Raw genomic sequence first — 244265 nt, forward strand, 5'->3', positions numbered from 1 at the left:
TTTATATTTTTAGTAGAGACGGGGTTTACTATGTTGACCAGGCTGATCTCAAACTCCTGACCTCAAGTGATCTGTCCTCCTCAGCCTCCCAAAGTGCTAAGATTACAGGCGTGAGCCACTACGCCCGGCCAGACAGAAATATTTTAAAAGCATCAGTTCCTTTCTCAGAACTTGATTTGCCCATGCACTAGAGAATTTCTTGTCCACATGCTTCTAGGTGTTACTCGACTCACTAATACTGAAACAGCTTAGCTTGTGAAAGATAAATTGTTCTTCAGATAGAGTGCTTAGAATTAGATTTGTGATCAGTGTTTTCCTTTTGTGTGAAATACTTTAGAGTACTGCTATTATGATTCTTGTTATTCAAATTAGAAGGTTATATACATAAAACTGAAGATTTTCTTGTACTAGTACTTATTCTTCATAAACACAGTGTGAAGAAATCTAGTTTTTTGGTGGTTTGTTTTAGATTCCAAACTCTGCCTAGTGGCAGAAAAACCTCTTAATAGTATGGGTCATCATGAAATCTGCCAACTTTAATCCAAATAAGTATCAAGAGTCTTCATTCAATATTCTTTCAGACTTGTTTGTCTTGAACAAATTAGAGTTTTAGCACTTATTGTTCAATGTACTATAGTAATTGTATTTAATAGTAAGAAAATATATAAGCAATGATTTTTTAAAAGGGAGTTCTCAAGAGTTTTGGATTTCTTTCTGCAGTGCATAGAGGTTTCATATGCATGAACATTCGTGCGTTTTATATTTTTTTCAATTAAAAAAAAATTTTAAAGCATCCAGGCTCCCAAAGTTCATTTGTAAATAGTGGCTTGGAACTCTACGCAATAGGGAAGCTCCTAAAGGCTCATTTAGACCATAATCTAGTTAGTATCATGCTGAGCTCTCAGTTTTCTTTAGGAAACCAATCAATCAATGTAGGAGGGAGAAAGAAGCAGAGGTCTTGTCTTTTTCCTGATGTGATTAGGAGGTTAAGTTCTTTGGTATGGGTTTCTTTGCATTTGCCCCCTTACCATGCTAAACCCTGGTGAAATGTATAAGCAGGCTTGGCTTTTCCTCTCCTGGATGCTCTGTGCTTCAACATTTTATATCTTTCCTCCCATCAGAAATCCTGTGTCTTTGTGTGGCAGTAGTTGGCTAGACTTGAAGAGAAAAGCATTTTCTACTAAGATATGAATGCAGATAGTGGGAAAAGTGTCATTAAATTTCTTTTTTTAAAAAGGATGTTTATTAAGAATGAATCTTTAATATCTAACATTTCAGACAATATGACCACATTTCAGATACCATGGGAAGCAGTACATTTAGTGAATTAGCTGGTACTGTCTGAGGGTACATCCAGTTTCCTTTAGGTTGTTGTGACTTTGCACAGCTTCCTCTCCTCTAATTCTGAACTTAGAGATTTTCTTCTCATTTCTGATTTTTAGTAACTTACTGTTATCCAGTAGAGCATTATAAAAGTCAAATCTGCATCTTCCAACTTGTGGTACAGTGGTGGGAATTTGGAAGCACCCCTGGAGCAAAGAGACTAGGGATAGCATTAGCATCTCCCAGGACAAGTGGTGTAGGGGAAATGAAGGAAAGATCGTGGCCATATATACGCCAGGTGTTAATATATCAGAGGCTGCCTGTATTTAATTTAAAACTTTTGATGAAACTCAATGAATAAGCATCTTTGTCAATAATACATTACTTGCAATTATATTAAAACTTACTCTAAATACCTGTACCTTTCTTGTTCTGTAGATGTGTAGATGATGTTGCTTGTCAAAATATTATCTTTTATAAAAGAAAGTCCTGCTTCTTATCATGATGTATGTGACTTAAATGATTGTTTCATATTAAAACTATTTCTTCCTTATGTACTGTTTACATATACCTCTTTTTGGGATATTAGTTCAGTACTTTTATACAAATCTGAGTGTGTTCCACATTGGTGACATGTATTTTTGCAGTAACTTTTTGTTTTGTTCTTAGAGCATATCTAAAGTAACACATGCACTAGTGCTGTGGTCTGTGGCAAAATTACTGTAATTCAAATTGGAAAAAAAAATGTTTCCAGACTTTGTCCAACATTTATTCCTATGGCAAAGGAAATTACTATGTAATACTAATTATTTCTTATGCTGGTATGTTTTAAGCTACTCTATGAAGTATGTGAAACATCAATATTTATGGATTAATAGATGGCCTGATGTCTTTCAAGTGGGAGAGGAGTAAATTTTAGTGTTACCAACTCATGACACTTGTAATACAATAACTCTTAAAATTTTTATTTTCCACTTACAGGTATAATTTACTAAGTAATTACCTTAAATGGCAGTGCATGTTAGGATTTTTTAGCCCATACTACTAAAATTATGTAGTCACGTTGAACTTATGCTGATATTTCCCAGCCAAAAAAGACATCATTCACTCCCTCATAACCAAAATAAGTAGCACTGTAATGTTTATCTTCATTTATTAAGACATGATGAAGATATCATAAGACTCCTCTAATTTACCTGGAATTTTTAACCATTGATTCAAGGACTTGAATGCTGTTTACTTTGTACTACCTGATGAAAGGATTTGGTAATAAAGGTTATAATCAAGATTTTAAAGAAAAATGTTCCGGCCGGGCGCGGTGGCTCAAGCCTGTAATCCCAGCACTCTGGGAGGCCGAGACGGGCGGATCACGAGGTCAGGAGATCGAGTCCATCCTGGCTAACACGGTGAAACCCCGTCTCTACTAAAAAATACAAAAAACTAGCCGGGCGAGGTGGCGGGCGCCTGTAGTCCCAGCTACGTGGGAGGCTGAGGCAGGAGAATGGCGTGAACCCGGGAGGCGGAGCTTGCAGTGAGCTGAGATCCGGCCACTGCACTCCAGCCTGGGCGGCAGAGCGAGACTCCGTCTCAAAAAAAAAAAAAAAAAAAAAAAAAAAGAAAAATGTTCCATCTTGAAGGCAAATTTTTAAGCTTTTTATTTTAGAGGTGTTTACTTAAGAATAGTAATTTTAAAAGCATTCTTGTTTTGTCATTAAGACAAGTACCCAAAAGAATTGTAATAAGTAATACTTGGCCAATGCAAATTTGTATATTTGAAATTACACATTTGAAAGAAAAAAATGATTGCCTGTGAGTGCTTAAACTGCGTATCTTTTTAAAAATTCAAATTCTAGACATATCAGTTTAAATTATCCTGAATAAGGTTTTACTATATCAGTGATGTATATTACAAAATGTCTACCTATGTTATGTTAATGATATCTCTATACTGCATCATATTTGGCATGGTTATGGTATATTTTGTACTTTTGATTGTCGACTATTGATATGATGACTATTGATAGGATTGATATAGCAATAAATCTGATTCAGTCCTAATATTTTTTAAAATGCTAGGTACCATACTGTATCATAATCCTATTACATTTGACTTGAATGCCCCAAATTTTCATAGTTCTATATTTTATGTTAAAAATTTAGTATTACATGTTAGGGATTTATTTTTGTCTGCTATTTTCACATACATTCTTTTAGAACTGGATCTGTTTCTATTTAGATCATAGAAGTCTAAAGAAGTATTATTAATTCACGAACTGCTTTGTGGAAAAATTTAAATAAAGTGTGAAATGACTAGATTACCCCAACTTGTTTATTTTTTTATGTGGTTAATGACCAGGTTACAGTTTTCAGACAAATAAAATTGGCTTGATAACTGATTGAATATAGTAGATAATGGGAAGTTTGACTCTGTAAGGGCCTCCAAGTGTTAAACAAATACATTTTGTATGTATTCTGAATTACTTCAATTCTGAATTACTTCATAGGAACTACTGAAATAACGGTAAACCAGACTCCTTTTTCTTTTTGAGATACTTAACACAATTTGCCTCTTCTGATTCCAATCCCTTCTTCCCCCAAAACTATGCTAGAATTTAAAATTGGAGGAATTTAATTTGTCATCTACATTTTAGTTTTTTTTATTCTGTAGATAAGTAATAAGACAAGTAGATGTTCTGCTGTCAAGACAGTCCATGTTATTGTTGGCCATTCTTTTCAGGGATAATGCTTAATGTCATTTGTGCATTGTATAAAGAATGTTGTTTATCAGTATATAGACCTACTATTAGTAGAAATGATGTATGGCAGGCTTTCTTGAATAATATGTATTGTAAGTTTGTTTCCTATAGTGTTATTATGCTTCAGATTCTTTTAAATAAAGCTAGTTTTTAAAGAGAAAAAGAACTTTTTTAAGCGTTTGACTTTCATCAGGACAAGTAGGTATAAGAATCTTGGCTTTGGGTGGGAGATGTCCAATATCACATCAAGCAGGGAATAGCCTACAGTTTATCAGTGTAATTTTATACTGAAGAGAGAACCAGTATTTTTAGTCATATATATTTTTATTTTTGCTGTATATATATATATTGCTGTATATATATTTTTTCTGTGAAGTCTATTCAGAAAACTGAGTCCTGGATTTCCTTAAGAAATTAGGAGCATGACATATCTACTTTGATTTTAACAATTTGGGACTTCAGTTCTGTTAGTAAAAATTATTTGGAGAAGAGTTTTACAACTTCAGCAGCTTAATGATCCCTGGGGCAGAGACACCATTGTAGCAAATATTAAGAACAGACTTTCAGTCGGGCGCAGTGGCTCATGCCTATAATCCCAGCACTTCGGAAGGCCAAGGTGGGTGGATCATCTGAGGTCAGGCTCTGATTTATAGGAAGATGCTGGGCTAAGTGGGTAGAAATACGCAGTTTTAAAAATTTACAGAGTTGGTAACTGGTTTACAATATGAAGAAAGAACTGAAGCAGTGAATTAGCATATAACACCTCGCTGAATTGGGGTCCCTAAGACACAAATTGGAGGCAACCCAAAATTGCTAGAAAGAAAAGGATGAACCCAGAGGAAAGAAAGATAAGGGAACAAAAAAGACACTGTGAATCAAAATTTCTGAACACATGAGATCTGAAGACAGGAAGACCAGCTAATCAATACCTTTTGAAATTTCAGTCCACTCGATGAAAATAATGGAATAAACCGAAACTTTGCATAGGATTCTGAAAGGTAAGCTAAACAATAAGATAGAAATGATGAAACCCAAATAAGTTGACATTTAATCCATTCGATATTTACTGTCTTCTATGTTCAGGCACTCTTCTAGATGCTAGAACTATAGCAGTAGATCAAACAGACAAAAATCAGTATTCATGAGGTTTTTATTCTAATGATACAGAGAGTAAAAGGGTAAGTGCAATTAAGAAATGAAAGGGCTGGGTGCAGTGGCTCACACCTGTAATAGGAAAAAAAAAATACTAATCAAAGAAATATAACAGGCCGGGTGCAGTGACTCACGCCTGTAATACCAGCACTTTGGGAGGCCAAGGTGGACGGATCACCTGAGGTCAAGAGTTCAAGACCAGCCTGACCAACATGATGAAACCCCTTCTCTACTAAATATACAAAAATTAACTGAGCGTGGTGGCAGGCGCCTGTAATCCCAGCTACTTGGGAGGCTGAGGCAGGAGAATCGCTTGAACCTGGGATGCCAAGGTTGCAGTGAGCCGAGATCTCACCACTGCACTCCAGCCTGGGCAACAGAGCAAGACTATCTCAAAAAAAAAAAAAAAAGTAAAGAGTTACGAAAAACTATACCAGAACAATACTAATCAAAGAGATATAGCAGGCCGGGCACCTGGTACACATGTGCCAGCAGCAGCAGCAGCAGTAGTGGCATAGTGGCAGCATGGTGGGGTCACACCCCTTGGCTGCAGCAGAGTGTAGAAGGTGCTGGGGTGCCTACCTTTGTGCAGGTATTCACCACAGTGGTGGAGGCAGTACAGCTTCCAGGGGCCCCTGCTGGTGACTGTGTGTGGTTGGCTGGTGGTAGTGTTAGAATGGGGTGCAGGCAGGCGCAGTCTGTGTGTGTTCTCTGCGCACCACAGGCAGGGGTAGTCACTCAAGTTGGGGGAGGTTCTGCTGTTCTCTGTGCCTAGTTTCATTCCCATGGCAGTGTTGGTGCAAGGGCATGCCAGCAAAGCAATGTAGGGGGTTGCTGTGGGCCAGGCAAAGCAGCAGTGTGGGGAGGGAGTGGGTGGCCTGGTGTGTGGCTGTAGGGGCTGTCCTGCTGTAGTTCTCTGATGGTCAGGCATGGTCCACCAGCACAGGAACTATGATGTGGGCCCCCAGGACACCCAAGGCTGTCTGGCAAGCAGGCTCAGTCAGGCCTGGGCCCCAGGAGGGGCCAGCAGACCAAGGGATGCTCATGTCAGACCTGCCTGTCTGATGGGCAAGACCACCTAGCAGAGTTCAGGTCCAACACTTCCTCTAGGGCTAAAGTCTCTTATGGGAGCAAGTTGAGCCTAGAGAGATGGGCTCTCCTGGCCATGCTTCAGTACAGATGCTTCCGCACCAAACCCTCTGGGCTCCTCTTCAGCAGATGTGCTGCCCCTACCACTTCTCTGAGCAGCTATCCCTGCCAACTCAAGGGTCCTTGGTGGTCAGGGGGTCTCCTGCCAGGATTCCAGAGGCACACAGCAAGAGTGGGTTGCTCCTTACCAGTTCAACTTACCTGTTCCCTCAGAGTCTCTGAGGGCCAGGAATGAGTCCTAGTGCACAGTAGCCCCATACAGGGCTCCCAGCTTCCTCCCCCTTCAGCCTAGCTTCCGTGTCTTCCTTTTGTTCATTCTGGTGCCTTCCCTCTGAAGATCTCTTAGGGGTATAACAGTCATCTCAGTCCCTCAGTGGCAGCTGTTCCAACTGGTTGCATCTAGTTGGCCATCTTGCCCCCATTTTCACCCAACAGAACATTTTATAAATATTTTTAAAACCCCACCAAAATGATAAAATAATCGTGGGCATGTATGATTGCAACAGAGCCTCAACATGTATAAAGCAGGAGATACAATCACAGAGCATTATGGGGAGAAATAAGCAGCAACTGCTTAAGATTTTCAAACAAATTTATTTCAGAAAATGATAGTCCAAGCATCAAACTTTAAACAAATGATTTTTAATATATATTTTTGTTCACTTAGGCTGCTATAACAGAATACTATTGACTGGTAGTATGCAGACTGTGTTGTCTGGCCAAAAGATAATGACAAAAAAACCATGTATGTTTAGAAAATGAAAGTAAACTCTTGACCTTGTGTTCCACCCACCTCGGATCAAGACCATCTTGGCAAACGTGGTGAAACCGCGTCTCTACTAAAAATACAAAAGTTAGCTGGGCGTGGTGGCGGGCGTCTGTAGTCCCAGCTACTCAGGAGGCTGAGGCAGGAGAATCACTTGAACCTGGGAGGCAGAGGTTGCAGTGAGCCTATAGGGGCATATTTTATATGCCCCTATGTAATTCGTGCATTACTGCTAGCCAGCATGAATATTATATAGTACTATAAATGCTTAACCATCCATAGAACATACAATTACATATTTACTAACAATTCTCCCAGAACATGCTTATAAGCAAGAACCCTAATAGAACAATCCAACTATAATACATAACGTTCCACGCTCCAAAGCAGTAACACAGTCCATTAGAATATCAACCGAGCTGAAATTCCACCATCGTACATAGTACATTTTATTATTTACCGGACATAGCACATCACAATCGAGCACTCCCAAACAATCCTTGTCAATACGAATACCCCTGTCAGTTAGGTGTCCCTTGTTCACCATCCTCCGTGAAATCAATATCCCGCACAAGAGTGCTACTCTCCTCGCCCCGGGCCCATAACTCGTGGGGGTATCACCCTACTAGTATTCACCGCCTGTGAAGCAGCGGTAGGTCTCGCCTTGTTGATTTCAATCTCAAATACATATGGCCTAGACCACATCCACAATCTAAGCTTACTTCAATGTTAAAAATAATTTTTCCCACAATTATACTATTCCCAACAACATGATTTTCCAAAAACAACATAATCTGAATTAACTTGACCACACACAGCTTAATTATTAGCCTCATTCCCCTTTTATTCTTCAACCAAACTAGCAATAATCTTATTAGTTATTCAACTTATTTGTCTTCTGACCCACTAGCAACACCCCTTCTAACACAAACCGCTTGACTCTTACCCCTTATAATTATAGCAAGCCAATATCATCTACACAACGAAAATCCTTTACGAAAAAAACTCTATCTCTCCATAATAATTTTTCTACAAATTTCTCTAATCATAACATTTATGGCCACAGAATTAATGAAGTTAGTGAAATAGAAGAAAAATGGGAGATCAACAAAAATAAAGGTTGTTTTTTCTTCTCTTTCAAAAAACTAATAAAACATGTAATAAGAGAGATGGGACAGAAAGAGATTATACAAACAAGCAATATTAGGAATAAAAACATGATTATCTTAGATAAAGTAGAAAATGTTATAAGTAGCTTTATGTCAATGGAGGCTAAGACTAGTTGCAGGAAGATGAAGGAATAGGATATTGGTGTGATTGCAGATTATCTGCCTCCCACAAGACACGAATCCATTACAAAGAGGAAAATTATGACTTTACAGTGAAGAAACTTGGCAGACACCAACATGACAGGTGATGACCAATGTTACCATCACCAGAGGTGGGAACAGTCAACGGCATATGCGCTGTACTATGGCCGATACTCTTAGAAGGGCATAGTTTCATCTCCATGACATTCCTGCCGTGAATGCATGACCTGAGTCTGATCATAAGAAAACATCCAGCTCAAGGACCATCCTACAAAAGGTAAGGCCTGTACTCTTCCAAAGACTAAAGAGCTTTTTGAGACTGGAGAAAACTGAAGAGACTTGATAACTGTATTAGTCCATTTTCACGCTGCTGATAAAGACATATCCACGACGGGGAAGAAAAAGAGGTTTAATTGGACTTACAGTTCCACATGTTTAACTCTGTGCACAAACCAGTCTTGGGTCCACTGAAAAGGATAACAGACAGGTGAGTTTGTGTCCTTTAATTGCTTAGGACCCGTTGCTAATTTGCTACGCTGAAGCTGCAAGAGCCTTGTGTTTTTGAGCATCTAGTGTTTTTGAGCATCTTTACCTCTGGCTGTGTGAGTTTGAGATATATTCCTACTTCGGGGCGGTGGGGGAACGGGGTGGGAGGGTATAAGTAAAATAAATTAGAATACTCTTTAAAGAGTACCATTATGATTGTTTTGGAGCAATATCACCACTCTTCCCTCAGGAATGTTTGGCAATGTCTGGAGACAATTTTGGCTGTTACAATTTGGGGGTGCTTTTGGCATCTAGTGGGTAGAGGTTTGTTATGCTGCAAACATCTCACAATGCTTAGGATTGCCCTGCATGACAAAACAATTATCTGGCCTAAAATGACAATCCTTTTAGAGAAACCAAATAGCACTTATATAAATCTAATATTCTCAACATTTCCTCAATGTAAATTGAATGTCTAATGCTTTAAATGTGATAGCCTGCTTTAAAAAAAAAAAAAAAGTACTTCTCACAGAAGCTGCTAGCTCAAAAGCATTTAAGAAAGAAAGAAAGAGGCCGGGCGCGGTGGCTCAAGCCTGTAATCCCAGCACTTTGGGAGGCCGAGACGGGTGGATCACGAGGTCAGGAGATCGAGACCATCCTGGCTAACACGGTGAAACCCCGTCTCTACTAAAAATACAAAAACTAGCTGGGCGAGGTGGCGGGCGCCTGTAGTCCCAGCTACTCGGGAGGCTGAGGCAGGAGAATGGCGTAAACCCGGGAGGCGGAGCTTGCAGTGAGCTGAGATCCGGCCACTGCACTCCAGTCCGGGCGACAGAGCGAGACTCCGCCTCAAAAAAAAAAAAAAAAAAGAAAGAAAGAAAGAAAGAACGAAAGAAGAAATCAAGTTCATGCAATTAAACTAGACTTATTTGATAATTTGGGTTTAAAAAATAACTGTATCAGGCTGTGTGCAGTGGCTCATGCCTGTAATCTCAGCACTTTGGGGGACTGAGGTGGGTGGGTCTCTTGAGGCCAGGAGTTCAAGACCAGCCTGGCAAGCATGGTGAAACCCCGTCTACTAAAACAAAGAAAAAAAATTAGCTGGGTGTGGTGGCACACACCTGTAATCCCAGCTACTACTTGTCTCCCCCGCCAAAAAAAGTCATATATTTTTCTGATTATATCAGTGTGAAGAAAAAATACAAGTATACAAGTTTCATTCTTTTTAAAACTACGGATTTGTTTATTCATAAAGGTAATTTTTTTTTTAACTTTTATTTCAGGTTCAGGAATATGTGCAGGCTTGCTATAAAGGTAAATTTTTGTGTCATGGAGGTTTGATGTACAGATTATTTTATCACTCAGGTAATAAGCATAGAACCAGGTAGGTGGTTTGTTGATTCCCACCTTCCTCCCACCCTTCACTCTTAAGCAGGCCCTGGTGTCTGCTGTTTCCTTCATTGCATCCATATGTACTCAATGCTTAGCTCCCACTTACAAGTGAGAACATGCAGTATTTGGTTTTCTGTTCCTGTGGTAGTTCACTTAGAATAATGGCCTTCAGCTCCATCTATGTTGCTGCAAAAAACATGATTTTGTTCTTTTTTATGGCTGCATAGTAATCCATGGTATATATGTACTACATTTTCTTTATCCAGTTCACCATTCATGAGCATCTAGGTTGGTTCTATGTCTTTGCTATTGTGAATACTGCTGTGATGAACATGTGCATGTGTCATTATGGTAGAATCATTTATATTCCTTTGGGTATATACACAGTAATGGTATTGCTGGGTTGAATGGTAATTCTGCTTTGTGTTCTTTGAGAAATCACCAAACTGCTTTCCACAGTGGCTGAACTAAGTTACATTCCCACCAACAGTATATAAGTGATCCCTTTTCTCTGCAACCTTGCCAGCATCTATTATTTTTTGACTTTTTAATAATAGCCATTCTTACTGGGGTGAGATGTTATCTCATTGTGGGTTTGATTTGCATTTCGAAGAGAATTGCTACTTTGAATTTCTGACATTTCTTACATAGATTTAATCTGATAAGCTATTATTATTCCTACGTAATATTTAAGATAAGGAACAGTGAATACTTTTGTTTAAGTGGATCGATTTATAATTCTGACAAACTTTTTTTGTTATTTGTTTGTTTTGGTTTGTTTTCTTTTTAGAGACAAGTCTCGCTCTGTTGCCCAGGCTGGAGTGCAGTGGTGCTATCATAGCTCACTGTAACCTCAAACTCATGGGTGTAAGTGATCCTCCTACCTCAGCCTCCTGAGCAGCTAGGACTACAGGTCCGTGCCACCATGTCTGGCTAACTTCTTTCTTTTGTAAAGATGGTGGTCTCACTTTGATGCCCATGCTGGTCTCAAACTCCTGGCCTCAAGCAGTTATCCAGCCTTACCCTCCCAAAGTGCTGGAATTATAGACATGAGCCACTGCTCCTGGCCTCTGACAAACTTTTTAATATCAATAGTGCATTAGGGACCTCCAGACCTGGGCCCCCAGCACAGCTTCCCTGACCCTGCCTGATCCCTTCAATCAGTGGCAGCTCTGCATTTCTCTGAGGAGGAAATATCAGAGACCATCCACAGGCTGTCTGCCATTGCCACTGCAGTAGTACCCACATTTGCTGCCCTCTGGTTGGGGAAGGAACAAAGAGCCTAATTGCCTTGCTGGCAGCTCCCATATGTGGAGGAGCCCAGTCTCTCTTTTCTACCCTCAACCCACTGCTCTTCACCAGGTAGGGTCCCCGGTTTGGGCCTGTAGCACAGCCTGCAGTAGGTTTGTGTTTCTCTAGGGTGTAGGTTCTGCAGGCAACTGACAGCCCCTCTGTCACTGTAGCAGTAGCTACCCTTGCTGCCATCAGGCTGGGGAAGGAAAAAATAGCCTGAGTGCTTTACTCACACCTCCAGCATGCCATAGCCACCCTGCAGAGAAGAGGTCAGACTCTTCCCCATGAGCCCTCCATCCCCCTGCTCTTCACCAAGCAAGGATCCCAGACTTGAGCCCACAGTGCAGCCTCCCCACCTTGGGCTGATTGTTCTGATTGGCAGTGGCCCTGCGTTTCTCTGGGGCAGAGCCTCAAGAGATGAGTGGAAGTCCCTCTGCCATTGCCACTGCCAAGGTCCCTGCCCTGCTGACACCAAGCTGGGGAGGGAACAAAAAGCCCGAGCTTGCCACAAAGCTGCGTTGTGCAGGCCCGGAGTGCCAAGCTGAGATCTGTGGCCAGCACTCAAGTGGGAGAGGAGCCCATATTCTGAGAGCACTGAGAGGGAGCATGGCTGCATATGTGAGGAAATGAAAGAGAGGCCACATGGCTAAGAGCCTATCTGCCTGCTACTATGGTTAAGCGCCATTTACTGGATCGCAGCTCAAACTTCAACATCAAAAATACTTTGTTAGTATACCCTGTGAAACCAAGGACAAAAATCCAGCCCCTAGTAAACACCCTGCGCAACCCTCTGAAAACAACCAGAAACAAATCCAACTGGCTATACTGAAATTATACCACAGTTAAAGGAACATCAACACACAGATGAGAAAGAACCAGTACAAGAACTCAGGCAACTCTAAAAGCCATAGTGTTTCCTTACCTGCAAACGACTTTACTAGCTTCCCAGCAATGGTGTTTAACCAGAATGAAATGGCTGAAATGACAGACATAGAATTCAGAATCTGGATGGCAATGAAGATCATTGAGATTCAGTAGAGAGTTGAAATCCATTCCAAGGAATCTAAGAAATCCATTAAAATGATTCAAGAGATGAAAGATGAAATAGCCACATAAAGAACCAAACTGAGCTGATAGAGCTGAAAAACTCACTATAAGAATTTTATAATACAATCAGAAGTATTAATAGTAGAATAAACCAAGCTGAAGAAACAATCTCAGAGCTTGACAATCAGTTCTTCAAATTAATTCAATCAGCCAAAAATAAAGAATTTTTTTGAATAAGCAAAACCTCTGAGTAATATGGGATTATGTAAAGAGACCAAATCGATGACCCATTGACATCCCTGAAAGAGAAGGAGAGAGAGAAAGCAGCTTGGAAAACATATTTGGGAATATTGACCATGAAAATTTCCCCAACCTTACTAGAAAGGTTGACATTGAAATTCAGGAAATTCAGACAAGCCCTGCAAGATACTATTCAAGGCGATCATCCTCAAGACACATAGTCATTAGATTCTTCAAGGTCAGCATGAAAGAAAAAATATTAAAGGCAGCTAGAGAGAAAGGGCAAGTCACCTACAAAGGGAACCCCATCAGGCTAACAGTGGACCTTTCAACAGAAATTCTACCAGCCAGAAAAACTTGGGGCTAATATTCAGCATCCTTAAAGAAAAGAAATTCCAACCAAGAATTTCATATCCAGACAAATGAAGCTTCATAAGTGAAGGGGAAATAACTAAGGGAATTCATTACCACCAGACTTGCCTTACGAGAGGTTTTTAAGGGAAGTGCTAAACAGGGATATGAAAGACTATTATTGACCACCACAAAAAGACACTCAAGCATATTGACCATTGAAACGAAAGCAAATATGCAATCAAATCTTCAAGTCTACATAACAACCAGCTAACAATACAATGATGTGATCAAGTCAGCACATATCAATATTAACTTTGAAGGTAAAGGGGCTAAAAATCCCACTTAAAGGGCATGGAATAGCAAGTGGGTAAAGAAGCAAGACCCAGGCCGGGCGCGGTGGCTCAAGCCTGTAATCCCAGCACTTTGGGAGGCCGAGACGGGCGGATCACGAGGTCAGGAGATCGAGACCATCCTGGCTAATACGGTGAAACCCCGTCTCTACTAAAAAAAATACAAAAAACTAGCCAGGCGTGGTGGCGGGCACCTGTAGTCCCAGCTACTCGGGAGGCTGAGGCAGGAGAATGGCGGGAACCCGGGAGGCGGAGCTTGCAGTGAGCTGAGATCCGGCCACTGCACTCCAGCCTGGGCGACAGAGCGAGACTCCGTCTCAAAAAAAAAAAAAAAAAAAAGAAGCAAGACCCAATGGTATGCTATCATCAAGAGAGCCATCTCACATGCAAGGACACCCACAGGCTCAAAGTAAAAGGATGGAGAAAGATCTATCAAGTAAACAGAAAACAAAACACAAAAGAGTAGGAGTTGCAATTCTTATTTCAGACAAAACAGACTTTAAATGAAGAATGACCAAAAAGGACAAAGAAGGCATGACATAATGATAAAGAGCTCTACTCAACAAGAAGATTTAACTAGACTAAATATATATTAACCAAACACTAGAACACTAGATTCATAAGACAATTTCTTACAGACTTACAAAGAGACTTAGATAACCACACAATAATAGTGAGAGACTTCAATGTCCCACTGACAGTACTGGACAGATCATTGAGGCTGAATAACTAACAAAGATATTTGGGATCTAAACTTGACACTTGACCAAATAGACCTAACAGACATCTACAGAACACTTCACTCAACAAAAGCAGAACATACATTCTTCTCATCTGCACATGGCATATACTCTGAAATTGACCACATGCTCAGCCATGAAGCAATTCTCAACTAAATAAAAAAAATTATACCAACCACATTCTCACACCACTGTGCAATAAAAATAGAAAATTTTATTTCATTATTTTATTTCTATTTTTATTTATTTACCAAGAAGATCTCTCAAAACCATACAATTAAATGGAAAGTAAACAATCTGCTCTGGAATGACTTTTGGGTAAACAAATTAAGGCAGAAACTAAGAAATTCTTTGAAACGAATGAAAATGAAGATACAAAATACCAGAATCTCCAGGACATAGCTAAAGCAATGTTAACAGGAAAGTTTAGGCTGGGCACAGTGGCTCACACCTGTGATCCCAGCACTTTGGGAGGCCGAGGCAGGTGAATCACAAGGTCAAGAGATCGAGACCATCCTGGCCAACAATGTGAAACACCATCTCTACTAAAAATACAAAAATTAGCTGGGCATGGTGACGCATGCCTGTAGTCCCAACTACTAGGGAGGCTGAGGCAGGAGAATCACTTGAACCCAGGAGGCGGAGCTTGCAGTGAGCCGAGGTGGCACCACTGCACTCCAGCCTGGTGACAGAGAGAGACTCCGTCAAAAAAAAAAAAAAAGTTTATAGCACTAAACACCCATATCAAAAATTAGAAAGATCTCAGGCCAGGTGTGGTGGCTCATGCCTGTAATCCCAGCTCTTTGTGAGGCCAAGGTGGGCCAACCACGAGGTCAGGAGATCGAGACCATCCTGGCCAACATGGTGAAACCCCGTCTCTACTAAAAACACAGAAATTAGCTGAGTGTGGTGGCGGGCGCCTGTAATCCCAGCTACTCAGGAGGCTGAGGCAGGAGAATCACTTGAACCTGGGAGGTGGAAGTTACAGTGCGCCACTGCACTCCAGCCTGGCAACAGAGTGAGACTCCGTCTCAAAAAAAAAAAGGTAGCCAGACGTGGTGCCCCACACCTGTAGCCCCAGCTGCCCAGCTGCTTGGGAGGCTGAGGCTGGAGAATGGCATGAACCCAGGAGGCAGAGGTTGCAGTAAGCCAAGATCGCGCCACTGCACTCCAGCCTGGGTGACAGAGCGAGACTCTGTCTCAAAAAAATAAAATAAAAATAAAATAAAATAAGTAAGAAAGATCTCAAATTAACAACCTAACTTTACACCTAGAGAAACTAGGAGAAAAACATAAAGCCAACCCCAAAGCTAGCAGAAGAAAATAAATAACCAAAATCAGAGCTGAACTGAACAAAATGGAGAGGAGAAAAGCCATATAAAAGATAAACAAAACCAAAAGCTGGTTTTTTGAAAGAACAAGATTGATAGACTGTTAGCTAGACTAATGAAAAAAGAGAGAAGATCCAAATAAACACAATCAGAAATGACAAGGAGGACATGAACACCAACCCCATAGAAATACAAAAACCATCAGAGACTATTATGAACATCTCTATCCACACAAGCTGGAAAACCTATAACAAATGGGTAAATCCCAGGAAACATGCAACATCCAAAGATCAGAAAGAAATTGAAACCCCAACAGATCAATAATGAGTTCTGAAATTGAATCAGTAATGAAAATCCTACCTACCGGAAAAATACCTGGACAACATGGATTCACAACTACATTCTACCAAATGTATAAAGCAGAACTGGTACCAATCCTACTGAAACTATTGCAAAAACCTGAGGAGGAGGGACTCCTTCCTAACTCATTCTATGAGGCCAGCATCTTTCTGATACAAAAACCTGGCATAGACACAACAAAAAAAGAAAACTTCAGGTCAATGTCTCCGGTAAAAATTGGTGCAAAAATCCTCTACAAAATATTAACAAACCAAATTCAGTAGCATATCAAAAAGCGAATCCACTACAACCAAGTAGGCTTTTTCCCTGGGATGTAAGGTTGGTTCAACATAGGTAAATTAATACATGTGATTTATCACATAAACAGAACTAAAAACAAAACTAAATGACCATCTCAATAAAGAAGAAAAGGCATTCAGTGAAACTCAACACTCTTTTATGTTAAAAACCCTCCACAAACTAGGCGTTGAAGATACATACCTCAAAATAATAAGAGCCGTCTATGGCAAACCCACAGTCAACATCATACTGAATGGGCAAAAGCTGTGAGTATTCCCCTTTAGAACTGAAACAAGACAAGGATGCCTACCTGCTCTTATCACTCCTATTCAGTACTGGAACTCCTAGCCAGAGCAATCAGGCAAGAGAAAGGAATAAAAGATATCAGAATAAGAAGAGAGGAAGTTAAACTATCTCTCTTCACAGACAATATGATTCTATACCTGAAAAACCCTATAGTCTGCCCAAAGTCACCTAATCTGATAAACAGCCTCAAAGTCTCCTAGATCTGATAAACAACTTCAGCAAAGTTTCAGGATACAAAAATCAATGTACAAAATTCAGTAGCATTTCTACACATCAATAATGTCCAAGCTGAGAGCCAAATTTTTAAAAAAATCTCATTCACAATAGCCACAAAAAGAATAAAACACCTAGGAATACATGTATTGGTCCATTTTCATGCTGCTGATAAAGACATACGTGAGACTGGGCAATCTGCAAAAGAAAGAGGTTTAATATGACTTAGAGTTCCATGTGGCTGGGGAAACCTCACAATCATGGTGGAAGGCAAGGAGGAGCAAGTCACATCTTACATGGATGGTGGCAGGCAAAGAGAGGAGCACTTGTGCAGGGAAACTCCTGTTTTTATGACCATCAGATCTCGTGAGAATCGTTATCATGAGAACAGCATGGGAAATACCTGCCCCCATGATTCAGTTACCTCCCTCCGGGTCCCTCCCACAACACATGGGAATTCAAGATCAGATTAGGGTGGGGACACAGCCAAACCATATCAATACATCTAACCAGGGAAGTGAAAGATTTCTATAATGAGAATTACAAAACAGTAATGAAAGAAATCAGAGACAAAACAAACAAACAGAAAAACATCCCATGCTCATGAATAGGAAGAAACAATATTGTTAAAATGGTCATACTGCTCAAAGCAATTTACAGATTTGATGCTGTTCCTATCAAACTACTGACATTTTCCACAGAATTAGAAAAAAACTATTTTAAGATTCATTTGGAACCAAAAAAGAGCCTGAATAGCCAAAGCAATCCTAAGCAAAAAGAACAAAGCTAGAGACATCATGCTACCTGACTTCAAACTATACTATAAGGCTTCCATAACAAAGACAGCGTGGTACTAGTACAAAAACAGACATATAGAGCAATGGAACAGGTTAGAGGACCTAGAAATAAAGTCACACATCTACAACCATATGATCTTCAGCAAAGCCAGTGCTAACAAGCAGTGGGAAAAGAACTCACTAGTCAGTAAATTGCGCTAGGATAACTGCCTAGCCATACACAGAATGTTGAAACTTGAACCCTATGTTTCACCTTATACAAAAATGAACTCAAGATGGATTAAAGACTAAATATAAAACCTAAAACTAAAAACCCTAGAAGAAAACCTAGGAAATACTATTTTGGACGTCAGCCCTGACAAAGACTTCATGATGAGAATTCCAAAAGCAATTGCAAGAAAACCCAAAAACTGACAAGTGGGACCTGATTAAACTAAAGAGCTTCTGCACAGCAAAAGAAGCTATCAATCCTCTTCTGGGCACCACCCTGACAAAGCCTTCATGATGAAGATTCCAAAAGCAATTGCAACAAAAATAAAAACTGACAAGAGGGACCTAATTAAGCTAAAGAGCTTCTACACAGTAAAAGAAACTATCAACAGAGTTAACAGGCAACCTACAGAATGGAAGAAAATCTTTGCAAACTATGTATCTGACAAAGGTCTAGTATTCAGCATCTATAAAGAACTTAGATCAACAAGCAAAAATCAAATGACCCCATTAAAAAACGGGCAAAGGACATGAACAGATACTTCTCAAAGAAGACATACACACCAATCAGCATATGAATAAATGCTCAATATCACTAATGATTACAGAAATGCAAATCAAAACCACAATGAGATAAACATCTCACACCAGTCAGAATGGCTACTAATAAAAAGTCAAAAAATAACAGATGCTGGTGAGGTTGTGGAGAAAAGCGAATGCTTATACACTGTTGGTGGGAATGTAAATTAGTTCAGCCACTGTGGAAAGCAGTCTGGAGATTTCTTAAGGAACTTAAAACAGAACTACCATTTGACCCAGGAATCCCGTTACTGGGTGTATACTCAGAGGAATATAAATCTTTCTGCCATAAAGACACAAGCATGCATATGTTCATTGCAGTACTATTCACAATAGCAAATACATGGAATCAACCTAAATGCCCATCAGTGGTAGACTGGATAAAGACAAACTGGTCCATATATACCATGGAATACTGTGCAGCCATAAAAAAGGACAAGATCATGTCCTTTGTAGCAACATGGGTGGGGTTGGAAGCCATTATCCTAAGCGAGTTAATATAGGTACAGAAAACCAAATACCACATATTCTCACTGGTAAGTGGGAGCCAAACATTGAGTACCCATGGACACAAAGAAGGAAACAAAAGGCACTGCAGCTCACTTGAGGGTAGAGAGTAGGAGGAAGGAAAGGATTGAAAAACTACCTGTCAAGTGTTATGCTGGTTACCTGGGTGACAAAATTATCTATATACCAAACCCTCATGACACACGGTTTACCAGTGGAACAAACCTGCACCTGCACCCCTTGAACCTAAAACAGAAGTTTGAAAACAGAGCACATTAGGCTCTATAGTATATCGCTGTAAATATTCACTTTAAGATTCTGAATTATATTCAATTAAGTCATGAATAATCTTTGAATGCTTTGATAATTTCTTTTTTTTTTTTTTTTTTTAAACGGAGTCTCACTCTGTCACCCAGGCTGGAGTGCAGTGGCGTGATCTCAGCTCACTGCAAGCTCTGCCTCCCGGGCTCACACCGTTCTCCTGCCTCAGCCTCCCGAATAGCTGGGACTACAGGCGCGCACCACCATGCCCAGCCAATTTTTTTGTATTTTTAGTAGAGATGGGGTTTCACTGTGTTAGCCAGGATGGTCCCAATCTCCTGATCTCATGATCCACCCACCTTGGCCTCCCAAAGTGCTGGGATTACAGGCGTGAGCCACCACGCCCAGCCTGCTTTGCTAATTTCTAAGTAATAGAGAATCCCCAGACCAATCTTAGTTGTTATTTCATACACGTGCTTTTGGATTTTATTTTTATAAGTTATAGAGTGGTTCTTTGAGTCTTATTAATGAACGTGTTACTTTTTTCCACTTTAATGTGTGAAAGGGATGTGTGTGGACATATGAGATTGCATTCTGTGAACTTATGAGCTTTTCTGGACTACTAAATGCTTGGTATATATAACAAATAGTTATCAATTGCCATTTTCTAGTAGTTTCCATGAAGTAAGAGTAGTTTCTTTTATTACAGCTCTAAATGATACAAGTGGTAGAGATTATTGTAGGTGCAGTGTGACAGAGGAACATGAAGAGAACAGTATTATTTAAAGTAAAGTGTTTGATGTAGAATGTTAAACAAGATAGTAAAGGATGAAATTTGAATGGTGAGGAAAACTAAAGTCATGCAAACAGTGAACTTTATTTGCCTTGGTTTATCATAACTACAGATAATGAGCCTGAAAATAAGCAATAAAATTTATTACAACTGTTAGTAAGTTTTGCCCAGTTTTTATGCATTTTATGAGTAGAAATTGAAGATAAAGTAAAAATGTAAAGTTTTTAACTGCCTAAAGTTTAGGTTAATACAAAATTATAATTTATTTTTCCCTTATGTTAAAATGATAAATTGGTTTCAGAGCCTTCAGACTGTTGTTAATCACAGGAAGGTTTTTTTTTTTTTTACACTCAATTTAATCTACTCAGATAAAGAAATTTTATTTTTTTGAGACAGGGTGTTGCTCTGTCTCCCAGGTTGGAGTGCAGTGGTGCCAACATGGATCGTTGCAGCTTTCAGTTCCTGTACTCAAGCAATCTTCCCAGCTAAGCCTCCTGAGTAGCGGGACTACAGGTGTGAGCCAACATGCCTGGGTAATTTTCTTTTTTTTTTTTTTGGCGAGACATTGTCTCATTATGTTGCTCAGACTGGTTTCAAACTACTGAGCTCAAGCGTCAAGTGATCTGCCCACCTCAGTTTCCCAAAGTGCTAGGGTTATAGGTGTGAGCCACTGTGCCTGGCCTGAAATTTTATATCTCATCAGAAAAGTTTTCTGATTTTGTCATGGCCTTGATTACAGTACTTAACAAAAACAAAAAGCAAAGTACTCATGCTGAAAAAGCTGAAGTTCCTTACAATTGTGTTATCTTTTAGGATTTTTTTCACCCTATATTTTTCTTTTCTCTAGGCACCATGAGATCCAGTGTCACCTCCTATGGCATCCTTGATTTATAGGTAGTCAAGTTAAAATAATTCATTGTTCTCGGGCCTGCCGCGGCGGCTCATGCCTGTAATCCCAGCACTTTGGGAGGCAGAGGCGGGCGGATCACGAGATCAGGAGATCGAGATCATCCTGGCTAACACGGTGAAACCCCGACTCTACTAAAAATACAAAAAATTGGCCGCGTGTGGTGGCAGATGCCTGTAGTGCCAGCTACTCAGGAGTCTGAGGCAGGAGAATGGCGTGAACCCGGGAGGCGGAGCTTGCAGTGAGTTGAGATGGCGCCACTGCACTCCAGCCTGGGCGGCAGAGTGAGACTCCGTCTCTAATAATAATAATATTAATAATAATAATAATCCATTGTTCTCAGATTTCTATGATTTTTTCTTAATCAAGAGACAGATTCTCCTATGATAACTTTTTGGTTATGGTTTTCCAAGATCGAACCCTAAATTATATTTTCAAGGATTCAAGACGTCTTTTAGACCTAACCGTGTTTGAGTTTTCACAAAAGGCCCCTAAAAATCACAAAGATTTATTTTTTATTTTTTATTTTTTTTGAGATAGAGACTCGCCCCGTCGCCAGGCTAGAGTGCAATGGCGCCATCTCGCCACTAGATTTATTCTTTGCTAAAAAAGGAATGGTAAAAATAATTGAAATTGCCTGATATATTTCATATTTCTGAAGTAGCACAACATTATTGTAAGAACTGCATGGGAAGACCTGTCAAATTTAAAGCAAAGCTCAACCTTTTCTAGTTCAATTTTTAGGTAAATAGTACTAATATAAACATGTTTCAGAGATTATACACTTAGCATAATTTTTCAGCGCCTTCACTATCCATAGTATGTTCTTTCCTTTGGGGAAAATATTGACCAAATCCTTATTAAACACTTATATATTGTATACCAGTAGAGAATTTTTCTCTCCTCCATTTTCATTTAGCATCAGCCATTCAGTATTATCATCGGCAGGTTATTTCTGCTTTTCTCTCATGCTCACCTGAAGCCTTTGCTATAAGCTATAGATTAGAAAGGGTCTTGGCTGGGTGCAGTGGCTCCCAGCACTTTGGGAGGCCAAGATGGGAGGATCGCTGGAGGCCAGGAGTTCCAGACCAGCCTGGTCAACATAGTGAGACCCCACTGAAAGAAAGAAAGAAGGAAAAAGAAAGAAAGAAAGAAAGAAAGAAAGAAAGAAAGAAAGAAAGGAAGGAAGGAAGAAGGAAGGAAGGAAGGAAGGAAGAAAGAAAGAAAGAAAGAAAGAAAGAAAGAAAGAAAGAAAGAAAGAAAGAAAAAGAAAGAAAGAAAGGAAGGAAGGAAAGAGAAAGAAGAGAGAAGGAGAGAAAGAAAGACAGGAAGGAAAGAAGGAAGAAAGAAAGAAAAGAAGAAGAAAGACGGAAGGAAGGAAGAAAGGAAAGAGAAAGAAGAGAGAAGGAGAGAAAGAAAGACAGGAAGGAAAGAAGGAAGAAAGAAAAGAAGAAAGAAAGAAGAAAGACGGAAGGAAGGAAGAAAGGAAAGAGAAAGAGAAAGAAAGAAAGAATGATTGCATCTTAATCTAAGGAGGAAACACTTAGGGCATTGCAGAAGACTTGGTATCCTCAGCTATTGACACATCAAGAAATTAAGACAGAAGCAGTGAAAAGTGGATGGATCTGAGAGATATTTAGGACTTGGAGGCTGATTGGATTTGTGGTACCTATCTGATATGACTTGGATGTTTGTCCCCTTCAAATCTCATGTTGAAATGTAATCCTCGGTGTTGGAGGTGGGGCCTGGTGAAAGGTGTTTGGATCATGGGGGAGGATAGGATCCCTCATGAATAGCTTAGCACCATCCCTTTGGTGATGAGCGAGTTCTCGCTCTGAGTTCACCCAAGATCTGGTTGTTTAAAAGTGTGTGGCATCTCCTGTCTCTCGTTTCCACTCTCACCATGGGACATGCTAGCTTTCTGTTGCCTTCCACCATGATTGTAAGCTTTCTGAGGGCTCACCAGAAGCAGATGGCAACACTATGCTTCTTGTGAAGCGTGCAGAACCATGAACCAATTAAACATGTTTTCTTTACAAATTATCCAGCATCAGGTATTTATAGCATGCAAAAATGACTGAACACACTATCATAGGTATAGTTATCAAATTCAAAAGTATTCAGTTCGTGAATATTAAAAGTTTCAGTTTTGTTCTCGCTCAGATAGAAAAAGCATTTCATGTCTGTCAGGATGTGAATCAGAAAAATGATTGTGGCTGGGCATGGTGGCTCATGATTGTAATTCCAACACTTTGGGAGGCTGAAATGGGAAGATTGCTTAAGGCCAAGAGTTCAAAACCAGCCTGGGCAAAATATAAAGACCCTGTCTCTATAGAAAAGTTTTAAAAAAATGCTTCTGGTAAAGTCCCAGAAGAAAATGATGGATCTGCTCAAATGTCTGAATAATTATTGATAATAATGAGTGCTTTACACAAAATCTTCATCCTTTCAATACCCTACATATGAATTTTTTTTTTTTTTTTTTTTTTTGAGACGGAGTCTCGCTCTATCGCCCAGGCTGGAGTGCAGTGGCCGGATCTCAGCTCACTGCAAGCTCCGCCTCCTGGGTTTACGCCATTCTCTCGCCTCAGCCTCCCGAGTAGCTGGGACTACAGGCGCCCGCCATCTCGCCCGGCTAATTTTTTTTTGTATTTTTTTAGTAGAGACGGGGTTTCACCATGTTAGCCAGTATGGTCTCGATCTCCTGACCTCGTGATCCGCCCGTCTCGGCCTCCCAAAGTGCTGGGATTACAGGCTTGAGCCACCGCGCCCGGCCTACCTACATATAAATATTATTGCTTGCATTTTACAGATAGGAAACTAGGGCTCAAGGGGGAGAACATTACTCAGGGTCATGCAGCTAATAAAAGTAGCGTTGGCTGAGTGTAGTGGTGCACGCCTGAAATCCCAGCACTTTGGGATGCTGAGGTGGGAAGGAGGCTTCTGCCCAGGAGTTCGAGGTTGCAGTCAGCTATGATGACAGTGCCACTGGATTCCTGCCTGGGTGACAGAGCAGGACTCTGTCTCTAAAAAAAAAAAAAAACAATAATTTAAAAAAAAAGAAAAGTAGACTAGGCATACTAACCCAATTTATCCAATTACAAACACTTGGTTAGAGGACCAAATTTTGATGCCAAGGAATTTAAAAAAAAAAAAGGATTTTACCCTGGAAAGAAGTTAACATTCCCAACATTCCTGACCTTAGATCCTGAGCCCCCTGGTTGAAAGGCCCCCTCGCTGAACCGCTTCCAGTTGCATTTTCTCCAGGTGTAAGGAAGCTGTTCACCTGGAAACTGCTCACCCTTCTACATCATGGTTTTGCTACCTGGAATTCCCTGCCCAACAGCCCCAGGCTACTTCCCATGAGTCTTTTCTCTGGCTAATCCTTCTGAGGGTGGCCTGTGAGTCTTGAGTGTACATCTCTATGTCCAATGACAGACTGTTACCTCTGCTATGTTCCTGCATGAAACCCCAAGGGGACCGAGAATTCCAAACGTAAATTTGGCCTTCCAGGTCATTATGAAGGTATATTCAGACAATGTAAGGAAATAGAGTATATTTTATTAAATACTTTCTTAGCTTAATTTATAACTACTGTGTAACATTTGATTCATATGTATGAGGGAGGAGACCACCCCTCATATTATCTTATGTCCAATTTCTGCCTCCAAAGAAAGAAGAAGTAAAAACTAAAAGGCAGAAATGGAATCTACAGGCAGATAGCCCAGCACCGTGCCCTGGGCCTGGTAGTTAAAAATCAGCCCCTGATCTAACTGCTTGTGTTATCTATAGATTTCAGACATTGTATGGAAAAGCATCATGAAAATCCCATCCTGTTCTATTCCATTCTGATTACTGGTGCATGCAGCCCCTAGTCACGTAGCCAGTGCTTGCTCAATTGATCACGACTCTCTCACGTGGACCCCCTCAGAGTTGTAAGCCCTTAAAAGGCACAGGAATTGCTCCCTCGGGGAGCTTGGTTTTTGGAAACATGAGTCCGCCGATGCTCCCAGCTGAACAAAGCCCTTTCCTTCCACAACTCAGTGTCATCTGAGGGATTCTTGTCTGAGGCTTGTCCTGCTACATGTACACGGTAATGGTTTAATATTTTACGAATAATATTAATTGTATTTCAAAATTAATGTGGTTAAATATACTGATATACTTTAATATATTTTTCAACAGCTTAGTGTTTTGGCATAGGTAATAAATACAAATAGGAATTTGCATTTATCTAATGACAAAATATTAACATTTTAAACTCTACTCAGTTATAAACTAAACTCAATTTTAAAATGTTTTAAAAGTGTGTGGACAAAACAAAAACAAATCTTCATGTTTGTTTATATTCTCCCCTTATTAATCCTCTTTAAAGATTAATTAAGCATACAAAATTCTACTTTAATAATAGCTGTTCTCCTTAAGAGTTTCTTAAAACTTTTTTAAAAATTAAATAACTAGGCTGGGCGTGGTGGCTCACACCTGTAATCCCAGCACTTTCAGAGGCTGAGGTGGGTACATCACCTGAGGTCAGGAGTTCGAGACCAGCCTGGCCAACATGGTGAAACCCCGCCTCTACTAAAAATACAAAATAATTAACCTGGCATGGTGGCACACACCTGTAGTCCCAGTTACTAGGGAAGCTGAGTCAGGAGAATCACTTGAACCCAGGAGGTGGAGGTTTCAGTGAGCCAGGATCATGCACTGCACTCCAGTCTAGGCAATGGAGTGAGACTCTGTCTCAAAAAAAAAAAGAAGAAGAAAAAAAAAGAAATAATTGGTATTGTGCCAAAACAAGTGTAATAGGAAAAACAATCAAGCTCATACCCTATAAATATATATCTAAGATATTAGGACCCAAAACAAAAGGAAAATTATGCAGGGTCACTTCACATTCTACATGACCTCTACCTAGATATCCTCATTTAATTTTAAATCACATTATCATTTCCTAAAGCCCAAATTAAAAATAGTAAAATAACTAATGCATTTAAAACCTAGTGCCTAGATTTTGGTCTGTAAAGTTGTTCTCCACTAAATAGAACTAAAAGGTCTTGGAGAATTTCATTTCCTAGAGAAAAAAAAAAAAAAAAAAAAAATCTTTAAGGTGGACTTAAGTGATCTTGCTACCAGAATGAGGGATTTTTTAAAATGCCTTTTAAAGTTCCAAGTGGTGTTAAAAGAACATAGAAAGCAACCTTTTCCAATGGCAAAATTTTGAAATTTGTCCATCAAAAGTCAATAAAATGATAGGTAATTTTAGGTCATGAATAGTAAATCGTACTTAATTTTTGCCTCATAATGTATGTTTACACTCTCTAAGAACCTCAGGATATGAAATAAGGAAATAATATGCTTGCATACTATAGAGCTTGTTTTGAAATTTTTACTTTAATCTTACAATTTTTTTACAAACAAAATAATTTATGTATTTACATACACAAACTATGAATAATAAAAGGAATAAGTATAAATCTATCACTGAAAATTACAGAGAGAGGAAAAAAATAGCCTGGTGATATGGTTTGGCTGTGTCACCATCCAAATCTCATCTTGAATTGTAGTTCCCATAATCCCAACGTGGGGACCCAGTGGGTGATAATTGAATCATGGGGGCAGTTACTGCCATGCTGCTCTTGTGATAGTGAGTTGAATTCTCATGAGATCTGATGATTTTATAAGGGGCTTCCCCCTACTTTGCTCTGCACTTCTCCTTGCTGCTTCCTTGTGAAGAAGGATGTGTTTGCTTCCCCTTCCACCAAGATTGTAAGATTCCTGAGGCCTCCCCAGCCTTGCAGAACTGTGAGTCAAATTCAACCTCTTTCCTTTATAACTAGTCTTGGGTATGTCTTTATTAGCAGCGTGAGAACAGACTAATACCCCTGTCAATGTCCTTGATGCTTTCTGATTGCATGCTTTAATGCAATGAACAGAATCAAACAAAAACGACCTTGGGTGTTTTCTCTGGATTTTCCTGGGCAGCCAGCCAGTGGGACTTGGACCTTCTGGCTCACAGTTGGAGGGGCTACACCAGAACTCAGCTTTTCATGGGAGGGATAGTTTCTTCCAACACAAGTTCCAACAACTTTCTGTGTGACCCAACATCTCCAGATACTGGATAGTGGGCTTTTTCAAAAAATGCCTACAGGGCCGGGTGCGGTTGCTCAGTCCTGTAATCACAGCACTCTGGGAGACCAAGGCGGGGGATCATGAGGTCAGGAGATCAAGACCATCCTGGCTAACACAGTGAAACCCCGTCTCTACAAAAAATACAAAAAAATTAGCCGGGCGTGGTGGCAGGCGCCTGCAGTCCCAGCTACTTGGGAGGCTGAGGCAGGAGAACAGCTTGAACCTGGGAGGCGGAGCTTGCAGTGAGCTGAGATCGCGCCACTGCACTCCAGCCTGGGCTACAGAGTGAGACTCCATCACGAACAATCAATCAATCAATCAATCAATCAAACAAACAAACAAAAAAAGCCTATAAACAGATTGCCTGGTGCTCTAGTAATTTCCTTACTGACAAGGTTCTTTTTGTGTGTGCCCTATAAAAAGGAGAGCAACAGGCCGGGCGCGGTGGCTCAAGCCTGTAATCCCAGCACTTTGGGAGGCCGAGACGGGCGGATCACGAGGTCAGGAGATCGAGACCATCCTGGCAAACACGGTGAAACCCCGTCTCTACTAAAAAAAATACAAAAAACTAGCCGGGCAAGGTGGCGGGCGCCTGTAGTCCCAGCTACTCGGGAGGCTGAGGCAGGAGAATGGCATAAACCCGGGAGACGGAGTTTGCAGTGAGCGGAGATCACGCCACTGCACTCCAGCCTGGGCAACAGAGCGAGACTCTGTCTCAAAAAAAAAAAAAAAAAAAAAAAAAAAAAAAAAAAAGAGAGAGCAACAAGGGGATGAGATTCTTCTCCTATTATGCGAACCCACACCACGTATCCAGGAAAGTACCCTGGCCCCCTACGTGTTGCTCCTTGGGATGATGGGAGAAGGGGGGAACTTGTATTTTTTCTTGGTTTTGTAAGTTTCTGCTTTCCCCAGTAAAACTTATCTCTTAATCTAGTGGTTCTCAAACTTTGGTGTGTATCACAATTACCTGGTAGGCTGGATAAAACACAGATTGCTGCACCCCACTTCCAGAACTTCTGGTTCAATAGGTCTAGAAGGGGTCTTGGAATTTGCATTTCTAACAGGTCCCCAGATGATGGTGATATTCCTGGTGGGGATGGGGAGGACTATATTCTGAGAACCTCTGTATTTAATTTTAATTGTATTTATTTTATTTATTGTTTTAATTTAATTTTAGAGAGAGTGTCTGTTACCCAGGATAGAGTGCAGTGGCATAATCATAGTTCATTGTAACCCGAACTCCTGGCCTCAAGCGATACTCCCAAAGTGCTGAGATTACAGGCATGAGACACCAAGTGCATCCAGGACCTTCGTTTTAATTCATATAGTGTGACTATGTGGTAATCAGTACTGTTGGTTACCAAAAAGGGTCCCACTTGTATGAACTTCACAAAAGAGTTAACCATGATCCTTTCTAGTGCCTGCCTTTACAGACGACCCCTGACTTATGATGGTTCTGCTTCGATTTCCTAACTTTACAGTGATGCAAAAGCTATATGCTTTCAGTAGAAACCATGTGGTGAGTACCCATACAACCATTCTGTTTTTCATTTTTAGTACAGTGTTCATTAAATTACAGGTTATATTAGACACTTTATTATAAAATAGGTTTTGTGTTAGATGACTTTGCCCAACTATAGGCTAATGTAAGTGTTCTGAGCATGTTTAAGGTAGGGTAGGCTAAGCTATGATGTTTGGTAGGTTAGGTGTATTAAATGCATTTTTGACATAGGATATTTTCAACTTATGATGGATTATCAGGAGGTAACCCCATTGTAAGTAGAGAAGTGTTTGTATAGTTTTACCACATACCTAGGAATCCTTATCTAGTGGATTTAGTTTCCTTTGTTCAAAAGTTTTATGAAGGCCAGGCGCAGTGGCTCATGCCTATAATTCCAGCACTTTGGGAGATGGAAGTGAACGGATCACCTGAGGTCAGGAGTTCGAAACCAGCCTAGCCAACATGGTGAAACCCCGTCTCTACTAAAAATACAAAAAATTAGCCAGGCTTGGTGGTGGCTGCCTGTAATCCCAGCTACTCGGGAGGCTGAGACAGGAGAATCGCTTGAACCTGGGAGGCGGAGATTGCAGTGAGCCAAGATACCCCATTGCACTCCAGCTTGGGTGACAAGAGTGAAACTCCGTCTCAAAAAAAAAAAAAAAAAAGAAGAAAGAAAGAAAAAATAAAAATAAAAAAATAAAAGATGTATAAAGTAGTGTTATTTCTTGAGGATATTGTTTCACTTGCTTTTTTCACTCATCCATCCAATGTATAGCTATCATTCACTCATTTTTATTGTTGTATGATATTCTGTTTTGTGTATATACCTGTTGAAAGACATTTGGCTTGTTTTCAGGTTTTTTTCTATGAAGTTGCTATGAACACCTATATATGTTGCCTAGTGTATAGGACCAAGACTTTTTCTGGGGCAGTAATTCCCAGATGAGGGAAATTTTGCTATTCCCACACACCCCCCAAACCCAGAAGACATCTGGCAATGTCTGGAGACACTTTTGTTGTTAGAACTCGGGAGTGCTACTAGAATCAAAAGGGTGGATTCTGCTAAACGTCCTAAAATGCACAAGGCAGCCTAAATTATCCAAAATGATCCAGACTATAATGTTAATAATGTGGAGGCTGAATAACCCTGTTGTCGGACAGTGGTTCACAAAGCATCAGCATCACCTAGGAACTTGCTAGAAATCTCTAAGATATAAACATAGGAGTGGAATTGCTGGTTATAACATAAGCAGGTATTCACATTAATAAGATTATGCCAATTTGCCCATTTTATTGTGGGGCTGTGTTTCTTTTTCTCTATATACTTTGTTTATATGTTCTCTTTGTTGATTATTGAGAAAGAGGAAAAAAAAGCAGCCTCTGATATTCAGAAGCTGACCTGGTACTCACAGCTTGGTCATGATATTATTCTGTTGAACATTAACAATTTAAATCTCATAGAATGCCAAGCTGAGACAAAAGTACTCTGAGATCACAATAAAATGAGACAAAACAAGGCCACTTCATAGTATTATCTAAGCACAGGCAAAAACAAGGTCTTTGTGTCATCCACAAGATAATAGACATCCCCTTTCTGGATAAAATGTATAACAGCTACTTTTTTATTATTATTATACTTTAAGTTCTAGGGTACATGTGCACAACTTGCAGGTTTGTTACATAGGTATACATGTGCCATGTTGGTTTGCTGCACTCATCAGCTTCTCATTTATATTAGGTATTTCTCCTAATGCTATCCCTCCCCCAGCTCCCCACCTTCCAACAGGCACCAGTGTGTAATGTTCCCCTCCCTGTGTCCATGTGTTCTCATTGTTCAACTCCCACTTATGAGTGAGAACATGTGGTGTTTGGTTTTCTACCCTTGTGATATTTTGCTGAGAGTGATGGTTTCCAGTTTTATCCATGTCCCTGCAAAGGACATGAACTCTTTCTTCTTTATGGCTGCATAGTATTCTATGGTGTATATGTGCCATATTTTCTTTATCCAGTCTATTATTGATGGACATTTGGGTTGGTTCCAAGTCTTTGCTATTGTGAATAGTGCCATAATAAACATATGTGTGCACGTGTCTTTATAGTAGCATAATTTATAATCCTTTTATATATACCCAGTAATGGGATTGCTGGGTCAAATGGTATTTCTAGTTCTAGATCCTTGAGGAACTTTCACACTCTCTTCCACAATGGTTGAACTAATTTACACTCCCACCAACAGTGTAAAAGTGTTCGTATTTCTCCACATCCTCTCCAGCATCTGTTGTTTCCTGACTTTTTAATGATCCCCATTCTAACTGGCTTGAGATGGTATCTCATTGTGGTTTTGATTTGCATTTCTCTGATGACCAGTGATGATGAGCATTTTTTCATATGTCCGTTGGATGCATAAATGTCTTCTTTTGAGAAGTGTCTGTTCATATCCTTTGCCCACTTTTTGATGGGGTTGTTTTTTCTTGTAAAGTTGTTTAAGTTCTTTGTAGATTCTGAATATTAGCCCTTTGTCAGATGGATAGATTGCAAAAATTTTCTCCCATTCTGTAGGTTGTCTGTTCACTCTGATGATAGTTTCTTTTGCTGTGCAGAAGCTCTTTAGTTTAATTAGGTCCCATTTGTCTATTTTGGCTTTTGTTTCCATAGCTTTTGGTGTTTCAGTCATGAAGTCTTTGCCCATTCCTATCTCCTGAATGGTATTGCCTAGGTTTTCTTCTAGGGTTTTTGTGGTTTTAGGTCTTACATTTAAGTCTTTAACCCATCTTGAGTTAATTTTTGTATAAGGTGTAAGGAAGGGATTCAGTTTCAGCTTTCTACATATGACTAGCCAGTTTTCCCAGCACATTTATTAAATAGGGAATCCTTTCCCCATTGCTTGTTTTTATCAGGTTTGTCAAAGATCAGATGGTTGTAGATGTATGGTATTATTTCTGAGGCCTCTGTTCTGTTCCATTGGTCTACATATCTGTTTTGGTACCAGTACCATGCTGTTTTGGTTACTGTAGACTTGTAATATAGTTTGAAGTCCGGTAGCGTGATGCCTCCAGCTTTGTTCTTTTTGCTTTGGATTGTCTTGGCTATGCGGGTTCTTTTTTGGTTCCATATGAAATTTAAAGTAGTTTTTTTCCAATTCTGTGAAGAAAGTCATTGGTAACTTGATGGGGATAGCATTCAATCTATAAATTACCTTGGGCAGTATGGCCATTTTCACAATGTTGATTCTTCCTATCCATGAGCATGGAATGTTCTTCCATTTGTTTGTGTCCTCTTTTATTTAATTGAGCAGTGGTTTGTAGTTCTCCTTGAAGAGGTCCTTCACATCCCTTGTAAGTTGGATTCCTAGGTATTTAATTCTTTTTGTAGCAATTGTGTATGGGAGTTCACTCATGATTTGGCTCTCTGTTTGTCTGTTAATTGTGTATAGGAATGCTTGTGATTTATGCACATTGGTTTTGTATCCTGAGATTTTGCTCAAGTTGCTCATCAGCTTAAGGAGATTTTGGGCTGAGACGATGGGGCTTTCTAAATATACAATCATGTCATCTGCAAACAGAGACAATTTGACCCCCTCTCTTCCTATTTGAATACCCTATATTGCTTTCTCTTGCCTGATTGTCCTGGCCAGAACTTCCAGTACTATGTTGAATAGGAGTGGTGAGAGAGGGCATCCTTGTGCCGGTTTTCAAAGGGAATGCTTCCAGTTTTTGCCCATTCAGTATGATATTGGCTGTGGGTTCGTCATAAATAGCTCTTATTATTTTGAGAAACATTCCAACAATACCTAGTTTATTGAGAGATTTTAGCATGAAGGGCTGTTGAATTTTGTCAAAAGCCTTTTCTGCATCTATTGAGATAATTATGTGGTTTTCGTCATTGGTTCTGTTTATGTGATGGATTACGTTTTTTGATTTGCATATGTTGAACCAGCCTTGCATCCCAGGGATGAAGCCAACTTGATTGTGGTGGATAAGCTTTTTGATGTGTTGCTGGATTTGGTTTGCCAGTATTTTATTGAGGATTTCACAATGATGTTCATTGGGGATATTGGCCCACAATTCTCCCTTTTTGCTGTGTCTCTGCCACGCTTTGGTATCAGGATGATGCTGGCTTCATAAAATGAGTTGGGGAGGATTCCTTCTTTTTCCATTGAATGGAATAGTTTCAGAAGGAATGGTACCAGCTCCTCTTTGTACCTCTGGTAGAATTGGGCTGTGAATCCATCTGGTCTTGCACTTTTTTTGGTTGATAGGCTATTAATTATTGCCTCAATTTCAGAACGTGTTATTGGTCTCTTCAGAGATTCAACTTCTTCCTGGTTTAGTCTTGGGTGGGTGTATGTGTCCAGGAATTTATCCATTTCTTCTAGATTTTCTAGCTTATTTGCATAGAGGTGTTTATAGTATTTGCTGATGGTAATTTGTATTTCTGTGGGATCGGTGGTGATATCCCCTTTATCATTTTTTATTGCATCTATTTGATTGTTCTCTTTTCTTTTTTATACGTCTTGCTAGTGGCCTATTTATTTTGTTAATATTTTTTTAAAAACAGCTCCTGGATTCACTGATTTTTTGAAAGTTTTTTTGTGTCTCTATCTCCTTCAGTTCTGCTCCGATCTTAGTTATTTCTTGCCTTCTGCTAGCTTTTGAATGTGTTTGCTCTTGCTTCTCTAGTTCTTTTAATTGTGCTGTTAGGGTGTCGATTTTAGATTTTTCCTGCTTTCTCTTGTGGGCATTTAGTGCTATAAATTTCCCTCTACACACTGCTTTAAATGTGTCCCAGAGATTCTGGTATGTTGTGTCTTTGTTCTCACTGGTTTCAAAGAACATCTTTATTTCTGCCTTCATTTCAATATTTACCCAGTAGTCATTCAGGAGCAACAGCTACTTTTTTCTTTTTTTTTCTTTTTTTCTTTTTTTTTTTAACCAGTCATCAGGTAGGGAAGAAAAAATATCATCTCCTTCTACCCTTCTAAGTTCTTGACTGGGGCCTCTGTAAGAAAAGACAGATTAAGAAGATAAAAAGCATACACATTTATTCAGTATTAGTTTACATTACATGGGAACCTTCTTAAGGACATGAAGAATGGAAGAAATGATTAAACCTGAGCATTTTTATGCTAGGTTTGACAGAGAATGAAAAGTCATAGGAAAATGTAATAATACAAAGGATATGAACTAAGTGTAGTACAGTGGGGAGAACTTTGCACTCCTTGTTTGTTCAGATTTCTTATTTGGAGATAAGGGTGCTTCTTTCATTTGAGTACAGGGAGAACACTTCTCACATGAGGGTCTTATCCTATGACCTGCTTCATGGGAGAAGGGCCAGGGAAGGGAGAGGTGAGATATTCCTTCTCCAATTCCTTCTGCTTAAAGTGTCATAATTTGGGGTAGCATGTCCTGAACTCCAATCAATAGAATTACCTTTGCTCTCTGAAACACCCAAACTATGGGGAACCAAACCTCATTCTCCTGAATTCTTTTTTTTTTTTTTTTTTTTTTGAGACGGAATCTCGCTCTGTCCCGGCCCAGGCTGGAGTGCAGTGGCCGGATCTCAGCTCACTGCAAGCTCCGCCTCCCGGTTTTACGCCATTCTCCCGCCTCAGCCTCCCGAGTAGCTGGGACTACAGGCGCCCGCCACCTCGCCCGGCTAGTTTTTTGTATTTTTTTTAGTAGAGACGGCGTTTCACCGTGTTAGCCAGGATGGTCTCGATCTCCTGACCTCGTGATCCGCCCGTCTCGGCCTCCCAAAGTGCTGGGATTACAGGCTTGAGCCACCGCGCCCGGCCCATTCTCCTGAATTCTAACAGTGTCTTACTGAGACACCTCATGATGTGTGTTCTCTCTTGCTTAGTGAGCAATGAATTTAACTTGTTCAACCACAAATGTCCCTGTGTCTCTGGCTGAAGGGCGTATTTCAGAGATCTTAACAGTCTTTATTATGCCTTTTGATGACGACCACCACTTTTTTTTTTTTTTGAGACAGAGTCTTGCTCTTGTTGCCCCAGGCTGGAGTGCAGTGGCACGATCTAGGCTGAACGCAACCTCTGCCTCCCAGGTTCAAGGGATTCGCCTGCCTCAGCCTCCTAAGTAGCTGGGATTACAGGTACACACCACCACCTTTGGCTAATTTTTGTATTTTTAATAGAAATGGGGTTTCACCATGTTGGCCAGGTTGGTCTCCAACTCCTAACCTCAAGTAATCCACCTGCCTCGGCCTCCCACAGTGCTGGGATTACAGGCGTGAGCCACCGCGCCCTACCCACGGAGTGCTTTTTTTTTTTTTTTTTCTTAATCAGAGGATATGGGCCTATTCTTTGACCGCTCGCTTAGACTGCAAGGTAACTAAGAATCGGTAATACACTCCGGTCTGGGGGCCTAGATAGTCACGCATGGAGTCCGCCAGGTGGTGGCGGCGGAGCACGCTGGGAACGCAGGGCTTCCGTCGGCCTGGCCCGGAAGGGCTGGCGCTTGGTAACCCCAGTTTCCCTAGCAACCAAGCAGGCGAAAGCAGCAGCCAGCCGCGCTACGCTCCCGTTGATCCCGGGATGCCCCTTCAGGTTAGCGATTACAGCTGGCAGCAGACGAAGACTGCGGTCTTTCTGTCTCTGCCCCTCAAAGGCGTGTGCGTCAGAGACACGGACGTGTTCTGCACGGAAAACTATCTGAAGGTAAGAATGCAAGTCTTGCCTGCCCGTCCCCGGTGGTGTGGTCCGAAGCTTCTACAAGAGCGCAGCTGGGCACGAGCAACAGGCTCATCTTTACAGATAAACGTCCTAAATTTTTAATCCTGTTAAAAAAAATGAATCCCATACAGGTGACACACCATCTGTAGACAGATCGTCAGATCAGAGACTACTTTTATTCAGGGCTTCCTCATATGCCTTGCTAATCTTTCACTACCTGGAATATAGTGGGCGGTTTAGAAAGTTATTTTACCTTTTTCACGTATTTCTTAATACGCGTCCTTAATTTGTGTAACTTAGTTTCTGTTTTCACCCTTCTGCATAGGTCAACTTTCCTCCATTTTTATTTGAGGCATTTCTTTATGCTCCCATAGACGATGAGAGCAGCAAAGCAAAGATTGGGAATGACACCATTGTCTTCACCTTGTATAAAAAAGAAGCGGCCATGTGGGAGACCCTTTCTGTGACGGGTGGTAAGTTCGTTTTTTTTTGTCTTTGAAACGGAGTCTCGCTCTGTCGCCCAGGATGGAGTGCAATGGCTTGATCTCGGCTTACTGCTACCTCCGCCCCCTCGGGTTCAAGGGATTCTCCTACCTCAGCCTCCCAAGTAGCTGGGATTACAGGTGCCCGCCACCACGCCCGGCTAAGTTTTTTTGTATTTTTAGTGGAGTATTTCGCCATGTTGGCCAGGCTAATCTCAAACTCCTGACTTAAGTGATCCACCTGCCTCAACCTCCCAAAGTGCTGGGATTACGGGTGTGAGCCACCACACCTGGCCAGATGGACTTTCCTTTTTTTTCTCCAAGGTTCAATAGCTGCGTCTATGAAATAAACTAACAACAGAAGGATTGACAGAAGAAAATGTATAGAAATTTATTAATTTTTAATATTAGTGTTTAGGGGCATCACAGGGAAAAAAGTGAATACCCCACAAAGCAGTGAGATTTGAGAGTTTAGGGACTCTCTTAATAGGGGAAGGGGGAGGGGATGTAGGCCACTTAGAACAGGAAATGATTTTTAGGAAAGATGAATGGATCCTTAGAAGAATAGATAGGAGATGTGATAGTTTTTAACAAAGTTTGTCAGAGTGTGGTGTTGACTGGTAGTTTCCTCATCTGGGAGAATAGTCAATATTCCCTGGTTAATGAAACTCCAGGGGAAGAGATTTATGACTCTTGAGTTCCTTTTGGAAAATCTGTTTTTAGGCAGATGAGAGTTCAGAGAAAACCTCTCCCTGCATTTGCTGCTTTTCAGGTGCCTTTAACTCAAAATGACTGCTATATCAAAGCAGCATAGTTTGGGGTGGCATATCCTGAACTCTTTCAATTGCTCTTTTAGAAAAAAAAAAAAAAGGCTTATGAGCCTAATTTAAGTGATACAGTGCGTCAGCAGCCATTTAAGTAAACCTAAAGGCCAAATTAGTTAAAGTTAGAGCACATTAAGCGGAAGATGTGGGCGCATATCTTAAGGGTAAGCCCTCCTGATGGTAAGCTTAAGGGTAAGCCTTTGTTGAATGCTTAACTTTGCATTAGGCGTTAACATACCTGTAATTCCGTGAAACAATCTGTCACTTAGGTATTATTACCCTTTTTTTATAGGGGAGGCTACTGACACATGGAAAGGCTGAATAATTGGCAAAATCACACAGCTAGTGACTGGCAGCCTCGAACTGGAGCCTTAGCAGTTTCACTCTAGAGCAGATGTTCCCAACCCTGGCTACATATTTGAATCAGCTATGAAATTTTAAAATAATACCCTAAACCAGTCAAATCAGTTTTTGGGAATAGGATTCAGGTGTTGGTAGTTTTTGAAAAGCTTTCCAGGGATTATAATGAGCAGCCAAAATTGAAATACCCAGTTGTTGTTTGGTTTTGTTTTGTTTGTTTTGAGAGACAGAGTCTCGCTGTCGCCCAGGCTGGAGTGCAGTGGGGTGATCTCGGCTCACTGCAACCTCCACCTCCTAGGTTTAAGTGATTCTTCAGCCTCAGCCTCCCAAGTAGCTGGGACTCCAGGCACATGCCACCATGTCCAGCTAATTTTTGTATTTTTTAGTAGAGACAGGGTTTCACTATATGTTGGCCAGGCCGGTCTCGAACTCCTGACCTCAAGTGATCCGCCCGCCTTGGCCTCCCAAAGTGCTGGGATTACAGGCCTGAGCCACCGCAACTGGCCTGACATCCCCAGTTTTAAAGCTAGTTCTCTGTAATCTTACTAAGCCAGTTGTCAGTACTTTGTACTGATACCAAGATCAGCTTCGATAGTCAGTACATGTCCTCTACTGCTTTAGCCCTGTTCTTCTTCTTTCTTCTTTAGTTGTCATGTTTTCTAATACTTCATGTTTACTGCCTGGGATTTCTTTTTTTTAATTTTGGGTTTTTTAAGAGATAGAATCTCACTCTGTGACCAACGCTGGAGTGTGGTTGATGTTATAGCTCTTTGTAACCTCAAACTCCTAGGTTCCAGCAATTCTCCTGCCTTGACCTCCTGAGTAGCTGGGACTACGGGTGTGCACCAAAACACCTAGTTAATTATTTTTATTTTTGTAGAGACAGGGTCTCACTATGTTGCCCATAGGTCTTGAACTCCTAGGTTCAAGTAATTCTCCCACTTTGGCCTCCCAAATGCTGGGATTTCAGGTGTAAACCACTACACCCAGCCTACTGCCTGGAATTTCTTTTAAGTCTTTGGCATTAAGCCTTGAATATGGACTCTTGAGGATAGAAAGAGTTGCAACCATTCTTTCTATCAAGGCTTTCTTGGTATCTTATAGTGGAATTTAATTTTTAATTTCCAAGACCAAGGTAGAATTTATTTTTCTGAGATCGGGTATTCAGCTCAGAGAATACTGGTTAAGGTAGGTTAACACAGCCAATTTACTTAATTTTTTTTTTTTTTTTTTTTAGTGAGCCCCAGACTACCTAAAGAGTTTTAAATAATCAGATTCCTGTTTTTTGAACTCTAACTTCCTCTGTGACTCAGTAAGTCTATATTGGGGCCTGAGGATGTCATAAAACACACCCAGGCTGTTTTGACTTCTCACCTAAAATTGAATGTACATTTATTTTGACTCTTGTAGATTAACTTTTTCTGCAAAGGACCAGATAGTATTTTAAACTTCGCAAGCACTATGGCCTCTGTCACATCTATTCAGCTCTGCCATTGTAGCACAAAAGTAGCCACAGATGATTCATATTTATGGACATTGAAATTTGAATTTCATCTAATTTTTACATGCCACAAAATATTATTTTGATTTTTTTCATTCATTTAAAAATGTAAAAATTATTCAAGGCCTGTGGGCTGAGGGGAAACAGGTAACAGGTTGGATTTGGCCCAGGGGTCATAGTTTGCCAGCCTCTGATTTAGACAAATCAAAACAGTCCTAAAACTAACTTAAGCTGAGCGCAGTGGCTCATGCTTGTAATCCCATCATTTTGGGAGGCCAAGGCAGGTGAATTACCTGAGGTCAGGAGTTTGAGACCAGCCTGGCCAACATGGTGAAACCCTGTCTCTACTAGAAATACAAAAATTAGTCAGGTGTGGTAGTGGGTACCTGTAATCCCAGCTACTTGGGAGGCTGATGCAGGAGAATCGCCTGAACCCGGGTGTTGGAGGTTGCAGTGAGCTGAGATCTCATCACGGCACTCCAGCCTGGGCAACAGAGCGAGACTCCATCTCAAAATAAATAAATAAATAAAAAACCATTAATTTATATCACAATTAATGAACACTGATTCTACTTCAGAAACCAGGTTTGAGATTCCTTGAGAAATCAAACTCAGTTTGCCAGGTGCGGCGGCCCACGCCTGTAATCCCAGCACTTTGGGAGGCTGAGGCGGGCTGATCATCTGAGGTCGAGAGTTCGAGACCAGCCTGACCAACATGGAGACACCCCATCTCTACTAAAAATACAAAATTAGCCAGGCGTGGTGGCGCATGCCTGTAATCCCAGCTACTCATGAGGCTGAGGCAGGAGAATCACTTTAACTTGGGAGGCGGAGGTTGCAGTAAGCCGAGATTGTGCCATTGCATTCCAACCTGGGCAACAAGAGCGAAACTCGGTCTCAAAAAAAAAAGAAAGAAAGAAAGAAAGAAAACTCAGTTTTGCCAGGTACAGTGGCTCATGCCTAAAATAATCTCAGCACTTTAGGAGGACAAGGTAGGACGATCATTTGAGCCCAAGAATTCAAGACCAGCCTGGGCAACATAGGGAGACTTCACCTCTATTAAAAAAAGAAAAACATTAGCTGGGCATGGTGGCATGTGCCTTATAGTCCCAGCTACTTGGGAGGCTGAGGTAGGAGGATCACTTGAGCCCAAGAGTTGGAGGTTACAGTGAGCCATGCTCATACTGCTGCACTCCAACCTGGGTGACAGTATGTGACCCTCTCTTAAAAAAAAGAAATCAAACTCAATTTTACTTGCAATTCAGTGAGATTATTTATTTAATCTTTTTTTTTTTTTTTGAGACGGAGTCTTGCTCTGCCACCCAGGCTGGAGTGCAGTGGCCGGATCTCAGCTCACTGCAAGCTCCGCCTCCCGGGTTTATGCCATTCTCCTGCCTCAGCCTCCCGAGTAGCTGGGACTACAGGCGCCCGCCTCGTCGCCCGGCTAGTTTTTTTGTATTTTTAAGTAGAGACAGGGTTTCACCGTATTAGCCAGGATGGTCTCGATCTCCTGACCTCGTGATCCGCCCGTCTCGGCCTCCCAAAGTGCTGGGATTACAGGCTTGAGCCACCGCGCCCGGCCCTTTTTTTTTTTTTCATATAAAATATCGTGGAACTCCAGTTTATACACCAAGACCCTCTGCCTCATTATTCAAACTCTAATTTTTCTCATTTGTTCTGGAAATTCCTTCTTGATACACTCTTTATTTCTATTAGACATGGAGTATTTTATTTGGGAAGTTAATGCTCTTCCAGTATTTCTGCCCCTAAAGCTGACTCAACTGTCTACCTTCCTGTTTTTAAACAGGAGGAGAGATGAGAAGAGGCTTCAGACCTAGTTTCAGTCAGATGAATAAAATTACACACTTTTACTTACCTCTAACTGAAATTTAACATTCTCTTCAATTGTGAAGATAGGCAACAAACGATAGTAGTGTCTTAGTCTGTTTGGGTACTATAACAAAATACCATCAACTGAGAAGCTTATAAACAACAGAAATTTATTTCTCACAGTCCTGTAGGCTGGGAAGTCCAGATCAAGGTACTGGCAGGTTTGGTATGCAGTAAGGGCTCACTTTCCTGTAACTGGCACCTTACTGTGTCCTCGCATGGTGGAAGGCGCAAATCTGTTTTCTGGGGCCTTCTTTATAAGGATACTACCTCCCAAAAGGCCTTACCTCCAAATACCATCACTTTAAGGGTTTGGATTTTAACATATGAGTTTTAGGGAGACGTATAACATTCAGACCACAGCAAGCAGTATCAACAAAAACAAAAGTATGTTTATGTCAGAGATACCTCTTTTATACTCATTACTACTTTGAAATTATAATATTAGACTTGTTGCTATATATTAATGCATTAATTAAAGAAGCACATAATCGTGTATCACAATTTGGCCGGCCGCAGTGGCTCTTGCCTGTAATCCCAACACTTTGGGAAGCTGAGGCGGGCAGATCACGAGGTCAGGAGATCAAGACCATCCTGGCCGACATGGTGAAACCCCATCTGTACTAAAAATACAAAAATTAGGTGGACGTGGTGATGCATGCCCATAGTCCCAGCTACTTGGGAGGCTGAGGCAGGAGAATTGCTAATTGCTTGAACCCAGGAGGCGGAGGTTGCAGTGAGCTGAGATCGGGCCACGGCACTCCAGCCTGGTGACAGAGCAAGACTCTGGCTCAAAAAAAAAAAAAGTAGTATATCACAATTTTATTTCTTAATGTTTTATGAGTGTTTTTAATATAACAAAGTTATATTTAATATATACAAAGTTTCTTTGTAGACCTATATATTTTATTTCATACATTTTAAAACATTGTGAAAGGATCTATATTCACTACTCTGCCAAAGTGTCTGCTGCACAAAAAAGGTTAAGAACCCATGCTTGGGATATGATTCATCCCTCTACCCACCCCTTATCTACTCTCCCCAACTTTATCTTCCCCTCAAGTTTTCTCATCTCCCCTTCTGTTTTTTTTTCTGCTCAAAGGCTAGATCTTTTCCCTCAGGCCGTGAGCCTTCCTTCTATAAGATAATTTACCCACTAATGGATCACAGCCTGCATTTTGTGAAACATTGAGCCACATCAAATATAAAAATAACTGAGTTCTTGTGCAGTGGCTCATGCCTCTAATTCCAGCACTTTGGGAGGCCAAGGTAGGAGCATAGCTTGAACCCAGGAGTTGAAGACCAGCCTGGGCAATATAGTGAGACCTCGTCTCTATAGAAAATTTAAAAATTAGCCGGATGTGGTGGCACACACCTGTAGTTCCAGCTACTCAGGAAGCTGAGGTAGGAGGATTGCTTGAGCCTAGGAGGTTAAGGTTGTGGTAAGCTGTGATTGCTCAACTGCACTCCAGCCTGGGCGACAGAGATCTTGTCTCAGGAAACCAAACAAACAAACAAACAAACTGTGAATGGCAAGGTTTTATATATGTATGATAGATATAATATATATAATATATAAAAATATATAATATATTATATACATATATATATGATATATATATTAAAAATTTCATGCTACTTTATAATTTTTCATAGGGCTGGCCTTGTACTCTCATTAGGTGTAAATTATTGCTTTATATTTTTTTTTTTTTTTTTTTTGAGACGGAGTCTCGCTCTGCCGCCAGGCTGGAGTGTAGTGGCCGGATCTCAGCTCACTGCAAGCTCCGCCTCCCGGGTTCACGCCATTCTCCTGCCTCAGCCTCCGAGTAGCTGGGACTACAGGCGCCCGCCACGTCGCCCGGCTAGTTTTTTTGTATTTTTAGTAGAGACGGGGTTTCACCATGTTAGCCAGGATGGTCTTGATCTTCTGACCTCGTGATCCGCCCGTCTCGGCCTCCCAAAGTGCTGGGATTACAGGCTTGAGCCACCGCGCCCGGCCTGCTTTATATTTTTGAAGGCGATTGATCATTTTAGATGATCTCAACTCATCTTTCCTTGGAGACCTTGGAGTGATGATTTATTGTGATCAGGTTTATAAGCAAATAGCCCTAGTTTCCTAACAGAGAAGGAAGAGGATAAATGTGTCCTTGCACCTTCATCCTCACCCTCTCCCTCTCATTACCTGCCTCTTCTGTCCCTCCCCCACCCCTTCTTCTTCCTCTCCACCCCCTTCATTCTGTGGTCATTCCTTATGACTACAGTTAGTTGCTTACCTTTTAGTATTAGCTTCTTGGCCAGTTTAATATTGAAAAATGTTTTCCATGCTCCTTGTGAAGTTGGGTCCAAAGAAATCTCATCCTGGCTCAGTTTATTTAAGTAGTTTTCTCATAAGTAAAGCAAATTTATCATAATTCTAATTTAGCAATATTCTGTACATTTCAGTTGACAAAGAGATGATGCAAAGAATTAGAGAAAAATCTATCTTACAAGCACAAGAGAGAGCAAAAGAAGCTACAGAAGCAAAAGCTGCAGCAAAGAGGGAAGATCAAAAATATGCACTAAGTGTCATGATGAAGGTAAGTTGCAGATTGACAGGCAAGTCCTCTAAAGAGATAATAGTAGATTGTGTGAGGTTAGTGAGTTCCAGCTACTGGACTTCCTCAGCATTTTCTTCATACTTTTTTTTATAGGACTTACTGTGTTATATAGGCTGTCTGCTATTTATATGTGTTTTTTATTTTTATTTTTACTTTTCTTGAGATGGAGTCTCGCTCTGTCACCCAGGCTGGAGTGCAGTGGCGTGATCTCGGCTCACTGCAAGCTCTGCCTCCCAGGTTCGTGCCATTCTCCTGCCTCAGCCTCCTGAGTAGCTGGGACTACAGGTGCCCGCCACCACACCCAGCTAATTTTTTTTTGTATTTTTAGTAGAGGCAGGGTTTTACCATGTTAGCCAGGATGGTCTTGATCTCCTGACCTCATGATCTGCCCGTCTCAGCCTCCCAGAGTGCTGGGATTACAGGCGTGATCCGCTGCGCCTGACCTATATATGTTCTTGAAAATCTGAATGAAAGTCAAAGGTGTAAAAGTTGGATAATTGTTTCAGGGAGAGAGTTCTATTTCTAGGGGAGTAAAAATAAAGTTGCAATGGTGCAAGTATTTTGCTTCTTTATAAATCTTGGAGTAACGGATATGATTTTTAAAACAAGAAGAGCATATTTAAAACACTATGTCAAATTTTTTTAACTGTTAAGAGTTTTAAGTGAAAGTTTTAATCAGCAATATATTTTTTGAGAAACCACATTCCATATAATTTACCCATTTAAAGTGTACAATTTAATAGTTTTTAGTACATTCAGAGTTGTGTAACCATTACTACAATCAATTTTAGAACATTTTCATCACCCTCCAAAAACACCAATACCCATTAGCAGCCACCCCCAGTTTACCCTAACATTTAGTCTTAGGCAACTGCTTATTTACTGTCTGTCTCAATAGATTTACCTATTTTGACTAATTTTTACAAAAAAATTATTATCTCAGGCCGAGCATGGTGGCTCATGCCTGTGATCCCAGCACTTTGAGAGGTCAAGGTGGGCAGATCACGAGGTCAGGAGTTCAAGACCAGCCTGGACAACATAGTGAAACCCCGTTTCTATTAAAAATACAAAAATCATCCAGGCATGGTGGTGGGCCCCTGTAATCCCAGCTACTTGGGAGGCTGAGGCAGGAAAATTGCTTGAACTTGGGAGATGGAGGTTGCAGTGAGCGGAGATCACACCACTGCACTCCAGTCTGGCTGACAGAGTGAGACTCTGTCTTAAAAAAAAAATTTCTTATCTCAGGTTCCCATTTTGACATCTTGAAATGACTAAGGAAGCTATAGTATGCATTATTTAAGATTTTTTATGGACCCATGACTGTTTTTTGGATTTTCATAACTAGCATTTTTTTTTATCATCAACAGTTCATGATTCCAAAGATTTCTCCACTTCTTTTATCACTTTTACTTAACTTTTATATATAGCGTATGGTTATATACTTTGTCTTTTGTTTTTGAAATGGAGTCTGGCTCTGTTGCCCAGGCTGGAGCACAGTGATACGATCTTGGCTCACTGCAACCTCTGCCTCTCAAGTTCAAGCAGTTCTCATGCCTCAGTCTCCTGAGTAGCTGGGACTAAAGATGTGCACCACCATGCCTGGCTAATTTTTTGTATTTTTAGTAAAGTCGGGGTTTCACCATATTGGCCAGGCTGGTCTCGAATTCCTGACCTCAAGTGATTCACCCGCCTTGGCCTCCCAAAGTGTTAGGATTACAGGCATGAGTCACCACATTCAGCCATATAGTTTGTCTTTTACTTAGTAATTGAACTGGTCAGCTGGTCAAAGATTCCTGCCTTTAGTATACTTAATTCCATCTTTTCTTTATTGTGTGATCACAGCTGTTGACCTTTTGATTTTATCATTTTCCTGAATTTAAAAAAATAATATAAAATTTGTGGCAATAGTTAAATATTCACTGAAATAATAAAACAGTTAAATAATGGCACACATACTGCTGTATTGGTATGTCAAAACAGAACAGTTGACCAGCAGGAAGCACCACTATGCTGTACCTTAAAGCTTTTAATCTACTAATGTATGAAAGCTTGACTTTGGTATTTGGAAAGGTGATTTAGAGGAATTAATATATAAAACATGAAGATATGGCTTATATTAAGAGGACAGAGCCTACAAAAGCCAGTATTCTCTTCCACAAACTGTTTTCTCTCTTCCCTCAGTAGCGTTGAGGGACTATGTTTTGTTTCATCCTTATTATAGCCATTATCAAGTAAAGTGGTGCTCACACATTTGGATGAATTAATATGAATGCATTGCTGTAGTACTATGTACCTGTAGCAAACATCTACTTTGGTGAATAGCTGAAGGTGTATTCACTCTGTGCAATCTTAGACACTTCTTAGAAAAGAACTTTGATGATCCAGTAAGAGCAAATAGTAACAAAAGGCAACCTATTGTTAGCTTAAGTTAGCGTAAATTAATTTAAAACTTGAAGGACATCTACCAAAAATTAGTGGTTTTCAAGTAGTAACCTTTTAAAAAATAATTAGCGGGGCTGTGTCAATTCGCTATGCTGTGTGTACAGGTGTTATTCTGCTTTAGCTACCATAGCAAAACGTTCTTTAACAGAAATTTATTTTCTCATAGATCAAGGTCTGGTAGGGTCTCTTTCTGGTTAGACTCTCTGCTCTTGGGGCCTTCTTGCTGTGTTCTCACATGGTGGAGAGAGAGCACACAAGGAAGCTCTTCTGTGTTTCTTTTTTTTTGAGACGGAGTCTCGCTCTGTCGCCCAGGCTAGAGTGCTGTGGCCGGATCTCAGCTCACTGCAAGCTCCGCCTCCCGGGTTCACGCCATTCTCCTGCCTCAGCCTCCCGAGTAGCTGGGACTACAGGCGCCCGCCACCTCCCCCGGCTAATTTTTTATATTTTTTAGTAGAGACGGGGTTTCACCATGTTAGCCAGGATGGTCTCGATCTCCTGACCTCGTGATCCGCCCGTCTCGGCCTCCCAAAGTGCTGGGATTACAGGCTTGAGCCACCGCGCCCGGCCGCTCTTCTGTGTTTCTTATAAGGACACCAATCCTATGAGATCAGGGCCCCACCCTAATAACTTCATTTAACCTTGATTACTTCTATAGAGGCCAGACTATGTACAAATGTAGTCACACTGAGGGTTAGAGCTTCAACATAGGAATTTTGGAGGGAAACAAATGTTTAATCTGTAACACTGTGTAACAAACCATCTAAAAGTTAGTGGCTTAAAACAACAAACACTTATTTCTCAAACTTTTTTGTGTTGGTTGGATGATTCTTGTAATCTGAGGCTGGCTCAGTTGTGACTGGATGTTCTAGGGTGGCTTCACTCATGTGTCTAGAGCCTTGACTGAGAGAGCTGAAGTGTCTCCCCATGTGGTATCTCATCCTTCAGGAGCCTAGCCCAGGTTTCTTTGCTTGGTGGTCTTAAGAATCCTAGCATCAAGAGAGGGAAAGCCCCACTGCACAAGTGCTTTTAAAGCTTCTACTGTGTCATATTTGCTAATGTACCATTAGCCACAGCAAGTCACATAGCCAAGCCCAGATTTAAGGATTGGAAAAATACACTGTATTTCTTCTTGGAAAGAAGGATTAAGTCACATTGCAAAGTAGTATGTATATAGGGTTGGGAAAAATTCATGGCCATTTTATAGTTTACTCTGTTTAAATTTAAAAGATTAGGATTTAATTATAAAGGGGATTTGAGTCATGTAGCAAAAAAAGTTCAGAGATAGAACAATGATCAGATGTGGTTAAATCAACATTTGGACCCCATCTCTCTGCAGCATCTCTAGCACTGCCTTTTCTTTGTGCCTGCTTCGTTCTTGAGTTGATGATAGTGAGATGATCCACATCTGTACTTAATAGGGCCCGAAGGAAGATAAACCATCTGCTATTTTGACTCTCTTTGGCTCTCTTTTAAGCTCCATAAAATAATGGTTTCAGATATTGTGTGACAATATTAATAATGATAATTTTGTTGTTTTTTTTTTTGTTTGTTTGTTTTGAGACAGGGTCTCATTCTGTTGCCCAAGCTGGAGTGCGGTGACTCGATCTTGGCTCACTGCAACCTCCGCCTTTCAGGTTCAAGTGATTGTCCTGCCTCAGCCTCCCCAGTAGCTGGCACTACAGACATGAGCCACCACGCCTGGCTAATTTTTGCATTTTTTGGTAGAGATGGAGTTTCACCATGTTGGCCAGGCTGGTCTTAAACTCCTGACCTCAGGTGATCTGCCTGCCTCAGCCTCCCGAAGTGCTGGGATTACAGGCATGAGCCACCACGCCCAGCTGAGTTTTATGTATGTTTACATGCACCTTTATTTCAAGTCATTATTGTTTCAGATTTGGTTCACTACATCATCTTCTCTGTATCTGTGTTGCAGATCTATCATTCATTAACTAACAAACATTATTGAACACCGTGAAAGGTGCTGAGACAGAGCTGAACAAGCCAGTCTTCACTTTCACTTTACTCATAGTCTAAAGAGGGTAACAGACAACAAAAATCAAAGGTTGTACCAAATATGCATAAGTGATCATTGGAGGATATAAAGAAAACACTGGTTTGCGACCAGCCTGGGCAACATGGCAAAACCCCATCTCTGCTAAAAATACAAAAAAATTAGCCAGGCATGGTGGTACGCACCTGTAGTTCCAGCTACTTGGGAGGCTGAGGTAGGAGGATCACTTGAATCTGGGAGGTGAAAGTTGCATAAGCCAAGATCATTGCACTGCTGCATTCCAGCCTAGGTGACAGTAAGACCCTGTCTCAAAGAAAAAAAAATAAAAACAAAAGAGAAAGAAAAAGAAAAAAAAAACACTGGTACAAGATTGGTATTCAGCTGGGTGCAGTGGCTCACGCCTGTAATCCCAGCCTGAGGCGGGCAGATCATGAGGTCTGGAGATCGAAACCATCCTGGCTAACACGGTGAGACCTCGTCTCTACTAAAAAAATACAAAAAATTAGCCAGGCGTGGTGGCGGGCACCTGTAGTTCCAGCTACTCAGGGGGCTGAGGAGGAGAATGGCGTGAACCCAGGAGGCGGAACTTGCAGCGAGCTGAGATCACGCCACTGCACTCCAGCTTGGGTGACAGAGTGAGATTCCGCCTCAAAAAAAAAAAAAAAAAAGATTGGTATTTCCTCCTGAGAGTATGGTCAAGCTGAATCCTGGAGAATGAATCACAGTTAGGTTCCTGGTAGCAAGAGAAGGAAAACCCCATTGCAGAAGTGCTTTTAAAACCCCTGCTGTGTCATATTTCCTAATGTACCATTAGCCAAATCAAGTCATATAGCCAAGTCCAGATTTAAAGATTGGGAAAATAGGCCGGGCGCGGTGGCTCAAGCCTATAATCCCAGCACTTTGGGAGGCCGAGACAGGCGGATCAGGAGGTCAGGAGATCGAGACCATCCTGGCTAACATGGTGAAACCCCGTCTCTACTAAAAAAAAAAAATACAAAAAACTAGCTGGGCGAGGTGGCAGGCACCTGTAATCCCAGCTACTTGGGAGGCTGAGGCAGGAGAATGGCGTGAACCCGGGAGGTGGAGCTTGCAGTGAGCTGAGATCTGGCCACTGCACTCCAGCCTGGGCGACAGAGCGAGACTCCGTCTCAAAAAAAAAAAAAAAAAAAAAAAAAGATTGGAAAAATAGATTATACTTCTTGGAAAGCGAGGTTTAATGGGAAAATGACATCACAGTTTGGATAAGTATATGAAAATAGGGCACACAAGGGAACATTTATTGGTCAGAAATAATATCCTAAGATTTTGAAAAAATTTCTCAAAGGTAATAGAGAACTGTCTTAAGAGATTTTCAACAAAAATGTAAAATTAGCTGGGTTTGTCTTTTAGAAAGCTCATTCTGGCTAATGAGTTTGAAGAGGTTGCAGGGAGGAGGCAGAGTTTTTGTAAAGATGGAGAAATTTTGAGCATACTTATATGTTGAAGAAGGAAGCTAGTAAAGAGGGGAAGGTTGATAATACAAGAGAGAAGATTGATGATGGAGCCGTTTTCTGGTGATATCGGGATATTTTATCTTTTTTGTTAATTAAAAAAAAATTTTTTTTTTGGAGACAGGATCTGTTGTCTAGGTTGGAGTGCAGTTACAGCTCACTGCATTGACCTTCCAGGCTCAAGAGATCCTCCCATCTCAGCTTCCCAAGTAGCTGGGACTATAGGCATATGCCACCATGCTCTACTAATATTTTGTAATTTTTTAGAGATGGAATCTCACTATGTTGCCCAGAAGAACAAAGAATAGATATCTAAGGATCTGGAAAATTCTTAAGCACACAGATAATTAAAGGAATTTTTACTTTGCTTGGAAAAGAACCAGGGTTGGCCGGGCATGGTAGCTCATGCCTGTAATTCCAGCACTTTGGAAGGCCGAGGCGGGCAGATCACCTGAGGTCAGGAGTTCGATTTCAGCCTGGTCAATATGGTAAAACCCTGCCTCTACTAAAAATACACAAATTAGCCAGGTGTGGTGGCAGCTACCTGTCATCCCAGCTACTCTGGAGGCTGAGTCAGGAGAATTGCTTGAGCCCAGGAAGTGGAGGTTGCAGTGAGCCGAGATCACGCCATTGCACTCCAGCCTGGGTGACAAAGAGTGAAATTTCATCTCAAAAAAGAAAAACAAAAACCAACCAACCAAACAAACAAAAACAAGAGGCAGGGTCATCGACAGAAAGGGAGAGATTGAGGTGGAGGTATAGGGATGTGAGGTGATTAGTGGAAGCTTGGAATACTGATGCCAGACTAATCTTCCAAAATGTGCTTTTTTTTCCTCTTTGGTAATCTTGGCTGCTACTGCCTGCTTTCCTTCTTCACTATTTTGTTCTGTAGGTTACCAACTTCTATCTTGATTTTTTTTTTTATCACTTCTTGTTTTTGTTTTGTTTTCCACTCCAGTGGAACTCTTTTTTCTGACTGATCTTTTAAACTGGATAGGTCAAATTTGAAGTGCATTTTTCTGCTGTGGTTTCTTAAAGTTGAAACCCAGAAACCTTAATCTTTGAAAGAGCTTTGCCTGATCATGCAGATAAGGTATGAGTTGCTAGTTGTCTAGGTAATGCCATAGGACCTCAAAATGATCCTTATCAGTGAATGTACGTGCCGTGTTTATCACGGGCATGTATAACTAATGTACAAAAAGACCACAATGAACTGCTTTGCCATTTTATTCTATTTTATTTGTTATTTTATTTTATTTTTTATTTTTTTGAGACAGAGTCTCACTCTTGTCACCCAGGCTGGAGTGCAGTGACTTGATCTCAGTTCACTGCAACCTCCACCTCCCAGATTCAAGCTATTCTCCTGCCTCAGCCTCCCGAGTAACTGGAATTACAGGCGTCTGCCACCACGCCTGGCTAATTTTTGTATTTTTGTAGAGACGGGGTTTCACCATGTTGACCAGGCTGGTCTCAAACTCCTGACCTCAGGTGATCCACTCGCCTCGGCCTCCCAAAGTGCTAGGATTACATACATAATACATACATATTTACATATATTTTTAAATATTGTTAAAATTTATTTTTCTTTTTTTTATTGTTATACTTTAAGTTCTAGGGTACGTGTGCACAACGTGCAGCTTTGTTACATATGTATACACGTGCCATGTTGGTGTGCTGCACCCGTTAACTCGTCATTTACATGAGGTATATCTCCTAATGCTATCCCTTCCCCCTCCCCCCACCCCACGACAGGCCCCAGTGTGTGATGCTCCCTATCCTGTGTTCGAGTGTTCTCATTGTTCAATTCCTACCTGTGAGTGAGAACATGTGGTGTTTGATTTTCTGTCCTTGTGATAGTTTGCTGAGAATGATGGTTTCCAGCTTCATCCATGTCCCTACAAAGGACGTGAACTCATCGTTTTTATGGCTGCATAGTATTCCATGGTGTATATGTGCCACATTTCTTAATCCAGTCTATCATTGATGGGCATTTGGGTTGGTTCCAAGTCTTTGCTATTGTGTATAGTACTGCAATAAACATATGTGTGCATGTAAAGATAGCAGCATGATTTATAATCTTTTGGGTATACACCCAGTAATGGGATGGCTGGGTCAAATGGTGTTTCTGGTTCTAGAGCCTTGAGGAATCACCATACTGTCTTCCACAATGGTTGAACTAGTTTACAGTCCCACCAACAGTGTAAAAGCGTTCCTATTTCTCCACATCCTCTCCAGCACCTGTTGTTTCCTGACTTTTTAATGATCGCCATTCTAACTGGTGTGAGATGGTGTCTCATTGTGGTTTTGACTTGCATTTCTCTGATGGCCAGTGATGATGAGCATTTTTTCATGTGTCTGTTGGCTGCATAAATGTCTTCTTTTGAGAAGTGTCTGTTCATATCCTTTGCCCACTTTTTGATGGGGTTGCTTGATGTTTTTCTTGTAAATTTGTTTAAGTTCTTTGTAGATTCTGGATATTAGCCCTTTGTCAGATGGGTAGATTGTAAAAATTTTCTCCCATTCTGTAGGTTGCCTGTTCACTCTGATGGTAGTTTCTTTTGCTGTGCAGAAGCTCTTTAGTTTAATTAGATCCCATTTTTCTATTTTGGCTTTTGTTGCTTTTAGTGTTTTAGTCATAAAGTCCTAGCCCATGCCTATGTCCTGAATGGTATTGCCTAGGTTTTCTTCTAGGGTTTTTGTGGTTTTAGGTCTAACATTTAAGTCTTTAATCCATCTTGAATTAATTTTTGTATAAGGTATAAGGAAGGGATCCAGTTTCAGCTTTCTACATATGGTTAGCCAGTTTTCCCAGCACCATTTATTAAATAGGGAATCCTTTCCCCATTTCTTGTTTTTCGCAGGTTTGTCAAAGATCAGATGGTTGTAGATGTGTGGTATTATTTCTGAGGGCTCTGTTCTGTTCCAGTGTTCTATATCTCTGTTTTGGTACCAGTAACATGCTGTTTTGGTCGCTGAAGCCTTGTAGTATAGTTTGAAGTTAGGTAGCGTGATGCCTCCAGCTTTGTTCTTTTTGTTTAGGATTGTCTTGGCAATGTGGGCTCTCTTTTGGTTCCATATGAACTTTAAAGTAGTTTTTTCCAATTCTGTGGAGAAAGTCATTGGCAGATTGATGGGGATGGCATTGAATCTGTAAATTACCTTGGGCAGTATGGCCATTTTCATGATATTGATTCTTCCTATCCATGAGCATGGAATGTTTTCCCATTTGTTTGTGTTCTCTTTTATTTCGTTGAGCAGTGGTTTGTGGTTCTCCTTGAAGAGGTCCTTCACATCCCTTGTAAGTTGGATTCCTAGGTATTTTATTCTCTTTGAATCAGTTGTGAATGGGAGTTCACTCATGATTTGGCTCTCTGTCTGTTCTTGGTGTATAGGAATGCTTGTGATTTTTGCACATTGATTTTGTATCCTGAGACTTTGCTGAAGTTGCTTATCAGCTTAAGGAGATTTTAGGCTGAGACGATGGGGTTTTCTAAATATACAATCATGTCATCTGCAAACAGGGACAATTTGACTTCCTCTTTTCCTAATTGAATACCCTTTATTTCTTTCTCCTGCCTGATTGCCCTGGCCAGAACTTCCAACACTACGTTGAGTAGGAGTGGTGACAGAGGGCATCCCTGTCTTGTGCCCATTTTCAAAGGGAATGCTTCTAGTTTTTGCCAATTCAGTATGATATCATCTGTGGATTTGTCATAAATAGCTCTTAGTGTTTTCAGATACATCCCATGAATACCTAGTTTATTGAGAGTTTTTAGCATGAAGGGCTGTTGAATTTTGTTGAAGGCCTTTTCTGCATCTATTGAGATAATCATGTGGTTTTTGTCTTTGGTTCTGTTTATGTGATGGATTACGTTTTTTGATTTGCGTATGTTGAATCAGCCTTGCATCCCAGGGATGAAGCCAACTTGATTGTGGTGGATAGGCTTTTTGATGTGCTGCTGGATTCAGTTTGCCAGTATTTTATTGAGGATTTTTGCATAGATGTTCATCAAGGATATTGGTCTAAAATTCTCTTTTTTTGTTGTGTCTCTACCAGGCTTTGGTATCAGGATGATGCTGACCTCATAAAATGAGTTAGGGAGGACTCCCTCTTTTTCTGTTGGTTGGAGTAGTCTCAGAAGGAATGGTACAAGCTCTTCTTTGTACCTCTGGCAGAATTCGACTGTGAATCCCTCTGGTCCTGGACTTTTTTTTGGTTGGTAGGCTTTTAATTATTGCCTCAATTTCAGAGCCTACCATTGGTCTTTTCAGGGATTCAACTTCTTCCTGGTTTAGTCTTGGCAGGGTGTATTTGTCCAGGAATTTATCCATTTCTTCTAGATTTTCTAGTTTATTTGCATAGAGGTGTTCATAGTATTCTCTGATGGTAGTTTGCATTTCTGTGGGATCAGTGGTGATATTTCCTTTATCATTTTTTATTGCATCTATTTGATTGTTCTCTCTTTTCTTCTTTATTAGTCTTGCTAGTGGTCTGTCAATTTTGTTGATCTTTTCAAAACACCAGCTCCTGGATTCATTGATTTTTTTTGAAGAGTTTTTTGTGTCTCTATCTCCCTCAGTTCTGCTCTGATCTTAGTTATTTCTTGCCTTCTGCGAGCTTTTGAATGTGTTTGCTCTTGCGTCTCTAGTTCTTTTAATTGTGATGTTAGGGTGTCGATTTTAGATCTTTCCTGCTTTCTCTTGTGGGCATTTAGTGCTATAAATTTCCCTCTACACATTGCTTTAAATGTGTCCCACAGATTCTAGTATATTGTGTCTTTGTTCTCATTGGGTACAAAGTACATCCTTATTTCTGCGTTCATTTAGTTATGTGCCCGGTAGTCATTCAGGAGCAGGTTATTCAGTTTCCCTGTAATTGAGCAGTTTTGAGTGAGGTTCTTAATGCTGAGTCTAGTTTGGTTGCACTGTGGTCTGAGAGACAGTTTGTGATAATTTCTGTTGTTTTACATTTGCTGAGGAGTGCTTTACTTCCAACTATGTGGTCAATTTTGGAATAAGTGCAATGTGGTGCTGAGAAGAATGTATATTCTGTTGATTTGTGGTGGAGAGTTTTGCGGATGTCTATTAGGTCCTCTTAGTGCAGAGCTGAGTTCAGTTCCTGGATATCCTTTTAACTTTCTGTCTCGTTGATCTGTCTGATGTTGAGAGTGGGGTGTTAAAAGTCTCCCATTATTATTGTATGGGAGTCTTAAGTCTCTTTGTAGGTCTCTAAGGACTTGCTTTATGAATCTGGGTGCTCCTGTATTGGGTGAATATGTATTTAGGATAGTTAGCTCTTCTTGTTGAATTGATCCCTTTACCATTATGTAATGGCCTTCTTTGTCTCTTTTGATCTTTGATGGTTTAAAGTCTGTTTTATCAGAGACTAGGATTGCAACCCCTGCTTTTTTTTTGTTTTCCATTTGCGTGGTAGATCTTCCTCCATCCCTTTATTTTGAGCTTATGTGTGTCTCTGCACGTGAGATGGATCTCCTAAATACAGACACTGATGGGTCTTGAGTCTTTATCCAATGTGCCAGTCTGTGTCTTTTAATTGGAGCATTTAGTCCTTTTACATTTAAGGTTAATATTGTTATTTGTGAATTTGATCCTGTCATTATGATGTTAGCTGGTTATTTTGCTCGTTAGTTGATGCAGTTTCTTCTTAGCATCGATGGTCTTTACATTTTGTAATGTTTTTGCAGTGGCTGGTACCGGTTGTTCTTTTCCATGTTTAGTGCTTCCTTCAGGAGCTCTTGTAAGGCAGGCCTGGTGGTGACAAAATCTCTCAGCATTTGCTTGCCTGTAAGGGGTTTTATTTCTCCTTCACTTATGAAGCTTAGTTTGGTTGGATGTGAAATTCTGGGTTGAAAGTTCTTTTCTTTAAGAATGTTGAATATTGGCCCCTACTCTCTTCTGGCTTGTATGGTCTCTGCCAAGAGAACTGCTGTTATTCTGATGGGCTTCCCTTTGTGGGTAACCTGACCTTTCTCTCTGAATGCCCTTAATGTTTTTTCCTTCATTTTGACTTTGGTGAATCTGACAATTATGTGTCTTGGAGTTGTTCTTCTTGAGGAGTATCTTTGTGGCGTTCTCTGTATTTCCTGAATTTGAATGTTGACCTGCCTTACTAGGTTGGGAAGTTCTGGATAATATCCTGAAGTGTTTTCCAATTTGGTTCCATTCTCCCCGTCACTTTCAGGTACACCAATCAGATGTAGATTTGGTCTTTTCACATAGTCCCATATTTCTTGGAAGCTTTGTTTGTTTCTTTTTACTCTTTTCTCTCTAAGCTTTTCTTCTCGCTTCATTTCATTAATTTGATCTTCAGTCACTGATACCGTTTCTTCCACTTGATTGAATCGGCTACTGAAGCTTGTGCATGCATCACGTAGTTCTCATGCGGTGGTTTTCAGCTCCATCAGGTCTTCTCTACCCCTTGCTGCCACCCTGAAGTTCGATCTCAGACTGCTGTGCTAGCTGTGCTAGCTGTGAGCGAGGCTTCGTGGGCGTGGGACCCTCCGAGCCAGACAGGAGATACAATCTCGTGGTGTGCCACTTGTTAAGACCGTTGGAAAAGTGCAATATTAGAGTGGGAGTGTCCCAATTTTCCAGGTACCGTCTGTCACAGCTTCCCTTGGCTAGGAAAGGGAATTTCCCCGACCCCTTGCGCTTCCCGGGTGAGGCGATGCCCCGCTCTGCTTCAGCGCACACTCCGTGGCCTGCACCCACTGTCTGACAAGCCCAGTGAGATGAACCTGGTACTTCAGTTGGAAATGCAGAAATCACCCATCTTCTGCGTTGCTCATGCTGGGAGCTGTAGACTGGAGTTGTTCCTATTCGGCCATTTTGGAACCTCCTAAAATTTATTTTTCAGTTGTTGTTCTATGTTCCTTTAACTGATCACAATCTACTTCAGGTTAATACTGACTCAGTTCCAGTAAAATATAGCAACTTGCTCTAATATAACTCCATTTTCTACTCCTACCTTTGTGCTATTAGTGCCATTCAGGTGTATGTATATGCATGTATACTTGTTGTAATCCCAACAATATGTGTTATGATTTTACATTAAAAATCATTGTTTCTTAAAAAATCTTAGGTTTTTAAATAAATGAAGAGTAGAAAGCAAAAATATATATATATTGTATTTTTAAAAAGTTTATTTTCTAATTGTGATAAAATATACCTAACATAAATTACCATCTTTAAGTATATAGTTCAGTGGCATTAAGTGTGTTGGCAACCGTCACTACTGGCCATCTCCAGAACTCTTTTCTTTTCGTTTCTTTTCTTTTTTGAGCTGGAGTCTCGCTGTGCCGCCCAGGCTGGAGTGCAGTGGCACGATCTCAGCTCACTGCAACCTCCGCCTCCCAGGTTCAAGTCATTCTCCTGCCTCAGCCTCCCGAGTAGCTGGGATTACAGGCACGTGCCACCACGCCCGGCTAATTTTTTGTATTTTTAGTAGAGACGGGGTTTCACCAAGTTGGCCAGGTTGGTCTCTTAACTCCTGACCTCAGGTGATCCGCCCTCCTCGGCCTCCCAAAGTGCTGGGATTACAGGCGTGAGCCACTGTGCCCAGCCCTCCAGAACTCTTTTCATCTTGCACAATTAAAACTCTGTACCCATTAAACAATAACTCTTTATTCCCCATCCTCCCAGCCCTTGACAGCCACCATTCTACTTTTTATTTCTATGAATTTGACTATTTTAGGTACTTCATGTAAGTGGAATTACACAGTGTTTGTCCTTTTGTGACCGTTTTATATTTTTTTTTAGCATACTTTGTCTTCAAGGTTCATCCTTGTTTTAGCTTGTGTCAAAATTTCCTTCCTTTTTAAGGCTGAATCATGTTCTATTAATATATATAGACCATATTAAAAAAATCTGTTTGTATTGTCTTTTATGCTTACCCACATATTCACCATTTCCCATACTCTTCATTCTTTGTTGTAGATATGAATTAGTTAATATCTGGTATCATTTTCCTTTTAGCCTGAAGATCTCTTTTTAGTGTACCTTTGTTTTCTTTTCTCTTTTAAGAGATAAGGTCTCACTCTGCTGTCCGGGTTAGAGTACAGTGGTACAGTCATAGCTCACTGTAACTTCAAACTTCTGGTCTCAAGCAGTTTTCCTGCCTCAGTCTCCTGAGTAGTTGGGACTACATGCACATGCCACCATGTCTGTCTAGTAAAGATGGGGATACTTGGCCGGGCGCGGTGGCTCAAGCCTGTAATCCCAGCACTTTGGGAGGCCGAGACGGGCAGATCACGAGGTCAGCAGATCGAGACCATCCTGGCTAACATGGTGAAACCCCATCTCTACTAAAAAATACAAAAAAAAAAAAAAAAAAAACTAGCTGGGCGAGGTGGCGGGTGCCTGTAGTCCCAGCTACTCGGGAAGCTGAGGCAGGAGAATGGTGTAAACCCGGGAGGCGGAGCTTGCAGTGAGCTTAGATCCGGCCACTGTACCCCAGCCTGGGCGACAGAGCGAGACTCCGTCTCAAAAAAGAAAAATAAAAAGATGGGGATACCCTGTGTTACCCAGGCTGGTCTTGAACTCCTGGCCTCAAGCAATTCTCCTGCCTTGGCATCCCAAATCACACCTGGGATTGCAGGTGTGAGCCACCTCCCCATGCCTGGCCCTTTTTTAAAAAAGTGTATCTTATAGAGCAGGTCTATTAGCAACATATTCCCTCTGTTTTCATTTGTCTTGGAATGTATTTTGCTTTCACTTGTGAAGAATAGTTTTGGTAAATATAAATTTTGTAGTTTATGGTTTTGTTTTTTTCTGTTGGTACTTTGAACATGTCATCTCATTGTCTTCTATCCATTGTTTCATGAGAGAGCCTTAAAAGGTTATGATAGACTCACCATGCATCCGTAGCTCTCTCATTTACATGATCTTTCCACTAAATTTCTGACTACTTAGGCACTTATCCTAACCAGGACCTCAACCTCAGACCAACTGCAAATTTTTCCTCTTTATTCCCAACCAAGCCTACCACTTTTATCCACCAACGCTACAGGTTTTCACTGCCCTACCCAGAAATGAGCACACCCTTTGTAGCAAGAAGCTGCTAGGTTCTTTTTGGTAATTTCATGTTGGTATGGGTTGAGCATTTATAATAAAAAAATACAAAATCTGAAATGCCCCAAAATTTGTAACTTTTGAGCACTAACACAATGCTCAAAGGAAGTGCTCACTGGAGCATTTTGGGTTTCAGATTTTCGGAGTAAGGATGCTCAACCAGTATATATTCTGCAATATTCCAAAATCTGAAAAAAATCCAAAATCTGAAACACTTCTAGTTCCAAGCATTTTGGACAAGGGATACTCAGTCTGTAAAATTGCCAGGCTCATCATCCTAGCTGGAAGGGGGTGTTAGGAGCAACCTCAGGCCGAAGGGCACAGCTTCTTACTGTTCATACGTATAACTTTAGCAGTTTTCTAGACTAAAGACTTCTTTGTAGTCTTCTTTTGGTTAATTTCCAGTCCCCTGAAATGGTTGTTTTTGTTAATTTTATCCAGTTTTATCCTTAATATTTGTGGAGGGGAATTGCCAGCCTCTTCATGTTGCCACAAAATCTGCACATTGTCTTTGCAGATGAATTTTATATTTACTTACCCAGTTTCCTAAGAAGTCCTCTTGGTGTTTTGGTTGAATTTACATTGACTTTGTAAATTTGCAGAGCATCAACAAAATAAAAAAAAAAAAAAAAAAAAACATATTTATAATATTGAGATTTTCCTCCAGGAACATGGCATTTATCTCTATTTATTTGGATTTACTTTACATCTCTCAGCAAAATTATTTAACATCCATATATGACTTGCTTTTATATTTTTTGTTTGTTTATTTTGTGTTTGAGACAAAGTCTCTCTCTGTAGCCCAGGCTGGAGTGCAGTGGTGCGATCTTGGCTCACTCACTGCAACGTCCACCTCCTAGGTTCAAGCAATTCTCCTTCCTCACCCCTAGAGTAGCTGGGATTACAGGTGTGTACCACTGCACCTGCCTAATTTTTTGTATTTTTAGCAGAGATGGGATTTCACCATGTTGGCCAGGCTGGTCTTGAACTCCCAACTTCAGGTAATCCGCCCACCTCAGCCTCCCAAAATGCTAGGATTACAGACGTGAACCACCACGCCTGGCCTTGTGACTTGCTTATATTTTGCTAAACTTATTCATTTATGTTTTTCTGGTGATTGCTGATGAAATTAATGTTTCCATTGTAGTTTCTAATTATTTATTGCCAGTTTGTAGGAAAGTAAGTTTGTTTTTATAAGTTTGTATAAGTTGATTTTTTTTTTTCTTTTGAGATGGAGCCTCATGCTGTCGCCCAGGCTGGAGTGCAGTGGCGTAATCTTGGCTCACTGCAACCTCCACCTCCTGGGTTCAAGCGATTCTTCTGCCTCAGCCTCCTGATTTGCTGGGACTACAGGAATGCACCACCACGCCTGCCTAATTTTTATATTTTTAGTAGAGACAGGGTTTCACCATGTTGGCCAGGCCGGTTTCAAACTCCTGACCTTGTGATCCGCCCACCTCGGCCTCCCAAAGTGTTGGGATTACAGGCATGAGCCTGTAAAAACTGCGTCTGGGTAGTTGATCTTATATGTGACTGCTGTGCTGAACTTACTTTGGTTTGTCACTTTATTATTTTGGTTATTTTAAGTAGCGTACTATTATTTACAAATGGTGGCAATTCTATCTCCTTGTAATCTATATTTGTATTTCTTATTTTTAAAATTTTATCATTTAGGTTCTGACCTCTAGGAAAATAGTAAAACATTAGGTATACTTGCCTTAGTGATTTTGCTGGAAATATTTCTAATATTTCTTTTATTTTTTATTTTTATTTTTGAGACGGAGTCTTGCCCTGTCACCCAGGCTGGAGTACAGTGGCATGATCTCGGCTTACTGCAGCCCCCACCTCCCAGGTTCAAGAGATTCTCCTGCCTCAGCTTCCTGAGTAGCTGGGACTACAGTTGTGTGCCACCATGCCAGCTAATTTTTGTATTTTTAGTACAGATGGGAATTTTGCCATTTTGGCCAGGCTGGTCTCGAACTCCTGACCTCAGGTGATCCACCTGCCTCAGCCTCCCAAAGTGCTGGGATTACAGGCGTGAGCCACTGCGCCCGGCTATTTCTAATATTTCAACATGAAATATAACGTAGTCTTGGTCCTTCTATCCAGCTTATAAATTTTTATTTCTTATTTTTATTCCCAATATCAGCTGACATTTTGGCATACACTGACATCATATTGTTTTTCTCTGTTGATTTCCTAATACCTTAAGTAAGAAAGACCCTATTTGATCAAGGTGTATTATAATTTTAATATTTTCCTAGGTTAAGTTAGCCCTATTTCATCAAGGTGTATTATAATTTTAATATTTTCCTAGGTTAAGTTTGCGTATATACACATTTTTAGTTGTTTTTTTTTTTTTTTTTTTTTTGAGATGGACTCTCACTCTGTTGCCCAGGCTGGAGTGCAGTTGTGCAGTCTTGGCTCACTGCAACCTCTGCCTCTTGGGTTGAAGCGATTCTGTGCCTCAGCCTCCTGAATAGCTGGGATTACAGGTGTGTGCTACCACACCTGGCTAATTTTTGTATTTTTAGTAGAGATGGGGTATCACCGTTTTGGCCAGGCATGTTTCTAATTCCTGACCTCAAGTGATTCGCCTAACTCGGCTTCCCAAAGTGTTGGGATTACAGGCGTGAGCTTCCGCAATGGGCTGAGTTTGCTAATATTTTATTTATAATTTTTGCATGTAATTCACAAGTGGGATTGGCTTAAAAAGAACAATGCCTTGTTGACCATTCATTCATTCTAGATTAAAAGAATTACACATTTCCTCTTTTTCAAAAATTTGGTTTAGGAACTATTCATTATTCTCCTATTAGTTGTATTTGCTGTCTGTATTAAACTAATAGCCTGTAGTAAATGGCATCCTTTTTTGAACAGTACAAACACCTAAAACCCAATTTCTTTATTTTATTTTATTATTATTATTATTATTTTTTTTTTTTGAGAAGGAGTCTCACTGTGTCACCCAGGCTAGAGTGCAGTGGGGTGGTCGTGGCTCACTGCAACCTCTGCCTCCGAGGTTCAAGTGATTCTCCTGCCTCAGCCTCCCAAGTAGCTGGAATTACAGGTGTGTGCTACCTAATTTTTGTATTATTAGTATAGCCGGGGTTTCACCATGTTGGCCAGATTGTTCCTGAACTCCTGACCTCAAGTGATCAACCTGCCTGGGCCTCCCAAAGTGCTAGGATTTCATGCATGAGTCACTGCCCCCGGCCATCCAGTTCCTTTATGTACAATTATTATTATTTTAGCCTTCTGAATTTTTCTGTTCCTGCAGATTCCTTCGTTGTGTCTTCCCTGTATTAGATGATTTTTCTTTAAAAGACCTTCAAGGATTGTTTAATATTTGTCAGTGTCTGTGTTAAATTGTGTCTTTCCTGTATTAGATGATTTTTATTTAAAATATCTTTAAGGGCTGGGTGCGGTGGCTCACACCTGTAATCCCAGCACTTTGGGAGGTTGAGGCGGGTGGATCATTTGAAGTCAGGAGTTCGACACCAGCCTGGCCAACATGGTGAAACCCTGTCTCTACTAAAAGTATAAAAATTAGACGGGTGTGGTGGTACACGCCTGTAATCCCAGCTACTCAGGAGGCTGAGGCAGGAGAATTGTTGGAACCGGAGAGGCAGAGGTTGCAGTGAGTGAAGATCGCGCTACTGCACTCCAGCCTGGGTGACAGAGCCAGACTCCATCTCAAAATAAATAAATAAATAAATAAATAATAAAATATCTTTAAGAATTGTTTGGGCCGGGTGCAGTGGCTCAGACCTGTAAACCCAGCACTTTGGGAGGCCAAGGTGGGCGGATCACGAGGTCAGGAGATTGAGACCATCCTGGCTAACACAGTGAAACCCCAGCTCTACTAAAAATTCAAAAAATTAGCCAGGCGTAGTGGTGGGCGCCTGTAGTCCCAACTGCTCAGGAGGCTGAGGCAGGAGAATGACGTGAACCCGGAAGGCGGAGCGTACAGTGAGCAGAGATCACGCCATTGCACTCCACTCTGGGCGACAGTAAGACTCTGTCTCAAAAAAAAAAAAAAGAAAAAGAAACATGGGAGACCTGGACTTATTTTTGGCACTTATGTGGGGACTGTCTTGTGGAATTGAGCCTGTAACCTGTGGGATCTAATGCTAGCTCCAGATAGATAATGTCAGAACTGAATTAGAGGACACATAGCTGGTGTTAGAGAATTGGTAAGCACAGGAAAACCCCACAAATTTGGTGACTGGAAGTGAACTATGGAGTGTTGTGAGGGTATATAAGAGGCGTAAACAGTTTGTTTTTTCTTTGTACACTCTTTTTTTTTTTTTTTTTTGAGACACAGTCTCACTCTGTCGCCCAGGCTGGAGTGCAGTGGCTGGATCTCAGCTCACTGCAAGCTCCGCCTCCCGGGTTCACGCCATTCTCCTGCCTCAGCCTCCCGAGTAGCTGGGACTACAGGCGCCCGCCACCTCGCCCGGCTAGTTTTTTGTATTTTTCAGTAGAGACGGGGTTTCACCATGTTAGCCAGGATGGTCTCGATCTCCTGACCTCGTGATCTGCCCGTCTCGGCCTCCCAAAGTGCTGGGATTACAGGCTTGAGCCACCGCGCCCAGCCTCTCTGTACACTCTTGTTTTTCTTTTTCTTTCCTTTTTTTTTTTTTTTTTTTTTGAGAGAAGTCTCACTCTTTTACCCCAGGTTTGAGTGCAGTGACTTTATCTCAGCTCACTGCAACTTCCACCTCCCGGGTTCAAACGATTCTTCTGCCTCTGCCCCCCAAGTAGCTGGGATTAAGGCACCTGCTACCATGCCTGGCTAATTTTTGTATTTTTTAGTAGAGCAGAGTTTCACAATGTTGGCCAGGCTGGTCTCGAACTCCTGACCTCAGATGATCTGCCTGCCTCGGCCTCCCAAAGTGCTGGGATTACAGGCATGAGCCACCGCGCCCAGTCAATGTACACTCTGTTTTTCTCTGGTGCATGTAGTCTCTCTTTTCTGTTTTTCATAAGCTTTGTGTTACTTTCTTCTTCATGTTTTTCTCTTCATTGTAGTTCCTTCTGTTACTTACTCTGTGAAGCCTTACTTGGTTTCTCCTCTTCATCACTTCTCCCTGAAGAGCTGGACTGTTTCTGTCTCTAATATAGCTTATTATAAATTAACATTATGCATATAGCTCCCTTAACTACATCTTGGCTGTAATACCAGAACTTTCCTGTTATTTTTCATTGTAAGAACAGTCTCATTTTTGGTAATTAAGACTTAGTCTTGGCCGGGCGCGGTGGCTCAAGCCTGTAATCCCAGCACTTTGGGAGGCCGAGACGGGCGGATCACGAGGTCAGGAGATCGAGACCATCCTGGCTAACACAGTGAAACCCCGTCTCTACTAAAAAATACAAAAAACTAGCCGGGCGAGGTGGCAGGCGCCTGTAGTCCCAGCTACTCGGGAGGCTGAGGCAGGAGAATGGCGTAAACCCGGGAGGCGGAGCTTGCAGTGAGCTGAGATCCGGCCACTGCACTCCAGCCTGGGCGACAGAGCCAGACTCTGTCTCAAAAAAAAAAAAAAAAAAAAAAAAAAGACTTAGTCTTATGCATTTTAAAAACTTCATGTAAAATTCATTCTTCTTGCAGGGATTATGATGGGTGAGGGTGTCTGACTCTTCACATATTCTCCCTTTTTCATGTCTTGGGGCAGAGAGTGAAAAAAGGCAGACATATAATTAGGCTGGGTAAAGTCGTCTTCTTTTAGATTGTGGCTTTCTCTCTAACACGGAGTGTTCATCATGCCTTATTGTGAGTCATTTAAATTTTGTTTCATTGCCATGTGTAGATTCCTCCTGATTCAGTCTGTTGGCAGCTCACTGGCAACTCTCTGAACTTAGAATATGTAGTAATAATTAGCATATTTTGTGCTTAATTTAAGCCTGAGGTAAAATTGGGACTGCAGGAAATTTTCATTCATTGTCCAGTGAAATGTATTTTAAAGTCAGCATCTCACAGGAAAATAATCAGTCTTCTAGAAGAGAGTATTATGTCATGTAGATATTATAGAGCACCTTTGAGTGCACAGGTTTCATACTTGTAATGTTAAATCTCTATTTTATTTTATTTTATTTTTTTGAGACGGAGTCTGGCTCTATCGCCCAGGCTGGAGTGCGGTGGCCGGATCTCAGCTCACTGCAAGCTCCGCCTCCCGGGTTTACGCCATTCTCCTGCCTCCGCCTCCCAAGTAGCTGGGACTACAGGCGCCCGCCTCGTCGCCCGGCTAGTTTTTTGTATTCTTTAGTAGAGACGGGGTTTCACCGTATTAGCCAGGGTGGTCTCGATCTCCTGACCTTGTGATCCGCCCGTCTCGGCCTCCCAAAGTGCTGGGATTACAGGCTTGAGCCACCGCGCCCGGCCTAAATCTCTATTTTAAAGTAATACAACCTTTAGGGACCTTCATCCTAGCATATCCATATTCTAGAACCACTTCAGATGTCCTATTTAAATGTAAATTAATTTAAATGTACATTAATGAAACTTAAAATTAAAATTAAATAAATTTAAATAAGATTTAATTAAATAAATTAAAAATTCAGTTCCTGAGTCTCAGTAGCCACATTTGAGGTACTTAATTAGCCACCTGTGGCTAGTGGCTACTATATTGGATAGCACAGACATTTTGATCGTTGAAGTAAGTGCTTCTCTAGTGGATAGAGGTAAGAAATTTTTCTTACCATAGGAAAGTCAGATACATGGAGTCAATCATGTACACCAACTAGGTACTCTATTTCACAGGTTTTTTTTTTCTTGCCCATGTGAGGGAAGTTTGTGAAAGGGAGAAAAGTTGCCACACACCTGTACAAGATACTGCTTTCAAATTCACCTGATATTTAGCTCTTTGAAAGTGTCAGACAACTGCTGGTGCAAACATAGGTTTTGCAGCAGGATTAAGACTTCAAATATTTCCACCCACCAGAGACAGACCATCTTGTTCGTCCTTCCTATTTCCTTTTCTACTGTTCTCTCTTCAGTTGACACAACTTCAGTTGACAGAGTAAGACTTGGGATAAGCTGAAAAGCAAATGTTTGAGTATATGTGTTGGTGTGTGTGTATAGATTTTGAGAGAAGTGGCTTAACTCCTAGAATAATAAATTTATATTATTTTTTCTACCAAGCCCTTAGATATCATCTAATTGAATGCCTGCCCACATTTTACATATAAGTAAACTGAGGTTGGAGAAAGTGGTTGCCTAAGATCATATAGCTAATGGTAGATCTGGGACTAAAACCTTTGTTCCATGATGCCAACACCAATGGTTTTTCTCCTGAATCACTTACCTTTCCCATTTTAATTCAAAATTCACTACTATCTGTTGTTACAGATACAATGGCAAGAGTTTAGAGGTATGAATAATTAATTATTGTAATGAATTTCTCATTTAAAGAAATGTTGCTTTTATGTATTTTAAAGAATTTGGTAATTGCAATTTTTATAGATTGAAGAAGAAGAGAGGAAGAAAATAGAAGATATGAAAGAAAATGAACGGATAAAAGCCACTAAAGAATTGGAAGCCTGGAAAGAATATCAAAGAAAAGCTGAAGAGCAAAAAAAAATTCAGAAAGAAGAGAAATTATGTCAAAGAGAAAAGCAAATTAAAGAAGAAAGAAAAAAATTAAAATATAAGACTAGTACTAGAAATTCGGCATCGAGAAATCTTGCTCCAAAAGGTAAAATGATTAAGACTTTCTTGAGTAGTGAGTCCTGTTGGTGACGTATATTTGACACTTTTCTTTTTTTGTAAATATATTCACAGCATTAGGTTACTATTTTGGCATATTGAGAATAACCAATTCAGTACAAAGACTAAAGTAAAAGACATTTCTTCTTTCGAGGGTAATGAAGTTTCCTTTCTTTTTTGTTTTGTTTTGTTTTTTGAGATGGAGTCTCGCCCTGTCGCCCAGGCTGGAGTGCAGTGGCAGGATCTCAGCTCACTGCAAGCTCCACCTCCCGGGTTCACGCCATTCTCCTGCCTCAGCCTCCCGAGTAGCTGGGACTACAGGTGTCTGCCAACACACCCGGCTAATTTTTTGTATTTTTAGTAGAGACGGGGTTTCACTGTGTTAGCCAGGATGGTCTCGATCTCCTGACCTCGTGGTCTGCCCACCTCGGCGTCCCAAAGTGCTGGGATTACAGGCTTGAGCCACCGCGCCCGGCCGGTAATGAAGTTTTCTAATAAAATGAGCAAGGAGGTGCCTGTAGTCCCAGCTACTCGGGAGGCTGAGGCAGGAGAATGGCATGAACCTGGGAGGCGGAGGTTGCAGTGAGATCGTGCCACTGCACTCCAGCCTGGGCAACAGAGCAAGACTCCTCCGTCTAAAAAAAAAAACAAAAAATGAGCAAGGATTCATTCAAGGATTCGAAAAGAAGTGTGTCTTCTTTGCTTGTGTGCTTTCTTTTGAAATTTACAGAGATGTTGTTAAATAAGTGCTTAACTCAGGCTCAGGCCCAAAAAGACTTGGAGTGGACTAGCAGTGTCAGAAGCATTCATTTATTCCATTAGAGATAAGAAACTAGGAATTTCATTAAAAGACCTTTTCCTCACATCAATTAGGAAGATGAGTACTATAAGCAAACTTACTCTACAGCAAATAAAGGTTACTTCTAGCTTTTAATCTTGCTTGATGTGTTCAAAAATGGATAAATGAATGTAATTTTTTTTTCTTTTTTTTCTTTTTTTTTTTTTTGAGAGAAGATCTGGCTCTGTCTCCCAGGCTGGAGTGCAGTGGTGCGATCTCAGCTCACTCTAACCTCTGCCTTTCCAGCTCAAGCCATCCTCCCTTAGCCTCCCAAGTAGCTGGGACTACAGGCCATGTGCCTCAATGTCCAGCTAATGTTTTTTGTACTTTTTGTAGAGACGAGGTTTTGCCATGTTGCCCAGGCTGGTCTTGAACTCGTGAGCTCAAGCAATCTGCCTGCCTTGGCCTCCCAAAGTAGGCATGAGCCACCATGTCCGGCTGATACAAATATAATTCTGTTTTGTGTGTGTGTGTGTGTGTGTGTGTGTGTGTGTGTGTGTGTGTAAAATTATTTCAGTAGTTTTGGGAGAACGGGTGGTGCTTGGTTACATGTATAAGTTCTTTAGTGGTGATTTCTGAGATTTTGGTAGACTCATCAACCAAGCAGTGTACACTGCACTCAATGTGTAGTCTTTTGTCCCTCACCCCTGCACCCTTCACCCCAAGTCCCCAGGCCCATATCATTCTTATGCCTTGGCATCCTCATAGCTTAGCTCCCATTTATGAGTGAGAACATGGGCCGGGAGCAGTGGCTCACACCTATAATCCCAGCACTTTGGGAGGACAAGGCGGGCAGATCACCTGAGGTTGGAAGTTTGAGACCAGTCTGACTAATGTGGAGAAACCCCATCTTTACTAAAATTACAAAATTAACCGGGTGTGGTGACACATACCTGTAATCCCAGCTACTCAAGAGGCTGAGGCAGGAGAATTGCTTGAACCTGGAAGGCGGAGGTTGTGGTGAGCTGAGCTTGTGCCATTGCATTCCAGCCTGGGCAACAAAAGCAAAACTCCGTCTCAAAAAAAAAAAGGCAAGAACATATGGTATTTGGTTTTCTATTCCTGAGCTACTTCATATAGAATAATCATCTCCAACTCCATCCAGGTTGCCGAGAATGCCATTATTTTATTTTATTCCTTTTTATGGCTGAGTAGTATTCCATGATTTTATATATATATACACACACTATATTTTCTTTACTCATTAGTTGATGGGCATTTAGGCTAGTTATATATTTTTGCAATTGCAATTGTGCTGCTATAAACGTAAGTGTGCAAGTGTCTAATGACTTCTTTTTCTCTAGGTAGATACCCAGTAGGGGGATTGCTGGATCAAATAGCAGTTCTACTTTTAGTTCTTTAAGGAATCTCCACACTGTCTTCCATAGTAGTTGTGCTAGTTTATATTCCCACCAGCAGTGTAAAAGTGTCCCTTTTCACCACATCTACACCAACCTCTGTTATTTTTTCATTTTTAAATTATGATCATTCTTAACAGTATCGCATTGTGGTTTTGATTTGCATTTCCCTAATAATTAGCGATGTTGAGCATTTTTTCATATGTTTGTTGGACATTTGTTTCTTTCTTTCTTTATTTGTTTATTTATTTTGAGACAAAATTTCGCTCTTGTTGCCCAGGCTGGAGTGCAATGGCACGATCTTGGCTCACCGCAATCTCTGCCTCCCAGATTCAAGCGATTCTCCTGCTTCAACCTCCCGAGTAGCTAGGATTACACCATGCCTGGCTAATTTAGAGATGGGGTTTCTCTATATTGGTCAGGCTGGTCTCGAACTCCCGACCTCAGGTGATCTGCCTGCCTCAGCCTCCCAAAGTGATGGGATTACAGGCGTGAGCCACTGCACCTGGCTGGACATTTGTATATCTTCTTTTGAGAGTTGTCTATTCATGTCCTTAGCCCACTTTTTGATGGGATTGTTTTGTTCTTACTGATTTGTTTGAGTTCCCTGTAGACTGTGGATATTAGTCCTTTGTCAGATGCATAGTTTGCGAAGATTTTCTTCCACTCTGTGGGTTGTCTATTTACTGTGCTGATTATTTCTTTTGCTGTGCAGAAGCTTTTTAGTTTAATTAAGTCCCATCTATTTATCTTTGTTTTTGTTGCATTTGCTTTTGGATTCTTGGCCATCAAGTCTTTGCCTAAGCCAGTGTTAGAAGGGTTTTTCCAGTGTTATCTTCTAGAATTTTTATTGTTTCAGGTCTTAGACTTAAGTCTTTGATCCATCTTGAGTTAATTTTTGTGTTAGTGGAGAGATGAGGATCCAGTTTCATACCCCTACATGTGGTTTGCCAATTATCCCAGCACTATTTGTTGAATAGGTTGTCCTTTCCCCACTTTATGGTTTTGTTTGCTTTGTCAGATTGGCTGGCTGTATTTGGCTTTACATCTGGGTTCTCTATTCTGTTCCACTGGCCTGTGTGCCTGTTTTTATACCAGTACTATACTGTTTTGGTAATTATGGCCTTATAGTATAGTTTGGAGTCAGGTAATGTGATCCCTTCAGATTTGTTATTTTTGTTTAGTCTTGCTTTGGCTATGTGGCCTGTTTTTTTGTTCTACTTGAATTTTAGGATTGTTGTTTGTAGTTCTGTGAAGAATGATCATGATATTTTGATGGGGATTGCATTGAATTTATAGATTGCTTTTGGCAGTATGGTCATTTTCACAATATTGATTCTACCCATCTATGAACATGGGATGTGCTTCCATTTGTTTGTGTCATCCACGATTTCTTTCAGCAGTGTTTTGTAGTTTACCTTGTGAGATCTTTCACCTCTTTAGTTAGGTATATTCCTAAGTTTTTTGTTTTTTTGTTTTGTTTTGTTTTGAGGTTTTTTTTGCAGCTGTTGTAAAAGGGGTCAAGTTCTTGATGTGATTCTCATCCTGGCCCTTGTTGGTGTATAGTAGTGCTACTGACTTGTTTACATTGATTTTGTATCCTGAAACTTTATTTGAATTCATGTATCAGATCTAGGAGCTTTTCGGATGAGTCTTTAGGGTTTTCTAGGTATGCGATCATATCATTGGCAAACAGTGACAACTTGACTTCCTCCTTACTGATTTAGATGCTCTTTATTTCTTTCTCTTGTCTGATCGCTCTGGCTAGGGCTGCCAGTAATACGTTAAATAGAGTTGGTGAAAGTGGACATCCTTGTCTTATTTCAGTTCTCAGGGGAAACGCTTTCAACTTTTCACTGTTCATTATAATATTGGCCATGGGTTTGTCAAAGATGGCTTTTATTACCTTAAGGTATATCCCTTCTATGCCCATTTTGCTGAGGGTTTTAGTCATAAAGGGATGCTGGATTTTGTCAAATGCTTTTTGTGTGTGTGAGACAGTCTCACTCTGTTTCTTAGGCTGGAGTGCAGTGGTATGATCTCAGCTTACTGCAACCTCTGCCTCCCAAATTCAAACAATTCTCCTGCCTCAACCTCCCCGATATCTGGGATTACCGGTGAGCACCACCACGCCTAGCTAATTTTTTGTATTTTTTAGTAGAGACAGGGTTTTGCCATGTTGGCCAAGCTGGCCTCAAACTCCTGACCTCAAATGATTCGCCTGCCTCGGCTTCCCAAAATGCTGGGATTACAGGTGTGAGACACCACGCCCAGCCTCAAATGCTTTTTCTGCATTTATTGAGATTATCATAAGATTTTTGTTTTGACTTCTGCTTATGTGGTGTATTATATTTATTGATTTGTGTATGTTAAACCAGCTCTGCATCCCTGGTATGAAACCCACTTAACCATGGTGTATTACCTTTTTGATATGCTGTTGCACTTGGTTAGCTAGTATTTGGTTGAGGAGTGTTACATCTGTGTTCATCAGGGATATTTGGTCTGTAGTTTTCTTTTTTTTGTTATGTCCTTTCCTGGTTTTGGTATTAGGGTAGTACGGGTTTTATGAAATGATCTAGGGAAGATTTCCTCCTTATCTTTTGGAATAGTTTTAGTAAGATTAGTACCAGTTCTCTTTGAATGTCTGTTAGAATTCAGCTGTTGGGCCGGGAGTGTGGCTCATACCTGTAATCCCAGCACTTTGGGAGGCCAAGGCAGGCGATCACCTGAGGTCAGGAGTCCGAGACCAGCCTGCCCAACATCGTGAAGCCTCATCTAACTAAAAATACAAAAATTAGCAGGGTATGGTGGCGCGTGCCTATAACCCCATCAACTTGGGAAGCTGAGACAGGAGAATCGCTTGAACCTGGAGGTGGAGGTTGCAGTGAGCTGAGATCTCACCACTGTATTCCAGCCTGGGGGCAACAGAGCAAGACCCTGTCTTTAAAAAGAAAAAAAAAAATTCAGCTATGAATCCATTTGGTCCTGGACTTTTTTTAGTTGGCAGTTTTTAAATTACTGTTTCAATCTCCCTACTTGTTATTGGTCTATTCAGAGTTTCTATTTCTTCCTGGCTTAATCTGGGAGGATTAATTCCTTTTAGGTTTGGGAATTTATCCATCTCCTTTAGGTTTTCTAGTTTGTGCGCATAAAGTATTCATAGTAGCCTTGAATAATTTTTTGTATCTCGCCGGGCGCGGTGGCTCAAGCCTGTAATCCCAGCACTTTGGGAGGCCGAGACGGGCGGATCACGAGGTCAGGAGATCGAGACCATCCTGGCTAACACGGTGAAACCCCGTCTCTACTAAAAATACAAAATCTAGCCGGGCGAGGTGGCAGGCGCCTGTAGTCCCAGCTACTCGGGAGGCTGAGGCAGGAGAATGGTGTGAACCCGGGAGGCGGAGCTTGCAGTGAGCTGAGATCCGGCCACTGCACTCCAGTCCCAGTGACAGAGCGAGACTCCGCCTCAAAAAAAAAAAAAAAAAAAAAAAAAAAAAAAAAAATTTTTTTGTATCTCTGTGGTATTTGTTGTAATTTCTCTCATTTCATTTCTAATCGAGCTTATTTGGATATTCTTCTTTTCTGGGTTAATCTTACTAATGGTCTATCAATTTTGTTTCTCTTTTCAAAGAACCAGCTTTTTGTTTAATTTTTCTTTTGCGTTTTTTTCTTTCAGTTTCATTTAGTTCTGCTCTGATCTTTGTTATTTCTTTTCTTGTGCTGGGTTTGGGTTTGATGTGTTCTTGTTTTTCTAGTTTCTTTAGGTGTGAACCTAGATTGTCTGTTTATGCTCTTTCAGACTTTTTGATGTAGGCATTTAGTGCTATGAACTTTCCTCTTAGCACTGCTTTTGCTGTATCCCAGAGGTTTTGACTGGTTGTATCACTCTTATCGTTCAGTTCAAAGAATTTTAAAATTTCCGTCTTGATTTCATTGTTGACCCAAAGATCATTCAGAGACAGGTTATGTAATTTCCATATATTTGTATAGTTTTGAGCATTCCTTTTGAAGTCAATATCCAGTTTTATTCCACTGTGGTCCTAGAGAGTACTTGATGTAATTTTGATTTTCTTAAATTTATTGAGATGGGTCAGGCACGGTGGCTCAAGCCTGTAATCCGAGCACTTTGGGAGGCCGAGGCAGGCAGATCACGAGGTCAGGAGATCGAGACCATCCTGGCTAACATGGTGAAACCCCGTCTCTACTAAAAATACAAAAAATAAGCCAGGCGTGGTGGTGGGCGCCTGTAGTCTCAGCTACTCGGGAGGCTGAGGCAGGAGAATGGCGTGAACCCAGGAGGCGGAGCTTGCAGTGAGCTGAGATTGTGCCATCGCACTCCAGCCTAGGCAACAGTGCAAGACTCTGTCTCAAAAAAAAAAAAACAAATTTATTGAGATGGCTGGGCAAAGTGGCTCATGCCTGTCATCCCAGCACTTTGGGAGGCCGAGGCGGGTGGATCACCTGAGGTCAGGAGTTTGAGACCAGCCTGGCCAACATGGTGAAACCTCGTCTTTACTAAAAATACAAAAATTAGGCTGGTGTGGTGGCGGGGGCCTGTAATCCCAGCTACTTGGGAGGCTGAGGCAGGAGAATCACTTGAACCCAAGAGTTGGAGGTTGCTATGAGTTGAGATCACGCCACTGCACCCCAGCCTGGACGACACAGTGAGGCTCCGTATCAAAAAAAAAAAAAAGCAAAAACTTACTGAGATTTGTTTTGTGGTCTATCATTTGGTTGATCTTGGAGAATGTTCCATGTGCTGGTGAAAAGAATGCATATTCTGCAGTTGTTGGGTAGAATGTTCTGTAAATGTCTGTTAAGTCCATTTGTTCTAGGATATAGTTTAAATCCATTATTTCTTCACTGACTTTCAGTCTTGATTACCTGTCTTGTGCTGTCAATGGAGTATTGAAGTCCCCCACTATTATTGTGGTGTTATCTCATTTCTTAGGTCTAATAGTAATTGTTTTATAAATTTGAGAATTCTGGCCGGGCGCAGTGGCTCACACGTGTAATCCCAGCACTTTGGGAGGTCAAGGCAGGTGGATCACGAGGTCAGGAGTTTGAGACCAGACTGACCAACATGGTGAAACCCCGTCTGTACTAAAAATACAAAAGTTAGCCGGGCGTGGTGGCGCATGCCTGTAATCCCAGCTACCCAGGAGGCTGAGGCAGGAGAATTGCTTGAATCTGGAGGTGGAGGTTGCAGTGAGCCAAGATTGCGCCACGGCACTGTAGCCTGGGTGACAGAGCGAGACTATGTCTCAAAAAAAAAAAAAAAAAAGTAAATAAATAAATTTGAGAGTTCCAGTGTTAGGTGCATAAACATTTAGGATTGTGATATTTTCCTGCTGGACTTTTTAATCTTTTTAAACTGTTGTTGCTTTAAAGTCTGCTTTGTTTTGTATAAGAATAGCTACTCCTGGCCAGGCGCATTGGCTCATGGCCAATCCCAGCACTTTGGGAGGCCAAAGTGGGCAGATCACGAGGTCAGGAGTTCGAGACCAGCCAGGCCAACATGGTGAAACGCCGTCTCTACTAAAAATACAAATATTAGCCGGGTGTGGTGGTGCGCACCTGTAGGCCCAGCTACTCGGAAGGCTAAGGCAGGATAATCACTTGGACCCGAGAGGCAGAGGTTGCAGTGAGTCAAGATTGTGCCACTGTACTCCAGCCTGGGCAACAGAAAGAGGCTCTGTCTCAAAATAAGAGGGGGGAGAAAAAAAGAATAGCTACTCCTGCTCACTTTGGTGTCCATTTGCATGGAATATCTTTTTCCTCCCTGTTACCTGAAGTTTATGAGTCCCTATATGTTAGGCAAGTCTGTTAAAAGACTTATTGGTTGGTTGGTTTTTATCTATTTTGACATTCTGTATCTTTTAAGTGGAGCATTTAGGCCATTTACATTCAACGTCAGTATTGAGATGTGAGGTACTGTTCTATTCATCATGCTAGTTGTTGCCTTATACCATATTTTTTTTCATTGTGCTGTTGTTTTATAGGTCCTGTGAGATTTATGCTTTAAGGAGGTTCTATTTTGGTATATTCTGAGGTTTTGTTTCAATATTTAGAACTCCTTTTAGCATTTCTTGTAGTGCTGGCATGGTAGTGGCAAATTCAGCATTTGTTTGTTTGAAAAAGACTTTATCTCGCCTCTGGTTATGAAGCTTAGTTTCACTGGATACAAAATTCTTGGCTGATGATTATTTTGTTTAAGGAGGCTAAAGATTGGACCACCATCCCTTCTGGCTTGCAGGGCTTCTGCTAAGAAGTCTGCTGTTAATCTGATAGGTTCTTCTTTATAGATTACCTGATGCTTTGGCCTCACAGCTCCTTTTTTTTTTTTAGACAGAGTCTTGCTCTGTCACCCAGGCTAGAGTGCAGTGTCACGATCTCAGCTCGCAGCAACCTGCAAATCCCGGGTTCAAGCAATTCTCCTTCCTCAGACTCCTGAGTAGCTGGGATTACAGGCACCCGCCACCACGCCTGGCTAATTTTTGTATTTTTAGTAGAGACGGGGTTTCACCGTCTTGGCCAGGCTGGTCTCGAACTCCTGACGTTGTGATCCACCCTCCTTGGTCTCCCAAAGTGCTGAGATTACAGGTGTGAGCCACCGTGCCCGGCCTTGCCTCACAGCTCTTAAGATTCTTTCTTTCATCTTTACTTTAGACAATGTGATGACTATGTGCCTAGGCAATGATCTTTTTGCAATTAATTCCCTGGGTGTTCTTTGAGCTTCTTGTATTTGGATGTCTCAATCTCTAGCAAGACCAAGGAAGTTTTTCTCGATTATTCCCTCAAGTATGTTTTCCAAACTTTTAGATTTCCGTTCTTCGTCAGGAGTACCAGTTATTCTTATGTTTGCTCATTTATATAATCCCAGATTTCTTGGAGGCTTTGTTCATTTTTTAAAATTCTTTTTTTCTTTGTCTTTGTTGGATAGGGTTCATTTGAAAGCCTTGTCTTTGAGCTCTGAAGTTATTTCTTCTACTTGTTCAGTTCTATTGTTGAAACTTTCCAGTGTATTTTGCATTTCTTTAAGTGTGTCTTTCATTTCCAGAAATTTTGATTATCTTTTCTTTATAATATCTATTTCTCTGGAGACTTTTTCATTCATATCCTCCTGTATTTTTTTTTAAATTTCTTTAAGTTGATTTTCACCTTTCTCTAGTGCCTCCTTGAGGAGCTTAATAATCAACCTTCTGAATTATTTATCTGGCAATTCACAGATTTCTTCTTGGTTTGGATCCATTGCTGGAGAGCTAGTGTATTCTTTTCGGGGTGTTACAGAACCTTGTATTGTCATAGTACCAGAATTACTTTTCTGGTTCCTTCTTATTTGAGTAGACTGTTTCAGTGGTAAGATCTGGAACTCAAAGGCTACTGTTCGGATTCTTTTGTCCCATGGGCGTTCCCTTGATATGGTGCCCTCCCCCTGCCACTAGGGATGGGGCTTCCTGAGAGCCATACTGCAGTGATTGTTACTGCCCTTCTGGTTCTAGCCACCCAGTTGGGCCCCAGGCTGGTGCTGGGGAGTATCTGCAAAGAGCCCTATGATGTAATCTGCAGGTCTCCCAGCCATGGATACCAGCACCTGTTCTGGTGGTGGCAGGTGAGTGAAGTGGATGCTGTTGGAGTCTTTTGTTGTAATTTCATTTAGTGCACTTCAAGTACTGGTTATGCTAGCAGTGAAGTTGTCACGTGGACAGACTCAGGACCTCTGGCTAGACAGGGTATTGCAGGAAGTGGAATTAGCTGTTGTTTTCTCCTTTGGAGCAGAGTTGTTCTGTTATGAGTTGCTATAGAGGCTTGAGTTAGTTGGGCTCCAGCCAGGAGGTGGCACTTCCAAGAGGGCACCAGCTGCAGTATAGAAGAGAGATATAACCTTGATGTTGGTCAGGACAAGTACTCGGGTTTCTCAGGTGACGGACAGGGCCATAGAGCAGGTAGAGAAAAACCATCAGGTGGGGGCAAGGTTAGTTGGGTCTGGGCTCAGACTCCCCTTGGGTGGGGCTTGCTGTGGCCACAGTGGGGGTGGAGGGGTGAATCTCAGGCCAATGGAATTATGTTCCCAGGGGCATTATGGCTGCCTCTGCTGTGCCATACAGGTCACCAGGGAGGTAGGGGAAAGCCGCCAGTGACAGGCCTCACCCAACTCCCAGTCAGCCACCAAGGCCAGTCTCACGCCGGCCATGCCACCCCAACTGCACTGAGTTTATATCCAGGCAGTTGGTGGGCAGGGCTGAGATCTTGCCCCAGACTATAAGCCTTGCCACTGAGAAAGCAAGAGGGCTCTTAGGCCTCACCAGTCTCTGCCTGCCCACACTATTGGCTGTGGCTTCTGCACTCGCATCTGTACTTCCCATTTGCCCCCACTGCCCGCCACCAATTTCTGCTTAGGAAAATTCCTGCTCAGTCAAAATTATTACAAAGTTCAGCTGCAAGCCTCCTTCACCCTGTGGTCCCGCCTCATTTCCACTGGCTGCCTTCCCTTCTCCAAGGACCTCTGTGGGATCAGGCCAGGAATGGCTTCTTTGGACTCCAGCTGGGGATGGAAGTGCCTACAGGACCCTTCCTGTTGCTTCTTCTACTTCTACATTTTGCTCAGCTCCCTAAATCTATTTCGGTTCTGGGTAAAGTTAAATCCTTCCCCTGTGATCTGGATTTTCAGGTTCCCCAGTGGGGATGTATGTTCAGAGACAGACCTTTTTCTCCTCACACTTTGGGAACTCAGTTTTTCAGCTGTCTTGTGGCATTTGCAGCAGCAAGCCACTTCTTTCAAAGGGTCTGTGCATTTTTTCGGTTTTCCTACAGTGTTTCTTGTGGTGTTCCCGAAGTGATTCTTGGAGTAAAAGTTCACAGTGCGGGCCGGGCGCGGTGGCTCAAGCCTGTAATCCCAGCACTTTGGGAGGCCGAGACGGGTGGATCACGAGGTCAGGAGATCGAGACCATCCTGGCTAACACGGTGAAACCCCGTCTCTACTAAAAAAAATACAAAAAACTAGCCGGGCGAGGTGGCGGGCGCCTGTAGTCCCAGCTACTCGGGAGGCTGAGGCAGGAGAATGGCGTAAACCCGGGGGCGGAGCTTGCAGTGAGCTGAGATCCGGCCACTGTACTCCAGCCTGGGTGACAGAGCGAGACTCCGTCTCAAAAAAAAAAAAAAAAAGTTCACAGTGCAAGTCTCCAGATGCTGTTCTGTCCATCCAAGTGACAGCTGCATGTTAATCCTGTCTCCAATCTGACATTTTCCCTCCTACCTCCCAATGAATATAATTCTATATTGAAAGCTACGGGTTTGGTTTTATCTAATTTTAGAATATTAAACTTTGTTTTGGATGTATTTTCCACCGGGTGCAGTGGCTTATGCCTGTAATCCCAGAACTTGGGAGGCTGAGGTGGGCAGATCACCTGAAGTTGGGTGTTCAAGACCAGCCTGACCAACATGGAGAAACCCTGTCTCTACTAAAAATACAAAACTAGCCGGGCATGGTGGTGGGCGCCTGTAATCCCAGCTACTCAGGAGGCTCTGAGGCAGGAGAATCGCTTGAACCCAGGAGGTGGAGGTTGCAGTGAGGCGAGATCGTGCCATTGCACTCCAGCCTGGGCAACAAGAGTGAAACTCCATCTCAAAAAGAGAGAAAAAGAAATATTTAGTATTTTCCTTACATAAGTCATTGAATTCCTATAACATTTTAGTTTAAAATCACATATATAATAATAATAATAATAATTAACATTTATTAAGTGACTACTATGTGCCAGGGGATTTTATTGCTTGGGTCACTCAGTCTTCACAACACTTCAGTCTAAGTGCTGCTATTCTTATTTTAGAGGAAATAGATGTTCAGAAAAAAAAGATAACTATGAATAACTAAACTTGCAGAATTTGAACCCAGATCTGTTCTGCATCTGAAACCTGTGCTATTTCCACCAGGTTATAGTCTTTACTACTTTAACAGTGAGACTTGGCATGTTGAAAAGTCATTTAGAGGCTGGGCATGGTGGCTCACTCCTGTAATCCCAGCACTTTGGGAGGCGGAGGTGGGTGGATCACCTGAGGTCAGGAGTTCCAGACCACCCTGGGCAACATGGTGAAACCCTGTCTCTACTAAAAATACAAAACTTAGCCAGGCTGGTGGCGTGCGCCTGTAGTCGCAGCTACTCAGGAGGCTGAGGCAGGAGAATCACTTGAACCCAGGAGGCAGAGGCTGCAGTGAGCCAAGATCACGCCACTGCACTCCAGTGTGGGCGACAGAGTGAGATCTTGTCTCAAAAAAACAAAAAAAAGGTCATTTAGATTGAATATATATATATATTTTTTCAATTTGCTAATATTTTATAAGCAATTGTCACATTTATCTTCATATTGAGATTTAGTTATATTTTTCATTCCTCATACTGTTCTTGTCTAGATTTTATACAAAATTATACCAGACCCATATACTATAGAGCATTTTTCTTTTTCTATTATTTGAAACAATATAGTTAGGTAAGAGAAATATCTTTTGTTTTAAAGTTTAGTAAAACTTCCCCTAAAACTGTCTAGGTCTGGAGTTTTTTTATGGCGGTTTTTTGAAAAAAAAAAAATAGGGCCGGGTGCGGTGGCTCAAGCCTGTAATCCCAGCACTTTGGGAGGCCGAGACGGGCGGATCACGAGGTCAGGAGATCGAGACCATCCTGGCTAACACGGTGAAACCCCATCTCTACTAAAAAATACAAAAAACTAGCCGGGCGAGGTGGCGGGCGCCTGTGGTCCCAGCTACTCGGGAGGCTGAGGCAGGAGAATGGCGTGAACCCGGGAGGCGGAGCTTGCAGTGAGCTGAGATCCGGCCACTGCACTCCAGCCCCGGCGACAGAGCAAGACTCTGTCTCAAAAAAAAAAAATAGATTTAGTTTCTATAATAGTTATTGATTATTGAAATTTTCCAAAGTCAATTTTGGTAATTTGTCTTCTAAATTGTGCGTTTTATCTTTTCAAATTCATTTCTATAAAGTTTTTATTTGCTTATCTCTACTTTATCTATAGTTATATAATTTACTAATTTCTAATATTGTTCTTTTTTTTGAGACAGGATCTCACCCTGTCACCCAGGATGGAGTGCAGTTGATCTAGCTTGATCCTTAATAAAGTAATCTATCCTTTGTTTCTGGTTGTTTTAAAATTCTTCCCCTTGGTATATTATGGGTTCATTAGTATAAGTTCAATTTTATATTTATTTGTCTCATAATATCATAACTTGGAGCATACTATCACTCAGAGAACTTTGTCATTCATCAATTCTGGGAATTTCAAAACTGTGGTCTTCAAATATTACCTTCTTGGCTGGTAATTTACCTTCTTGGCTCATGCCTGTAATCTCAAGCACTTTGGGAGGCTGAGGTGGGCGAATTACTTGAGGCCAGGAGTTTGAGACCGGCCTGGCCAACATGGTGAAACCCCATCTCTACTAAAAATACAAAAATTAGCTGGCTGTGGTGGCACACAGCTGTAATCCCAGCTACTTGGGAGACTGAGGCATGAGAATTGCTTGAACCCAGGAGGCAGAGGCTGCAGTGAGCCAAGATCGCGCCACTGCACTCTAGCCTGGGTGACAGAGTGAGACTCTGTCTCAAAAACAAACACAAAAACAAACCAATATTACATTATTGTGTTCTCTTGTTTTCAGTATATATTTTTAAATTACACAGATGTTTTTCTTTTTTTTTGAGACGGAGTCTTGCTCTGTCATCCAGGCTGGAGTGCAGTGGTACAATCTCAGCTCACTGCAGCCTCTGCCTCCTGGGTTCAAGCAATTCTCCTGCCTCAGCCTCCTTAGTAGCTGGAACTACAGATGTGCACCACCACACCAGGCTAATTTTTGTATTTTTAGTAAACACGGGGTTTCACCATTTTGGCCATGCTGATCTTGAACTCGTGACCTCAAGCGATCCACCTGTCTTGGCCTCCCAAAATGCTGGGATTACAGGCTTGAGTCACCACACCTGGCCAACTTTCTTGTATTCTCTTTATCTTCCTCAGCTATGTTCTGTATAATATCTCAGATCTATCTTCTAGTTTATAGATTTTCTTGAACCATTACTAATTTTATGTTATACTTGTCCAAGATATTTTTAATTTCAGTGACAATATTTTTCATTTTGAAAGTTCTGTTTTTTTTTCACACCTCTCTGTTCTTTGTCACTAGCTTCTTAGTTTTCATTATTGATGTTAGCCTGTCTTTACTGTCTTTAAGTGGGTATGTTTAAAATGATTCATCTCTTTCAGATTGTCGTGCTATTTCAAAATCTTAGGGAGCCACTCGTCTGATTTGTTGTGTCTGCTGATTGTTCGCAAGAGGATTGTTTCCTCTTGCGAATTGTGCCTGACCACTAATCTTCTGCAAAAACTTCTTTGTGTGTATGTTTGAGGAAATATCATATATTCTTTTTTACAAAAGACTTGTTGATGAGGAATACCTGGAGCTTCAATTTCTTACAAGAGACATTTTTTCCAAGCTTTACTTTCTAAGACTAGTGAGCAGAGATCGTATAAGCATCCTTTTCACTAAGAGTGACGCCCACTGGGCACGATGGCTCACGCCTATAAACCCAGCACTTTGGGAGGCCGAGGCATGTGGATCATGAAGTCAGGAGTTCAAGACCAGTCTGGCCAACATGGTGAAACCCGTGTCTACTAAAAATACAAAAAAACTAGCGGGGCATGGTGGTGCACATCTGTAATCCCAGCTACTCGCGAGGCTGAGGCAGGAGAATCACTTGAACCCGGGAGGTCCGCCCTTCTATGATTCTAGTTTCATTTACACCTTCCCACCTCTGTACCTATATCAGCATTAAATTTCCATTCTCCAGCCATTGATATTAATCTATTTGCATCTAAAATCTTTCCAAACAGCTTTGTGTTCACTTTTGAGATGACCCTGGCTTTAAATTCGGTGATGAGGCCTTTCCTTTACTTACTTTTGAAACTGAACTATATATTGAACCTTTTGTTTATTTTTTATTAAGAATTTGTATATGTTCATAACATTTTACCTTTTCATAAAATTGCATGTAAAACTTTGTAGTAAAAGTTGTAACCTGTGTTGCTACAAACAGCAAATTTCTTTTTTATGTTTTGAATTTGCAAATAGCAAATAGAAGAGTTTGTAAATTAGATACATGAGTTTGGAAATTATATATCTTATTTTTACTGTAACTAGTGGTCACTTTAATATTTTTTATAAACACATGAAGATTTGTTTTTTTGTAGCAAAATAGTTTTTTTTGGTTCTCCTCATGGGATAATAGTGATGATTTCCTGCATGTTCTATATCGTATTAATCATTAGTATTATTAGTAATCTGAAGTAAAATGAAGTATACTTCGTTTTCACTTTCTATTCTATTTTCCTTCTTTTTTTTCTTTTGTCTTTTCTTTTTTTTTTTTTGGTGAGACTTGCTCTGTTGTCCAGACTGGAGTGCAGTGGCATAATCTTGGCTCACTGCAGTCTCTGCCTCCCAGGTTCAAGTGATTCTCCTGCCTCAGCTTCCCAAGTAGCTGGGATTACAGGTGCCCACCACCACGCCTGACTAATTTTTTGTATTTTTAGTAGAGATGAGGTTTCACCATATTGGCCAAGCAGTCTCCAACTCCTGACCTCAAGTGATCCACCTGCCTCAGCCTCCCAAAGTCCTAGAATTACAGGTGTGAGCCGCCGTGCCACGACCTGTTTTCCTTCTTTTGTATTACTATTTAAAACTATTATTTACAGGCTGGGTGTGATGGCTCACACCTGTAATCTCAACATTTTGAGAGGCCAAAATGGGAGGATTGCTTGAGCCCAGGAGTTCAACACCAGCCTGGGCAACAAAACAAGACCCCATCTCTACAAAAAAGCATACAAACAAAAAAAATTAGCCATGCATGGTGGTGTACACCTGTAGTCCCAGCTCTTGAGAGACTGAGATGGGAGGATTGCTTGAGCCAAGGGGTTCAAGGCTGCAGTGTGCTGTGATTGCATCACTGCACTCCAGCCTACGTGAGAGTAATAACACTATCTCTAAAAAAAAAAAAAAGATACGATTTACATTTTTGGTGTGTTCTCCACTGCTTTAGAAAACCCATTCTTTTTCATTTTACTCTCAAGTTTGCCACTCCTGGGTTCTTAATGTTATTTCTCTGTGTTCTGGAACATTTCTTTGAGTAATGTATTCAGAAAAGATGACTAGGTAGTGTTGGCTGAGTTCTTACATACCTAGAAATGTCTTTTACTATTATGAGTGAGCAACAGTTAACTTGGATATAAAATTATTGGGACCTTATATTAGGTAGGTTCAAGCCAAGCATTGTAAAATAAAGTCCCAAATGGGCAAATCAAATAAAGATAAAAATTTAGTTATCTTTAATGTCATACTTTGTGTTTTTTTTTTTTTTTTTTTTTTTTTTGAGACAGAGTCTTGCTCTGCCGCCCAGGCTGGAGTGCTGTGGCCGGATCTCAGCTCACTGCAAGCTCCGCCTCCTGGGTTTACGCCATTCTCCTGCCTCAGCCTCCCGAGTTGCTGGGACTACAGGCGCCTGTCACCGCGCCCGGCTAGTTTTTTGTATTTTTTAGTAGAGACGGGGTTTCACTGTGTTAGCCAGGATGATCTCGATCTCCTGACCTCGTGATCCGCCCGTCTCGGCCTCCCAAAGTGCTGGGATTACAGGCTTGAGCCACCGTGCCCGGCCTAATGTCATACTTTGTTATGCAACAGTACTGAATGACTGTGTTCCACAAGGCCATCCTGGCAGATGGGATCACCTCTGTTATCACATTATTTGGCTTTCATGTTTGAGTCTAAGAGGGCTTTTTCCCTCCTTGCTCCAGTCCTTTGAAATGTCTAGTCAAGACCCTCTCCTAGTTTTTGTTTGTTTGTTTGTTGGAGATGGAGTCTCCAACACGCGATCTCGGCTAACTGCAACCTCTGCCTCCTAGGTTCAAGCAAATCTCCTGCCTCAGCCTCCCAAGTAGCTGGGATTACAGGTGCACGCCACAGGCTTGGTTAATTTTTATATTTTTAGTAGAGACAGGATTTCACTGTGTTGGCCAGGCTGGTCTTGAACTCCTGACCTCAGGTGATTGGCCTGCCTTGGCCTCCCAGAGTGCTGGGATTACAGACATGAGCCGCTGTGCCCGTCCTTGCCACCAATTCTCATTCGTTTTCTTTAATGGCTAAAACTTTTTATACTATTGTAAGAAAGCATATAGGAGATAATGTATATAGGAGATATTGCTATAGAGTTTAAGGAGATAGAGGTGATATTGGCAGTGGTGGTTTTGCCTATGTGCTCTTCTCTAGAGTTGATGTTGAGTTGCCTAAAGTATCCTCCCTTAGAGTTGATGTGAATTAAACACTGGTTTTAAAAACAGAACCCCAGAAAAATAGCTGAGGCCATTGATAAAGAGCAGGTAGGTCTTTGGCTGCTGTATTATCAGTGCTAAATTTTGCATTTTTTTCTTGCAGAAAATATATTTGATTTATTTGTTTAGGACTTGGGGGTTGGCTTTGATGTGTAATTAAAAGTCAGTTGATGGTTAACTAGAAAATGAGAAATAAGTGACTTGCTTGCTACCATTGTTTTTAAAGGGAGAAGTTCAGAAAATATATTTACTGAGAAGTTAAAGGAAGACAGTATTCCTGCTCCTCGCTCTGTTGGCAGTATTAAAATCAACTTTACCCCTCGAGTATTCCCAACAGCTCTTCGTGAATCACAAGTAGCAGAAGAGGAGGAGGTAGATATACTTACTGTAGATACAATTACCACAAATGAAAATACTTTAATTTCATCTATTGAAATTAGTACTGGTTCTGCGCTTCTTAAGTATTTATTACACTAAATAAATAATGTCATGAATATATTTTAGAATTTCCTTATAAGAAAATATATTTTGCAGATTTTTTTTGGCGCTAGAATAGTGATAACAGAACACTGATTTAATATATTATGTACAGTAAGCCGGGCGCAGTGGCTCACGCCTGTAATCCCAGCACTTTGGGAGGCCAAGATGGGTGGATCACTTGAGGTCAGGAGTTCGAGACCAGCCTGACCAACATGGTGAAACCCCATCTGTACTAAAAATACAAAAAATTATCCAGGCGTGGTGGTGGTGCATACCTATAATTCCAGCCACTCGGGAGGCTGAGGCAGAAGAATTGCTTGAACCAGAGAGTCAGAGGTTGCCCTGAACTGAGATCTTACCACTGCACCCCAGCTTGGGTGACAGAGTGAGACTTCATCACAAAACAATGAAAAACTTACATACATATATATATATATATATATACACACACACACATATGTACAGTATTATTTATTCCAAGAGATACACTATTGTGCTTGCCATTTATTTTGTCAAATACATCATTTTCTATAATGTTAATAGACATATAAACTCTGGATCAGTATGTGTTTGGAAAGAAGATATTTGGAAATTATTAATATATCATTACAACTAATTATTACCAGTAACAGGTATTTCTAATGTGACATTTTAGAATTAATATCTTCCATCCATTTATAAATTCCTAAGCCCTGGATTTCAAATATTGTATCTTTAGTTATATTAGCATTAAGAACTACATTGTTTTGGCTGGATGCAGTGGCTCATGCCTGTAATCCCAGCACTTGAGCCACCACATCCGGCCAAGAACTGCATTTTTTTACTGCAAGGCTGAATTGACACATCTTTCAATTGAAAAATTGTAGAAATAAGAAGATCCTTAAGACATAATGACAAGCCGGGCACGGTGGCTCATGCCTGTAATCCTAGCACTTTGGGAGGCCGAGGTGGGTGGATCACCTGAGGTCAGGAGTTTGAGACCAGCCTGGCCAATGGTGAAACCCCATCACTACTAAAAATACAAAAATTAGCCTGGTGTGGTGGTGGGCATCTGTAATCCCAGCTACTCGGGAGGCTGAGGCAGTAGAATCACTTGAACCCAGGGGGTGGAGGTTGCAGTGAGCCAAGATTGCGCCATTTCAGTCCAGCCTGTGTGAAAGAGCGAAACTCAGTCTCAAAAAAAAAAAAAAAAGACAATGACAATATAAATATTAATTATTTTGTGTTATTAAACAATGTATTTTCTGTATTTGTAACATTTCTATAATTATACAGTTAGAATTATTTTTAAGTTGTGTTTATGCACATACACACACACACACCTTTTTATTTTTTTAGAGTTGGGGTCTTGCTCTGCTGCCCAGACTGGAGTACAGTGGGGCAATCATGGCTCACTGTAGCCTTGAACTCTTGGGCTCAAGTGACCTTCTGTATATTTTTCAGTATAGAAAAATGAAAATACTATAACGAAGAAAGGTAAAATAATAATCACATAGGCTGGGCATGGTGGCTCACGCCTATAATCCCAGCACTTTGGGAGGCCAAGGTGGGCAGATCACAAGGGCAGGAGTTCGAGACCAGCCTGGCCAATATGGTGAAACTCCGTCTTTACTAAAAATACAAAAATTAGCCGGGCGTGCTGGCACATGCCTGTAATCCTAGCTATTCAGTAGCCTGAGACAGGAGAATTGCTTGAACCCAGGAGGCGGAGGTTATGGTGAGCTGAGATCATGCCACTGCACTCCAGCCCTGGGGGACAGAGTGCGACTCCATCTCAGGAAAAATAATAATAATAATAATAATATCACATGAACTCCCAGAAAACAAGAAATTTGGCTAGAAACTTCTATCTATTATATTTCAACCAGCTAATGAGGTTTAAAAAAAGTTTAAGGCCAGTCATGGTGGCTCAAGCCTGTAAGCCCAGCATTTTGGGAGGCCAAGGCGGGTGGATCACAAGGTCAGGAGTTCAAGACCAGCCTGGCCAATATGGTGAAACCCCGTCTCTACTAAAAATACAAAAAATTAGCTGGGCGTGGTGGTGCATGCCTGTAGTCCCAGCTACTCAGGAAGCTGAGGCAGAAGAATCGCTTGCACCCGGGAGGCGGAGGGTACAGTGAACTGAGATTGTGCCACTGTACTCCAGCCTGGGCAACTGAGTGAGACTCTGTCTCAAAAAAAAAAAAAGTTTAACAATGTATAAATATTGCAAGATTAATATCACCATCCTTAGCCAGGTGGGGTGGCTCATGCCTGTAATCCCAGCACTTTGGGAGGCTGAGGTGGGTGGATCACGAGGTCATGTGTTCAATACCAGCCTGGCCAAAATAGTGAAACCTCGTCTCTACTAGAAATACAAACATCAGCCGGGCATGGTGGCACACGCCTGTAATCCCAGCTACTCAGGAGGCTGAGGCAGGAGAATCACTTGAACCTGGGAAGTGGAGGTTGCAATGAGCTGAGATTGTGCCATTTGCACTCCAGCCTGGGTGACAGAGCAAGACAAAAAAAAAAAAAAAATTACCATTATCAAATAGTATGTTAATCTGCTCTGGCTGCTATAAATAAAATACCATAGACTGGGTGGCTTAAACAATGAAGAGTCATTTCTCATAGTTCTGGAGGCTGGGAAATATAAGATCAGGGTGTCAGCATGTTTCTTGGTAGGAGCCCTCATCATAACTTGTAGACAACCACTTTCTCACTGTGTCCACATAGTGGGTGGGGAGCTCTGATCTCTTTCTCTTCTTATAAGGATACTAAACTCATTCTGGAGGCTCTCCTCTCATGACCGAAACCTAATTACCTCTCAGAGGCCCCACTTCCAAATACTGATTCACATTGATGGTTAAAGCTTCAGTATATCAATTTGGAGGAGAGGTGGGGAAGACACAAACATTCAGTGCATAACAAATAATATTTCCATCCACTGGAGGAAGATGGAAAATCTAAAAGGAAATGTTAATTAAAAAAAAGACCTTTAGGGCCGGGCGCGGTGGCTCAAGCCTGTAATCCCAGCACTTTGGGAGGCCGAGACGGGCGAATCACGAGGTCAGGAGATTGAGACCATCCTGGCTAATACGGTGAAACCCCGTCTCTACTAAAAATACAAAAAACTAGCCGGGCGAGGTGGCAGGCGCCTGTAGTCCCAGCTACTCGGAGGCTGAGGCAGGAGAATGGCATAAACCCGGGAAGCGGAGCTTGCAGTGAGCTGAGAACCGGCCACTGCACTCCAGCCTGGGCGACAGAGCGAGACTCCGTCTCAAAAAAAAAAAAAAAAAAAAAAGACCTTTTTATTCTTCATAGGACCTCTTTCTCATTCTAGTGGCTACACAAACAAGCTGAGGCACGAAGAGCAATGAATACTGACATTCCTGAACTTTGCGATTTAAAAGAAGAAGAAAAGAACCCCGAATGGTTGAAGGATAAAGGAAAGTAAGTTGTTTGAACTCTGATCATGAGCTTTATCATGTATGAAGACATTAGTAGTTATCAGAGGACGAGTATGGTGGCTTGTGCCTATAATCCCAGCCCTTTGGGAGGCCGAGGTGGGATGATCACTTGAAGCCAGAAGTTCGAGACCAGCCTGGGCAACAAAGCGAGATTTTTTTGTCTCTACAAAAAAAAAAAAACAAAATAAAACATTAGGCCGGGCGTGGTGGCTCAAGCCTGTAATCCCAGCACTTTGGGAGGCCGAGACGGGCGGATCACGAGGTCAGGAGATCGAGACCATCCTGGCTAACACGGTGAAACCCCGTCTCTACTAAAAATACAAAAAACTAGCCGGGCGAGGTGGCGGGCGCCTGTAGTCCCAGCTACTCGGGAGGCTGAGGCAGGAGAATGGTGTAAACCCGGGAGGCGGAGCTTGTAGTGAGCTGAGATCCAGCCACTGCACTCCAGCCTGGGCGACAGAGCGAGACTCCGTCTCAACAAAAAAAAATAAAATAAAATAAAACATTAGCCTGGCATGGTGGTGAGCACCTGTAGTCCCAGCTACTCGGAAGGCTGAGGCGGGAGGATCCCTCAAGCCCAGGAGTTCATGGCAGTAGTGAGCTATGATTGTGCCAGTGCACTCCAGTCTGGGCAACAGAGTGAGACCCTGTCTTTGAACAAAAAAAGTAGTTATCACATTCTCTAAATATTTTGTCTGTTTGTGTGTTGTTGGGGAAAGATAATCCAAATAAGCAAATAAGGTAGACAGGGCCTCCATATTTAAAAAGTCAGATAACGGCCGGGCGCGGTGGCTCAAGCCTGTAATCCCAGCACTTTGGGAGGCCGAGACGGGCGGATCACGAGGTCAGGAGATCGAGACCATCCTGGCTAACACGGTGAAACCCCGTCTCTACTAAAAAATACAAAAAACTAGCCGGGCGACGTGGCGGGTGCCTGTAGTCCCAGCTACTCGGGAGGCTGAGGCAGGAGAATGGCGTAAACCCGGAGACGGAGCTTGCAGTGAACTGAGATCCAGCCACTGCACTCCAGCCTGGGCGACAGAGCGAGACTCCGTCTCAAAAAAAAAAAAAAAAAAAAAAAAAAAAGTCAGATAACAAGGCAATGAGGCTCTAATTTTATTTTTTTATTTGAATGTCATAAAAATGAAAAAAAATTACATCTTTTGGAATGCTTATTAAAATTCCTTTTAAAATCCCTTTTACATTTGACATAAGTCCTTCCTGATGTCCCCCATAAAAACAGGTTTTTGCAAAGCTAGAGCTTTTTTGATTCTTCTTATCCATTTATTTTATTTATTTTTTTTGAGATAGAGTCTCATACTGTCGCCCAAGCTGGAGTGTAGTGGTGCAATCTCAGCTCACTGCAACCTCTACCCCACCCACATATTCAAGCAGTTCTTCTGCCTCAGCCTCCCAAGTAGCTGGGATCACAGGCATCCACCACCACACCCAGCTAATATTTTTTGTATTTTTAGTAGAGACGGGGGTTTCACCATGTTGGTCAAGCTGGTCTTGAACTCCAGACCTCTAGTGATTCGTCCACCTTGATCTCCCAAAGTGCTGGGATTACAGGCATGAGCCCCCGTGTGGGACCTATTCAAATCCATTTTTAAAAGAGTACCATCTTACTGCCTTTCAGGTCAGTGGTGTAAACGCAAAAAAGATTACCATATTATCCCAGAAATTATCTTATATCTGGGCAGTATTTTACTCATTTGTATATGGATTTTTATTTTTATTTTTTTTTTGAGACCAAGTCTCGCTCTTGTCCCCCAGGCCGGAGTGTGATGGTGCAATCTTGGCTCCATGCAACCTCCACCTTCCAGGTTCAAGTGATTCTCCTGCCCCAGCCTCCTGAGTAGCTGGGATTACAGGCACCTGCCACCACGCCCAACTAATTTTTGTATTTTTTTTTTTTTTTTTGAGACGGAGTCTTGCTCTGCCGCCCGGGCTGGAGTGCAGTGGCCTGATCTCAGCTCACTGCAAGCTCCGCCTCCTGGGTTTACGCCATTCTTCTGCCTCAGCCTCCCAAGTAGCTGGGACTACAGGCACCCGCCACCTCGCCCGGCTAGTTTTTTGTATTTTTTAGTAGAGACGGGGTTTCACCGTGTTAGCCAGGATGGTCTTGATCTCCTGACCTCGTGATCTGCCCATCTCAGCCTCCCAAAGTGCTAGGATTAACAGGCTTGAGCCACCGCACCTGGCCAATTTTTGTATTTTTAGTAGAGACGGGGTTTCACTATGTTGGCCAGGCTGGTTTCAAACACCTGAGCTCAGGTGATCCACCCACCTCAGCCTCCCAAAGTGCTGGGATTACAGGCCTGAGCCACCGCACCCGGCCGTGAATATTTTAACATACCGATCAAAAACAGTGAATTCTGGTATATTCTGAGTGGCAATTTGTGTTCATGTTTTGAGGCAGCTATAGATATTATTTATTATATTTCATCATACACGCTTCTGTGTTTATTTTCCTATTGCTTCTACAACAAACTACCACAAAGTTTGTGGCTTAAAACAACACAAATTTATTATCTTGTAGTTCTGTAGTTCAGAAGTGCAAAATGAGTTTTACTGGGCTAAAATTAGGTGTCAACTGCATTCCTTTTGAAGGCTCTAGGAGAAAAGCTATTTTCTTAAATTTCTAGCTTCTAAGCTGTTTGCATTCCTTAGATTGTGGCTCCCCAGCCACTGATTGCATTCTTCTGAGCTCTGCTTCCATGGTCTCTTCTCCTTTTCTGACTCTCCTGCCTCCTTCTTTCTTTTATAAGGCCTCTTGTGTTTATATAAATCCCACCTACATCATCCAGGGTACTCTCTCCATCGAACTCTTTAACTTAATCACATCTGCAAGGTCCTTTTTGCCACATTGGGTAACATTCATAGATTCTGGGATTAGAATATGGACATCTTTTTTTCGGGGGGGCGGGGGCATTATCTGTCTACCACAGTATCTGTATTTTTCTTTTCTTTCTACTTTTTCTTGGTCTTTTCTCTTGTCTGTTACAACATCAGTGATTGTTCTGTGGCGTTTAGCTGGAGTTGGCAATTTTTCTGAAGGTTAGAAGCCTAGAACTGACAGGTTGGCTCTTCTCCCAAGAGTAAAACCATACATAATCTTTCCTCCTCTTTCTCTTCTCCCTTTCTTCCTTCCTATTCATTTATTCAGCCATTAAATAAGCAATTATTGATTGCTTGCTATTTGCCAGACTATAGGCACTGAACAACAGAAATCAGGAGGAGAGAGACATACACAAATACTTAAAACACTGTGTGGGAAGTACAATAACATGGATAAGAATAAGGTAATAGGGCCGGGCGTGGTGGCTCACGCCTGTAATCCCAGCACTTTGGGAGGCCAAGGCAGGCGGATCACCTGAGGTCAGGAGTTCAAGACCAGACTGAACAACAAGTAGAAACCCCGTCTCTACTGAAAGTACAAAATTAGCTGGGTGTGGTGGCGCATGCCTGTAATCCCAGCTACTCCGGAGGCTGAGGCAGGATAATTGATTGAACCTGGGAGGTGGAGGGTGTGGTGAGCTGAGATTGTGCCACTGCACTCCAGCCTGGGCGACACAGTGAGACTCCATCTCAAAATAAAAAGAAAATTTCTGGCCAGGCACGCTGGCTCATGCCTGTAATCCCAGCACTTTGAGAGGCCAAGGTGGGCGGATTACTTGAGGTCAGGATTTTGAGACCAGCGTGGCCAACGTGGTGAAACCCCATCTCTACTAAAAATATAACAATTGGCCAGGCACAGTGGCTCACTCCTATGTAATCCCAGCACTTTGGGAGGCCAAGGTGGGTGAATCACCTGAGGTCAGGATTTTGAGACCAGCCTGGCCAACATGGCGCAACCCCATCTCTACCAAAAATACAAAAATTAGCCGGGCGTGGTGGCAGGTGCCTGTAATCCCAGCTAATCAGGAGGCTGAGGCAGGAGAATTGCTTCAACCCGGGTAGCGGAGGTTGCGGTGAGCCGAGATCGTGCCATTGCACTCCAGCCTGGGCAACTAGAGCGAAACTCCGTCTCAAAAAAAAAAAAAAATTAGCTGGGTGTCGTGGTGGGCGCCCATAATCCCAGCTACTTGGAGGTGGAGGCAGAAGAATCGCTTGAACCCAGGAGGTAGAGGTTGCAGTGTGCCGAGATTAAGCCACTGCACTCCAGCCTGGGCGACAGAGCAAGACTCCATCTAAAAAAATAAGAGTAAGAAAAAGAATTGGGCCCTTTCCTAATACCATGTACAAATAGAACTCAAAATCAAAGACCTAAATGTAAGGACTAAACTATAAAACTCTTAGAAGAGAACACAGGGTGCTTCCTTACATTGGATTTGGTAACTTTTCCTGGATATGACACCAAAATCATAGGCAACAACAACAAAAAATGGTTAGGTTGGACCACATCAAAATTAAAAACTTTTGTGCATTGAAGACACTATAAATAGAGTAAAAAGGCAACCCACAGAATAGAGAAAATATTTGCAGATCCAGAATATATATGAACTACTACTCAACAACAAAACAAACAACCTCGTTTAAAAATGGGCAAAGAGGCCAGGTGCAGTGGCTCACGCCTGTAATCCCAGCTTTTTGGCAGGCCAAGATGGGTGGATCACCTGAGGCCAGGAGTTTGAGACCAGGTTGGCCATCATGGTGAAACTCTGTCTCTATTAAAAATACAAAAACTATTCGGGCATGGTGGCTCACACCTGTAATCCCAGCTAATCTGTGTCTCAGAGGCGTGAGAATCACTTAAACCTTGGAGGTAGAGGTTGCAGTGAGCTGAGATGGCACCACTGAACTCCAGCCTGGGCAACGGAGAGAGACTCTGCTCAAAAAAATAATAATAATTAAAAAAAAAAAAAAAGGGCAAAGAACTTAAATAGGCATTTCTCCAAAGAAGAGAGACAAATGGCTAGTAAATATGAAAAGATGTTTAACATCACTAACCATTTGGGAAAGGTCTATCAAAACCACTATGAAATGCCACTTCATGCCCATTAGGATGGCTACTCAGAAAAAAAAAAACAGAAAATAACAAGTGTTAAGACGCAAAGAAATTAGAATCCTGTGCACTGTTGGTAGCAGTGTAGAATGATTCAGCTGCTATGAAAAACAGTATTGTGGTACCTCAAAAAAATAAAAATAGGGCCGGGCGCAATGGCTTACACCTGTAATCCCAGCACTTTTGGGAGGCCGAGGCATGCGGATCGCCTGAGGTCAGGAGTTCAAGACCAGCCTGACCAACATGAAGAAACCCTGTCTCTACTAAAAATACGAAATTAGCCAGGCATGGTGGTGCATGCCTGTAATCCCAGCTACGTGAGAGGCTGTGGCAGGAGAATCGCTGGAACCCGGGAGGCAGAGATTGCTGTGAGCCAAGATCGCACCATTGCACTGTAACTTGGGCAACAAGAGCTAAACTCCGTCTAAAAAAAAAAACAAAAGTAAAAATAGATTTTTTTTTCTTTTTTTGAGATAAGGTCTGGCTCTATAGCCCAGGCTGTAGTGCAGTGGTGTGAACTTGGCTCACTGCAACCTCTACCCTTCAGGTTTGAGCCATCCTCCCACCTAAGCCTCCCAAGTATCTGGAACCACAGGCACAAGCCACCATGCCCAGCTAATTTTTGTATTTCTTGTAGAGCCAGGGTTTTGCCATGTTGCCCAGGATGGTCTCAAACTCATGAGCTCAAGCTGTCTGCTCACCTTGGCCTCGCAAAGTTCTGGGATTATAGGCGTGAGCCACCATGCCTGACCTAAAATAGAATTATTGTATGATCCAGTAATTCCACTTCTTGGTGTATACCCCAAAGAATTAAAAGCAGGAGGAACACAAACAGATATTTATACAACCATGTTCATAACAATAACATTCACAATACCCAAAACATGTAAGCAACACAAGTGTCCACTGAGGGATAAATGGATAAATAAAATGTGTTATATCCATAACAATGCAGTGTTATTTCAGCTTTAAAAAGAGAGGAAGTCGGCCGGGCGCGGTGGCTCAAGCCTGTAATCCCAGCACTTTGGGAGGCCGAGACGGGCGGATCACGAGGTCAGGAGATCGAGACCATCCTGGCTAATACGGTGAAACCCTGTCTCTACTTAAAAATACAAAAAACTAGCCGGGCGACGAGGCGGGCGCCTGTAGTCCCAGCTACTCGGGAGGCTGAGGCAGGAGAATGGCGTAAACCCGGGAGGCGGAGCTTGCAGTGAGCTGAGATCCGGCCACTGCACTCCAGCCTGGGTGGCAGAGCAAGACTCCGTCTCAAAAAAAAAAAAAAAAAAGAGAGGAAGTCATGTCACATGCTACAACATGGATGGACTTTGAAGACATTATGCTAAATGAAATAGGCCAGTCACAAAAGGACAAACATATGATTTCACTTATGTGAGATACTTAGAGTGGCCAAACTCATAGAGACAGAAAGTCAAATGGTGGTTGCGAATGACTAGAGAGGATGGGGAATGGAGAGTTATTCCCTAACTCCTGGGTGTGGAGTCTCAATTTGAGAAGATGAAAAAGTTCTAAATATGGATAGTGGTGATGGTTGCACAATGTAAATGTATTTAATGCCACTGAATTTTCCGTATAAGAATGATTAAAATGGCCGGGCGCGGTGGCTCAAGCCTGTAATCCCAGCACTTTGGGAGGCCGAGACGGGTGGATCACGAGGTCCGGAGATCGAGACCATTCTGGCTAACACCGTGAAACCCCGTCTCTACTAAAAAATACAAAAAACTAGCCGGGCGAGGTGGCGGGCGCCTGTAGTCCCAGCTACTCGGGAGGCTGAGGCAGGAGAATGGCGTAAACCCGGGAGGTGGAGCTTGCAGTGAGCTGAGATCCGGCCACTGCACTCCAGCCCGGGTGATAGAGCCAGACTCCATCTCAAAAAAAAAAAAAAAAAAAGAATGATTAAAATGGTGAATTTCGTTATATATATTTTACTACAGTTTAAAAATAAGGTTCGTTGTAGACACTATAGATTACCTAGCCAATATTTATTCTCTCCCTTCATCCTTATTAGATGAGCCTATATTTTGTTGAGGTGTGCAGCCCTTGCCCATGTGACTTAGGACAGTGACCCTATTCCAAGTCCAGGGATAAATTCTCATTGACTTCAACAGTTCATGATTGCTTTAGTTGCATTCCTGCTTAAAAAAATATATATATATTGGTACAAAAATACTTATTATAATGTTCTTTATAAAAGCAAAAGTATTGGAAAAAAAGACCCCTTAAATGTACCTAGGAGGAAATTGGTTTCAGAAATCCTAGCACTTATGAGAGAATACTGTAAGAATAATCCATGTATTATATATACTCTATAAAAATGTATTTATCTATTTTTTAACATGGAAAGATGGACATGTTTTTGAATTTGAAAAGCATTCTAAACAGCAGTATATAGTAGTGAGGAGTCAAATTGGGGAGGTGGGTGTAGGAGGAAACAGAGAGAGAGAGAGAGATGGCGGCAGGGCAGGGAGCAGGCAGGGAGGGAGGTAAGGATAAAGGAAAAGAAAGTGTGAGGGAGAGAAAGACTGGTTTTTATTTGTGTTTTTGTTTTAAGGGTATGTACTTTTGGTCAATGAGAGGTGAAAGGAAGTAAACTGGGAATTTTCTGGAAAAGATTTTCTTTCTCTTTTTTTTTTTTAATTTTTTTTTTTTTTTTTTTTTTGAGATGGAGTCTCGCTCTGTCGCCCAGGCTGGAGTGCAGTGGCCAAATCTCAGCTCACTGCAAGCTCCGTCTCCTGGGTTTACGCCATTCTCCTGCCTCAGCCTCCCGAGTAGCTGGGACTACAGGCGCCCGCCACCTCACCCGGCTAGTTTTTTGTATTTTTTTAGTAGAGACGGGGTTTCACCATGTTAGCCAGGATGGTCTCGATCTCCTGACCTCGTGATCCGCCCGCCTCGGCCTCCCAAAGTGCTGGGATTACAGGCTTGAGCCACCGCGCCCGGCCAAGATTTTCTTTCTCTTAGGGAACATGTGTCAGAAAATACTGTTACCTTTTCTTCCAATGAGTATTATGCCTGTATGTGGCACCTTGGGCTATTATGTCCATGAGGAAAACCAGCCTGATTGTGGTTCCTGCTGAGTGCAGTAGAATGGACAGATGGAAGGAGCCTGCGGCCTTGATAACACTTTTGAGCTGCTGATTGGACTTGGAGCTTCTTTCCTCTGGAGTTATTATTCTTATTTTTTAAATCTTCTTTATAAGGGCCTTAATCCCATGGACTTTTAAAATGTGAGATAATTTATTTCCTTACTTGTTTAAGCCCACTTGAGTTGTGGTTCTGTTACTTGCAATCAGAAACGTCGCTGATATGAGGCATTTCAGAAATGGAAACTACCCACAGAATTAGCTTTTCTAGTTTGTACAAGTTATTTTCAGCTTGAGTTTAGCTCGAGTTAGATGTGACAACGGTGTAATCTTACCTTTTATTCAGTTTACTGGCTGCTTTTGTAGGTTTACTTTTGACATGTTTAATATTCTATGCAGTATAACGGAATGAACATGAATACAAAGTTATATTTGTATGACATTTTTATTTTCAGCAAAGTATTTTCCATATTCCTGTTGATGTACTTTTTCAAATTTTTGTAAGTGGAAATTATACATAAAAAACAGGCCAGGTGCGGTGGCTCACGCCTGTAATCCCAGCACTTTGGGAGGCCGAGGTGGGCAGATCACCTGAGGTCAGGAATTCAAGACCAGTCTGACCAAGATGGAGAAACCCTATCGCTACTAAAAATACAAAATTAGCCAGGTGTGGCGGTGCATGCCTGTAATCCCAGCTACTTAGGAGACTGAGGCAAGAGAATCGTTTGAACCCGGGAGGCGGAGATTGCAGCGAGCCAAGATTGTATCATTGCACTCCAGCCTGGGCAACAAGAGTGAAACTCTGTCTCAAAAAACAAACAAACAAACAAAAAACAAAGAAACTTTGCATTTTGAAGAGATCCTTTAATTGTGTACATCTCTTTATTTGAATAAAATTTTGGAACATTTGAACTGAAAGAGTATATCCATTGCAAGTAACCAAAAAACCCAATTCAAATTGGCTTTATATTGAAAGGAATTTATTGTCTTATATAACTAAACAGCTAAAGGTGTTTTCTATTTCAAGTAAAGTTTGATTCAGCAGCTTAACTGTATCATGAAGGGCTCGGTTTCTTTCTGCCTTTTTATTCCTTTAGTATTTCCATAGTATCAGCTTTACTCTAATGCCAGCTCATCCCATGGTGTTAAAAATGGTCAGCAGCAATGTGGGCTACGTGACTTCTTCATTTATATCCAGCAGGGGGAGAAGTATGCCCAACTTTTCATTCTCCAACTTTGAAACCATCCCACAGGCTTCAGTCTAAATAGAACATTATAGGTCACACAAGCCCATCCCTGAGTCAATTACTGTAGCAAAAATAATGAAAATATGCCTACTGGCTTAAATTACTAATGTCTACCCTTGGAAGTGGGAGTGAGGTCCATTCCATTCAAATGACAGGCTGGTATATGTGAAAAGAGATGGATTCAGTGCAGTCAACAATGTTTACCCTAAAGAGAATGCAAAAAGAGGTAAGCCATCCTGTTTGTCAAATACAATTAGATATTATTTCTGTGTTTCCCTTTCAATGTTAAATTTTTTTTTTCTCTGTTTTTGTCTCATTAGCAAATTGTTTGCAACAGAAAACTATTTGGCAGCTATCAATGCATATAATTTAGCCATAAGACTAAATAATAAAATGCCACTATTGTATTTGAACCGGGCTGCTTGCCACCTAAAACTAAAAAACTTACACAAGGCTATTGAAGATTCTTCTAAGGTATGGATATGTATTTATGATATATGGTGCTTTAAATATATCCTTCTATTAATTGGTTTAAATGATTATCTTTTTCTGTTCAATTGAAATAATTGAAATGCAAAGATTTTAAAAATTGTCTTTCTTATTGAATCTTTTATTTTTTTAACTGATTTTTTACTAATGGACAAGGATCTGGTTTTTTTTGTGACTTCTATGAATAGTTAGTTAGATTAAAAATCAGCTATTACTGGCCAGGCCTGGTGGCTCACACCTGTAATCCCAGCACTTTGGGAGGCCAAGGTGGGTCGATCATGAGGTCAGGAGATTGAGACCATCCTGGCCAACATGGTGAAACCCCATCTCTAATAAAATACAAAAAATTAGCTGGGGGGGGTGGTGCGTGCCTGTCGTCCCAGCTACTTGGGAGGCTGAGGCAGGGGAGTTGCTTGAACCCGGGAGGTGGAGATTGCAGTGAGCCGAGATCATGCCACTGCACTCCAGCCTGGAGAGAGAGAGAGACTCCATCAAAAAAAAAAAAAAAAAGAAACAAAAAAAACTCCAGGGTTACTGTATTGCCCTGGTGTATCACTTCAAGTTCCCAAGGAAATTAGTCCATGTGTTTTTTGTGTTTAGACCAGGTCTTGCTCTGTCGCCCAGGCTGGAGTGCAGTAGTAAGATGACAACTCACTGCTGCAGCCTTGACCTCCTCATCTCAAGCCATCCTCCCACCTCAGCTTCCCAAGTAGCTGGGATTATAGGCACACAAACACCACACCCAGCTAAGTTTTGTATTTTTTTTTTTTTTGATAGAAACGAGGTCTCCCTATGTTGCTCAGGATGGTCTTGAACTCCTGGGTTCAACGGCTGCTACAACCTTGGCCTCCCAAAGTGCTGGAATTACAGGCATGAGCCATTGTACCCAGCTGGAAATTAGTAAATGGTGGTCAGTTGTGTTTACCCCTTTCCTTTCCCCTTTCCTTTCTTTTTTCTTTCCTTCTCCTTCCTTCCTTCCTTCCTTCCTTCCTTCCTTCTTCCTTCCTTCCTCCTTCCTTCCTTCCTTCCTCCCTCCCTCCCTCCCTCCTCCCTCCCTCCCTCCCTCCTCCCTCCCTCCCTTCCTTTCTTTCCTTTTTGTTTCTTTCTTCATCTGTCCTTCCTTCCTTCCTCCCTCTCTTCCTTCCTTCCTCCCTCCCTCCCTCCCTCTCTCCTTCCCTCTCTTTTCTTTCTTCCTCCTCCTTTTTTTTTTTTTTTTTTGAGATAGAATCTGGCTCTGTCACCCAGGCTGGAGTACAGAGGTGTGATCACAGATCACTGCAGTCTCCACCTCCCAATCTCAAGTGATCCTCCCACCACAGCCTCCCAAGTAGCTGGGACTACAGGCATACATCACCACACATAGCTAATTTTTGTATTTTTTGTAGAGATGGGGCTTGGCCATGTTGCCCAGGCTGTTCTCCAACTCCTGGGCTCAAGCAGTCCTCCTGCCTTACCTTTGCAAGGTGCTAGGACTACAGGTGTGAGCCACCTCACCTGGCCCACCCTTTTTCTTATTAAAGTTTTGCAGACTTGGCCGGGCACTCTGGCTTACGCCTGTAATCTCAGCACTTTGGGAGACCGAGGCAAGCAGATCACCAGAGGTCAAGACCAGCCTGCCCAACATGGTGAAACCCCGTCTCTACTAAAAACACAAAATTTAGCCAGCTGTGGTGATGGGTCTGTAGTCCCAGGCTACAGGAGAGGTTGAGGCAGGAGAATCACTTCAACCCAGGAGGCAGAGGTTGCAGTGAACTGAGATCATGCCATTGCACTCCAGCCTAGGTGACAGAGTGAGACTCCATCTCAAAAAAAAAAAAAAAGTTTTGCAGACTCAGTGCATGGTAGAAGGAAGAACACTTGGTTTTCCCTTGTTATCTCTACCACGTGTGCAGTAAAACGATATCCGTTTTTTTTAAAAAATTTTAAGGTTTTTTTTTTTTTTGAGACGATGTCTTTCTCTGTCACCCAGGCTGTAGTACATTGGTGTGACCTCTGCTCACTGCAACCTCTTCCTCCCAGGTTCAAGAGATTCTCCTGCCTCAGCCTCCCAAGTAGCTAGGATTATAGCTGCACACCACCACACCTGGCTAATTTTTGTAGTTTGTATTTTGTTTTGTTTTGGTTTTTTTTTTTTTTTTTGAGACGGAGTTTTGCTCTTATTGCTCAGGCTGTAGTGCAATCGCAATCTCAGCTTACAACAACCTCTGCCTCCTGGGTTCAAGCAATTCTCCTGCCTCAGCCTCCTGAGTAGCTGGGATTACAGGCATGCGCCTCCACGCCGGGCTAATATTGTATTTTTAGTAGAGATGGTTTCTCCATGTTGGTGAGGCTGGTCTCAAACTCCCGACCTCAGGTGATCTGCCCACCTCAGCCTCCCAAAGTGCTGGGATTACAGGCTTGAGCCAACATGCCTGGCCTAATTTTTGTATTTTTAGTAGAGATGGGGTTTCACCATGCTGGCTAGGCTGGTCTCAAACTCCTGACTTCAGGTAATCCACTCGCTTCAGCCTCCCAAAGTGCTGGGATTACAGGCATGAGCCACCACACCCAGCAAAATTTTTTTAAGTTTTTAATTTTTAAGAGAGAGCCTGTTGCCCAGGTGAGAGTGCAGTGGCTCACTGCAACCTCAAGCTCCTGGGCTCAAGTAATCATTCTGCCATGGCTTCCCAAAGTGCTGGGATTACAGGTGTGAGTCACCATGCCCAGCCCAGATATCGCTACAGTCATTTTCTCATTTACAGGGTAACTTAGTATATTCTACTTTCCATTACTAGTATTTCATGTGAATGTCTCGAACTTCTACAGCTTTTTCTTTTTTCCATATCTAGATAACTTGTTTTAAGGGAATATCATGTGCAAAATCTCTTAGGTAGCTTCTTGAGATTGAGGATATGGAGGACACAACCAAGTCCTCATACTTTGATATCATACTACTTTTATGATCCAGTTTTTCTTTGACTCTCACAATGCAAACAAATATTTACTGAATGAATGAATAAGCTGAGTACAATCTGAATACAAAAGCCCACAAACGCTATTTAATAATTCCTCCTAGTAAAAATAAAGCTGTGGAGATGTGAAATGATAAGCCTAACAATAACCTTGGAGGGGTATGAATCCCATACAGGAGCAATTGAAAAATTCCTTAAGTTGTTCAACATATCTCTTCTGGAAGACCTGATAATAATTATTTGTTATATATATATTTGTGTGTGTGTGTGTGGTGTGTGTATATATATATATTTGGTAAATTCCTGTAGCAGCTAAGCTAAAAATTTAGGTGAGGACTGGAGGCCTTTTTTTTTTTTTTTTTTTTGAGATGGAGTCTTGCTTTTGTTGCCCGGGCTGGAGTGCAGTGGCCACAATCTCAGCTCACTGAAACCTCCGCCTCACAGGTTCAAGCAATTCTCCCGCCTCAACCTCCCAAGTAGCTAGGACTACAGGTGCGCACCACCACACCCAGATAATTTTTGTAATTTTTTAAGTGGAGACAGGGTTTGGCCATGTTGGCCAGGCTGGTCTCAAAATCCTGACCTCAAGTGATCCACCCACTTCAGCCTCACAAAGTGTTGGGATTACAGGTGTGAGCCACCATGCCCAGCCTTTTGCTTGTTTAAATTAAGAAATTATAACTTTCATGTAATAATTATATATATTTTGTAAGGCACTGGAATTACTGATGCCACCTGTTATAGACAATGCTAATGCAAGAATGAAGGCACATGTACGACGTGGAACAGCATTCTGTCAACTAGAATTGTATGTAGAAGGTAAGGAATTGATAGAAATGGTTTAAGTCCAAAATTATACTCTGAAAAAAATGTCATTGGAATTATTTAAGATCATGACTTTGAAGGACTCCATTTTTAAATTTTTTAGCATTTAATTTATTCTTAGTAATGTTTGCAGCATATCTGACAATGCATTATTTCTAAATTATATTTTAAAAATTCATTGTAGAAGGGAATTAAAATAAGTGTGAACAACAAGTTTCAGCCTAGAAAAATGCTATATTGACTGGGTGCAGTGGCTCACGCCTGTAATCCCATCACTTTGGGAGGCAGAGGCGGGCGGATCACCTGAGGTCAGGAGTTCGAGACCAGCCTGACCAACATGGAGACACCCTCTACTAAAAATACAAAATTAGCTGGGCATAGTGGCTCATGCCTGTAATCTCAGCTACTTGGGAGGCTGAGGCAGGAGAATCGCTTGAACCTGGGAGGCGGAGGTTGTGGTGAGCTGAAATTGCGCCATTGCCCTCCAGCCTGGGCAATAACAGCAAAACTCCTTCTCAAAAAAAAAAAAAAGGCTATGTTACCAGACAACTCTTCATAGAAACATATGTGATAAATCTTGGGTGTGGTGCTTCACCCTTGTAATGAAGGGTGGCTTGAGGCCAGGAGTTTGAGACCAGCCTGGGCAACATAGTGAGACCCTGTCTCTTTTTTTTTTTTTTTTTTTTTTGAGACGGAGTGTCGCTCTGTCACCCAGGCTGGAGTGCAGTGGCCAGATCTCACTGTAAGCTCCGCCTCCCGGGTTCACGCCATTCTCCTGCCTCAGCCTCCCGAGTAGCTGGGACTACAGGCGCCGCCACCTCGCCCGGCTAGTTTTTTGTATTTTTAGTAGAGATGGGGTTTCACCGTGTTAGCCAGGATGGTCTCGATCTCCTGACCTTGTGATCCGCTCGTCTCGGCCTCCCAAAGTGCTGGGATTACAGGCTTGAGCCACCGTGCCCGGCCGAGACCCTGTCTCTTAAAAAAAAAAAAATACATGACAGGCCAGGCACGGTGGTTCATGCCTGTAATCCGAGCACTTTGGGAGGCCGAAGCAGGCGAATCACAAGGTCAGGAGATCGAGACCATCCTGGCTAACACGGTGAAACCCCATCTCTACTAAAAATAAAAAAACAAAATTAGCCGGGTGTGGTGGCAGGTGCCTGTCGTCCCAGCTACTCAGGAGGCTGAGGCGGGAGAATGGCGTGAACCCGGGAGGCAGAGCTTGCAGTGAGTCAAGATTGTGCCACTGCACTCCGGCCTGGGTGACAGAGCAAGACTCCATCTCAAAACCAACCAACCAACCAAACAAACAAAAAACATGATAAAATATATAAATGATTTGAGATATCATGGATATTTATCTCAAAGCGCTTCCTTGGTCATAGCCTGTATGTATGTATGTATGTATGTATTTGTGTGTCTATGTGTGTGTATACACACACACCTAAGCTCGGAAATAACGGATCTACCATAGTGCATGCATATTGCTTATATTTGTTAGATTGTATTAAGGTCTGTAATTTAGCTCCATGTATACAGAAAACATACCATTTATTTTATTTTATTTTAAATAGATTTAGGTGGCCAGGTGCGGTAGCTCACACCTGTAATCCCAGAACTTTGGGAGACCAACATAGTGAAACCCCATCTCTACCAAAAATACAAAATTAGCTGGGTGTGGTGGCACATGCCTGTAATCCCAGCTACTTGGGAGGCTGAGGCAGGGGAATCACCTGAACCTGGGAGGCAGAGGTTGCAGTGAGCCGAGATTGTGCCATTGCATTCCAGCCTGGGCAACAGGAGCGAAACTCCGTCTCAAAAGCAAAAAAAAAAAAAAAACTATATATATATATATATATATATATAGTTGCAGTTATTTGCAGTTACTCATGCTGCACCAAAGGCAAAATTTTGTAGTAGCCAAAGTTTATCTTCAAGGCTTCTCCTCCCATACCTCCCTAAGGAGAAGCCTGTTCAGCTTCCATTCACTCAAGGCCTAAAGGCCACCTCTTGATGATGTCTTGCCAGGGCTCCAGGCTATACATTTTTATTATTTCTGTTTTCATTTTTAAAGTTGGTTCTGCCATTTGTAGATTTTTTTCTAACCAAGGCATCCACATTGGGTTTATATGCCCCAACCTTTTTTAAATGTCTTATTCAATTTCAGGAGGATAAAGATGACCAAGACAGGAATGAAAGGTTCTTTAGAAATTATGGTATCATAGATTGTTTTGAGTTACAAAGACCCCTTCTTTTAAAGATGAGAAAGTTGAGGCTTTGAGAAGTTCAGTGAATTGCCTGAGCTGGCATAGCAAATCAATAGCATTTTAGGGAGTAGAACTCAAGTTTCCTTACTCTGAAATAAATATCTTTTTCCATTGCGTTTTTGTGTAAAGATTGAGATCCAGTTACATATTTTTAAAAAGCAGTAGACAATGCTTTCACTTTTAACCATTTTTTCTCAAAGGAATTCTGTACATATAATAGCTACAGAAAGAAGCTTATACTACCGGCTGGGCGCAGTGGCTCACACCTGTAATCCTAGCACTTTGGGAGGCTGAAGCGGGCGGATTGCCTGAGTTCAGGAGTTTGAGAACAGCCTGGGCAACAGCCATCTCCACTAAAATACAAAAAATTAGCCGGGCGTGGTGGTGAGCACCTGTAGTCCCAGCTACTTGGGAGGCTGAGGCAGGAGAATGGCGTGAACCGGAGAGGGGGAGCTTGCAGTGAGCTGAGATCGTGGCACTGCATTTCAGCCTAGGTGACAGAGCGAGACTGTCTCCAAAAAAAAAAAAAAGAAAGAAAGCTTATACTACGTTCTAGTCTATGAATAAAGTATGGTTTAAGTCTACAAAAAATATTTATTTATTTATTTTGAGACGGAGTCTCGTTCTGTAGCCCAGGCTGGAGTACAGTGGCGCCATCTTGGCGCACGGCAACCTCCACCTCCTGGGTTCAAGCAATTCTCCTGCCTCGGCCTCTTATTTATGTCATAATGAGTTTAAGTTGTTAGTTTATTTGTGCATGAATTTAAAATAACTGTTGCTTACAGAACATTGAATAAAATAATAATTCCCTAAATCACTGAAAAATGTCTGCAATCTTATAGAGATACTACTATGTGTGTAAAGATGGGAATCCAATTTACAACTTGGTACTTGTCCTGAACCATGCTACTAGTGGTTATTTTTATTTTAAACAACTATTGTCTAGATAAAAGAAGTACTAATAAAATATTGTATTAATCATCATTGCTATATAAACACAGGCCTACAGGATTATGAAGCGGCACTTAAGATTGATCCATCCAACAAAATTGTACAAATTGATGCTGAGAAGATTCGGAATGTAATTCAAGGAACAGAACTAAAATCTTAATGACTATTAGAGGTAACTAAGTATTGTTATAAGTTTTTTAAAAAGACTTGGAGGCATTAGGAATCTTTGTACATATTATGGCCAATTGTACAGAATCGCTTTGTTTAGTACTCTAGTTCTGTAGAGGGCAAAATATTATAAATCTATACAAAATAAACTGACTTGAATCATTTCTGAATAAATATAAATAAGAATCTATTTTAATTCCTTATTTCTTCATATTAATACATACGTATACATTTTTGTGTTACTGAATTAAGCTTGCCCTTGTAACAAAATATATTTTGGTATAGTTACCAGGACACTTACTGATTAATTTTTAACAAGGTAGAATTTTAAAATAAAAGATTGTTTATAAATAACTTTTGTTTGTATTAATATACCATTTAATTGACTGAATGGTTGACTTTGGTATAATAAATGTTGACAGGTTTTCCATTAGTTTCCAAATGCACAGAACCTTATTTTTTGTTTAATACTTCTCTAATGCTTGTTCAAGATTAGACTAGTTCAGCCTAGTATAAAATAACTGTTTAGAAAACTTATCTTCAACTTCAGTTATAGGCTGTGCACCTGAAAACCGGTCATATTTCATAACACTATCTGGTGAAGATAAATTTTTGAGCGAAATAGTTCTCTAGTACCTCCAAGTAGACAAGGGGGGGGAAAAGACAACAAAGTGTAAGATATTAACCTGGAATATTATGGTATTGGCATTGGATTGCACCACCATTTGTGTTGTATCACTGGGATTATGCAGGTGTTAAGCATAATAGCACAGCTTTCCTTTTGCATGTAGTTATTGTAATTCTTTAATTAAATTTTAAAGGTTTTTTTTGTTTTGTTTTGTTTTGTTTTTGAGATGGAGCCTCCTTCTGTTGCCCAGGCTGGAGTGCAATGGCACAATCTCGGCTCACTGCAACCTCCTCCTCCCAAATTCAAGTGATTCTCCTGCCTCAGCCTCCCTAGTAGCTGAGATTACAGGTGCCCACAACCACGCCCAACTACTTTTTTTTCTCTTTTGTTTTGAGGCAGAGTATCGCTCTGTCGCCCAGGCTGGAGTGCAGTGGCATGATCTCGGTTCACTGCAAGCTCCACCTCCCGGGTTCAGGTGATTCTCCTGCCTCAGCCTCCCGAGTAGCTGGGACTACAGGTGCCCACCACTACGCCCGGCTAATTTTTTTGTATTTTCAGTAGAAATGGGGTTTCACCATGTTAGCCAGGATGGCCTCAATCTTCTGACTTCGTGATCCGCCCGCCTAGGCCTCCCAAAGTGCTGGGATTACAGGTGTGTGAGCTACCACTGTATCCGGCCTTTTTTTTTTTTTTTTTTTTGAGATGGTGTTTCACTCTTGTTGCCTAGGCTGGAGTGCAGTGGCCTGATCTCAGCTCACTGCAACCTCTGCCTCCCGGGTTCAAGTGATTCTCCTGCCTCAGGCCTCCCAAGTAACTGGGATTACAGGCGCCACCACGCCTGATTAATTTTTTGTACTTTTAGTAGAGACAAGGTTTCATCATGTTGGCCAGGTTGATTTCCAACTCCTGACCTCAGGTGATCCACCTGCCTCGGCCTCCCAAAGTGCAGGGATTACAGGCGTGAGCCACCGCAGCCGGCCTTATTTATTTATTTTTGAGATGGAGTCTGGATTTGTAACCCAGGCTTTAGTGCAGTGCAGTCTCGGCTCACTGCAACCTCTCTCTCCTGGGTTCAAGCAATTCTCCTGCCTCAGCCTTCCAAGTAGCTGGGATTATAGGTGCGTGCCACCACATCCAGCTAATTTTGTATTTTTAGTAGAGACTGGGTTTTACCATGTTGGCCAGGCTGGTTTTGAACTCCTGACCTCAAGTGATCTGCCCGCCTCGGCCTTCCAAAGTGCTGGAATTACAGGCATGAGCCCCCGCGCCTGGCCTAACAAATTTAGTTTAAAGATCTAATTGGCCTTTATCAGTGACTCATGAATCAAGCAGCATCTTATATGAAGATTTAGAAGAGACATTACTAGAAGTAGCAGAATAAAATGACCTTTGCAAAATTATGATTAAGACAGTGAAAGAGATTTAACTTAACTGAATTTATCTTGCTTTTAACCTCCAAGCTGTCCTTGTTCATTCCTGGGTGTAGGACTAACTTTAAAAAACTTAGTTTATAGTTTAAACAAACTCAGTGATAGCCCTTTCCCAAAGCAGACCTCCTTCTTGCCTGGGGACTAAATTGCCTTTGTAGTACTAACATTTGCCACAAGGTTAAAAATTAGCACTTTGGGACGCTGAGGCAGGTGGGTCACCTGAGGTCAGGAGTTAGAGAGCAGCCTGGCCAACATGGTGAAACCCCATCTCTACTAAAAATACAAAAATTAGCCGGGCGTGGTGGCAGGTGCTTGTAATTCACAGCTACTTGGGAGGCTGAGGCATGAGAATCACTTAAACCTGGGAGGTGAAGGCTGCAGTAAGCGGAGGTTGGGCAATTGCTCTCCGGCCTGGGCAACAAGAGTGAAACTCTATCTCCAAAAAAATTATGGTTTAGAAGTCATACTGCTGGAGGCCGGGCACGGTGGCTCACGCCTGTAATCCCAGCACTGGGAGGCCGAGTCAGGTGGATCACTTGAGGTCGGGAGTTCGAGACCAGCCTGACCAACGTGGAGAAACCCCGTCTCTACTAAAAACACAAAATTAGCTGGGCATGGTGGCGCTTGCCTGTAATCCCCTATTCGGGAGGCTGAGGCAGGAGAATCGCTTGAACCCGGGAGGCAGAGGTTGCGGTGAGCTGAGATCGCGCCATTGCACTCCAGCCTAGACAACAAGAGCGAAACTCCATCTCAAAAAAAAGTCATACTGCTGGAGGCTACAAAATTCTGACCCTTCCTAAACTGCTCCTAAGATCAGTGCTTGAGTTATTTTGCAGACCCTGCACTTAATGAATCAGCTGGCACCACCCAAATAAATAAGCTTACTCATCTAATCTTGTGGCACCCACCAAGGAACTAACTTAACTCAGCACAAGAAAACAGCTCCAACTCTCTATAATTTCATCTCTAACCAATGAGCACTTCTGGCTCACTGGCTTCCCCTCACCTACCAAGTTGTCTTTAAAAACTCTGCTCCTTGGCTGGGCCCAGTGGCTAACGCCTCTAATCCCAGCACTTTGGGAGGCTGAGGCAAGTGGATCACGAGGTCAGGAGTTCAAGTCCAGCCTGGCCAAGATGGTGAAACCCCATCTCTACTGAAAAAACAAAAAAAATTAGCTGGGTGTGGTGGCGGGAGGCTGAGGCAGAGAATTGCTTGAACCCAGGAGGCAGAGGTTGCAGTGAGCCGAGATCGGGCCACTGCACTCCAGCCTCGGCGACAGAGCGAGACTGTCTCAAAAACAAAAAAACAAAAACAAAACTCTGGTCTCCCGCACAGCTGGTTCTGTATGAATTACTCTTTATTGCAATTTTCGTGTCTTAATAAATTGGCTCTGTCTAGGCAGCACCCCTTTAGGGGTAACAAAAACAATTGGTATTTATAAGGTAGCTCAAGCAGGAACAAGAAACAGCATAATACGAAAAGTGGGTTGGTTGATGTCTGGTAACTTCAGATCACTTTCCTTGCAAGAGTTACAACAGTGGGGACTTGCCTATCCTGCCAGCTAAAAGGGGCCTGTTTGGGGATTTGGCTATCATCTCTCTCATGATTTATCAGGAGATCAGATAAATAACCAAATTTTGGGCCAGGCTCGGTGGCTCACACCTGTAATCCCAGCACTTTGGGAGGCTGAGACGGGCGGATCACCTGAGGTCAGGAGCTCGACCTGGACAAGCTGGACAATCCCATCTCTTCTAAAAATACAAAAATTAGCTGGACATGGTGGCAATCACCTGTAATCCCAGCTACTCGCGAGGCTGAGGCAGGACAATGACTGAGACAGTGAAAGAGAGCTAACCTAACAGACTCCATCTTGGTTCTAACCTTTAAGCTGTCCTTGTTTCTTCCTGTGCATAGGCTGAACTGACTTTGGGAGGAACTTCGTTTATAGTTTAAAACAAAGATGGTAACAACCTTTCCCCAAAACCTTTTCCTTCCTGCCTGGGGATTAGACTGCCTTTGTAGGACTAAGAAATTAGCCACAAGATTAGAAATTATGGTTTAGGAGTCATGCCGTTGGAAGTTACAAGATTCTGACCCTCACTAAACTGCTCCTAAGATCAGTGCTTGAGATATTTTGCAGACCCTGCACTTGCTGGATCAGCTGGCACCACCCAGATCAATAAACTGGCTCATCTGATCTTGTGACCCCCACCCAGGAACTGACTCAGTGTAAGAGGACAGCTTCAATTCCTTTTGATTTCATCTCCTGCTTAACCAATCAGCACTCCTGGCTCACTGGCTTCCCCTCCCCCACCAAGTTGTCCTTAAAAACTCTTGATTCCCAAATGCTTGGGCAGTCTGATTTGATTAATAATAAAACGCTGGTCTCCTGCACAGCTGGCTCTGTGTGAATTACTCTCTCTCTATTGCAGTTCCCCTGTCTTGATAAATTGGCTCTGTCTAGGCAGCAGGCAAGGTAAACCCATTGGGGAGTTACACTAGTGCAAGAGGTTCAGTCCAAATCAGTGGCCTTCCATATATTTTATTTAACACATCCCAGAAAGAGGTCGTGAATTGTATCAAGCAAAAGGGTTCTGTCCCAGACCAGGTTTGGGATGATTTTTCTTTTCCACACGTTAGCTCTTTGCTGACAGAGGTCAAAATATTAGTCCTAATATAGAGATATTGTCTAATAGTTTAGTGTTATATAAACCTATTCTGTCTTGGTTCCCTAGTGTAGATGAAAATAAGAGTTGAACAGTAGTTAAACTGAAAGAAAAATGCTTTTACTCAGTAACTGTTATAATAAGGAAAAAGAGACCTCAGCATGGAACGAGGCTCAGTTCTTTTCATTTCTGTGAGGTCTGAGAATAAAAAATGAAAAAGAACTAGGCTCAGTTCCAAATATGACATGGACAAGTAGGGATTTATAGCCAAGGAGTAGGTTGGGTAATGAAGGTGGTCAGTGGATGAAAAATTACTAAGAAAACATTAGGGATAGAGGAATTTTGGTTAAATTGACCTAACAGGATTCTTGCTGAAGACAGGCCAGGTTGATCAGGTATTACCGGCGGCGGGTGGGGGCGGTTGTAGGGAATGAGGAATCTGGTCAAATATCAAGGGTGATCAGATACTGATGGTGGGGATTCTGGCTAAAGGAACTTGGCAAGATTCTTGCCATGACTGGGCTCTTAAGAGCAAGGTACGTGGCTGGGCATGATGGCTCACGCCTGTAATCCCAGCACTTTGGGAGGCTGAGATGGGTGGATCACCTGAGGTTGGGAGTTCAAGACCAGCCTGACCAATATGGAGAAGCCCCATATCTACTAACAATACAAAATTAGCCAGGTGTAGTGGCACATGCCTGTAATCCCAGCTACTCAGGAGGCTGAGCCTGGAGAATTGCTTGAACCCGGGAGGTGAAGGTTGTGGTAAGCCGAGAATGCGCCATTGCACTCCAGCCTGGGCAACAAGAGCAAAACTCCATCTCAAAAAAAAAAAAAAAAAAACAAGGTACAGCCAGGCACAGTGTCTCACGCCTGTAATCCCAGCAGTTTGGGAGGCTAAGGCAGGTGGATCATGAAGTCAGGAGTTGGAGACCAGCCTGACCAACATGGTAAAACCCTGTCTCTACTAAAAATATAAAACTTAGCCTGGCGTGGTGGTGTGTGCCTATAATCCCAGCTACTCAGGAGGCTGAGGCAGGAGAACCCTTGAACCTGGGAGACAGAGGTTGCAGGAGCTGAGATCATGCCACTGTACTCCAGCCTGGACAAAGAGCAAGGTGCAAGGATGGGGCCTAATCAAAAAAGTGGTTCACAGGAGCCTATCTAGAGTTTGGTCAAGGAGAGACCTCTTAATCACTAGCAAGTCAGGTGCTTTCCAACAAATTTCATCCATGTGGGAAATAAGGGCAAAGGATTTTGCACATACCATCTAGGGAAAAAGTAGGTGCCTTACTTCATTTTTCACTGCTGTATCAGAATACCACAGACTAGGTAATTTATAACGGACAGAGATTTATTTGGTTCATGGTTCTGGAGGCTGGGAGGTCAAGATCGGGGGACTACATGCATCTGGTGAAGCCCTTCTTGCTATATGATAACGTGGCAGAAGGTATCACATAGTAAGACAGCATGCAAGAAAGAGAGGAAAGGAAAAGGGGGCTGAACTCCCATCTTTTATAACTAACCCAGTCCTGTAATAACTCACTCACTTCTATATTAACAGCTTTAATCTATTCAAGAGGGTGGTGTCCCCATGAACTAACAGTCTCTTTTTTTGTGTGTGTGATGGAGTCTTGCTTTGTCACTCAGACTAGAGTGCAGTGGCATGATCTAGGCTTACTACAACCTCCGCCTCCTGGGTTCAAGTGATTCTCCTGCCTCAGCCTCCCGAGTAGTTGAGATTACAAGCATGCGCCACCTAATTTTGGTATTTTTAGTAGAGACAGCTTTTCATCATGTTGGCCAGGCTGGTCTCAAAACTCCTGACCTCAGGTGATTTACCCGCCTTGGCCTCCCAAAGTGCTCGGATTACAGGTGTGAGACACCGTGCCTTGCTTATTTTTGTATTTTTTAATAGAGACAGTGTTTCACCAATTGGCCAGGCTGGTTTCACACTCCTGATCTTAAGTGATCCACCTGCCTTGGCCTCCCAAAGTGCTGACATTGCAGGTAGAAGCCACCGCACTGGCTTTGCTTTAGCTTTTCAGTGCATATTAAGGACTAACATTACTCTCTAGTTATCTTCAGCTATCTACATCTATCTTCAGCTATCTACATCTATCTTCAGCTATCTACATCTGATTGCTGTAGGTCAGCAGTTCTCAAAATGTGTTCTCATCAGAATACAAATACTCTGGTCAGCACGGTGGCTTACACCCATAATCCCAACACTTTGGGAGGTGGTGGGTCATGCCTCTAATCCCAGCACTTGGGAGGAGGTGGGAGGAGCCCAGGAGTCCAAGACTAACCTAAGCAACATAGTGAGACCCCCATCGCTACAAAAATTAGAAAAAAAGTTAGCCAGGCATGGTGGTGCATGACTGTAGTCCTAGCTACTTGGGAGGCTGAGGTTGGAAAATCGCTTGAGCTGGGGAAGTCAAGGTTGAGGTTGAGGTTACAGTGAGCTGTGATTGTGTCATTGCACTCCAGCTTGGGTGACAGAGGGAGACCCTGACTCAAAAAGAGTAGAAAATATGCTATATTATATCCTATCTTTAAAAAAACAACAACAAACTTTTGGCTCTACATCTAGCTATTGCACCATTTATCTGTTCAGTGTGCAGCAAAATTACTTAAAATTAGTTTTGAGTTCTTTGGCTCTTTCTTATTCCAATAAAGTTTTCCTCTCTACTCTTCTTGTTGTAGAGAGGAATACTTTATTTATTTATTTATTTATTTTTGAGACAGAGTTTTGCTCGTCACCCAGGCTGAAGTGCAATGTCGTGATTTGGCTCACTGCAAACTCTGCCTCCTAGGTTCAAGCGATTCTCCTGCCTCAGTCTCCCGAGTAGCTGGGATTACAGGTGTCCGCCATCACGCCCAGCTAATTTTTGTATTTTTAGTAGAGACAGGTTTTCACCATCTTGGCCAGGTTGGTCTCAAACGCCTGACCTCAGGCCACCTGCCCACCTCAGCCTTCCAAAGTGCTGGGATTATAGGTGTGAGCCTTCGCACCTGGCCTTGTTGAAATACTTTTGTTTGAAGTCATCCACGACCTCTGCTTTGCCTAATCAAAGGTCAGTTCTCAATTCATATGCAATTTCCCAAGATAATTTCACACTGCCGGGACAGTCCCTGTCCTTGAAACAAGCTTGGCTTCCAGGCCTCACAGTCTTCTGATTTCCTTTCTTCACTAGTCACTCCTTCTTGGTTTCATTTGTTTCTTCTTGTTCTTTGTCTTGACCTCTAAATGGTAGTTTTCCCTAAAGCATAGTCCTCAGGTCTGTTTTCTACCTACACTTTGTAGTCTTGTCTGACTTAATCATTTTAAATAACATGTTGTTCAAATTGATTATCTTCAACTTGGACTTCTCTTTTGAATTCAACTTGTATATTCAATTGCCTTATATCAACTTGACTTTCCTCAGATGTTCTCTTCACCTCCTTCAGAGGGTGTGGTCGGACATCACCTTATCAGAAACCTTCCCTTTCCAACCTACCTAAAGTAATTCCTTGCTGAAGTACTCACTTTCCTCCTAACTCTATTTTATGTTTTTCCCATAATACTTACCACTTGGCATGTTCTATACATGTGGCTACATGTATAGAACATAGGTAACTATGTAAATATATATTCATATATGTTATTTATGTATATATTCATGTGTATTTTTATTTGTAAATATATAAAAATATATATTTATACATGCTTTTTGGTCTGTTTTCTCCTGCTGGGATTCATTAGAATCTAAGCTCCATTAGGACTAACTTCTAGTGCCTAGTATAGTCCTGGGACCTTATTATTATTATTATTATTATTTTGAGACGGAGTTTCTCTCTTGTTGCCCAGGTTGTAGTGCAATGGCTTGATACTGGCTCACTGCAACCTCCGCCTCCCGGGTTCAAGATATTCTCCTGCCTCAGCCTCCCGAATAGCTTGGATTACAGGCATGCGTCACCATGCCCAGCTAATTTTTTTTTGTATTTTTAGTAGAGATGGGGTTTCTCCATGTTGGTCAGGATGGTCTTGAAGCCCTGACCTCAGGTGATCCGCCTGCCTCAGCCTCCCAAAGTATTGGGATTATAGGCATGAGCCACCACGCCCAGCCAGTCCTGGGACTTTAATAGGCACTGAATGACTGTGTATATAATGAAATTCCAGATGATATGCTTGATTTTCAGCTATTTATCCTGATAATTTTATTATTATGATTATTTTAGATGAAGTCTCCCTCTGTCACCCAGGTTGGAGTGCAGTGGTGTGATCTCGGCTCACTGCAACCTCCACCTCCCAGGTTAAAGAGATTCTCGTGCCTCAGTCTCTGGAGTAGCTGGGATTACAGGAATGCACCACCATGCCTGGCTAAGTTTTTGTATTTTTAGTAGAGATGTGGTCTCACCATGTTGCCCAGGTTTGTCTCAAACTCCTGGCTTCCTGTAATCTGCCCACCTCAGCCTCCCAGAAGTGCTGGGATTTTAAGTGTGAACCACTGTGCCTGCAGTATCCTGATTTTTTTTTTTTTTTTTTTTTTTGGAGACAGAATCTCACTCTGTTGCCCAGGCTGCAGTGCAGTGGTGTGATCTTGGCTCACTGCAACCTCCGCCTCTTGGGTTCAAGCGATTCTCCTGTTGCAGCCTCCCAAGTAGCTGGGACTATAGGCACACGCCACCACACCTGGCTAATGTTTTGTATTTTTAGTAGAGACTGGGTTTCGTCATGTTGGCTAGGCTGGTCTCGACCTCCTGACCTCAAGTGATCCGCCCACCCAAAATGCTGAGATTAAAGACGTAAGCCACTACTCCCGGCCAATCCTGAGAATTTTAGCAACAACAAAAATGACCCAACAGTGCACCACTGCCATAGGTAGGAATTTTAGGTTAGTTTCTAGATTCTACATATAAAAAGGTAAAGTCACTTGCCATGAATTGGGCACCTACGGTGAAGGGGGAAAATTGTTTGTATGGTTTATACTGCAAGAACAGGCTAATAAACTAAAATGTTATTGCGTAATTCACTTGGACATCTTGTGCAGTGATGTTTTGAGGAAGTGAAAAAAATTAATTTTTTTTGATTGTGCCATTACCAAATTATCAGTTTTGGGGGTAATTGGAAGAAATTGATGTCTGCAGAGATTGAGCTGTTTCCTTACATCAAGCAACTTTTATGATTAGAAGATTCAACTTTTATAATCCCCTAATGACTCACAAATTTATTATTTCTAATTGATGGTAATATCCTGAAATAAAACCAACAGGGGAAAATAACAATGATTTTTTTTCCAGAAAGATATTCAGACCCAATTATCAACATATGGTTTAAACAGATGGCAGCTGAAATAAATCTGTGTGTGCAGTGGAATCACAGATTTTAAAGAATTGTATAGCCTGTCACCTACCACTGCTCACACTATGTTAAAGATATATAAAATTAATTGCATTTATAAAAATATACCACATTATCTCATATCTTTGTACTCTTATCCATATAGTTTCTTCTGCCTAGAATAACCTTCCTTTGATTTAAGTTCATCTTCTCTAGGTCACTTCTCCTGATCTCTCTGGTCTCAATTTGAGCAATTCTGTCTCTGTCTGAAAGGCCTGTGCATACTGCCAACTTTACATTACAAAAATGACCACATATTAATTTGCTAATCTCATTCTCCCAAAATATATATATATATATATTTTTTTTGAGACAGAGTTTCGCTCTTGTTGCCCAGGCTGGAGTCCAATGGCGTGATCTCGGCTCACTGCAACCTCTACCTCCCGGGTTCAAGCGATTCTCCTGCCTCAGCCTCCCAAAGTAGCTGGGATTACAGGCACCTGCCACCATGCCCAGCTGATTTTTTTGTATCTTAGTTGAGATGGGGTTTCACCATGTTGGCCAGGCTGGTCTTGAACTCCTGACCTCAGGTGATCCACCTGCCCCGGCCTCCCAATGTGCTGGAATTACAGGTGTGAGCCATCACACTTGGCCAATATTGTTAATTAAAACAATAAAAATCACTGTCTTTTATTTCTGTACCTCTATTTGCATAGAACAGTCTGTCATCAGTCAAGGTTCAAAAAATATTTGCTGAATGAATCAATAAATTACAAGTTATCTCTTCCACTAGCCTAGCAGTGGGAACTAACATTATGTTAAAAGTGGGAAATTGGCTGGGCAGCGTGGCTCACTCCTGTAATCCCAACACTTCGGGAGGCCAAGGCAGGATGACAGCTTGAGGACAGGAGTTTGAGGTCAGCCTGGGCAACACAGCGAAACTCCATCTACACACACACACACACACCCCCCCTATAAATTAGCCGGGGGCATGTTGTTCCTGACTGTCGTCCCAGCTAGTAGAGGCTGAGGTGGGGGATGGTTTGAGCCCAGGAGTCCAAGGTTGCAATGAACCATGATCATGCCACTGCATTCCAGCTTGGGTGACAAGGTGAAACCCTGTCTCCAAAAATAAAAAATAAAAGTGTGTTGGCCGGGCACAGTGGCTCACGCCTGTAATCTCAGCACTTTGGGAGGCTGAGGTGGGCGGATCACCAGGTCAGGAGATTGAGACCATCCTAGCTAACAGGGTGAAACCCCATCTCTACTAAAAATACAAAAAATTAGCTGGGCATGGTGGCGAGTGCCTGTAATCCTAGCTACTCGGGAGGCTGAGGCAGGAAAATCACTTAAACCTGGGAGGCGGAGGTTGCAGTGAGCCGAGATCGCGCCACTGCACTCCACCCTGGGCAATACAGTGAGACTCCATCTCAAAAAAAAAACAAAAAACAAAAAACAAAAGTGTGAAATTGTTGGTCAGAATCTTCCTTAAATCATTTTTTTTCTTACAGCTCCTGTGTTCCTCTGTCTTGATAAGTAGACTCAATAGATAAGTAAATAAAATATGAAAGACTTTTGAAGCTTTTGGATTACATGGACTAACACTTTCTACCTTTTATTTTGCTATTTTGAACATATTTTCATTTAAAAAGTCATTGTCATTCAGTTATCAGTTGAAATACTTTAACTTATTTTAAAAATTGATTAAAAAATTTTTATCTTAATTAGGTATTCTACCCTTAGATTTAACACTCATTTTTCCCGAGTATATTTTCTTTTCAATATACAAAGGAATATATTTTCATAGAGTGTGTTGAATATTAGGAAAATCAAGAGTTCTGGTTCTGTCAGGTGCAGTATTTAGAGTGTTATTTTGATAAAATCCAGTTGCTCTGATATGGCTTGAAAATACTTGCTCCTTTGGAGTATAATTGCAGGGAAAAAACTGTGGCATAGGTAGAAATTCACCATAATGACTTGAATTGGTTTTATACATAATCATCTGAGGTTTTGATAGTGAGGTGGCTGTCTGGAGTGTCTTTGGATCCAACATACATGAAAACACAGGATTGCCAGGGTTCACACAAGGAGGCAGTTGTTCAGATTTCATTTCTGTGTCTGAATTTGAAGGTGAAGTACATTTCTTGTCCTAAAAGATAAACACATAAAATCATTCTCCATTTTAAAGTTCTGAAAAAAATAAAATTAAATTCAGTCCCACCCACTTCTCCTTTTTAGAAATTCTGTTCTCTGGAGGGGATTGAATGTCAGGCCTCTGAGCCCAAGCTAAGCCATCATATCCCCTGTGACCTGCACATATACATCCACATGGCCTGAAGCAAGTGAAGAATCACAAAAGAGGTGCAAATAGCCGGTTCCTGCCTTAACTGATGACATTACCTTGTGAAATTCACTCTCCTGGCTCAGAACCTCCCCCACTGAGCACCTTGTGACCCCCACCCCTGCCCGCCAGAGAATAACCCCTTTGACTGTAATTTTCCATTACCAACCCTAATCCTATAAAATGGCCCCACCCCTATCTCCCATCCCGGACTCAGCCTGCCTGCACCCAGGTGATTAAAAAGCTTTATTGCGGCCGGGCGCGGTGGCTCAAGCCTGTAATCTCAGCACTTTGGGAGGCCGAGACAGGCGGATCACGAGGTCAGGAGATCGAGACCATCCTGGCTAACACGGTGAAACCCCGTCTCTACTAAAAACACAAAAAACTAGCCAGGCGAGGTGGCGGGCGCCTGTAGTCCCAGCTACTGGGGAGGCTGAGGCAGGAGAATGGCATAAACCCGGGAGGCGGAGCTTGCAGTGAGCTGAGATCCAGCCACTGCACTCCAGCCTGGGCGACAGAGCGAGACTCCGTCTCAAAAAAAAAAAAAAGCTTTATTGCTCACACAAAGCCTGTTTGGTGGTCACTTCTCTTGACATTGAAGACTACCCTTAAAATCACATACACCTGTACACAGAGCAAACTTGTCAAAAATATGCATAAGGTAGCTTTTTAAACATTCTGTACTACAACTATGAGAATTTATTGAAAAGTCTGTAAATCATAGGGAAAATCTGAAAAGTCATAGAAGAGGAAGTACAGCTTTATTTTAGAGTGAAAAAGGAACAAGATAAACATCCAGGGTTAGCCTGGGTATGTGGGCAGCCATTAAGCAACTAATTACACAGCTAACTGAATAATTAGAATTGTGGTAACTGCTATGAAGAAAAAAAATACAACATATTAATGAAGACACGATGGGGGTTCTAATCTAGTGCTGGGGGTTAGGGAAAGCCATGCCACTGAAGTACCATTCAATCTAAGATTGACTGTAAGGCAAGGAAGTAAAAGATAGAGGTGGGGACAAAGTATGGCAAGTCAAATAAATTAGGGTGAAAATGTCATGAGATCAGAAATAGAGAGCCAGGGGTCAGATCTCTCAGGGTTTTGTTGACTGTGTTTAAAATCTGAACCTTTATTGTAAAAGCAATGGAAAGCTATTGAAGGGTTTTAAGGAGAGGTGTGACATGATGTAATATAATTCTAGTAAAATTACTTTGGCTGTTGTTAGGGCCTGTGTGAATGTGGTGAGGAGCTGCAGTAGTCCATGTGAGTAATGATGACACTATATAGTAGGTGGTAGCATGGAGATGGAGCAGATTTGTTTGTTTTGTTTTGTGTGTTTCTTTTTTGAGACGGAGTCTTGCTCTATCATCCAGGCTGGACTGCAATGGTGCAATCTCGGCTCACTGCAACCTCCGCCTCCCGGGTTCAAGCAATTCTCCTGCCTCAGCCTCCCAAGTAGCTGGGATTACAGGCGTGTACCACCAGGCTCAGCTAATTTTGTATTTTTAGTAGAGATGGGTTTCTCCATGTTAGTCAGGCTGGTCTTGAAATCCCAACCTCAGGCCGGGTGCGGTGGCTCAAGCCTGTAATCCCAGCACTTTGGGAGGCAGAGACGGGCGGATCACGAGGTCAGGAGATCGAGACCATCCTGGCTAACACGGTGAAACCCCGTCTCTACTAAAAAAAATACAAAAATCTAGCCGGGCGAGGTGGCGGGCGCCTGTAGTCCCAGCTACTCAGGAGGCTGAGGCAGGAGAATGGCGTGAACCCGGGAGGCGGAGCTTGCAGTGAGCTGAGATCCGGCCACTGCGCTCCAGCCCGAGTGACAGAGCGAGACTCCGTCTCAAAAAAAAAAAAAAAAAAAAAAAAAAAAAATCCCAACCTCAGGTGATCCGCCCGCCTCGGCCTCCCAAAGTGCTGGAATTACAAGTGTGAGCCACCGTGCCCAGCCTAATTTTTGTATTTTTAGTAGAGATGGGGTTTCACCATGATGGCCAGGCTGGTCTTGGACTCCTGACCTCAAGTGATCCACCTGCCTCGGCTTCCCAAAATGTTGGGATTACAGGTGTGAGCCACTGCGCCTGGCCAAATGAAATCAATTTTTATCACTATTTTATTTTATTTTATTTATTTATTTATTTTTGAGACAGCGTCTTGCTCTGTTGCCCAGGCTGGAGTGCAGTGGCTGGATCTCAGCTCACTGCAACCTCCGCCTCCCGGGTTCACGCCATTCTCCTGCCTCAGCCTCCCGAGTAGCTGGGACCACAGGCGCCCACCACCTCGCCCGGCTAATTTTTTGTATTTTTAGTAGAGACGGGGTTTCACCGTGTTAGCCCGGATGGTCTCCATCTCCTGACCTCGTGATCCGCCCGTCTCGGCCTTCCAAAGTGCTGGGATTACAGGCTTGAGCCACCGCGCCCGGCCTTATTTTATTTTTTGAGATGGAGTTTTGCTCTGTCGCCTAGGCTGGGGTGCAGTGGTGTAGTCTCAGCTCATTGTGACCTCTGCATCCCGGGTTCAAGTGATTCCCCTGCCTCAGCCTCCAGAGTAGCTGGGACTACAGGTGCCTGCCAACACACCTGGCTAATTTTTGTGTTTTTAGTAGAAATGGGGTTTCACCATGTTGGTCAGGCTGTTCTCGAACTCCTGACCTCAGATTATCTGCCTGCCTCAGCTTTCCAAAGTGCTGAGACTACAGTCACGAGCCACCAGGCCTCACCAGATTTTATTATTTTCTTTTTTGCAGGTTTACCTCAATGTATGATCTTCCAGAATCAGTTCTGAAATTTACAGGTTAATCATACCTTATATTTGCAAATATGGTTTGCTAATATTCACTTAATACTCGTAAGTTTGTAGTTGGCAAAGCTGGAAATAGAACTCAGGTTCACTAAGTGTCATCAGTGTTATTCTCATCAGATCTTGCTATTTATTCTTTTTGATACTGCTTATTAATTTGTTTTAAATATTAACAACACAGATATTGGATAATAGTAAATCATAAGAATCATAAAATTTTGATGGTATCTCAACGGATCAGCTTTTCTCAAATTTTCTAGGTTTCCTCAGCACAGGGGAAAGCTTTCTAGGTAGAAGGTGGCGGCCCTGTGACTTGTGGGGAAAAGTACCACTGTAATTTACTTTTATGGGCACCTAAGCAGGTTGCCCCGGGCAACTTGTAGATTTTGTTGTTGTTATTAATACTATCTCCTTCAGTCACTAAGAACTCTTTTTTTTTTTTGAGATGGAGTTTCACTCATGTTGCCTAGGCTGGAGTGCAATGGCATGATCTTGGCTCACTGCAACCTCTACCTCCCCGGTTCAAGCGATTCTCTTGCCTCAGCCTCTCAGGTAGCTGGGATTATAGGCATGCGTCACCACGCCTGGCTAATTTTGTATTTTTAGTAGAGATGGGGTTTCTGCATGTTGGTCAGGCTGGTCTCAAACTCCTGATCTCAGGTGATTCGCCTGCATTGGCCTCCCAAAATACTGGGTCTTAAATGCTGGGATTATAGGCGTGAGCCACAGCGCCCAGCTGAGAACTCTTTTTTTTTTTTTTTTTTTTTTTTTGAGACGAGGTCTCGCTCTGTCGCCCAGGCTGGAGTGCAGTGGCCGGATCTCAGCTCACTGCAAGCTCCCCCTCCCGGGTTCACGCCATTCTCCTGCCTCAGCCTCCCGCGTAGCTGGGACTACAGGCGCCTGCCACCTCGCCCGGTTAGTTTTTTGTATTTTTTTAGTAGAGACGGGGTTTCACCGTGTTAGCCAGGATGGTCTCGATTTCCTGACCTCGTGATCCGCCCGTCTCGGCCTCCCAAAGTGCTGGGATTACAGGCTTGAGCCACCACGCCCGGCCTGAGAACTCTTTTTGTCATCAAATGACCCTCCTTAACTACTGGTTCTAGAATTCCGATCAGCTTTGGCTCAAAACATACTGCAGAAAATGAAATCTAGTCAAAACAGAAGACAAATTAGCTGATAAACTTCGTTGGCATAATTAGTACCACAAAATCTGGAAAAGTTAAATCTTAAATTAAAATTTTTTTAGATTTCCAGGATAATTCACAAATGTTTATAGTTTCTGAAACAAAAGGCCCATTGCTTTATACTTTTACATCATAGACAACCACTGCAGTTTTCTTACTTGGGTTTCACCTTCTTCAAACCTGATATTCTTAAAATGTGGAGTTCAAACTGACTACAATTAAGAACGAAACAAACAGCCAATACAAAGAATAATAAAAGGATGAGTTTAAATTATCTGCCACATATGTCAACAACTTTTATTAAATGATAAAAAGGTTAAAATTGTAAATGATTTTTCAGAAGAAATTACATCTTAAAATTGGCCTGTGAAAGTGGCTTGAAAGGTATAAAAATCTACCAGTAGCTGGTATTAGCTTTCTTAGTAATTTAATTTTCAGTTAAAGTTAGAGAAAGCCAGACCACCTTGACTTTTCGAAGTCCTTCGGTATAGATAAATATATACTTAAAAAGATAAATGAAAACAAGTCATTAGTTAATAATGCCCATCGCAGAAGCTGTAATTATAAACTTAAGATTTTTTTGATGTCACTGTTGATGTTAAATATAGTTAATAGAAAAGCAAAAATAAAAAAGGTCTAATTTTGAGGCACTCTTTTGTCTCTGCTCAGGCCCACCATCTTCCTTGCTAATGTTTACGTTTATTATTTATTTTTTCATTTATTTATTTACTTTTACCACAATTAGGGGACAGAGAATGAAACCTAAACTTTTCATTGCTTCTGTAAAGAGTGAATATAAATGTAAGATATCTTTCGCTCGTTGCCCTGGCTGCAGTTCAGTGGCGCAATCTCGTCTCACTGCAACCTCTGCCTCCCAGGTTCAAGCGATTCTCCTGCCTCAGTCTCCCAAGTAGCTAGGATTACAGGCGCGCGCCATCTCTCCTGGCTAATTTTTTGTATTTAGTAGAGACGGAGTTTCACCATGTAGGTCCGGCTGGTCTCGAACTCCTGACCTCAGGTGATCCACCCACCTCGGCCTCCCAAATTACTGGGATTGCAGGCGTGAGCCCCGCGCCCGGTCACCATATCCTTTTTTAAAACAACTCCCTTCTTTGACAAAGTACAATTTAAGTATACAATTAACAAAGTACGTTTTTCTTGTTCAAAACCATCACTAACAGTTTGCAGTTGGGTATGAGTGCATACAATCCCGATGGTCTTTACACTTTTAGAGGCTATTCGGACTTAAGGAAACGTGCATTTACATGTGTAAATGTAAAAGCTCAGTAGCTGCCTTGTAAAGTCTTTTTCGGGGTTGTGGGGTTGGGATTGGTAGGAGTAGGTGGTGCCTCAAATTATACCAGCGAATACCAACATTCCCAAACATCTATTCCTCTGCCTAAACTCACCCAGTCGCGGTCTGTCATTTTCGCTATTTTCTTTGTTAATTTTTTCGGCAAAGTCAGTTTGCATGCAGATGGCAAGAAAGCCGGTGAACGCCTAGGGACGTGGCGTTTTAACCGCACCCAATTAAAGTAGCAAATAGAAGATGAATAGCTGGGTGGATCAGTATGTGTAAACCTATCCGTTTAATCCGGGGAGTTGTTTTCCCGGAGAAACCACGAATCCTTTCTGGAGGTTGCAACTCGTATCCATAGCAACTGGAAGTGGTCGCCGACTCCCGGATGTTGTGGGGATCTGCGGCCGCCCGGCCCAGCTTCCTGCAGCCGCCCGGCGGCGCCCTGCGCTCCTCTTCGGGAGTGGTAGTTCTTCTCTTCACCGGTGCCTGGCAGGAGGCGCAAGCGGGACTACGCGTCACGGCATGCACTGCGGCCCCCAGCCGGTCACCGCCTGTGGGCTGCCGAAGCCTGCGAGCAGGTTGTTGTTTTTATAAGAGGCGTCATTGGCGCCCGAGCTGTGACCGCCGCCACTGGGGCAGCCAGCACAATTGGGCGGAGGTGGCGTTGCCCCTTCAGGTACTGTACTAGGCGGGCTTAGACCCCGGGAGGGGGTTTGTGCCAACTGTCTGAGTCCCTGGCCGACACCCTCGGCTCAGTAGAGGAGCAGTGGCGTGGTCCGCCTCCTAGGCTGGGGCTGCTCGGGCGGGGACTTGACGCCTGGCGTCAGCGGCCGCACAGGCGACCTCCTCGGGCCGTGCGCGAGTCCACATTCCCGGAGGCCCGAGCTGGCCCCTGGGGCAGCCGGTCCGGTGGTCTTGCAGCCTCCAAACCCCGTGTGCTATACCGAGCTGCGCGCCAACTGTGGGAGAGCGGACTGCCTGGGGCACCCTCCTTCCTTCACTGGGCAGGCTCTGAGGTGCTGGTCGGTCTGGACTGATGAAAATCCATATGGTAAGATGTTATGTGCGTCACCCTGCCAGGTTTAATGCCAGCCTGTCTTTTGATGACGTTTGAGCCCCCGTGATGTCAGGAATAGAAAGATTAAATATTAAATAATGCCCGGATACTTCCGCTGGCACGCCAGCCTGATGATGATCAAATACCTCTCCATATCCTTCTCCAACTCACTGGCCTCCTTTAGCTTTGGTCTTCCTAACCGATTTGTCCTCATTAGCAGCTGCCTCATGCAGTGCCTTGTACGCGTTATGTTTAGCACTATTGGGAGCGCCAAGTAAGGTATTTTGTTGAGTGGTGAGATGTGTACTCTTCTGCTCTACTTTTATTGAAAACACAGTGGGGCATTCTTGTAGCTAGAATAGCTAACTATAGTACTACGAATTTTAGATTTGTCTCCTCCAGTCTACAGGATAGTGCTTGAAATGTCGCTATTAACGCATCGTGTCTTTTAAGATTAGAATCTTATTGGGCCCCACACGTCTCGGGGTATTTATCACACACACCCAATGTGAATGGTTTACTATTGTTTTCTGAGCTCAGGTCATATAGGGGAAGATGGAGATGGTGAGGGTATTATTTTAATTCATAATTTTTTTTTTTTTTTGAGACCGGGTTTCGCTCTTGTTGCCCAGGCTGGAGTGCAGTGGCGTGATCTAGGCTCCCAACCCGCCTCCCAGGTTCAAGCAGTTCTCTTGGCGTCAGCCTCCCAAGTAGCTGGGATTACAGGCACACACCACCATGCCTGGCTAATTTTTGTATTTTTAGTAGAGGTGGGGTTTCACCATGATGGCCTCTATCTCCTGAACTCCTGATCCACTTGCCTGAGCCTCCCAAAGTGCTGGGATTACAAGCGTGAGCCACCGCTCCCGGCCCTAATTTTAAAATGTTATGTAGAAGCAGGGTCTCGCTATGTTGCCCAGATTGGTCTCTGAACTCCTGGGTTCAAGCGATTTTCCTGCCTTAGCCTCCCAGGGTTGGATACAGGCATGAGAGCTCCATGTCTGGCCTGTGCATCCCATCTTTTGATCTGGTTTCTTTTCACCTTCTACAGTGAAATCAGAGGTGAAAGTGCTTAGCTTTTCTTCACTTAAGGCTGGACAATCTTAAACTTGTTAACATTGAATCACTTTGAGTACCATGTTTTATATGTTTGATATTTTGGCTTATGTCTGTTTTTATTTTTTGTTATGGTTATATTGGATATGGACTGGTAAGTAGTGTAATGAATCATTAGCCACATTTTGTTTTCTGTTGTAAAGGGCTACATTGTTCTTCCATATTAATATCCAGTACATTTGCTACTATCTGCCTCTTAAAAATTAAGGGGGTTTACCTTAATGCCAAGTGTCAGTTAACACTTGATTAAAAAAAATCTATTGAAGTGTTTTAGAAAAAACACTTTTAACACTTTGTTGTTTTTCAGGTTACGGTGTTCATGCTTTATTTTCTTAGGTTGCCTTCTTTGGAGCTTGTCTACTCCAAATGTCAATTTCTTTTCAATATTTTTTTATCTTACAGTTTTGTATATTCTGTGTACTGAGATGGCTCAATATGTTATTAGGTTTTGGGTCTATTCACAGGGCTAAGAAAAATTCAAAATTGATTAATGTGTCTGATTTACTAACTCCTTCCACAGTATTGTTATATGGGTTGTATAATTATGTTCTTATTCAAGATAAAGAAAGACTTTAAAAAGTTAGGTGTATATGAACTGCTAAACATGGAAGTAGTAGTTTTTGAACATGTTAAGAACATGAACACAGCAGCAAGGCCTGTTAAGCCCAAGGTACTTTAAACAAAAAATGCAGACTCATCTAACAATGCAGAACTGCTGGAGGCTGAATTATGTTTGTGTTTCTTTGTGGTGAAGATGAGGAAGTTGCAGTATTGTCAGTGATAAAGGATTACATTTTCACACATTTCCTTCCTGACAGTTCCATAATTTTAACTAGGCTTTATAAAACACTTGGTTTCAAAGGTCATTTGCAATGTATTGCACCAGATGAACTTGGCCATATTTTCTCTCAATTTGAGTTCTAAGATTAAATTCAGCCCTATAATATGGGAAGGATTGCAATTAAGTGATGAATAAAGGGATTTTTTTCCCCAAAGGGCATTTAATGTGTTGAAAGCTCTTTAAAGAGGCCCCTTAAGGGCCTATAGAATTACCTGAGGAAGTATTAGAAAATAAGAAGTGTGAGTTTTTTTTTTCTGTCATCACAGGAAGCCTGAAATCTTTTTTTTTTTTTTTTAAGTACTTATCCAAATCACTATTCTTTTAAAATCTTACAAAATCTTACTTTGGTTCATATTGCCAGCATGTTGAAATGTAAAAAGAGCATTGGGTTGGAAATCAGGCTTTTTAATGATGTTGAGCAAGTGATTATTTATAATTTTCTGTTCATTTTCATTTGGAATTTGTAAATAATAGCAAGCTGCCTTTATGGGGGTATTTGTGATGATGAAATCAGATATGAAAATGAAATTGCTTTGTAAGTCGTGGAGTTATACTCATGTGAAGTATTATTGTACTGCATAAGTGCATTTACATGAAGCACTTATATATTTGAAGTGTGATGATGGGATAAATACTTTTTTTTTTTTTTATTTGAGACGGAGTCTGGCTCTGTCGCCCGGGCTGGAGTGCAGTGGCCAGATCTCAGCTCACTGCAAGCTCCGCCTCCCGGGTTTACGCCATTCTCCTGGCTCAGCTTCCCGGGTAGCTGGGACTACAGGCGCCCGCCACCTGGCCCGGCTAGATTTTTGTATTTTTTAGTAGAGACGGGGTTTCACCGTGTTCGCCGGGATGGTCTCGATCTCCTGACCTCGTGATCCGCCCGTCTCGGCCTCCCAAAGTGCTGAGATTACAGGCTTGAGCCACCGCGCCCAGCCGGGATAAATACTTTTTGACTGGGAAGTTTGATGAAGAAAAAAAGTCAAGTGGGGTATTCATTTGGTTTCTTGGTAGAGCTTGGTGGCTTTTTCCAGACTGAAGGAAACCTGGCTCCTCTCTTGACTTTGCACTCTGTTGCATTGAATGTCCCGAAACTGCAGTGTACTTCTGTGATTGAGCTTTTAATGTTGGTTTTGATTTGTTTTAATCTCACTTCTATAAGTTTAAGAAAGGTCATCAGTCTAGTTTGACAATAGGAAGTAGCTATTGTTTTTAATACTCTCAAATGGATCTTTTTTTTTTTTTCTTTTTGAGACGGAGTCTTGCTCTGTCGCCCAGGCTGGAGTGCAGTGGCATGATCTAGGCTCACTGCAAGCTCCGCCTCCCGGGTTCACGCCATTCTTCTGCCTCAGCCTCCCGAGTAGCTTGGGACTACAGGCTCCCGCCACCACACCCGGCTAATTTTTTGTATTTTTAGTAGAGACGGGGTTTCACCGTGTTAGCCAGGATGGTCTGGATATCCTGACCTCGTGATCTGCCCGCCTCAGCCTCCCAAAGTGCTGGGATTACAGGCGTGAGCCACTGCACCCGGCCTCTCAAATGGATCTTTAAGTTGATTTCTTAACAGTGAGACTACATTGAATTTGAAATCTCAGGTCCTCTGAGAGATGCATTTCATGTTTAAAACATTGGTCTTTGAGCCAAAGAAGTAATGGAGTTTAGATTTTTCCTTCTGGGGAAGTTATCCCTGGCCACTAGAGGATCTGACCCTTGAGATTAACTTCAGGTCAGGTTGATATATAGAATATTTATGATAAAGAAAAAGTATTTTAGAAACAAATACATATTGGCCGGGTGTGGTGGCTCACGCCTGTAATCCCAGCACTTTGGGAGGTCGAGGCAAGTGGATCACCTGAGGTCAGGGGTTCGAGACCAGCCTGGTCCAACATGGTGAAACGCCATCTCTACTAAAAATACAAAACGTAGCCTGACTTGGTGGTGTGTACCTGTAGTCCCAACTACTCAGGAGGCTGAGGTGGGAGGATCTCTTGAGCCAAGGAGTTTGAGGTTACAGTGAGCTGTGGTGGCGCCACTGTACTCCCGTCTGGTTGAGTGACAGAGTGAGATCCTGTCTCTAAAAATAAAGCTATAATAAATACAATTGGAGCTATTTATCAAAACTTTGAACTTAATACTAATTAATAAAGTAACTCAAGGAAAAAAGTAAGTAGTGTAACCTACCATCAGGCAAATTATGCTGAGAAGTATAGTAAATGCTGTAGATTCAAGGGAAGATGAAATCACTGTGTGTCAGAAACAGTGATCCAGGAAAATTTCGTTGGAGAAGACAGCTTTAAATACAGCAATCAGAATTTAGGAAGAAAACCATTTCAGGAAGTGAAGACATGGAGTTAGGGTTGTCCGTTTTGTGTTCAGAAGATAACAAGTAAATTACTTGGGCCAGATGAGGAGGAAAGCTAATCAGATTAGTTGCAAGTTACATTAGAACCAGATAGTGGGAGCTTTTCAGTGTCACACTAAGGAGTGTGTCTTTATTGTACAGAATACTTACTCTTAAGGTCGGGGAGACTCTTTGAGTGGGAAGAAAAAAAAATTTTAGCACTGGGTATAAATGTACGTAATCTGCAGTCTCTTTTGTCTTTGCCTCTATGTTTATAGGGTATAGTGTTTTTTTGTTTTTTGTGTTTTTTTTTTTTTAAGACGGAGTTTCGTTCTTGTTGCCCAGGCTGGAGTGCAATGGAGTGATGTTGGCTCACTGCAACCTCTGCTTCCTGGTTCAAGCGATTCTCCTGCCTCAGCCTCCCGAGTAGCTGGGATTACAGGCATGCACCACCACACCTGGCTAATTTTTGTATTTTTAGTAGAGACAGAGTTTCGCTATGTTGGTCAAGCTGGTCTCGAACTCCTGACCTCAGGTGATCCACCTGCCTCGGCCTCTCAAAGTGCTGGGATTACAGGCATGAGCTACTATGCCCGGCCTAACAGTTGGTCTTTTTAATATTTAGGTCATCTCTAGGTGTTTCATTCCATATAACTAAATCTCAGTTGTGTTCAGGCACTAAAAAGATGGAAAACTACTCATTCATTCTTCACAACTGTTTTCAGGACCTCAAGGAGGCCTTCCCTAACCACCCAATTTAACATTCCAGTTCTTGCACCATCCCCACCCCTACTCTGCCCTCACTTTTTTCTCCATGGCACTGGGCACCAGCTGGCTAACTCTGTCTTTAAAAAGTACTTTTCTTCACGGGAGGTTTTTCTTTTGTTTTTGTTTTCTTTCTTTCAGTCCTGTATCTTCAGGACTTAGAAGAGTTCATGGCACATAGTAGGTACTCAATAATCATATGTTGAATGAATAAATGCAGTTTCATGTTCCAGATGAGGATAGGCTCATTTGAAATATTTCCATAGGTTTATTAGACAAAAAGTAGACTTTCAAAAAGTTTTGATGCCGGGCGCGGTGGCTCACACCTGTAATCCCAGCACTTTGGGAGGCTGAGGCAGGCGGATCACAAGGTCAAGAGATCAAGACCATCCTGGCCAACATAGTGAAACCCTAACATGGTGAAACCCATCTCTACTAAAAGTACAAAAATTAGCTGGGCATGGTGGTGTGTGCCTGTAATCCCAGCTACTTGGGAGGCTGAGGCAGGATAATCTCTTGAACCTGGGAAGTAGAGGTTGCAGTGAGCCGAGATCGTGCCACTGCACTGTAGCCTGGAGACAGAGTGAGACTCCGTCTCAAAAAAAAAAAAAAAAATTTTTTTTCATTAGTTGGGATCTTGTATCCTCTTCCCTTTCTCAAGTGATGCATTTTAAAGCAGACATTTTCATATCCTTTGGTGGAGGTGAAAGACCCAGACATTTTGAAAAGCATTTTAGAAATACGTTCTTAAAAGCACTCCAAACTGACCGTCTTATCTTTGGTCACATGACAGTACAGCTGCACTTTGGGGCCTTTGCCTATAGCCTATTGGTTGCCTCACTTCGGAATTGTAGACATGTAGGAGAATAATGCTACCATTCTTCTCCATCTTGTCTAGTTCTAGAAGATATGGTGATGGAAACCTCACCTTTTTCATAGTAAAATGTAGCTACTCAGGAATGATGAGGGGCACCGTCATATCAGGTAATATTCATTCCAGTTATATTTTATGAGGTAAAATTGATATTGTTGTTTGGTTATTCTTACATATTTTGATAGCCTCCACCAAAGTGTTTTAAAATGACTTATTTAGTCTATAACTCTTCCCTGAATTCAGTCTCCGGACACCTATTTGATGTTTCCTCTTGGATGTCATACTAACTTGTTATGCCCAGACCGTTTGTTCCCCAAAGAAGACCACCAGAGTCCAGAGTCAAAGCCAAGCGGCAAGGATCTTTAATGCAAATTCGAACTTGGTCCCTCTGTTCCACAACATACAAGAGGGCCCTGAACAATGCGTGCGCTTGCCTTTTATAGCCTAATGTAAACAGAACTTGTAAAGTTGCAGAGGAACGAGGGAATTCTCTAGGTTACAGCATTCCAATTGGTTAACATTTTAAGTTTATACATTTAGCAGTTTTTTATTGGTTCCCGCGCTCTCACAAACGGCTGTGTTCTTATCGGGGATTTTCCAGGTGGTGTCTTTCTAAAGTTGAGATATATGGTAGTCTTTGAATTGAAAGATATATGGTGGGGAGACATATGGTGGGATGAGCCCAGGAAGTTGAGGGATATATGGAGGGGAGACATATGGTGGGATATGTTTATACTGGGCTCAGGAAGTTGAGAGATATATGGCAAGCACTAGTAATTAGAACAGAAAAAGAACAAGACAGGGACTTTCACATTGCTTGTCTATACAACATCTGAAATCTGTAGATAACATTATCGGTTAGGTCCCGCGTCAACTTTTAACTAGGCTCAAGGCGCCGCCCTGGCTGTCTGCCTGTAGGGTCAACTTCTAACTAGGCTCAAGGCGCCGCCCGGGCTGTCTGCCTGTGGATTTCATTTGGTCTCTTTCAAACTATCTCAGATTTAAAATGCTCCCAATCAATTTATTGATTTTCTTTTCTTCCTTTTTCTTTTTTTCCGAGATGAGAGTCTTGTTCTGTCTCCCAGGCTAGAGTGCAGTGGCGTGGTCGCTGCTCACTGCAACCTCCGCCTCCTGGGTTCAGGCAATTCTCCTGCCTCAGCCTCCCAAGTAGCTGGGACTACAGGTATCCATCACACCACTTGGCCAATTTTTGTATTTTTAGTAGAGACGGGGTTTCACCATGTTGGCCAAGCTGGTCATGAACTCCTAACCTCAAGTGATCCGCCCACGTTGGCCTCCCAAAAGTGCTGGGATTACAGGTGTGAGCCATCACGCCAGGCCCAATTCACTGATTTTCTTCTCATAACCTGCTCTGTTTGAAATCTTCTGCCTCAGTGGCTATTCCATTCTGGTACTCGGTGAGGCCAGGAGTCATCCTTTATACCCCATATTCAATACATCAGGAAGTCCTGTTGGCTGTGCCTTTGAAATCCGTGTATAATCTGTCCATTTCTCGCTGTCTTCACTGCATCCATCCTAGTCCAAACCACCATCATCTCTCACCTGGATTATCATAGCAGCCACGCAAATGAACTTCTTGCTTCTGCCTTTGCTCCCCCACAATTCTGTCCCAATAGGTAGCCAGAGTGATCTTTTATTCCTTTTCTCAGAACCCATCTGTGATTTTTAGTTTTCACTCAGAGTAAAAAGCTAAAACGCTTTTTTTTTTTTTTTTTGAGACGGAGTCTCCCTCTGTGGCCCAGGCTGGAGTGCAGTGGCCGGATCTCAGCTCACTACAAGCTCCGCCTCCCGGGTTCACGCCATTCTCCCGCCTCAGCCTCCGAGTAGCTGGGACTACAGGTGCCCGCCACCGCGCCCGGCTAGTTTTTTGTATTTTTAGTAGAGACGGGGTTTCACCGTGTTAGCCAGGATGGTCTCGATCTCCTGACCTCGTGATCCGCCCACGTCGGCCTCCCAAAGTGCTGGGATTACAGGCTTGAGCCACCGCGCCCGGCCGCTAAAACGCTTTTTAAAAGGAGTCTTAGGATCTGTAAGCCCTACTCAATCTGTCCCCTTGCCCACCCTATTATCTTGTGTTTAATCTTGTCTTCCTCTCTCCTGCTAGGTGATCCACACAGGCCTCCTTGCTGTTTCTCAAAGGTAGAGCTTTGATCTCAACTTTATACCTACTATTCATTTGGTCTTAAGTGCTCTTCCTCCAAAGTTAACTGTATATAATGGCGCCTCACTCATTCAAATCTTTGCTCACATATACTTTAGCAATGAAGCTTCCGCTGACCATCCTTTTTAGAATTAAACTTCTCTATTCCAGCATAAATCTATCCCAGAATAAATATCTTCAAATATTTTACAGGGTTTGACTCTTTTTGTCGACATAACTCTAAGGTTTTTGACCTGAATGTGTGGTGACTCTTGCTTATAATGGCCATATTGTTTTCGGCTACTGTAATTCTGTGAGTTAGCAGAAATAGGAGGAGCAGCAAGAAGATGATTTCAGTATTGTAGCTGTTGTGTGTTAGACACTTTGAGAAACCTGCAAGTGGACATGAAAAGCAATTGGAAATACATGACTGAGATCGAGTTAAAATAAACTACTCTGAGGAATAAAAGGAAGCCTGAGCCTAAACAGAACTTCAAGTTTATTGTCTTCACAAAATATTCTTTGTTTTATAACTGTATGATTTCTTAGCCTTTGTAGCTGTCCTATATTCTGCTTATTTCTAAATTAGTAAAGCTCTTAAAATGGGGGGAGGGTTTATACATTTACCAATGGTCAGAATAATGGGAGAGGCTCATGGACTTCTCCACACACAATTTTGAGTTCTTTTTTTTTGGAGGTGTAGTCTCGCTCTGTTGCCCAGGCTGGAGTGCAGTGGCATGATCGTGGCTCACTGCAGCCTCCTCCTCCTGGTTTCAAGCGATTCTTCTGATTCAGGCTCCCTAGTAGCTGAGACTACAGGCGTGCATCAGCATGCCCGACTAATTTTTGTTTTTTAGTAGATAATGGTGTTTCACCATTTGGCCAGGTTAGTCTCGAACTCCTGACCTCATGATCTGCCCGCCTCTGCCTCCCAAAGTGCTGGGATTACAGGCGTGATCTGCCACACCCAGCCTTATTTTGAGTTCTGTAAAGAACAGTTAACTGCACTATTACCCAGATGTGGTTACCTTTCTTGTTTATTGATTGCTTAATATGTATTTAGCATTCACTCAGTATGTGTTGGGAATACATTATAGGCTGGTAAACAAGCAATTACAGCACAATGCTCTGTATTAAGTGCTAGATGTAGAAAATAATAGAGTCTGAGGGATAGGGTCAAGGGATGGTTCTCAAAGGAAGTGAACCATTAGCTGAGATAAGCACAGGAGTTTGGGTGCTGGTAAAGGGATGGGTGACTGATCAGAATATGTAAAGCCCTGGAGTAAAGACAAAGCCAGGCATTTTGAGGGGAACTGAGAAGGTTGGGCAAAGAGGGAATGAATTAAAAGAGATGAGAGCTAGAGATAAAAGACTTGATATTCAAGGCTTTGGGGGCATTATATTGAAGAAAATCTTAACATTTTAAAGGAATGACATAATGAGATTAACATTTTAAGATCTCTAGCTATAATGGGGAGGTTCAAACTGCCAGGGGGCTTTCATATTCATTGTGTCTAGGATAGGGCTTAAAAAGTTATTATTTTTTTTCTTGCTTTGATTGTAGTATGCGCCCAACATTTTGAGAACAGCTGAATTAATAGGGTTCTTTAGTAAGCCTGTTAATTTTGCTTATCTAAATTGTCATGGTGGTGTTAGGGCCAGCGGGAAATCTTTTTTTCTCATTTGGGCTGGATGGTGTTACCAGAACACCAGGGGTTTGGTCTAGGTCCTGCTGCTTGCCGCACAGCAAGCCAATCACAGAGATGAGTGTTGCAGAGAAGAAGGCTTTAATTGGGTGCTGCAGCCAAGGAGATGGGAGATCAGTCTCAAATCCATCTCTGACTGACTGAAATTAGAGGTTTATATAGCTGAGAAGAAATGTAACCATGTGTGGGCAAACAGGAATTAGACAGGGGTGAGAAAAAGAAGTTGGTCAACAGGCAACAGGTGGTCAGTTAGGCAATCGTGCAGGGTCTGGCTTCTCATTGTCATCTGTTAAGTAAGCTTCAGCTTCTTGATCCTATCTAGGAGGCCTTATGGTTTGTTTCCTAAGAAAGGAGCTTAGATAACACAAATAGAACTTTCTCAAGTTTTAAGACTGAGAGGATCAATTTCTGTATTTATTCAAAGAAACCATAAAAGTTCTGTGGGATAACTGGCTGGTTTCAATGTTATCTTTCCCTCAAGGAAGTAAACAAAGCGTTAAACTGGGGCCTGATTGAAGTGGGCTTTTTGATTTGAGAAATTCAAGTATGGTAAGTTCTCCCAAGTCAGTAATGTATTTTACTTTTTTTTGAAATCTGTTTGTTAGAAGATGGGATCAGGCAAAGGGAAGGAGGGAAGCTTTCACACAGTTGAGAAAGAATGCTTTTTAGGCTTCAGGCACAGGCAATTTTCTTTCTTTCTTTCTTTTTTTTTTTTTTTTTGAGATGGTGTCTCGCTCTGTTGCCCAGGCTGGAGTACAGTGGCACAATCTTGGCTCACTGCAAGCTCTGCCTCCCAGGTTCACGCCATTCTCCTGCCTCAGCCTCCCCAGTAGCTGGGACTACAGGCACCTACCACCACGCCTGGCTAATTTTTTGTATTTTTAGTAGAGACGGGGTTTCACCATGTTAGCTAGGATGGTCTCCATCTCTTGACCTCGTGATCCGCCCGCCTCGGCCTCCCAGAGTGCTGGGATTAGAGGCATGAGCCACTGCTCCTGGTGGCTTCAGCCAGTTTTCTTATCACAAAGCCCTCACCTACTTATTGTTTCATATAGAATTTTTCCAGTTACCCAGTCACTTAAACCGGAAACCTGGGAGCTATCCTACACTTTTGCCCTTTACAGTTGGTTATTCAGTCCTTTAATAAAATAATCTTTAGGCTGGGTGCAGTGGCTCACGCCTGTAATCCCAGCACTTTGTGAGGCTGAGATGGGTGGATCACTTGAGCCCAGGAGTTTGGGACCAGCCTACCAACCTAGCAAGTCCCTGACTCTTAAAAAGAAATTAGCGCCGGGCGCGGTGGCTCAAGCCTGTAATCCCAGCACTTTGGGAGGCCGAGACGGGCGGATCACGAGGTCAGGAGATCGAGACCATCCTGGTTAACATGGTGAAACCCCGTCTCTACTAAAAAATACAAAAAAAACAAGCCGGGCGCAGTGACGGGCGCCTGTAGTCCCAGCAACTCGGGAGGCTGAGGCAGGAGAATGGCTTAAACCCAGGAGGCGGAGCTTGCAGTGAGCTGAGATCCGGCCACAGCACTCCAGCCTGGGCAGCAGAGCGAGACTCCGTCTCAAAAAAAAAAAAAAAAAGAAATTAGCTGGGCAGGGTGGCACATATCTGCATAGTCCTGGCTACTTGGGAGACTGAGGTGGGAGCATCTACTTGAGCCTGGGAGTTCAAGGCTGTTTTACTGGTGGAGGGTGTCCAGGTTCTTGGCATCTTAAAGAACTGGACAAAACACACAGACAAAGCAAGGAAAGAATGAAGTCAGAGATTTATTGAAAATGAAAGTACACTCCACAGTGTGGTGGCGGGCCCTAGCGTCGGGGCTCAAGGGCGCTGTTATAGAATTTGTGGGGGCTTAAATACCCTCTAGAGGTTTCTATTGGTTACTTGGTGTGCACCCTATGTAAATGGAGAGGTGAAGTAAAGTTACAAGTCATTTCCTTGGTGTATGCCCTATGGAGAGGCTATTTCCTGTCATAGCTGAAGTGTGAATCGACCTGATGTACCCTGCCTCCAGACCCTATTTTCCTGTCTCAGCAGCATTGAGCTATGTTCATATTACTGTATGCCAGCCTGAGTGACAGAGTGAGACCTTTCATCCAAATCATGATAAAAATAATAATCTTTCATGTCTTCTCAGAGCTCTTCTAAACCCTTCCCGCTATCTTCTGAACCCTTTCCCTCATCAACACTGATTAAGTTTAGATGCTCATCTTTTTCATGGAATATTATGTTGCTTCCTTGCATCCCACAGGTCTAGGGTTGTTTAATTCCTTCCCTATGTTTAAAAAAATTTTTTTTTGAGACAGAGTCTCACTGTGTTATCCAGGCTGGAGTGCAGTCATGCAATCATAGCTCGCTGCAACCTTGAACTCGAGCTCAAGTGATCCTCCTGCCTCAGCTTCCCAAGTAACTAGGACAACAGGTGTGGGCCACCATGTCCTGCTGATTTAAAATTTTTTTTTGGTAGAGACGAGGAGTCTTACTATGTTGCCTAGACGGATCTTGAACGTCTGGCCTCAAGTGATCCTCCCACCTCAGCCTCCCAAAGTGCTGTTAACAGGTGCAAGCCGCCACTCTCGGCCCTGCCGTCTTAATATATGTATTTTGTTTTATTTTATTTATTTTGAGATGGAATTTCCCTCTTGTTGCCCAGGCTGGAGTGCAATGGTATGATCTCGGCTTACCGCAACATCCGCCTCCTGGGTTCAAGCAGTTCTTCTGGCTGAGCCTCCTCAGTAGCTGGGATTACAGGCACTTGACACCGTGCCCAGCTAAGTTTTTGTATTTTTAGTAGAGACGGGGTTTCATCATCTTGGCCAGGCTGGTCTTGAACTCCTGACCTCATGATCCACCCACCTCGGCCTCCCAAAGTGATGAGATTAAAGGCGTGAGCCTTGGCGCCCGGCCAATATATGCTCATTTGAAAAATCAAATCTGACCGGATGGCAGCCGCTCATGCCTGTCGTCCCAGCACTTTGAGAGGCCAAGGGAGGTGGATCACTTGAGCTCAGGAGTGTGAAACCAACCTGGGCAACATGGCAAAACCCTGTCTTTACAAAAAATACAAATATTAGGCATGGTGGTGCACACCTGTAGTTCCAGCTACTCAGGAGGCTGAGGTGGGAGGGTAGCTTGAGCCTGGGAGGTCAAGGCTGCAATGAACTATGTTCATGTCACTGTTCTACAGCCTAAGTGACAAAGCGAGATCCTATCAAAAATTAAAAAAAATCGTGGCCAGATGCCGTGGCTTCACGCCTGTAATCCCAGCAGTTTGGAAGTCTGAGTTGGACGGATCACGAGGTCAGGAGATGGAGACTAATCCTGGCCTTTAGTAAGGATGGTGAAACCCCGTCTCTACTAAAAATACAAAAATTAGCTGGGTGTGGTGGTGCGTGCCTGTAGTCCCAGCTACTCGGGAGGCTGAAGCAGGAGAATTGCTTGAACCAGGGAGTCGGAGGTTGTGGTGAGGTGAGATGACGCCACTGCACTCCAGCCTGGTGACAGAGTGAGACTCCATCTCAAAAAAAAAAAAATAAATCAAATCTGATCTTTTAAACTACATTAGTACTAAATTGTCTTTTTTATTTTTTATTTTTTAAAAGAACTTTTGGCTGGGTGCAGTGGCTCAAGCCTGTAATCCCAGCACTTTGGGAGGCCGAGACGGGTGGATCACGAGGTCAGGAGATCGAGACCATCCTGGCTAACATGGTGAAACCCCGTCTCTACTAAAAAATACAAAAAACTAACCGGGCGAGGTGGTGGGCGCCTGTAGTCCCAGCTACTCGGGAGGCCGAGGCAGGAGAATGGCGTGAACCTGGTAGGCGGAGCTTGCAGTGAGCTGAGATCCGGCCACTGCACTCCAGCCTGGGCGACAGAGCGAGACTCCGTCTCAAAAAAAAAAAAAAAAGAACTTTCATATTCTTTTACATTTTTCTGCCTTTGTTCTTCCTGCGTGATGCTTTTTTTCTTTTTCACTGGGACATCTTTCCTTGTCATCAGATCTTTTGATTTGTTTTTTTTTAGTGAGGAATCAGATATCGTTTTGTTTGTTTTTTGTGTTGTTGCCCAGGCTGATCTTGAACTCTTGGACTTAAGCAGTCCTCCCATCTTGGCCTCTCAGTGTTGGGGTTGGAGATGTGAAAAATGTAAACTACCACACCTAGCCCTTTTTTTTTGAAGAGTAAGGATCTCACTGTGTTATCCAGTCTGGAGTACAGTGGCAATTCACAATCATGATCATTATGGCTCTTAACCACCTTGAACTCCTGCCCTCAAGGGATCTTTCTTCCTCAGGCTCCCAAGTAGTTGGGATTAATAGGCACTTTGCACTGCTCCCAGCTCCAGAAATCTTCATTTTAATGTAGTATCTCAATTTTTAAATTTTGACAACTGTTAATTTACTTTAAAATATGCTATCAAATTTGCAACCTCATTTATAGAGACTTCTTTGATCATTCTCCTTTCCCCCTGCAAATTTAATTGCTAAGTCTTTGTGTATTTTCATGTCATGCATAATTTTCAAGCTATTATAAACATGATTCTCATGCAAATAGACATTGATACATATCAAAAACTTTTTTGAAAGTCCTGAAAAATAGTTGAATGAGAAATTGGGGTTTATATAGTCAGTTTAGGCCAGGTGCAGTGGCTCAGGCCTGTAATCCCAGCACTTTGGGAAGCTGAGGAGGGCGAATTGTTGAGGCCAGGCCTTCCAGACCAGCCTGGCCAACATGGCCAAACTTTGTCTTTACAAAAAATTAGCTGGGCATGGTGGCACGCGCCCAGCTACTCATGGGGCTGAGGCAGGAGGATCGATTGAGTTTGGGAGGTCAAGGCTGCTGTGAACCATGATTATGCCATTGCACTCAAGCCTGTATGACAGAACAGGACCCTGTCACACACACAGAAAAAGAAATATCGTCCGTTTAATAAAGAATGCCGACTGGTTGAATGAGAAATTGGGATTTATATAGTCAGTTTAATAAAGATTGCTGAAATAAAGTTGCTAAGATATAAACATGATTAATATCCTACAGGGTATTTAAACTGTAGCTTTTTGGATAACCACTGACTGGACAGAAAAAATTTATTTTACCCTAGTAGTTTTCTGTAAGTTTACCTTTAAATTTATAGAGTTATGAACTGCCTGGGCCTTAATCACTTGAAATTAGAAATCAAACAATTAGATGACCTCAGGTGAACCTATTACAAAATGCTCTATCATAACATGAAAAGTCATGCAATTGATGTCTTATTTCAGGTTTTAAATAATTCATTTGAAACATGTTAATTTTTATACTATTAGTGACCAACCTCTTTGTATCCTCTCTTTTTGAATATCAATGTTCAGGAGTTTCCAGAATAATTAACAGGTTATATGGATCTGACTTGAGGCCAGGAGTTTGAGACCATCCTGTCCGACACGGTGAAACCTCGTCTCTACTAAAAATACAAAAACCAAAAAACAAAAAAAACAGATTATGTAGATCTGTATTTTTGCCCTGTTCTTATTTGAGCACTACTTCCGTATTGTCTGCGGTTGATTTCTGTTAGAAGTTGGATCTAATGTGTTCACAGTATACGTCCAATAATAGAAGCATAAGACACATGTAGAATAAATCAGTAGGAATACTATTTGTTTTAAAAAGTTGGGTTTTGAAGTTTAAAGGAGTTTCAGATAGAAAAACAAAAAAACCAGGTAGAGTGACCATTGTATGCTGGTTTAGGGCTTGAGTCCAGGTTGTTGCCAGTGACCAGATGTTTCTAACCAACCTCCGGTGTCTTCCCCACCACCGCCCCAACTTTAATCCAACTGAAGTATTGCTGACACAGTTATTTTCATAAAAACAGTTTGATTGCCGGACATGTTGGCTCTTGCCTGTAATCCCAGCACTTTGGGAGGCCAAGGCGGGCGGATCATGAGGTCAGGAGTTCGAGACCAGCCTGGCCAACATAGTGAAACCCCATTTCTGCTAAAAATACAAAAATTATCTGGGCATGGTGGCGCGCACTGTAGTCCCAGCTACTCAGGAGACTGAGGCAGGAGACTCAGTCTCAGAACGGTTTGATCATGTTTCTTCTCTGTTTGAAAAATGTAAATTGCTTCATGTTGCCAACATACAGACTTCATTTTTCTTGGCATAGGAGCTTTTCAGTTTCCCTCTGCTTCTCAGTTTCTGCCGTCATGTTTTTCACACCTTACTGTTCATTGAAAATAGAGTCCTTTACTGTTGCTGCCTGCTCCCCATTCACGATTCTCCTTTTCTTTCACCTCTGTCTGGCCAAATGCTACATTTTCTTTTAGACATAACTTTTTTCTTCATTCCAACAATATGACTGTCTAGACGGTTCTAGTCTAGGAGGGTCTCCTTGTCTTAGAAGTTTCCTTATATCTGTTCCTTTAGGTATGCAGTCCTGTCATGTTCTGTATGGTAAATTTATGGGTGGCTTGTCTCTGTTTCACCTGGAAGACAGTAAACCACTTTTCAAACTTAGGGTCACATATAGTGCTTCCTATAGAATTTAAAAAAATGTGTCCCATAAGTCAATATGTTTTTGTATTTGTAGACCTGAAAGATGTCTGAAAATTCCAGTGACAGTGATTCATCTTGTGGTTGGACTGTCATCAGTCATGAGGTATGATATTTAATACTTTCTTATAAGGTAATTTGTAATATTAATGTTACCAGTGATGTAAACGGTGCTCTTTGAAGATCAGTCTTTTTCTACATTTAAGCAAAAAGTTCCAATGGACATTTTCCCTCTCATATTAAACTTCACTGCTGGGAACTCTTTATGAGCCAGCATCTTCTACATTATTGTACATAGCTTTGAGACATTAGGCAAATACTTATTGAGGGTTTATTATTGGTCAGGGCTTGTGCTTTACTTTCATTTTCATATAATTTTTTCTTTTTTTTTTTTTTTTTAGATGCAGTCTCACTCCATTGCTCAGGCTGGAATGCAGTGGCGCCCTCTCGGCTCACTGCAAGCTCCACCTCCCAGGTTGGAGCCATTCTCCTGCCTCAGCCCCCCGAGTAGCGGGGACTACAGGCGTGAGCCACCGCGCCCTGCTAATGTTTTTGTATTTTTAGTAGAGATGGGGTTTCACCGTGTTAGCCAGGATGGTCTGGATCTCCTGACCTTGTGATCCATCCGCCTCGGCCTCCCAAAGTGATGGGATTACAGGCGTGAGCCACCGCGCCCGGCACAAAATGAATTTTATAATAGAAGATTGATCTATGTACAACAAGTATACATAACTTGTACATTTTATTTTCTCATGGCAGTAATGTATGTTCACTATAGAAAAATGACAGTATACTGGCCAGGCGCGGTGACTCAACACCTGTAATCCCAGCACTTTGGGAGGCCGAGGTGGGCGGATTACGAGGTCAGGAGATCGAGACCATCCTGGCTAACACTATGAAGCCCCGTCTCTACTAAAAATACAAAAAATTGGCTGGGTGCAGTGGCTCACGCCTGTAATCCCAGCCCTTTTGGGAGGCCGAGGCTGGCGGATCACAAGGTCAGGAGACTGAGACCATCCTGGCTAACACGGTGAAACCCTGTCTCTACTAACAACACAAAAAATAAGCCGGGCCTGGTAGTGCGCGCCTGTGGTCCCAGCTACTCCGGAGGCTGAAGTTGCGGTGAGCCAAGACCACCGAGCCAGTGCATTCTAGCCTGGGTGACAGAGTGAGACTCCGTCTCAGAAAAAAAAAAAACAAACAAAATATTAGCCGGGCGTGGTGGTGGGCGTAGTGGCGGGCACCTGCAGTCCCAGCTACTTGGGAGGCTGAGGCAGGAGAATGGCGTGAACCCAGGAGGCAGAGCTTGCAGTGAGCCGAGATCGCGCCACTACACTCTAGCCTGGGCGACAGAGCCAGGCTCCGTCTCAAAAAAAAAAAAAAAGAAAAGAAAAATGACAGTATACTGATAAACAGAAATATACTTACTCCAGGTTTTAATGGACTTATCTATTTTTCCCATTTGTTTTTATGGTATTGTAAGCCTCACTTGTTTTCTTAATAAAAGTTTTAGGCCGGGTGTGGTGGCTCACGCTTGTAATCCCAGCACTTTGGGAGGCCAAGGTGGGGGTGAATCACCTCAGGTAGGGAGTTCGAGACCAGCCTGACCAACATGGAGAAACCCCCATCTCTACTAAAAATACAAAATTAGCCGGGCGTGGTGGCACATGCCTGTAATCCCAGCTACTCGGGAGGCTGAGGCAGGAGAATTGCTTGAACCCGGGAGGCGGAGTTTGTGGTGAACAGAGATTATGCCATTGCCCTCCAGCCTGGGCAACAAGAGCAAAACTCCAGCTCAAAAAAAAAATTTTTTTTTTATTTGAGACGGAATTAAAATTTTTTATTAAAAACTTAATTAAAAATTAAAAAATAAAAAAATTTTTTTTTTTTTTACTCTTAGTTAAGGTTCAGGTAGTTATGTTTAGAAAACATTAAGCCGGGCGCGGTGGCTCAAGCCTGTAATCCCAGCACTTTGGGAGGCCGAGACGGGCGGATCAGGAGGTCAGGAGATCGAGACCATCCTGGCTAACGCAGTGAAACCCCATCTCTACTAAAAAATACAAAAAACTAGCCGGGCGTGGTGGCGGGCGCCTGTAGTCCCAGCTACTCGGGAGGCTGAGGCAGGAGAATGGCGTAAACCCGGGAGGCCGAGCTTGCAGTGAGCTGAGATCTGGCCACTGCACTCCAGCCTGGGCGAGAGAGCGAGACTCCGTCTCAAAAAAAAAAGAAAACATTAACAGAAAAAGACAAGTTTGCCTTTTCTGCATTAAAGTTTCAAAATTTAAAGCAGCTGTATCATTTGAGGTTGAGATGATTTTTCTTTTTAAAATCTTCAGTGACTTTTCTATTTTTAACTTGTTTTCTTCAAAGGATTAGATCAACTCCCATAGCAACTTCTCTTTCAAGGATAATTAACAATACAGGAGCAAGGCAGCTATGGGAGTCTTACCTGTGAGTCTGCAGGGTGGAGTATCACAGCAGACCTCTCTGGCACTTAGTCAAGTATGTCATTGGGGTGTTCTGTACTGGACATTATGTCCCAGAGTAAATCACATTTGTACTTTTATCTCTCTTCTGTATCTGCTTTCCAGGATCTACTCTTTCTTGCTAATGTCTGTTACATGTGTTTCCTTTTCCTTTCCCGTTACCGCCATTCTGATTTGGGCCAGATTTGGTTTCCCCAGCAGTTACTAATCCAACTCTAACTTTGCTTTAGCCTCTACCATTCTCCTGCCACTATAGACGACCTCAGAGTGTTGCATTCAGAAATCTCTTTAGGGCTCATCTTAAACACTGCTTTTTCATGAATTCTTTTAATTTGTGCTGTCTTGAGTTACGTATATCAAGAGAATGCAGACCTTTCAATTGCGTGTGTCAGCAGACTATAGTGGGGACATAGGGAAAGAATCACCTTGGTCGTTAACTTTGTTTTGCTAGTTAAGACACAAAGAAAAATTGTATGATCCGCTATTATTAATGAAAAGACAGTCTGACATCAAAGTAGGAAAGATAACCTCAGAATAAAAAGATAGTCCAAAATTGTATAAGGAGAGTATTCATTAGCCCTGTAGGTTTATTAATCCATGTCATTAAAGCTTTAAACAGTTTTAGTTTATACTGCCATAATAAGTACTTATTTGCATATGGCTGTTTCTCTGAATATGTTGTAAGTTTGAATTTTGGATTTGTTTTTTTTTTTTTTTTTTTTTGAGATGGAGTTTTGCTCTTGTCGCCCAGGCTGGAGCGCAATGATGCAATCTTGGCTCACTGCAACCTCTGCCTCCTGGGTTCAAGCGATTCTCTTGCCTCACCCTCCTGAGTAGCTGGGATTACAGGCGCCTGCCACCTTGCCCAGCTATGAATTTGAATTTTTTATACCCCACAACACCTAACAAAGTGCCTTGTCTAGAGTAGTTCCATAAATGTTAAGCCGAAACAAATTATTACAGAAATAACTAAATTTAGACTCTTATTCTCTGGGATTCAAATTTATTGCTTGAGCTCATAAAATAGAGCATTCCACTTTTGGGCTGACCTGATTTAGAATTTAAACCTGAGACTGCATTCTGCCGTTTTCCTGCCATGGGCCTTTGTGGATTAAATTGAACAAAAGCTTGTCTGATTAGATATTGTTCCCTTGGAGTATGGCAGCATCTGAGACTTTTAATAATGGAAGAAGCATTTACATGTAGTCAAATCTAGCTTTGAGGAGCTAATAGGCAAATAACTGAAAGATTATCACTTTTCCCTAGGGATCAGATATAGAAATGTTAAATTCTGTGCCAGCCGCTGACAGCTGTGAGCCCACCCTAGAATGTTCATCTTTAGAGCAAGAGGAACTTCAAGCATTGCAGATAGAGCAGGGAGGTAAGTTGTTCACAAATTCTGATTTTTTTTTTTTTTTTAGTAGCGTATATGAATGATATTATGAGTCTTGCCTTCTTTCCAGGTGGGTGGCTTTTCTGGCTAATCTAAGTGGTCATTGGAGGATTAGAACTTACAGTATAGGCCGGGCGTGGTGGCTCACGCCTGTAATCCCAGCACTTTGGGAGGCCGAGGTGGACAGATCATTTGAGGTCAGGAGTTCAAGACCAGCCTGGCCAACATGGTGAAACCCTGTCTGTACTGAAAATACAAAAAATTAGCCGGGTGTGGTGGCGGGCACCTGTAATCATAGCTACTCCGAAGGCTGAGGCAGGAGAATTGCTTGAACCTGGGAGGTGGAGGTTGCAGTGAGCCGAGATTGCGCCACTGCACTGCAGCGTGGGTGACAGAGCGATACTCCATCTCAAAAAAAAGAAAAAAAAATCTTCAGTGTGGATTTAGTGAACGCCCACAGAACCCAGAGCCAACAGCCTGCCCCATGGGTTTATTTGCAGCTGTAGTATATTTTTGGGCTTTCAGATACACTTTGTTGCTACAGAGGTAACCAGTGACAAAAAAAAAGTGTTTCGTGGTTTAACGTGAATTTGTTTGGTAGTTTCTATTACTTAAAATTTGCTTGGTAGTTTCTATTTACTTGTCATTATTAAAGTTAAGAAAAAAATTACGCATTTATTACAAGAGATTTACTAATCTCTTTTCCAGTTATCATGTTATGGAGTTACAGACATACCTCTCATTTTATTCTGCTTTGCTTTATTGTACTTTGCATATACTGCATTTTTTACAGATTGAAAGTTTGTGGCAACCCTGTGTTGAGGAAGTCTATTAATGCCATTTTTCCAATAGCATATGCTCACTTCATGTCTCTCTGTCACATTTTTATAATTACAATATTTCATTTATTTTTATTTTATTTTATTGAATTGAATTGACGGAGTTTCACTCTTATTTCCATGCTGGAGTGCAATGGTATGATCTCGGCTCACTGCAACCTCCACCTCTTGGGTTCAAGTGATCCTCCTGCCTCAGCCTCTCAGCTGGAATTACAGGCATGTGCCACCGTGCACAGCTAATTTTGTGTTTTTAATAGAGACGGGATTTCATCGTGTTGGTTAGCCTGGTCTTGAACTCCTGACCTCAGATGATCCACGCATGTCAGCTTCCCAAAGTGCTGGGATTACAGGCGTGAGCAACTGTGCCTGGCCTGTAATTGTCATATTTCAAACGTTTTCATTATTATTATATCTGTTACGGTGATCTGTGGTCGGTGATCTTTGATGTTACTATTATAATTCCTTTGGGACACCATGAACTGTGCCTATGAAAGGCAGTGAACTTAATAAATGTGTGTGTTCTGACTGCTCTACTGACTTGCTGTTCCCCTATCTCTCTTCCTCTCCTTGAGCCTCCCTGTTCCTAGAGACACAACAATATTGAAATTAGGCCAATTAATAACCTACAGTGGCCTCCAGGTGTTCAGGTGAAAGGAAGAGTTGCGTGTCTGTCACTTCAAATCAAAAGCTAGAAATGATTAAGCTTATTTGAGGAAGGCATGTCGAAAGCTAAGTTGGAAAGCTAAGTCTCTTGGGTTAGATATTTAGCCAAGTTGTGATTGCAAAGGAAAAGCTCTTGAAGGAAATTGAAAGTCCTTAGTGAACACATGAATGATAGGGAAGCCATATAATCTTATTGTTGACATGCAGAAAGTTTTAGTGGTCTTGGTAGAAGATTGAACCAGCCACAAAATTCCCTTAAGTCACAGCCTAATCCAGAACTAGGTCCTTCCTAACTCTCTCAAGTCTGTGAAGGCTGAGAATGGTTAAGAAGCTTTAGAAAGAAAGGCTGAAGCTAGCTGATGTTGATTCATGAGGTTTAAGGAAAGAAGCTATGTCCATAACATAAAAGTGCAAGGTGAAGTAGCAAGTGCTGATGTAGAAGGCGCATCAAGTTATCCAAGAGATCTAACTGAGATAATGGATGAAGGTGGCTACCCCAACCAGCAGATTTTCAGTGTAGATGAAACAGCCTTCTATTGGAAGAAGATGCCATCTAGGACTTTCCTAACTAGAGAGAAGTCAATATCTGCTTCTAGGCTTTAACGAACAAGCTCACTTTCTTGTTAGAGACAAATGTAGCTGGTGACTTTAAGTTGAAGCTAGTGTTCACTTACCATGCCTTGAGAAATCCTAGGGCCTTTAAAAAATATGCTACATCTACTCTGCCTGTGCTCTGTAAATGGAACAACAAAGCCTAGGTGACAGCCATGTGTTTACAACATGGTTTACTGAATACTTTAAGCTGAGTGTTGAGACCTGCTGCTCAGAACAAAAAGATTCCTTTCAAAATACTAGATGTTGTATAGTAGTACCTGGTCAGTCACCCAAGGGCTCTGATGGAGATGTACAAAGAGATTCATTTGCTTTGTTTCCTGCTAACACAACATCCAATTTGTAGTCCATGGATCAAAGACTAATTTTGACTTTTAGCTTGTATTATTTAATAAATGAATTTTATAAGGCTGTAGCTGCTGTAGATAGTGATTGCTCTGATGGATCTGGGCAATGTATGTAAACTGAAAATTTTCAGGAAAGGATTCACCATTCTAGATGCCATTAAGAACAATTGTGATTTGTGGGAAAAGGTCAAAATATCAACATTAACAGGAGTTTGGAAGAAGTTGATTTCAACCGTCATGACTTTGAGTGGTTCAAGACTTTAATGGAAGAAGGAACTGCAGATGTGGTAGAAGTAGCAAGAGAATTGGAATTAGAAGTGGATCCTGGCCGGGTGTGGTGGCTCGTGCCTGTAATCCCGGCACTTTGGGAGGCCGAGGCGGGCAGATCATGAGGTCAAGAGATGGAGAACATCCTGGCTAACAGGGTGAAATCCCATCTCTACTAAAAATACAAACAATTAGCCGGGCGTGGTGGCAGGCGCCTGTAGTCCCAGCTACTCGGGAGGCTGAGGCAGTAGAATGACGTGAACCCGGGAGGCGGAGCTTGCAGGGAGCCGAGATCACACCACTGCACTCTAGCCTGGGCAACAGAGCGAGACTCCGTCTCAAAAAAAAAAGTGGATCCTGAAAATGTGATCCAGTTGCTATAATCTCATGATAAACTTGAACAGATGAGGAGTTGCTTCTTATAGATGAGCAAAGAAAGTCGTTTCTTGAGATGCAATCTACTCTTGGTGAAGATGCTGTGAATATTGTTGAAATGACAGCAAAGGATTTAGAATATTACACAAACTTAGTTAATAAAGCAGTGGCAGGGTTTGAGAAGATTCACTCCAAGTTTCAAAGTTGTTCTACTGTGGGCAGAGTGCTATCAAACAGCATTGCATGCTACAGAGAAATCTTTCATGAAAGAAGAGTCAATCCATGTGGGAAACTTCAGTGTTGTTATACTTGAAGAAATTGCGATCGAGACCATCCTGGCTAACACGGTGAAACCCCATCTCTACTAAAAATACAAAAACAAAATTAGCCGGGTGTGGTGGCGGGCACCTGTTGTCCCAGCTGCTTGGGAGGCTGAGGCAGGAGGATGACGTGAACCCGGGAGGCGGAGCTTGCAGTGAGCGGAGATCATGCCACTGCACTCCAGCCTGGGCAACAGAGCGAGACTCCGTCTCAAAAAAAAAAAAAAAAGAAATTGCCCTAGCTACTCTAGCCTTCAGCAGCTACCACAGTGGTCAGTCAGCAGCCATCACCTTTGAAGTAAGAGCCTCCAGCAACAGTATTAAGATTCACTGAAGGCTCAGATGATCACTAGCACTTTTTAGCAATAATGTATTTTTAAGTGAAAGTATGTACAGTTTTTTAGACATGATGTGATTGCACACTTAATGGATTACAGTATAGTGTAAACCTAACTTTTACATGGACAGGGAAACCAAAAAATTCATGTGACTTGCTTTATTGCATTGGTTTGGAACTGAACTTGCAGTATATCTGAGATATGCCTGTACTGTGATTCCAATTTGATAAAATGGAATTTGACTACTGTATTGCATCTGTATTATGTATACTTCCTGTGGGATTTGATGCACACATTATTTATATAGAGAAATAGGACTCCTGAACAATTGCTGCATACACTTACGTTCATATTTAAATTACCTCATTAACTTTTAAAAAATATTACAGTAAAATGCATACAGAACATTTCCCCTCAGGAGAAAAAAGTGGATGTGTCAAGTCCAGAAATAGAAGAGATTATACCTGTTACCTTTTTTATGCCTGCATGTTGATTACTACTCTCATTTGAAAAGTGATTCTCAGCTTTTGTGTGTCAGAGATCCTTTTGAGAATCTGAAAGCTATGGACAGTTTCTTCCAAGAAATGCATTTACTTGAATATGTTAAAGAAAAGTTTCTTTTTTCTTTGAGACAGAGTCTCGCACTGTTACCCAGGCTGGAGTGTAGTGGCGCGATGATCTCAGCTCACTGCAACCTCTGCCTCCCAGGTTCAAGCCTCAATGTCCCGAGTAGCTTGGATTACGGGTGCCCGCCACCATGCCCAGTTAGGGTTTTTTTTTTTTTTTTTTTTTTTGTATTTTTAGTAGAGATGGGGTTTCACCATGTTGGCCAGTCTGGTCTCGAACTCCTGACCTCCTCATCAGTCTGCCTCGACCTCCCAAAGTGCTGGGATTACAGGTATGAGCAACTGTGCCTGGCCTAATTTTTTTTGTATTTTTAATAGCGACAGAGTTTCACTATGTTGGTCAGGCTGGTCTTGAACTCCTGACCTTGTGGTCTGTCCGCCTCGGCCTCCCAAAGTGCTGGGATTACAGGCATGAGCCACTGCGCCCGGCCCCAGTACCCCATCCCAGTACTGTGGCAGAATCGTACCTCCAAATTAATACATTTTCTATTGGGGCTATATAATGCTGAAAAATAATTTTTTCCCCCCCTGTTCTTTATAGGACTTAAATTACATAAGAAATGCATGTTCATGATAGGGAAAAAAAATAGTAAGCAAAATAAATTTAAAATGGCCTATAATTCTTTTATCTTGAAATAATTACTGTTGATATTTGGTATACTTTGCTCATAAATATATTATTTTTAACTTTTCTTAATATTTTATGCTCTTTTTTTTTTGAGACAGAGTTTCACTCTTGTTGCCCAAGCTGCAGTGCAATGGCATGATCTCGGCTCACTGCATCCTCCACCTCCTGGGTTCAAGTGATTCTCCTGCCTCAGCCTCTTGAGTAGCTGGGATTACAGGCATGCACCACCACAGCCGGCTAATTTTTTGTATTTTTGGTAGAAATGGGGTTTTACCATGTTAGCCAGGCTGGTCTCGAACTCCTGACCTCAGGCGATCCACCTGCATTGGCCTCCCAAAGTGCTGGGATTACAGGTGTGAGCCACTGTGCCCGGCCTTTATGCTCTTTTTCATTAAAAATATATTGTGAGGTCATCATTCTGTTTGCACATATTTTCTTTGAGGAGATTCTTATAAAATATTTCTTCTGTAGTGACATTTAGTTTTTCTGTGTTTTGAGTTCTTTCTTTTTTAAAAAAATTGCTGGTAGAAATAAATGGTCTCACTATGTTGCCCAGGCTGGTTTTGAACTCCTGGCTTTAAGTAATTCTCCCATGTGGGCCTACCAAAGTGCTGTGATTACATCATGAGCCACTGTGCCTGGACTTCCCTCTCTCTGACTTTTTTTTGAGACATGGTCACACTCTGTTTCCCAGGCTGGAATGCAGTGGCATGATCATGGCTCAGTGCAGCCTCAACTCCTAGACTCAAGTAATCCTCCTGCCTTAGCCTTCTGAGTAGCTAGGACTATAGGCACATACCCCCATGCCCAAATAATTTTTTAATTTTTATTTTTGTAGAGACAGGGTCTTGCTGTGTTGCCCAGACTGGTCTTGAACTTGTAGGCTCAAGCAGTCCTCCAGCCTTGGCCTCCCAAAAGTGCTAGGGTTACAGGTATGAGTCACTGCACCCAGCCTGAGTCCTTGCTTTTTATAGTTTATGTTTTCTTGTAAAGCATTTAGACACACACACAGACATACACACACATACACATGTACATATATACTTTTATAAATCATAGTTTGAAGCCATGGTTTTTATTCTTACGGTAGCAGGCATTGACAGCCATTCGAATGGTCTTTAGGAACTTCGAGTAAACTTTTAAGAATGCAGGAAATGTATCACTAGGTATCTAATGATAGATTTTTTCATATTAGGTATTAAGAAACACACTGGATCAAGTAATTTGGCAATGTAAGGTAGAGGTTTTATTTACTTAGTCAAGGTAGTTTTGATTTGAGTTCTTAATACATCTTGTGGCTGGGCACGGTGTCTCATGCCTGTAATCCCAGCACTTTGGGAGACCAAGGTGGGCAGATAGCTTGAGGTCTGGAGTTTGAGACCAGCTTGGGCAACATGGCGAAACCCCATCTCTACTAAAAATACAAAATTTAGCCGTGGCATATGCCTGTAATCCCAGTTACTTAGGAGGCTGAGGCAGGAGAATCGCTTGAACCCAGGAGGCAGAGTTTGCAGTGACCCAAGATAATGCCACTGCGCTCCAGCCTAGGCAACAGAGTTCCCAGACTCTGTCTCCAAAAAAAAAAAAAAGGCTTAAATAATTGCATTTTCTTATCTAAATTATCACCTGATAATTTCAAATAAATACAATTTATTAGCAACAGTGGAGTGACTTATATAATTGTATGTAACGTTTCATTAAATCTACTGTAACATACTAGGAAGAAATTTTTTTTTTTTTTTTTTTTTTTTTTTTTTAAAGGCAGAGTCTCGCTCTGTCACCCAGGCTGGAGTGCAGTGGTGTAATCTCGGCTCGCTGCGAGCTCCGCCTCCCTGGTTCATGCCATTCTCCTGCCTCAGACTCCTGAGTAGCTGGGACTACAGGCGCTCGTCACCACACCTGGCTAATTTTTTGTGTCTTTAGTAGAGATGGGGTTTCACCGTGTTAGCCAGGATGGTCTCGATCTCCTGACCTCGTGATCTGCCCGTCTTGGCCTCCCAAAGAGCTGGGATTACAGGCGTGAGCCACTGCGCCCGGCAGGAAGATATTTTTATCTACCCAGATTATATGTTGGCTGCAGAAAGTCTACAGAGAGTTTTAAATTAAGAAATAATTATATTGATCTTTGCTTTGTATCAGAAAGCAGCCAAAATGGCACAGTGCTTATAGAAGAAACTGCTTATCCAGCTTTGGAGGAAACCAGCTCAACAATTGAGGTAAACTTGTATTTTACTCTATGAATATATGGATATCTGTTAAATAGTATCCTTAGAATACTAATTAAAGCCTCTAATTCTATTTATGCATTCTATTCCTATTTTGAATTATAAGCAATTTTGACTTCTAAGTTAGATGTCTTAGAAGGCATCTAAGCAAAGTAGTTTCTTGGTATTGTGTTAAAGATCTATCTTTTCACCTCTAATATAATTCTCTTTGGAAGTAGATTGCATTCTTGAATTATATTGAACAATTAAACCATTAGGTTTCATGTCTAAAATGATGATTCATTTTAAAATTTGGCAACAACCTAAGACTTGTCCTTGGGGGTTTTACCTGACTTCTATATAAAAGTAGATAGCTAGATGATCATTTTACATGGTGTTTTAGTCTGTTTGTACTGATCTGACAAAATACCTGAGACTGGATGATTTATAAAGAACAGAAATTTATTTCTCACAGTTACAGAGGCTGGGAAGTTTAAGATCAAAGTGTGGACAAGTTCAGTGTCTGCCGATGACATGCTGTCTTGTTTCCAAATGGCATCTTGTTGCTACATCTCTAAGAGGAGATGAGCAAAAAAAGGCTGGATGCTGCATGAAGCCTGTTTTATAAAGACCTTAATCATATTCCCAGGGGTGATCCTTTATAACTCAGTCACCTCCTAAACTTCCCACTTCTTAGTACTATCACATTGGCGATTACATTCCAGCATAGGGATTTTTGGGGACACCTTCAGAGGCATTCAGTACAAGATACAGCTGTTGAAGTTTATTACATACATAACCCAAAAAGTTTAGTGAGCCTTTTTTGGGCTCCCACGCTACACAGTTGTGCTTGAATAGACCCATGGAACTCGTGAGAGAAATGAACTCTTTTTTCTGTGGTTATTTAGGAGCAAAGGTGGGCTTCTCAGCTTCTGCAGCCCACTAGGAGAACACAGTGGTCTGATCTAATTCTGAGAGTTGTCAAGGGATCTGATAGTGTTCTCAAGCTATATGATGAGCCTACTATTGTGTAATTATTTACTAATGGTAGGGATCATATCTTTTATTTTAACTCAGATTACTATAATACTTAGCACTGTTGTATTCTAAGAAAATATAAGGCCCTTAAATGATTATTGATTTACCATCTCTAAAATTATGGTTCTTCAGGCAGAGGAAGAAAAGATACCCGAAGATGGTATCTATATTGGAACTGCCAGTGATGATTCTGATATTGTTACCCTTGAGCCACCTAAGTTAGAAGAAATTGGAAATGAAGAAGTTGTCGTCGTTGAAGAAGCACAGAGTTCAGAAGACTTTAACATGGGCTCTTCCTCTAGCAGCCAGTATACTTTCTGTCAGCCAGAAACTGGTAAGAATACACTGATAAGAGACATAAAGACATGTACGACCACATTTTATATAAGGGCTTTTTTTCTGCCCCTAATAATTGAGTCTCTAGTTTTGAATATGTTTGGGTAAAACTCAAGACTATTTTGTGTGTGAAATCTATTAATACCTAGTGTTTTCCTAGACTGTTCTGGAGCATAGCAATCTTTTGCTATAACAGAACCGTCTTTTGCCATTAAATAGAAGGCAAAATTGCTTCAGTGAGATTTGTTAAAATCACAAATGCTCCAAAATTCATTTGGTGCTTTTTAGATTGGGAGATTGGGGATGTTACTATTTTTTCTTGCAGCAGTATGCATTTTGTATTATAGAAATGTGAAAGAAAAATTCTTTTAAAGTCTCTTCAGATATATTCAATTATTAATCATGCAACAAACACTTATTGAGTACCTACCATATGCCAAACAGAGTTCAAGGTGCTGTCAATACAGCTAGTCTCCCAAAGCTCCTGACCTTCAGAGCTTTTGTTTTAGATTCTGTTACGAAAATGTCACTAGTGTAAGTCACATTTTTAGTGTAATCAGTACCCGTTGTACAGACAGACTCATTCAGAGATTAAAATGTAAGTTGCTTGATTTCTTTCCACTATGCTTCAGCTCAGTTTTAGCAGTGTGTATAATATCTTTTAATGTGATATAAGTATGTAAATATAAAGTTCCTGGAAATATCAGTTATTAACCCACAATTATAACTAAGGGTGAGTTATGGTAGAGACAACTTGAAATACTGCTAGTGATTGTAAAAATTTCCTAGTTTGACAGAAAAACAGGAAACATGTAGTATCTATTTTAGGTAATTTTTTTAGATTTTACCATTCTTTAATATTTACATTTGCCAACCAGAATCAGACAATATAATTTGTGTCATTCCAGTTTAGCTAATAAAATATCAAGTAGAGATTCTTGGCTGGGCATAGTGGCTCACACCAGTAATTCCAGCACTTTGTGAGGTCGAGACAGGTGGATTACCTGAACCCAAGAGTTCGAGACCAGCCTGGGCAACATTGCGAGACCTCATCTCTACAAATAATAAAAAGCCAGGCATGATGGCGTGCGCCTGTGTTCCCAGCCACTTGGGAGGCTGAGGTGTGAGGATTGCTTGATCCTGGGAGGTTGAGGCTGCAGTGAGCTGAGATTGCGCCACTGCGCTCCAACCTGGGTGACAGAGCAGGACCCTGTTTCAAAAATAAAAAAAAAAAATAGAGATTCTTGGCTATCTCATTTAATGAGAAGTTATTTTCAGCTAGTATATCAATGGTTTGCCTATAAACATGAACTTGAAAACACTTTATCCAGCTATTTGAATATTCAGGTGACATTCTTGGTGGTCAGAGGAAAATTCAGCCTTTGTTAGAATAGTATTCATAGTATATTTATTTAGGGAGGGGTATCGTAATTGATTTTAGAATCCTTGTTGGTCATCAAATTTTATTATTTTTTTAAACTCCAAAATTTGTGTTGTATTCAGGTAGTTTTTTTTTTCCTCCCTTCCTTTCCTGCCTCTGGTTTAATTCGATAATGTTCATGGCCCAGAAAAGTCAAATTGAAGCTGGAGTATTACAGAATGGTCAGATATATAAGAAACTGACATAGACATAAAAGAAATTACTGTTGCCGGGCATGGTGGCTCATGCCTGTAATCCCAGCACCATCTCAAAAAAAGAAAGAAATTATATATTGTTAACTTTTTTCAAGAAGTTGCATACTTCTAAGCTCATTCTTCTTTTATCTTCTTTCTGAATTCTGACTTCTTGAGATTTTTGTAGACTGAGTTAAGAGGAATATTTGATTAACTATCTTTTTACCCATTGTTATTCCTCCTAAAGATATTGTTTCAATAAACCAAATGTTTAAAGATGAAATTTTGGACTATACTGAAAACACTACATATAAACCAGTTGCCAAGAGTTTTTGTTTTGGGGCCGTGCACGTTGGCTCATGCCTGTAATCCCTGCACTTTGGGAGGCTGAGGCAGGCAGATCACCTGAGGTAAGGAGTTTGAGACCAGCCTGACCAACATGGTGAAAACCCTTCTCTACCAAAAATACAAAAATTAGCCAGGTGCCTATAGGATTAACTGCCTGTGGTAGTGCGGGCCTATAATCCCGACTACTCTGGAGGCTGAGGCAGGAGAATCTCTTGAACCCAGGAGGCGGAGGTTGCAGTGAGCCAAGATTGCGCCATTGCACTCCAGCCTGGGCAATAGAGGGAGACTCCGTCACAAAAAAAAAAAAAAGAGTTTTTGTTTTTCCCTTTTGGTTTGTTCATTTTGTGCTATAGCCATTGCTTAATTGTGTTTTTTCCTTTCCCTTTCTTCATCCTTAAAGATTTCAACTTCAGTTTTTTTTTCTCCTGACTTATATTCTTGTGGCAGTGTAGGTTTTGTTGGGTTAAGAACACTACCTGCTTCCTCTATATGAACTCTCTCTCCTGACAAAAAGCAAAGTTGGTAGTGTAGAGTTTGTATTCTGTATGTTTTTAAGAAGGCATGATTATTACATTTTAATTTAGTACGATAGCAATGTTAAGTGATAATTAAGTATTTTTAATTCTTTTTTTCTTTTTAGTCTTTATAATATAGCTTTATGCATCTTTTTTTCCTGTTTATTCACAAAAGAAAGGTGGTGGGAGAAGCTGTGGAAGATTCCTGAGTGCATATGGGGATGGGATGATCAGCTGAAACACCATGTTCCTAGCCAACTCACTTTCCAAGGTGGTGTGACTAACTCTGACCAGCTTCTCTAGAGCTGAGTGTGCATAGTCACATTTACTATTTACTGAGTGCTTTCAAGATACCTGTTGTCATCTGTGATACTCTAAACAGGTGTTCAGAATCTCTTGTAAAGGCACTGGCCAAGCTTATTGCATGCCTTTGCATTGCTTGCATCTATGGGCCAAATTAAGCTTTTTTAAAAGAAGTTAAAAATCAAAATATTTTAGCTATTATATGTATGGGTTAAAAAAGTTGGAAGCATTAGATAAGGACATGAATATATTAATATGGGTTAGGCTGTCTTGTTAGAATATGTAATGAAGGCAATGTTAATGTAGAATTGAACATTTATTTAAAGAAGTTTTACAGATGGTTTGTTTCTACATTTACCTATCTTAATTTTATGTCAGAAAACCTGACTTAAATACTCTAACCATGATCATGAATGCCTTTGTATTATGTAATGCTTTGTTTAAGTCTCCTTTCTTTCTCTTTGTCCAAGAAACATAACCTCACACCTGAGGCGACGGCATCTTTGAAAAACTAGTGACCAAGAATAACCAGATATACATGATGGGCATAAGGGCCATGACCAAAAAGATCTCTCAGTGGCATCTGTATCATTAAATATTAGGAATATGCATTCATTTCAGTAGTGCCTTCTGTCTTTGTGTTTATTGTTGTAAGTGTGAAAGTGAACTGAATACTCCATGATCCATCTCTGAAAAATATTGCCTAACCTAAATCACCAGCTTTCCTGTGGCATGGATATCCTGTCTTCTGAAGAACTGTTTTTGCTTTTCTGGAGCATGAATGTTTGTTGTTTTAGAGCTCTTTGTATTCAAGTTCATATTTTATCCTTCCTTTTAGTGCTTTTCCTCTAAGTAGCTTGTGGAAATTTTTCTGAGTAATCGAAGCTTCTGTGTCAACATACGGTTTGTTGCTATATGGAACCGCGTTAAGAAATGAATGCGTTCGGAAAAAACTGAAGGTGATTTTTCCAGGGAATTTGTTTCCTGGACTTAGGATTTCTTGTGCAGATTTTTCCCACCAGTTTGTTTTTCTGTACTATTATTTTCATAAAGGAGCAGCACCAGAATAGTCCTTAATATCGGAGATAGCTGTTGTGTCACTTCCTCATGCTGACATATTTACTAGAGGGTAAAATTAATAACCTTCTAGTAAGAGTGGCAGTCGAAGGGAAGGACTCATCTGACTTCTGGAAACCTATGTTAAAATAGAGTGCTTTGAACCTTGATCGTGGGCTAATCAGGTTGGAAATGAAACTAGAGACCAGATGCACCCAAGGAAACTTTTGGTAGTTACTTTATAAGTCACAGGAAATGCTTGTGTACTTTCCTGTGTTCCTTAAACAGCTGCACTTAAATTACCTCTTTGAAACTGAATGAAGAGCCAGAGAGTATTGTTTTCTCTTTCCAGAAATAATACTTGTTTATACCTGTAATAGCAATGAAATTTTGTTTCTTTTGAGACAGAGTTTGCTCTGTCTCCCAGTGTGGAGTACAGTGGCAGGATCTTGGCTCACTGCAGCCTCCACCTCCCGGGTTCAAGTGATTCTCCTGCCTCAGCCTCCCAAGTAGCTGGGACTACGTAGGTGCACTATGACACCCGGTTAATTTTTGTATTTTTAGTAGAGAAGGGGTTTCGCCATGTTGGCCAGACTGATCTTGAACTCCTGACCTCAGGTGATCTGCCCACCTCAGCCTCCCAAAGTGTTGGGATTACAGGCATGAGCCACCGCTCCTGGCCAACAGTGAAACTTGAGGCTATGAGAATGAAGGATTATTCTAATAGTGTAAACTGTAAGGCAAGGAGGGTTAAAAAAAACAGAGATAGGCTCTCAACGCACAAATGAATATGATTAACAGATTCTTGTGTATCACATTTGAAATGCTTTATGTTTTGGCTTTATGTAAATGAGTTGAAAACCTGTGTTTTTGTTTATGTTGTTTGGTTTTTGTTTTTGGCTATCTCATGTAAAAAGGCATGTAAGGGATGGCATTGATTATTTTAAATAATTTTTACTGGGAAGCATTTCCAAGATTTTGAAGAGCTAAATGTCAACTTTTTTCTTAATAGTATTTTCATCTCAGCCTAGTGACGATGAATCAAGTAGTGATGAAACCAGTAACCAGCCCAGTCCTGCCTTTAGACGACGCCGTGCTAGGAAGAAGACTGTTTCTACTTCAGAATCTGAAGACCGGCTAGTTGCTGAACAAGAAACTGAACCTTCTAAGGAGTTGAGTAAACGTCAGTTCAGTAGTGGTCTCAATAAGTGTGTTATACTTGCTTTGGTGATTGCAATCAGCATGGGATTTGGACATTTCTATGGTAAGTATTCAAAAATGTGTAACCTGATGGGATAGTGTAGAGGCACTTAAGAGTGAGGAATCCTGGGGTGTGTTTTCGGTGCCATTATTAAATATATGGCCTTGAAAACTTGAAGCCTGTTTGAGCCTCAGTTTTCTCATTCGGGAAGTGGGTGCTGCCTATCTCACAAAGCTTTTTATTTAAATAAGGTAGCAGTTATTAATAAATGTAAAGATAATAACCACATATATTTGTGACTCTTTTAAAGTTAAAAGATGGAAGATTAAAAATCTGAAATGTTCACCATGAGGGAAATCATTTACATTTAGAATAATAGTTCAACTAAGTTGAAGTGTGAGTTTATTAGGAAGATTATTTAAATTGCAGTTGAAGTAGTTACATTTGAAATGTAGAAATAGTAAGTGTTCATTATTTCTACTTTGAGGTTTCATGTAAGTATCTTACTTTGTAACTTTCATTGTTGTTTCTATGATTCACATGAAGTGAGAGATTTTCATCTTTATTCTTATACTTTGCTCTTTATTATGATTGATACTATTTATATATGTTGATCATCTTATCAATTCAAAGCCTTTAAATGCCTTTTGGGTGAGAAGAGGAAGGTATTCCATTGGTGTTACCTTACTTTCTCATTTAGGAGCCTCACCCATTGAACCTCTCTCTTTTTTTTTTTTGGAGACGGAGTCCCACTCTGTCACCCAGGCTGGAGTGCAGTGGCACGATCTTGGCTCACTGCAAACTCCACCCCCAGGGTTCTAGCAATTCTCCTACCTCAGCCTCCCGAGTAGCTGGGGTAACAGGCACCTGCCACCATGCCTGGCTAATTGTTTTGTATTTGTAGTAGAGATGGGGTTTTGCCATGTTGGCCAGGCTGGTCTCAAATTTTTTTTGTTTTGTTTTTTTGAGACGGGAATCTCACTCTGTCGCCCAGGCTGGAGTCCAGTGGTGCGACCTCGGCTCACTGCAACCTCCACCTCTGGGTTCAAGCAATTCTCCTGCCTCAACCTCCTGAGTAGCTGGGATTACAGGTGCCCGCCACCATGCTTGGCTAATTGTTTTGCGTTTTTAGTAGAGAGGGGGTTTCACCATCTTGGCCAGGCTGGTCTCGATCTCCTGACCTTGTGATGCACCTGCCTTGGCCTCCCAAAGTGCTGGGATTACAGGCATGAGCCACCGCGCCTGGCCAGTTTTGAACTCTTGATCTAAGGTGCTCCACCTGCCTCAGCCTCCCAAAGTGCTGGGATTACAGGCATGAGCCACCACGCCTGGCCTGAATCTCTTATTTAAGGTATGTATTTGTACAATGACTGGAATATTTGAAACCTGAACTTTGACTCTCTTTGCTGTATTGGAATTTGGGGTAGAGACACTTAAAAAGGAAATGTCTTAGATCTTGTCAACTTCCCAAATTTTAGCTTGCTTTATATTAACTACTTTTAGATTTTTTTGCCTGCATAATCCACAGTCTAACTTTCATTTTGCTAGTTCCTTCGAAAAATGTATTTCTTATGCAAAAATAGAAGAATTACATGTATCCTATGTGGATTTGTGGAAAAGGTATATTATTCTACATAGCGTAATGTTAGAATAAACTTAATGAAGACAATACCTGTTTAAAGTCAGAGCTTGCAAGATGTGTTTCTTGTATTTATATTTAAAAAAATATGTATTTAGATTTCTGATGGATACCTGCTTGAATTTAATACTGAGATACTATTATTTGTATCCTTTCTTGAAATTTGTTGTAATAAGATTTGATTGGAAATATATATTTACCTTTATAGACTAGCTGAAACAAATTAATCAATATGTATTTGACTATGATTTTCCCTCCACAGGTAAACATGAGAGTAACAAAGGAGAAGATCTTATCTTAATATTTTTTTCTTCAAAACAAATTGGATAGTGATTTAAAGTGTTAATCCAAATTGCATTAAAACTTCACTATTTACATGACCTTTGAATATTTTGTAGAAAGATCATTTTACAGGAGTGCTTTCAAAATGAGAAGTTCCTTCTCTGTTATGTAGGATTTTGGTTATTAGTAAAATTTACCTTAATAGTTAATTAATAAAACATTGTCCTTTACTTCATATTAGCCTTTTCAGAATATGAAAAGCCTGGATAATGTATTATGAAGTAGGCCTTATAGTAATGAGATTAGTTTAATTAACATACGAGACCTAACCTAAATGACTTTTCCAAATCACTACTTAAAAGACATCACTTTTTTTTTTTGAGACGGAGTTTTGCTCTTGTTGCCCAGGCTGGAGTGCAATGCGTGATCTCAGCTCACTGCAACCTTTGCCTCCCGGGTTCAAGTGATTCTCCTGCTTCAGATCTTCTGAGTATCTAGGATTACAGACATGTGCCACCATGCCCAGCTAATTTTGTACTTTTAGTAGAGATGGGGTTTCTCCATGTTTGTCAGGCTGGTCTTGACCTCCCGGCCTCAGGTGATCTGCCCACCTCGGCCTCCCAAAGGGCTGGGATTATAGGTGTGAGCCACCGCACCTGGCAAGACATCACTTTTTAAAATTTTAGCACTGATCTCAACATTCTTTGGAGTTGATTTCAGAGCCGTTTTGAACTTCCCATTCACCGTGAAGTCGGTCATTGCATCCCATAGTCATTCATTCACTTTATAATTTTATTTTATTTTTTTTTGAGACAGAGTCTTGCTCTGTTGCCCAGGCTGGAGTGCAGTGATGCAATCTTGGCTTACTGCAACCTCCGTCTCCCAGGTTCAAGCGACTACTCCTGTCTCAACCTCCCGAGAGCTGTGATTATAGGTGCCCATCAGCACGCCTGGTTAATTTTTGTATTTTTAGTAGAGATGAGGTTTTGCCCTGTTGGCCAGGTTGATCTTGAACTCCTGACCTTAAGTGATCCGCCTGCCTCGGCCTCCCAAAGTGCTGGGATTATAGGCATGAGCCACTGTGCCTGGCCCGCTTTATAATAATTTAACAATACCATACTACTAATTGAATCATTCTGCATTTGTCAGCCTTGGTGCCATACAAATTTGAATTGGCAGATTTACACTGCAGGGAAGAGAAAGCTAGCATGACTGAGGATAGTGAAGCAGTATACTCCAGTGTACTTCATCTGAAAATGCTTTCAGAAGTTTTATTAAAAAGTTTCATGAATGAAGCAGTCTTTCTTCTTCTTGTATTTACTTGTGACTATCAACATTCTAAATCATCAATGGAGTTCAATTGATTTGGTTTTCTTCTTGAGTTGCTTTAAGTATTGATAGACTACTTGGTCTTCAGCAGACTATTATATAACAAGATATCTAGATGCTAAGTTATAGAGCACAGAATGAATTACAGCTCAAAGGATACACTTAATGAATTATCCCAGAGGTGGTAAGATTTTTTTTTTTTTTTTTTAAATCAGTTCATTTATTTCAACCGATGTTTATTGGCTGGTAATACAATTGCTCCTCAAGGAGAAATGATTTGAACAGGAGAAGAGTTTAAAAAAAATTTTTTTTAAATAGGAGATTTGTACTCCAAGATTCTTCTGTGCTGTAGTCAAAAGTGATGTGCCCTTGAATGGACTCTGAATGTCCTTCAACATAATAGACATGGCCAAGGAAAATAAACCCAAAGAAAAGAAACCTGGGCAAGACTGTAGGTCTACGAGGCATGGCCAAGGTGTTGAGTGTGAGTGTATGTAACAGACAAACTTCTGCATTTGGGGCTATTCTTGGAGTCACCTTATTTTTTTGTTTTTTGTTTTTTCATTTAACATTAAATTTATTCATTCAGCAAATATTCATTGAGCTCCTACTGCATATCAGGGATTGGTGAAGAAATAGAGGTGGTAAGATTTAAGTTGTGTCTAATCATAGTGAGTTTATGATAGACTCAAGGAAGCTAGAACATTCCAGCAATAGAGAATCTGATAACCTGAGGAAGAAGTAATCTTGGGTTTGGGAGCAGTGAAAAGATTGCCCGGACTATAGCAGAGTAGGTATTTAGAAATAATGGAGTAGGTGGGGTGCTGTTATAGTCATCCCTTGATGTCCATGAGGGATGGGTTCCAGGAGGCACCCATACCAAAATCCATACATACTAAAGTCCCTTGACGGTGGACCTCACATACATGAAAAGTCACCTCTCCATATACCTGGAGTTTGCATCCTGCCATTGGATTTTGCATCCTGCCATGTAGTTCAGACTCACATTGCTCAAGGGTCAACTGTATATTGTAAAACATCTTGGAATTGATAGGAAAGTTTGATTTATTGAGTAACCTGCTATCAGGTTAGAGAAAAAGAGTGCCGGAACGTTTTGCTGGTGCGGAAAAAGTGGTATGGGAAAATGTAGAATAGTCAATTAGGTGTTCTGTAATCCGGATATTTGGTGAGGAGGACCTTGACAATTGGAATAACAGTGGGAATGGAATAAGGGACATTGAAGGAATAATGGAAAATAATGGCAGTTTATTAAATTGTAGAAAATGTGCTAGCTGCTTCACTTTTGGAGTTGGGGTTACTGGGGAAGTTTTGCCAGATGATAAATAGATGGTAAGCACAGTTTGGTTTGGTTTTACCCAAATTTGTTCTAGACAAATTTGGTTTGGGGCAGGTGTTGAGGTTTGATTTTTTTTCCCCCCCCACCCTACAAAGAGGCCCCTACGCAGCTGCATGTGTTGGCTAGAAGCTCTGATGAGAAGTTAGGACTAGATCTGTAGATTGGAATTCTTAATAGGAGTGATAGCAAAATCTGACAGTGGTGCAACATGGTACAATAGTCAGCATTTGTAGATGTGACTAGGCCAAAGATTGTATCTTGAGGATAACACTTTAGGCAGCCGAAGGTGCAGGAAAAACCCCCAAGTGATTAGTCAGTAATACTGTAAAAGGCCACATTAAGACAGTAATCAAGCATATGCTATATTATACTATCTTGAATTCAGACCTCAACACAGTTTTAGATTATTTTCCAGTGGGCAAAGGAATTAATCTTCTTAGCAGTTTGATATAGAAATTGCAGAAGATTTCTGTTACTCTGGGAACCATAGATAAATTTCCTTCAACATTTGAAAAAATCTGGGATTCTTCTGAGTAGTTTTGAAACAAGCTTGCCATGCTTCTATAAATTGGGAAATCTAAAGAGAGGAAATGAATTCTAACACAGAATATCATAGCTAGAATATGTAACAGTTATCTGTAAATTGGCAAAAGTTGTTTTTAGTGTTTTTCAAGATGTATTGAAGACATTTAAAATAATTGTTATAGCAGTAAGGGAAGAAATAGCGATCATTGCATCCTTTCTTTGTAAAATTCTATAGTATCTATACTCAGTAGATGTAATGTTAAGGTAGCTAACCACATTTTGCCTTATTTTTGATTTCGTGGTTTTTCCCCCCTCATACATGAAGCATGTGAACAGCATGCCTGAGTAAAGAAACATTTTGATTTTTAGGGTGAAAATAAGAAGAATCCTAGTTGGCTTAAGATTCTTTTTTTTGAGACAGAGTTTCGCTCTTGTTGCCCAGGCTGGAGTGCAGTGGCACGATCTTGGCTCACCACAACCTCTGCCTCCCGGGTTCAAGCGATTCTCCTGCCTCAGCCTCCCGAGTGGCTGGGATTACAGGCATGCGCCACCACGCCCTCACTAATTTTGTATTTTTAGTAGAGACAGGGTTTCTCCATGTTGGTCAGGCTGGTCTTGAACTCCTGACCTCAGGTGATCCATCTGCTTTGGCCTCCCAAAGTGCTGGGATTACAGGCGTGAGCTACCACGCCTGTCCGATTCTTTTATCACCGTTGGTAGAAGGACAGTGCTACTCCAGTACAGATTTAACCATTGCAGAATTCTTAACAAATTTGGCTTTGAGAATGGTGCACAGTCACCATTAGCCAATTATTTTCTGTGCTGTACTTTTTGGGCTTTGTTGTATCCTTTAGGCAAAATATTAAAAAAAAAAAAAAAAAAAGAGGTTTTCATTTTTCCTTATTGATTTTATGACCTGTGAAAAAACACCAGGGTTTGTTCATTTCTCTGTATAAAGGAGGCTGAAATACTTTTTGTACTTAAAGATAACCCCCAAAACAACAAAGCTGAGTGCCTTCAATATAGTAAGATAAGAACATTACATAAATTGTTTTCTTGGTTAGAGCCATACGGGCGGGCCTGTGTTTTTTAATACAAAGTATAGTGAACTGCTTAAATGTTCCTGGGTATATGTAAATAAATGTTTTTAAAAACCGGCCTACTTGGCCTTACTTATATTACGTAAATGTTCACCATCATCTGATGAATGATCATGGGCTTTCACTTACTTATCTTTTAAAAAATTTTTTTTATTTTTAGTAGAGACGGGGTTTCACCATGTTGACCAGGCGTGTCTTGAACTCCTGACCTCAAATGGTCCACCTGCCTTGGCTCCCAAAGTGCTGGGATTACAGGCGTGAGCCACTGTGCCCAGCCTCAGTTACTTATTCTTTATGTAATCAGAAATGCTGATACTCTGAATAAAATGATTGTTAAGATCATCATAGGTTATGGCCAGGCACAATGGCTCACACATGTAATCCCAGCACTTTGAGAAGCCAAGGTGGGTGGATCACTTGAGGCCAGGAGTTTGAGACCAGCCTGGCCAACATGGCAAAACCCTGTCTCTACAAAAAATTAGCGGGGCATGGTGGCGCTTGCCTATAGTCCCAGCTACTCGAGAAGCTGAGGCATGAGAATTGCTTGAATCCGGGGAGGCAGAGGTTGCAGTGAGCTGAGACCATACCAGCCTGGGCGACGGAGCGAGACTCTGTCTCAAAAAAAAACAAAAAAGATTACATAGCTTATATGCAGATTACCAGTGTTTAAAAATAAATAAAAAATTGAATGATAATATTTATGTTACATACCCTTAATAAAAATATTTATTTTAGGCACAGTTCAGATTCAGAAGCGTCAACAGTTAGTCAGAAAGATACATGAAGATGAATTGAATGATATGAAGGATTATCTTTCCCAGTGTCAACAGGAACAAGAGTCTTTCATAGATTATAAGGTATGTACCACTAACAAATATTTAAAATAATTGTTAGTGATTATTGTGCTTATTAGTTAGAGCTTATCGTGCTTAGCAGTGCACACTAGTAAATCAGTAATAATGCAGATCATTGTTGAATTGAATACGGGTACTTACTGTGGCCTAGTCAGTCATGAGTGCACCATATAGAGTATTTCTCTTATTCTCAAAACATGGGAATTAAGCAATTATTAACTTTTATAGGTGGGAAAGAGGTTTAGAAAGGTTAAGGGACTTTCCCAAGGTAGCAACTGGAAGAGCTAATTTGTTTTTGTTTGTTTGTTTGTTTATTTATTTGAGATGGAATCTTGCTCTGTTGCCCAGGCTAGAGTGCAGTGGTGCAGCCTCAGGTCACTGCAACTTCCACCTCCTGGGTTCAAGCAATTCTTGTGCCTTGGCCTCCCAAGTAGCTGGGATTACAGGTGTGCGCCACTACGCCCAGCTAGTTTTTTTGTATTTTGAGTAGAGACGGGGTTTCGCTATGTTAGCCAGGCTGGTCTCGAACTCCTGACCTCAGTCTACCCACCTCAGCCTCCTAAAGTGTTGGGATTACAGGTGTGAGCCATTGTGCCCGGCCACGGCCTTTTTTTGTTTTGTTTTGTTTTGTTTTGTTTTGTTTTGTTTTGGAGAGCTAATTTGATTCCAAGGATTTGACTTAAGAACTCTTATCCCTAGCTGCTATTCTATAGTTAACATCTTTTAAAAGTGACATTTTATGTGTGTATATAGATATTTTTATTAGCATTATTTTCACAGAGTGAAGCAGACATTTTCAGTTGGCAGGAGGGAAAGAGGAGAGTTGTGGTTTTATAGCCTCTCTAAGATCTTCTCTTGATCGGGGACATAGCCATTCCTTTTCATTGTTTTTTTTTTATTCTGATGGAAGGGAGAGCATGTTATGTTTTTCTGTCTATAACTCATCTAGATCTTGTCTCACAAGACTGTACTGTCTGTTCTGTTATTCCCCAATACCCCTGGAGGTTTATGAGGATCAGCAAAATGGCTGGTCTTTATCTAGTTTTCCCTAGGAAGGATGTAGAGAGAAACTCAGGGTAGAAAAGTAAGCTGTGTCTGGGTGTGGTGACAACCTCCCAAATTCCCAAAGTTGGTGACTTTGGGAGGCCGAGGTGGGTGGATTGTTTGAGCCCAAGAGTTCAAGACCATCCTGGCCAACATGGTGAAACCTTGTCTCTACCAAAATACAAAAATTAGCCGGTTGTGGTGGCACATACCTGTAATCTCAGATTTTTGGAGGCTCAGTTAGGCACAAGAATTGTTTGAACCTGGGAGGCAGTTTACAGTGAGCTGAGATCATGCTGTTGCACTCTAGCCTGGGCCACAGAAGAAGACCGTGTCTCAAAAAAAAAAAAAAAAAAAGGGAAAGAAAGAAAAGTAAGCTATTGTTTTTTTCCTCCATTTTTCCACCCCCAATTCTCACACTTAATTATGTATGCTTCCCTTACAGGTTGTATTTCTTGAAAAGGCAAAAATACTACTTTGTAACTAAATTGTATCTTTCAGGGAGTTACTTCTCCCATCCAAGTACTAACCAGGCCAGACCCTGCCTAGCTTCTGCCATCAGAGGAGATTGGGCGCATTCAGGGTGGTATGGCTGTAGACACAGGGAGGTACTTATGAAGTTAATTATAAATAGTTCAGTTTTTCCCATCTGTATTAGAAGATGCCATTTTCTTCACCACAATGTTTTCTGGTTCCATAGGATAACATTGGCTTTTGGAAAACTTACCACACATAAATCTCTAGAGAGAATTTGTAGTTTGGTTTGGGTTTGGATTTGTTTGTTTGTTTGTTTGTTTGTTTTTGAGGCGGAGTCTCGCTCTGTCGCCCAGGCTGGAGTGCAGTGGCCGGATCTCAGCTCACTGCAAGCTCCGCCTCCCGGGTTTACGCCATTCTCCTGCCTCAGCCTCCCGAGTAGCTGGGACTACAGGCGCCCGCCAACTTGCCCGGCTAGTTTTTTGTATTTTTTAGTAGAGACGGGGTTTCGCCGTGTTAGCCAGGATGGTCTCGATCTCCTGACCTCGCGATCCACCCGTCTCGGCCTCCCAAAGTGCTGGGATTACAGGCTTGAGCCACCGCGCCCCGCTCTTTGTTTTTTTGAGATGGAGCCTTGCTGTGTGGCCCAGGCTGAGTGCAGTGGGGTGATCTCAGCTCACTGGAACTTCTGCCTTCTGGGTTCAAGTGACTCTCCTGCCTCAGTCTCCCAAGTAGCTGGGATTACAGGCTCCCTCCACTATGCTCATTTTTTGCATTTCAGTAGAGATGAGGTTTCCTCATGTTGGCCAGGCTGGTTTTGAACTCCTGACCTCAGGTAATCTGCCTGCCTCAGCCTCCCAAAGTGCTGGGATTACAGGCGTGAGCCACTGCACTTAGCCTGTTTTTTTGTTTGTTTGTTTGTTTTAAGAGGCAGAGTCTCATTCTTGTTGCCCAAGCTGGAGTGCAGTAGTGCGATCATGGCTTACTGCTGCCTCAACTTCCTGGGCTCAAGCAATCCTCCTGGCTTAGCCTCTCAAGTAGCTGGGACCACAAGCACATGCCACCATGTCCAACTTTGTTATTAAATTTTTCATAGAGATGGGGTCTCACTATGGTGCCCAGGCTATTCTGAAACTTCTGGGTTCAAGTGATCCTCCTGCCTTGGCCTCAAAATGCTGAGATTAAAGGATTGAGCCACTGTGCCCAGCTAGTGAGTCAGTTTTTGCAGATCTCTTGCTTCTAGCTGTTAAGTGTGGATCAGATAGATGTTGAAGCTCTTTGGAAGACCTGGTCAGGATCTGCTTATCAATACTTATGTCAACATCATATTTACTGCATGAGGAATGCTGTGCTCTTCTTTCATCCTGTGGCTTCCTGTGCTTGTGCATTTCAAGCGTATGCCACACCAGTGTATCGGTCTCTTCTACTCCACAGTCCACTGCTTTTGGGTAGAAGAAATTTCTTTTCTCTCATACAGGTAGAGCAGATGAAATGACTGTGATTAAATTTTAAATCTTTATTTGTTCTCTGAAGATTAATGAGCCAGAAGGTGAAGCAGTCATTTCAGATAGTTATTTTTCAAGTATAAAATAGTGTCATTCTCTTAAAGGCCTTTTTTTTTTTTTTTTTTTTTTGCTTGTTTCTGAACCCAGGTAATTGACTGGTCTAACCATAACATTTGTGATAAATTAAGCCAAATTTAAGTATCATTTTGCAGATTTATACATAAGATATTTTTAACTGGATGGATAATGCTGTAAGAACCTGTTGAACCACATTAAGTTTTGACTGTTTTTGGTTAAATTTTGTTACTAATGCATATGTTTGAAAGAAAATTCAAATCAGTCAAGGATACCCTTATCGAAGCAGTAAAATTCTGTAAGCCGAATTGACCATGATTTCTACCACGGGTGCTGACTTTCAGTCATAGTAATCTATAGATTAATCTTCAGAGTTATATTAATTGTACAGATTACAGAACTGCTGTAATCTGGGTGACAGTCACTTCAAAAGTTTACATAAGATTGGGTAAGTTAGTTATAAATGTTCAAGATTCAGTCTGTCCTCTAACATGCTTATAGAATTTATAGGTTATCTGTACTTACTTAGAAATGTTAATTGCATAGGACTAAAATGTTTCAAATAGGACTAAGATTATTAGAATTTCATTCTTTGAAGGGTACACTGAGTACAAACAATTTTTGAAGCCATAAGTCAGCTCTCGATGTAATTTTACTTTTATTTTTTATTTTATTTTATTATTTTTTTGAGACGGAGTCTCGCTCTGTCACCAGGCTAGGGTGCAGTGGTGCAATATCGGCTCACTGGCAACATTTGCCTCCCAGGTTCAGGTGATTCCCCTGCCTCAGCCTCCCGAGTGTCTGGGATTACAGGCGCCCGCCACCATGCCCAGCTAATTTTTGTGTTTTTAGTAGAGACGAGGTTTCACCATGTTGGCCAGGATGGTCTCGATCTCTTGATCTAGTGGTCTGCCCACCTCAGCCTCCCAAAGTGCTGGGATTACGGGTGTGAGCCACTGCGCCCAGCCAATAATTTTACCTTTTGTAAAAGGTAATCTCTCTTCCCAATTCAGAAGAACCTTTAGTCCTGCAAGCTGTAGCTAACTTTCTGTCTTTTAAGTTCTTCCAGACATGCGTGGTGGCTCATGCCTATAATGCCAGCACTTTGGGAGGCCGGAGAGTCGCTGCTTGAACTCAAGAGACAGAGGTTGTAGTAAGCCAAGATTGCACCACTGCACGCTAGCCTGGGCGACAGAGCAAGACTCCGTCTCAAAAAAAAAAAAAAATTATTCCACCATGCTGTAGTTCACAATTTGATGTAACTCTCTGCTCTGTGTTTTCTTGCATATGAACGTTGTCTTTCCCAGTGTTTATACTATTGAAAATACTACCCGGGGCGGGGTGGTCTCTGTAGAAGTAAAGACACAAAAGCTTATGCGTTGTTATATCTTAAAGATTTAAATTCAGCTTTTAAAGCTGTTGACATTTTATTTCTTCTCTTTCAAAAAAAACGTAGTCATTGAAAGAAAATCTTGCAAGGTGTTGGACACTTACTGAAGCAGAGAAGATGTCCTTTGAAACTCAGAAAATGAACCTTGCTACAGAAAATCGGTATTTAAGAGTATCTCTGGAGAAGGAAGAAAAAGCCTTATCCTCATTACAGGAAGAGTTAAACAAACTAAGAGAACAGATTAGAATATTGGAAGATAAAGGGACAAGTACTGAATTAGTTAAAGAAAATCAGAAACTTAAGCAGCATTTGGAAGAGGAAAAGCAGAAAAAACACAGCTTTCTTAGTCAAAGGGAGACTCTGTTGGCAGAAGCAAAGATGCTAAAGAGGGAACTGGAGAAAGAACGACTAGTAACTATGGCTTTAAGGGGGGAACTCCAGCAGTTAAGTGGTAGTCAGTTACATGGCAAGTCCCATTCTCCCAATGTATACACTGAAAAAAAGGAAATAGCAATCTTACGGGAAAGACTCACTGAGCTGGAACGGAAGCTAACCTTCGAACAGCAGCGTTCTGATTTGTGGGAAAGATTGTATGTTGAGGCAAAAGATCAAAGTGGAAAACAAGAAACGGATGGAAAAAAGAAAGGGGGCAGAGGAAACCACAGGGCTAAAAATAAGTCAAAGGAAACATTTTTGGGTTCGGTTAAGGAAACATTTGATGCCATGAAGAATTCTACCAAGGAGTTTGTGAGGCATCACAAAGAGAAAATTAAGCAGGCTAAAGAAGCTGTGAAGGAAAATCTGAAAAAATTCTCAGACTCAGTTAAATCCACTTTCAGACATTTTAAAGATACCACCAAGAATATCTTTGATGAAAAGGGTAATAAAAGATTTGGTGCTACAAAAGAAGCAGCTGAAAAAGCAAGAACAGTTTTTAGTGACTATTTATATCCACAGTATAAGGCACCTACAGAAAACCGTCATAATAGAGGCCCTACTATGCAAAATGATGGAAGGAAAGAAAAGCCAGTTCACTTTAAAGAATTCAGAAAAAATACAAATTCAAAGAAATGCAGTCCTGGCCATAATTGTAGAGACAATTCTCATTCTTTCAGAAAGGCTTGTTCTGGTGTATTTGATTGTGCTCAACAAGAGTCCATGAGCCTTTTTAACACAGTGGTGAATCCTATAAGGATGGATGAATTTAGACAGATAATTCAAAGGTACATGTTAAAAGAACTGGATACTTTTTGTCACTGGAACGAACTTGATCAGTTCATCAATAAGTTTTTCCTAAATGGTGTCTTTATACATGATCAGAAGCTCTTCACTGACTTTGTTAATGATGTTAAAGATTATCTTAGAAACATGAAGGAATATCAAGTAGATAATGATGGAGTATTTGAGAAGTTGGATGAATATATATATAGACACTTCTTTGGTCACACTTTTTCCCCTCCATATGGACCCAGGTCGGTTTACATAAAACCATGTCATTACAGTAGTTTGTAACATTTGTAGATTGGATAGCATTTTTATGATTTGATGAGTTTCTTGGAAGATTACTGTTTCTAAGAGTTGTGCTTTATTGCCACTGAGAATTCAGAATAAATTGAAAGGTGGAGTCTAAAAATTATTAGCTGTTACAAATGGAACATTTCATTATAACGTAATCACTTTGATTTGAGCAAATGGTTTAATTTTTATCCTAAAAATCAGTTAAGAATATATAAAATCCTATTTTGGCCAAGTTTGTTTCTTTTCAGTATAGTTTATAATGAAAAGATCACCTTGAGTGAAATTATTTTCCTTTAATCTTTTGTGTATTTATTCACTTTCGGAAGCTAGGAGTGAGCAACACAAATTTTACTCTGAAGTCAGAAGAGCTCATATATAATAATTCGAATGCCCCACCTATTTTCACTTGTCCATTCCACATACCAGCTTACTTAAGATACTTAATACTTAATCACATAATTATCTTTGATAAAGGTAGAGGCACAAAGAGGCAACTGAGCAAGTCAGATTCTAATGTGTGTACCTCATAATAATTTTTTATCCATTTTCATCTTTATATTCTGTAACATGAAACTTACCTAATCTTAAAATGTTAGCTTCACTTTTTACCTATGAAATACTTATCTTTCTGAATAAATATAATGTGTCTATAAAATAATGAGACTGATTCTGGTGTCTTTAGTCATTAAGCAGGTATCTAGTCCTATAATGAACAAAGTTGAGGCTTCTTTGAGGAGACAAGTGAAAAATTTTTGCTTCAAAGGAGCTCACAAGCTAAGTAAATAAATTAAGGTACCGGGGCATGGTGGCCTCAGGCTGTCTGGAGATGTTTAGAAAGGCTTCTTGAGTGAGGTGGCCTTTTAACTGAACTTAGTTTTTAAAGTAGCTTTTGGAGGAGAAATGAGAATTTGCTATGCAGACAGGGAAGGAAATTTCACTTAAAAGGAAGGTTCTTTATGCTAAAGGTTTTGTCCTGTAGGACATGGAGAACCTCTGAAGAATTTTCAAGGTGGTGGGATAAGATTATATTGTATTTTAGATTACGGTAGTCCCCCCTTATCTTCAGGATATATGTTCCAAGACCCCCACTGGATGCTTGAAACCAGGGATAGAACATAATTTTATATATAATATGCATGAATTTCTTTTTCCTTCTTTACAGTCACACATAGGTTTGTTCTTACCAATCTCAGCATATTTTTGTTTCTCTTATTGAGAACCTTCACCCTTTCACTTAAAGGAAGTGCTTTATAGCTTCTCTTTGGCATATCCAAATGCAAGCATCACTATTGTATTTTGGGGTCATTATTAAGTTACTTAATCATCCTTAATAATCCTTATCTTAGGGATACTTGAACACAAGCACTGTGGTATGATAACAGTGTATCTGATTAACAGACTGCTACTAGGTGATTAATGGGTGGGTAGCGTAGATACATGACAAAAGGATGATTCGCATCCCATGTGGGATGGAGCAAAACTGCATTATTTCATCACGTTACTCAGAACGGGCATATAATTGAAAACCTATGAATTATTTATAACTATTTGAAATGGAGTCTCGCTTTGCCAGCCAGGTGGGAGTGCAGTGACATGATCTCAGCTCACTGCAACCTCTGTCTCCTGGGTTCAGGTGATTCTCCTGCCTTAGCCTCCCGAGTAGCTGGGACTACAGGTGCGTGCCACCACACCTGGCTAATTTTCATATTTTTAGTAGAGACGGGGTTTCACCATGTTGGCCAGGCTATTCTTGAACTCCTGACCTCAAGTGATCTGCACATCTCCGCCTCCCAAAGTGCTAGGATTACAGTCGTGAGTCACTGCGCCCTGCCTAAAACTTATGAATTATTTCTGAAATTTTCTATTTAACATTTTCAGACCACAGGTAACCAAAACCTCAATCACAGAAAGTAAAGCCGTGGATAAGGCGGGACTAGTGTATAGGTAGCAGCCTAGAAGATTGATGGGGAAGGTGTGATGCTAGGTGGTGGTCAGTACAATACAGACACGAGCTGATGAGCATCTAAACTGGGACAATAGTAGTAGGAGAGGAAAGGAGAAAACATTTGGAAAATAGTAACATTGATATTTCTTGTGAAGGAGAAGGAGAAGAAAGTAACAGTGACTTCTAGATTTCTGGGTTGGGTCATCTTTTGGATAGTAGTACCACTGAGATAGGGAATTCAAGGTTTGGGGCAAGGGTAATTGGAGATGAGAATTGTGTTTGGAGGTAACTACTAACATTCAAGTGGAGAGGGTTAGTTGGCAGTTCTAGGGTCATCTCTTGCCGAGACTGTATATTTATCAGACTCATGGGAGAAGACCAACATCTATGGGGTTGTAGGGAAGGCTAAGGACAAGAGTGGGGAGTGGTATGAAAATCCAAAGGCCATCTCAAGTAAAAGGGATAAATGTGTCATGCTTTTTAAAAAGTTGATGTGTGGAACATGTTTTCCTGGCTTGGAAACTGGGCGGCCAGGGTATGGCAGTTGGACCTCAGTGAAGTAGTGGCGGAGGCCTGATCATAGACATTGAGGAAAGCGGTGTAGGTGTTGTGAGCTTTTGCTGTAAGAGAAAAAGTTGAGACTTTTGTTTTGCTTGGTTTGTGAGAGATGTGTATGTATTTCTGCTGAGTGATAAAGCCAACGGGGAGGGATTGATTTTTATAGGAAAGGAGGAAAAATAATGGAAACACATCTCATTATTTTATTGTCACATTTCTTTTCTTTGTTATCTTTTAAGTGTTTCCCCTTTTTGCCAGTAGAGTTATTGTCTATTTTTTCTTTCTAGAGGACAAAAAAAACTAATACAGACTCCTTTATTTTTATATAGATATACTAGGATTATAATTCAGATATTTAATATCTTTTTTCAGAGTGTTCAGATAATAGATTAATGGAGAAAACATTTAAAATTGTTTAAAATTTAAATACATTGAACTCTAACATAGATGAAAAATGTGTTTACTGCTTTCAGTCGACCTGATAAAAAGCAACGTATGGTAAATATTGAAAACTCCAGGCATCGAAAACAAGAACAGAAGCACCTTCAGCCACAGCCTTATAAAAGGGAAGGTAAATGGCATAAATATGGTCGCACTAATGGAAGACAAATGGCAAATCTTGAAATAGAATTGGGGCAATTACCTTTTGATCCTAAATACTGATTCACAATTGAGTTAAATTACACAACTGTAAGAGAAAAATATGCTTTGTACAATGTTTGGTATTGAAACTAATGAAATTATCAAGATGACAATGTCTTTTTTTGTTTCTAAGTATCAGTTTGATAACTTTATATTACTCAGAAGCATTAGTTAAAAGCCTACTAACCTGCATTTTCCTGTAGTTTAGCTTCGCTGAATTTTTTTTGACACTGGAAATGTTCAACCATAGTTTTATTAAGGAAGCCAGGCATGCAACAGATTTTGTGCATGAAATAAGACTTCCTTTCAGTGTAAGAGCTTAAAGCAAGCTCAATCATACATGACAAAGTGTAATTAACACTGATGTTTGTGTTAAATTCGCAGCAGAGCTTGAGAAAAGTACATTGTGCTGGAATTTCATCATTAACATTTTATAATCTTACACTCACTTCTTGTCTTTTTGTGGGTTCAAGAGCCTGCTGACTTGTGAAGAATTTGCTGCCCTCTTAAGAGCTTGCTGACTTGTTTTCTTGTGAAATTTTTTGCACATCCGAATAATGTCGAAGAAACAATAAAACTACACCATGAGGAAAACTAAAGGTCTTTATTTAAAATCTGGCATTGTATTAACATGTGATTTTATACTATGTAGTATTTTATACATTTCCTCAGTAGTGATATTTGGTAAAGCAGTTCATATAGTTTTTTTCTAAGTTCCATGAATCTTACCCAGTGTTTACTGAAGTATTTAAGCAGCATCTGAATATTTCCACCCAGCAATGTTAGTTTATCTCAGAAAGTTCAGAATTCATCTTCGTGTTGAATTTCCCTTTTAACTTCCGTTCATAGACATATACGTGACTTCCAATTCGACCCTCCGGCAAGTGAGTGTGGAAGAAAACAGCAGTTCTGTTATAATTGCTTGAAATTAGGAAAGCACTTATTTCCTAGAAGCAAATAAATGTTTAAGTAAATAAAGGCTACATTTTGCTGAGTACTGTTTCAGTCAATTTTAGAATTGCCTATTCTAATTGCTCTCTACAACTTTTTGCTTAATAACAGAATTAACTTATAGGAAGTAAAATACCTTGATAGTTACAGAACTGGGGCTTATTTTGACTAGAGAAAAGACTAATTATGAAATGTGGGTTGAAACAGACCATAAAAAAAGGTTATATTATCTATTTACCTGAGGGTTTCCTAAACCTGGGATACAATTAAAACACTGAGATTTCCTCTTTTTCATGTTTACTTACCTCTGCCAAAATGCTGAAGGTGATCAAGTGAGTAGGCAATGATGCATCATCATGAAACTCTCTATGTAACCAGTTTAAGGGATTTAGGTAAAATACATCTGCTTCATCAAGATACTGACTTTTTCCAGTCAGGTCTGGGGGGCACTGGAGAAATCTTATGGGAAGTGGGCAGTGAACATGGCTATGAAAAGAAAAGTTACCATAAATAAATACAAGTAAAACATGAAAGTTTTCATTAATCTTAAGTCATTTATACTTAGCAAAATGTGAAATCTGAATCTGTAAACTGTTGCAGTTAAGTGAAGCAGCAAGGCTTTAACTCATTTTCTCAAAAATAGAAAACATGATTCTCATACCATGCACCTATGCATCAGCAGCAGTATAATCTACAAGCCCAAACTAGCTCATAGAACTCCATTTCAAGGAGAGAAGTAGGTCAGTAGGGGGACTCAACATTCTGTAGCATTGGTATTCTGTTCCAGAAGCGTAAACGGTCTTCAGGACCAGGTCAGTTTACTTGTTAATAGTAAAGTAATTCTCCATAGGCGTATTTGATAAAGTAGGAAACTGGATTATTTCTCTCTTCCCTTTCTGCTCTGATAGGGGATGGAACACATGCTTACATGGCAAGTTTTGTTTTTTTTGGAGACAGAGTTTCGCTCTCGTCACCCAGGCTAGAGTGCAATGGCACAATCTCAGCTCACTGCAGCCTCCACCTCCCAGGTTCAAGCAATTCTCCTGTCTCGGCCTCCTGAGTAGCTGGGATTACAGGTGCCCGCCACCACGCCTGGCTGATTTTTTGTAATTTTTAGGAGAGACGGGGTTTCACCATGTTGGCCAGGCTGGTCCTGAACTCCTGACCTCAGGTGATCCACCGCCTTGGTCTCCCAAAGTGCTGGGATTACAGGTGTGAGCCACTGCACCCAGCCACATGGCAAGTTTGAAGTGTGTGTGTTTTTTTTCTTATATATTTATATAAGATTTAGAAGTAGAGAGCAACATATATCCATTGATTAACATCCAAATAAGTAATGGTTTTATTGTGGCATAGAAAGACTAGAGTAGGTCGGGCTCAGTGGCTCATGCCTGTAACCCCAGAACTTTGGGAGGCCGAGGCAGGTGGATCACTGGAGGTCAGGAGTTCAAGACCAGCCTGGCCAACCAGTGAAACCCTGTGTCTACTCAAAGTACAAAAATTAGCTGGGCATGGTGGCGTGTGCCTGTAGTTCCAGCTACTCAGGAGGCTGAGGCAGGACAATACTTGAACCCAGAAGACGGAGGTTGCAGTGAGCTGAGATCACACGTCACTGCACTCCAGTGGGCGACAGAGCAAGACTCTGTCTCAAAAAAAAAAAAAAAGATTAGAGTATAAAAAAGATGGATTCATTTCTAATACCAGTTATGACAATTTAAGCCAGTTACTTAGGTCATGAAAAAAGCCATGTTTATAACTGCCTTAGGAAAAATTAAACCTCACTGATAACAAACATTTAAAATTTCCAGTTAGAAATGAAGTTAATAATTATGCAGGAGGTTTATTTTATTTATGAAATGCATACAAATTAAATGTACACAAGACCTAATAGTGATTTATTTACTGGAAATGAAGGACTTGTTTCGAAGGGAAGCAGAAATTCCTCAGAAAAAGCTGCCGGCCTACTGTAGTCTTTCTTTGCCACAATAAAACCATTACTTGTTTGGATGTTAATCAATGGACATACGTTGCTCTCTACTTCTAAGTCTGATGCAAAATAGGCATCAGACTTTTTCCTCTGTTGTGTGCTTTGAAAAGGTGTGGAGAACTTGGTGAACTGTACAAAGCCTAAGACATCAACTGACTACAAGTAGGTATAAAGAACATCTTAGTACCTCTAGGATTCCTTTTCTCCACAGTATTACCCCTAATGTGAGCACAGAGAATGAATGTCCCTGTTATAGCCACATACACATATAGTAGGGAATCCTCACGTTGAAAGGATACTTGATGTCTTCCATTTAGCCTGTGGTTTTTGCTAGGATCTCAATTTTTCTAAACTGTATATTAATGACTGGCATTAACGATAAGTAGGAGTATTCCAAGTGTTAAATTCTCCTAAAATAACCACAGTGATTAAATTAATTGAACGTGCATATGAGACATTAACTCCAGATTGTTTAAAGCCAGACTGAGTTAAATAGTTACAGATTTTATTTATTTATTTATTTATTTATTTTTTAGGTATAGTCTCGCTTTGTCGCCCAGACTGGAGTGCAGTGGTACAACCTCAGCTCACTGCAACCTCCGCCTCCCGGATTCAAGCGATTCTCCTGCCTCAGTCTCCCGAGTAGCTAGGACTACAGGCACGCACGACAACACCTGGCTAATTTTTTTTGTATTTTAGTAGAGTCAGGGGTTCACCATGTAACCCAGGCTAGTCTCAAACTCCTGAACTCAGGCAATCTGCCTGCCTCAGCCTCACAAAGTGCTAGGATTACAGGCGTGAGCCACCACGCCCAGCCTGGTACATAATTTTCCATAGGAAATCTGGGTCCTTTGCCCCTGTACCATTATTGGGTAATTGGTAACTAATACAACTTCCTGAAATACAAGCGCAGGACCAAACGGATGTCTTTTTAAAAGCCATATATAGTTGAGGCAATTTTAGTTTATTTCCCAGAAACACTTAATTCAAGCATTAGAATATCATCTAGTCGCATTCCCTAATTTTTATAGGTGAGACAACTGATGTCCAAAGAGATTAAAAATCTAGTTTAAAGCTGGGCATGGTGGCTCACGCCTGTAATCCCAGCACTTTTGGGAGGCTGAGGTGGGCGGATCACCCAAGGTCAGGAGTTCGAGATCAGCCTGACCAACATGGAGAAACCCCGTGTCTACTAAAAATACAAAATTAGCCGGGCATGGTGGCGCATGCCTGTAATCCCAGCTACTCAGGAGGCTGAGGCAGGAGAATCACTTGAACCCAGGAGGCAGAGGTTGCAGCGAGCCAAGATAGTGCCATTGCACTCCAGCCTGGGCAACAAGAGTGAAACTCTGTCTAAAAAAAAAAAAAAAAATTCTAGTTTAAGATGAGGGCAATAGTCCAGTAGTAGATCTGGACTAAAATCTATGTTTTAATTCAGATTGTGTAAAGATGTACCACAGAGATCTGTAGTAAGGTAAGTAATACATAAGTTTCTTTACTAAGAAGACTATCAAATACCTACAAATTGTTTTATACTGATTTAAATCAGAATTAAGCGTAAGTAAATTGTTTTTAAAGAATAATAAAGTTTATTTAAAAGGTTTTCTTTGACACAGTCCAAGTGGTTTTTAAAATCCATCAGTGAAGGCCGGGCGCGGTGGCTCAAGCCTGTAATCCCAGCACTTTGGGAGGCCGAGAAGGGCGGATCACGAGGTCAGGAGATCGAGACCATCCTGGCTGACACGGTGAAACCCCGTCTCTACTAAAAAAATACAAAAAAACTAGCCGGGCGAGGTGGTGGGCACCTGTAGTCCCGGCTACTCAGGAGGCTGAGGCAGGAGAATGGCGTGAACCCGGGAGGCGGAGCATGCAGTGAGCCGAGATAGCGCCACTGCACTCCAGCCTGGGCAACAGAGCGAGACTCCGTCTCAAAAAATAAATAAATAAATAAAATAAAATAAAATCCATCAGTGAATAAATATGAGTGGGAGTTTAAAATTTATCATTTGATCAATGACCAATTAATTCAAATCCAGGAATCTGAAAGGGAATTTTAAAGTAGTCAGTTTCAGTTTCTTAACAGCATATTAGTGGAACATCTGTTATTACCTGTAATAAGGAGTAGAGTGGCAAGGCATCATTATAAATATTGAAGCTGAAGTTTTATTGGGATTGTTGTAACAAACTTTTTGAATGTGACTCATGACATCAAGAGTACCTCGTTGATGAACTAAACCAGTATAAAGGGCGAGGAACAAATTTGATAAAAACAGGAAACTGAGAGCTGGTTTCTTCCATGTTTTCAGGTGGGTTAGTGAGTATCCTATATGAAGATAGACATATTGAACCTTAACACTGACAATCTTTTGTTATGTTAACTGCAAATACATCTGTAATTTTTAATGGAAATAACATAAATTGTAATACTGTTACGACAAATAAGACATAAGCAGTAAGTCACATCTCTGACCATTCACTACTATTGTCATCTAGGTCTTGACTTTTTCTAGTAAAAGGTATTGAGGTATAGTAGGAAGGTTATGGTAATGGAGTCTAACAGGTCCAGATTTGAATTCCAGCACAAGTTGTTTTATTTTGCTGATCGTTTGGATAGTAGTACCTTTTTCAGGTGTTAGAAAAAAATGTCCAGTGCCTGCCCTGGTACACAGTAGTTGCTAAATAAATAGGACTTTTAATTATTCCATTTACCTACCTCTTAAATCTCCCAAGCACTAATAATTGGTATTTTAGTGTGTAATATGAGTTTCAATAATGTGTCCTCTTAGGAAAATAAGCCATTGGGCACCTGATTTTCCATAAGTATCTGAGTGCTATGTCTTACTTTTTTTTCCCCACTGCAGTGGGAAATTTTTTTTTCCCACTACAGTCAGGCAATTTGGAGATGCTGAACAATTTTTCTTTTTTGATTTATGAAAGTGATTATTCTGTGGGGCAAAACAACAAAAAACCAAAGGAAAAAACCAAGTTGAATGAATAGAAGGGTATAAAAGGATAAGTAAAATCTCTCTCCCCTCTGATAGTCCTTTTCTTCAGCAACAGCCACTGTTAATGGACATATTAGGATCTACTGAGAATACCAAGAACAAGCCTTTCCACTGGAAAAGATTAAGCTTATTAGTAAGCATGACATTTTGTTCATAATTTACATATACTCTTTTTATAGAACTAGATAATAATTTTTTTGAACTTGGGTATTCTTCATCCAAACCTTGGTTTGCCCAAAATGTTAGTACAATACTCAATGGGGCCAAGGCAGTGTATTTTATTTTGTTCCTCCTATAAATATGTTAATGACATACACGGTTCATAACTCATGAGTTGGAATATCACATATCCATGTCACCTAGTGCTTTTTAATCTACTTGAAATAGTTCTGATTAAGTAATCTGAAAAGTGGTGTGGTGAAAAATGTAGCAAGAGTAAGAAAACTAAGCCTATCACTTAAATCTACATTTATAAGATGTTTGAAATGGTAAAATGAGGAGCCTACTAAAAGAAACGATAATTGCAATTAGCTTTATTTGAAATAAAATAGCTGAGATGAGAGGATTGCTTGAGGCCAGGAGTTCAAGACCAGCCTAGGCAACATAGTGAGACTCCATCTCTACAAAAATAAAAAAATTACCCAGGCGTGATAGTGCGCACCTGTAGTTCCAGCTACTGAGAAGGCCGAGGCAGGAGGTTCATCTGTGCTTATGAGTTTGAGGGGATAGTGAGCTATGACCACGCCACTGCACTCCAGCTTGGGTGACACCCTGACTCTATGAAAATAAAAATGAATAAAATAGGGCCAGGTGCAGTAGCTCACACCTGTAATCCCAGTACTTTGGGAGGCCAAGGCAGGCGGATCACTTGAGGTCAAGAGTTCAAGACCAACCTGGCCAACATGGTGAAACCCTATCTCATATAAAAATTAGCCAGGCGTGGTGTCAGAGATTGCAGTGAGCTGAGATAGTGCCACTGCACTCCAGACTGGGCAACAGAGCGAAACTCTGTCTCAAAATAAATAAAATAGGATTCTAAAAGTTCAACCATCTGTAATAACCCCAGTCAGATCCAGCAGATCCCCAAGCATAAGCTGAAGCACTTGACTTGGGTGGTAGGCTAAAACAACACCTACTTTAGTAGGCTCAAATACAAAAAGCCACATTAAAGCCTTGTCTTTTTCTGTCTATACTGCTATAATGGAATACCTGAGGCTGGCCAATTTATAAAGAAAAGATGTTTACTTGGCTCACGGTCCTGCAGGTTGTACAAGCATGGCACCAGCATCTACTGGTGAGGGCTTCAGGCTGCTTCCACTCATGGCAGAAGGTGCAGGGGAGTCAGTGTGTGCAGAGATCACATGGTGAGAGAGCAGAAGCAAGAAAGTGGAAGGTGCCAGGCTCTTTTTTAACAGCCAGCACTCGGGGGAACTCAGGAAACCTAATATAAGGAGAATTCACGTATTACCCCAGGATGGTGCCAAGCCATTCGTGAAGGCTCCAACCCCATGATCGAAGCACCTCCCGTTGTCCCACCTCCAACAATGGGGATCAAATTTCAACACAAGGTTTGGGAGACAAACATCCAAACTACAGCAAGCCCATCCTACAGCAAGGCCCTAGAAGATACGGTTTGTTCTCAATTATTTGAAGATATTTATAAGGTAAGCATGTGTAAAGTGATTCACTTATTAATAATTTGTTCATTCAAGGCCGGGCGCGGTGGCTCACGCCTATAATCCGGCACTTTGGGTAAAACTCCGTCTCTACTAAAAATACAAAAAAAAGTTAGCTGGGCGTGGTGGCGGGTCCCTGTAGTCCCAGCTAGCTACTGGAGAGTCTGAGGCAGGAGAGGCGGAGCTTGCAGTGAGCTGATATTGCGACACTGCACTCCAGCCTGGGCGACAGAGAGAGACTCTGTCTCAATAATAATTTGTTCATTCATTAAATGTTGGAAATTTTTATTAGAAACCGTGGCACTGGGTCAGGCGCAGTGGCTCATGCCTGTAATCCCAGCACTTTGGGAGGCCAAGGTGGGCAGATCACGAGATGAAGAGATCGAGACCATTCTGGCCAACATGGTAAAACCCCATCTCTACTAAAAATACAAAATTTAGCTGGGTGTGGAGGCACATGCCTCTCGTCCCAGCTGAGGCAGGAGGCAGGCTGAGGTATGCACCTGTAGTCCCAACTGAGGCAGGCTGAAGCAGGAGAATCACTTGAACCCGGGAGGCGTACGTTGCAGTGTGCTGAGATCGCACCACTGCACTCCAGCCTGGTGACAGAGCAAGATGCTGTCTCAAAAAAAGAAAAAAACAAACAAACAAAAAAAACGATGGCACTAGGAATACAATAATACAGGTGGGTGATACAAAATGAGAATACTTGGTGATCAAGACTGTGAAAATAGCACTCTGGGTAGAATGCTGGAAGATAACATGCTTGTGTTTCCAGCATCTTCAGTACTGGTGAGACAGGGCGTCTCTTTAAGTTAGGTAATGCTTGCCTTACATGATGGTGACTTTAACTCTCTGAGCTTAGCTCATTTTTTTTTTTTTTTTGAGACGGAGTCTTGCTCTGTCGCCCGGGCTGGAGTGCAGTGGCCGGATCTCAGCTCACTGCAAGCTCCGCCTCCCGGGTTACGCCATTCTCCTGCCTCAGCCTCCCGAGTAGCTGGGACTACAGGCGCCCGCCACCTCGCCCGGCTAGTTTTTTGTATTTTTAGTAGAGACGGGGTTTCACCGTGTTAGCCAGGATGGTCTCGATCTCCTGACCTCGTGATCCGCCCTTCTCGGCCTCCCAAAGTGCTGGGATTACAGGCTTGAGCCACCGCGCCCGGCCGCTTAGCTCATTTTAGGACGGATCATTTTAGTGAGAACTGAATCTCCGTATTACTTAGAGAAGTAATACAAAGAAAATGCTGGGAAGAGAAGGAACAGCTGAACACTGCCAGAGAGAGTCAGGTGATAGCTTAGTTTTCTTGGGGACAGTGGATACTGAAACAGTTGCCATTCAAAATTGTCTTCAACAGTATTATGGATCAGAGGAGCTTTTGTGGAATATTCTGGGAGCCTTACTACATGTCACAGTATTATTTCTAAGAAAACATTTCAGGGTTTCAACTTAAAAATGAAGTTTGGGGATAAAGCCTTATTTAAAATAGAACTATTTTTATATTATTATTATTTTTTGAGACAGAGTCTTGCTCTGTCACCCAGGCGGGAGTGTAGTGGCAAACTGGCTCAGTGCAACCTCCATCTCCTGGGTTCAAGCGATTATCCTGCCTCAGCCTCCTGGGTAGCTGGGATTACAGGTGTCTGCCGCCATGACCGGCTAATTTCTGTATTTTTAGTAGAGATGGGGTTTCACCATGTTGGCTAGGCTGGTCTCAAATTCAGGTGATTTGCCCGCCCCAGACTCCCAAGGTTCTGGGATTACAGGTGTGAGCCACAGCACCCAGCCAGAACTGCCTTTATTTACATGTTTAGCATCCTATAAGCATTACTAAGCATTTGACATATAAAGAAAATATCTTTATAATTTTAGTTCTCATCAAATGACTTGTGCACATGTTAGAAAAGAACCTAACTTTAGAGTATTAAGAGTCCTGAATTTAAGGCCTCTGAGGGGTTTTTAAACCTTTTGGCACTGAAAGCTTCCAAAGGGAATTTCAGAAATGAGTTGCTAAAGGAAGGGTTGCAAAGATTTTCCAGTTCCAATGCTAGACTGAGTGAACCACAAGAGAAGTCTAAGGTCCATCATTTTCTTATAGACAAGTAGTTCTGTTTCATCAATATTTAAAAGAAATGAACAAGATTCCAGTAGGTGACGTCCAGTAAGTCTAATTAATGGCACGCAAAAATTTGGAGATGCAGTTCTCACTGAAATAATCCACCCTCAAATGACCTAGCTTCAGAAAGTGATCATCCCCACCATGTAAATGATGTGAATCCCAATCACTGAAGATTTAAGACTTTGTATGTACCCCAGTGACTAAAGTATAGGTCCCTTCCTGTCACATAGTAATAACCCATTGCCAACTGGATGCTAAACATCATCCCTAAATACTTAATTTGCTCCTACTATCTGGGCCTACAAAAAGATAACCGAAAGTGGGTATACAGAACATTTCTGGAAGAACTGCTTAAGAAAGTGATAACAATAGTTACCTCTGGGGAATGGGGCCAGATGACTTGAGGATGGCACACTAATTGTTTTTGTACCATCAGCATTTATTTTCATAATAAAAAGAAACACTGGGCTCCTAACAGATCATGTTCATCAGATTACTGTTACAGAAATGTTTACAATCCATTACGTCTCAGTTGACTACTCTTCAGGATAAAATCTAAAAACCTGAGCATATAAGAAGATACTTCATGAGATGGTTCTTTTATAAAGCCATATCTCTTAAGCATCACATATTATTTAGCTTGATATACACACTTCTAAAATTTTGGATATCCAGTGTGGCACTCTGTAATTTCCAGCAATGACTAGTAAGTTCCTTCTTACCAAGGTAAGGTTCATGGTAATAGAGAGGATGGGAGTATTTGAGACTGTACATTACTGTTTCCATCCTGGTTTTGACAAGAATTATCAGGAAACCTAATGTTAAGAAAAAAAATCCCTATCACATTTTACCAATTAGAGAGAGATCTGAATTATTGTTTCGATTTTTAAATACTCTTTGAGAAAGCTTAGTTTCAGTGTTTAGATGAGAACAACAAAAGGTGGTTCAATTCTGGAACGGGACATACAGTAGAATGAGGCTGGGAAAGAGAGACTTTGAACTATTAACCATAATGAGGGTACTGGGCACAGATTAAGGTATCAAGAAGAATTTTTTTTTTTTCAGACAGTCTCCCTCTGTCACCCAGGTGGGAGTGCAGTGGTGCCGATCTTGGCTTAATGCAACCTTCACCTCCAGGGTTCAAGTGATTCTCCTGCCTCAGCCTCCCGAGTAGCTGGGATTACAGGTGCGTGCCACCACACCCGGCTAATTTTTGTATTTTTAGTAGAGACAGGGTTTCACCCTGTTGGCCAGGCTGGTCTCAAACTCCTGACCTCAGGTGATCCACCCACCTCAGCCTCCCAAAGTGCTAGGATTACAGGCGTCAGCCACTGGCAGCTGGCCAGGAAGAATTTTATGTTGCTACCTTGTTAAGGAAGTAAAGCCATCTTTTCATCTTCGATAGAATTCAATAGTTAATGCCTAAAACAAAGACCTTTAAGTGGCATTATAAGTGTTATAGAGATATTGAGGTAGATACCAAAATAACCAGCTGAAAGAATGTGTAAGTGATTGTTTTTGGAGAGAGGAAATAGAAGGGAGAGCAGGGGAACAATTTTTTTTTTTTAATTCCTTGTGGAAGGTCTTCTGAAATAATGTACATATGCAATTTTGATAAAAAGATTAGAATATGGGGCCAGGTGTGGTGGCTCACGCCTGTAATCCCAGCAGTTTGGGTGGCCAAGGCAGGTGAATCACCTGAGGTCAGGAGTTCGACACCAGCCTGGTCAACATGGTCAAGCCGCATCTCTGCTAAAAATACAAAAATTAGCTGGCTGTGGTGGCGTGGGCCTGTAATTCCAGCTACTCTGGAGGCTGAGGCAGGAGAATCTCTTGAACCCAGGAGGCAGAGGTTGCAGTGAGCCGAGATTGTGCCACTGCACTCCAGCATGGGCGACAGAGTGAGACTCTGTCTCAAAAAAAAAAAAAAAAAAAAAAGATAAGAATATGGAAAAACAAAGTGGCCCAGTAAGAGAGAAGTCTATATTAGCCACCACTGTGGTAAAAACAGATAAGCAGACACTCAACTCAGAATCAGTAGTGGGTGCTGAACTCTATCAGCACAAGTGAGAGATTCAATCTAAGAACCGAATTAGTGTTGCTAAAATATCACCTTTCTTTTACAGATAAGGAAACTGAGGCACATTGTTAATTCACTAAAGATGAGAGCCAGTCACAAAATATATTTTCTAGAGTTGAGTCCTATTTTATAGGAGTAAGGGAAATTCAAATTAGGCAAGAGAAGTTACTGTAGATTGAAAAAACAGCTGCAATTATTTTTCTTCCTGTGTCCCATCCCACTATGAGGTTGGCATTTATTTCCCCACCTCTTGAATCTGACCTGGCCCAGTGACTTGCTTTGATGAAAAGAATGTGGTGGAAGTGACAGTGTGCAAATTTCAAGCGCTTGTCTCAAAGGGTCTTGCATATTTGCTCCCTCTCTTGGAACCCGGCCTACGCCAAGTGAACAAGCCCTAGCTAGCCTGTTGGAGGAAGAGAAAACTCAGAAGAGCTGAGAAGACTTGGCCTACAGCTAGATGAACCCCAGACATGAGAGCCCAGCCTAGGTCAACAGAGGTATCTACCCAAACTGCAGCTGATGACGTTTGTTTAAGTGAGCTCAGTGGAGATGAGAACTGCTCAGTTGAAATGTAGACCTGCAAATAATAATAAATGAGTTTTAAGCCACTACAGTTTTGAGGTGGCCTTTTACACAGCAATGGCTGATAGAGTTGTCATGTTTATATAAAAATAGGTTAAAACAAGTCACACAAAAGCAGCATATGGCTGAAATTTGTGGTATAACTCAAAATTTCAAGTAGTTAGGAAAGATTCAAACTAGGTCTCTAAAACATCAAGAGCGCCAAAGAGAACTGTTCTAAATGTCCGAAGATTCTGTCTAGGTGAGATCACTAGACAGAGTTGATCCTACTGTTGGAACCTCTTGGCATTAAAGAGCTCTGACTGTTAGGGGAAGTGCAGATCTCCTAGGAATCAGTTTTCTGACTCACTCTAGACCTTAGGTAGGGGGTGGAGGAAAAGAATGCATCCTGTGAGGAGATCAAGGGGTTTTCTAGGTCGCTGTCTTTTAGGAATCCCTCTAAGTAGACAGAGGATGGAAGAAGGGGTGATTCTCACCTATTAGAAGGGGATCTCTTTACCCCTCATCAGCATTTTATCTCAATAAACTGGGAAAAGGCCCTGGTTACAGGGATCTTGCCACTTAAAGATTCAATCTTTTAGACTGGGAATGAGGATTCAGACAACTCAATCTTCGTGTAAATACTTGGTAAAGAAACAGGACAGAGGAGGAATGCTGGAAAAATCTGGTTTGTGAAAACAGAAATCAAACCAAGTTACTAACCAACCTCCCCATCCCCTCCAGGCACACAAAAACATTTGCCTCTGTACTCTGGCAATGCTTAATTATAACACACACTCAAGTGGCTGTAAAAAAAACCCAACAAAACAGAAACCATTTTAACATCTGAATAGTGATTTATGAACAGATTTCCTCTGGCAAATGGGGCCAGCTATTCTTAAGGCTTGCCAAATAGCTGTTAGATGTCTATATTTCTGTATGTGCCTGCATTTGTATATGGTTAGAGTGTAAAGTAATGACAGACTGAGGCTTTGGTTTCAGAACTTCAGATGTATCAAAAATACAGATTTTTATGTTTGATTTTATATTTGTATGCTTATCTCCTTAAATCGAAGAGATTATACATCTCAGATCTGTAGGAGTTGATGTATACTTGGTCAAACACCGCTTGACTCAATGTTTTTCTTTTTTTTTTTTAGTAAAAAATAAGTTTGAAAACTGTAACTCCCTAGGTTTTTTCCAGCCTCCAGTTCAATTGGCTAGTCATTTCTTCTCTCCCAACGTGGTGATTTTTTTTTAAGGTCTTAATATTTGAAGGAAGCCAACAGTCATTTATTCCGAATTAAACTTGAAGTTAATAAAGTTTCAATTCATAATTTTTCCAAACCAACCAATGTAAAAACCCAGATTTTCCTGAATTGAGTCATGTAAGAATTTTTATAAGTGACAAAAAAAATACATGTTAAGACTGTGGAAAAATGGAGAAAAGGCCTGAAATAAAATCAGGAGTTAATTACTTAAAAAATTGCATATGCCAGGCTGGGCGCAGTCGCTCACGCCTGTAATCCCAGCACTTTTGGGAGGCTGAGGTGGTGGATCACCTGAGGTCAGGAGTTCAAGACCAGCCTGGCCAACATGGTGAAACCCCGTCTCTATTTAAAATACAAAAATTAGCTCGGCATGGTGTTGCATGCCCGTAATCCCAGCTACCAGGGATGCTGAGGCAGGAGAATTGCCTGAACCCAGGAAGTGGAGGTTGCAGTCAGCTGAGATCGTGCCACTGCACTCCAGCATGGGTGACAGAGCGAGACTCCATCTAAAATAATAATAATAATAAGTGCATATGCCTTAGAGTTTTAAAGGTGTAAATGTTTTGTGTGTAAAAGCATTAAAAACTAGTTTCAACAGCAATAAATACATTTTTCCTTTGTGAAAATGAAGACCCTTACAGTTTAACCCTAAACTTAAAATAGCTAATCTAAAACAGACATTAACTTTACGTTTTAGTGAGAAACAATACCACCAAATAGAAACACTACCACCAAAAACTGCTTTGGGTATTGGATATTTATGTGGGTTTTTTGTTTGTTTGTTTTTTGAGAGAAGGACTTGCCATATTACCGAGGCTGGTCTCAAACTCCTGGACTCAGGCGAACCTCCTGCCTCAGGCTTCTGAGTAGCTGGGACTATAAGTGCACACCACTGCACTGGGCTAGGATCTTTATGTTTTTATCTCACTTTAGAGGATATAGGAAAAAAGATATTTGGATTACAAAAAGGGAATATTGCAGTCATATAATTAATCTGTAATTAAGTAATTCCTTATTAACCTAGTTGAAAATAAAAATAGTTTAATGAGAATGTGTTGTCTTTGGACTATTTCTATATAATTTATTTTCTATAACAAACAAAAGTACTTACCACAGAACACCATACAGAATGGTAAAACTGGATAAATAAACCTGAATTCTTTGTGGCTCAACATGCTATAATAAAAAGAAATATTATTAAAAATATTAATTATCATGTTATATGATGCATTGAGAAAGTAATGTATTTAATATAAAATATATTTAATTTGATCTGTTTATTTTCTAAGTACTCAGACTGAATTTCTTGCTTCAGGAATTAGTCTCATTTTTTAGTTATAAGGTGAAACTAAGCATAAAATATGATGTCAATTTGAAATTACAGAGTACAGTTACATTCTAAAAACGGGATTTCTATTTCTATCCAAGTAAGTAAAATTAGTCAAATTTGGAACAAGGATACATCATTTTTATTTTAGAATGTATTTCCGTGGTCCTTCAATTTAAAATTTTGGTGGTATTGACTGATTGACTGATGATTGATTGACTGAGACTGGATCTTGTTTTGTCACCTAAACTGAAATGCAGTAGCACAATCATAGCTCACTGCAACCTTAAATTCCTGGGCTCAAGCAGTCCTTCTGCCTCAGCTTCCCAAATAGCTAGGACTATAGGCACATGCCATCATGCCCTGGTAATTTTAAATTTTTTTCAGAGAGGGGGTCTTGCTATGTTGCTCAGGCTGGTCATGAACTCCTTGCTTCAAGCAATCCTCCCACCTTGGCCTTCCAAAGTACTGAAATTATAGGCATGAGCAACTGTGCCTTTTTTTTTTTTAAAGCAAAAAAATTAGTCCAAGTTCTTAAAAATTGAGTGTAATCCTTATTAAGCAAACTACATATCTAAAGTATTCACTCTAGTGCTTCCACAATTACTACTACTTGTATCTTCTAAGATAATTCTCACTAACAAAAGTTAATGGCACCTCCAAAAAATAAAGCTTACTTTTTGAAGAATTTGATTTGATTTCTTGGTAACATAAAACATTTTAGCCTTTGAACAAATAAAATCTTACCTATAAACAATCAGTGTCCATAGCACAGTCACCAAAAGTATCCGGTGTTTCTTTGGTGCTAGATAGCAGCCATGAATAAAGAAGGGTAAGTGAGTACCCAAGATAACTGGAAATCCTTGACTGAAGTACCAGTGCCATGGATGAGAACCGTAAAATGTTCCCAAATTCTGCAGCACGTTAAATTTCAAAAAATTAAATTGAACCAGAGTCCACTGGCACAGTTGAAGGAAAAATAAATAGAAATGTGTTAGTGCCAAGTAGTAATGTTTGGCATTAAGGAACTGACACAATTTTGACATTAAATCAGAACTGAAGTCTTAAAACCAGGCAATAGTTTACATTAATAATTTTTTTTTTTTTGATACAGAGTCTCGCCCTGTTGCCTAGGCTGGAGTGCAGTGGCACAATCTCGGCTCACTGCAAGCTCTGCCTGCCAGGTTCACACCATTCTGCTGCCTCAGCCTCCCGAGTAGCTGGGATTACAGGCACCCGCCACCACGCCTGGGTAATTTTTTATATTTTTAGTAGAGATGGGGTTTCACTGTGTTAGCCAGTATGGTCTCGATCTCCTGACCTTGTGATCTGCCCGCCTTGGCCTCCCAAAGTGCTGCAATTACAGGCGTGAGCCACCGTGCCCGACCTAATAATTTTGACTAATGACTACATGAAATCCTTCTTGTTATTTTTTCTTCTTTAAGTATTAATGTGTTCTTTGTTAATTTGTAAAACTAGGTTTTTGAGATTCAAAGTGAGATTCAAACTTACATTTTAGCAATCTAAGTTTTTTTTTTATTTCAACAGTTTTTGGGGGCACAGATGGCTTCTGATTACATGAATAAGTTCTTCAGAGGTGATTTCTAGAATTTTAGTCCATTCATCACCGAAGCAATGTACACTGTACCCAATATGTACTCTCTTATTTTTCACCCCTCTCCCACCCTTCCCCACCCTGCATCCCCAGAGTCCATTCTATCATTCTTATGTCTCTGCATCCTCATAGCTTAGCTCCCACTTGTAAGTAAGAACATATGATATTTGGTTTTCCATTCCTGAGTTATTTCACTTAGAATAATGGCCTCCAGTTCCATCCAAGTTTTATATCTAGTTAGAGATAAGGAGGATACTAGACAAATTTTTCGGACTGTGTGTGGTACTTTACAATATCACATTACCTGTTAAGATAAAGCTTTGAAAACATTACAATTTGAATTACAGCACAAAGCTGACAATAATGACAAACAGCAACAACAGGTAACATTCAGTGCTCATTTAATAATTCCCTGCCTTAAAATGTACTCTCCTGAATATTAACTAGGAATACTAATTCTTTTATGTAGAAAGCACAACAAATTGAACCAAAGGCTTATTAGGATATGCCTAGAAGTCTTTTGTAGTGTATCCCATATCATTTAAAAAATTGTTTGTTCTAAAGTATTAATGGATTAAAAATAAAAATAGCTGTTAGCTTAATATACTTTTACTTACTTGGCCAAAAAAAATACGATCAATCATCAGAGACAAACTCAAAGTAGCAAAGCTGAAAAACAAAAATAGAATAGTGATTCACATTTGCAGCTTGCTGAAAATCCACTATTAGCATATGGCTGTGTACGTGCCTTGCATCAAAAGCCACTATAAAAATGCTTTACAGTTTCACCAGCTGAATATGGATTTACACATTTTGAAAGGTATCTGTTGATAAAGATCAGTAGATAAGATTACATAATTAAATCAATTAATATTGTAAAAATATATTAATATAAAGATTATTGAAAGACTACTGCGGTGTAACAAATTACCCCAAAACTTGTTAACTTAAACTATGAATATTTACCATTTCATAGTTCCTGGGGATCAAGAACCTAGGTGTTGCTTAGCTGTGTGCCTCTGGCTCGAGGTCTCTCATGAATTGTAGTCAAGCTCTTAGCAGGGGCTACAGTTTCATGTGAAGGTTCAATTGTGAGTGGAGACATCAGCTTCCAGACTTGCTCACATGGTTGCTGATGGGGCTAAGTTCCTCAACATATGGCCGTCTCCTTAAGGCTGCTTCATGACATAATAATTGGCTTAACCCAGGGTAAGTCAGCCAAGAGTGAGTAAGACAGGCACCCAAGATGGAAGCCATAGTCTTATTTATTTATTTATTCTTTTCTTTTTTTTTTAGAGACAGGGTCTTGCTCTGTCACCCAGGCTGGAATGCAGTAGTGTGTGATTATGGCTCACTGCAGCCTTGACCTCCTGGGCTCAAGTGATCCTCCCACCTCAGCCTCCCAAGTAACTAGGACTACAGGTGTGTGCTGCCATGACTGGATAATTTTTGGATTTTCTGTAGAGATGGGGTCTCACTATATTACCCAACTGGTCTCAAACTCTGGGGCTCAAGCAACACTTCCACCTTGGCCTCCCAAAATGCTGGGATTACAGATGTAAGCCACTGTGCCTGGCCACCATATCTTTTCATAACCCAGTCTTGTAAATGATATCCCATCCCTTCTGCTGTATTCTACATATTAGAATTGAGTCAACAAATCTAGCCCATGTTCAAGGGGAGGGGATTATACAAAGACATAAACAGCAGAAGGATGAGATCATTGGAGGCCATCTCAGTGACTGCCTACCACAAACACATATACAGAAAAATATGCTATGAGGATAATGCTCTATGAATCATCACTATATGAACACAACTGTGTAACTGCCATACAGAGCAGGATAAAGAGTATTAGCAGCACCCCCTTATCCCTCCAATCAGTCAGCCCTACCCCCTCCCCAAAAGTAACACAAAGGTAACCCTTCCGCTTCCCAAAGATAACCACTATCCTAATTTCTGACAGAACAGATGAGTTTTATCTTTTTTTGAATTTTATAAGAATAGAATCATACCATATGTACTCATATCCAAATTCCTTTAGTCATTATGCTTGTGAGATTGAACCAAGTTTTTTTGCATGCTGTAGTTCATTCATTTACAATACTGTGTATTGTAACTATGTATACCACACTGTATGTATTCCTTCTGTTGATGGACACTATGCTTCCATTTTCAGCTATTGTGAATAGTGCTGCAATGAACATTCTTTTACACATCTTTTGGTATCCATATATATACATTTCTGTTAGACATATACCTAGGATTGGAATTGGTGGGCCCTAAGGTAGTGGTCTCTAACCTTTTTTTTTTTTTTTTTTTTTTTTTTTTTTTTTTTTTTTTTTTTTTTTTTTTTTGAGGCGGAGTCTCGCTCTGTCGCCCGGACTGGAGTGCAGTGGCCGGATCTCAGCTCACTGCAAGCTCCGCCTCCCGGGTTCGCGCCATTCTCCTGCCTCAGCCTCCCGAGAAGCTGGGACTACAGGCGCCCGCCACCTCGCCCGGCTAGTTTTTTTTTTTTTTTGTATTTTTAGTAGAGACGGGGTTTCACTGTGTTAGCCAGGATGGTCTCGATCTCCTGACCTCGTGATCCACCCGTCTCGGCCTCCCAAAGTGCTGGGATTACAGGCTTGAGCCACCGCGCCCGGCCATCTCTAACCTTTTTGGCACCAGGGTCTGGTTTCTTGAAAGACAGTTTTTCCATGAACAGGTTGCGGGGGTGAGAGTGGGGCATGGTTTCTGGATGAAACTGTTCCACCTCAGATAACTGGACATTAGATGCTCATACGGAGCACAATCTAGATCCCTTGCATGTGCAGTTCACAATAGGGTTTACACTTCTATAAGAATGTGACAGGAGGTGGAGCTCAGGCAGTAATGCTTGCTTGCTCACCTCCTGCTGTGCAGTCCAGTTCCTAAGAGGTCATGGACTGGTGCCAGTCCACAGCCTTGGGACTGGGGACCCCTGTCCTAAGTTATAAGTGCAACTATGTATTTATTTAGCTTTTGTAAATATTTAAAAGTTTTCCAAAGTAGTTATTAGTTTGCATTCCCACAGGAATATATAAGTTCCAAATCATACTAGCCATTTGGGTGGATGTATAAGTATAGTAGTATTTCATGGTGGTTTTACTTTGTATTTCCTAATAATAAATGAGATGAGTCTCTTTATACTTATTGGCCATTTTAATATTTTTTGAAGTACCTGATGAAATCTTTTCAGTCATTTTTCTATGAGTTATCTTTTTCTTATACATTTTTACAAGTTTTATATATAATCTGGATGTAAGGGTTTAGTTGGTTACATGTATTATAGCATCTTCTTCTGATCTGTAGCTTGCTTTTTCACTTTTTTTTTTTTTTTTGAGATGGAGTCTCGCTCTGTTGCCCAGGCTGGAGTACAGTGGTGCAGTGGCATGATCTCAGCTCACTGCAAGCTCCACCTCCCAGGTTTAAGCAATTCCCCTGCCTCAGCGTCCTGAGTAGCTAGGATTACAGGCGCCTGCCACCACGCCTGGCTAATTTTTTGTATTTTTAGTAGAGACAGGGTCTCACCATGTTAGCTAGGATGGTCTCGATCTCCTGACCTCGTGATCCACCTGCCTTGGCCTCCTAGTGTTGGGATTACAGGTGTGAGCCACCACGCCGGCCATGCTTTTTCACTCTTAATGGTGAATCTGATGAACAAAAGTCTTTAATTTTAATATATTCAAATGTATCTATCTTTTTCTTTACAGTTAGTACTTATCGTCTATTTAGGAAAGTTTTGCCTGCCTCAAGATCATGAGGATATTCTGTCATATCTTGCACAACCACCACTGTTTTACCTTTACATCAGGATCTATAATTCCCTTGGAGTTTTTGCTTTTCTGTTTTTCATTTTTGCTTATGCTGGGAAGGTAGGAGTCAAGATTTTTTTTTTTTTCTATATGGATAGCCAACTATGTATTTATTGAAAAGACTATCCAAGGCCAGGCTTGGTGGCTCATGCCTGTAATCCCAGCATTTTGGGAGGCCGAGGCGAGTGGATCACAAGGTTGGAGTTCAAGACCAGCCTAGCCAACATGGTGAAGTAAGACTCTGTCTCAAAAACAAAAAAAATCAAAAAAAAAAAAAAAAAAGAAAAGAAAAAAGAAAACTATCCCTTCCTTACTGTACTACAGTATCACCTACCTCATAAAGTGACTACATATGTTTGTATGCTGCTGGACCATATTCTGTTCCACTGATCTATTTGTTTTACCTTGCACTAATTCTAATTCTAAGTTGTCTTAACTACTATAGCTTTGTAATAAGTCCTTTTTTTTTTTTTTTCTGAGACAGAGTCTCACTCTGTCACCCAGGCTGGAGTGCAGTGGCACGATCTCGGCTCATTGGAGCCTCCGCCTCTTGGGTTCAAGCAATTCTCCTGTCAGCCTCCCGAGTAGCTGGGACTATAGGCACCCGCCACCACGCCCAGCTAGTTTTTGTATTTTTAGTAGAGATGGGGTTTCGCCATATTGGCCAGGCTGGTCTTGAACTCCTGACCTCAGGTGATCCGCCCACCTTGGCCTCTCAAAGTGCTGGGATTACAGGCGTAAGCCACTGCGCCCGGCCTACACTACTAGATGTTAAGACTTATTACAGGATGAGCATGGTGGCTCCCTGGCCTACACTACTAGATATTAAGACTTATTACAGGCCGGGCGTGGTCGTAATGTACCTCAATTTGGGTTTATCTGATGTTTTCTCACGATTAGATTCAGGTTATGCATTTTGACAGTTAACACCACCCAAGTGAAGGGATGTTTTTCTCAGTGCCTCAGATCAAGCATCTCACAATATTGATTTGTTCTATTACTAGCAATGTTAACTTCAGTCACCTAGTTAAGGTATGTCTCCCAAGTTTCTCTGCTATAAAATTATCATTTGTAATTAATAGGTCTCTTGTGGAAGATACTTTGGAACTATGTAACTATTCTTCAAACTTTTACCCACTGGTTTAATATTCAAGTGCAATTAATATTTGTATATGGACCCTGTATCTAGTGAGCATGCTTCATTTGTTTACTTATCTAATAGTTTATCTTCAGATTCTTTTGAATTTTCTACATATACAATCATGATACAAAGTCACAGAGTTTTATTTCTTCCCTTCTACCATTAACTCGCTTTTCTTGTCCTATTGCACTAGGTAGGATGGATACTGTTGAACAGGAGTGGAGATAATAACCATCCTTGTATCTTTCCCAATCTCAAGGGAAAGGGTTTCAATATGTTCACACTAAGCACGATTTTTCTGTAAAGTTTTTATACAAACTGTCGTATGAATCAGTCCCTTTCCACAGTTTGTTTTCTAAGGGTTGTCTTTCCCCTCCCTGACAATCATGACTAGGCCTTTAGTTTCATCATATGCTTTCTGTGTGTCTATTAAGAAAGCCATATTATTTTTCTCCTTTATTCTCTTGATGTCATGAATCATACTGACTGATTTTCAAATATCAAATATTACATTCTTGGAACAAACCCAATCTTGGATGTCATGTATTCTTTTAAATATTGTATGGATTCAGTTTACTAATATTTCTTCAGGATTTTTGCATTCACAGTCATGAGAAACATTGGTTTATAATTGACCTTTCTTGTAATGTCCTTGTTAGATTTTGGTATCGAGAATATGCTATTGTCATGAAAAGAACTGGGAAATGTTTTTCTTTTTCCATTCTGTGGAATAGTTCATGTGAACTGATGTTTCTTCTTTCTTAAATGTATGGAATAATTTGCCAATGAAGCCATTTGAACCTGATGCATCTTTCTTTGAAGATCTTAATTACAAATTAAATTTCTTTAATATATATAGTACTGTTCAGATTTTCTAATTCTCCTGTCAGTTTTGGTAAGTTGCATTTTTCTTTTTTTTTTGAGACGGAGTCTCGCTCTGTCGCCCGGGCTGGAGTGCAGTGGCCGGATCTCAGCTCACTGCAAGCTCTGCCTCCCAGGTTTGCGCCATTCTTCTGCCTCAGCCTCCCCAGTAGCTGGGACTACAGACGCCCGCCACCTCGCCCGGCTAGTTTTTTTTTTTGTATTTTTTAATGGAGACGGGGTTTTACCGTGTTAGCCAGGATGGTCTCGATCTCCTGACCTCGTGATCCGCCCGTCTCGGCCTCCCAAAGTGCTGGGATTACAGGCTTGAGCCACCACGCCCGGCCGGTAAGTTGCATTTTTCTAGAAATGTGTTCATTTGTCAAGTTTATTAGCAAAAAGTTGTTTATAATATTGTCTTCTTAATTTTGGGAATGGCTGTAAGACCTATAGTCATTCCTGTCTTGTCAATTATTGGTGAGATAGTGTGGCAGCTGGAAGGCAATTGAAGTATTTTGGATTTTACAAAATGACAAAATGATATCCCAAATTCTCAAGGCCATGTAAAAAGTAAACAAAAATTGGTCCACATATATTAGAATTTTTCCTAAGACGAATTCAATATTTTTCTTTATATTTAGAGACACTATTACTGTTTGGATATGTAACTGACTATTTTTAAAGGGTGCTAAATATGTAAAAGGTTGTTACATCATTCAAGTCTGAAGCCAACTCTGTGCATCAAAGGACTTGAATATAAGACTAATTAGGACTGTGATTGACATTTGTTCTATACTGCACAACTTCAGAATATTTTCACGTGCATTATCTCATTTGTTCTTTTCTATATTTCACTTCAGAATAAACAAAGCAAGCATCTGATCTATGTGAAAAGGTTCCTTTAGGCTTTTTCAGCTTTAAGCGAGCTCATTCTCCATGCATGACAAATTCGTGTTCACCCTGATGTTACTTGAAACACCACCCACTTTATAAGGCTTCTACTAATATTCCCTCTGCAAGCAGAATTAGATTACTTTCTATTCTTCTGCAGAATTTTGTTATATCTAACTTAGAATACTTTATTTTTTATTTTTATTTTGAGATGGAGCCTCGTTCTGTTACACAGGCTGGAGTACAGTGGTGCATTCTTGGCTCACTGCAACCTCTACCTCTGGGGTTCAAGTGTTCTCCTGCCTCAGCCTCCCAAGTAGCTGGGATTACAGGCATGCGCCACAGTGCCCAGCTAATTTTTTTGCATTTTTAGTAGAGACGGGGTTTCGTCATATTGGCCAGGCTGGTCTTGAACTCCTGACCTCAGGTGATGTGCCTGTTTCAGTCTCCCAAAGTGCTGGGATTACAGGCGTGAGCCACCGCGCCCGACCACTGGAACCCTTTAAATCACTGGGTAAGAATTACAATCCCTAACTGATGATGATTCAACCTACGATTTTTCAACTTTAAAATGGTACCCACACAGCCATTCTGTTTTTCCCTTTCAGTATAGTATTCTCAGCCATTCTGTTTTTCCCTTTCAGTACAGTATTCAATGAATTATATGAGATATTCAAATATTTTATTATGAAATGGGGTTTGTGTTAGATGATTTTGCCCAACTGTAGGCTAAGGTAAATGTTCTGAGCATGTTTATGATAGGCTAAGCTGTGATATTCAGTACGTTAGATGTGTTAAGTGCACTTTTAATGTAGAATATTTTCTTTTTTATTTATTTTGTTTAGAGACAGGTTATCACTGTGTTTCCCAGGCTGGAGTGCAGTGGAATGATCATAGCTCACTGCAACCTTGAACTCCTGGGTTGAAGAGATCCTCCTGCCTCAGCCTCCCAAGTAGCTAGGACCACAGGCGTGCCTAGTGCCACCTATACTTGGCCAATTTTTAAATTTTTTTTTGTTGAGATGGGGTCTCATTATGTTGCTCAGGCTGTTCTTGAACTCCTGGCCTCCCAAGGCACTGGGATTACAGGTGTGAGCCACTGTGCCTTGCCTGACTTATATTTTCAAACTGCAATGAGTTTATCAGGATGTAACCCCGAGTCAAGGAGCATCTGTATTGTTATATCTTTTTCCCCCCACAGACTTTGACTTTGAGAGCAGACACTGTATCTTACTCACCTCTGAATTATCAAATGCTGGATACAAAGTAGGTTAAATGCTTGTTAAATGAGTAAGTTATTATCATGCTGCTGATGAGATTAAAAAGGCTTTCTATCTCCCTCAGTATCAAAGCCGATATGAACTGTGCCCCTGCTATCTCTCCGACCTCATTATTCCATTCTCCCAAGCTCACTCTCTTTTAGCCACATCAGTCTCCTTGCTGTTCCTTGAACATGCCCAACATACTTAGTACTTGGCTGGTCCTTTTGCCTGGAATATTCTCTCATCAAGTAACTACATGGTTCACTCTCTCAACTCCTTTAAGTTTTGGCTCCAGTGTCACCTTACATGGTGATCTTTCCCAACCACCTTATTTAAAAATAACAGCTCCCCTGTTACCCCAAGCACTGGCATTCTATCCTCCTTATGCCACAATTATTTTTCCCTGTATTACCATCACTTGACAAATATATATTTATTCTTATCTTTTTAGCTGTCTGTCTCTCCCTACTAGAATGTAAACTTCATGAAGGCAGGTACTTTTTGTGGTTAAACTGATGCATCTCCTACATTTGGAACACTGCCTGGCACATAGTAGGATTAAATACTTCCTGAATGAATGAATACATTTAATGCAATGTTATTAATACACCTGAGAAATGACAACAGTAGCAACAGAGACGCAAGATAATTTAGTCCTTTCAGATTGCTACCCAAAAAATACTTGTGACTAGTGAATACTAGTACAGTCATGCATTACTTAACAATGGGGATACATTGTGAGAACTGCATCATTAGGCAATTTCATCATTGTGCAAACATCATAGAGTGCACTTACACAAGCCTAGATGGTACAGCTTACAGACATCTTGGCTATATGGTATAGCCTACGGCTCCTAGGCTGCAAACCTATACAGCATGGTACTATACTGAATATTGTAAGCAATCGTAACACAATGCTATGTATCTGTGTATCTAACTATAGCTAAACAGGTTGGGCATGGTGGCCCATGCCTGTATTTCCAGCACTTTGGGAGGCCAAGGTGGGCGGATCACCTGAGGTCAGGAGTTTGAGAGTAGCTGGCCAACATGGTGAAACCCCAACTCTACTAAAAATAAAAAAATTAGCTGGGCGTGGTGGTGGGTGCCTGTAATCCCAGCTGTTTGGGAGGCTGAGGCAGGAGAATCACTTGAACCTGGGAGGCGGAGGTTGCAGTGCAGTGAGATTGCGCCATTGCACTCCAGCCTGGGTGACAGAGCGAGACTAGGTCTCAAATAAATAAATATATATAAAATATATATAGCCAAACATAGAAACTAAAGTACAGTAAAATATGGTAATTTAATCTTATGGGACCACTGTCATAAATGCAGTCCAGTGCTAACCAAAATGTCGTTATGCGGTGCATGATTGTATATTAAAAAGATCACTGTTGTAAGAGTCAGAATGCAGTCATCCCTTCAATAAATAATTATTTGGGGGTAGTCTACTAGATACTTGGGATATGTCTGATCCTAGGTGCTCATAGTGTAGTTAGAAGACCTGGGTTTCAGTATCAGTGTAGCAACCAGGTCAATGACTTTGACTAACACATTTTTAATTTATCCCAGCCTCCTGTTTTCTCTACTACAAAATAAAAACATGTATTGCCTAGATAGAAGTATTATGAAAATTATGAGGTAATATGTGAAAACACATTATGAATTATAAAGCCTTATACAAATGTAAAAGCATCAAGTATCTCTAAAATATATTTGAGAAATATTTAGGAAATAAAGCATCAGAAAGCACTAAGTTAGAAGTAATTACAAAAGCACTCAGTTAAGCAAATTAAAATAGTTATAATCAGGATCATAAATATAAGAATATAAGTTTTGCAATATTCTATTTCCTTGGACTGAGAGTGCTCACTGACATTAGAAGATAAAATAATTAACTGAAAGATATAAAATCTTGTTCATAATCTGTGATTTACAGGCTACTAAAATTAACGGATGGATTATTGCCACACTTACCCTACAGGTAAAAAATGATGTAGAATAAGATCAAGCTTTCTTGGTTCTTGACAGAAATGTCTGAAGAGCAAAGGTGTCCAGGGAATGACAGCTGTGGGACGAATTATGAAGGCAAGTGCCACCAAGGATGAGTACTTGACACTGTAAGAGGAAAATGTGTGATGAGACAAGTGGGAAATTAACATGAAGTTATCTATTACTTACACTGTGATTGGACATTTTCCTTTTGGTATCAATAGCTATATGAACTTTTTTTTTCTTTTTTTGAGACAGAGTCTTACTCTGTCACCCAGGCTGGAGTGCAGTGGCTCACTGCAACTTCTGCCTCCTGGGTGCAAGTGATTCTGCTGCCTCAGCACCCCAAGTAGCTGGGATTACAGGTGTGCGCCACCACGCCTGGCTAATTTTTTGTATTTTTAGTAGAGACGAGGTTTCACCATGTTGGCCAGGCTGGCCTCAAACTCCTGACCTCAGGTGATCCACCTGCCTCGGTCTCCTAAAGTGCTGGGATTACAGGCTAATCCCCATGCCCGGCTAATTTTTTGTATTTTTAGTAGAGACGGGGTTTTACCATGTTGGCCAGGCTGGTCTCAAACTCCTGACCTCAAGTGATTCACCTGTCTCGGCCTCCCAAAGTGTGGAGATTACAGGCGTGAGCCACCGTGCCCAGCCAATACTTGCATTTCAGGAGTGTGCAAAATGTCATTTTATTGTCAGGTCTGGAATAGTATCTGTCATGCTTATACAAGGAAAAATGCTTATACAGCAGTCCTTTTGTACCACGTGACCCTTGCACTTCCTGACGTTCCCTGACTGAATTAGGGAATGGCACCTGGGCCCAAGTAACCAATCTAAGGCTGGCTAGTGTGAAATAAAGTTATCTCCAGATAGAGACAATGACATTTAATGGACCTAATTAGATTCTCTGAAATTGAATATGAGATACAGAGAAATCTGGGCAATTGCTAGCAAGAATAGAAGTGGACAGAGACTAGCTAGGCCCCTAAATGATGGAAGACTAAGGCAGGATTCATAGGCTCTTTGAGATATAAAGGCACAACAAAACAGCCCATTCCCCAAAACTGCCTTGGACTCTGCATAACATTTCAATTCATTTGTGTGACTGAGATGTTCTACAGTTTTCTTCCAGTCCTGGCCACAAGGCTTGAGATGCCCATTTTCCCTTTTAGTCTTTTTATAAAGTCCTCATCATATACATAACTTGAGTGAATGCTTTTTCTTATAGTTAAGATAGTCTAAGACAGAAATGATCTTATTTGATTTGATCCTCCTAACTTTTAACTTCCTACTCCTTTTGTGTAGGAAGAATGGATACTAGAATTTTAACTAGATCCCAAATTCTGTCTTTTTTCCTTTCAGTATATCCTAAATACTGTTATTACAAAAGAAGTTTTTCAAAATCACATTTGATTATGTCATGCTGCTCAAACGCCTCAAATGGCTCCCTATTACCTACAGAATAAAATCCAAATTCAAAGTCCCATTCCAGCCTCATCTCTTATTCTTCTCCTCTTATATGCATCCTACCACACTCTACAACTACTCTGGATAATCTGTCCTGAATATACTGTAACTAACTGTAAATGAAGCCCACTTACAGTTATGCGCCTTCACTCATGTTCCCATTGCTTGGTATTTGTTTCCCCAGTTTAAAGGAAGCCAAATGAAGTCCAAGTATTTCCTATTTGCCCTTCCAAATCTCTTCTCCTCCAGCCTTTATCTAGTCTGCAGGCAGGAAAGCTGACCTGAATGGACAGCATCAGTGGCTACCTTGCTTTCTGGTTTCTGACTGTTTCTGGCTGAGAGGCAGAAGAGTTGGGTCAGGATTATTTATCCCCCTGGCTGTCTCCTCATTATTCTAAAGACTGGTTGTGCCTGTCCCCCGCTGGGGCCCTCTCTTATAACTATAGCTCTTTACAGATTCCAGTAACCATTTCTTCTCCTTGCTCTTTGGGGCCTAGAGATACTACAGACTTCCTGCTATAACTAGGCTGGTGGTACTATGGTGTTTCCATATCGGCTTTCCTAAATATTGTCTACACCTTTGCAAATATTCCTGTTGTTAAACTCTCCTTAATTATTCCGCTGGAGTATTATCTGTTTTCTGCTTTAATATATCAACTGAAAATTTGTGGTTCTCAAGACTCATGAAAATTAGGGGGTCTACTAGACATTACAATATGTTGATACTTAAGATTTTTCAAAAGTAGAGTTTTGTACATAATTATTAACAATAATTTTTCTTACCTGTTCATAGACTTTGAACCTTCCAAAGGATAGTAGAAAAGAGCAATTACAGTGAGAACAGTTTCCATGGTGTTTGTAAGGGTTCTGGTACAGCAGTACCATGTGAACCAGGAGCACAACTGGCAAAAAAACTAAGAAAAAGTATAGAGCAAACATGTATGAAGTTGGAAATGGAAAACCTTAGTACATATTTTCTTCTAAATAGCAAGCAAGTCTAAATATTGTGAAAAGGGCATCAAAAGGTAGATGATATTAAAAGTAAGTAGGCATGCCCAAACATTGTTTTTAGAAACTTGTATCAAACACAGGTTTAAAATAATAGCAGATCTATATTTGCTCATGTTAAGAAGTTTGTACTTTCAGGTGCATTTTTATGGCACTCCATTTGATTTAAAATCAATCCCACTTTCCATTAATGAAACACGTAAAAACAGATTCTTTTCTGGTAGAGTTTAAGAAGATTGAAATTCATTATGTAACAAACCTGCACGTTATGCACATGTACCCTAGAACTTAAAGTATAATAAAAAAATAAAAAAAAAAAAAGAAATTCATAACTAGGTTCTTCCAATCAATATTTCTCAAACTGTCTTATAGTACTGACACAAGTATTATGACTTTTTAAATTGACCTTGTTTGGAATGTTGCACTTGTTTGGAATGTTTCCCTGTTTTGGAATGCTGATGAAAAATTAAGACAAAACAGGAAACGGGGAAAAAAAGTCAGGAGACATTAAATTTTAATTTGGAAATTGACTAAATTAATGAATCAGTTTTTGGAAGAACATGCACACAGAGCACCATTAAGTCTACAAAACAAATATGTTAAAAGAAACTTGTTGAGGCAATTGTTAAGCATGTGGCACTAGCTTCCCATCTGGCCAAACACAGCCTTTAAAAAATGTTCCTAATTTTCATGAAAGTAAAGGTTTTTCCTAAACTAGAAGAACCTAGTGCTTTATCTTTTTTTTTTTTTTTCCCGCGACGGAGTCTTGCTCTGTCACCCAGGCTACAGTGCAGTGGCACGATATCGGCACACTGCAACCTCTGCATTCCGGGTTCAAGCAATTCTGCCTCAGCCTCCCAAGCAGCTGGGATTACAGGCATCCACCACCACCCCTGGGTAATTTTTGTATTTTCAGTAGAGACGGCGTTTCACCATGTTGGCCAGGTTGGTCTCGAACTCCTGACCTTGTGATCTGCCCACCTCGGCCTCCCAAAGTACTGGGATTATAGGCGTGAGCCACCACGCCCAGCCCTAGTGCTGTATTTTGGGGGGAAGGACTTCAAAGCCATCATGACTTCTGCCTACCATTTTATGTTGAGTCTTCAGCAATGCACATAAAATATAAGCACAAAATAATGATGCTAACCATATCGCTGAATCAATTAGCAAGGACTTAGTTGCTAAACCAATCTTTCTTTTTAATGCAAAAGAATAGAATACCTGCAGAAATGTTCCCTTTCTAATTTATTATAAATTATATTTCAGAAACATGTTGCTAAATTGGTTACTTGGAATTTAGAATGTATTTTCCAATAGAAACAATATAAAAAAGGTAGTAAGACTTTCAAACAGGCTCATATAAGCTTATTAACTTTACAAAGAGCCAAGTGAATTAACAACAGTACTACAGAATCCAATCCCTCATCAGGATATTGTTTAAATGGGAAAAATCCATTCAAGATTTGAATGGGAGATGTCAGGAATCTGTCTCTCCACCTTGAAATAAGTTAAATGACAAAAGATAGTCTTCTATACCATACTCTCTTCCTTACATGAGTCCAGTAATTGCACCAACCTAATATTGTTGTGGCACAAACCACAATTACTTTTGCACCAACCTAATACTTCCAACATCTCATTTGGAAGTGAAAGAGTTTCAGTGCAAAAAGATTTCTTGGGCTGCACCTCAGACAGAGGCTGGCTAGAGGAACAGAACAAGGGTTGTAAATAGTTAAGATGCTTTGTGAGGTAGTTGGTAATTTAGAACGATCCTTACTCAATTCTGTGGAAAGAGAGGCAAGGACAGTTTTGAGGAGTGAAGGGGCTTCCAAAGGCTGTCTCCCAGGGTTTAGACTCTAAAAGGGTTTGAGGGCATCCCTGTCCAGGGCTTAATCAGAAGGAAAGATATGGCAGGTGCCCCACTTGCATGTTACTGTTCTTAATTATGGACGTATCTCTTTAAACTTGTATGAATTATCTTCTAAAATTGTTCTGGGAATCAGTGTTTCCATGTACTTTATACCTATAGGAATGAAATAACTGGCATACAGCTTCTAAAGTATTTAGGACTTACCACCCATCTTGCCACTTCCTGATTTTCTAGTTGCTTCATTAATGAGTAAAGTCTCATGTCTGCTACAGCAGACAGAAGTGCTTGGGCAAGTCTAGGAATCCAAATCTTCATCAGTTAAAAAGAAGAACAGGATGTTAAAAACATGTGTTGGTTCACACTGAATTATGATAAAAGTCAACAAGCTGATCCAACTATCTATGGGAAGCCATTCTTAGTACAAAAATAGACAATATATTTTTCTATTCTTCTGCAAAACTACATCCCTTTTTCTATAAAAATTATATTCTCATTAAAATAATCAATGTAGTTTTAAGTTTTACCAGTCTCACTCTCTGTATGTGTGTGTATATATGACATATATACACAAGTATAGACACACATATATTATATATAAATATAAAATATATTATAAATATAACTATAGTGTATATAAATATAAAATATAAAATATTTACCAGTCTCATTCTCTGTATGTGTATATATGACATATATACACCTATATAGACACAAATATATAAATATATTATAATATAACTATATTGTATATAAATATAAAATATAAAATATTTACCAGTCTCATTCTCTGTGTGTGTATATATGACATATATACACATATATACACACATATATATTATAAATATATTTGTAAATTATTTTTTATTACATTGATTGATTGACAGGGTCTCACTCTGTCACCCAGGTTGCAGCCTTGAATCCAGGGGTGAAGCAATTTTCCTGCCTTAGTCTACTGAGCAGCTAGGACTTCAGACATGCACTGCCACACTAAGCTAATCTTGCCTCAAGTGATACTGCCACCTTGGCCTCCCAAAGTGTTGGGATTACAAGCGTGAGCCACTGTACCTGGCCCTAATTTTAATGTAAATATTAATAGTTAGCCAATCATTTCACTGTGTTAAGTTTCTATTTTAAAAGTATATTTATATTCATTAGCAACAACAGGTTTTTAAAAATTCAAATATTTGCAGCACTGTGTACTATGTATCATGCTAAGTACTTTATATGTATCAACTCATTTAATCCTAACAATCTTCTGAGTAAAGGACTGTTTTATAGATGAGGAAACTGAGGCACAGAGAGGTTAAGTAATTTTCACAAGGCTGCACAGCTAGTTAGTATGAAAGCCAGCATTATAAACCAGGTTGGCCTGACTTTAATTACTACGTTACGCTGCTTCTCTATCCTGCAATATAGATAATAACAAATTACATTTTTTTCTGTCACCCAGGGTGGGGTGCAGTGGCGTGATCTCCATTCACTGCAAGCTCCACCTCCCACCTCCTCCTGCCTCAGCCTCCGGAGTAGCTGGGACTACAGGCACACGCCCAGCTAATTTTTTGTATTTTAATAGAGACAAGGTTTCGCCACGTTGCACAGGCTGGTCTCCTGACCTCGTGATCTGCCCGCCTCAGCCTCCCAAAGTGCTAGGATTACAGGCATGAGCCACTGCACCCAACCAACAAATTACTTTTTAAAAAAGCACAAATATTCTGCAATTATATGAACATGGTATTCAGATGACATTAAAGAGTAAATTTAAGTGTAAAATTGAAATAAAGAATAAATGTGGCCAGGCGCGGTGGCTCAAGCCTGTAATCCCAGCACTTTGGGAGGCCGAGACGGGCGGATCACGAGGTCAGGAGATCGAGACCATCCTGGCTAACATAGTGAAACCCTGTCTCTACTAAAAAATACAAAAAACTAGCCGGGTGAAGTGGCGGGCGCCTGTAGTCCCAGCTACTCGGGAGGCTGAGGCAGGAGAATGGCATAAACCCAGGAGGCAGAGCTTGCAGTGAGCTGAGATCTGGCCACTGCACTCCAGCCTGGGCGACAGAGCAAGACTCTGTCTCAAAAAAAAAAAAAAAAAAGAATAAATGTATTACAACTAAATTATAGTTAGAAATGCTAATGCTATGCACTAATATCTCTCAGAGTTACAAAAAAAAGGTGTCATAGTTAACACTAACAAAATAACACGATGGTAGAGCACAATTTAATCTTGGTTTGTTCAAAAGATGTGTTTCTAAAAATTTGTATGTGAATTTGTGTGTGTGTGTGTGTGTGTGACAGAGTCTTACTCTGTCACCCAGGTTGGAGTGCAGTGGTGCAATCTTGGCTTATGGCAACCTCTACCTCCCGAGTTCAAGCGATTCTCTTGCGTCAGCCTCCCAAGTAGCTGGGATTACACGTGCCCGCCACCACGCCTGGATAATTTTTGTATTCTTAGTAGAGATGGGGTTTCACCATGTTGGCCAGCTAGTCTCGAACTCCTGACCTCAGGTGATCCACCCACCTCACCCTCCCAAAGTGCTGGAATTATAGGCGTGATCCACTGTGCCGGCCGTTAATTCATATTTTTGTTGAATCAAACTTCATTAACTCCACATTATAGGAGCTGCTTTACTTTGAGTTGTCAGTGGCTTTTAGCACTTTAGCTTTATGTTCTTTTTGTCCACAATGTATAAATAAATGCTAAAATTGGAAAGTTAAAGGTACACGGTACTTAGTTCCACGTAAACTGTGCCCTGTAAAATACAGGAAAAGGCACTCATGTACATACCTTCTGTTTACTCTGCATAGGGAGCTATAAGCTGCATCCTTACTTCCCAGGCCCCCTGAAAGCAGTTCATATGAAAAGTCAATTTGGCTACAAACTTAATATGAGCCAACAGTGTGAGGTACCTATTAAAAAGCTAAAAGAATTCCTGTGCTCTGAGAAATGTAAGTTAATGAACCCACCATATTCTGAACTAGTTATTCTGCCTTCAGTATTGTGTCAGTTTGGAGATCCACATTTTAAGATGAATATTAATAAATTACAAAGTATCTAGAGGATACTATCTATGATTATGCAGTTAAGAGCTAGAGACGTTTATAAATAAAATACTAAAGAGAAGTTTTTCAAGGGTGGTTAAGTAGAAGTAGAAATCTTGAATTTAAAACAAAGTAGACTTTAGCATAAAAATCAGCGGAGTTCTGAACTCCCAGCCATTAGCAGTCCCTCCAGATTTTTGATGCCATAATTTTCCATGTTACAGTAAGGACCTGCTAAAGAGTAAAATAAAGCAGTGGAGTGAGGTAAAGAGAAGAAACATGCCAGGCGTAACTTGAACACCAGGCCATCTCTACAAAATACAAAATTAGCCGGGTGTGGTGGCACATGCCTATTATCCCAGCTACTCGGGAGGCTGAGGCAGGAGAATTGCCTGAACCCGGGAGGTGGAGGTTGCGGTAAGCCAAGATCACGCCATTGCACTCCAGCCTGGGCAACAAGAACGAAACTCCATCCACCCTCAAAAAAAGAAAGAAGTATACTTCTAATGTCCAAATAATACATAATATAGTCATTTTGAAAATCTGCACATCATAACAGGATTCCTCGCATCAGGACATTTTAATGCTCAGTCTTGTATTTCAGCACAAACTCAAGAGTTACACATCACAGTATGTCTGTAGTATCATGGGCTTCCCAGATTATGGCTGGACTTTAGCAACAGTAGCCTTTTAAAAACAAATTCTATGGCCCCAATATCATTTAGTTAATATACATTAAGCTTTGAAAAAGGTAGAATAAATCTACTTTTAATAAGTATTTGGGTTACTTTTATTTGAACTTACCAGCAACTGAACACTATCTTTCCCTAAAAGATGAAGAATCTTGTAAATGCTTGCAAAGATTAAGGGATAAGTGTAACTCCTCAATCTCTCTGTCCATTCCCAAGTCAAATAACCATAATTAGTAACATTAAGGAGTAAATGTCAAATAATATTGAAACCTATTTCCTTTTTTTTTTTTTTTTAAGATGGGGTCTCACTCTCTTGCCCAGGCTGGTCTCAAAACTTGGGCTCAAGTGGTCCTCCTGCCTCTACAGGTGCACCCAACTTCACTTGGCAAATCTATTTTCATTTCCATTTGTAAACCAATATTTTATTTTGTGGCAGTCTTAAAACAGCATTTTATACTGGATATTTGCATTAAAAATTCAATTGGCCAACTAAACTCTTAACTTCTTCAAGGCAGTAATGTGTTTTTTACTTTCTCTGTATCCTCCAAGTGCTAAGCACTGTGGGAATGTATGCTAACGGCTGTGTCAAGTATATTAACATAAAGGAAAGATACAGGAGAAATACTAGTATAAAATAATGGCGTACTTGGATGAGTTAAAATTATTTGGGGAAAATATGGAAAACTGAAAATATGTATAGTAGTTCCCCCTTATCTGTGGTTTCACTTTCCATGGTTTCAGTTGCCCATAGTCAACCACTGTCAGAAAATATGAAGATATTTTGAGAGAGAGACCATGTTCACATAACTTTTATTATAGTACTGTGTTAAACTTGTTATATTTTAATACTGTTAATCTCTCACTGTACCTAATTTATATAAACTTTATCATAAGTGTGTGTATTTTTTTTACATACATAAAAACAATATATATAGAGTTTGGTACTGTCTACAGTTTCAGGCATCCACTAGGGATCTTGGAAACTATCTCCTGAAGACAAAAGAGCAGGGGGGACTACTCTGAAAGAAACTGAACACAATTTCCACACTTACAGTCTGGAAAAGAAACCACAAAGGATATTTGAAAACCATGTGATGTGCAACTTCAAGAGACTGCCAGTATTCATCTGGAACAAAGCTTGTTTGCACTAAAAAGCAGTTTAATGTTCGTAAAGCTATGGTGAACAAGACCAGATGAATATTCTCTCCAAGAAGATCTGAAAAACAGAACAAAACAGGTAATAGTGGCACAAAAGTCAGGCAGTTCCACTTGCAGAACCTAAAATCTGCTGCTCTGGTTGCCCTTGTAAGGCACAGTAGTGACCTCTGGCCCCTCCACACCACTCTCAAAGCCAGCCTAGGGAAGGTTATACAAGAACCACAGCCTCATCACTGGGTGACTGCCACTCTTTTAGTTTAACCAACTTTTCTTGCAACTTATTGTATAAAGATAATATTAAAATAAATACTAAAAAAAAAAAAAGTGGATTAACTAAGGCCTTAGGTTAATTAATTAGGTCATACTACGTGTGTATCTAATGAAAAAAACCAGCTAATAAATTACTAATTTGGGAAGCAACCCTTTGTATATGTGCAATATAAAATGGTCCTCTGTACATTTTAAAATATATTGATGCTTACTATTATATATGCCAGGCACTGTGTTAATTTCTTTACATGCATCCCACTTAATCCTCCACACAGTATTATGGCATAGATATTATTAGCCCCATTTTACAGACGAGCAAATTGAGGCCCAGAAATTAAACTGCCTTGTCCAAATAAAGCTGTAAATTACTTATCAGGATTCAAACCCGGATCTGTCTGCTGTCTCCAAAGTCCTGCTCTTGACCACAAATGGACAGTCTGTCGGCCAAATACAGAGTATTTTTTTTTAATTTGAATTTAGTTGCCAACATTTAAAAATCAGGATTTATATTAAAATCTGTGTTTCCAGCATTTCAAAACTCGTTTAGATCTGGCAACACAGAGCTCAACGGGCAACTGGCTGGTAGTGAAATATACGGGGGCTCCTTTCAGATGGGGCAGGAGCTCTCCAGACAGCACCCCCTCACTCACCCCTGCGGCGCCTGGCGTTCTTTTCCTGGGTGCTCAAGTACAAGGTAGACTTTCTCTTTCGCAGTTTTATCTTCTCGTGGGAGCGATTCTGGAGACCACGCAAAGTGAGGCTGGCATCTTCGCGTCCCCGCTCCATTCCGCACTTGCTTAGAAGGCCTCCTCATCCCCGGCCGCCACCTTCCTGAGGCGGAAGAAAGCGGCAGGAGTGCGCTGCTCGTCCATCCACTAAGTTTGGCTTTTGCGAGCAGCCGTCGCTCGCAAGCCCGGAAGTAACCGGGAACTGGCAACTTTGTCTCTACCACCCCAAGAGGTGACTCGCCTGCGGCTTTCTTTCGCTGTTTGTGAACCCAGGTATTACTACTCGCCTTTGGCTTGGCGGTCTCTGTGCTCGGGGGTCCGAAAACTGCCAGAAGGAGTCCGGTCTCATCTCTGGAGGGGAGCAGGCGGTAGCGAGTTTAGCGACGTGGAGCAGGCGCAGAACAGTCGGAGGTGCCTGAGTGGTTATTAAAAATGGTAGTGATAGGCCGGGCGCGGTAGCTTACGCCTGTAATCCCAGCACTTTGGGAGGCCGAGGCAGGCGGATCACGGGGTCAGGAGATCGAGACCATCCTGGCTGGAAAAAAAAAAAGTAATGATAATCGTAAACGTCAGCTCTCAGAAAAAATGCCTGTTGAACGAGGTGGACAGGGTAGGGATGGTTTAGCTTCTTGTACAGATGTGGAAACATGCTCAGTGGTTCCTGTGTTTTTGTTGTTGTTGTTGTTGTTGTTAGTTTCTTTTTGTCTTTTGTCCTCTAGTTAAAAGTAAAACCAGGCCGGGCGCGGTGGCTCTCGCCTGTATTCCCAGCACTTTGGGAGGCAAAGGTGGGCGGATCACGAGGTCAGGAGATCCAGACCATACTGGCTAACACGGTGAAACCCCATCTCTACTAAAAATACAAAAAACTAGCTGGGTCCACGTGGTGGTGGGCGCCTGTAGTCCCAGGTACTCGGGAGGCTGAGGCAGGAGAATGGCGTGAACCCGGGAGGCAGACCTTGCAGGGAGCCGAGATCTCGCCACTGTACTACAGCCTGGGCGACAGAGCGAGACTCCGTCTCAAAAAAAAAAAAAAGTATGCATTTAAAACCATTGAGAACCTTATGTAATAAAAGGTTTTAGCTTTGTCTTATACTCTTCCATAATTCATTTCCTCTACTTATGTAGTTATATTCTTGTTTTAATTAGTAACATAAAAATATTGTTCACTCCAGTGCAAAGTATTGACATAAAATCTTTTATTTTTTATTTTTTTTTGAGACGGAGTCTCGCTCTGTCGCCCGGGCTGGAGTGCAGTGGCCGGATCTCAGCTCACTGCAAGCTCCGCCTCCCGGGTTCACGCCATTCTCCTGCCTCAGCCTCGGGAGTAGCTGGGACTACAGGCGCCCGCCACCTCGCCCGGCTAGCTTTTTGTATTTTTTTAGTAGAGACGGGGTTTCACCGTGTTAGCCAGGATGGTCTCGATCTCCTGACCTCGTGATCCGCCCGCCTCGGCCTCCCAAAGTACTGGGATTACAGGCTTGAGCCACCGCGCCCGGCCGACATAAAATCTTTTAAAAGGACATTGTGCTAAGTGATGGCTTTGCTTTCCATTTTTGTACACAGATCTGAAGAGATTTCCTGGATGTGGAGTGTGGCTTTCCAAAACCACCTTTTCCTTGTGCTGTATATCTTGCAACAATGTTTAGGAGATTGACTTTTCCGCACCTGCTTTTTACTACTATCCTTGGAATTGCTGGAGGAATATATATTTTTCAACCAGTATTTGAACAGTATGCCAAAGATCAGAAGGAATTAAAGGTGCAGTCGGTACAAGAATCAGAAGAGAAGAAAAGTTAATACTACATGGAGTTAGGCCAGGCGTGGTGGCTCACTCCTGTAATCCCAGCACTTTGGGAGGCCGAGGCGGGTGGATCACGAGGTCGGGAGTTCGAAACCTGCCTGAAACCCTGTCTCTACTAAAAATACGAAAATCAGCCGGGCTTGGTGGTGTGCACCTGTAATCCGAGCTGCTCAGGCGGCTGAGGTAGGAGAATCACTTGAACCTGGGAGATGGAGGTGGCACTGAGTTGAGATCACGCTGCTGCACTCCAGCCTGGGCGACCGAGCGAGTCTCCATCTCAACAAAAAGAAAACAAATACTTCATGAAGTTGAACCGTAATAATTGCTTAAAGTTCCATTGTAATTATTTTAACTTTAATCTAACAAAAACATAGATGTATTTAAAAATAAATCATGGATAATGATTTTTTAACCTAACACTTAATGTTTACTGTATTTTTGTCATTTTATGTCTTTTTACCAGGACAGATAAGTAATTTCCTTTTAAACAAAAGTGAATGTTTTAGAAATATTTTCTACTTGAGGTTTGGTTTTCTAGGAATTTAGCATATGTAATATCATGGAGTACCAGTCTCAGTGTGTATAAAATAATTGGGGAGGGTGTTTACAATAGTATTTGTAGATGTGTGAACCAAGTTAAGCTACCTCAGGCAGAAAGCCCTGAGTTACCCTGCAATTAGATTGGTTTAATATATTTCAGCAGTCATTCAATCCCAGCCGTTTTTCATCTCAGGCAGTGTGGAGGAGTAGTTGAGAATTGGGATGGCTCAGATCATATTGAGGTTTTAGAGAAGGTAGATGCTGTTTGAGAGGATGGCAGGTGTGACACAGATGTTTAATCCACTAAGCAAATTTGCATTAATAATGGTGTTAAGGGAGTAGTTTGTTATGAAGCTATTATTCATATAGTTAAAAAGATTTTGAAGTTGCTAAGAATTGGTATTACTTTTTACCCTAATCTTAAGTTTGTATTTTCTTTTTTTTTTAATTTAAGTTCTGGGATACTTGTGCTGAATGTACAGGTTTGTTACGTAGATATACATGTGCCATGGTGGTTTGCTGCACCTGTCAACCCGTCATCTAGGTTTTAAGCCCTGCATGCATTAGGAATTTGTTCTAATGCGCTCTCTTCTCTTGTCCCCCACCCCCAGACAGGCCCCAGTGTGTGATGTTCCCTTCCCTGTGTCTATGTGTTCTTGTTGTTCAACTTCCACTTATGAGTGAGAACATGTGGTGTTTGGTTTTCTGTTCCTGTGTTAGTTTGCTGAGAATGATGACTTTCAGCTTCATCCATGTCCCTACAAAGCACATAACCCCCTTTTTTTTTTTTTTTTTTGGAGACGGAGTCTGGCTCTGTCGCCCAGGCTGCAGTGCAATGGTGTGATCTTCGCTCACTGCAACCTCCACTTCCCAGGTTCAGGCAATTCTACTGCCTCGGCCTCCTGAGTAGCTGGGACTATGGGAGTGCACCACCACGCCCAGCTAATTTTTGTATTTTTAGTAGAGACGGGGTTTCACCATTTTGGCCAGGATGGTTTCGATCTCTTGACCTCTTGATCCACCTGCCTCGGCCTTCCAAAGTGCTGGGATTACAGGCATGAGCCACTGCGCCCAGCCAAACTCATTTTTTATGACTGCATCGTATTCCGTGGTATATATGTCTCATATTTTCTTTATCCAGTCTATCACTGATGTACATTTGGGTTGGTTCCAAGTCTTTGCTATTTTGAACAGTGCTGCAATAAACATACGTGTGCATGTGTCTTTTTTTTTTTTAGATGGAGTCTTGCTCTGTTGCACAGGCTGGAGTGCAGTGGTACAGTCTCGGCTCACTGCAAGGCCCGCCTCCTGGATTCATGCCATTCTCCTGCCTCAGCCTCCCAAGTAGCTGGGACTACAGGTGCCTGCCACCATGCTTGGCTAATTTTTTTTTTTTTTTTTTTTGTATTTTTAGTAGAGACGGGGTTTCACCGTGTTAGCCAGGATGGTCTTGATCTCCTGACCTCATGATCCACTCCCCTTAGCCTTCCAAAGTGCTGGGATTACAGGTGTGAGTCACTGTGCCCGGCCGTGCATGTGTCTTTATAGTAGAATGATTTATAATCCTTTGAGTATATACCCAGTAGTGGGATTGCTGGGTCAAATGGCATTTCTGGTTCTAGATCCTTGAGGAATCTCCACACTGTCTTCCATAATGGTTGAACTAATTTACACTCCCACCAACGGTATAAAAGCGTTCCTGTTTCTCCACAGCGTTGCCAGGATCTGTTGTTTCCTGACTTTTTAATGAGCACCATTCTTATTGGCATGAGATGGTATCTCATTGTAGTTTTGATTTGCATTTCTCTAATGACAAGTGATGATGAGCATTTTTTCATATGTTTGTTGGCTGTGTAAATGTCTTCTTTTGAGAGGTATCTGTTCATATACTTCACCCACTTTTTGATGGGGTTTTTTTTTTCTTGTAAATTTGTTTTAAGTTCCTTATAGACTCCGGAGATTAGCCTTTTGTCAGATGGACAGATTGCAAAAATTTTCTCCCATTTTGTAGATTGCCTGTTCACTCTGATGATAGTTTCTTTTGCTGTGCAGAAGCTCTTCAATTAGATCCCATTTGTCAATTTTGGCTTTTGTTGGAGTTGCTTTTTGGTGACCTAGTCATGAAGTCTTTGCCCATGCCTATGTCCTGAATGGTATTGCCTCGGTTTTCTTCTAGAGATTTTATGGTTTTGTAGCAGGACAAGCCGCAGACAAAACCCCTCACACACCGAGATAGTGAAGGGAGTGGCTTTTATCAGCTGGACACATTGGCAGACTAGCGTCTTAAAATCTGAGCTTGTCAGGTGCCCAACTTCTGTTCCTATTAAGGGCTCACAACTCTAAGGGGGTCTGCATGAGAGGGTCGTCATCGATTGAACAAGCCAGGGGGTACGTGACGGGGCTGCAAGAACTGGTGGTCAGAGTGAAACAGAAAAATGTCCTTCCATACAATGTCTGGAATATATAGATAACATCAGTTGCTAGGTCAGGGGTGGAATTTTAACTACCAGGCTTAGGTCAGGCAGGCCCAGGCCTGGTTTCAGGTCTGGTTCCTAGGCCCCAGGCTACCTGCCTTTTGTTTTGCCTTTTTTTTTTTTCCCTTTTCTGAGTATAAAACAATATGAGAGGGTCTGTCTCTCTTCTCTCAGTTTTAGGTTTTCAATTGAAGTCATTAGTCCATCTTGAGTTAATTTTTATTTTTATTTTTATTTTTTATTTATTTATTTTTTTTTTTGTTGAGACGGAGTCTTGCTCTGTCGCCCAGGCTGGAGTGCAGTGGCCGGATCTCAGCTCACTGCAAGCTCCGCCTCCCGGGTTTACGCCATTCTCCTGCCTCAGCCTCCCGAGTAGCTGGGACTACAGGCGCCCGCCACCTCGCCCGGCTAGTTTTTTGTATTTTTAGTAGAGACGGGGTTTCACTGTGTTTGCCAGGATGGTCTCGATCTCCTGACCTCGTGATCCGCCCGTCTCGGCCTCCCAAAGTGCTGGGATTACAGGCTTGAGCCACCGCGCCCGGCCGAGTTAATTTTTATATAAGGTGTAAGGAAGGGGTCCAGTTTCTGTTTTCTCAATATGGCTAGCCATTTTTCCCAGCACCATTTATTAAATAGGGAAGGAATCCTTTCCCCGTTGCTTGTTTTTGTCAGGTTTGTCGAAGATCAGATGGTTGTAGATGTGTGGTGTTATTTCTGAGGTCTCTGTTCTGTTCCATTGGTCTATATATCTGTTTTGGTACCAGTACCATGGCGTTTTGGTTACCGTAGCATTTTTGTATAGTTTGAAGTCAGGTAGCTTGATGCCTCCAGCTTCGTTCTTTTTCCTTAGGATTGTCTTGGCTATGTGGGTTCTTTTTTGGTTCCATACGAAATTTAAAGTAGTTTTTCTAATTCTGTGAAGAAAGTCAATGGTAGCTTGATGGGAATAGCAGTGAATCTATAAATTACTTTGGGCAGTATGGCCATTTTCATGATATTGATTCTTCCTATCCATGAGCATGGAACGTTTTTCCATTTGTGTCCTCTCTTATTTCCTTGAGCAGTGGTTTGCAGTTCTCCTTGAAGAGGTCCTTTGCGTCCCTTGTAAGTTGTATTCCTAGGTATTTTAATTTCTTTGTAGCAATTGTGAATGGGAGTTCCCTCATGATTTGGCTCTGTTTGTCTATTATTGGTGTATAGGAATGCTTGTTTTGCACATTGATTTTTATCCTGAGACTTTGCTGAAGTTGCTTATCAGCTTAAGGAGTTTTTGGGCTGAGACAATGGGGTTTTCTAAATACACAATCATGTTATCTGCAAACAGGACAATTTGACTTCCTCTCTTCCTATTTGAATACTCTTTCTTTCTTTCTCTTGTCTGATTGCCCTGAAGAGTACTTCCCATTACTATGTTGAATATGAGTGGTGAGAGAGGGCACCCTTGTGCTGGTTTTCAAAGAAAATGCTTCTATTAAGCTTGTATTTTCAATGAGATCTATAAATGTAATCACATATGTACAAAGTTCTTTATCTAAATGAACATGTTTTTATTATTATTGATGTTCTTTTTCTTAAGATGTGTAAGAATTTACTTTTAATCTTAAGATTTAAGAATTTCTGAAATTCATTATAAGTTAATCTCAGCTATGTTAAGTGGAGACCAGCATAGGTAATTTTTTTTTTTTTTTTTTTTTTTTTGAGATGGAGTCTCGCTGTGATGCCCAGGCTGGAGTGCAATGGCATGATCTTGGCTCACTGCAACCTCCCCCACCCAGGTTTAAGTGATTCTCCTGCCTCAGCCTCCCGAGCAGCTGGGATTACAGGCACCCGCCACCGCACCCAGTTAATTTTTGTTTTTTTTTGTTTTTTTTTGTTTTTTGAGACGGAGTCTCGCTCTGTCGCCCAGGCTGGAGTGCAGTGGCGCGATCTCAGCTCACCGCAAGCTCCGCCTCCCGGGTTTACGCCATTCTCCAGCCTCAGCCTCCGGAGTAGCTGGGACTACAGGCGCCTGCCACCTCGCCCGGCTAGTTTTTTTGTATTTTTTAGTAGAGACGGGGTTTCACCATGTTAGCCAGGATGGTCTCGATCTCCTGACCTCGTGATCCGCCCGTCTCGGCCTCCCAAAGTGCTGGGATTACAGGCTTGAGCCACCGCGCCCGGCCTAATTTTTGTATTTTTAGTAGAGATTGGGTTTCACCGTATTGGCCAGGCTGGTCTTGAACTCCTGACCCGAAATGATCCACCCGCCTTGGCCTCCCAAAGTGCTGGGATTACAAGCATGAGCCACTGCGCCTGGCCTAGCATAGGTAATTTTTAAAAAAAGAAAGTGAGGAAATTACAAAAGTAGTATATGTTCCTTAAAGCATTCTAATAATACAAAATTAACAAAGTGAGAAGTGAAAATTATTGATGTATAAATTGATTTATTCAGTACCTTTAACAATTTAGGGTGAGCTTTTGAGGTTTTCTTTTTGTTTTTTGTTTTTAAAGAGAGAGGGTCTCGCTCTGTCACCCAGGCTTGAGTGTAGTATCATCATTGCTCGCTATAACCTTGAACTCCCGGGCTCAAGTGATTCCTCCTATCTCATCTTCTACAGTAGCTAGGACTACAGTTGTGCACAACTACGTCTGGCCCACTTAAAACAAATCTTTGTAGAAATGGGGTCTCACTCTGTTGCCTAGTCTGGTCTTAATCTCCGGGACTCAAGCAATCTTCTTGCCTTGGCCTCCCAAAGCACTAGAATTCTACGTGCCCGTCACTGTGCTTGGCAAGATTTTTTCCTATGCACTTAAAAGTAGTTATAAAAATTTTAATTTAAATACCAAGTGTCTGCTGGGTAACAGGTTTGGCTTTGCTTGGCTCTAGACTGAAATTCTGTTCTTTGTGTCTTCTCATTCTGGGTCCGAGGCTCAAGGAGCAGCCCCTGTCAGGGCTATGACAGGGTGTAGGAGAGAGAGAGATTGAGAGTAGTTGTAAGTTTCTGCTCAATTGTGGCAAATTATCACATCTTCTCATATTTTGGCTTACAGCATGTCGCACGCTAAAGCCTAAAGTCAACAAGGCAAGGGACGTGGACTCTTCCCATAGGATGCAAAGTCAGGTCACGTGACAGGAATATATAATGTTATTACATTCAAGGAATAATCCTAACACATCAAGTTAAACTAAACTGCTTTTGATCCTCCTTTTGAAAAGGATGCCAATTTAGTTGTTATATACCAAGTGCCAGAGGCTGAGTTTTTTTTTCTTCCAGTGAAGATAGTACATTCATTGAAATCAAAACCACACTGAGTTACCATTTCATGTTCACTAGGATGACTGCCATCAAAAAGATGGAAAATGGCAAGTGTTGGTGAGGATGTGGAACAATTGGAACCTTCATACACTACTGGTGGGAAAGTAAAAAGGTGCAGTCACTTTGGGAAAGTTTGGCAGTTCTTCAGATGGTTAAACGTAGAGTTACTATATGGCCTAGCAATTCCCCTTACAGGCATATGCCCAAGATAATTGAAAATAGATGTTCAGGGCTCCCTCTTTGGGTCCCCTCCGTTTGTGTGGGAGCTCTGTTTTCACTCTATTACATCTTGGAACTGAACTCTTCGGGTCCACGTTTGTTAACGGCTGGAGCTGAGCTTTCGCTCGCCGTCCACCCCTGTTGTTTACTGTGGTCGCAGACCTGCCGCTGACTTCCATCCCTTTGGATCCGGTGGGGTGCCTGCTGTGCTCCTGATCCAGTGAGGCGCCCATTGCCACTCCCGATCAGGCTAAAGGCTTGCCATTATTCCTGCACGGCTAAGTGCCTGGGTTCGTCCTAATTGAGCTGAACACTAGTCACTGGGTTCCACGGTTCTCTTCCGGATTCCATGGCTTCTAATAGAGCTATAATACTCACTGCGTGGCCCAAGATTCCATTCCTTGGAATCTGTGAAGCCAAGAACCCCAGGTCAGAGAACATGAGGCTTGCCACCATCTTAGAAGCAGCCGGCCACCATCTGGGAAGTGGTCGGCCACCATCTTGGGAGCTCTGGGCGTAAGGACCCTGGGTAACATTTGGCGACCACGAAGGGACCTCCAAAGTAATGGGAAACGTTCCCCCCAAAGCAAAAACGCCCCTAAGATGTATTCTGGAGAATTGGGACCAGTTTGACTCTCAGACACTTAAGAAAGAAATGACTTCATTCTTCTGCAGTACCACCTGGCCACAATATCCTCTTCAAGGGGGAGAAACCTGGCCTCCTGAGGGAAGTATACATTATGACACCATCTTACAGCTAGACCTCTTGTAGAAAAGAAGGCACATGGAGTGAAGTGTCATATGTACAAACTTTATTTTCATTAAGAGACGACTTGCAATTATGTAAAAAGTGTGATTTATGCCCTACAGGAAGCCCTCAAAATCTATCTCCCTGCCCCAGCGTCCCCCGATTCCTTCCCCAACTAATAAGGACCCCCCTTCAACCCAAACTGTCCAAAAGGAGATAGACAAAGGGGTAAACATTGAACCAAAGAGTGCCAGTATTCCCCAATTATGCCCCCTCCAAGCAGTGGGAGGAGGAGAAATCGGCCCATCCAGAGTACATGTACCTTTTTCTCTCTCAGACTGAAAGCAAATTAAAATAGACCTAGGTAAATTCTCAGATAACCCTGATGGCTATATTGATGTTTTACAAGGGTTAGGACAATCCTTTGATCTGACATGGAGAGATATAATGTTACTGCTAAATCAGACACTAACCCCAAATGAGAGAAGTGCCGCCATAACTGCTGTCCGAGAGTTTGGCGATCTCTGGTATCTCAGTTAGGTCAATGACAGGATGACAACAGAGGAAAGAGAACGATTCCCCACAGGCCAGCAGGCAGTTCCCAGTGTAGACCCTCACTGGGACAAGGCCTCAGAACATGGAGATTGGTGCCATGGACATTTGCTAACTTGCGTGCTAGGACCCAGGAAAACTAGGAAGAAGTCTATGAATTATTCAATGATGTCCACTATAACACAGGGAAAGGAAGAAAATCCTACCGCCTTTCTGGAGAGACTAAGGAAGGCATTGAGGATGCATACCTCTCTGTCACCTGATTCTATTGGAGGCCAACTCATCTTAGAGGATAAGTTTATCACCCAGTCAGCTGCAGACATTAGAAAAAAACTTCAAAAGTCACCTTAGGCCCGGAGCAAAACTTAGAAAACCTTTTGAAATTGGCAACCTCAGTTTTTTATAATAGAGATCAGGAGGAGCAGGTGGAATGGGACAAATGGGATTTTAAAAAAAGGCCACCGCTTTAGTCATGGCCCTCAGGCAAGCGGACTTTGGAGGCTCTGGAAAAGGGAAAAGCAGGGCACATCGAATGCCTAATAGGGCTTGCTTCCAGTGTGGTCCGCAAGGACACTTAAAAAAAGATTGTCGGGCCGGGCGCGGTGGCTCAAGCCTGTAATCCCAGCACTTTGGGAGGCCGAGACGGGCGGATCACGAGGTCAAGAGATCGAGACCATCCTGGCTAACACAGTGAAACCCCGTCTCTACTAAAAATACAAAAACTAGCCGGGCGAGGTGGCGGGCGCCTGTAGTCGCAGCTACTCGGGAGGCTGAGGCAGGAGAATGGCGTAAACCCGGGAGGCGGAGCTTGCAGTGAGCTGAGGTCCGGCCACTGCACTCCAGTCCGGGCGACAGAGCGAGACTCCGCCTCAAAAAAAAAAAAAAAAAGATTGTCCAAGTAGAAATAAGCCGCCCCCTCGTCCATACCCCTTTTGTCAAGGGAATCACTGGAAGGCTCACTGCCCCAGGGGATGAAGGTCCTCTGAGTCAGAAGCCACTAACCAGATGATCCAGCAGCAGGACTGAGGGTGCCCGGAGCAAGTGCCAGCCCGTGCCATCACCCTCACAGAGCCCCGGGTATGCTTGACCATTGAGGGCCAGGAGGTTAACTGTCTCCTGGACACTGGCGTGGTCTTCTCAGTCTTACTCTCCTGTCCCAGACAACTGTCCTCCAGATCTGTCACTATCCGAGGGGTCCTAGGACAGTCAGTCACTAGACACTTCTCCCAGCCACTAAGTTTGTGACTGGGGAACTTTACTCTTTTTTTTTTTTTTTTTTTTTTTTTTTTTTGAGGCGGAGTCTCGCTCTGTTGCCCGGACTGGAGTGCAGTGGCCGGATCTCAGCTCACTGCAAGCTCCGCCTCCCGGGTTCCCGCCATTCTCCTGCCTCAGCCTCCCGAGTAGCTGGGACTACAGGCGCCCGCCATCTCGCCCGGCTAGTTTTTGTATTTTTAGTAGAGACGGGGTTTCACCCTGTTAGCCAGGATGGTCTCAATCTCCTGACCTCGTGATCCGCCCGTCTCGGCCTCCCAAAGTGCTGGGATTACAGGCTTGAGCCACCGCGCCCGGCCAACTTTACTCTTTTCACATACTTTTCTAATTATGCCTGAAAGCCCCACTCCCTTGTTAGGGAGAGACATTCTAGCAAAAGCAGTGGCCATTATACACCTGAACATAGGAGAAGGAACACTCGTTTATTGTCCCCTGCTTGAAGAAGGAATTAATCCTGAAGTCTAGGCAACAGAAGGACAATATGGACGAGCAAAGAATGCCTGTCCCGTTCAAGTTAAACTAAAGGATTCCGCCTTCTTTTCCTACCAAAGGAAGTAACCCCTTAGACCCAAGGCCCAACAAGGACTCCAAATTAGACCCAAGGCCCAACAAGGACTCCAAAAAATTGTTAAGGACCCAAAAGCCCAAGTCCTAGTAAAACCATGCAATAACCCCTGCAGTACTCCAATTTTAGGAGTACAGAAACCCAACAGACAGTGGAGGTTAGTGCAAGATCTCAGGATTATCAGTGAGGCCATCGTCCCTCTATACCCAGCTGTACCTAACCCTTATACTCTGCCTTCCCAAATACCAGAGAAAGCAGAGTGGTTTCCAGTCCTGGTCCTTAAGGATGCCTTTTTCTGCATCCCTGTACATCTGACTCTCAATTCTTGTTTGTCTTTGAAGATCCTTTGAACCCAACGTCTCAACTCACCTGGACTGTTTTACGCCAAGTGTTCAGGGATAGCCCCCATCTATTTGACCAGGCATTAGCCCAAGACTTGAGCCAGTTCTCATACCTGGACACTCTTGTCCTTCGGGACATGGATGATTTACTTGTAGCCACCCGTTCAGAAACTTTGTGCCATCAAGCCACCCAAGGGCTCTTAAATTTCCTCGCCACTTGTGGCTACAAGGTTTCCAAACCAAAGGCTCAGCTCTGCTCACAGCAGGTTAAATACTTAGGGCTAAAGTTATCCAAAGGCAGTAGGGCCCTCAGTGAGGAACGTATCCAGCCTGTACTGGCTTATCTTCATCCCAAAACCCTAAAGCAACTAAGAGGGTTCCTTGGCATGACAGGCTTCTGCTGAATATGGATTCCCAGGTACAGCAAAATAGCCAGGCCATTATATACACTAAAGAAACTCAGAAAGCCAATACCCATTTAGTAAGATGGACACCTGAAGCAGAAGCGGCTTTCCAGGTCCTAAAGAAGGCCCTAACCCAAGCCCCAGTGTTAAGCTTACCAGTGGGGCAAGACTTTTCTTTATATGTCACAGAAAAAACAGGAATAGCTCTAGGAGTCCTTACACAGGTCCGAGGGACGAGCTTGCAACCCGTGGCCTACCTGAATAAGGAAACTGACGTAGTGGCAAAGGGTTGACCTCATTGTTTATATGTAGTAGCGGCAGTGGCAGTCTTAGTATCTGAAGCAGTTAAAATGATACGGAGAAGAGATCTTATTGTGTGGACATCTCATGATATGACCGGCATACTCACTGCTAAAGGAGACTTGTGGCTGTCAGACAGCCGTTTACTTAAATATCAGGCTGTATTACTTGAAGGGCCAGTGCTGTGACACAACCCAGCCACATTTCTTCCAGACAATGAAGAAAAGATAGAACATAATTGTCAACAAGTAATTGCTCAATCCTACGCCACTCGAGGGGGGACCTTTTAAAGATTCCCTTGACTGATCCTGTCCTCAACTTGTATATTGATGTAAGTTCCTTTGTAGAAAAAGGACTTTGAAAAGTGGGGTATGCAGTGGTCAGTGATAATGGAATACTTGAAAGTAATCCCCTCACTCCAAGAACTAGTGCTCAGCTGGCAGAACTAATAGCCCTCGCTGGGGCACTAGAATTAGGAGAAGGAAAAAGGGTAAATAGATATACAGACCCTAAGTATACTTACCTAGTCCCCCATGCCCATGAGGCAATATGGAGAGAAAGGGAATTCCTAACTTCCGAGGGAACACCTATCAAACATCAGGAAGCCATGAGGAGATTATTATTGGCGGTACAGAAACCTAAAGAGGTGGCAGTCTTACACTGCCGGGGTCATCAAAAAAGAAAGGAAAGAGAAATAGAAGGGAACTGCCAAGCTGATATTGAAGCCAAAAGAGCCGCAAGGCAGGACCCTCCATTAGAAATGCTTATAGAAGGCCCATTAGAAATACTTGTAGAAGGACCCATAGTATGGGGTAATCCCCTCTGGGAAACCAAGCCCCAGTACTCAGCAGAAGAAATAGAATGGAGACCCTCACAAGGACATGGTTTCCTCCCCTCAGGATGGCTAGCCACCGAAGAAGGAAAAATACTTTTGCCTGCAGCTAACCAATGGAAATTACTTAAAACTCTTCACCAAACCTTTCACTTAGGCATTGACAGCACCCATCAGATGGCCAAATCATTATTTACTGGACCAGGCCTTTTCAAAACTATGAAGCAGATAGTCAGGGCCTGTGAAGTGTGCCACAGAAATAATCCCCTGCCTTATCGCCAAGCTCCTTCAGGAGAACAAAGAATAGGTCATTACCCAGGAGAAGACTGGCAACTAGATTTTACCCACATGCCCAAATCTCAGGGATTTCAGTATCTACTAGTCTGGGTAGATACTTTCACTGGTTGGGCAGAGGCCTTCCCCTGTAGGACAGAAAAGGCCCAAGAGGTAATAAAGGCACTAGTTCATGAAATAATTCCCGGATTTGGACTTCCTGGAGGCTCACAGAGTGGCAATGGTTCCGCTTTCAAGGCTACAGTAACCCAGGGAGTATCCCAGGCGTTAGGTATATAGTATCACTTACACTGCGCCTGGAGGTCACAATCCTCAGGGAAGGTTGAGAAGATGAACGAAACAAACAACATCTAAAAAAGCTAACCCAGGAAATCCACCTTGCATAGCCTGCTCTGTTGCTTATATCCTTACTAAGAATCCGAAACTCTCCCCAAAAAGCAGGACTTAGCCCACACGAAATGCTGTATGGACGGCCCTTCCTAACCAATGACTTTGTGCTTGATGGAGAGACGGCCAACTTAGTTGCAGATATCACCTCCTTAGCCAAATATCAAGTTCTGAAAACATTACAAGGAGCCTGTCACCAAGAGGAGGGAAAATAATTATTCCACCCTGGTGACATGGTATTAGTCAAGTGCCTTCCCTCTAATTCCCCATCCCTAGATACATCCTGGGAAGGACCGTACCCAGTCATTTTGTCTACCCCAACTGCGGTTAAACTGGTTGGAGTTGAGTCTTGGATACATCACACTTGAGTCAAACCCTGGATACTGCCAAAGGAACCCGAAAATCCAGGAGACAACACTAGCTATTCCTGTGAACCTCTAGAGGATCTGCGCCCGCTCTTCAAGCAACAAGCATGAGGAAAGGAACTAAAATCGCAAATCCCCATGGCCCTCCCTTATGTTTTTCTCTTTACTGTTCTCTTACCCCCTTTCACTCTCACTGCAACCCCTCCATGCCGCTGTACGACCAGTAGCTCCCCTTACCAAGAGTTTCTATGGAGAATGTGGTTTCCCAGAAATATTGATGCCCCATCGTATAGGAGTTTATCTAAGGGAGACCCCACCTTCACCACCCACACCCATATGCCCTGCAACTGCTATAACTCTGCCACTCTTTGCATGCATGCAAATACTCATTATTGGACAGGGAAAATGATTAATCCTAGTTGTCCTGGATGACTTGGAGCCACTGTCTGTTGGACTTATTTCACCCATACCGGTATGTCTGATGGGAGTGGAGTTCAAGATCAGGCAAGAAAGAAAACACGTAAAGGAAGTAATCTCCCAACTGACCTGGCTACATAGCACGCCTAGCCCCTACAAAGGACTAGATCTCTCAAAACTACGTGAAACCCTCCGTACCCATACTCACCTGATAAGCCTATTTAATACCACCCTCACTGGGCTTCGTGAGGTCTCAGCCCAAAACCCTACTAACTGTTGGATGTGCTTCCCCTGCACTTCAGGCCATCCATTTCAATCCCTGTACCTGAACAATGGAACAACTTCAGCACAAAAATAAGCACCACTTCCATTTTAGTAGGACCTCTTGTTTCCAATCTGGAAATAAGTCATACCTCAAACCTCACCTGTGTAAAATGTAGCAATACTATAGGCACAACCAACTCCCAATGCATCAGGTGGGTAACTCCTCCCACACGAATAGTCTGCCTATCCTCAGGAATATTTTTTGTCTGTGGTACCTCAGCCTATCATTGTTTGAATGGCTCTTCAGAATTTATGTGCTTCCTCTCATTCCTAGTGCCCCCTATGACCATCTACACTGAACAAGATTTATACAATTATGTCGTACCTGAGCCCTGCAACAAAAGAGTACCCATTCTTCCTTTTGTTATCAGAGCAGGAGTGCTAGGCGGACTAGGTACTGGCATTGGCGGTATCACAACCTCTGCTCAGTTCTACTACAAACTATCTCAAGAACTAAATGGTGACATGGAATGGGTCGCTGACTCCCTGGTCACCTTGCAAGATCTACTTGACTCCCTCGCAGCAGTAGTCCTTCAAAATTGAAGAGCTTTAGACTTACTAACTGCCGAAAGAGGGAGAACCTGTTTGTTTTTAGGGGAAGAATGCTGTTATTATGTTAATTAATCCGGAATCGTCACCAAGAAAGTTAAAGAAATTCACGACTGAATACAACGTAGAGCAGAGGAACTTCAAAACACCAGACCCTGGGGCCTCCTCAGCCAATGGATGCCCTGGATTCTCCCCTTCTTAGGACCTCTAACGGCTATAATATTGTTACTCCTCTTTGGATCCTGTATCTTTAACCTCCTTGTTAAGTTTGTCTCTTCCAGAATCGAAGCTGTAAAGCTACAAATCGTTCTTCAAATGGAGCTCCAGATGCAGTCCATGACTAAGATCTACTGCAGACCCCTGGACCAGCCTGCTAGCCCATGCTCTGATGTTAATGACATCAAAGTCACCCCTCCTGAGGAAATCTCAACTGCACAACCCCTACCATGCTCCAATTCAGCAGGAAGCAGTTAGAGTGGTCGTCGGCCAACCTCCCCAGCAGCACTTGGGTTTTCCTGTTGAGAGGGGGACTGAGAGACAGGACTAGCTGGATTTCCTAGGCCGACTAAGAATCTCTAAGCCTAGCTGGGAAGGTGACCACATCCACTTTTAAGCATGGGGCTTGCAACTTAGCTCACACCAGACCAATCAGGTAGTAAAGAGAGCTCACCAAAACACGAATTAGGCAAAAACAGGAGGAAAACAAATAGCCAATCATCTTTCGCCTGAGAGCATAGTGGGAGGGACAATGATTGGGATATAAACCCAGGCATTCGAGCTGGCAATGGCCACCCTCTTTGGGTCCCCTCCCTTTGTATGGGAGCTCTGTTTTCACTCTATTAAATCTTGCAACTGCAAAAACAAACAAACAAAAAAACAGGCAAAAAAGAAAATATATGTTCACACTAAAGCTAGTAAATGAGTGTTCATTGCATTATTCATAATAGCCAAAAAATAGAAACAGCCCAAGTGTCCATTAACTGATGAATGGATAAATAAGTGGTATATCCATATAAAGGAATATTATTCAGCCAAAATGAGAAAAAGTATGTGCTATAACATAGAAAAAATTAGAATACATTATGAAATAAGCCATGCACAAGATGGCACCTATTGGTATGTTTTCATTTGTATGACATGTCTAGAACAGGTAAATGTCTAGAGACAGAAAGTAGATTACTGGCTGATAGGGGTTGAATGAAGGGGAGATGGAGAATCATTACTAGTGGAGATGATTTTTTTTTTTTTTTTTTTTGAGACAGAGTCTCGCTCTGTCACCCAGGCTGGAGTGCAGTGGTGTGAGCTTGATTCACTGCAACCTTTGCCTCCTGGGTTCAAGCGATTGTCCTGCCTTAGCCTCCTGAATAACTGGGATCACAGGCACAAACTACCACACTCAGCTAATTTTTGTATTTTTGGTAGAGACAGGGGTTCACCATATTGGCCAGGCCACTGTGCCCAGCCGTGGAGATTATTTTTAGGGTGATGAACTGGGCATGGTGGCTCATGTCTGCAATCCCAGCACTTTGGGAGGCCGAGGTGGGCAGATCACATGAGGTCAGAGTTCGAGACCAGCCTGGCCACACGGTGAAACCCTATCTCTACGAAAAATACAAAAATTAGCCAGGTGTGGTGCACACACCTGGTCCCAGCTACGAAAGAGGTTGAGGAAGGAGAATCGCTTGAACTCAGGAGCGGGAGGATGCAGTGAGCCGAGATCGTGCCATTGTACTCCAGCCTGGAAACAGTGAGACTCCATCTCAAAAAAAAAAAAAAAAAAGATTTTTAGGGTGATGAAAATGTTCTGGAAGTAGATAGTGGTGATCAATGTATAACTTTGTGAATATATTAAAAACCACCGAATCGTACACTTTTAAAGGGTGAACTTATTGTGTGGCATTATATCTCAAAGCTGTCATGAAGACACTGCATGCAAACTGCTGAATTGTACACTTTTAAGGGGTGAACTTTATTGCGTGTGAGTTTATATCTCAAAGCTGTCATTAAAATAAGATACTGCATTCAAACTAGCAGCTGCAGTTAAGGCAGTTCAGTGTTTTTTGCTCTTGTGGTACTCTACAATCCATCTATTTCTTTTTTTAAATTTTCATAAAATATACTTAAAATTTACCGTTTTAAAGTATACAGTTAAGAGTGGGAGTTCATGAAGGTGAAAGGATGAATGCAGCTTTGGACCAAACTAATCTAATAGGACCCACTTTGCAGGATTTTTTTCTCCCGGTCTTTAAGTGGGACAGATATAAACTCAGTAGTTGGCATGTGAGAGACTTCACACCGACCTTGTTGTAAAAGCCTTTATGGTAGAAAGTGCTAACTGAAAGTCCCCGAATCTGCCTTACCTGGCTAAGACAGTAAATTAGAAGCAATTCATAGGCCAGGCGTGGTGGCTCACACCTGTAATTTCAGCACTTTGGGAGACGGAGGCTGGAGGATAGCTTGAGCCCTGAAGTTTCAAATCAGCCTGGGCAATATAGTGAGACCTCATCTCTACAAAAAAGTTTTAAAAACCAGCTGGACATGGTGGCACGTGCTTGTAATCCCAGTTACTTGGGAGGTTGAGCCTGGTGGATCAATTGAGTCTGAGGTCAAATCTGCAATGAGCTGTGATTGTGTCACTGCACTCCAGCCTGGGGAACAGAGAAAGAAAGGACAATAAAGAGAGAAAGAAAGGAGGGGCGGAGCAAGATGGCCGAATAGGAACAGCTCCAGTCTCCAACTCCCAGCGCGAGCGACACAGAAGACCGGTGATTTCTGCATTTTCAACTGAGACTCCTCCTCTGGGGACAGTACACAGCTGAACACCAACGGGGGAAGTAGCAGGGGCCGGTGCAGACGCGAACGACTCTGTCTGACAGCTTTGGGGAGAGCCGTGGATCTCCCAACACGGAGGCTGAGATCTGAGAACGGACAGACTGCCTGCTCAGGTGGGTCCCTTACCCCTGAGTAGCCTAGCTGGGAGACATCCCCCACTAGGGCAGTCTGACACCCCACACCTCACACGGTGGAGTACACCCTGAGAGGAAGCTTCCAAAGGAAGAATCAGACAGGTACACTCGCTGTTCAGCAATATTCTATCTTCAGCAACCTCTGCTGCTGATACCAGCAAACAGGGTCTGGAGTGGACCTCAAGCAATCTCCAACAGACCTATAGCTGAGGGTCCTGACTGTCAGAAGGAAACTATCAAACAGAAGGACACCTATACCAAAACCCCATCAGTACATCACCATCATCAAAGACCAGAGACAGATAAAACCACAAAGATGGGGAAGAAGCAGGGCAGAAAAGCTGGAAATTCAAAAAATAAGAGCGCATCTCCCCCTGCAAAGGCGCAGCCCATCGCCAGCAACGGATCAAAGCTGGTCAGAGAATGACTTTGATGAGATGAGAGAAGAAGGCTTCAGTCCATCAAACTTCTCAGAGCTAAAGGAGGAATTACGTAGCCAGCACAAAGAAACTAAAAATCTTGAAAAAAGAGTGGAAGAATTAACAGCTAGACTAATTAATGCAGAGAAGATCATAAACGAAATGACAGAGATGAAAACCATGACACGAGAAATACGTGACAAATGCACAAGCTTCAGTAACCGACTTGATCAACTGGAAGAAAGAGTATCAGCGATTGAGGATCCAATGAATGAAATGAAGCGAGAAGAGAAACCAAAAGAAAAAAGAAGAAAAAGAAATCAACAAAGCCTGCAAGAAGTATGGGATTATGTAAAAAGACCAAATCTACGTCTGATTGGAGTGCCTGAAAGTGAGGGGGAAAATGGAACCAAGTTGGAAAACACGCTTCAGGATATCATCCAGGGAACTTCCCCAACCTAGTAGGGCAGGCCAATATTCAAATTCAGGAAATACAGAGAACGCCACAAAGATACTCCTCCAGAAGAGCAACTCCAAGACACATAATTGCCAGATTCACCAAAGTTGAAATGAAGGAAAAAATCTTAAGGGCAGCCAGAGAGAAAGGTCGGGTTACCCACAAAGGGAAGCCCATCAGACTAACAGCAGATCTCTCGGCAGAAACTCTACAAGCCAGAAGAGAGTGGGGGCCAATATTCAACGTTCTTAAAGAAAAGAATTTTCAACCCAGAATTTCATATCCAGCCAAACTAAGTTTCATCAGTGAAGGAGAAATAAAATCCTTTACAGATAAGCAAATGCTTAGAGATTTTGACACCACCAGGCCTGCCTTACAAGAGACCCTGAAGGAAGCCCTAAACATGGAAAGGAACAACCGGTACCAGCCATTGCAAAAACATGCCAAAATGTAAAGACCATCGAGGCTAGGAAGAAACTGCATCAACTAATGAGCAAAATAACCAGTTAATATCATAATGACAGGATCAAGTTCACACATAACAATATTAACCTTAAATGTAAATGGACTAAATGCTCCAATTAAAAGACACAGACTGGCAAACTGGATCAAGAGTCAGGACCCATCAGTCTGCTGTATTCAGGAGACCCATCTCACATGCAGAGACATACATAGGCTCAAAATAAGGGATGGAGGAAGATCTACCAAGCAAATGGAGAACAAAAAAAAGCAGGGGTTGCAATCCTAGTCTCTGATAAAACAGACTTTAACCATCAAAGATCAAAAGAGACAAAGAAGGCCATTACATGATGGTAAAGGGATCAATTCAACAGGAAGAGCTAACTCTCCTAAATATATATACCCCAATACAGGAACACCCAGATTCATAAAGCAAGTCCTTAGAGACTTACAAAGAGACTTAGACTCCCATACAATAATAATGGGAGACTTCAACACTCCACTGTCACATTAGACAGATCAACGAGACAGAAAGTTAACAAGATATCCAGGAATTGAACTCATCTCTGCACCAAGCGGACCTAATAGACATCTATAGAACTCTCCACCCCAAATCAACAGAATATACATTCTTCTCAGCACCACATCGTACTTATTCCAAATTGACCACATAATTGGAAGTAAAGCACTCCTCAGCAAATGTCAAAGACAGAAATTATAACAAACTGTCTCTCAGACCACAGTGCAATCAAACTAGAACTCAGGACTAAGAAACTCAATCAAAACTGCTCAACTACATGGAAACTGAACAACCTGCTCCTGAATGACTACTGGGTACATAACGAAATGAAGGCAGAAATCAAGATGTTCTTTGAAACCAATGAGAACAAAGATACAACATACCAGAATCTCTGGACACATTTAAAGCAGTGTGTAGAGGGAAATTTATAGCACTAAATGCCCACAAGAGAAAGCAGGAAAGATCTAAAATTGACACTCTAACATCACAATTAAAAGAACTAGAGAGGCAAGAGCAAACACATTCAAAAGCTAGCAGAAGGCAAGAAATAACTAAGATCAGAGCAGAACTGAAAGAGATAGAGACACAAAAGCCCTCCAAAACATCAATGAATCCAGGAGTTGGTTTTTTGAAAAGATCAACAGAATTGACAGACCGCTAGAAAGACTAATAAAGAAGAAAAGAGAGGAATCAAATAGACGCAATAAAAAATGATAAAGGGGATATCACACTGACCCACAGAAATACAAACAACCATCAGAGAATACTATAAGTGCCTCTACGCAAATCAACTAGAAAATCTAGAAGAAATGGATAATTCCTGGACACTTACACTCTCCCAAGACTAAACCAGGAAGAAGTTGAATCCCTGAATAGACCATAGCAGGCTCTGAAATTGAGGCAACAATTAATAGCCTACCAACCAAAAAAAGTCCAGGACCAGATGGATTCACAGCTGAATTCTACCAGAGGTACAAGGAGGACCTGGTACCATTCCTTCTGAAACTATTCCAATCAATAGAAAAAGAGGGAATCCTCCCTAACTCATTTTATGAGGCCAACATCATCCTGATACCAAGCCTGGCAGAGACACAACAAAAAAGAGAATTTTAGGCCATATCCCTGATGAACATCGATGCAAAAATTCTCAATAAAATACTGGCAAACCGGATTCAGCAGCACATCAAAAAGCTTATCCACCATGATCAAGTGGCTTCATCCCTGGGATGCAGGCTGGTTCAACATTCGCAAATCAATCAACGTAATCCAGCATATAAACAGAACCAAGACAAGAACCACATGATTATCTCAATAGATGCAGAAAAGGCTTTTGACAAAATTCAACAGCCCTTCATGCTAAAAACGCTCAATAAATTCGGTATTGATGGAACGTACCTCAAAATAATAAGAGCTATTTATGACAAACCCACAGCTAATATCATACTGAATGGGCAAAAACTGGAAAAATTCCCTTTGAAAACTGGCACAAGACAGGGATGCCCTCTCTCACCACTCCTATTCAACATAGTGGTGGAAGTTCTGGCTAGGGCAATCAGGCAAGAGAAAGAAATCAAGGGTATTCAGTTAGGAAAAGAAGAAGTCAAATTGTCCCTGTTTGCAGATGACATGATTGTATATTTAGAAAGCCCCATTGTCTCAGCCCAAAATCTCCTTAAGCTGATAGCAACTTCAGCAAAGTCTCAGGATACAAAATTAATGTGCAAAAATCACAAGCATTCTTATACACCAGTAACAGACAAACAGAGAGCCAAATCAGGAATGAACTTCCATTCACAATTGCTCAAAGAGAATAAAATACCTAGGAATCCAACTTACAAGGGATGTCAAGGACCTCTTCAAGGAGACTACAAACCACTGCTCAGTGAAATCAAAGAGGACACAAACAAATGGAAGAACATACCATGCTTATGGATAGGAAGAATCATATCGTGAAAATGGCCATACTGCCCAAGGTTATTTATAGATTCAATGCCATCCCCATCAAGCTACCAATGACTTTCTTCACAGAATTGGAAAAAACTGCATTAAAGTTCATATGGAACCATAAAAGAGCCCGCATTGCCAAGACAATCCTAAGTCAAAAGGACAAAGCTGGAGGCGTCACGCTACCTGACTTCAAACTATACTACAAGGCTACAGTAACCAAAACAGCATGGTACTGGTACCACAACAGAGATATAGACCAATGGAACAGAACAGAGTCCTCAGAAATAATACCACACATCTACAGCCATCTGATCTTTGACAAACCTGAGAGAAACAAGAAATGGGGAAAGGATTCCCTATTCAATAAATGGTGCTGGAAAATTGGCTAGCCATAAGTAGAAAGCTGAAACTGGATCCTTTCCTTACTCCTTATACGAAGATTAATTCAAGATGGATTAGAGACTTAAATGTTAGACCTAATACCATAAAAACCCTAGAAGAAAATCTAGGTAGTACCATTCAGGACATAGGCATGGGCAAGGACTTCATGTCTAAAACACCAAAAGCAACGGCAGCAAAAGCAAAAATTGACAAATGGGATCTCATTAAACTAAAGAGCTTTTGCACAGCAAAAGAACTACCATCAGAGTGAACAGGCAACCTACAGAATGGGAGAAAATTTTTGCAACCTACTCATCTGACAAAGGGCTAATATCCAGAATCTACAAATAACTCAAACAAATATACAAGAAAAAAAAACAACCCCATCAAAAAGTGGGCAAAGGATATGAACAGACATTTCTCAAAAGAAGACATCCATACAGCCACAGACACATGAAAAAATGCTCATCATCACTCGCCATCAGAGAAATGCAAATCAAAACACAATGAGATACCATCTCACACCAGTTAGAATGGCAATCATTAAGAAGTCAGGAAACAACAGGTGTTGGAGAGGATGTGGAGAATAGGAACACTTTACACTGTTGGTGGATTGTAAACTAGTTCAACCATTATGGAAAACAGTATGGCAATTCCTCAAGGATCTAGAACTAAATGTCCCATATGACCCAGCCATCCCACTACTGGGTATATACCCAAAGGATTATAAATTATTCTACTACAAAGACACATGCACACGTATGTTTATTGCGGCACTATTCACAATAGCAAAGACTTGGAATCAACCCAAATGTCCATCTGTGACAGACTGGATTAAGAAAATGTGGCACATATACACCATGGAATACTATGCAGCCATAAAAAAGGATGAGTTTGCATCCTTTGTAGGGACATGGATGCAGCTGGAAACCATCATTCTTGGCAAACTATCACAAGAACAGAAAACCAAACACCGCATGTTCTCACTCATAGGTGGGAACTGAACAATGAGATCACTTGGACTCGGGAAGGGAACATCACACACTGGGGCCTATCATGGGGAGGGGGGAGGAGGGAGGGATTGCATTGGGGAGTTATACATGATATAATGATGAATTGATGGGTGCTGACGAGTTGATGGGTGCAGCACACCACATGGCATAAGTATACATATGTAACAAACCTGCACGTTATGCACATGTACCCTAGAACTTAAAGTATAACAAAAAAAAAAAAAAAAAGGAGAGAAAGAAAAAAGAGAGAAAGAGAGAGCAAAAGAGAGGAAGAGAGAGAGAAGAAAGAAAGAAAAGGAGAGAGAGAGAAGGGGAGGCGAGGAGGGGAGGGGAGGGAAAGATTGTAGACATTAATGCAACCTTCAAAGATTTGAAGATCTAGGGATAGGGGTCTCTATATCCCCATTAAATTCCCTCCGCTCCCTGCAAAAACCAGATAGAAAAACTGTGGAGATGGATGGTGGTGATAATTGCACAGCAGTGTGAAAGCACTTAATGTTACTGAACCGTATACTTTAAAACAGTAAATTTTAAGTATATTTTATGAAAATTTAAAAAATAGATGGATTGTAGAGTACCACAAGAGCAAAAAACACTGAACTGCCTTAACTGCAGCTGCTAGTTTGAATGCAGTATCTTATTTTAATGACAGCTTTGAGATATAACTCACACGCAATAAAGTTCACCCCTTAAAAGTGTACAATTCAGCAGTTTGCATGCAGTGTCTTCATGACAGCTTTGAGATATAATGCACACACAATAAGTTCACCCTTTAAAAGTGTACGATTCGGTGGTTTTTAATATATTCACAAAGTTATACATTGATCACCACTATCTACTTCCAGAACATTTTCATCACCCTAAAAATCTTTTTTTTTTTTTTTTTTTGAGATGGAGTCTCACTGTTTCCCAGGCTGGAGTACAATGGCACGATCTCGGCTCACTGCATCCTCCCGCTCCCTGAGTTCAAGCGATTCTCCTTCCTCAACCTCTTTCGTAGCTGGGACTCCAGGTGTGTGCCACCACACCTGGCTAATTTTTGTATTTTTCGTAGAGATAGGGTTTCACCGTGTTGGCCAGGCTGGTCTCGAACTCCTGACCTCATGTGATCTGCCCACCTCGGCCTCCCAAAGTGCTGGGATTGCAGACATGAGCCACCATGCCCAGTTCATCACCCTAAAAATAATCTCCACGGCTGGGCACAGTGGCCTGGCCAATATGGTGAACCCCTGTCTCTACCAAAAATACAAAAATTAGCTGAGTGTGGTAGTTTGTGCCTGTGATCCAGTTATTCAGGAGGCTAAGGCAGGACAATCGCTTGAACCCAGGAGGCAAAGGTTGCAGTGAATCAAGCTCACACCACTGCACTCCAGCCTGGGTGACAGAGCGAGACTCTGTCTCAAAAAAAAAAAAAAAAAAAAAATCACTCCACTAGTAATGATTCTCCATCTCCCCTTCATTCAACCCCTATCAGCCAGTCTCACTCTGTCACTCAGGCTGGAGTGCAGTGGTGTGATCTTGACTCACTGCAACCTCTGCCTCCTAGGTTGGAGCAATTCTCCTGCCTCAGCCTTCCAAGTAGCTGGGATTACAGGTGTGAGCCACCATGCCCGCCTAATTTTTGTATTTTTAGTAGAGATGGGGTTTTGCCATGTTGGTCAGGCTGGTCTTGAATTGCTGACCTCAGTTGATCCACCCACCTTGGCCTCCCAGAGTGTTGAGATTACAGGCATGAACCACTGTGGCTGGTCCACAACTGACTTTTTTTTTTTTTTTTTTTTTTTTTTGAGACAGAGTCTCACTCTGTCTCCCAGGCTGGAGTGCAGTGGTGCAATCTCGGCTCACAGCAAGCTCCACCTCCCAGGTTCACGCCATTCTCCTGCCTCAGCCGCCCAAGTAGCTGGGACTATAGGCATCCGCCACCATGCCCGGCTAATTTTTTGTATTTTTTTAAGTAGAGGCGGGGTTTCACCATATTAGCCAGGATGGTCTCGATCTCCTAACCTCATGATCCGCCTGCCTCAGCCTCCTAAAGTGCTGGGATTACAGGCGTGAGCCACCGTGCCCGGTCACAAGTGACATTTTTTAAGAATACTGGCCTGCTGTTTTGTAGAATGTCACTTAAATTGGGTTTGTTGATGGTTTTTTTATTATTTGATAGATTCAATTTGACAGAAACATACAGAAATGATGTATTAGCATGATTCATGGATTCCTATTTTGTGGGTTACAATCCATTACTACTATCAGGGCTGGCTGCGTAATTTGTGGGGCTCAGCACAAATGAAAATGCAGGGCCTTGGGTGCGGACAAGGAAGCCAATTTCCTCTTCTCATGAACTGCTGTTCCAGTCGATGCAAATGGACAATGCCCAGGGAACTGTATCCTCCACGCTGGTTTGTTCTCGATTGTTGGATGGCACTGGTAAGAGGCCCTAACTGAATGGCCTGCAGAATGTGCTGTGTTACTGTTAGATTAGGGAGGGGACAACTGCCTTCTTGATCACCCCATGGTGCTATGAAAGTTGCAAATACAGGATAAAGTCCACTCTACTCAGACCCAGACAAATTGGAGATAGGAGAGCACAAAGGAGAGAGCTCACACTTGCATGTCTAAAGCTAAAAGCTGTTTCCAGGCAATAACCCACAATAAATTCTCTCATGTCCTTCATGCATCTTATGCTTTGCATGGCTTGCATGTTTCACACACATGCACATATTTCTTTGACATGATTTCTTACTAGACATTTTTTAGGACTGCAGCAATTCAGATAAGATAATCTCAAAAGAAGACTTGCCTGATAATGGCTTCTCTAGCAGTGAAGCCATTCACTGCTACTGATTCTGGCTTTGAACCTCTGGTATCAATAAACTGTTTCTAAACAGCTTACATGAACGTCTCTGTGTTACTGATAAAGGTTTCTCTTTACCCTCCCCTCTTTGGGTGCATTTGTGGCTTGCTGTAACTGTGCATCCCAGGTTATAATCCTTTTTGCTTACTCCCAGATAAAATAATTATATGATGAGGTTTTTTTCCCCTGATGTCCTTTTTTTAGGTTGACAGTGTCCTGGGATATGGGCCCAACCCTGAACCCTCCTGTACCTATCCATGCTTAGGCTTCTGCCAGGGTGGAAGGTGATGACAAAACACGGGCCTCCCCCAGCCAAGGTGACCCAGTCACTGCTCTGAAGCAAGGCAGAGAATGCAAAGCTGGGCAGGGACCGCGGGACCGGGGGTAGGAAGTGGGCAGCAGCAGGCCTCAGACCCATGTGTCATCAGGGGCTCCAGGGTCTCAGAATGCTCCATTGTGCCATCAGACTTCACTTAGAAACCACAAATTCAAAGGTAAAATGGTAAAGGGTTTTGAGGCAGTGATGTACATTATGAAAATTCTGCGTGCCAAGCCTTGTGTGATTCTACAGGCCCACAAAACCAGCCCTGACAAACACTATTAATTTTGATGTTCAAATTGACCCAGATTTGGCTAGTGCGAACCCCTTCAAGCTGGTTCCTGTGTCCTTTTTTTTTTCTTTTTAAATAAATGTTTCAAGTATAGAAATTAATTTTTAAACATTATCCAAAAGTTGTGTTCCATTTAACAAATGTAAAGCAGGACTTTTGGGAAAAAAAGTTTACAATTAAGTATAAAATACTTAATAATATACTTTGACATTCACAGTAGCTGTTTTTGAAAAACAAATTTTGCTAATGTAGCTTAAAAGGAAAATTACAGTCTCATTAAAAATAAATAAGCCTTTAACTGAAGAATAGTCCTCCCTCAGGATGGAGCCTGTGTCCTTGGCATGTCACTGTCATTTTCTGAGCACTCTTTTACTTTCTGACTCATCTTTTTCCTTCCCAGACCAAGTTTTGTTTTTCTTTGTTTCTTTGTTTTTGAGATGGAGTCTCGCTCTATCACCCAAGCTGGAGTGCAGTGGCACGATCTAGGCATCTAGGCTCACTGGAGCCTCTGCCTCTCGGGTTCAAGTGATTCTCAGGCCTCAGCCTCCTGTGTAGCTGGGACCACAGGCGTGTGCCACCACGCCCAGCTAATTTTTGTATTTTTAGTAGAGATGGGTTTTCACCCTGTTGGCCAGGCTGGTCTGGAACTCCTGACTGCCCGCATCAGCCTCCCAAAGTGCTGGGTCTACAGGTGTGAGCCACTGCGTCGGGCCCCAGACCAAATTTTGAATCAAGAAGTACTGGGACCAGGCGCAGTGGCTCACACCTGTAATTTCAGCACTTTGGGAGGCTAAGGCGGGCGGATCACAGGGCCAGGAGTTTGAGACCAACCTGGCCAACGTGGTGAATCTCCATCTCTACTAAAAGTACAAAAATCAACCGGGCATGGTGGCAGGGGCCTGTAGTCCCAGCTACTTGGGAGGCTGAGGCAGGAGAATTGCTTGAAACCAGAAGGCGGAGGTTGCAGTGAGCCATCACACCACTGCACTCTAGCCTGTGTGAAAGAGCAAAACTGTCTCAAAAAAAAAAAAAAAGTATTGGTTCTTTTTTTTAAAAAAAAAAAATTGAAGCAAAATCTGCATCACAAAACATTAATCTTGGTCATTTTAAAATGTACAATTCTGTGACATTTCGTACATCTATCTAGTTCCAAGACATTTTCATCACGCCAGAAGGAAACCTCGTGTGCAATAAACAGTGAACACCTCATTTCTCCCTCTCCCCAGCCTCTGGAAACCACTTGTCTGCTTTCCATCTTTATGGATTTACCTGCTCTGGATGTTTCATGTAAGTAGAATTATACAATATTGGCCTTCTGTGTTTGACTTCTTTCACTTAGTGTAATGTTTTTGAAGTTCATCCATGTTGTAACATGTATCAATACATTATTCCTCTTTATGGCTGAATAAAATTCCATTATATGGATGTGCCACATTTTGTTTATTCATTCTTTGATGGCCATTTGTCTCCAGTTCTGGGCTGTTGTAAATAATGCTGCTATGAACAGTTATATAAAAGTATTAAATATGTGTTTGGATGCCTGTTTTCAGTTCTTTTAGGCATAGTTCTAGGAATAGGCTTGCTAGGTCGTCTGTTTAACTTTTTGAAGATTCACCAAACTGTTTTCCAAAGTGACTGTACTATTTTACATTCCCAGTTTCTCCATGTCCTTGTCAAATCACCCTTCTTTCTTCCCTCCCTTTCCTTCTCCTTCCCTCTTTCTCTTTCTCTTGCTCTTTCTTTCCAACCTAGTGAGTTTGAAGTGGCAGCTCATTGTGGTTTTGATTCACATTTTCTTAATGACTAATGACATTAAACATCTTTCCATTTGATGTTGGCCATTTTTATGTCTTCTTTGGAGAAATGTATATCCAATTATATTCATATGCCCACTTTTTCATTGGGTTATGTCTTGTTGTTGTTGAGTAGTTACAGCTCTTTATATATTCTGATACTATAATTTTATCAGATATATATGATTTGCAAATATTTTCTCTCATTCTGTAGGTTGTGTTTTCACTCTGTTGATAGTGTGTTTTATGCACCATTTACAAAAAATTTGGTGAAGTCTAATTAATCTACTCTTTTCTTCTGTTGCTCGTGATTTTGGTGTCAAACCTAAAAAATATCATTGCTAAATCCAGGGTCATAAAGATTTATGCCTATGTTTTCCTCTAAAAGTTTTAGAGTTTTAGTTCTTTTTTTTTTTTTTTTTTGAGATGGAGTCTTGCTCTGTCACCCAGGCTGGAGTGCAGTGGCCAGATCTCAGCTCACTGCAAGCTCCGCCTCCCGGGTTCACGCCATTCTCCTGCCTCAGCCTCCCGAGTAGCTGGGACTACAGGCGCCGCCACCTCGCCCGGCTAGTTTTTTTTTTTTTTTTTTTATTTTTAGTAGAGACGGGGTTTCACCGTGTTAGCCAGGATGGTCTCGATCTCCTGACCTTGTGATCCGCCCGTCTCGGCCTCCCAAAGTGCTGGGATTACAGGCTTGAGCCACCACGCCCGGCCGAGTTTTAGTTCTTATTTTCAGCTATTTGATTCATTTTGAGTTAATTTTTGTATATCATGTAATTTTGTATGTGGTATTGGGAAGAGTCCAATTTCTTATTTGTCTTCTTCTTTTTTTTTTTTTTTCCAGAGACAGGGTCTTGCTCTGTCACCCAGGCTGGTGTGTAGTGGAGGGATCTCAGCTCACTGCAACCTCCTGGGTTCAAGCGATCCTCCCACCTCAGCTTCCCGAGTAGCTGGGACTACAGGCACTAGCCACCATGTCTGGCTAATTTTTCTATTTTTAGTAGAGACAGGGTTTTACCATGTTGCCCAGTTGGATCTGGAATTCCTGAGCTCAAGTGATCTACCCACGATGGCCTCCCAAAGTGTTGAAATTACAGACGTGAGCTACCACGCCAGGCCTCGGTTTCATTCTTTTTTTTTTTTTTTTTGAGACGGAGTCTCGCTCTGTCGCCCAGGCTGGAGTGCAGTGGCGCAATCTCGGCTCACTGCAAGCTCCGCCTCCCGGGTTTACGCCATTCTCCTGCCTCAGCCTCCCGAGTAGCTGGGACTACAGGCGCCCGCCATCTCGCCCGGCTAGTTTTTTGTATTTTTTAGTAGAGACAGGGTTTCACTGTGTAGGCCAGGATGGTCTCGATCTCCTGACCTCGTGATCCACCCGTCTCGGCCTCCCAAAGTGCTGGGATTACAGGCTTGAGCCACTGCGCCCGGCCTTCGGTTTCATTCTTTTGCATGTAGATATCTAGTTCTCCCAGTACCACTTGCTGAGGCAACTTCTTTCTCCATTGAATGATCTTGACTATAGATGCATACTTTTATTTCTAGACTCTCAAGTCTATTCCACTCCTCTATATGTCTGTACATCAATACCATAAGTTTTTTTTTTTTAAATTACTGTACCTTTGTAGTAAGTTTTGAAATCAGGAAGCATGAGCTTTTTAAATTTTTGGGTCCTTTGCAATTTCATATGCATTTTAGCATATACTTTTCCATTTCTTCAAAAATGTTGTTGAATCTGTAGCTCTATCTGGGGGAATATAGCCATCTTCACAATCTTATGTGTTTGAATCCGTGAACATTAAATGTATTTTCTTTCTTTTTTTTAATTTGAGAAGGAGTTTCACTCATCACCCAAGCTGGAATGCAGTGGTGCGATCTTGGCTCACTGCAACTTCCACCTCCCGGTTTCAAGCAATTCTTCTGCCTCAGTCTCCCGAGTAGCTGGGATTACAGGTGCCCACCACAACGCCCAGCTAATTTTTGTATTTTTTTTTTTGAGACGGAGTCTTGCTCTGTCGCCCAGGCTGGAGTGCAGTGGCGCGATCTCAGCTCACTGCAAGCTCCGCCTCCCGGGTTTACGCGATTCTCCTGCCTCAGCCTCCCGAGTAGCTGGGACTACAGGCGCCCGCCACCTCGCCCGGCTAGTTTTTTGTATTTTTTAGTAGAGACTGGGTTTCACCGTGTTAGGCAGGATGGTCTCGATCTCCTGACCTCGTGATCCGCCCCTCTCGGCCTCCCAAAGTGCTGGGATTACAGGGTTGAGCCACCGCGCCTGGCCAATTTTTGTATTTTTAGTAGAGACAGGGTTTTGCCAAGTTGGCCAGGCTAGTCTCAAACACCTGACCTCAGGTAATCCACCGGCCTCAGCCTCCCAAAGTGCTGGGATTACAGGCATGAGCCACTGCGCCCAGCCGTGTCTTTTCATTTATTCAGATTTTCTTTAATTTTGTTCAGTAGTGGTTTGTGGTTTTCAATGTATAAATCTTGCACCTTCTTGGTTAAATTTATGCCTAAGTGTTTTATTCTTTTTGATATTATTGTAAATGGAACTTTTAAAGTTTCCTTTTCAATTGTTCATTTCTAATGTGTTGAAATGCGGCTAATTTTTATGTGTTGATGTAGTCTCTTGCATCTTTGCTTATTTCATTTATTAGCTCTAATAGTTTTTTTATTATTTAGGATTTTCTATATATAATATCATGTAATTGGTTCCTTTTGTTGGAAAGGGATATTAAGAAATCAAGATCCAGGTGCTTAGTGTACTCATAGCTACTTTGATATAATTGCTTCTAGGACCTCTTAGCAGACAGAACTAGATAATACATACATACACACATACATATATATATTTTTATATATTAAAATCCATGAATTCTTACTGATTCCACCAACTTTAATTCTGTTAGGAAAACTAGAGCTGAAACTCTCCATGTTGAAGGTAGCAGTGTCCGAAAAGCCTCACGGTGGGAAGCAAGAGGTATACTGTGATCAATTCTGTGGCTGGAGTAAGAAGTGGCATAGAGATAACTTTGAACTGGTGCACAAGATGTGTTCAGTATACTTAGTTTCCGTAATAACACTGTCCTTGTTTTCTTTCTACCTCTCTGGATACTGGTTTTTTGGATTCCTTTTTGAACTTCTGTTGCTCATGCCTTAAATGCTGGGTGTTCATCTGGGTTCTGTAACAAGCCTATTGTCCTCTCAGCTCACTTTCTAGATTAGCTCATTGATTCTAATGCCTTCCAGTACCTTTTGGGTAATAGCTACAGCACATGTTTTCTGTGCTTCAGATAGGCCTATTTGACTACATACTAAATATCCAAGCTTCACTTGTTGTTGCTAGTGTGTCGAAATGGGAATGTCCTAAACTCATCACCGTGGCCTATTTCACCCTTCCTCCTGATTGCAACTAGGTTTTCTTCCTATTGCTCAATGGTTTCCTGTTGCCCAAACCAGAAACTGGGCATCTCTGTGGACTCCTGCCTCGCTTTCACACCCCCACATCCAAGTCCTCTTGATTCACTCTCCTAAATATGTGAAATATGTCCATTCATCTCCATCCTTATGGCCACTGCCTTAATCAGATCACTGTTATCCCTCACTTGGATTACAGGCTGCTAATTGACCTCTCAAACCCATTCTTAGTCTTAGAACCATTACACACTTGAGTTCTAAGTTTTAGTCCTGGCTGTGCCACTTATTAGCTGTATGATCTTGGTCAGATTGCTTAATCGCTTTAGGACTCAGTTTCCTCATCTGTAATACAGAGGCAAGAATAGAACCTACTTCATAAAGTAGTTGTAAGACACATAAGAGGTGATGTAGTCAAAACTATTAGCGTATTGGCTGACTCATAGTATATGATCAAGAAATGTTAGTTATTATCATGATCATCATTGCACGGTTATTCACCACACAGCCTCTGTTATTTCTCCAAATTCTTTTCTGATTGCTTTCAGTCTTTCAGCTTTTCTGAACCTCTTCCTGTTGCTCCAGGGTCAAGTGCTATCTTGCTTCCAGGCCTTCCCTCTGCTCCCTTTTCCTGGAATTCTCTTCTCCCTTGCCCCTTGCCCTCATTCATTCTAAGTTTATCCATCATTTTCTCTTGATTTGGTGTCATTTATCTGTGCTCCAATAACAATCTTTAACTTCCTTTACTGAGGCTCTTATCTCACTCCTGGAGTTGCCTACTTATTCGTTGGTCTCTCAAGTAAGTCCTGAGATCAGGGACCAGTTTACCTTGTTTACTAATACAGTGCCTGACTTGATGAATGAGTGAATGAATGGGTGATGAATGGGCCATAGCGCCATCCTGGGTTTTCTGATCTCCTGTCTGGTATACTCCTGGTGAGAGCCCTGCCTGGCCGCAGGAGTGGGGAAAGCTGAAGGTGGGCCTTCCCTGTACCATACCAGCCATTAGCAATTACTGCATTATTGGCTTCCCAGATTTTAGCTGACCAGTGATTTCCAGGACTATTCCTCTAGACATGAACATGGGGCTACCTTTCCCCCTTTATTTTTTATTTTATTATTATTATTATTTTTTAGACAGTGTCTGGCTCTGTCGCCCAGGGTGGAGTGCAGTGGCGCCATCTCAGCTCACTGCAACTTCCACCTCCCGGGTTCAAGCGATTCCCCTGCCTCAGCCTCCTAAGTAGCTGGGACTACAGGCTCCTGCCACCACACCCGGATAATTTTTGTACTTTTAGTAGAGACGGGGTTTCACCGTGTTTGCCAGCATGGTGTCAATCTCCTGACCATATGATCCGCCGGCTTCGGGGGCCCAAAGTGCTGGGATTACAGGCGTAAGCCGCCGCACCCGGCCTTTTTCTCTTAACCTCACCAACAGTCTGATGGCCCTTCTCTCACACGGGAACAGCTCTTGAACTTACCAACCTGTTATGACATCTGTTATCTCTAAACCCGAGTTTACTGTGTTATGGTTGCCTGGAAATGTTATATCATGTGTGTGAAATTTGCCGACTATTGGTAATTTCGTATGGTTCGTCCTATACATGCTTTTGTAAATTGGACCCATCTGAGAAGCTAACTACTGTAATGCCAACTGTGAGTAGCTATAGATTGGAAAGGTGATGGAGTTGGCCAGGTGGGCCTGGGACAGCTGGAATTTGCGGTGGACGTAGACAAAGGTCAGCAAGATGGCTTAGAAGGTAGGAGAGAAGCGGGACTAAGGCTTCTCAACATTTTACTCTACTTACAAGTGGAAACATTTGGTTCAGAGGGCCTTTGCCTTAGACTCCATAGGGGCAGGCCCAAGGCCTGCTGTTCACACCTCCAGGCCACTGAGGTGGATGAACTTGGCTGCCTCTGAGTGGGAACTAGGAGGCCTGATCCCGTACGCAGTCCCAGATTCACGATCCCGGAGGCCCGAGCGACACCGTCGGCGCTGGGAGAAGAGAGCC

The 244265-nt window shown here is 41.6% G+C and overlaps 5 protein-coding genes and 1 long non-coding RNA gene across 18 annotated transcripts; 4 read left to right on the top strand and 2 right to left on the bottom strand.

Annotated features, from left to right (window-relative positions):
• Nucleotides 1–34835: 34835 nt before the first annotated feature.
• Nucleotides 34836–104482, top strand: DNAAF4 (dynein axonemal assembly factor 4). 2 transcript variants are annotated; one of them, XM_033190046.1, is made up of 9 exons: nucleotides 34836–35207; nucleotides 35548–35695; nucleotides 42722–42855; nucleotides 65372–65603; nucleotides 83416–83561; nucleotides 86995–87104; nucleotides 96798–96951; nucleotides 100631–100736; nucleotides 104011–104482. In XM_033190046.1, exons 1-9 carry the CDS (start codon nucleotides 34929–34931, stop codon nucleotides 104118–104120), a joined length of 1419 nt encoding a protein of 472 aa, XP_033045937.1. In that variant the 5' UTR covers nucleotides 34836–34928; the 3' UTR covers nucleotides 104121–104482. The 2 variants fall into 2 exon arrangements, with proteins under 2 accessions (XP_033045937.1, XP_033045938.1); XM_033190047.1 differs by lacking the exon at nucleotides 100631–100736.
• An 11283-nt stretch (nucleotides 104483–115765) lies between these two features.
• CUNH15orf65 (chromosome unknown C15orf65 homolog) lies at nucleotides 115766–127953 on the bottom strand. Of its 2 annotated transcripts, XM_033190049.1 has the most exons (3): nucleotides 127943–127953; nucleotides 121913–122245; nucleotides 115766–116325 (listed from the first exon to the last, which is right to left on the bottom strand). In XM_033190049.1, the coding sequence occupies exons 2-3, from the start codon at nucleotides 121928–121930 to the stop codon at nucleotides 115978–115980; spliced, it is 366 nt and encodes a 121-aa protein (XP_033045940.1). In that variant the 5' UTR covers nucleotides 121931–122245; nucleotides 127943–127953; the 3' UTR covers nucleotides 115766–115977. The 2 variants fall into 2 exon arrangements, with proteins under 2 accessions (XP_033045940.1, XP_033045939.1); XM_033190048.1 differs by lacking the exon at nucleotides 127943–127953 and having other exon boundaries at nucleotides 121913–122249.
• CCPG1 (cell cycle progression 1) lies at nucleotides 122187–173940 on the top strand. Of its 5 annotated transcripts, none has more exons than XM_033190040.1 (10): nucleotides 122321–122479; nucleotides 139238–139306; nucleotides 142953–143067; nucleotides 150234–150310; nucleotides 151469–151670; nucleotides 156521–156772; nucleotides 163677–163798; nucleotides 168350–169755; nucleotides 172778–172875; nucleotides 173420–173940. In XM_033190040.1, exons 2-10 carry the CDS (start codon nucleotides 139247–139249, stop codon nucleotides 173434–173436), a joined length of 2349 nt encoding a protein of 782 aa, XP_033045931.1. In that variant the 5' UTR covers nucleotides 122321–122479; nucleotides 139238–139246; the 3' UTR covers nucleotides 173437–173940. The 5 variants fall into 5 exon arrangements, with proteins under 5 accessions (XP_033045929.1, XP_033045931.1, XP_033045933.1 ...); XM_033190042.1 differs by having other exon boundaries at nucleotides 168350–169506; XM_033190038.1 differs by having other exon boundaries at nucleotides 122187–122479; nucleotides 172778–173940.
• PIGB (phosphatidylinositol glycan anchor biosynthesis class B) lies at nucleotides 173532–209837 on the bottom strand. Of its 3 annotated transcripts, XM_033190043.1 has the most exons (12): nucleotides 209671–209837; nucleotides 208673–208808; nucleotides 207705–207822; nucleotides 204069–204173; nucleotides 201770–201900; nucleotides 199502–199642; nucleotides 190154–190205; nucleotides 188669–188880; nucleotides 187706–187770; nucleotides 177994–178207; nucleotides 174203–174383; nucleotides 173532–173893 (listed from the first exon to the last, which is right to left on the bottom strand). In XM_033190043.1, the coding sequence occupies exons 1-12, from the start codon at nucleotides 209804–209806 to the stop codon at nucleotides 173729–173731; spliced, it is 1656 nt and encodes a 551-aa protein (XP_033045934.1). In that variant the 5' UTR covers nucleotides 209807–209837; the 3' UTR covers nucleotides 173532–173728. The 3 variants fall into 3 exon arrangements, with proteins under 3 accessions (XP_033045934.1, XP_033045936.1, XP_033045935.1); XM_033190045.1 differs by lacking the exon at nucleotides 204069–204173; XM_033190044.1 differs by lacking the exon at nucleotides 207705–207822 and having other exon boundaries at nucleotides 208645–208808.
• A 45-nt stretch (nucleotides 209838–209882) lies between these two features.
• PIGBOS1 (PIGB opposite strand 1) lies at nucleotides 209883–211966 on the top strand. Of its 3 annotated transcripts, none has more exons than XM_033190051.1 (2): nucleotides 209883–210021; nucleotides 211312–211966. In XM_033190051.1, the coding sequence occupies exon 2, from the start codon at nucleotides 211387–211389 to the stop codon at nucleotides 211543–211545; it is 159 nt and encodes a 52-aa protein (XP_033045942.1). In that variant the 5' UTR covers nucleotides 209883–210021; nucleotides 211312–211386; the 3' UTR covers nucleotides 211546–211966. The 3 variants fall into 3 exon arrangements, with proteins under 3 accessions (XP_033045942.1, XP_033045943.1, XP_033045944.1); XM_033190052.1 differs by lacking the exon at nucleotides 209883–210021 and adding an exon at nucleotides 210045–210159; XM_033190053.1 differs by lacking the exon at nucleotides 209883–210021 and adding an exon at nucleotides 210205–210358.
• Nucleotides 211967–216788: 4822 nt separating this feature from the next.
• Nucleotides 216789–239742, top strand: LOC117070621. Of its 3 annotated transcripts, none has more exons than XR_004431981.1 (4): nucleotides 216789–217971; nucleotides 236646–236935; nucleotides 238200–238339; nucleotides 239690–239742. It is a non-coding gene; the product is annotated as an uncharacterized LOC117070621 (long non-coding RNA). The 3 variants fall into 3 exon arrangements; XR_004431982.1 differs by having other exon boundaries at nucleotides 216789–217916; XR_004431980.1 differs by lacking the exon at nucleotides 216789–217971 and having other exon boundaries at nucleotides 235562–236935.
• Nucleotides 239743–244265: the final 4523 nt, after the last annotated feature.

This window comes from Trachypithecus francoisi, unplaced genomic scaffold (assembly GCF_009764315.1).
Source record: "Trachypithecus francoisi isolate TF-2019V2 unplaced genomic scaffold, Tfra_2.0 Lachesis_group3, whole genome shotgun sequence".
Classification (NCBI taxonomy): domain Eukaryota; kingdom Metazoa; phylum Chordata; class Mammalia; order Primates; family Cercopithecidae; genus Trachypithecus; species Trachypithecus francoisi.

Bases quoted from the DNA above. Each gene is read 5' to 3' on its own strand.
- DNAAF4 (XM_033190046.1), top strand. From the start codon at position 34,929: ATGGAGTCCGCCAGGTGGTGGCGGCGGAGCACGCTGGGAACGCAGGGC. The intron at 35,696-42,721 runs GTAAGTTCGTTT...TGTACATTTCAG, and splicing joins GACCCTTTCTGTGACGGGTG to TTGACAAAGAGATGATGCAA. The intron at 42,856-65,371 runs GTAAGTTGCAGA...CAATTTTTATAG, and splicing joins CACTAAGTGTCATGATGAAG to ATTGAAGAAGAAGAGAGGAA.
- CCPG1 (XM_033190038.1), top strand. From the start codon at position 139,247: ATGTCTGAAAATTCCAGTGACAGTGATTCATCTTGTGGTTGGACTGTC. The intron at 163,799-168,349 runs GTATGTACCACT...AAAAAAACGTAG, and splicing joins AGTCTTTCATAGATTATAAG to TCATTGAAAGAAAATCTTGC. The intron at 169,756-172,777 runs GTCGGTTTACAT...TACTGCTTTCAG, and splicing joins TCCCCTCCATATGGACCCAG to TCGACCTGATAAAAAGCAAC.
- PIGB (XM_033190043.1), bottom strand. From the start codon at position 209,806: ATGGAGCGGGGACGCGAAGATGCCAGCCTCACTTTGCGTGGTCTCCAG. The intron at 208,809-209,670 runs GTGAGTGAGGGG...TCTGTTTTTCAG, and splicing joins GAACGCCAGGCGCCGCAGGG to ATCTTCTTGGAGAGAATATT. The intron at 187,771-188,668 runs GTAAGATTTTAT...TTTTTATTATAG, and splicing joins TGGACACTGATTGTTTATAG to CATGTTGAGCCACAAAGAAT.
- PIGBOS1 (XM_033190051.1), top strand. From the start codon at position 211,387: ATGTTTAGGAGATTGACTTTTCCGCACCTGCTTTTTACTACTATCCTT.